The 248144-nt window shown below is 47.5% G+C and overlaps 1 protein-coding gene and 1 long non-coding RNA gene across 4 annotated transcripts; both read left to right on the forward strand.

Annotated features, from left to right (window-relative positions):
• Positions 1–59889: 59889 nt before the first annotated feature.
• Positions 59890–63725, forward strand: LOC140386040 (uncharacterized). Its single transcript, XR_011933553.1, has 2 exons — positions 59890–59972; positions 63522–63725. It is a non-coding gene; the product is annotated as an uncharacterized lncRNA (long non-coding RNA).
• Positions 63726–102655: 38930 nt separating this feature from the next.
• Positions 102656–243453, forward strand: rhpn1 (rhophilin, Rho GTPase binding protein 1). Of its 3 annotated transcripts, XM_072468217.1 has the most exons (17): positions 102656–102868; positions 104862–105172; positions 115806–115921; positions 118858–118986; positions 149003–149047; positions 170431–170506; positions 172702–172779; positions 173792–173916; positions 187665–187831; positions 201691–201878; positions 202846–203002; positions 214267–214386; positions 219171–219365; positions 221253–221329; positions 224069–224215; positions 229057–229212; positions 233785–243453. In XM_072468217.1, exons 2-17 carry the CDS (start codon positions 105116–105118, stop codon positions 233989–233991), a joined length of 2040 nt encoding a protein of 679 aa, XP_072324318.1. In that variant the 5' UTR covers positions 102656–102868; positions 104862–105115; the 3' UTR covers positions 233992–243453. The 3 variants fall into 3 exon arrangements, with proteins under 3 accessions (XP_072324318.1, XP_072324319.1, XP_072324320.1); XM_072468218.1 differs by lacking the exon at positions 104862–105172; XM_072468219.1 differs by lacking the exon at positions 149003–149047 and having other exon boundaries at positions 102657–102868.
• The last annotated feature ends 4691 nt before the right edge of the window (positions 243454–248144 follow it).

Consider the following 248144-nt stretch of genomic DNA (forward strand, 5'->3'; position numbering starts at 1 on the left):
CGCGCTAGACGCTAGAGCTCTTTCTAGCGTGATTGCTCCCCCCATATTACTTCCGTAAGTCAGCTGACTTCAACTGACCCCGGCTACTCCTGCTCACTCCTCGGCCCCCCCCTGTGTGGGGAACTCCCATCCGCCTTGCGCCTGTCTTCCCGCCTTATTCTTTCTGGCGCGGGAACATCCCTTTACCTGACCCGCCTCTTATGGCGCAGCTCCCTTTCCCCTCCCCCTCCCCTTCCCCATTCTCCAACTATGTCCCGTCTTTCCCCCCTCACCGGCGCCCACATTTCCCAATGTCTCCCCCCTTCCCAATTTACTTCTCAATTAACTTCAACCATAACATTAACAATAACATTTCCTGCAGCATCAGTCCCTCAGTTCCGATCCAATTTCTCCTCTTTGATAAAGGTCCATGCTTCCTCCGCCGTCTCGAAATAATGGTGTCTCTCCTGATACGTGACCCATAGTCTTGCCGGCTGCAGCATCCCGAACTTCACCTTCCTTTTATGCAACACCTCTTTGGCTCGGTTAAAGCTCGCCCTCCTTCTCGCCACCTCCGCACTCCAATCCTGGTACACCCGTACCACTGCATTCTCCCATCTGCTACTCCGCACCTTTTTAGCCCATCTCAGGACCTCTTCTCTATCCTTAAGGCGGTGAAATCGCACGATTATCGCCCTGGGTGGTTCTCCCGCTTTTGGTCTTCTCGCCGGTATCCAATGTGCCCACTCCACCTCCAAGGGGCCCGTAGGGGCCTCAGCACCCATCAGTGAGCTCAGCATCGTACTTGCATAAGCTCCACAGTCCACTCCTTCCACACCCTCAGGGAGACCCAGTATCCGAAGGTTCTTCCTTCACGCTCCGTTTCTAGGGCCTCGATCCTGTCAGTACACTTTTTATGAAGTGCCTTGTGCGTCTGTGTCTTAACCGCCAGGCCCAGGATCTCGTCCTCAATATCTGTCACCTTCTGCTCCACCACGCGGAGCTCTGTCTCCTGGGGCTTTAGTGTCTCCTTGAGCCCCTCAATTGCCTGTAGCATCGGGGTCAGCACCTCCCTCTTCAGCAGCTCCACGCACCGTCTCAAAATTTCATCCTGCTCAGGCCCCCATGTCGCCTGCGCTTTCTCCGCCGCCATCTTGTGCTTCTCTCTTTCTGACCCTTTGGTCGACGATTCCTCGCGCTGCAGCCGCCGCCGCCGGTTTTTTCCTCCTTCGTTGGGGGGGGGGACTCCCTTCTCACACACCCCACACCGGGTTGCGTCATCTTAAAAGAGCCCGAAGGTCCGTCGGAGCTGGAGCCGCCGAAACGTGCGGCTAGCAAGGCATCACCGCAACCGGAAGTCATAGAGAGCCTTGTTGAGACCACATCTGGAGCGTTGTGTACTGTTTTGATCCCCTAACTTTATGAAGGATGTGCTTGCCATAGAGGAGTGCAGTGGAGGTTCACCGGACTAATTCCTGGGATGGTTGGGATTGAGCTATGAGAAAAGATTCAGGAGACTGGACCTGTATTCATAAAGTGTAGAAGAATGGGAGGTGATCTCATTAAAACTTACAAAATTATTAAGGGGCTGGACAGAATAGAAGCAGAAATAATGTTTCCCTTGGCTGGGGTGTCTCGAACCAGGAAACACAGTCTCAGAATAAGGGGCAAGCCATTGAGGACTGCCATGAGGAGGAATTACTTTACTCAGAGGGTAGTGAGTCTTTGGAATTCTCTATCACAAAGGGTTGTGGAAGCTCTATCATTCAATCAGCAGGATATCTGAGGGCAGTGTGGGCAGGGTGATTAATGTAAGATTGAGATGGCGGGCTTGTATTACATGGTGTAGCCGTGTCCCAGGTCTGACTATGTGTGGAGTAAGTGGGGGCACTTCAGCAATAGCAATTTCTCACCGGAAATCAAGCTTTGAATGTTACATGCAGGCCCTGCTCGTCATTCGGACCATTGCCCAAATCCAAGCGGTTACTTAATTTCTGCACGGACTGTTTCTCTCTGCCATCTATCCGAGGGAAAAACAATCCAACACTTGCACAATTTCACATTAAACCTCTGAACTCTCAGTTACTTGGAGACTCAAAAATGTGACCTACTTGACATCTAGAAAAAGCAAGTCACTCAGGTACTATTTTAGCCTGTTAATATTGGCTCTCATACAATTTTGAAAAAGATATATGCAGTTAAGATTTATGACCACTTGACCCAGCTTGGAAACTCATTTAAATTGAGCATTTGAAGCAGGTTGTCAAACATACAGCCCGTGGGAGAGAGTCCATGCCCACAAATTAGAAAGAAATTGAAATATGGCCCCTCATACGAAAAGGTTAGACACCCCTTTTGAACACAGTACTCCAGATATATCTTATTATTGCATTGTTTAATTGCAGTAAGACTTCTTTACGCTTACACTGCAATGCCTTTGTACCAAAAGGTAACCCATCATTTGTTTTCCTAACTGCTTATTTTATTTGAAGGTCACTGTCAAATTTGACTCCCTGGTGCCTTTGAATGCAAAGTGGGGGAGATGGTGGAGTACTGGTAATGTCATTGGGCTAGTAATCCAGAAACCAAGGCACACAGGTACAAATGTCACCGCGGCAGCAAGTGGAATTTAAATTCAGTTACTAATAAATCCATCAGCTCATTTAAATGCCCAGATGCCGATTCACCCGGTACCCGGCAGTCAACGACCGTGCCTTTGGAACCTCGCCAGGGTGCCATTTAGTACTGGTCTACACAAGTGTGGACCAGGCTTAATGGTACCTTAGAGGGTCTCGCAGACCAGTAGAGATGCCGGGTGGCTGGGGACAGGGAAGAGTGTCCAGGTGGCACTGCCAGGGTTCCAGGCTGCAAAGGTTGCCAGGTGCCAGGTTGGCACTTCCATGGTTCAGGCCTGGGGGGGGGCGGGGGGGGGGGGGTGCGAATGAGGGTTCTTAGGGGACTTGACAAGTTTGTGGGGGTGAAGGGAGGGGGGGAATCAATAAAATGGAGAGGATTAAAAATGTCGCCCCACTCTGCTCGCCAGCTAGAAATCTCTCTGAGTGTGGCCTCAGTGGGGAGCATCGTTCTCAGGCCAAAACACACTTCTAAGTGCCATTGAAAAGTGGTTTCTTGGTGCTGTAGTTGCCGAGAAACACCCCGCTAGGCGTGAATCCTGCCCAAAGTGTCATTTTAGGTGAGTTTGGCAGGGTATTGCCACTGGCTTTTTGGGTGAGATCCAGACCGGTATTCACCCACACTTAGTCACTTTTGGGGGCCTTGAGGAGTTTCTCCCCAGTCCATCCCACACATAAAAATGTTTTCTGAAATGAGGAGCTGATGGTGAGACCGGCTCCTCAGCGATCAGAGCGCCATTTTGAAAGGGTGCCCCGATGTCTAAGTGAGTGTGAGGGTTCCCCACACCCCCCTGCCCACAGGCAAAGCCACCCCTAGCAGAGAAGAGCATTGCCCCCCCCTCCCTCGCTATGGGGTCACTGAGGGCTCCAATCTTCTCAGGCCACCCCACACCCTCTTTCAGACTCCCCCTTTCAGGACCCACCTCTTCACCACCCCAACCTTTATGAGGCCCTTCATACTTCCCATAACCCCCCACCCTTCAAACCCCACTCATCCCGTATATGGGCATGGCCCCCCTTCAGCCCTGATCCTTGTCAGTGCCAACCTGGCCGCTTGGAAACCTGGCACTGCCAATCTGGCTCCAGTGTTGCACTGGGGGGGAGTGCCCGGGTACTACCCTGCCCTGTCCCCGACCACCCGGGGCTCTAATGGGCTCCGAGACCACTTGCTGGTGCAGCTAGTGACTCCCAGGCACCAGTGAATGCAGTGTCGGGATATTTAAATTAGCCTAATGGCTCTTTTATAGAATCGTTATAGTGCAGAAGGAGGCTGTTTGGCCCATTGCATCTGTACCGACACTCGGAAAGAGCACCCCACCTAGGCCCACTCCCCCACAAACCCGTAATCCATCTAACCTTTGGATAATAAGGAGCAATGTACCATGGCCAATCCACTCAACTTGCACACCTTTGGACTGTGGGAGGAAACCAGAGCACCTGGAGGAAACGCACGCAGACGTCAGGAGAATGTACAAACTCCACACAGACAGTCATCCAAGGTCGGAATCAAGACAGGGCTCCTCACGCTGTGCGCCAGCAGTGCTAACATCTGTGCCACCGTGCTGCCAATTTAAATATCATTATCTGAATCATGTCCAGATCTCGCCGGGTGCAGCCCATTCGCTCAATTCTGCCCTTTGTGTCAGTAATACTGACATTGAAGTCATCGTTAATTGGCATAAATACCCATCCTGCTCACAAATCCACTTTCGGGAAGGACATCTTCTGTCCCCACTTGTGACTCCAGACCCACATTTCATGATATACACTCATGCACATAATGAGATACAGACAGGCAGTGACAGATACACAGTACAGCCAATCAACACACAGGACAGAACAACCAATCACCAGGCAGAACACTAGAAGGTGGGGTATCCCACTATAAAACACACGAGGCATCAACACTCTGCCTCTTTCCACTGCTGACAACTGTCGTGACAGTCAGGGTGTATATATCAGTTAGCACCTTTTACATGTGGCTCAGAGCTAGTCTGGTCTAGTTAGTTAAAGTAAGCACGCTTAGATTAGTAGAGTGTCAAACCCACAGCGAACTGTGTGCACTGCTTAACAAGTTCAATAAAGCGCATTGAACCAACATCACAGTTTGGAGTCTACTTTCAAGTACAACTGCATCCAGTTGCAGTCCGTGTTACCCCAGAGTGAATAACACAACATGGTACCAGTAGTCTACTATCTCTAAGTTTTTTATGAGTGATTCCGTGACGAGCAGCAAGTGCCTTCCAGCGGCATGGAGAAGCCATGGTCCCTCCACAGCTACGGATCTTCGGCAATCTCGGCGCCAACTGGCGGGTCTTCAAGCAAAGGTTCCTTCTCTACATTGAGGCCTCAGACCTTGAGGATGCGTCCGATGCCAGAAAAATCGCGCTGCTCCTAATAACTGCGGGGGACCAAGCCATCCAGATTTTCAACTCGCTTAATTTTACCGACAGCCAGGACAATACCAAATTCAAGACCATTTTGGAGAAGTTCGACAGTCACCGTGAAGTTGAAACAAACGAGACCTTTGAGCGCTATATCTTCCAGCAACGCCTTCAGGGTAAGGATGAACCGTTCCAATCCTTTCTAACTCATCTCCGTATATCAGCACAGTCCTGCAATTATGGTGCAACCGCTGATTCCATGATCAGGGATCAGATCGTGCTTGGGGTGCACTCCGATTCCTTGCGGGAGCAACTCCTCAAAATTAAGCACATGACCCTGCCAGTCACAATCGAGACGTGTATAGTGCATGAGCATGCGAGAAATCGCTACTCCCATTTCAAATCGGCAGAATACGAAAAACTTGCCACCCACGAGGCAGAGAGTGTACAGGCCATCGCCCGGATGCAGCGCCTCAGTATCGATGGAAGCGGCTATTACGCGCGCTTTTCCCGGGGCCCCACGCATGCGCAACACGAACGGGAGAATAAAGCGGCCAAAAACCAAACTGTGCAGGTGCGAACGTCGGCTGGCCGCACTGCGTATGTGCGACGATGCACGGAGCATAACAACGTCAACGTTATGACGAGCCCGAACTGCGGCACCGCCCACTTAAAGCGGCAATGCCCTGCAAAAGGCAGGCGATGTTTCAATTGTGAGAAGCCTGGACATTATGAGGCCTTGTGCAGGTCTGCACCACCAGTCAAGGGCCAGCGATCCCAATTCCAACGCAAGCGCGTGTAGCCATCTGGGATGGCCACTTCCCGATTACAAAATGGACACTTTGCAAAGATTGCAGGGAAAATGGACAATGCTAAGAAAGAAAGCAGGTGCAAGGTTTGTCTGTTGATTGGAGCCATAGCTCCCAGACAAGACTGATACTGCAAACCATTTCCATATTAATAAGCCACCCCGGGAACAAAAAAGGTAACATTTAAGTAAACAATACCAAGACAGACACCCCGGCGCCAGAGGAGACCAGAACAAAGCAGGCCAACGGCCACCTAGGACACGCCCAGCAATCAGGGCACCCACCCCTCTATTGGAGGAAATCGATGAGAACGATTGGGAAACGGCCCAATTAATTGGGCCCAAGTTCAAGGCCCGCTCAAAAGCGCGCGAAGCCCCTTTTGGGAATAAGAAGAATCTCCCAAGAGAGAATCGCTCTCTTTCGGCCCCGGCTCTCACCAAGGAGAGACCTGCCCAACAGCAACATCAGAACAACTAAGTCCAAGGTCAACGCACGCTATGAGACAGATGCTCCTAGCTGTTATTCCATACCAACTCGACCCCTGCAGCCTCAGAACCGAACAACGGTCATTGTTCCTCTGACTGAGTGGGCGCCCGAAGCTAAGTATGGGCTTTAGCAGTAGTGATAGTTTAGTTTGTAGAGTTTTGTGCATGAGTATATTTGACTGTGTGTGTAAATAAATGAGCATTGAGTTTGAACTTACTAACTGGTGTATCGAGTCTTTGATCAGTATTCGGTTTTGAACCTTGTGGCAGTATCGAAAGATACCTGGCGACTCTAGAGAAAACTTAATTATAATTAAGGAAGGCGACCATATTGGCCGCCATCGTCAGAGCCAAATTAAGAGAAACATAATTAGCAACATTTACTGGCGACATCTGACGGGACTCGACTTAGAAGTGGCCTAACCACTCCGCGAGAACCGAAATTTGAATTGAAATCCAATTAGAAACTGAAAAACCACAAGTGTAAGAACAATACTGATCAAACCTCCGAGATTCGGAAGTGTGTTAATGCATGCGTACTAACATGGATATAAGGTAAACCTGATGTGTTGGGTGCTTTGGATCCGTGGAACACATACAAGCTACCAACACTTAAAATAGAACAATACTATTTTGTTAAGCTAGATACTGTTGAACATACTTTCACTGTGGGTTAGCACGATGTTAGATTAAACTAAAGACCTATGCCTATCCTAACCAGTCTATGCACTCAGCACATGGTGAAGATCTGTGCTGTAAGCTGTAAGCTCTGTCCTTCTGAGAGGCTGCATCCCGAATGAGCAGGAAAACTGATGCCCTCTGTCTTTATAGTGAGTGTGCTCTAACTGGTGATTGGCTGCGGTGTTGTATGTGTTGATTGGTCTTGCTGTGTGTCCATCAGTGTGTGTGTCTGCACCATGATATACTGATGTATATTATGACAGCCCCCCTTTTATAAAAAAATGTATGTGTGTGGCAATAAATAATGTGTGGTGATAATGTTCCGAACTACGTGTGGAGTGCGAAGACATATTTACAGGACTATGTACATGAGAACTAAGCTATTAACATGGGAAGATGCCTGGTGCAGAGAAGCAGTATGCAACATGAGTAACGAGATCAACACTATATACAAACCAGGGAAACGATCAAACAAACCAACGAAACAATTCAGAGAGTCCATAAATTCGAAAAGTTCATAAATTTAGTCTCTGAGGTGGGCGACGAATTCTGGTTGACCGCCTCAAGGGTGGGTCGAGAGCCGCCGGTTCAGGAGCGGGCTGGACTGCATCAAAGTCAGGGGGAGGCAGAGTGACAGGGAACTCTGCATAGTCCATAGCAGGGTCAGCAGGAGGGCGAGGCAACGCTGGAAGATCACGTGGCGAGCGTGGAACGAGATGAAGGGCGTGTCGATTGCGGCGCAGAATAGAGCCATCCGGTAGACGAACCAGGAACGAGCGGGGTCCACCTGCCGAAGGACAACAGCGGTTGCAGACCAGCAACCATCCGGAAGATGGACGCGGATGTTGTCATCTGGAGCCAGAGCAGGGAGATCAGCTGCACGGGAGTCATGAGCCGCCTTCTGCTGTGCACGAGACAGCTGCATCCGGCGAAGGACCGGAACGTGGTCGAGGTCTGGGACATGGATGGACGGCACCGTCGTCCTCAGGGTGTGACTCATGAGTAATTGGGCTGGCGACAGGCCAGTGGACAGTGGGGTGGAGCGATAGGCCAGCAAGGTAAGGTAGAAATCAGACCGCGCATCGGCAGCCTTGCATCGGAGCCGTTTGCCAATATGTACTCCCTTCTCTGCTTTGCTACTGGATTGGGGGTACAGGGGACTGGATGTCACATGGGTAAAATTGGACCGCCTGGCAAAGTTGGACCATTCCTGGCTGGCGAAACAGGGGCCATTGTCCGACATAACCGTGAGCGGGATGCCGTGTCGAGCAAAGGTTTCTTTACATGCACAAATGACTGCAGACGAGATGAGGTCGTGCAACCGTATCACCTCCAGGTAATTCAAAAAGTAGTCCACGATCAGGACATAGTCTCTACCCAGCGCGTGGAACAGGTCGATGCCCACCTTGGTCCATGGTGACGTGACCAACTCATGGGGCTGCAGGGTCTCACGTGGTTGGGCCGGCTGGAAGCACTAACAAGTGGGGCAGTTGAGCACTGTGTTGGCTATGTCCTCATTAATGCCGGGCCAGTGCACTGCCTCTCGGGCCCGTCGGCAGCACTTTTCCACGCCAAGGTGGCCCTCGTGTAGTTGTTCCAGGACAAGCTGGTGCATGCTATGTGGGATGACAATGCGGTCCAGTTTTAGAAGAACCCCGTCTACTACCGCCAGATCATCTCTGACATTATAGAACTGAGGGCATTGGCCCTTGAGCCACCCGTCTGTTAGGTGGTGCATGACACGCTGTAGCAAAGGGTCAGCCGCCGTCTCGCGGCGAATTTGGACGAGGCGTTCATCTGAGGCAGGTAGATTGGAGGCCGCGAATGCCACGTGGGCGTCAACCTGGCAGCCGAATCCCGCTGGGTCACATGGAGAGTTGACTGCCCTGGAGAGAGCGTCAGCAATGATGATGTCCTTGCCTGGGGTGTATACCAGCTGGAAGTCGTATCGCCAGAGCTTGAGAAAAATACGCTGGAGGTGAGGCGTCATGTCGTTCAAGTCTTTCTGTATTATATTGACCAGCAGGCGATGGTCGGTCTCGACGGTGAATTGAGGAAGTCCGTAGACATAATCGTGAAATTTAACAACACCGGTCAGAAGGTCCAGGCACTCCTTTTCTGTCTGCACGTAGCGCTGCTCCGTGGGGGTCATTGCACGTGACGCATATGCAACGGGGGCCCATCATGAGGCCTCATCACGTTGAAGGAGCACTGCCCCAATGCCGGATTGACTGGCATCGGTCAAAATTTTGGTCTCCTTTGCTGGATCAAAGAAGGCTAAGATTGGGGCCGTGGTCAGTTTTGCCTTGAGTTCCCTCCATTCGCGCTCGTGGGCAGGGAGCCATTGAAAGTCTGTTGTCTTCCTGACCAGGTTCCTGAGAGCCGTGGTATGAGAGGCGAGGTTAGGGATGAATTTGCCTAAAGAATTGACCATGCCCAGAAGTCGGAGGACTGCCTTCTTGTCCTCTGGTGTTTTCATAGCTGTGATGGCAGCTACCTTGTCCGCATCCGGCTGCACACCCAATTGGGAGATGTGGTCCCCGAGGAACTTATGTTCTGTCTGACCAAAAGAGCGTTTGGCCCTGTTGAGGCGGAGGCCATGCTCATGTATACGTCTGAATACACGCTGGAGGCGACAAACATGCTCCTGCGGGGTGGGGGACCAAATGATTATGTCATCGACATAGACGCGAACGCCTTCAATAACTTCCATCATTTGTTCCATAATCCAATGGAACTCTTCTGATGCAGAGATGATCCCAAACGGCATCCTGTTGTAACAATATCTTCCAAAGGGGGTGTTAAATGTGCAGAGTTTCCTGCTGGATTTATCAAGCTGGATTTGCCAGAATACTTTTGAGGCGTCGAGTTTGGTAAAGAGCTTGGCGCGAGCCATCTCACATGTGAGCTCTTCGTGCTTGGGAATTGGATAATGCTCCCTCATAATATTGCGATTGAGATCCTTGGGATCAATGCATATTCTCGATTCACTGGAAGGCTTTTTTACACATGCCATGGAACTGACCTAGTCGGTCGGTTCCGTGACTTTGGAAATCACTCCTTGGTTCTGGAGTTCCTGCAGCTGCTGCTTGAGGCGGTCCTTAAGGGGTGCTGGGACCCTGCGAGGTGCGTGCACCACAGGCGTGACATTCGGTTTTAATAAAATCTTGTAGGTGTGCGGGAGCGTGCCCATGCCCTCGAAGACGTCGTGGTACTGGTTGATAATGGCATCGAGCTGCGCCCTGAAGTCGGTGTCCTAAAAGGCAGACGCGTCAGCAGGAGAGAGAGAGTGAACTCTCTGAACTAGGTTCAACAGCTTGCATGCCTGCGTGCCAAGCAGGGAGGCTTTCGAGGAGCCCACGATTTCAAAGGGAACGATGGCTTTGCGTGACCTGTGCGTCACTTCAAGTTGGCATGAGCCGCTGGCAGCAATGGCATTGCCATTATAATCTAATAGCTGGCAGGCTGAAGGCAGGATGGCTGGTTTGACCCGAAGGCTTTGGAGGTCAGACCACGCAATGAGATTGGCGGAGGCACCAGTGTCCAGGCGGAATCGTATTTGGGACCGGTTGACCGTAAGGGTGGCACACCACTCATCGTCCGGATCGATGCTGTATACCGATAGAGGCTGGGTTCTTTGCTCCGGGGACACCCTGTTCTTTGTAATGATACCGACTGGAAAAGGGGCCTTCGGGTCCTTGGTGTCAATATCGGGTAGCAGGTCCGAATCGGGCTCGGTGACCGTGGGTTGAATGGCCCGGATATTCCTGTGAGGCTGGCTGGAGCGGCAAAAGTTGGCAGACTGAGCTGATCTGCATAAAGCAGCATAGTGGCCAGGTTTTCCACATCGCAGGCATCGTCGGGATTTGGCAGGACATTGCCGCTTTAAGTGGGCGGAGCCACAGTTGCCGCACATTGTAGCGTCAGTACGTTCGCTGCACCACCGCGCATGCGCGGTGCGGTCGTACGTGGTGCGCGCCTGCGCAGTACGTTCGGCGACATCGCCGTCCCCTCGTTCGGTGCGCACAAGCGTGGGAGTCCGCGAAAAGCGCGCGAAATGGCCGCCCTCATCCAGGCTGAGGCCCTGGAGCTGCTCGATTGCTTGGACCCGTTCTGCCTCGTGGGGACCTTGCCGCGCCGTTTCAGCCGCTTCGATGTGGGAATACCGACTAGTGGCATGTTCAGGTAGCACGCAGGTCTCGATGGCAATCGCTAGGGTGAGCTGCTTTACCTTGAGGAGCTGCTGGTGTAGGGGGTACGACTGAACACCGAAAATGATCCGGTCGCGTATCATGGAGTCGGAGGTGGACCCGTAATTACAGGACTGCGCAAGGATGCGGAGGTGGGTGAGAAAGGACTGGAAAGGTTCATTACCCTGCAAACGCTGTTGGAATACATCGCGCTCAAAACTTTCATTCACCTCGATGTCGCAGTGACTGTCAAACTTGAGGAGGACCGACTTGAATTTTGATTTATCTTCACCATCAGCAAAGGTGAGAGAATTGAAAATGTGGATGGCATGGTCCCCGGCCGTGGATAGGAAGAGAGCGATCTTCCTGGTGTCTGAGGCAGCTTCCCAGTCTGTGGCTTCAAGGTAGAGCTGGAAGCGTTGTTTGAATATCTTCCAGTTGGCCCCTAGGTTGCCGGTGATGCGGAGCGGCGGCAGCGGGCGGACACTGTCCATTTTGCAGAATGGCTGTATGCTGGTGGAAGGCAGATCACTTGCCGGTAGGTCTAAGAAGTTCTAACATCCCTCATCTACTGGTACTGTGTTGGTTGCTTTGGATCCGTGGAACACATACAAGCTACCAACACTTAAAATAGAACAACACTATTTTATTAAGCTAGAAACTGTTGAACATACTTTCACTGTGTGTTAACACGATGTTAGATTAAACGAAAGACCTATGACTATCCTAACCAGTCTATGCACTCAGCACATGGTGAAGATCTGTGCTGTAAGCTATAAGCTCTGTCCTTCTGAGAGGCTGCATCCTGAATGAGCGGGAAAACTGATGCCCTCTGTCTTTATAGTGAGTGTGCGCTAACTGGTGATTGGCTGCGGTGTTGTGTGTGTTGATTGGTCTTGCTGTGTGTCCATCAGTGTGTGTGTCTGCACCATGACATACTGGTGTATATTATGACAAAACCTGAGAGATTTTGTTGCGTAAAACTGTCGGTAGTTTTGTAGACCGGAAATTAGCGTATGCCGTACCCGTGTTTGCATCACCACTTTATCACCCCCTGTTCCAAATTCAGTAGAGAACCCAGATAGAGAAAATGGCAATGAAGGCAATGGAACGCCTTATGAACCCCAGAAATTCGAGGTCGCAGCGACCAGTAGAGTAGGACAGTGTCCCGTATAGGAAGGGGAAATCAGAAAGTACCTCAAAGGGAAAGGATGGCCCCTTTGGCGCAAATTCTGCGCGAATGATGAAACAGGTCCCGGGAGTATAGGACATACCTGGTGGGAGAACCTGTCAGAGATCCACAAGAAGAGCTTGGGGAAAGCTCACAAGCCGATGGCAATCGTGTCCTGCTTGGCACAATTGCGAGGCACAGAGGAGGTCATTAGGACGCTCCGTAGAGAGATAAAGGGGAGAGACAGAAATAATGAGGGAGATGTGAGCGAGTTTGAGAAAGAATAAAGATTTGAGAGAACAGTTAGCAGTGAGGGACAGAGAGGTGGATGATGCCAAGGGGGCACACCAGTCTTGTCTCGCCCATTTGAGTATTTTTCAGACGCAATATGATAAGGCCTACCAGGACATGCAACATGCGGTCTTGGTAAGACAAGAAACCGAGCAACAGGTAGAGAAATTGCAGAAACAGTGCAATGATTTGAAAGCAGCCCTACGAGCGCTCCACACCTCCACGACAGAACAAAGGCAGAGCTCAGTAGATCACACAAAGTGCCGGAAGCAAATTGCAGAATTGCAATCTCTGCTTTCCGTTCAGAATGGATGAAATGGGTCAAAAGTATGGGTCAGAATGGGTCAAAGTATGCTTGGACCCCAATTAGACCAGGAAAACGGCCCCGATTGGCAGGAGTTAAATGAGACTGCCCACAGATACGTACATGGGACATGAATGCAAGAAAAACCCCAAAAGAGAAAAGCACCCCAACCCCCGACTGAACAGGCAGAAGACACCCCCATGAAACCTGTAACCACACACCGCAGGGCTGCAGCAGAAGGAAACGCAGATTTCCTGTATACAACCCTGTTAACCGTGATCCAATTACGGGACGCGTGTGGAAAAATTACACCATTCCTTCCCATATCAAACCCCCACCAGTTTTTCGCTAGAGTTAAACAGCAGGCTACCATGTATGGTCTGGACGAAAAGGAGCAAGTGAAGCTCACAGTTTTAAACCTCGACCCTTCAGTCGTGGCAGCCCTTCCTGACCCACAGAATGTAGGAGGATGCACACTCCAAGAGATGCACACAGTGATTCTAGATGCGATCGGCTATAACAGAGGAGACCCCGTAGAAGGCCTAAACAAGTGTAGGCAAAAGAAGACAGAGCACTCCACAGCGTTTGCTGGACGCTTGTGGATACATTTCACAGCAGTTTTTGGAGAGTTAGCCTGCACCCATTTGTCTGCAGATAACATGGCCAAATGGACTTGAATCCTGGTCTCTCACGCGACAGACGCAGGACAGAGAGCTTGCGCAAATTACGACCCCTCAGACGAGGCCCACAATGAGAAATGGGTTTTGAAAAGATTGTCCCGCACTTGAGAACAATCAGTCCAAAGCAAAACCGCATTTGCAAAACCCGAGGAAGAGCAGGCAGACATGAATCCAGTTAAAGCGCACCAGAACCCCGCATGGGTAAATGAGGGCAAGAACAGCCCACCCCAGCCAAAACCCCAGGAATGTTACAACAGTGGACAAAAGACACTTTGCACGAGAGTGCAACGCGCCCCAAAAGCAGCAGAGAAACCAACAGACAGGCACCCTAAATAAGAATTGGGCAAAGCAAATCCTGGCGTTAGCGTCCGTTCAGAGAACATAGACATAAACGGTACCGACTGACGGTGTTCGGGCTTCCCAACTTGGGTCTGCGACACCCTTTGGGATAAGTCTGGTAGACCGGTCGTAGCAGGCAAAGTTCGGAGACACCGCGTAGAATTTCTTTGGGACACAGGAGGGTCCCGCACCACACTCAATTCCTCCACGATGTTTCAGCAAGACACGTGGCCCACAACAGACACCATCGCACTCAGCGGCTTTACAGGTCATTTACAACAAGGACACATCACAGCCCCTGTAGCGATACAAATAGGTAACATTACAACTAAACACCACGTAGTTTTGGTCGATCTACCCCAGACAGCTGAACATATCCTAGGGATCGATTTTATGAGCTCCCACAACCTTTCTTTTGATCCGGTAAACAAATGTGTTTGGAAAATGGCAAAGGCAGCACGAGCCCCCACCACGCTTCCAGTTGGAGACTATGAAAACAGGATTAGCTCAGTAGGAGACTTCTGGTTCGACCCTCCAGCCATTAGTCAGGACAAACAGGTTAGGGAAGTCCTGCAACAACACAAAGCAGCATTTGCACAGCACAAGCACGACTGTGGCAAAATAGCTGGCTTGGTAAATATTACAGGTCCTGACCCCAGACCCCAAAAGCAGTATGGGGTAACCCAAGAGGCAGAGGGAGAAATTTCTAACGTAATACAGAGTTTGCTGGATCAAGGCGTACTCAGATCAGTAGCCTCCACAAACAATGCACCAATTTGGCCCATCAGGAAATCCGATGGATCATGGAGACTGACCATTGATTACCGGGAACTGATCAAAGTAGCAGCCCCCACCATAGCCACGAGTCCTGAGACCATGCTCAAACATGGACTCCAGTCAAAAACAATTTTGGTTTTGGACATTAGTAATGCCTTTTGATCCATTCCATTGGAAAAAGCGTGCCAGTCCAAATTCGCCTTTACATTCCAGGGACAACAGTATACGTGGACGTGCCTTCCACAAGGCTTCCACAACTCCCTCTCCATTTTCCACCGACAGCTGGCAAGTGGACTAGCAACATTTTCCCGACCTGATTGTCTGGTCCAGTATGTAGATGACTTGCTACTACAGACAGGCACAAAGGGAGAGCACATTTCGCTTCTCGCCAAACTCCTAGGATTCCTAAAAGAAATTGGATGTAAAGTCAACCCCAAGGAGGCCCAGATTTTGCAGGAAAAAGTGATTTACTTGGGTACAGTAATCACTCATGGTAAATGCGAGATCGAGCAAAAGAGAATTGACTCGATCGTCAAATTGCCCCTTCCCCATAATGTCTCAGCCCTCCGGTCATTTTTAGGACTGGTTGGCTATTGCAGAAACCATATCAATGGTTTCGCCACAAAAGCAGAGCCCCTATCTGACCTTCTCAAGAAAAAGGCACCTTGGGAATGGCTTCCACAGCACACGGATGCCATGGATGCTTTAAAAAGAACCCTTAGCACAGCCCCCGCATTACAGGTCTCAGATCCACTTTCCCCATACGCAATTGAAGTTGCAAGCATCGACCGAACACTTTCGGCCGTACTCCTCCAGGAACGCCATGACCAATTACGCCCCATGGCATACGCCTCACAGGTGTTAGATCCTGTCGAGCAAGGATTTTCTGTCTGCGAAAGGCACCTGCTCGAAGTTTTTTGGGCAGTACAGTACTTCGCCTACATTACAGGACTCAACCCCATCACCATTCTCATTGAACACACCCCAACACAGCTATTATTAGACAGTCAACTTAAAGCTGGCACAGTCAGCCAAACCCGCGATTCCCGTTGGGCCATCTTTTACAGGGATGGGACATCACAGTCAAAAGAACCAAGACCCACACCTTCCTAGCTGATAATTTTCAATATGCAGGAACACCTTACGAGTGTGAGATCATCACCACAAAACACAACACAGGCCCATTTATACCTAAGACACCTCCCAGGAAAACAGGTAGTACACCCCAGAGACCCCAGCCCACAGACACGTACGCACCCCTGAAAATTTATGTGGACGGCTCCTCCACAGTTTTGAACGGAAAGAGAATTACCGGTTGCGGCAGTTATGTAGAGGACGCGCAGGGACGCGCCCTAGATGAGATCTCATTAAAGTTGCCAGGACACTTAGGCTCGCAGGCAGAAGAACTGGCAGCTATCGCTTATATTGTAGACCACCCCGACTCGTTCCCGACCCCAGCAGGCATCTATTCGGACAGTTTGTATGTCTGTAATAGTTTGACGGAATTCCTACCCCTGTGGGAAACTAGAGGATTTGTTTCTGCAGGCGAAAAGCCCCTACCCTTAGCCCCATTACCCCGACATATCCTAGAGACAGCCAAAAATAGAAAATATGGCATAATTAGGGTTCCCCCCCGGTAAAGTTAAAGCAGATGCCCTAGCGAAGGCAGGTTCCAGACATGGTTACTTTTGGAACCCCCCCCCCGAGAGCACCCCAGTACACGCGGTTCAGGTCTCACAGACCAACATTGAGGATCTAGCAAAGGCACATAAGGAAGATGAAAAACTCAGGGAAGTTTTTAAAGGAACCTTCCCAGCCCCGTATGACAAGTTTAAAAACGCAATCACCACACACGACGGTGTGATTTTAAAAGAAGGCATTTATGTAGTTCCCAGCCAGGACAGGAACCAGATTATTTGTCAGTTCCACGACAATCATGGACTCCAAGGCATTGAACCCACCCTAGCCCACCTCAGACCGCTCTGCTGGTGGCCTAATTTAAAAGCCCATGTTACTCACTACATTGAAAATTGCTTGATCTGTGCCCAGAACAATCCGGACAGATATGCAAGAAAGGCTCAGCTTAGTCACACCCGCCCCGTTAATGACCCCTGGACGAATTTGCAGATAGACTACATAGGACCCCTACCTCCCTGCAGAAATGATTATAAGTATGTGTTGGTGGTCATCGACACCTTCACAAAATGGGTGGAAGCTTTTCCATCGAGAACGAATACGGCCAAGACAACAGCTAAAATACTAACACAGCACATCTTTACAAGATGGGGCCTCCCACGCAGAATAGAATCCGATCAAGGCTCCCATTTAACAGAATCAGGCAACGTTCCACATAGCCTACCACCCCAGTCAAGCGGCATTGTAGAGAGGTTGAACAGGACTCTAAAAGCCACTCTCAGGAAAATGGTACAACAGAACAACAGCACCTGGGATTCAGTTCTCCAATTTGCTTTAATGTTCCTCAGAAACACGGTATCCACGTCCACAGGATACACACCCCACACCCTCATGACCGGATGCCCCATGAAAGGGACAGAGTATTTATTAGGATTGGATTTGACCAGCCCCGCAGTCACCCCCCTCACGCATGAAAATACAACAGTTAATAGAGAACATAAAGGCAGCCCAACTTGCAGCAGCTGTGAGGCTTGGGACCAGGAGGAATCAGAGCAAGGCTTGTTTCGACAAAACAGTACACGCCACTGAGTTTGCAGTAGGGCAGCAAGTGATGCTTTCCCCATACAACCCCAGTTCATCCCTTTCCCCTAAATTTTCCAGACCGTACTCCATTTCGGACAAAGTCAGCCCCTCCCAATGGCAAGTCTGCGTGGTTCCACATAAACCAGCTTAAGGCTTATGGCTCGCAGAACAACCATTCGCACCACATCTTGCAGCAGATGGGCACGCCCCGCCCACAGATGACATATTCCTACCCTCCCCCAGCCAGTCCAGCCCATCCTCAGACACAACCTCAACTCCACCCCCCGGAGGCACGACTCCGCCTCCCACTTCCTTCAACCAGCAGCGACAGCGACAGTGATAGCGACTGCAATGACGATAGCCACAGCACACCACGTTATGATTATACCCCCACACCAGGCCCCACTCCCAGCGAATCCGAGCATGATTCCAGTGACCCCTTCGAAATCACATACATCAGAGCCCCTGACCCGGACACACCGCCCAACGATTACGGATTACAACCTAACAACTTCAACCTCGACACATGATTCTGGCACCGTGGCAATTCATTCAGGCTCATCTGGAATGATGAGATGGACCCCAATTCACCCCAAGCAGCTTTAGCCAAACTACTCCAGTCAAGAGTATGGCAGCCGGGAGAAGATGATGACATAGAGTCTGACTCCCACCAAACGAATCCCTTTGCGACCCTGTTCGCCACTGATCAATGAGGTGTCCAGATGATGGGGAAAAAAAGGAACCAATGGAGAGATATGGTGTCCTTTCTGATGGAACCTGCACCATGTTTGTTGTATGTTTGTTCGTTTAATGTACATGTTTGTTGTGTGTAAATTTGGAAGTTTTTCATGGCCCCACTCCACCACCCTTTTGACGCTCAATGCCTGTTAATGGAACAAGTTTGTTGACAGACAACCATTCAGAGGAACTAGTTTGTCGACAGAACACCACTCATAGCTACTCTCCTGATTGAATCATGAGAGGCTGCCGGTCGTTCAGGCAGTGGAGAAATGGCACTGGTCCCCGCCCTGCCTGAGGACCCCCCTCTGGTCAGCTACGCTCGGGTAGAGCACATACGGCGCTGATCACCGTCCTACCCGGGATTCCACCCATTTCTTACCCGCCGCGGCCCATACGCACCCCATTTTGGCACTTTCAGTTCAAAATTCTTTTGTTTGGTTTTGGCAGCCCTTAGGTTGCTTCCGTATGCTATTTACATCCTCAAACACTAGGATGGTAGATTGCACAGGTTGCGAGACAGCATGCACTATGTCAGTATTTTTCTCGGATGTCTTGTCCCAAACATTTGGTTTAAAATAAAAAAATGAGGGAGTCACAGATGGTGACCAATCATAATGGGTAATTGGCAACAAAAGACAGACAGACAGACATACGAGATCTTAAGCAAAATAATAACAGATATTATGCTTGTGTCCATAGAAATCCGGAACCTCAGGAACCCCAGAGGAAGACAAAGAAGAAGACAGAAAGACGGAAAGATGAAGACGGCCTCCATCTTTTTCACCTGGATCTTAGCGGGATCCCCTCAGTTGCGTGCAGACACTACCCCCCCTGACCCCTACCACACAGGCCGTGAATGATTCCCACTCCTGCCATACACAGAACCCCGAGATAGTTAGTCCTAAGACAGTTAACGATACCCCGACCTGGTGTGATACGTTTATCACCTGGTATTCACTATCCTACATGGTAGAAGCCCTCTTAGTACTGCCGATACTTTGCAGTGTCGTGCAGACACTTAGAATCAGAAAATGGCGAAGGAGAACCTACCGCTCTGGCACCCCGGTATACACGTTTAGGTCCCCTATTTTCGACCTTCACAAAACTCCCGAACCCCTTGACATGAATTAAAGTGCATCCGCTTCTCTTTATGTGTGTTTTGATCAATAAAGAAATGTAAACCTCTGTGTCTGACTTCTAGGCCAGAGAAACTTGTGTTGTTGCTATTTGTACATTGAAAGTGTTGTAGATTATTTTTGATTGTTTGAGTGAGGGTAGTTTATTGAGGATAGTTAGAGGTTCCAGTTTTTTTATTGCATAATGCATGCCTGAATGCCATAGTGCCCCGTAGAGTTTTATACTAATGTATGTAAGTAAAAGGATTTTAGGTAAAGAATTGCGTTTCATAGGATAAGGCAGTGTAGAGCCTATGAACTGCTTACGGATGTCCCGCTTGGCCAGAGGAAGAAGACGATGCAGTAATGTGATCCTTCATGCTTCGCGTTGAGGATCACAAGGAGGACGTGTAGCCATCTGGGATGGCCACTTCCCGATTACAAAATGGACACTTTGCAAAGATTGCAGGGAAAATAGACAATGCTAAGAAAGTAAGCAAGTGCAAGGTTTGTCTGTTGATTGGAGCCATAGCTCCCAGACAAGACCGATACTGCAAACCATTACCACACTAATGAGCCATCCCCAGGAACAAAAAAGGTAACATTTAAGTAAACAATACCAAGACAGACACCCCGGCGCCAGAGGAGACCAGAACAAAGTAAGCCAACGGCCACCTAAGACAAGCCCAGCAATCAGGGCACCCACCCCTCTGTTGGAGGAAATCGATGAGAACGATTGGGAAACGGCCCAATTAATTGGGGCCAAGTTCAAGGCTCGCCCAAAAGTGCACAAAGCCCCTTTTGGGTATAAGAAGAATCTCCCAAGAGAGATTCGCTCTCTTGCGGCCCCGGCTCTCACCAAGGAGAGACTTGCCCAACAGCAACATCAGAACAAGTAAGTCCAAGGTCAACGCACGCTACGAGACAGATGCTCCTAGCTGTTATTCTGTACCAACTCGACCCCAGCAGCCTCAGAACGAACAACGGCATTGTTCCTCTGACTGAGTGGGCACCCAAAGCTAAGTATAGGTTTTAGCAGTAGTGATAGTTTAGTTTGTAGAGTTTTATGCATGAGTATATTTGACTGTGTGTGTAAATAAATGAGCATTGAGTTTGAACTTACTAACTGGTGTATCGAGTCTTTGATCAGTATTCGGTTTTGAACCTTGTGGCGGTATCGAAAGATACCTGGCGACTCGAGAGCAAACGTAATTATAATTAAGGAAGGCGACCATATTGGCCGCCATCTTCAGAGCCAAATTAAGAGAAACACAATTAGCAACACGCGTTCGATGCGTACAGCAAGGCTTACTGGATTCTGATCCTGGTAGCACTACGGATCCAGAGGACGACTGCCTGGAGTCCCCCTATCATGTGGGCATCATCACTACATGTGAGTATGCCTCCTCAAATTCAGTAAGACGTCTATCTATCCTCAATGTGGATTCTGTGGACGAATGGCGTGCTGTCATACAAGTAAATCAATGCAGCATCCAGTTCAAGCTGGACACTGGTGCTTCTGCCATTCCAATCTCTCAAGCTGATTTTGACCACATTCAAAAGCAACCCAATATTTTTCTGCCAGCCTGCCAGCTCCTCGATTACAATGTCAATGCCATAACTGCATTAGGATCTTGTAATCTATTCAACTCCAACAAGACCATCAATGTCAAACTGCGCTTCAAAATCGTCATGCCTGATAAGGCATCCCTGCTCGGTGCCCATGCATGCCAGCTACTCAACCTCGTACAGCGAGTCCATGCCATGTCTTCTTCCAATGTGGATCTACAGGTTGACATTGATGACATCCTTGCTCAATATCCGGATGTGTTTGATGGAATGGGCACTCTGCCATACTGCTGCAAGATCTTACTCGGGCCTGATGCCATGCCTGTAATCCATACACCACGCCAGGTGCTGGCTCCTCTGAAGGAACGGTTAAAGGCACAGCTACAGGAGCTCCAAGACCAGGGCATCATTTCCAAAGCGACGGAACCGACTGACTGGGTCAGCTCGATGGTCTGTGTGAAGAAACCCTCCGGAGAGCTGCGGATATGCATAGATCCCAAAGATCTTAACCAGAACATAATGCGGGAACACTACCTGATCCCGAAGCGGAGGAACTGACCAGTGAGATGGCACACACCAAATTCTTCACGAAACTAGATGCATCACATGGTTTCTGCCAGATACAACTAGACAAGTCCAGCAGGAAGCTCTGCACGTTCAACACACCATTTGGCAGGTACTGTTATAACCGTATGCCGTTTGGCATTGTCTCAGCCTCTGAAATCTTCCACAGGATCATGGAGCAGATGATGGAGGGCATTGAGGGTGTGCATGGCTACGTAGATGATGTAATCATATGGTCCACGACCTCTGAGGAACACATATCTCGTCTCAAACAAGTCTTTCGACATATCCATGCAAACGGCCTCAAGCTGAACAAGGCCAAGTGCTCCTTTGGCATGTCAACCATCAGGTTCTTGGGTGACCAGATATCCCAGCAGGGTGTGCGACCATATTCGGACAAGGTCAAGGCCATGAAGACACCGGATGACAAGAAGGCGGTACTACGCTTCCTCGGCATGGTGAACGTCTTGGGAAAATTCATTCCCAACTTAGCCTCACACACCACAGCTCTCAGGCATCTGGTGAAGAAGTTCATTGCATTCTAGTGGCTACCCACACATCAAGCAGAGTGGCTCGAGCGCAAAGCAAAGCTCACCACTGCTCCAGTACTAGCGTTTTTTGACCCGGACAGGGAAACAAAAATCTCCACGGACGCAAGCCAGGACGGCATTGGTGCGGTGCTCCTCCAGAGGGATGACTCCTTGTCCTGGGCTCCAGTTGCTTATGCGTCAAGGCCCATGACTCCTACTGAACAGAGGTATGCCCAAATAGACAAAGAGTGCCTGGGCCTCCTAACCGGCATTGTAAAGTTCCATGACTACGTCTACAGTCTACCTATATTCACAGTGGAGACTGGCCTCAGATCCTTGGTCCATATCATTCATAAGGACTTGAATGACATGACGCTCAGGCTTCAGCGCATTCTCCTTCGACTCCGAAGGTATGATTTTGCGTTAGTATACACACCAGGCAAGAAGCTGATAATTGTGGATGCCCTGTCCCTCTCCATCACCTCGCCCTGTGAACAGGTTGACTTCACCTGCCAGATTGAGGCACAGGTGCAACTGTGTGCCAGCAACCTCCCGGCCTCAGATGAAAGAGTGATCAGCATTCGTGAAGAGACTGCCAAAGACCCTCTTCTGCAGCGTGTAATGCACCACCTTGCAAATGGCTGGCAAAAAAGGGCAATGGCCTCAGTTCTTTAATGTGAAGGATGACCTGACAGTCGTCGAGGGGATCCTCCTCAAGCTAGATCATATTGTTATTCCTGACAGTCTGCAGAGCTTAGTGCTCAAACAGATCCACGAGGGACACCTCGGTGTCGAAAAGTGTAGGCTCAGGGCCCGGCAGGCTGTCTATTGGCCTAGAATCAGCCAGGACATATCCAACATGGTTCTCAATTGTGCGACCTGCCAGCGTTTCCAGCCAGCTCAAACAAAAGAAACACTCCAGCAACACGAGATCGTGACCTCTCCGTGGTCCAAGGTGGGAATCGACCTTTTTCACGCCAATGGGCGTGACTATGTTCTCATCATAGATTACTTCTCAAATTACCTGGAAGTTGTGAAGCTGTCAGACCTCACATCAAGGACAGTCATCAAGGCCTGCAAGGAGACATTTGCCAGGCATGGTATTCCACCCACTGTCATGAGTGACAATGGTCCCTGCTTCCACAGCCAACAGTGGTCCAATTTTGCCAAATCGTACCAATTTAACCACATCACCTCAAGCCCACACTACCCACAGTCCAACGGGAAGGTTGAAAAAGGCGTGCATATAGTGAAGCAACTGATCTGCAAGGCTGCGGACTCTGCTTCTGACTTCAACCTTGCGCTGTTGGCGTACAGGGCAACCCATCTGTCCACCGGGATGTCTCCGGCTCAACTCCTCATGAATAGAGACCTGCAGACGACTGTTCCAGCCATACACTTACCAGACCTGGATCACCTCCCAGTGCTGCAAAAGGTGCAGCAACTCAGGAACCGGCAAAAGCTGACGTACGATGCTCATGCTAACGATTTTCCTGTGCTATCTCCGGAAGATGCTGTTCGCATCAAGCTACCTGATGGAGGCTGTTGTTGTTCGACAGGCTGCTCCCAGATCGTTTTTAGTTCATATGGCTGATGGCTCCATTGTCAGGTGCAACAGAAGAGCACTACGCAAACTTGCCTGCCCACCACCGGATCCTACTTTTTCATATGTTGTCGTGCCTCCTCCGGACACCTCGCACCACGAGGCCACCAATCTGGCAGCAATTCCGCCTGGCAAGGTGCCGTCGTCCCTTCCTCCACCTCTCAGGCAGTCGACAAGGATCAGGCGCAAGCCCCAAAGTTTGGACTTATAGACTTTATCTTGTAAATTTTGTTCTGTATCTGCACACTAGACACCTCTTATGTATATATTCATCCACTCGCTGTCATCCTCTCGCCATTTAATGTAGATAGTTCGACATGTAAATACAGTTGCACATGCTCCAAGCAAGAAATATTTTTCTTTAAAAAGGGGAGATGTCATGATATGCACTCATGCACATAATGAGATACAGACAGGCAGTGACAGACACCCAGTACAGCCAATCAACACACAGGACAGAACACAACCAATCACCAGGCAGAACACTAGAAGGTGGTCTCCCACTATAAAACACACGAGGCATCAACACTCTGCCTCTTTCCACTGCTGACAACTGTAGTGACAGTCAGGGTGTATATATCAGTTAGCACCTTCTACACGTGGCTCAGAGCTAGTCTGGTCTAGTTAGTTATAGTAAGCACGCTTAGATTAGTAGAGTGTCAAACCCACAGCGAACTGTGTGCACTGCTTAACAAGGTCAATAAAGCGTATTGAACTAACATCAAAGTTTGGAGTCTACTTTCAAGTACAACTGCATCCAGTTGCAGTCCATGTTAGCCCAGGGTGAATAACACGACACCACAGTAATGTGGTTGACTCTTAAATGCCCCCCAAAGTGGCTTTAGGAGGCCACTCAGTTGCATAAAACTGCTACAAAGTCTGTAAAAGAGAATGAATATGTAACAACCACCCAGCATCCATCTCGTCCAGGCACTGGAAATCATACACCCAGCCTAGTCGACCCTGCAAAGTCCTCCTCCCTAACATCTGGGAGAATGTGCCACAATTGTTAGTACCGTCCACAGACTAGTCAAGCAACAGTCTGATATATTCATACTCACAGAATCCTACCTTCCAGGCAATGTCCGAGACACCACTATCACAATGCCTGGGTATGTCCTGTCCCATCTGAAGGACAGGCTGACCAGATGATGTAGCAACACCGAGGTATAGAGCCGGGAGGGAGTAGCCCTGGAAGTCATCAACATTGACTTCGGATCTTGAAGTGTCATGGCATCAGGTCAAAATAGGCAAGGAAATCTTCAGCTGATTACCACCCCTACCAACCCCTCAGCTAATAGATCAGTACTCCTCCATGTTGAACACCAATTGAAAGAAGCACGTTGGTGGCAAGAGCACAGAATGTACTCTGAGTGGGCACGTCAATGTTCATCACCAAGAGGGCTAAGCAGAGACACTACTAATGGGCTAGTCTGGGTCTGCAGCAGGTGATGAGGAAACTAATACGAGGGAAGAACCTACTTGACTTTATCCTCGCAAATCTACCTGTCACAGATAAGTCTGCCCATGTCAGTATTGATAGGGTTGACCACTGCATATTCCACTGTACTTTGAGGATACCCTCCATTGTATTGTGTGGTATTACTGTCAAGCTAAATGGGATAGATTTCAAATACATCTAGCAACTCAAAACTGGGCATCCATGAGGCACTCTGGGCCTTCAGAAACAGCAGAATTGCTGAACCATAATCTAGAATAAGGTGGGTGAACTTGCGGCATGGGTTGGTACCTGGGACTTCGATGTTGTGGCCATTTCGGAGACATGGATAGAGCAGGGACAGGAATGGTTGTTGCAGGTGCCGGGGTTTAGATATTTCAGTAAGCTCAGGGAAGGTGATAAAAGAGGGGGAGGGATGGCATTGTTAGTCAAGGATATTATTACGGTGGCAGAAAGGACGTTTGATGAGGACTCGTCAATTGAGGTAGTATGGGCTGAGATTAGAAACAGGAAAGGAGAGGTTACCCTGTTCGGGGTTTTCTATAGGCCTCCGAAAAGTTCCAGAGATGTAGAGGAAAGGATTGCAAAGATGATTCTGGATAGGAGCGAAAGCAACAGGGTAGTTGTTATGGGGGACTTTAACTTTCCAAATATTGACTGGAAAGGCTATAGTTCGAGTACTTTAGATGGGTCCATTTTTGTCCAATGTGTGCAGGAGGGTTTCCTGACACAGTATGTAGATAGGCCAACGAGAGGCGAGGCCGTATTGGATTTGGTACTGGGTAATGAACCAGGACAGGGGTTAGATTTGGAGGTAGGTGAGCACTTTGGTGATAGTGACCACAATTCGATTACGTTTACTTTAGTGATGGAAAGGGATAGGTATATACTGCAGGGCAAGAGTTATATCTGGGGGAAAGGCAATTATGATGCGATAAGGCAAGACTTAGGATGCATCGGATGGAGAGGAAAACTGCAGGGGATGGGCACAATGGAATTGTGGAGCTTGTTCAAGGAACAGCTACTGCGTGTCCTTGATAAGTATGTACCTGTCAGGCAGGGAGGAAGTGGTTGAGCAAGGGAACCGTGGTTTACTAAGGCAGTCAAAACACTTGTCAAGAGGAAGAAGGAGGCTTATGTAAAGATGAGTCATGAAAGTTCAGTTAGGGCGCTCGAGAGTTACAAGTTAGCTAGGAAGGACCTAAAGAGAGAGCTAAGAAGAGCCAGGAGGGGACATGAGAAGTCTTTGGCAGGTAGGATCAAGGATAAACCTAAAGCTTTCTATAGATATGTCAGGAATAAAAGAATGACTAGGGTAAGAGTAGGGCCAGTCAAGGACAGTAACGGGAAGTTGTGCGTGGAGTCCGAGGAGATAAGAGAGGTGCTAAATGAATATTTTTCGGCAGTATTCACACAGGAAAAAGATAATGTTGTCGAGGAGAATACTGAGATCCAGGCTACTAGACTAGAAGGGCTTGAGGTTCATAAGGAGTAGGTGTTTGCAATTCTGTAAAGTGTGAAAATAGATAAGTCCCCTGGGCTGGATGGGATTTATCCTAGGATTCTCTGGGAAGCTAGGGAGGAGATTGCTGAGCCTTTGGCTTTGATCTTTAAGTCATCTTTGGCTACAGGAATAGTGCCAGAAGACTGGAGGATAGCAAATGTTGTCCCCTTGTTCAAGAAGGGAAGTAGAGACAACCCCGGTAACTATAGACCAGTGAGCCTTACTTCTGTTGTGGGCAAAATCTTGGAAAGGTTTATAAGAGATAGGATGTATAATCATCTGGAAAGGAATAATTTTATTAGAGATAGTCAACACGGCTTTGTGAAGGGTAGGTCGTGCCTCACCAACCTTATTGAGTTCTTTGATAAGGTGACCAAACAGGTGGATGAGGATAAAGCAGTTGATGTGGTGTATATGGATTTCAGTAAAGCGTTTGATAAGAATCCCCATGGTAGGCTTCTGCAGAAAATACGGAGGCATGGGATTCAGTGTGATTTAGCAGTTTGGATCAGAAATTGTCTAGCTGGAAGAAGACAAAGGGTGGTGGTTGATGGGAAATGTTCAGACTGGAGTCCAGTTACTAGTGGTGTACCACAAGGATCTGTTTTGGGGCCACTGCTGTTTGTCATTTTTATAAATGACCTGGAGGAGGGCGTAGAAGGATGGGTGAGTAAATTTGCAGATGACACTAAAGTCGGTGGAGTTGTGGACAGTGCAGAAGGATGTTACAAGTTACAGAGGGACATGGATAAACTGCAGCGCTGGGCTGAGAGGTGGCAAATGGAGTTTAATGCAGAAAAGTGTGAGGTGATTCATTTTGGAAGGAATAACAGGAAGACAGAGTACTGGGCTAATGGTAAGATTCTTGGCAGTGTGGATGAGCAGAGAGAACTGGGTGTCCATGTACATAGATCCCTGAAAGTTGCCACCCAGGTTGAGAGGGTTGTTAAGAAGGCGTATGGTCTGTTAACTTTTCTTGGCAGAGGGATTGAGTTTCAGAGCCTTGAGGTCATGTTGCAGCTGTACAAAACTCTGGTGCGGCCGCATTTGGAGTATTGCGTGCAATTCTGGTCGCTGCATTATAGGAAGGATGTGGAAGCATTGGAAAGGGTGCAGAGGAGATTTACCAGAATGTTGCCTGGTATGGAGGGAAGATCTTATGAGGAAAGGCTGAGGGACTTGAGGCTGAGAGAAGAAGGTTAAGAGGTGACTTAATTGAGGCATACAAGATGATCAGAGGATTGGATAGGGTGGACAGTGAGAGCCTTTTTCCTCGGATGGTGATGTCTAGCATGAGGGGACATAGCTTTAAATTGAAGGGAGATAGATATAGGACAGATGTCAGAGGTAGGTTCTTTACTCAGAGAGTAGTAAGTGCGTGGAATGCCCTACCTGCAACAGTAGTGGACTCGCCAACACTAAGGGCATTTAAATGGTCATTGGATAGACATATGGATGATAAGGGAATAGTGTAAATGGGCTTTAGAGTGGTTTCACAGGTCGGCGCAACATCGAGGGCCAAAGGGCCTGTACTGCGCTGTAGTGTTCTATGTTCTATGTGCAATTTTGAGCCAATTTCATCAATTCACAAAAGCAAATAAACTGCAATGGACCACATCAGGTTTTATACCTTGTAATCAATGATAGATCATTCAAGTTTTTATGTTGTTGATCGATTGAAACCTCCTGTTCTTTATGCCCCACCTCTTTGAGATATTCATGACATTAACTGCTTCCAGAAAGTTTAACTTCATGTTTTCAATTTTACCTTCAGGTCAACATCTTATTATCCAACCGATAATAAGTATCAGCAATTTTCTTTTAAAACTGCCCCTGTGGGAGGCACGATGGCACAGTGGTTAGCAATGCTGCCTCACAGCAGGGACCCGGGTGTCATGATATTCAAACATACATCATAACACATACATAATGATAGACAGAGCAACGGACCAATTAGCACACAAAGCACGACAGCCAATCACAGACAAGAGCAGACACAGTATAAAACAAGAAACACGACACTTCCTAGGCAGTCCATCTGGAGACGGCACAGGGCCAGGACCTCAAAGCCAGACACTCACACAGTCACAACGTGCTGAGTACCAAGTCTGATGTATAAATAGTTTAATGGAATAAAACTGCGTTGTGCCAATCGCAACTGTGTTGGTTCGTCTGTACCTCAGAGCACCCAACACTTCATGATACCAGGAGTGAATCGATACCTACCGGCAAATCTGCCATCCTAAGCCATGGACACCCTCAACAAACTGCAGCCGTTGCAAGTCGCTGGGAACCTGGGCACAAATTGGATGCTCTTCAAGCAGCGCTTCGAACTCTTCATGCAAGCCAATGAAAAACGGAGCCTCGGACGAAACGAAGATTGCCATGCTCCTCACTACCGCAGGTCAGCACGTCATCCATATATACAACTCCTTGGTGTTCGCGGAAGGCGAGAACAAAGCCAAGTATGACACGGTCCTCCTCAAGCTCGACAAGCACTTCAACGTTGAGGTCAACGATAGCTTTGAGAGGTATGTCTTTCAGCAGCGCCTGCAAGGTAAAGATGAGCTCGTTCAGTCCTTCCTGACGCACCTCCGCATACTCGCGCAGTCCTGCGGTTATGACACCACCTCAGAGTCCATGATCCGGGACCAGATCGTTTTTGGCGTTGCCTCCGGCGGCCTACGCCAGCAGCTTCTAAAAATAAAAGGCCTGACCTTAGCATCTGCAGTTGAAGCCTGTGTCCTGCATGAGAATGCGACTAGCCGCTATGCCCAATTTCAGGCGACCGAATCGGCACGGAGGGGGTCCCACGCGTCCGAATCGGCAAGCGTCCAGGCAATCGGGTTTCTCCCGGCCCGCGGCCCGGACGAGGGCGGCCGTTTCGCGCGCTTTTCAAGGCCTCCCGCGTTTGTGCGCGCCAAAACCGACGGCAACATTGAGGGACGTGCTGCGCAGGCGCGCCCGACGCAAGACCAAACTGCGCATGCGCAGTGGTGTAACGAATGCCATGACGTCACGACGTGCAGCAACTGTGGAGATGCACATTTAAAAGGGCAATGTCCTGCAAAAACCCGGCAATGCCTACGCTGTGGCAAGATGGGCCACTACGCTGCCTACTGTCGAGCGGCTCAACCTGTTGATCTTCCACATCTCCAACAACCTCGCAGGAATGTGCGGACCATTCAGCCTCCACATCACGACATCCAAGCCGATGACACAGAGGACCAAGACGCCTTCCGGGTTGCGGTCATTGATAGGAACCGGGTCAACACCATCAATCCGGGCGATGAATGGAGTGCCACCCTGACGGTCAACTGATCGCCGATCACTTTCCGTCTGGACACTGGCGCCTCCGCCAACCTCATAGCATGGTCAGCCTGCTACGCCATGAAGGTCAGACCACCAATCCAGCCATCCCGGTGCAAGATGGTCGACTACAATGGGAACATTATCCCGGCCATGGGATCCTGCCAGCTCCAGGTGACACACAACACACACACGGCCACACTCTCATTCGAGATAGTCGGCTCATCGAAGGACTCCCTGCTGGGTGCACAGGCATGCAAGGCTCTCCACCTTGTGCAACAAATCCACTCTCTCTCTCCAGACGGCCCGTCTGACTTCCCGGATGCAGAGTTCAACCCACAGCTCCAATCGCTCCTCGCCCACAACCAGGGGGCATTCGAGGGCATGGGAACACTGCCATACACCTACCGAATTCGCCTCAAACCGGATGCCATCCCGGTCGTTCACGCACCTCGCAGGATTCCTGTACCACTTAAAGACTGCCTCAAGCAGCAGCTGCAGGATCTCCAGGACCAAGGGGTCCTGTCCAGGGTCACGGAGCCCACGCCATGGGTCAGCTCCATGGTGTGTGTCAAGAAGCCCTCCAGCGAGCTCCGTATCTGTATTGACCCCAAAGACCTCAATAATAATATTATGAGGGAATATTATCCCATACCCAAACGGGAGGAGATCACCAGTGAAATGGCCCAGGCGAAGATATTCACGAAACTGGATGCTTCTAAGGGGTTTTGGCAGATCCAACTGGACCCGTCCAGCCGAAAGCTATGCACCTTCAACACCCCTTTCGGCAGGTTCTGCTACAACCGGATGCCATTTGGCATCATATCGGCATCCGACGTCTTCCATAGAATCATGGAGCAGATGATGGAAGGCATCGAAGGGGTGCGCGTATATGTGGACGATGTCATCATCTGGTCCACCACACCGCAGGAGCACATATATCGTCTCCAATGCGTTTTTGCCCGCATACGGGAAAATGGCCTGCGCCTCAACCGAGCCAAGTGCTCCTTTGGCCAGACCGAGTTGAAGTTCCTGGGGGACCATATCTCCCGGTCAGGGGTCCGTCCGGATGCAGACAAGGTGAGCGCCATCACAGCCATGCCGCAGCCGGCCGACAAGAAAGCAGTACTACGCTTCCTTGGCATGGTCAACTTCCTGGGGAAGTTCATTCCCAACCTTGCCTCCCACACGACGACTCTGCGCCACCTCGTCAGAAAATCCACAGAGTTCCAGTCGCAACACACACACCAGCTGGAATGGTAGGAGCTCAAACGCAAACTCACCACGGCACCAGTGTTGCCGTTTTTTGACTCGGCACGTGCCACCAAAATCTCAACTGATGCCAGCCAATCCGGCATTGGAGCAGTGCTCCTGCAGCGGGATGACACGGCATCATGGGCCCCAGTTGCCTATGCATCGCAGGCCATGACCCCCACAGAGCAGCGCTACGCGCAGATCGAAAAAGAGTGCCTGGGCTTGCTAACCGGTTTAGACAAGTTCCATGATTACGTATATGGTCTTCCCCGGTTCACTGTCGAAACTGACCACCACCCCCTGGTCAGCATAATAAACAAGGACCTGAACGAGATGACCCCTCGCCTCCAGCGCATCCTACTTAAACTCAGGAGGTACGACTTCCAACTGGTCTACAGTCCAGGGAAGGACCCCATCGTGGCGGATGCCCTATCCAGAGCAGTGAGCACGCCTCTAGATGCGGAGGGGTTCGTATGTCAGGTCGAGGCACCGGTGGCTTTTACAGCGGCAAATCTGCCGGCTGACGACTCCAGTCTGGCCCGTATCCGCCGAGAGACTGCGGCCGACCCCCTTCTGCAGCGAGTGATGCGCCACATGACGGGAGGATGGCTCAAAGGGCAGTGCCCGCAGTTCTACAATGTACGAGACGACCTAGCCATCATTGATGGTGTCCTTCTGAAGCTGGACCGGATTGTGATTCCGCACAGCATGCGCCAGCTGGTTCTCAACCAACTACACGAAGGCCACTTGGGGGTCGAGAAGTGCAGACGGAGGGCCCGAGGGGCGGTATACTGGCCGGGCATCAGTGACGATATTGCCAACATGGTGCTCAACTGTACAACCTGCCAAAGGTTTCAGCCGGTGCAACATCCTGAGACGCTTCTGCCCCATGAGCTGGTGTCGTCCCCCTGGGCGAAGGTGGGTGTCGACCTGTTTCACGCGCTCGGCAGGGACTATGTCATCATAGTTGACTACTTCTCATACTACCCTGAAGTCATACGCCTGCACGATTTGACGTCGTCTGCTGTCATCAGGGCCTGCAAAGACACCTTTGCTCGCCACGGTATTCCGATGACTGTCATGTCGGACAATGGGCCCTGTTTTGCCAGCCAGGAATTGTCGTCCTTTGCTGCTTCGTATGGCTTCACACACGTGACGTCCAGCCCTCTGCATCCCCAGTCCAATGGAAAGGCGGAGAAGGGCGTTCACATTGCCAAGCGGCTCCTCTGCCGGGTCCGGCTTCTGCCTCGCCCTGCTGGCCTATCGCTCGGCCCCACTAGCCACTGGTCTCTCACCAGCACAGCTGCTGATGGGTCACGCCCTCAGAACCACTGTGCCTTCCATCCTGGCATCAACAATAGACCATGCTCCGGTACTGCATAGGATGCAACTGCAGCGCGGTCGCCAGAAGAGATCGTACGACACACGGGCAACTGATCTTCCTTCCCTGGCCCCTGGAGACAACGTCCACATCCACCTACCTGCCGAAGTCCTCTGACGCATAGCTCCCCGCTCGTTCCTGGTACGCATGCCTGATGGATCCGTGCGTAGGCGCAATCGCCGAGCCCTTCGCTTACTTCCACGCTCGCAACGGGACCCTACACAGACGCCATGTCCTCCACTGGTTCCTGATAGTGACTTCGTGGAGCTGCCATATACCATGCCCCTTCTGTCGCCGCCCGTGGCCAGGCTCGCACCTCAGCCGGTGGTTCTCGACCCACCCTTGAGGTGGTCAACCCGAATTCGTCGTCCACCTACTAGACTGGACTTATGAGACTGTTCACACGTTGAACATTTGCAACCACTGTTTTATAACATGTCTCTGTTTTATCATTACAGACTTCGTTTGATCGTTCCAAATTTCCACGTTGTTCTTTTTGTTGTGGTACAACCTCGTTAGCATGCCACACCTGACATCGCCCCTTGTATACAGTTAAGCCCCATATACATGATGTAAATATTACGCACACACACACATTTAGCTGCACTCAGGACACATTTATATTTATAACCACGTAGGCACATAATCTTGTAAAAAAGGGGGATGTCATGATATTCAAACATACATCATAACACATACATAATGATAATGATAGACAGAGCAACGGACCAATTAGCACACATAACACGACAGCCAATCACAGACAAGAGCAGACACAGAATAAAACAAGAAACACGATACTTCCTGGGCAGTCCATCTGGAGACGGCACAGGGCCAGGACCTCAAAGCCAGACACTCACACAGTCACAACGTGCTGAGTACCAAGTCAGATGTATAAATAGTTTACTGGAATAAAACTGCGTTGTACCAATCGCAACCGTGTTGGTTCGTCTGTACCTCAGAGCACCCAACACTTCACCGGGTTCAATTCTGGCCTTGAGTGACGGTCTGTGTGGAGTTTTCACTTTCTCCCCGTGTCTGAGTGGGATTCCTTCGGGTGCTCTGTTTTCCTCCCACAGTCAAAAGAAGTGCAGGTTAGGTGGATTGGCCATACTAAATTGGGTGGGTATGTTAGGTAGGGTTATGGGGATAAGGCAGGGGATTAGGCCTAGGTAGGGTATTGTTTCAGACGGCCAGTGCAGACTCGATGGACTACATGGCCTCCTTCTGCACTGTAGGAATCTATGCTTCCTGAAACTGTCCTTGTGCTTCGTCCCCCGAAATATTTTCTTGGATAATTATTTGTCTTTACAAGGTGGTTGATAATCTGGTGATAATCATACCATTATAGAACACCTTTGATCTTGCTGCTTTTTCCCTCCATCAAGGCCTTTCTTCAGTGTGCAGAATAAAGCTTCACATTTTTGTATGCTACGTATCATTGTGCTTACAAACTGTTTGTGTCAAACTCTACATCTGCACCTGGTAACAAGATTGACATCACATTAGGTCCTGACAATGTACAAGTTCACAGACCTTCACAACTGCAATTCTTGTCAACTACAGTATAGACCTGCAGTTAACGGAAACAATACTTCAGAATCATGGGCGGGATTCTCTGACCCCCCGCCGCCCCGATGCCGGCTGCCGGATTCTCAGGCGCCGGGGTTTTGGCGGGGCGGGAATTGCGCCGTGCCGGTCGGCGGACGCTAGCAGCGGCACCCCGGCAATCCTCCAGCCCGCAATGGGCCGAGCGGCCGCCCATTTTCGGCCGGTCCCGCCGGCGTAAATCAAACCAGGTCCGTACCGGCGGGACCTGGCTCTACGGGCGGCCTGCAGAGTCCTCAGGGGCTGTGGGGGGAACTGGCCCCGGGGGTTGCCCCCACGCGGGCGGGCCTGTGCCGTGGGGGCACTCTTTCCCTCCGCGCCGGCTGCTGTCAACCTCCGCCATGGCCGGCACGGAGACGAACCCCCCTGCACATGCGCTGGGATGACGCCAGCACACGCTGATGCTCCCGCGCATGCACCAACTCGCGCCGGCCGGCGGAGGCCCTTTGGCGCCGGTTGACGCAGCGCCAAGCCCTTCCGCGCCAGCTGGCACGGCGCCAAACCCACTGGCACCGGCCTAGCCCCTGAATGTGCGGAACCGGACGGCCCAACACCAGAGTGGTTCACGCTACTCCTCGGCGCCGGTACGGCCCACCCCACCGGTAAGGGGAGAATCCTGCCCCATGTCTTTGAGAGCTTCAAAAATTTAATTAAAAATGAAATCCTGTCAGAAATCTTGTTCTCTTCATGAGTGAGGAACATTCTTTGTTGTATTTTAATAATGGTGAAGGCTAACTGCAGTGGTTGCTACGGCAACACTTTAAAGTTGATTTTACTGTACCTAAGACCCAGAGATGGAAAAATTGTTGAAAAGCAGAGCTGAATGGTCATGGCTTACGTGGCTGACAATGGCTTGTGATGTCCTTTGTAATGGTAGAACCAAGAGAGTCTTCTTCCTCACAATGTTATCTTTACATTTTACTCCATCTATTCTGCTGCTTTCTCTGCCCCAAGTTTAACCATATCATTGCTTGCCTTTCCACTGCTTCAGTTACCGGGATGTTCTCGACACATCCTCCCTCTATCCCCGCACTGTTCTATCCCTTCCTCCAGTTCCTGTCTTTCTTTGTACCACTTTCCCTCCCCACTATCCCATTCCTCCCAGTCCCTCGGCTGCTTATTTCTCCTTCCCTTGCCACTCGTCCCTGGGCCAGACCACATCATTCTCTGGATGCACTAGTTCTCTTGTCTGTCCCTGGGCTTCTCATTCTACTTCCCACATTTGACTGCTCAACTTCCTCATCCTCCATTGCAGGTCTGCTCTCTTACCCCCTCCTCACTTCTAGAGTCAAATCATTCATATTTCATACTTTAAACAGCAGGCAGGATTTTCCATTCTGGAGTCTAAGTCCAGTGGTGGGCAGGAAAGTTGGTATGATTCCCGTTGGGTGGTGGAGCAGATTTTTCCACACGATTTTTCACTTTTCAGCTTATTAATTAAACATCAACAAGAAGTTAAATGAATCTGGTGGCAGGGTGGACAGTGATTTGTCCACCCTGCTGTTACCTCAGGGAGGTCAACTGTCCTGGCGCCATATTTAAGCTGAACGCACAGCGACATTCACTGCAGGCCAGTTGTGGGTTGAAACAAATCCTCAGTTCCAAGGTTCGGAGAGTCCACTCTAGGAACTCTCCTCCAGGCCCTTCTATCTTCTTTCTGAGGGAAGGGAGCAGGAGGTCCTCTCACCTGACCATGCTGGTCGAAGAGGAGGTCACAAAAGAGGTCAGCGCCCATGCATTCAAAAAGATGTCTGCTAATGAATGATCTGATGTGGTCCGCAAGGGTAAATGAAACTTCGACTCACTCTGAACTTATAATCTCAAACAGGTATCAGGCAGTCTAAGGGTTTGAGTCCATAGGGATGCTACACATTCCCAGCAACTTGAAGATCACCATCTCATGTAAGATCCTGCACAAACAGCATCTTAATGCCTTGTGGAGGGCTCGGCACACACAACAGGCATATATGCTTCTGAAATGCTCTTTCATCCAGAGTGCTCACAGTGAATCCAGCTGGCTTTATGCAGGGCAGGATCACCCACAACTGATAGGAGAGAGCAAAGACTGAAGGGGGACCACAGAACTCAGGATATTTCCCTCCCACAAGAGGCTAGCAGCAGAGCTCACTGGAGATGTTAGGGTTTGTTCCTGCATAGACGGCAAGATCGGCCTCTCCCAACAGGCCAGTGAGGATCCATCCATCAATCACATGTGGACAATGACTGTGAGCAGCCTATACCACAGGGACCTGCCTAGTCAATTGCTAATTATCTCTTCTCTCTATTCCAGCTACCAGCAAGAAAATATGGAGGAAGGCGCAAAGCAAGAACCTCAGTGTCAGTGCCCAGAATACCTTAGATGACAAGGTTCAGGAACCATCTGGGAGAGCAGTCACTGTGCTCACTCGCACTCTCAACCAGCACAGATATTCGCACCTTGGTGGATCTTCGTTCTAGAGTACGCTTGGGGTCACAATCTGCTGATCATCTCACAGACATGAGTCCACAGCAGGCGGAGGCAGAGACGGCTGAGGTCTCTGAAACTCAGACGACTGCTGGAGACCAGGCCTTTGCAAGGTCCAATTTGATAATGAGCCTCAGCAATCAATCCTGAGAGAGGTGGTGGAGTTACAAAGGCAGGCAAAGGCAGGCAGACAGAGGTGGGGCAGGCAATAAACAAAGAAATAACATGCATGTAGAAATGGTACAGCAGTTATCATGGGGGATTTTAATCTACATGTTGATTGGTTTAACCAGGTCGGTCAAGGCAGCCTTGAGGAGGAGTTTATAGAATGTATCTGCGATAGTTTCCTCGAACAGTATGTAATGGAACCTACGAGGGAACAAGCGGTCCTAGATCTGGTCCTGTGTAATGAGACAGGATTGATTCAGGATCTCATAGTTAGAGATCCTCTCGGAAGGAGCGATCACAATATGGTGGAATTTAAAATACAGATGGAGGGTGAGAAGGTAAAATCAAGCACTAGTGTTTTGTGGTTAAACAAAGGAGATTACAATGGGATGAGAGAAGAACTAGCTAAGGTAGACTGGGAGCAAAGACTTTATAGTGAAACAGTTGAGGAACAGTGGAGAACCTTCCAAGTGATTTTTCACAGTGCTCAGCAAAGGTTTATACCAACAAAAAAGAAGGACGGTAAAAAGAGGGAAATTCGACCGTGGATATCTAAGGAAATGAGGGAGAGTATCAAATTGAAGGAAAAAACATACAAAGTAGCAAAGACCAGTGGGAGACTAGAGGACTGGGAAATCTTTAGGGGGCAACAGAACGCTACTAAAAAAGTTATAAAGAAGAGTAAGATAGATTATGAGAGTAAACTTGCTCAGAATATAAAAACAGATAGTAAAAGTTTCTACAAATACATAAAACAAAAAAGAGTGGCTAAGGTAAATATTGGTCCTTTAGAGGATGAGAAGGGAGTTTTAATAATGGGAGATGAGGAAACGGCTGAGGAACTGAACAGGTTTTTTGGGTCGGTCTTCACAGTGGAAGACACAAATAACATGCCAGTGACTGATGGAAACGAGGCTATGACAGGTGAGGACCATGAGAGGATTTTTATCACCAAGGAGGTAGTGATGGGCAAGCTAATGGGGCTAAAGGTAGACATGTCTCCTGGACCTGATGGAATGCATCCCAGAGTGCTAAAAGAGATGACTAGGGAAATTGCAAATGCACTAGTGATAATTTACCAAAATTCACTAGACTCTGGGGTGGTCCCGTCGGATTGGAAATTAGCAAACATGACACCACTGTTTAAAAAACGAGGTAGGTAGAAAGCGGGTAATTATAGCCAAGTGAGCTTAACTTCAGTAGTAGGGAAGATGCTGGAATCTATCATCAAGGAAGAAATAGCGAGGCATCTGGATGGAAATTGTCCCATTGGGCAGACGCAGCATGGGTTCATAAAGGGCAGGCCGTGCCTAACTAATTTAGTGGAATTTTTTGAGGACATTAACAGTGCGGTAGATAACGGGGAGCCAGTGGATGTGGTATATCTGAATTTCCAGAAAGCCTTTGACAAGGTGCCACACAAAAGGTTGTTGCATAAGATAAAGATGCATGGCATTAAGAGGAAAGTAGTAGCATGGATAGAGGATTGGTTAATTAATAGAAAGCAAAGAGTGGGGATTAATGGGTGTTTCTCTGGTTGGCAATCAGTAGCTCGTGGTGTCCCTCAGGGATCAGTGTTGGGCCCACAACTGTTCACAATTTACATCAATGATTTGGAGTTGGGGACCAAGGGCAATGTGTCCAAGTTTGCAGACCACACTAAGACAAGTGGTAAAGCAAAAAGTGCAGAGGATACTGGAAGTCTGCAGAGGGATTTGGATATGCTAAGTGAATGGGCTAGGGTCTGGCAGGTGGAATACAATGTTGACAAATGTGAGGTTATCCATTTTGGTAGGAATAACAGCAAAAGGGATTATTATTTAAATGATAAAATATTAAAACATGCTGCTGTGCTGAGAGACCTGGGTGTGCTAGTGCATGAGTCGCAAAAAGTTGGTTTACAGGTGCAACAGGTGATTAAGAAGGCAAATGGAATGTTGTCCTTCATTGCTAGGGGGATGGAATTTAAGACTAGGGAGGTTCTGCTGCAATTGTATAAGGTGTTAGTGAGGCCACACCTGGAGTATTGTGTTCAGTTTTGGTCTCCTTACTTGAGAAAGGGCGTACTGGCACTGGAGGGTGTGCAGAGGAGATTCACTAGGTTAATCCCAGAGCTGAAGGGGTTGGATTACGAGGAGAGGTTGAGTAGACTGGGACTGTACTCGTTGGAATTTAGATGGATGAGGGGGGATCTTATAGAAACATATAAGATTATGAAGGGAATAGATAGGATAGATGCGGGCAGGTTGTTTCCACTGGCGGGTGAAAGCAGGACTAGGGGGCTTAGCCTCAAAATAAGGGGAAGTAGATTTAGGACTGAGTTTAGGAGGAACTTCTTCACCCAAAGGGTTGTGAATCTATGTAATTCCTTGCCCAGTGAAGCAGTAGAGGCTCCTTCATTAAATGTTTTTAAGATAAAGATAGATAGTTTTTTGAAGAATAAAGGGATTAAGGGTTATGGTGTTCGGGCCGGAAAGTGGAGCTGAGTCCACAAAAGATCAGCCATGATCTCATTGAATGTTCGAGCAGGCTCGAGGGGCCAGATGGCCTACTCCTGCTCCTAGTTCTTATGTTCTTATGTAACATCAAGCAGAGCTGGCAGAGACCATCACCAGACTGGAAAAAAGGATGAGGGAGTCTGTCCACATCCTGTCTGATATGGTGACTCTGGTATGCAAGCACATTGAAGTTCCCATTGTAAGGGTGACAGCTGCCTTGGAGACACAAGTTTCTCGCAGATTTACACTCGAATCTGCACACCATGGTGTAACAATGGGTACGTTCCAGCAGTGGCTCATTGAGAGGGGAATTACATAGAACATAGAACATACAGTGCAGAAGGAGGCCATTCAGCCCATCAAGTCATACCCGACCCACTTAAGCCCTCACTTCCACCCTATCCCTGTAACTCAATAACCCCTCCTAATATTTTTAGTCACTAAGTGCAATTTATCATGGCCAATCCACCTAACCTGCACGTCTTTGGACTGTGGAAGGAAACCGGAGCACCCGGAGGAAACCCACGCAGACACGGGGAGAACGTGCAGATTCCGCACAGACAGTGACCCAGCCGGGAATCGAACCTGGGACCCTGGTGCTGTGAAGCCACGGTGCTATCCACTTGTGCTACCGTGCTGCACCTCAACCTCCCTCCAGGTGTTCTTTCTCCTTAAGGAGTCAGGAATTAGCTCACGGGCACATAGGGCACTACCAGGTTGCCAAAATCCCCTCTGCCCGACTTCCGGTTGTGGCTATGAAGGAATAAGTCGCACATTTGGAGGCTCCCGCTCTGGTGAGACTTTTGGACCTTTTCCCCCAATCTTTTAACGGACTTGAATTGCAGAACGGATGTCAGTGGCAATTCTCTACTGAATTCCCACTTCGGTGCATGGAGAAAAGGATTAGAAGTGTTCGTAAGGGCAGAAATAAGAAGACAGAGAAGACTTGGGCTGTAGTTGCAACAGGGGACAGCATGCGGAGGGGCGGACCTCTGGCTTGTCGACCCAGCAGTCTATGGAGCAGCTGATGCAAGTCAATCAGGAGGGCTTTGCTACGCAGAAACGGGACTGCTTGGACCTGATAAAAGCGTCGATTGAGCGGCTGAAGCTCAGGTTGGACGCCGAGGATCGGGCGATCCAGAAGGTGGAGAAGGTGCTGGCTGAGCAGGAGGAGCATCAGACCGCGGAGGAGCTGCAGGTGGGGATGCTGAGGGACCAGCAAAAGAAGCTTCTGGAGAAGGTGGAGGACCTAGAGACTAGGTCCCGCCGGCAGAACCTAAGAATTGTCGGTCTCCCGGAGGGGTCCGAAGGAACGGACACTGGGGCATACGTCGCAGGCATGTTTGAGAAGCTGCTGGGGGACGGGGCATTCTCCCGGCCCTTGGACGTAGATAGGGCTCACAGAGCACCTGCGAAGAAGCCGCGAATGGGAGATCCCCCGAGGGCTATGGTGGTGAGATTCCACAGATTCTCGGATAAGGAGCGTATTCTGCAGTGGGCCAAGCAGACACGGAGCTGAAAGTGAAATAATAGCATCCTGAGGGTTTACCAAGACCTGAGCGTGGAGGTGGCCAGGATGAGAGCAGGCTTCAATCAGATCAGGGCGATCCTGTTCAAGAAAAAGGTGAAGTTTGGACTGTTATACCCAGCCCTTCTCTGGGTCACGCACGAGGATCAGCACTTTTACTTTGAGCCGCCTGAGGACGCGTTGGACTTTGCAAGAAAGAAAGGGCTGATGAAGGATTGAGAACTTTTGAACTTGGCCGCAACGTTCTATTTTCTGTTTTCTCTGTTTCGTTTCTCTGTTTTTGTAAAAAGCTTCTCGTATTGCTTGGAACCAGCAGTAGAGCTGGGTGAGTTTAGGTTTTCATTTGCACTGTTGGGGGATGGAGGTGTGCTAGTTTTGATCTTGGTGTTTTTTGTGTGGGGATTGTTTGATGTTGGAGTTTGTTTGTCTGAGCGGGGGGAGGGGGGGAGGGAACAATAGGTGGGAGACTATCTGACGCCGGGGATGGGGGCCACCAAGCTAGCTGGGCGAGCTAGCTCTCAGAAGAGCAGTGGGGGATGTGCATATGTTTGGTTTAGGAAAGGGATTGGGTTACAGGGTGTTGCTGCTAGGGGGGGGGGAGGAGGGGGAATGTTCTGCTGGCGAGGGAGGGACTTGGGCTGAGGGACAGAGAGGAGGTCGGGGGCGGGGACTGCCTGGGGATGGACCGGTGGAGGATCAGATCACGGACTGGTGGCGGGCCTAAAAAAGGGGATGACTGATCGACAGAGGGGGAGGGCAATGAGCTCCCCAACTAGGCTGATCACCTGGAATGTTCGAAGGTTAAATGGGCCGGTCAAAAGGGCATGTGTGTTCACGCATCTTAGGGGATTGAAGGCGGACGTGGTGATGTTGCAGGAGACGCACCTTAAGGTAACGGATCAGGTTAGACTGAGGAAAGGCTGGGTCAGCCAGATGTTTCACGCGATCCTGATCAATAAGCGGGTGGTGTTTGAGGCGGGTAGAATAGTCTCGGACATGGGAGGTCGATATATTATGGTCAATGGGAAACTGGAGGGGGTGCAGGTGGTATTAGTGAATGTATATGTGCCAAATTGGGATGATGTGGAGTTTATAAAGAGGATGCTGGGGAAGATACCGGACCTGGACTCGCACAGGTTGGTCATTGGGAGGGGACTTCAACACAGCTATGGACCCGGGCTTAGACCGGTCAAGCTCGAAAACGGGCAGGATGCCAGCAATGGCAAAGGAACTAAGAGGGTTCATGGAGCTGATGGGGGGGTGGATCCATGGAGATTTGGGCAGCCGAGGGCGAAGGGGTTCTCCTTCTACTCACACGTGCATAAAGTGTACTCCCGGATCGATTTCTTTATTTTGAGCAGGGTCTTTCTGGCTGGGGTAGTGGCCACGGGGTATTCGGCGATCACTATCTCAGACCATGCACTGCACTGGGTTGACCTGCAGGTTAGTAAAGAGAGTAATCAGCGCCCGCACTGGAGGTTAGATGTGGGACTTATGGCGGATGAAGTGGTGTGCGAGCGGCTGAGGAAATGCATTCAGAACTACCTGCAGGTCAATGACAAGGGGGAAACTTTGGCAACGGTGGTTTGGGAAGCACTGAAGGCGGTGGTAAGGGGGGAGCTGATCTCAATCCGGGCTCAGAGGGAGAAGGTTGGCAGGGCAGAGACGGACAGACTGGCAAAGGAGATATTACAGATCGATAGGAGGTATGTTGAGACCCCAGAGGCAGGGCTCCTGAGGGAACGGCGGAGGCTGCAGGCAGAGTTTAGCTTGCTGACCACAGGGAGGGCGGTGGAGCTGAGAAAGGCGAGGGGGGCGATTTATGAACATGGGGAGAAGGCCAGCAGAATGCTTGCACAGCAGCCTAGGAAGAGGGAGGCAGCTAGGGAGGTCGGGAAAGTAAAGGACGGTTAGGGGGACCTGGTTGGTGATTCGGTAGGGGTGAATGTGGCGTTTAGAGATTTTTAAAGCAGGCTATACAGGTCGGAACCCCCTGCGGGGCCGTAGGGAATGAGGCACTTCTTGGAGGGGCTGAATTTCCCAACGGTGGACGGAGAGCGGGTAGAAGGGCTGGGGGCCCCAATTGGGCTGGAAGAGGTAGTGGAGGGCTTGAAGGCCATGCAGGCGGGTTAGGCCCTGAGTCCAGATGGGTACCCAGTGGAGCTCTATAAAAAGTTCTCGGGGATACTGGGGCCAGTGTTGTTGAGGATGTTTAATGAGGCAAGGGAAAGAGGGGTGCTGCCCCCGACGATGTCACAGGCAATCATTTCGCTGATTCTTAAGCGGGACAAGAAACCGGAGCTGTGTGGGTCCTACAGGCCGATCTCCCTGCTGAATGTGGGGTAGAATGGGACTATCTGGGGGAGGTACTGGGACGGTTCAGATTTGGGCGGGGCTTTATTGACTGGGTCAGGTTACTGTACCAGGCTCCTGTTGCAAGTGTGCGGATGAACAGGACAACTTTGGACTATTTTAGACTGCACCAGGGGACGAGACAAGGATGCCCCCTCTCCCCATTGTTGTTTGCGCTGGCAATAGGGCTGTCGGCAATCGCTCTGAGAGCTCCAAGGGGCTGGAGGGGACTGGTCCGGGGGGGGGGGGGGGGGGGAGGTGGAGCACAGGGTTTTGCTCTATGTGGATGATCTGCCTCTGTATGTCTCGGACCCAGTAGAGGGGATGGAGGAAATCATGAAGATTTTAGGGGAAGTCGGCCGGTTTTCGGAGTATAAGCTAAACATGGATAAGAGTGAGATTTTTGTGGTTCAGGCGAGGGGACAGGAGAGGTGACTGGAGGGGGACAGGAGAGGCGACTGGAGGACCTGCCGTTTAGGTCAGTAGGGGGTAGTTTTAGGTACTTGGGCATCCAAGTGGCGCGGGAATGGGACTGGCTGCATAAATTGAATCTGGCCCGGCTAGAGGACCAAATGAAGGTCGATTTCCGGAGATGGGACGCGCTCCCATTGCCGCTGGCCAGGAGGGCACAAGCGGTGAAAATGACGGTCCTCCCGAGGTTCCTATTTGTATTTCAATGTCTCCCCATTTTTATTCCTCAATCCTTTTTTAAGCGGGTCAACAGGGTGATCATGGGCTTCGTCTGGGCGGGCAAGACCCCGCAGGTAAGGAAGGCAATGCTCGAGCGGAACCGGGGAGAGTGCGGCTGGCGCTGCCAAATTTTACAATTATTACTGGGCGGCTAACATAGCCATGATCAGGAAGTGGGTGGTGGGGGAGGGGTCGGTGTGGGAGCGTATGGAGGCGGCTTCTTGGAAGCGCACCAGTCTGGGGGCATTGGTAACTGCGCCACTGCCGCTCCCACCGGCGACGTACTCCACCAGCCCCGTGGAAGGCGGCCCTGAGAGTTTGGGGCCAGTGGAGGCGGCATGTGGGAGCAGTGGGAGCATCCGTTTGAGCCCCAATTTGTGATAACCACCAGTTTGCCCCGGCGAGTATGGATGGGGGGTTCCGGGTATGGCGGAGAGCGGGGATTGAGAGGATGGGTGATGTGTTCATCGAGGGGAGCTTTCCAAGAATGAGGGTGCTGGAGGAAAATTTTGGGCTGGCGAGGGGAAACAAATTCAGATTCTTCCAGGTGCGGGACTACCTTCGTAAACAGGTGGCAACCTTCCCGCTCCTACCGCTGAGGGGGATTCAGGACAGGGTAATGTCCAGAGGGTGGGTAGGGGAGGGGAGCGTCGCGGACATCTATAAGGAGCTTATGGGGTCGGAGGAGACGCAGACCGAGGAGCTGAAGCGTAAGTGGGAGGAGGAGCTGGGAGGTGAGATAGAGGATGGTTTATGGGAAGACGCCTTGAGTAGAGTCAACACGTCTGGAACATGTGCCAGGCTCAGCCTGATACAATTTAAGGTTGTGCACCGGGCTCACATGACAGGGGCCCGGATGAGCAGATTCTTTGGGGTGGAGGACAGGTGCACAAAATGCACGGGAGGACCAGCGAACCATGTCCACATGTTTTGGACATGTCCAAAGCTTCGGGGATTTTGGCAGGGTGTAGAAGCCAGCTATTTTCTATAGGTAAAAGATAGCTATTTAGCATTAAGCCCCTAGTCTATTAAATACCATTTTAAAACTCACTCATAACCTCAGGTCATTTTAAAACACACAATTAGCATTTCAAAACATAGCTTCAACAGAACACTGAAACAGATAGATGAAAACAGCATTCTTATTCAGTTAACAAATACATTTGCAAGATAAAGTGACCAAGGACAGGGCAGGCTCCTTGGCAACGGCACAGTAACCTAAAGGCGCTATTGTCCTCAGCAAGAATCCAGTTCAAGCAGCTTGCGAGAAGGAAGCCGAATCACATTTCATAGCTCATACAAGAATACATTTTAGGTTAATGCTGCCTATTAATGAGTGACAACTAAACATCGAATCAAAATTATTTAATTCTAACCCAAACCAATTAGGATTACATCAGGGTGTAGCTAGATGGCTAAAGTCTGATATGATTTGGTATAACCGTGATGGACTTTTGGCCATCTTTCTGATTTTTCTCTCTCTCTCCTTCATGAATCATCTATACTTTGACTTAACTATTCGCTGTCTCTCTGTTTTTCATATTTCACTTTCTGACTTTGACTTTTGATGTTATTGCGAGCTGTTTGCCTAAACAAGAAAATCATTTCTGTGATTGTTTGAAAGTTAAATTGTCTACAGGTTGGCCCTCTGTGAGTCCTATGTTAGCTGGATTTATTAGAGAATAAGACTTGAAATGACTCTCAATTGTAATCAATAGAGACAAATAAAACAGATTCTTATTTGCAGCTGAGAAGTTTTAACTTAAATTTCTACTGAATTTTAGTGATCGCAAAGTGCTGCTAAAACCAAATGGTAGATCCATCACAGGGGTTTGCGGACGTCATGGCCAAGGTTTAAAAAACAAGGGTGGCGCTGGGTCCAGAGGTGGCGATTTCCGGGGTGTCAGAAGATTCGGGAATCCAGGAGGTGAAAGAGGCAGATGTTCTGGCCTTTGCTTCCCTGGTAGCCCGGAGATTGATACTATTGGCATGGAGGGACCCAAAGCCCCCGAAGTCGGACATGGCTAGCTTTCTCTGTATGGAGAAAATTAAGTTCGCCTTGAGAGGTTCACTGTTAGGGTTCACCCGGAGGTGGCAACCGTCCGTCGACTTCCTTGCGGAAAATTAATCGTCAGCAGACGGGTGCGGGGCGGGGGGGGGGGGGGGGGGGGAGGGTGGAGGGAGTAGTTTAGGTTAGAGTAGGGGGTTAATAAGGGTGGGACCTGTACGAAAGGTAAACGGTTTTTGCACTATGTTTATGGTTTCATGTATCTTCTTATTTTGTTGTTGTTTCTATACCAGAAATACCTCAATAAAATGTGTACTTTAAAAAAAAAATCCCCTCTGCCTATGACCCTATCAACTCCAGAAGGTCAGGCCAAGGAAGGTGTACCTGCACCACAGCAAGAGACCCTCAGCTTGCCATGGCCCTACAGATCTTGAGCCGCCAGATAATGTCGACGAAAGTCATCTCGGACAACAAGGCATAGCAGTCAGCAGGCTGACTCCACATCTACTGCGGATATCAGAGCTGCACCTAGACACAGCGGTAGAGTTAGAAAAAGTCAGACGATTTGAATGCACACGGTGGCATGGTGTTTGTTCACTGTACATAATCTGCAATATTGAAAGTTTATTTCACATTTACCCCTTTCCAAGTCTCAGAAATTGAATAGCTAGTCAATGTAATGTGGGTCTCTCGTTCATTCAAGTGTATAAAATGAACCACCCCCCCTCCAATTATATCCCATCTTGTCCCTCTGTTGAATTAAGTCTCACTCAATTTCATCAGAGTGAATCACCTTTAGTTCTACATCAGTGACATGAACAAAGGAACTTCCTATACGAATATGGCTGGACATGACACACATAGCCCTTGCTGCATCTCAGGCAGACATTGTGACCTCATGAGAATTGTTCATCAAGGTTAGTGATTGTGCTGCTGCTGCCGCACTGAAGACTGCAGTATGTAGATGTTGTAAGTATTTGTCATGACAAACATTGGAGTCTTTTCACCCAAATGCACTTTGCAATCGCGTTTATTTTATGACTGTGATGTTTTGTTTAAAGTAGTACTCATTGTCGAGCACCATCGCCTTTCAGCCTCCTGTGAGAACGGATGTAAAATATGTATCTTTTGCGGAATATTGTGTTATCCTGTAAAGAGGTCTCTATGTGTCTGTGTCTATGTGAATAATTTAATTAAGCTGGAGAAAGGTTAATGGAATCAGTTTGTCTGAAGAATTGAGGTGAGAAGGAGCATAGATGCTAAACGCAAGCATTTGTAATGAAGTTACTGTCACAACATCCAGGCTAGTGTGCAGACAATTCCAGCCCGACTTGACCCAGGGTCACAACATAGATGAAATTAGATTTTATTTAAAATACCCAAGGTCCTTGGTGAAGCCCAATGAACTACAGTCACCAGGTTTGTAACTTCAAAACACCAGTAACATTTTATTATGTACAATATTATAATTAAACGGACAGAAGATGTAACTGACTATCTATTACTCCTTTCCCAACCAGCCCCTCCTCTTCCTATTCACCTCACTTTCTACACACATACTCAGGCAAACAACACAGAGGGGAAAGGGTGGTGGAAAGGGAAATAAATATATTAATAAAAATAAAAGGATGAGGATCCTTGATGCACTGGGATAACTTCCAGTCAATGGCTTTCTAAAGTTGAAGCTTTTGTTTTGGGACTTAAATGGTTTTCTCTAACAAGATTATCTACTTTCAAGAGTTGGAAGAGGGTGTGGTGGAGGGCTTCTGGTGTGAGGTACTCTGGAGGGTGAACACCTCCACCTCGTGTGCGAGGTTGGGGCTGATACAGCTGAAGGTGGTGTATAGAGCGCACCTTACAAGGGCGAGGATGAGCTGGCTCTGTGAGGGGGTAGAAGATGTGTGTGAACGTTGCGGGGGGGGGGGGGGGGGGGGGGCAGCTAATCACGTTCATATATTTTGGTCCTGTCCAAAGCTGGAGGATTACTAGAAGGAGGTTTTTAGGTTAATCTCCAAAGTGGTGCACGTGAAACTAGACCCGAGCCCTTGGGAGGCCATATTCGGGGTTTCGGACCAGCTGGGGTTGGAAATGGGTGCGGAGGCAGATGTTGTAGTCTTCACCTCATTGATCGTCCGAAGGCGGATCCTGTTAGGGTGGAGATCAACCTCTCCACCCTGTGACCTGGCGTGGCAGAGGGACCTGCTGGAATTCTTAACTCTTGAGAAGGTCAAATTTGAACTGAGAGGAAGGATGGAGGGGTTCTACCATTCATGGGCATTATTCATTATGCACTTTCGAGAATTTGATTACATCGAACATTGGGGTGGGGTGCTGGGAGGCTTGGGGGGAGGGGGGCGGTGTGTATTAATGGTGACTATGGGTGATTCCTGATTCCTTTTTGTCATTTGTTTATGTTAACATGCGGACTAATGTTTGGAGGTTTGGTTGGAGGATGGGATTGTTGTTATTGACGTGGGGACTGACATTGCATTCGTTATTGATTGTTGTTTATTGTTGGTTGTAAATTTGGGAGAAACTGGGAAAAAGGAGAATAAAAATATATATATTTTTTTTAATTAATGCATCTATGCGTCCAAAAGTATTTCAACCTCTTGAAGAATTTCATGGCCACTGACCTGTTGGCACTATGATTGAAAGAACTCTACGGAGTTGCTTAAGAATGTGCGTTTGTGGAATGCTAAGCACATTCCACAATAGCAATATGGTCCCTAGGCTACTGTATCTTCTAAAGAAGACCACATTATTAGGCTTGAAGGTGACTTATGCTTCCTCATTGATCATTATGAAATTGGTGACCTTTTCTATCATGATGACGATGATAATGAAGGTGTTGTGTCCCATGCATAAAAGCATGAAGAGAACTGTGCTCATATCAAGTTATCTTCAGCTAATTCCTCCTGGAATCCTGTAGCCATGAGGCTGTCATGAGCAGAACTTGCAGAACATGCTTGTGCAATGGCATCCTCATGCGGCTCATCTGAAACCTTGACCTGTTCATGTTCATCCCCTTCAATGGCCTCAGTGTCTAGTTCTTCCATACTTCCTTGTGGCAATACGTCCCCCTCTTCACAGCACTAGGTTGTGCAGTGTGCAGCAAACAATGATAATGAATTGGATTGGATTTGGATTGGATTTGATTTATTGTCACGTGTATCAGGGTAGAGTGAAAAGTATTGTTCTACGTACAGTCCAGACAGATCGTTCAATACATGAAAAAACATAGCACATACAAAAATACACAGTGTAAATATATAAACACCGACATCGGGTGAAGTATATGGAGTGTAGTGCTACTCAGTAGAGAAGATGTGTAAAGAGATCAGTTCAGTCCATAAGATGGTCAATCAGGAGTCTGGTAACAGCAGGGAAATAGCTGTTTTTGAACCTGTTAGTGCATGCTCTCAGACCTTTGTATCTCCTGCCCGATGGAAGAGGTTGGAAGAGAGAATAACCCGGGTGGGAGGGATTTTTGATTATGCTACCAGTTTTACCAAGGCAGCAGGAGGTGTAGACAGAGTCAATGGATGGGAGGTGTAATGGACTGGGCTGTGTTCAGAACTCTCTGTAGTGTCTAACGGTCTTGGGCCGAGCGGTTGCCATACCAGGATGTGATGCAGTCATATAGGCTGCTTTCTATGGTGCATCTGTAAAAATTGGTAAGAGGCAATGTGAACATGCCAAATTTCCTTTGTTTCCTGAGGAAGTAGGCATTCTGCTGTGCTTTCTTGGTTACAGCATTGACGTGGTAAACCAGGACAGATTGTTGGTGATGTGCATACCTAAGAATTTGAAACTGTCAACCATCTCCGCCTCGGCACCATTGATGCAGACATGGTTGTGTAACGATACTTTGCTTCCTGAAGTCAATGACCAGCTCCTTTGTTTTGCTGACGTTGAGGGAGTGATTGTTGTTGTTACACCATGCCACTAGGTTCTCTATCTCATCATTGTTCGAGAGCCGACCCACTACGGTCGTGTCATCAGCAAACATGTAGATGGAGTTGGAGCCAAATTTTGCCACACATTCATGTGTGTATAGGGAGCATAGTGGGGGGCTAAGAACACAGCCTTGCGGGGTGCCGGTATTGAGGATTATCGTGGAAGAGGTGTTGTTGTTTATCCTTACTGATTGTGGTCTATGGGTCAGGAAGTTGAGGATCCAGTTGCAGAGTGAGGAGCCAAGTCCTAGGTTTTGGAGTTTTGATATGAGCTTGGCTGGAATAATGGTGTTGAAGGCAGCGCTGTAGTCAATGGTGTGAGTCTGGTGTGAGAGTCCTTATTGTTGAGATGCTCCAGGGATGAGTATAGGTCCAGGGAGATGGCATCTGCTGTGGACCAGTTGTGGCGGTATGCGAATTGCAGTGGATCAAGGCATTCTGGGAGTATGGAGTTATATGTCTCATGATCAACCTCTCGAAGCACTTCATAATGATAGATGTCAAGGCCACCGGAAGGTCGTCGTTGAGGCAGGTTGCCTGGTTCTTCATTGGATGGTGTATGATGGTGGTCTTCTTGAAGCAGGTGGGAACATCGGAACGGAGTAGGGAGAGGTTAAATATATCCGCGAATACATCCGCTAGTTGATCTGTGCAAGATCTGAGTGCACGACCAGGGACTCCGTCAGGACCCATTGCTTTCCGGGGGTTCACTTTCAAGAAGGCCGATCTGACTTTGGAGGCTGTGATGGTAGGTACGGGTGTGTCCGAGGCTGCTGGGGAAGTTGCCAACGGTTTGGTGGTTTCCTGCACGAAATGAGCAGAGAATGCATTGAGTATATCGAGGGGGGGTGCGCTGGTGCCAGAGATTCTACTCGGTTTTGCTTTGTTGCCCATTATATTGTTTAAACCTTGCCACCACCGACGCGGGTCCATGTCGTTAGTCTGTGACTCTAGCTTAGTCTGGTATTGTCTCTTGGCATCCCTGATGGCTTTGGAGAGATCGTACCTGGATTTCTTGTATAGGCCAGGGCCGCCTGTCCTGAATGCCTCAGACCTGGCCTTCAGCAGGGAATGAATCACCCGATTAAACCATGGTTTCCGGTTGGGAAACGCACGTACCACATTCTTTGACACGCAATCTTCTACACACTTGCTGATGAATTCGGTGGTGGCATACTCGTTTAAGTTGCCAGCTGAGTTCTTGAATATGGACCACTCCACTGACTCCAAGCAGTTGCGTGGAATCTCTTCTGTTGCCTCAGACCAGTACCGCACAACCTTCTAATTCGGATTCTCCCGCTTAAGTTTCTGATTGTATGCCGGGAGAAGAAGCACCATCTTATGGTCCGATTTTCCGGATTGCGGTTGTCGGATGAATCTAGCATGCTCTCAAGGGCATGTGTGTGCAGTCAATGGAAAGCCAGAGATTACAGTGAATTCCATATCTCTGGCAGATTGGCTTGCTTTATCCATGTGAAGCTGCGCATAATGGTGAGCTTTGTTGAAAAGGTCAACTGTCACCTCCCTTATGCATTTGTGAGATTTTGCAAGGTTCCCCAGTGGAATCCTGGAAGGATCTGCAGATCTGCTCTTTCAGAGCAATTGGCATTGGATTCCCTCCAATCTGTCTGGCATTAGTTCCTCAGAGAGCATTTGGCAAATCTGAGCTACCAACTCCCTCGACAAGTGAAGGCATGTGCTGCATTGTCTTTGTCATTCCATATATGAGCTTTGTCTTCTGTAGACATTCGGTTGTGCCAAACATCTTCTTGGATTTGGCCCCTCCTCAACATCATTTGCATCTGCTTGAGGCCCGGCTGGCTTGGTCCTCAGGGCAACAGCCTTCCCTGAGTTTTGCCAATCAGCGACGGACCTGCTCCTCCTCATTCTAATTAAAGCTATCAAGGAAGCAGCAGTGCTTCTTCCTTGTTTCTGTGAATTGATACAATTGAGCAATCAATAGTAGTTCCTGTAGGCTGTTCACTTTCCATATTTTTAAAAAAACTTATTTTTATTCTCCACCTTTTTCACATTTTCTCCCAAATTTACACCCAACAATAAACAATAATCAGTAATGAATGCAATGTCAATCCCCATATCAATAACAACAATCCCATCCTCCCACCAAACCCCCAAACAGCAGCCCGCATGTTAACGTAATCAAATAACAAAAAGGAATCAGGAATCACCCATAGTCACCATTAACACATACACTCCCTCTTCCGCCAACCCTCACAACAACCCCCACCCCCCAGCAATGTTCGATGTAATCAAATTTGACCTTCTCAAAAGTTAAGAATTCTAGCTGGTCCCCCTGCCACGCCAGGGCACAGGGTGGAGAGATCTCCACCCTAACAGGATCCGCCTTCGGGCGATCAACGGAGCGAAGGCTACAACATCTGCCTCCACTCCCGTTTCCAACCCCGGCTGGTCCGACACCCCAAATATGTCCTCCCAAGGGCCCGGGTCCAGTTTCACATGCACTACTTTAGAGATTACCCTAAAAACCTCCTTCCAGTAATCCTCCACCTTTGGACAGGACCAAAACATATGAACGTGGTCTGCTGGGGCCCCCCCCCCAAAACATATGAACGTGGTCTGCTGGGCACCCCCCCCCCCCCCCCCCCGCAACATTCACGCACATCTTTTATCCCCTCAAAAAGCTGGCTCATCCTCGCCCTTGTAAGGTGTGCTCTATATACCATCTTAACTGTATCAGCCCCAACCTCACGCTCGAGGTGGAGTAGTTCACCCTCCGGAGTACCCCACACCAGAACCCCTCCTCCATACCCTCTCCCAACTCTTCCTCCCACTTTGCCATGACCCCTTCCAGCGGTGCCTTCTCCCCTTCCAAAATAGCCCTGCAAACAGCTTAGACTACCCCCTTCTCCAGTCCCCCTGTCATCAGCACCTGCACCAGCATTGTGAAGGCCGGCTCTACCAGGAAGCTCTGAATCTCCTTTCTGGCAAAGTCTCGAACCTGCATGTATCTAAATATCTCCCCCTGCTCCAGCCCATACTTCGCTCACAGCTCACTTTCCATATATAATGCAGGAATGTCTCCAGCCCTTGACGTTCCCTTAGTCTGCACAACGCATACCAAGGCCACTCCTTACAGAATAGCATCCTAGAGAACATAGGAGCTTTCCCTTCAGATGTGACTGCGCATTCACAACGAGGGCCTTAATTTGGATCAAAAGATCCAGGGCCTCGGAGCCACAGCTCAGCCCTGATGGGGGTTTCCCGGCAACATGGGGTAGCTTCAATGGGGAATCCCATTGACAAACGATGGGAGCAGAGAATCCCACCACCAGAAAATGGCGCACCACCGAGAAACACACAGCTCGTGGGCCAGAGAATCCAGCCCAGTCTCTGACTCTTCCTTGGACAGTCTTATAACTCTTGCTCCAGGAGAACCTTACACTACGCCGCTATGTTCCTTGACCACCCCCTAAACCTGCCTCTCTCTTCACCCCCCATTCCATGTTCCACAACCCCACACCCCTGGAGGAGTGGCAAACAGGGAGGATGATGCAAACCACCCAGAAATGGGACATGGACAGACAAGTCAAATGGGCAAATAGAATTTAATACCAAGAGATCTAGGGGTAGATTTTCTGATCCTGTGTGCCGCCCAGAAATTGCCGCAGGCGAGACGGACAATTTGACAGACCATTGACCTGAAGTGGGAATTTCCAGTCCCCGGGGGAGCAGAAAATTCCACTGGGAGACTTGATGGCACAACTCTAAAGAGTGTACAGGAACAGGGGGACCTGAAGCGCATCAATCTTTGAAGGTGACAAGTGTCATTGAGGATTGGTTGGTAAAGAATATGGGATCTTGGACTTCACAAATAGAGGTATTGAGTACAAAAACAGGATAGTTATGCTGAAGCTTTGCAAAGCTCCGGTTCGGCCAACTAGAGTGTTGCATCCGGTTCTGGGGCGAAATTCTCCCAAAACGGCACAATGTCCGCCGACTGGCGCCCAAAACGGTGCCAATCAGACGGGCATCGCGCCGCCCCAAAGGTGCGGAATGCTCCGCATCTTTGGGGGCCGAGCCCCAACATTGAGGGGCTAGGCCGACGCCGGAGGAATTTCCGCCCCGCCAGCTGGCAGAAACGGCCTTTGTTGCCCCGCCAGCTGGCTCGGAAATGACATCTCGGGGCGGCGCATGCGCGGGAGCGCCAGCGGCCGCTGACAGTTTCCCGCGCATGCGCAGTGGAGGGAGTCTCTTCCGCCTCCGCCATGGTGGAGACCGTGGCGGAGGCGGAAGGGAAAGAGTGCCCCCACGGCACAGGCCCGCCCACGGATCGGTGGGGGGGAGAATTCCGCCCGCTATTTCTCGCAAAACAAGATCCTAATAATTAATTAAGTTGTGTTGTTTAAGAGATGAATGCAAGGCAGGAGAACTCCCAACCTTCTACAGGTAGTGACATATGAGCTGTTGCATTTACCGACATTCGCAGCCAATATCCTGGGCAGAATCTGTAGGCAAAGGGGGAATTACCTTTACTTCTCAGAGAACCAGTGCCCTTGTAGATTGTGGGCGGGATTCTCGGAAACATTTCTAGATGTGGTCGCGAGCGGGAACTGCCGCGAGCTTCCCGCCGCTCGGCCCAGCGACGCCAGCAGCGCAATTCAACGTTAATTGGTCCACTTAACAACGCCCCACAGGCTTTTCGCCGCAAATGACCAGCCGAATTGCCGGCACCGCGCTCACCAGCCGTCCGTTAACAAGGTCGAGCAGCACTTAAACAACTCTTGCACAGCCAACCCCAGCCAGCTCACAACAATAGTGCACAGGAGACCAGCCCCAAGATTCGGCGATGCAGATCTGACCAGGCTCCTAGACTCAGTTGAGGCCAGAAGAGATGTCCTATTCCCCAAAGGGTCCCGGAGGGTCAGTGACAGGGCAGCCAGTACTGCCTGGGATGAGGCTGCGGCAGCAGTGAGTGCCCGGTATGTGACCAGGACAACTGGCCTCCAGTGCCGGAATAAGGTCAACAACCTACACCGGACAGCACAAGCGAGTAGTCACCAATGCCCCCCTCCACCCGCCGCCAAGACCTTTCCACCCCCACGCGAGAGTACACTCCCCATCCCGCAATGCGATCTCCAACTCTCTCTCCACCTCCCCTCTCCCTTCAACATGCCCAACCCTTCCTTCAAACCCCCCCTCCCAACACTGTGAATCACGCGTGTGACTAACAATGCCCCCTCAGGAAAAGCTCTCCCACAATCGTCGGGAAAGGGCCCAGACAGGCAGTGGGGTGCTGGACAGAAGAATCCTCACCTCCTTCAAGGAACGGATCCTGGAGGTGACTGGGGTAGCCGAGGACAGAGTGGTCACCACCATGGAGATGGCGGATGCCGCAGAGGTGAGGAACCGCCGGGCTTCACCCGGAGGACCTGTCTAATGTGAGTTGTTATTGCCTTACTGACTGACCCATCCCTTCCACTGACCAGATGTCCCATCTCCTGCAGGTCCTCCAGCTGACAGTGCCTCCCATCCCAGGTGGCAACCTCTCCAGCCTCCCAGGAGAACACCGAGGAGGGGAGACCTAGAGGAAGACATGATCAAGGTATCACAGCCGACATCCCCACTCTCCACCAGTGCTGATACACGCACCTCGGTGGGAAATGTTAGTAGTCAGGCTTCTGGGGCACATTTTGTTGAGCAACACACTGCTGCTGATGCACATCAGATGGAGGCAGGAACCCCCAGGCAAGACAGCAGCCGGAGATCTGCTGGATCCCAGGAACCAGCTGGGTCCCACCCTGATGCTGAGCCTGTGGAAGAGGTTTTCCTGGAGCTGATGGAGATGTTAGGGTGCGGCCTGATGTGTTGGGTACTCTGGATCTGTGGAGACTGCGTTTACCTTAGCAGTAACATAGACAGGCTACCAACACTTGTAATAGTACAACTCTATTCTATTTAACTAAGAGCTGTTAAACATACTTGCACTGTGGGTCGACACTATGTTAGATTGACTGAAGACCTATGCCTAACCTGACCAGCCTATACTGCTAGCACATGGTGGATGTTTGTGCTACTGACTGCGGGCTCTGTCTGTCTCAGTCGATGATAGCAATGCCTCAGAGTCTTGACATAATGTCCGCCTCGCTGGGGGATATCACCCAGTACCAGACTGACCTTGATGAGGTTCTGCGGGACATGTCCCGCTATCTGATGGGAATGGCCGAGGCACTGCAGAGCATGTGCCGCCGACAAATGAGCCGGGGCTCTACACCCCAGAACTCCCTTGGACGCAAGCCAAGGTTATTGAAGGCCACGGGACAAGGTAAGCAGCTGGCTGCCTTCACCGGCCGCTGACAGTTTCCCGCGCATGCGCAGTGGAGGGAGTCTCTTCCGCCTCCGCCATGGTGGAGACCGTGGCGGAGGCGGAAGGGAAAGAGTGCCCCCACGGCACAGGCCCGCCCACGGATCGGTGGGTCCCGATTGCGGGCCAGGCCACCGTGGGGGTACCCCCCGGGGCCAGATCGCCCCGCGCCCCCCCCCCCAGGACTCCGGAGCCCGCCCACGCCGCCTTGTCCCGCCGTTCAAAAGGTGGTTTAATCCACGCCGGCGGGACAGGCAATTTATCGGCGGGACTTCGGCCCATCCGGGCCGGAGAATTCAGCGGGGGGGCCCGCCAACCGGCGCGGCCCAGTTCCCGCCCCTGCCGAATATCCGGTGCCGGAGACTTCGGCAGCCGGCGGGGGCGGGATTCACGGTGGCCAACGGCCATGCTCCGACCCGCTGGGGGGTCGGAGAATGATGCCCCTGGTCATTGGGGGCGCGATTCTCCGATCTGGAGACTAAGTGCCGACGCCGGAGTGAAAACCGGAGTGTTTTACTCCGGCGTCGGAGTCCGTTCCCAGACCCCGATTCACACTCCCCCGGGGGGTAGGTGCGGTGCCGCGTCATTTACGCGTGCCAGGCCTTGGTGCCGCGTAAAAGCGGCGCCACATAAATGACAGGGCCGGCGCCGCGTAAATGGATAACCGGCGCCAACCCGCACATGCGCGGTTGACGTCCTCCCCGCGGCTGCCCCGCAAGATGATGGCGGATCAATCTTGCGGGGCAGCGGAGGAAAGGAGGTCCTCCTTCAGAGAGGCCGGCGCGCCGATCGGTGGGCACCGATCGCAGACCAGACCCCTTTTGTGGACCCCCCAGTGCAGGAACCCCCCTCGCCCCCCCCACAGGCCGCCCCCCCCGGTGTTCACGCCGGCAGCAACCAGGTGTGGATGGCGCCGGCGTGAAGCCGTCGTTTTGGGCAGGTCGCTCGGCCCATCCGGGCCAGAGAACATCGGGAGAGCGGAGAATCGCCATTTTGGGGGCCCCGGGTGATTCACGATAAAACTCCCCAAAAAAACAAGAAAAAGGTCTTCCCATTAGCTGATGGTACAAGGACTTCGAGACCCATATTTAAGTAAGAGAGGCAGGTGAAATGTGAGAAGAAACATTTTTACTCAGCGAGTGGTCATGACCTGGAACTCTGCCAATGAAATGAAATGAAAATGAAATGAAAATCGCTTAGTGTCACAAGTAGGCTTCAAATGAAGTTACTCTGAAAAGCCCCTAGTCGCCACATTCCGGCACCTGTTCGGGGAGACTGGTACGGGAATTGAACCGTGCTGCTGGCCTGCTTTAAAAGCCAGCTATTTAGCCCAGTGTGCTAAACCAGCCCCTATGAGGCTGGTGGAAGTGGAAACAGTCAATGATTTCAAAAGGAAATTGTATGGGGACTTGAAGGAAAGTAACTTGCTAAATAAAAGGTTATGGAGATCGAGCAGGAGGAGTGAGAATGACTGAATTGCTCCATGGGAGCAGGCATGGACTCACAGGGCTGAAAGGCCACTCTCTGTGCTATAAGTGATTGTATGATTTTGGGGATGAGAAAATATCAGCCATGATTGAATGGCGGAGCAGACTCGATGGGCCAAGTGGCCTAATTCTGCTCCTATGTCTTATGGTCTTATGATTCTATAAACTGGAAAACACAACACCACTGGTGATTGAAGTGTGACAAGGTTACAGAGGGCATGGGGTCAGTAGCGCATTTCCACTGTGTGTGTGTGTGTGTGTGTGTGTGTGACTCAAGTGTGTTTGCTTCCTGCACACTAATGGATATTTTGACATTAAATTCTTGTCTCTGCTATTTTGATGCATTCATTTGAAATAGATTAACAATTATGTTAAAATAGCTTAGACAGGAAAGCAAAGACAGAAAATGTATCACCTTTCTTACAATTATGCCCAGCACATTAATAGGGAGAATTGCTTTGAAATGCAGTCAATGGTCACGTGTAGACAAAGTTAGAAGCTGGGCGCAATTCTCCCATCGGGAGACTAAGTCCCGACGCCGGAGTGAAAATCGGAGTGTTTCATTACGGCGTCGGAGGCCGTTCCCAGCCCCCTATTCTCCCGCCCCCGGGGGGCTAGAAGCGGCGGCGTGTCATTTACGCGCGTCGGGCCTTGGCGCCGTGTAAAAGCGGCGCCGCGTAAATGACGCGACCGGCGCCGCGTAAATGACGTCACCCGCGCATGCACGGTTGCCGTCCTCCCCACGGCCGCCCCGCAAGAAGATGTCGGATGGATCTTGCGGGACAACGGAGGAAAGGAGGTCCTCCTTCAGAGAGGCCGGCCCGCTGATCGTGGGCCAGACCCCTTTTGAGGCCCCCCCCCGGTGCAGGAACCCCCCTCCCCCCCCCCCCACAGGCCGCCCCCTATCCCCCCCAGCGTTCCCGCGCTGTTCCCGCCGGCAGAGACCAGGGGCAAGATTCTCCGACCCCCCGCTGGGTCGGTGAATCGCCGGGGGCTGACGTGAATCCCGTCCCCGCCGGTTGCCGAAGTCTCCGGCACCGGATATTCGGCAGGGGCGAGAATCGCGTGTGGGCGTCGGGGCGGTGTGGCGGGACTTGCTCGGCGCCCGGGCGATTCTCCCACCCGGCGTGGGGGGGGAGAATTCCGCCCGCTATTTCTCGCAAAACAAGATCCTAATAATTAATTAAGTTGTGTTGTTTAAGAGATGAATGCAAGGCAGGAGAACTCCCAACCTTCTACAGGTAGTGACATATGAGCTGTTGCATTTACCGACATTCGCAGCCAATATCCTGGGCAGAATCTGTAGGCAAAGGGGGAATTACCTTTACTTCTCAGAGAACCAGTGCCCTTGTAGATTGTGGGCGGGATTCTCGGAAACATTTCTAGATGTGGTCGCGAGCGGGAACTGCCGCGAGCTTCCCGCCGCTCGGCCCAGCGACGCCAGCAGCGCAATTCAACGTTAATTGGTCCACTTAACAACGCCCCACAGGCTTTTCGCCGCAAATGACCAGCCGAATTGCCGGCACCGCGCTCACCAGCCGTCCGTTAACAAGGTCGAGCAGCACTTAAACAACTCTTGCACAGCCAACCCCAGCCAGCTCACAACAATAGTGCACAGGAGACCAGCCCCAAGATTCGGCGATGCAGATCTGACCAGGCTCCTAGACTCAGTTGAGGCCAGAAGAGATGTCCTATTCCCCAAAGGGTCCCGGAGGGTCAGTGACAGGGCAGCCAGTACTGCCTGGGATGAGGCTGCGGCAGCAGTGAGTGCCCGGTATGTGACCAGGACAACTGGCCTCCAGTGCCGGAATAAGGTCAACAACCTACACCGGACAGCACAAGCGAGTAGTCACCAATGCCCCCCTCCACCCGCCGCCAAGACCTTTCCACCCCCACGCGAGAGTACACTCCCCATCCCGCAATGCGATCTCCAACTCTCTCTCCACCTCCACTCTCCCTTCAACATGCCCAACCCTTCCTTCAAACCCCCCCTCCCAACACTGTGAACCACGTGTGTGACTAACAATGCCCCCTCAGGAAAAGCTCTCCCACAATCGTCGGGACAGGGCCCAGACAGGCAGTGGGGTGCTGGACAGAAGAATCCTCACCTCCTTCAAGGAACGGATCCTGGAGGTGACTGGGGTAGCCGAGGACAGAGTGGTCACCACCATGGAGATGGCGGATGCCGCAGAGGTGAGGAACCGCCGGGCTTCACCCGGAGGACCTGTCTAATGTGAGTTGTTATTGCCTTACTGACTGACCCATCCCTTCCACTGACCAGATGTCCATTCTCCTGCAGGTCCTCCAGCTGACAGTGCCTCCCATCCCAGGTGGCAACCTCTCCAGCCTCCCAGGAGAACATCGAGGAGGGGAGACCTAGAGGAAGACATGATCAAGGTATCACAGCCGACATCCCCACTCTCCACCAGTGCTGATACACGCACCTCGGTGGGAAATGTTAGTAGTCAGGCTTCTGGGGCACATTTTGTTGAGCAACACACTGCTGCTGATGCACATCAGATGGAGGCAGGAACCCCCAGGCAAGACAGCAGCCGGAGATCTGCTGGATCCCAGGAACCAGCTGGGTCCCACCCTGATGCTGAGCCTGTGGAAGAGGTTTTCCTGGAGCTGATGGAGATGTTAGGGTGCGGCCTGATGTGTTGGGTACTCTGGATCTGTGGAGACTGCGTTTACCTTAGCAGTAACATAGACAGGCTACCAACACTTGTAATAGTACAACTCTATTCTATTTAACTAAGAGCTGTTAAACATACTTGCACTGTGGGTCGACACTATGTTAGATTGACTGAAGACCTATGCCTAACCTGACCAGCCTATACTGCTAGCACATGGTGGATGTTTGTGCTACTGACTGCGGGCTCTGTCTGTCTCAGAGGCTGCATCCCGAATGAGCGGGACACTTAGTGCCCTCTGTCTTTATCGTGACCGTGCCCTAACTGTTGATTGGCTGCTGTGTCGTGTGTGTTGATTGGTCTTGCAGTGTGTCAGTCAGTGTATGTCGCTGCACCATCATATACTGATGTGTATATTATGACACGGCCAGGATATTCAGAGGGAGATGATAGCGTCACTCCAACATGTCCCAAGGCAATTGGAGGAGTCCCAGAGGCTATGGGCGCAGGAGATGTCTCTGGCAATGTGTGGCACCAAGGTCAACACTGCCAGGATGGCAACCACAGTGCACAACAGGGACACTAGTAGAGGCGTCGCGCAGTCGATGATAGCAATGCCTCAGAGTCTTGGCATAATGTCCGCCTCGCTGGGGGATATCACCCAGTACCAGACTGACCTTGATGAGGTTCTGCGGGACATGTCCCGCTATCTGATGGGAATGGCCGAGGCACTGCAGAGCATGTGCCGCCGACAAATGAGCCGGGGCTCTACACCCCAGAACTCCCTTGGACGCAAGCCAAGGTTATTGAAGGCCACGGGACAAGGTAAGCAGCTGGCTGCCTTCACCTCTGATGTGCATCCTGGGGACACACCTAGATGTCGCGGTAGAGCTAGGAAGGCAAAGCACATCGAGGATCACTGAGGGCACCAGGGGATGAAGGAGTGGTGGGGGGGTAGGTGGGGAGTGAGGGGGGGGGGGGTGGGAAGGAGAGGGTGGCACCATTGGGAGAGTAGAGAATTGTTACACACAATAAATACCCTTGTGCACAAGCAGAATAACGCCTCTGACACTTTCTTACACAATGCGGGCCAACCTCTAAAACCTTGGCCCATCTCTCCAGGCATCCCCCCACCCTCCCCGTGGCACTCACCATGACTATGTCCCCGGAGCTGTGTCCCATCCCTTGGGTGAGAAGTTGGCTGTTTTGTGTGTGGTGTTGCCTTCCGCAGTGTTCAGGCACAGTGTCCATGCATCAAGATGGAATTGGGAGGGCAGACAATGCCTCCCACATGCCACATGGCCCACCTATCCACGGGAATCCACTTGGATTGTGTGAAGTGCTCACTTAACCCCGATTGCCAATTCCCGATTAGCAATTGGTTTCAGCCGTACAACCAGAGGCCTCGGCAGTTGGTGGGGTTATGGATGGTCGGTGGGGCAGAAGGGCAGGGACCAGGGTTGCCCCTGGAATGGGTACACACAATCCAAAGGTTGGCATGGTGGTGCCATGCGTGGTTGTCCCACGGTTCCTCCCCCCTCCCAGCGCCTTCCCCCCCCACCCGCCCATGGTGGCCCACCTCTGCGGAGGGTCCCCCATCCCCAGCCGAATGTCCCCTCACCCCCTGCCAAGCACTGGGGTGGCATGCCCCACGCCGCGGACTCTTTGTCTGTGATCTAAGATGGTTACTCACCTCCTCAGCTCTCCACAGAAGCATTTCCGCCAGGTTGACGTTTTTCAAAAGGAGTGCAAATTGGCACCAGCATGAGCACTTGCTGTGGAGGCCAATGAATCACGGGAGGCCATTGGATATGGGGTGGCTCCCGTTAATTGTATGGAAATACGGCTTAAGTGGTGGTAATGTGTTTCTCGCCACTCTACGGCAAGATCCTGGTTCCACCTACAGAAACGGGCTGGTTGCATCACAAACTGTTTGGTGCCAGACACGGTTCTCACTTTTGGCCCCTCCCACTATTCACTGGCCTCGTTTCGCTCGAGCGAGAGTGCAACGAGGCAGTGAGTCATGCACTGTGTCTCTTCAGGGAGATGGTGACCTCTCTGTGTGAATTGCTGGCTGGGGAGATCAGTCCAGATTGCATTTGTGGCCACCCTATGCCTCCCGCTCTCAAGTTGTCTGGGGTCATTCCAGGCACAAGCTGGAGACTTTTGACCTCCATACCTCAAGCTTCAGCTCATCACAACATCAATGTAGTCACAGATGCAATGTTTAGGGAAGCAAATGATTTCATTTCCTTCACCGCTGAAGGGATTAGTCAAGTCAGATTGGGTCAGGGTGCCAGCGGAACTGCCAGGGTTCAGGCCCAGGGAGGCCTTGCACATGGGAGGGGGTTGAGGGCAGGTTCCCAGGGGCCTTGGAAAAGTTGGGGGGTGAGGGGGGAGCCAGAAAGTGGGGGTGCCTGAAGTGGGGGGAAGTGATCTGATCGGGGCTGTCAGATAAAATGGTGCCCCAATCTGAGAGCAGCCATTTCTGCTGGTGAGGAAATCTCTTTAAGTACGGTCTCGATGGGGAGAAACCGAAAAGCCAAAAAAACTGGCAAAGGCCGTTGAATAGCGGGTGCTCCTCAGCACTGCAGCCACTGAGAATCACCCTGGCAAATGTGCCCAACAGTGGATTTTGTTTTCAGTCCACTGAATTGCGCCCTAGATCCTGTTCAGTGAGAAAGGGCACCGGATTAAAAAGACAGCAGTAAGAAGCAGATTTAAAGTTAGATTGAGAGAAGCCACGGGTCCAAGGTTTCCCAAAGGTTGGTGACACATTAATGCAGCCTTTGAAGCAGTGGTGTTCTGTTGGCACAGCTGGGTACCTGAGAGATTGTGTGGAAGGCGAGGATTGAATGCATGTGGTGATCCAGGGCCGAGGAATACTGGAAGGAGAAGTTGAAACCGTGGAGATAGATACTTGACGAAGCTATCCAAAAGAAAGCATTGTTTGGGAGAAGAAGCTAAAACATGTTATTCGGGAGCTGAGTTTTGAAGCCCTTGTGTGAAAGTGAGAGGTCCAATGAGACCCGTTGGCTCATAGTGTTACAAGCATCTGGGGGGAATTGATTAGAAGTTCATTGAAGTTGTTTTGGGTAGTATTTGCCACTTCGTTTCAGAGTGTGATGTGCCTGACCACAGTTTGCCTATTGGTTTACATGGACACTGTATTTACTGAGAACATTAGAGTATAAGATGGATTTTGCAACTTGTACTATCCTTACAAATCTGCATATATCTATAAAGATATTGTTGGGCTGTATGATAGTTAATCTTTTCACATTTAACACATGTTTTATTCTTTTGTTAAAAGTTTATTGGCAGTCCGGTGACTCTGTCCATCTACATATCTGAGCAAAAATGAAAGTGCGGATCCATCAAGCCAGATTCCATCCTGCGATCTAACTTGCCCTGTAGTAACATCAGCTGGGATCGAAAGAGTACAAGACACCCAGGACGTTCCCCTCAAAAACAACCAATCACCAGTTGGAAATAAATCGCTGTTCCTTCACTGTCACTGGGTCAAGATCATGGAACTCCTTCCCTGCAGGGTCTCAACAGAGTGCATGTGGACAGGGGATTGGATTCTTCATCGGCGGGATCCTCCGTTTTGCCAGAAGTCCGCTCACGCCCGCGGATTTCCTGACTGCTTTGCGGTGCCCGCAATGGGAAACCCCATTGGCTGGCTGCAGGGATGGCGGATCCCGCTGCTGGCGGGGGCGCACCGCATGAGAAAACGGGTTCAGCGGATCAGAGAATCCCGCCCAGGATGTTTCCTTTTGTGTGACAATCTAGAACTAGGGGTCACTATTAAAGATTAGGAGTCGCCCATTTAAGTCAAGAGACGAAGAGGCACTTTTTCTCTCAGAGGGTCATTAGTCTTTGGAATTTTCTTCCTCGAAAGGCGGTGGAAGCAGAGATTTTGAACATTTTTAAGGCAGAGCTAGATAGATTCCTAATAAACAAGGGGGCGAAAGGTTATCAGGGGTATGTCGGAATGTGGTGTTCAGGTTTAAATCAGATCAGCCATGATCTTATTGAATGGTGGAGTCGGTTTGAGGGGCTGAGTGGCCTAGACCTGCAGCAAATTCCTATGTTCTTTTAATTTGATAGTTTTAACAACACCACCAATAACTGATACCTGAGGGAATGAAACTCTGCATTGTCATATAGGTTGATTGGAACTAATTAACATTGATCATAATTTGTTTTTATTCGTTCATGGGGTGTGGGCATCGTTGGCTGGCCAGCAATTGTTACCCATCTCTAATTGTCCTTGAACTGAGTGGCTTGCTAGGCCATTTCAGGGGGCATCTAAGAGTCAACCACATTGCTGTGGTTCTGGAGTCACATGGAGGCCACACCAGGTAAGGACAGCAGATTTCCTTTCCTGAACAACATTGGGGAACCAGATGGGTTTTTACAACAATCGACAATGGTTTTATGGTCACCTTTAATTCCAGATTTGTATTGAATTCAAATTTCAATATCATTAAAAGTGTACATGAAAGGATGAGACTAACCTTCACAGTAAGTTGAGTTTGTATCTACCATACAAATAAACCATTTTCACAGCATTCATTGCATTTCTATGGTGAGGCAAACTACAAGGTCCTTTTATGACTGAACTGATGGCAGAGTGGCGCAGCTCAGACAGCAGCGTTTGGATATTAGCATTTAGCCGTGCAACTGCACACTCATGAAGCTGTTGTACAATTTCTGATAAATCACAGTAAACACCATTGTCCTGTCCATTATTTTCAGAAAGAATCTGGCCAAATATAATATCCTGGATCTCTGCTGCAGGAAATCAGATCTGACAAGTGGCGTGTGCTCCATCCAGTGGACACATTTAGCAACTTCATTAAAACAAACTTTCTAATACTCATCGCAGTCCACATCTGGCCACATCTCCCTCTCCCTCTCTAGATATATATATATAATTATACATCTCCACCGTTTCTCAATGCATCTCATGTAGCTTATCCCACTATTTTCAATTTTCCTAACACTTATTTTCTCAGTCTTAAACTTCTTCACTCTCGCCTCTTCTCTCCACACTTTTTCTCTCACCCGCACGGTGGCACAGTCGTTAGCACTGCTGCCCCACAGCTCCAGGAACCTGGGTTCAATTCCAGCCTCGGATGACTGTCTGTGTGGAGTTTGCACTTTCTCCCCGTGTCCCCATGGGTCTCCTCCGGGTGCTCCGGTTTCCTCCCACAGTCCAAATATGTGCAGGTTAGGTGGATTGGCCATGCTAACTTGCCACTTAGTGTCCACAGATGTGCAGGTTGGTGGGGTTGTGGGATAGGGTAGGGGAGTGGGCCTAGGTAGGGTGCTCTTTCAGATGGTCGGTGCAGACTCGATAGGCCAAACGGCCTCCTTCTGCACTGTAGGAATTCTATGATTCTTGTTCTAGTTCTTCCTCTTCGTCTCACTCACAATTCCTCTATCTCTCATATCTGCCCTTCCTTAGCTCTTCATATCACTACACCTGAACTCTATTCATTGTAATGACTATCTGGCTCACAGTGTCCCTCTTTCTGTTCATGACTAACACATTCTCTAATACACAATCCTACCTCTATATTCCTCCAAATATTTCCCACTTTCATCTACTTTCTCCAAATCATTGAGTTGTCTCACTTGTACTTGCCAATTATCACATCATCTCTATTTTTCACATGCACTCTCACCACTACTGCCTGTCAGTTCATAGAATTTACAGTGCAGAAGGAGGCCATTTGGCCCATCGAGTCTGCACCGGCTCTCGGAAAGAGCACCCTACCCAAGCCCACACTTCCACCCTAACCCCATAACACAGTAACCCCACCCAACACGAAGGGCAATTTAGCATGGCCAGTCCACCTAACCTGTACATCTTTGGACTTGTGGGAGGAAACCGGAGCACCTGGAGGAAACCCACGCAACACGGGGAGAACGTGCAGACTCCGCACAGACAGTGACCCAAGCCGGGAATCGAACCTGGGACCCTGAGCTGTGAAGCAATTGTGCTAACCACTATGCTACCGTGCTGCCAGTGAGTTTCCTCACTGTTTCACCTTTTTATCTCTTCACCTTTCTTTGCCATTTGTCTTTGTGTTCTCTGAACTTATCGCCTCACTTCTCACCAGTCTGTATCTTGCCTTCTCCCTCTGATTCTTTTATCATGCTTTCTCGTTGTCACCAACTTTCTGTTTTTTACTCCCTTGGGAGAAACAAACATTTGAGTATGCTCCATAATTCAATTGGGTTTTGGCTTATTTATACCATTGATCACCTTTTGCTCAATATGCCTTTATCACCTAACCTAACAAGACTCTACTGAGAGAAAGGCAAAATGCTGGAAATACTCAGCAATCTGGCAACATTCAGAGAGAGAGTAACAGAGTACACAGGCAGGACTTTTAACCTCCGATGGGGGAAAGTGCAGAGGCAGGCTGACATACTGCTTTGAGATTGCTGTTCTTGCCATCACTGATTTTGCTTCAGAGGGTGTTAGAAGGGACTCAGGAATCCACCCACCTTAGATAATTGACCAAATGATGTTGTTAATGAACTTGTTGTCTGCCCATCAAGGGCCTTTTTAGTATTTTGGTGGGTTGCCTGATGGATCAGAAACAGTCCTCTGACAACAGAATTGGTTGTCAGTCATGGCTGTGTCAAGAAAAATGGTGGGCCTATAAAAGGAAGCTCAGTTGAAAGGGCCATTCAGCCAATGACACACAGGTGCCATCAGGTGTGCAGAGGTAAGAAAGCGAGTGATTTGGGCATGCTCAGACAGTGGAGGCATTGTGACACTTCAGTGGGGCAATAAAGAGGTGAGGTTGTTTCAGAAAGCATTGGGAGTGAAGCAGGGCACACGAAAGTCAACAGCTGGATATGGGTTTTCAGAGATCCAGTCAAGTACCAAAAAGCATCAACATCCTCAGCAGCAGAAACCTGTGCATGAGGAGGACAAAGGAAAAGAACAAGGGCAGAAGTGAAGGCAGCAGAGACCATGTCCTCAGGACCAAGTATACCACCAAAGAAGAAGCTACTTTTTTTCTTTTTTAAAATAAATTTAGAGTAGCCAATTATTTTTCTTTTTCCAATTAAGGGGCAATTTAGCGTGGCCAATCCACCTAACCAGCATATCTTTGTGTTGTGGGGGTGAAACCCACGCAGACATGGGGAGAATGTGCAAACTCCACACGGACAGTGACCCAGGGCCGGGATTCGATCCTGGGTCCTCAGCCCCAGTGCTGATCACTGTGCCACATGCCGCCCTAAGAAGAAGCTACTTTGACATGTCAGAGAGTCAGAATCACAGGAAACTGCTCTTATCTATTGGTTCTTCTATTTATCCACCTTGATGCATCGCAACAAAGATTTTTAAAATTTATTTTCCCCATAAATACTGTTTCCAATTGAAATATATTTATTTGTTAACAAGGATTCAATCAAACCAGATTTTCTTGAGTCAACAAAAGAGTTTATTAGTTACTAAACCTGAGAAAAAAAATAAAGATGCACACAACACGTACACATAGACACACGCATGTACACATACACATGTCCCCAAATGCACACATATCTACATGCACGTGCATGTACACACACCTACACATGCATATACACATGCACATATACATGCGCTCATAAATATGCATGCATGCACACAAGCACATAGACACATTCACATGCATGCACACATGCATGCACACACATGTGCGTGTGCCCACACAGACATGCACATACACATACACCTACACATGCACATACATGCACACATGCATGCACACACATGGCAAACACATGCACATGTGCCACACACACATGCATGCACATGCACATGCATACATACAAGCACACAGACATACATATGCATGCACACACACACATGGACACATGCACACGCATGTTTATGCATGCATGCAAACACACACATACATCCAGGTCAAGAGATCTTTCCTACTCTTTTCCAGCAGTGTTTTGGATGACTATCATGTTTACTTCTCCTCTTGATTGTTTTTTCTCATTCTGCTTGACAGGTGGATTGGCCATGCTAAATTGCCCTTAGTGTCCAAAAAGGTTAGGTGGGGTTACTGGGTAAAGGGGATAGGTTGGAAGTATGGGCTTAAGTGGGGTGCTCTTTCCAAGGGCCATTGCAGACTCGATGGGCTGAATGGCCTCCTTCTGCACTGTAAATTCTATTCTATGAACTAGTTTTTAAACTCTTGTCTATATCTTCCCAGAAGGAAATGCAATTAGCATGACTTGCATTCATTGTTGTAGACCAAGTAATCCCATATTTTGATCTTTTCATCTCCAAAACATTTGACACATGCAAGATATGAATCAACAGGAGATGTGGGTTATATTGCCCCCCACAGGGGCTTTGAATGTCTGATGAGTATCTGGCTGATTAGGAGCTCCCATTAGATTGACAGAACCATTGTTAATCAAAGTCCAGCACTTGGCAATTTTCAATGCCTGCCTTTCAAGATGGTGGCTGTTTGAAGTGGGCCTTGGCATTCCCAAATGTAAAATTCCATGTTACAGGTCTGCAGTGAAATTCATATAGATTTTCCAGAGAAGTGTTAAACATCTTGTATCGGTTCAGGTGACTCATGGCAGCCATTTTTGATCAGTATCTTTTCTTGTATTTTTTTAAAAAACAAATCTTTTTGAAACAGTTGAGTATGTCTGTGTTAGCTGGTAAAGTTGAAGGTAGCTCTCGCGAAGTGACAGTTTTCTGACATCATGACAATGTTAACTATTTATAAAGGTTACAGAAGACCAAATCATAACTCTATGAGATGCTTCAAATCATGTCCTCTCAGTATGTGACATCACTGTAACATAGATTATTACACACACACTCAGTAGCTATCCTTAGTGTCAACCTTTTATTCCATATCTCTCCTCTAGTCTTTACTCTTCATTCTATTGCACGCACGCATTCTCCTCCACCCTCCCCTCCCCCCACCCCGTAGTCTCTTTTCATAAAGTGAAAGTCTCTGCTGGTTTCACCAGTTTTTCTGACAAGAGTGGAGCTCATTCTGAGGCAGATGGCAATCCCGTTTCTCTGAGGTCAGTTCATGGCGGTTCTCTGGTTTCCATCTTTTGGTGATTCTGTAGGTGTGACATTCTCTTGAGGTTCAGTGTGTTCTGCAACTGCTGTTAACGGTTTGCTGCTACCTGACTGTGCCTTGAGCAAATGCAATCTTGGTTACTGTAGCTTCTCAATTACCATTTCTGCACGGTTCAGGGGCGAAGTTCTCCCCCAACGGCGCGATGTCCGCCGACTGGCGCCAAAGACGGCGCCAATCAGACGGGCATCGTGCCGGCCCAAAGGTGCGGAATGCTCCGCATCTTTGGCGGCCTAGCCCCAACATTGAGGGGCTAGGCCGACGCCGGAGGGATTTCCGCCCCGCCAGCTGGCGGAAATGGCGTTTATTGCCCCGCCAGCTGGCGCGGAAATGCGGCGCATGCGCGGGAGCGTCAGCGGCCGCTGTCAGTTTCCCGGCGCATGCGCGGGAGCGTCAGCGGCCGCTGTCAGTTTCCCGCGCATGCACAGTGGGGAGAGTCTCTTCCGCCTCCGCCATGGTGGAGGCCGTAGCGGAGGCGGAAGGGAAAGAGTGCCCCCACGGCACAGGCCCACCCGCGGATCCGTGGGCCCCGATCGCGGGCCAGGCCACCGTGGGGGCACCCCCCGGGGTCAGATCGCCCCGCGCCCCTCCCCCAGGACCCCGGAGCCCGCCCACGCCGCCTGGTCCCGCCGGTAAATAGCAGGTTTGATTTACGTCGGCGGGACAGGCAATTCCATGGCGGGACTTCGGCCCATCCGGGCCGGAGAATCCAGCGGGGGGGTCCCGCCAACCGGCATGGCTCGATTCCCGCCCCCGCCCAATCTCCGGTACCGGAGACTTTGGCGGGGGCGGGGGCGGGATTCACGGCGGCCAACGGCCATTCTCCGACCCGGCGGGGGGTCGGAGAATGACGCCCCTGGTCTCCGATCCATACCCTCTCCCCTTCCAAGGATCGGGAGCTATTGAGCCCGATATCTCTGGCTGTAAGTGCAAGAATGGACTTAATTTTAAGATTTCGCACCCACAGTTCCAAATTCCTCGACGAGTCGGAAGGGGTTCTCTGTATCTACCCTTTTGAATCCCTTTATTGTTTTTAACACGTCAATTAGATCACTGCCTAAACTCAGCGAATACAGGTCAAGCTGATGCAACCTGTCTTCACAATTTAACTCTTAAAGCACTGGGATCACTCTGGTAAATCTGTGCTGTACCCTCTAAAAGGCCATTATATAGTTCCTGTAGTGAACTGCACAAGATACACCCAATACTTCAGAAGGAGTCCTGTACCAGACTCCCCGAACCGGCGTCGGAATGTGGCGACTAGGGGCTTTTCACAGTAACTTCATTTGAAGCCTACTTGTGACAATAAGCGATTTTCTTTTTTTTTTCATTTCATTTCATTTCAGGAGTCTGATCAAGTCCTTACCGGCTGAGGTTATTCATGAAGGCCCTGACTTCTCAACCTTGCCCCTCTCCTGAGGTGTGGTGATCCTCAGATTAAATCACCACCAGTCAGCTCTCCCTCTCAAAGGGAAAGCAGCTTGTGGTCATCTGGGACTACGGCGACTAAGTTACTTAGATCAAGTGTCTCCAACCAAAAGATCACTTTCTCTTCCTTATGTTACAGCATCCCTTATGAAATGATGAAGCAGTTATTTCCTATAGAACGCACCCAAACTGGACTGTCTGTTAGTATAAAAATAATTGCTGCAGTGTCTATGTTCTGCCAATAGGTGTCATTAACACATAAGTATTCTGTCCTCTTGGCAGTGTTTATGTAACATTAAGGGCAATTAGATACCAGCAGCGCTCAACTCTGAAAGGCATTCCTTGCCAAGTGGGTGGCCTGATTTTAACCACCAGAAGGGCCCGTCTTGTCACCAGGTGATCCTGCAAGACACAAGAAATGATGCATGGTTGGATTGCGGGTTGGGGTGGTGGAGGGGTGGTGTGGGGGGCGTGGGGTGCTGAAGTTGGAGTGGTGTGGCTATGGTGGTGTGGGTGTGTGGGGGGTGCAGTGGTGGGGTGGGGTGGGGATGGTGGGGTGGTGTTGGGATTGGGGGGTGGTGGTGGGGTGGTGTGGGGAGGTGGGTTGGTGGGGTGTTGGGGTAGGGTGGCAGTGGTGGGCTGGTGTGCGGGTGGTTGGGTGGTGTGGGGATGGTGGGGTGGTGTGGGGAGGTGGGTTGGTGGGGTGTTGGGGTAGGGTGGCAGTGGTGGGGTGGTGTGCGGGTGGTGGGGTAGTGTGGGGTTGGTGGGGTGGTGGTGGGGTGGGGTGGGGATGGTGGGGTGGGGATGGTGGGGTGGTGGTGTTGCGATGGTGGGGTGGTGGTGGGGTGGTGTTGGGATGGTGGGGTCGTGTTGGGATGGTGGGGTGGTGGTGGGGTGGGGTGGGGAGATGGGTTGGTGGAGTGTTGGGGTAGGGTGGCAGTGGTGGGGTGGTGTGCAGGTGGTTGGGTGGTGTGGGGATGGTGAGGTGGTGTTGCGATGGTGGGGTGGTGGTGTGGTGGTGGGGTGGTGTGGGGAGGTGGGTTGGTGGGGTGTTGGGGTAGGGTGGCAGTGGTGGGGTGGTGTTCGGGTGGTTGGGTGGTGTGGGGATGGTGGGTGGTGTTGGGATGGTGGGGTGGTGGTGGGGTGGTGTGGGGAGATGGGTTGGCGGGGTGATGTGAGGGTTGTGCCACGCATGCCATAGGGACATCACAACTGAGCAAAGGCTCACTTGGTTCCCCGATGCCAACCTCCGCCTCGGCAGCTGCCCTCTCTGCAGTCCCACCGATCAGGTTCAGTGCCCGCTGCTCCATAACGGTGAGGGGCCGGAGTCTGGGGCCTCCTCCAGAACGGTGAAGGGCCGCAGTCTGGGGCCTCCTCCATAACGGTGTGGGGCCGCAGTCTGGGGCCTCCTCCAGAACGGTGAGGGCCGCAGTCTGGGGCCTCCTCCATAACGGTGAGGGGCCGCAGTCTGGGGCCTCCTCCATAACGGTGAGGGGCCGCAGTCTGGGGCCTCCTCCAGAATGGTGAGGGGCCGCAGTCTGGGGGCCTCCTCCAGTCTGCTCTCTCTCCCTGCGGTTTTGCGCTGCCTTCTCTTGGAGAGCGGTTTAGGGGACCTAAAATGCAGTTCGGCAGTCGTATGCGAGCAACACAGGTTGTGTGCAGCTGGTGGCCTTTGTGACCAGAGCACCCGGCCATGACAGGCTGTATGGGTGCTGGCATGTGTTGCAGGATGGGGTGCAAGCAGACCGCTGGCCTGTGGAGTTCGGTTGCCCTCTGGGTGGGTAGGGTCAGGGGGTTACGGGTGTGTGGGATGAGGTTGATGCCAGGGACATGGTGCTAGTCCATGGCTGGCCTGAGGAGGTCATGTAGTTTTTTCCGACACTGCTGGCTGGTCCTGGCAATGGGTCCCACGGTGCTCATGGCCTCTGCCACCTGCGCCCAGGCCTGGTGTATGACGGCTGGCAGCCTCCTTCTCACCCCAAGGTACAGGGTGCCCCGCTTCTCCTCCACGGCATACAGCAGGGCCTCAAGCACCGCATCTGCAAAACAGAGTGACGGTCTTCAGGATGCCATCCTGATGGCTGGAATGAGTGTGTGTGTGGGGAGTGGAATGCTGATATGCGGCTGCAGCTTGCCAGCCTCTTGAGTGCGAATCCCGACCCCAGCGAATCAGACACCATTTTTCATTGGAATTGCACTCATTTCCCGTGGCACCAGTGCTAGCCCATTAACGGATCTTGAATTGCTCTGGGACCGGCGTTGGTTCCGTGGTCGTAGAACTCACAGATTCAGACCTGAATGGAGAATCCAGTCCCTTAACTGTTTAAAAGCAATTGAACATCCACTTCACTCACAGGGATCTTGTAGTCTCTCTTGAATTTCTATCACTTGCGGAGCAAGTATAAAATATTAAGGGTTTAGGTCATTGACCCGATTTTAAAAACAATGGCACCACTTAATACGAGGGCATGCTTTTGAAAGAATATTTAGGTGAGAAAATGTATCTAATATAAATAATCTTTAATTTAAAAAACGCTAGCAAATTTTGGGCATCAATTCATTCCTCTTCCTTTACCTACAGAACATAACTAGGAGCAGAAAGAGGCCATTCAGCCCCTCTAGCCCGCTCTGCCGTTCAATATAATCATAGCTGATGTCCTCTCGACTTCAACTCCACTTTCCTGCCCGTTCTCCATATCCCGTCAACCCGTTAATAATTAAAAATCCGTCTCTCTCCTCCTTAGATTCACTCAATGTTCTGGCATCCAACACACTCTGAGATAGTGAATTCCACAGATTCATGACCCTTTGAGAAAAGTAATTTCTTCTCATCTCTGTTTTAAATCTGCTGCCCCTTATCCTAAAACTGTGACCTCTCATTCTAGGTTGCCCCACAAGAGGAAGCATCCACTCCACATCTACTTTGTCAATACCTTTTATCATCTTATATACCTCAATTAGATCTCTTTTCATTCTTCTAAACTCGAGAGAATGTAGACCTAAACTGCTCAATTTCTCTTCATAAGACAAACCCCTTGTGGTAGTCACCACTGTTGCATTATATTGTATATATGGGTATTACGGTAATGCCCCTGTACTACAGGTACGGGGGTAGATCTCTGCCTGCTGGCTCCGCCCAGGAGGCGGAGTATAAATGTGTGTGCTCTCCGAACAGCAGCCATTTCGTAAGCTGCTGTAGGAGGCCACACATCTCTGTGTAATAAAGCCTCGATTACATTCTACTCTCATCTCGTCGTAATTGATAGTGCATCAATTTATTACACAGAGATTTTTCAGAGATGGACCTCCGCATTAAACCGGATCGCCTGCAGCTGCATCCTCAAGCAGACAATGCCAAAAAGGACATCCAACATTGGCCAGCTTGCTTTGAAGCATTGGGTCTGCGCCAGACCCAATCTCAGAAGCACAGAAGCTCCAGATTCTGTACAGACGGCTGAGCTCCAACGTTTTTCCCCTCGTCAAGGACACGCCTACCTATGCAGAGGCCATGGCGCTAGGGAAGGAGAATTACGCTCAGCAGACCAACAAGATCTATGCCAGGCACCTCCTATCCACGCGGCACCAACTTCTTGGTGAGTCTGTGGAAGATTTCTGGCGTGCCCTGCTTGCCCTGGTGGGAGACTGTGACTGCCAGGCCGTTTCGGCCACTGAACATTCAAACCTGCTAATGAGAGTCGCGTTCGTTACGGGCATAGGGTCTGACTACATCTGCCAGCGCCTCTTAGAAGGGGCCACACTTGACCTTGCGGCGACCAAGAAACTAACGCTCTCGCCCACGGTCGCCTCGCGCAATGTACCGGCTTATGCATCCGACCGCACGGCCCACACCCCCTGTATATCGTGGACCCCGCCAGCGGCCACCCCATCATGGACCCCATCAGCGATCGCCCTCAGCCAACCCCACGCCTGCGCCGCGCGGCAGCCAACCAACCCCGGGGGACCCAAGTGCTACTTCTGCGGACAGACAAAACACCCCCAGCAGCGCTGCCCGGTGCGGAGAACGTTCTGCAAGGCCTGTGGCAAGAAGGGACATTTCGCTGCAGTGTGCCAGGCCCGCTCAATCGCCGTTGTTGTCCCGGCACCCCCCAGGTGCGGCCAGTGGGCGCCGCCATCTTGCTCCACTCGCAACACGTGCGGCCCGTGGGCACTGTCATCTTGCCTGCCCCAGGACACGTGCGGCCCGTGGGCGCCGCCATCTTACCCGCCTCAGGACCCCTGCCCGTCGGGCACCTCATCAGGCCACTCATCGCCTGCAACCGCCGACGACCAGCCACGTCTCGCCTCGGTCACGATAGACCAGTCTCGACCGCCTCTACAAAGGTGAAGGTCGCGGGCACGAGATATCCTGCCTTCTGGACTCCGGGAGCACTGGGAGCTTTATCCACCCCTATACGGTAAGGCGCTGCTCCCTCGCGGTAAAGCCTGCTAACCAAAGAATCTCCCTGGCCTCCGGATCCCACTCTGTGGCGATCCGGGGGTACTGCATCACCACCCTCACCGTCCAGGGCGTAGAGTTCAGCGGCTTCCGGCTCTACGTCCTCCCCAACCTCTGCGCTGCCTTGCTACTCGGCCTGGACTTCCAGTGCAACCTCCAGAGCCTAACCCTGAAATTTGGCGGGCCCCTACCACCCCTTACTGTTTGCGGCCTTGCGACCTGCCTTCCCTGTTTGCAAACCTCACCCCGGATTCCAAACCCGTCGCCACCAGGAGCAGATGGTACAGTGCCCAGGACAGGACCTTCATCAGGTCTGAGGTCCAGTGGCTGCTGCGGGAAGGTATCATCGAGGCCAGAAACAGCCCCTGGAGAGCCCAAGTGGTAGTGGTGAAAACCGGGGAGAAAAACAGGATGGTTGTTGACTACAGTCAGACCATCAATCGGTACACGCAGCTCGACGCGTACCCCCCCTCACGCATATCTGATATGGTCAATCAGATTGCACAGTACCAGGTACTATCGACAGTGGACCTGAAATCTGCCTACCACCAGCTCCCCATCCGTAAGGCGGACCGCCCATACACTGCGTTTGAAGCAGACGGCCGCCTTTACCATTTCCTTAGGGCGCCCTTTGCCGTCACCAATGGGGTCTCGGTCTTCCAACGGGAGATGGACCGAAGGGTTGACCGGTACGTGCTGCGGGCCACTTTCCCATACCTGGAGAGCGTCACCATCCGCAGCCACAACCAGCAGGACCACGACGCTAACCTTTCCAAATTTCTCCACACCGCCACACTCCTCAACCTAACTTACAACAAGGAGAAGTGTGTGTTCAGCACGAAGCGCTTAGCCATCCTCGGCTATGTGGTGCAGAACGGAGTTCTAGGGCCCGACCCCGATCGCATGTGCCCCCTCATGGAACTCCCCCTCCCCCACTGCCCCAAGGCCCTCAAACGATGCCCGGGGTTCTTTTCGTATTACGCCCAGTGGGTCCCAAACTATGCGGACAAGGCCCGCCCACTCATTCAATCCACCGCTTTCCCACTGACGGCCGAGGCTCACCAGGCCTTCAACCGTATCAAGGCCGACATCGCCAAGGCCGCGATACACGCGGTCGACGAGACGCTCCCCTTCCAAGTCGAGAGCGATGCGTCAGACGTCACTCTGGCCGCCACCCTCAACCAGGCAGGCAGGCCCCTGGCATTCTTATCCTGCACCCTCCATGCCTCCGAAATTCGGCACTCTTCCGTCAAAAAGGAGGCCCAAGCGATCGTTGAAGCTGTGCGATATTGGAGGCATTACCTGGCCGGCAGGAGATTCACTCTCCTCACTCACCAACGGTCGGTTGCCTTCATGTTTAACAACATACAACGGGGTAAGATCAAAAAGGATAAAATCTTGAGGTGGAGGATCGAGCTCTCCACCTACAATTACGAGATTTTGTATTGCCCCGTAAGCTCAACGAGCCCCCCGATGCCCTGTCCCGAGGTACATGTGCCAGTGCACAAGTGGACCGACTCCGAACCCTGCACAATGATCTCTGTCACCCAGGAGTCACCCGCTTTTACCAGTTCATTAAAGCCCGCAATCTGCCCCACTCCATCAAGGAAGTCAGGGCCATCACCAGAGATTGCCAGGTCTGCGCGGAGTGTAAACCACACTTCTACTGGCCAGACCGTGCGCGCCTGTTGAAGGCCTCCCGCCCCTTTGAACGACTCAGCGTGGACTTCAAAGGGCCGCTCCCCTCCACCGACCGCAACACGTACTTTCTTAATGTGGTCGACGAGTATTCCCGATTCCCCTTCGCCATCCCATGCCCCGATATGACGTCTGCCACCGTCATCAAACCCCTCAACACCATCTTCGCTCTGTTCGGTTTCCCCGCCTACGTCCACAGCGACTGGGGATCCTCATTTATGAGCGAGGAGCTGCGCCAGTACCTGCTCAACAGGGGCATTGCCTCGAGCAGGACGACCAGCTACAACCCCAGTGGAAACGGGCAGGTGGAACGGGAGAATGGGACGGTCTGGAGGGCCGTCCAGCTGGCCCTACGGTACAGAAATCTCCTGGCCTCCCGCTGGCAAGAGGTCCTCCCCGACGCACTTCACTCCATTCGGTCGCTCCTGTGCACCGCGACCAATGAAACCCCCTCATGAACGTCTCTTTCCCTTCCCCAGGAAGTCCACCTCCGGGGTTTCACTCCCAACGTGGCTGGCAGTTCCAGGACCCGTTCTCCTCCGCAAGCACGTGCGGCTCCACAAGGCGGACCCGTTGGTTGAGAGAGTACAGCTACTCCATGCGAACCCGCAGTACACCTAGCGTACCCCGACGGCCGCCAAGACACAGTCTCCCTCAGGGATCTGGCACCAGCTGGGTCCCCACGCACCCCCGCCTGCCCCGGCGCCACCATCCCCTCCCCTGGCGCACCCCACCGCAGCCCCCGCTCCAGGACAATCCGTCCTCCCCGCCCCCACCCTGGGATGAAGAGGATTTCAACACACTCCCGGAACCACCGAAGACCAAGCCGACGCCTAAGTCACCACCAGCACTGCGGCGCTCTCAACGACAGATCAAGGCGCCCGATTGTCTAAATTTGTAACCTTCTCTGTAATTTTAAAACCAATCTGTATGTATATAGTCTCCACCACCCCCCCCCCCCTCCGCTGAACTCATTTTTAACAGGGGGCGAATGTTGTAGTCACCATTGTTGTATTATGTTGTATATATGGGTATTACGGTAAGGCCCCTGTACTACAGATACGGGGGTAGATCCCTGCCTGCTGGCTCCGCCCAGGAGGCGGAGTATAAATGTGTGTGCTCTCCGAACAGCAGCCATTTCATAAGCTGCTGTAGGAGGCCACACAGCTCTGTGTAATAAAGCCTCGATTACATTCTACTCTCGTCTCGTCGTAATTGATGGTGCATCACCCCTCATCTCTGGAATCAATCTAGTGAATCTCCACTGAACTGCCTCTAAAGCAGCCACAGCCCTCCTCTAATAAGCGGACCAAAACTGTGCACAGTACATTAGTCTAACCAATGCAGCACATTTCCTTACTTTTATACTCTATTCCTTTAGCTATAAAGGCCAAAATTCCATTTACCTTCCCTATTACCTGCATGGTAGCTTTCTGCGATTCATACACGAGGACACCCAGATTTCTCTGCACCAAAGCATTCTGAGGTTTCTCTCCATTTAGATAATAAGTGGCATTTCCATTTTTCCAACCAAAATGCCTCACATATATCCACGTTAAACTCCATCTGCCAAATTTGGCCCACCCACCTAACCTATCTATATCGTAAATATTGTAAATATCTTATTTCCTCATTGCAACTTACTATCCCACCTATTTTAGTGTCATCTGCAAATTTGGCTATTGTACCTCTATCCGTATAATAGAATCATAGAATTTACAGGGCAGAAGGAGGCCATTCGGCCCATTGAGTCTGCACCGGCCCTACATCCAAGCCATTAATATAGATTGTAAATAGCTGAGGCCCGAGGACCAAACTCCGTGGCACCCCACTAGTTACATCTTGCCATCCAGAAATAGAATTTATCCCGACTCTGCCTTCTGTCGGTTAGCCAGTTTTCTATCCAAACGAATAAATTACGCCTAATCCCCTACGATCTTACCTTGTGTATAACCTTTTGTGCGGCACCTTATCAAATGCCTCCTGGAAGTCCAGATATACAACATCAACAGGATGCCCATTATCCACTTTGTTTGTTATATCTTCGAAGAACTCTAGCAAATTAGTCAAATACGTTTCACCCTTCGTAAACCGATACTGACTCTGATGAACTGTGTTTTGACTTTCTAAATGTCTTGTTACTACTTTCTTAATAATGGATTCCAACAATTTCCCAATGACAGATGTTAATTTTTTTTTAAAATTTATAGTACCCAATTCTTTTTTCCAATTACGAGGCAATTTAGCGTGGCCAATTCATCTACTCTGTACATCTTTTTGGGTTGTGGTGGTGAGACCCACACAGACACAAAGAGAATATGCAAGCTCCACACAGATAGTGACCTGGGACAGGATCAAACCTGGGTCCTCGGCATTGTGAGGCAGCCGTGCTAACCACTGCACCACCGTGTTGACAGATGTTAACCTAACTGGTTTACAGTTTCCTATTTTCTGATTTCCTCCCTTTTTGAATATTTTTGGGTATTATCTCAATTAGATTGCACTGGATATTAGCATTTTTCCAATCTACTGGAACCTTTCCAGATACTGCTGCCACTTCCTTTAAGACACTAGGATGTAGGCCATCAGGCCCTGGAGACTTGTCTGCCTTCAATTCCAGCAGTTAGTATACTATTTTTCTCTATTGATGATGATTGTTCTAGGTTCCTGCCTTCCTATTACCTCTGCATTACCTGTTACTTTTGGGATGGTATTAGTGTCCTCCACCATTAAAACTGAGGCAAAATATTGATTAAGCATCTCTGCCATTTCCGCGTTTCCCACTATTAACTTCCTGGTCTCATCCGCCAAGGGGCCAACATTCACTTTAGCTACTCTCTTCCCTTTTATATACTTATACAAGCTTTTGCTAACCTTTTAAATATTTTGTGCTCGTTTTCTTTCATAATTTACCTTTTCTCTTTCTTTAAAATTTTTTGGAATCCTTTGCTAATCTTTGTAAATTTCCCAATCTTTCAGCCTGCCACTGGCCTTTGCAATATGCTATGCCTTAGTTTTTGTCTTTATTTTATCTTTAACTTAATTGCTGAGCCATGGGTGTTTCTTCCCCCTCTTACGATTTTTCTTCCTCTCTGGAATACATTTCATTGGGATACATTGAATATCTCCTTGAACAACTGCTACTGCTCATCAATTATCCAACCTTTTAGTCTTCCTGCCCAGTCCACTAGGGCCAAATCTGTCCCGATGCTGATGTCATTGTTGTGTTATGTTACCTCGAGTAACATAAGCTGCTACTTGATGTAGGCTCTGCTGAAAGATGCTCCAGACTCGGAGATAAGTTTAACGTATTTACTGAAAGATTAGCAATGTTCTTAAATCAGTTCGACACTCTGCACTGGAGACGCAGCGGGTCCCTATTCTGTCCATCTTCAGCAGGATGCCATTGATCAGCGTTAGGTCGTCCTTGACGTTGTAGAATTGAGGGCATTGCCCTTTTGGCCACCCATTGGTGAGGTTGTGGATGACTCGCTGCAACAGAGGGTCTTTGGCTGTCTCTTCTCTGATGAGAACGAGCTTTTCGTCTGTTGCAGGGAGGTTGCTTGCGCACATTTGTACCTGCGATTCAATGTGCTGGATGATCTCCAGTGTTCACTAGGTGAGGTGACGGAGAGGGACAATGCATCGGCAATGATGAGCTCCTTGCCAGGCGTATTCACCAGATTGAAATCGTACCTCCGGAGTTTGAGCAGAATCCTCTGCAATCGGGGCGTCATGTTGTTCAGGTCCTTCTGGATGATGTGTACCAGAGGTCTGTGATCTGTCTCAACGGTAAATGTCGGCAGGCCATAGACGTGGTCATGGAATTTGAGGATGCCGGTGAGAAGACCTAAACACTCCTTTTCAATCTGTGCGTACCTGGTCTCAGTCAGTGTCATTGCCCGTGATGTGTATGCTACTGGGACCCATGATGATGTGTCCTTTTTTTGTAGCAGTACCGCTCCAATGCCATCGTGGCTCGCATCGATATCTTAGTTTTCTGGTCTGGGTCAAAGAATACAAGGACGGGTGCAGTGGTGAGCTTGACCTTCAGCTCCAACCACTCTGTCTGTTGTTCCGTTTTCCACTCGAAGGCGGTTGATTTCTTGATCAGTTTTCTGAGGGCCACTGTGTGTGTGGCCAAATTCGGGATGAATTTGACGAGGAAGTTTACCACTTCAAGGAAGCGCAGTACTGCTTTCTTGTCCTCGGGGACTTTCATTGCCTCGATGGCTTTTATTTTGTCCGTGTCCGGGCGTACACCGTGTTTCGATATCTGATCACCCAGGAACTTCAGCGTGGCTGTCCCAAAACAGCATTTGGCTTTGTTTAGTTTGAGATCATATTCATGTATGCGTCGGAATACCCTCTTTCGTTGCGACACATGTCCCCCCCGGAGTTGAAGACCAAATTATGACATTGTCAACGTAGACACGAACCCTTTCTATTCCTTCCATCATCTGTTCCATGATGCAATGGAATATCTCTGATGCCGAGATGATGCCAAATGGCATTCGGTTGTAGCAGAATCTGCCAAAATGCGTGTTGAAGGTGCAGAACCTTCTGCTGGATTCAAGTTGAATTTGCCAAAATCCTTGGGATGCGTACAGTTTTGTGAAGAAGCGCGCCTGTGCCATCTCGCTCATGATTTCTTCCCTTTTTGGGATTGTGTAATGTTCCCGCATAATGTTTTTGTTTAGACCCTTGGGGTCGATGCAGATGCGTAGGTCCCCCGAAGGCTTCTTTATGCACACCATCGAGCTGACCCAGTCGGTTGGTTCAGTGACCTTAGAGACGATGTCTTTCTTTTGTAGGCTTGTGAGCTCTGCTTTCAGTCGCTCCCTCAGTGGAGCAGGGACTCTTCGTGGTGCGTGGACCACTGGTTTGGCGTTAGGCCGCAGTAGAATCTTGTACTCGTACAGAAGTATGCCCATCCCGCTGAAGACATCTGGGTACTGGGTCAGGATGTCGTTGATGCCGGCCTGAAGATCCGGATGAGACGGCGTCATGGTGCAGACCCTTCGGATGAGGTTCAGTTGCTTGCAGATGTGCGCACCTAGCAGGGATGCCCTGTCTGGTTGAACCAGCTCGAAGCGTAGGCTTGTCCCTATGTGTCGGTTGGACACTGTCAGATGGCATGACCCCAGTGCCTTAATTGCGTTGCCATTAGTCCTGGAGTGCGCAGGCAGCTGGAAGGATTTTGGGAGCCTTCTTGATTCTCGTGAAGTCCAATTACAAGACCAGGTTGGCGGAGGCACCTGTGTCCAGTTTGAACTGGATGGGGAATTGGTTGACATCCATCACTGCATTCCATTCTTCCTCGCAATCCACGGCAAGGATTGACCAGACATGCGATGTGCCCGGTGTGGCGTATTCACGCTTCATGATGATGCCTACTCGGCATGTGTTATCCAGGTAGTCATCGTCTTGATCTGAAGCACTACCTTGATCAGTCACGCATTCGGTGTTGCACACTTCTGATGCGATCCTGCCTGAATTGTGGTCGCTGAATCCTGACTTGTGGTGCAGATCTGCACAGGGCTGCATAGTGGTTAAGTTTCCCACAGTGTAAACAGCGTTTGCCTCTTGCAGGGCATTTTTTTCTAAAGTGGGCGGTGCCACAGTTTGCACACGTCATGATGTTGGCTTCATGGCGCTCAGTGCGTCGTTGCGCATGCGTGGTGCGGATCTCGGCTGTTTGTACCTGCGCAGTGCGGTTCTCGCCCGCTTCGTATTCCAGGTCGTATTGCGCATGCGCCGGCCCCGGGAGGAGCGCTTGAAATGGCTGCCGTCGGAGATGTGGAGGCGCTGCATCCGGGCGATGGCCTGAACACTCTCCACCTCGTGGGAAGCTTGTTTTTCATTCTCAGCATTTTGTATTGTGAGTGATGATTTTTTGAATGCTCATTCACAGTGCACGCTTCAATAGCGACTTTTAAGGTCATGTCCTTGATTTTCAGCAATTGCTCTCGCAAAGGATCAGAGTGGACTCCCAAAAGATTTGATCTCTGATCATGGATCAGTTATGTCACCGAAGTTGCAGGATTGCGCTAGCAGTCAGTTAGTTAGATAACTATTGAAAGATTCATCTTAACCTTGTATCCTCTGCTTAAAGATGTTGCGCTCAAATATTTTGTTCGTGTCCACCTCACAGTGGCTGTGGAATTTTTTCAGGATGGTTTGGTATTTCGTTTTGTCCTGCCCTTCTGTGTATTGAAACGAGTTGAAGATCTTTGTCGCATGGTCACCCGCAGTGGTCAGTCGAAGAGCTATCTTCCGAGCATCGGTTGCACCATTTAGGTCGGTTGCTTCCACGTATAGTTGGAATTTTTGTTTGAACGAATGCCAGTTAGCACTAAGATTACCGGTGGTCCTGAGTTGATGAGGAGCCTGAATCTTGTCCATCGTGCCTGGATTGTCTCTGACCTTTCTGAGTTGAACTAGGGAGATTGAGCAGTCACTCCTGTACCATGTTGTGTTATGTTACCTCAGCTGCTACTTGATGTAGACTCTGCTGAAAGATGCTCCAGACTCAGAGATAAGTTTAACGTATTTATTGAACGATTAACAATGCTCTTAAATGAGTTCGACACTCTACTAATCTGCCTCTAGTAACTCAGTCTACTCTGCTAACTATACAAGCTTGCCCTCACCCATGGGCTAGGGTGTGATGTTGCTGATAATCAACCCTGTCCTGCTGTCTTGGTTTCTGCCGGTGGAAGAGGCAGAGCCTGTGTGCCTTGCCTTTTTATAGTGGTCGTGTAGTGCCCCCTTGTAGTAATGCCACCTCTGGTGTCCTGATTACCCATTGGTTGTGTCCTGTTCTGATGACCCATTGGTTGCGTGTCTGCATATCATGACAGTAATGACCTTTGTTTAACTCCACAACTGTGGGACTCCAGTTTCTCGCCCGCAAACTGAATTTGAAATTCTATCATGCTATGATCACACTTTCCTAGAGGATCCTATGACGTCATTAATTAATCCCTCCTCATTACACAATACCAAATCCAAAATAGCCTGCTTCCTGGTTGGTTCCACAACATATTGCTCCAAGAAACAATCTCTAAAACATTCAATGATGTCTCCCTCAATGCTACCCTTGCCAATCCGTTTATTCCAGTCGATATGGATATTAAAATGATTATTGTCGTACCGTTCTTACAAGCCTCCAATATTTCCTGGTTTATACTGTGCCCCACTGCGGACTACTGCTTGGGGATCTATAGATTACTCCCAGAAGGGACTTCTTTCCCTTGCTGTTTCTTATTTCTATCCAGACTGATTCCACGTCTTGATCTCCAGTGCCAATTCATTTTTCACTACATCACTGATGCTTTCCTTTTCCAGCAGAGGTATATTACCTCCTCAAGGCTCGGAGGTGTAGTCCCAGCTCCCTTGCTCCTCTATTATCTGATCCATGTGACATTGCAATGGTTCAAGACCTTTGGAGTGACAGTACATTGTTTGACTCTCGCGGGCACCACAGTAAAATCAGGCCTAGCGATATCCTCTTCAGTAGTTGCCAAGTGGACAGCAATCGGAAATGGGAAGCTTGGTTGACTTTTGCATAGAATTACACAGGCTATAAAACACAGAAACAGGCCAATCAGACCAACCGTCCATGCTGACCTTCATGCTCCACTCAAGCCTTCTTCCATCCATCCTTTGCTGAATCTATCAGCACAAACCTCATACCCCCTCTCTATCTAGTTTGCCTCTACCTTAAATGCATCTATAACATTCACCTCAACCAATCCCTGTAGAAATTAGTTCCACTTTCTCATCACTCTCAGGGTAAAGAAGTTGCTTCTGAATTCCTTTTTTGATTTCTTGGTGACTGGGTTATATCGGTGATGTCTTGCGGGAACAGTCCCTGTGTGTCTACCCTATCTAAAACCATTCAGAATGTTAAAGACATTTGTTAGGTTGCCCTCTCAGCTTTCTCTTTAAGACACTGATCCTGCTCATCAATTACACGTAGGTATTAGCCTCAATGTTATGGTCTCATCCTTGTAAATCATTTTTTGCACTTCCTCCAGTAACACTGTATCCTTTTGAAAGAGGTTTAGCATAATTTTCTACTTTAAAATTCAGTTGGTCTACAAATAAACCTGGTGCCTGGTTTGCTTTTTTATGGCCTTATTGATCTGTGATTCAGTTTTTAGTAATTTGTGTATTATCATTACCCTATTTTACTTATTTATTTCGAAGTAATATTTTTCTTACTGAAAAAAATAGGTGGGAAGACAAATAGTGAGGAAGGCACAAAGAGTGAAATTTTCCCAAAATATGACTAAGTGTCATTTCGGGAGTGAAAATTGGTGTGAATCACTTCCACAGTTCCAGCGAATCTGATCGCAACCTTCCAGCACTTAGTCATTTTTTAGAAGGGGGGCGGTTTGCACTGGCTTCGAGAGGGGCAGGGCCTAAACATACCAGCAAGGCCAGCTCCTCAAAGAAGGCGTCAAAATTAAGTTATAGGTTCCATCCCTTTCCCCTCCTCCCCCCATAGACATCACAACTCCCTGCAGACAAGGGGAACACCCTGACCCTTGGCCAAAGAGGGGCTAACTCCATCCCACCAAATGTTTGGTCCACCCTCCCACACCAAGCAGCCATCAGGGACCCCTGCCCCTCCCAAACCCATCCTTGCCAGTATCAGGCCACCACCCCCCCCCTCCCTCATCACTAGCATCAGGCACTCCCCAATCACCAACATCAGACCACCTCCCAATCACCAGCATCAGGCATTATCCTCGCTGGCATCAATCCCCCACCCCCCAACCATCTTTACCGAAATCAGGAATTCTTCCAATCGTTAGCAGTGCCCTCCCCCCACCCCCGCAAGTGAGCAACACACTGCCATGGGGTCGCCAAAGGGTACACCCCTTCAGGCTCTGCGCTGGCAGTTCCCCTGGCACCTGCCCCCCCCCCCCCCCCCTCCGGCGTGTTCATCTAGTCTCCGTTTGTGCTGACCAGTAGTGATTCCCACTGGCACCATGTTTCTCCGGCATGTGGAAACATTACGTGTTTCTGGAAGATTCAGCATCAAGCCGACCGTACTTATTAAAATGCATTTAAATGCATGGTAATTAGGTTCATGCCCAATTACATCTGCTGGGAGGGCCCGGGAACAGAGTGAATTGTTTGACATTCAGGGTTAATCGGCCTCTCCCGATATTTTCCCGAAATCACACCATTTGTGCCGGGCGCAAAGTGACCAGAAAATCACCCCCAAAGAGTGTACAGAGGGATAAGTGTGGGCAAAAACTTGCCAATTGGAATATAATGTAGGAAAATGTGAATTTATGGTAGTAAGAATAAAGGACCTGAATGTTATTTAAATGGATAAAGACTGCATAAAGCTGCAACACAGAGGGATTTGGAGGTCCTCGTACATAAATCACAAAAAACTAGCATGCAAGTTCAGCAGGTAATAGGGAAAGCAAATGGAATGTTGGCCTTGATGTCAAAGGGAATGGAGTATAAAAATAGGGAAGTCCTGCTAAACCTATACAAGGCAGTAGTTAGACCACACCTCAAAATACTGTGAACAGTTTTGGTCCCCTTACCTAAGGAAAGGTAAACCGGCATTGGAGGCAGTGCAGAAAAGATTCACTAAGTTGATCATGAATATGGAGGGATTTCCTTATGAGGATTAGGTTGGGTCTGTACTCATTGGAGTTTAGAAGAATGAGAGGCAACTTTATTGAGACATATGGGATTATTAGGGGGTTTGACATAAGACCATAAGACACAGGAGCAGAATTAGGCCACCCGGCCCATCGAATCTGATCCGCCATTCAATCATGGCTAATATTTTTCTCATCCCCATTCTCCTGCTTTCTCCCCATAACCGCTGATCTCCTTATTAATCAAGAACCTATCTATCTCTGTCTGAAAGGCCAGTACATCCTTTCTTATATCTGGGGCCCCAAACTACTCACAATACTCCAAATGGGGTCTGCCAGAGCCTTATATAGCCTCAGAAGTGCATCTCTGGTCTTGTATTCTAGCCCCCTTGACATGAATGCTAACATCGCATTTGCCTTCCTAACTGCCGACTGAAACTGCACGTTAACCTTAAGAGAATCGTGAACAAGGACTCCCAAGTCCCTTTGTGCTTCTGATTCCTAAACATTTCCCTATTTAGAAAATAGTCTATGCCTCAATTCCTCCTTCCAAAATGCATAACCTCGCACTTTTCCACATTGTATTTCATCTGCCACTTCTTTGCCCACTCTCCTAGCCTGTCCAAATCCTTCTGCAGTCCCCCTGCTTCCTCAATACTACCTGTCCCTGTACAGATCTTTGTATCATCTGCAAACTTAGCAACAGTTCAGTTCCTTCTTCCAGATCATTAATGTATATTGTGAAAAGATGTGGTCCCAGCACCGACCCCTAAGGCACACCACTAGTCACCGGCTGCCATTCTGAAAAAGACTCCTTTATCCCCACTCTCTGCCTTCTTCCAGTCAGCCAATCCTCTATCCATGCCAGGATCTTACCCTTAACACCATAGGCTCTTAACTTATTTAACAGTCTCCTATGTGGCACCTTGTTAAGGCCTCTGGAAATCTAAATAAATCACGTCCACTGATTCTCCTTTGTCTAACTTCTTTGTTCCTTCCTCAAACAACTCTAACAGATTTGTTAGACATGACCTCCCCTTGACGAAGCCATACTGACTCAGTGCTATTTTATCATGCGCTTCCAAGTACTCCGCGATTTCATCTATAATAATGGACTCTAAAATCTTACCAATGACCAAAGTCAGGCTAACCGGCCTATAATTCCCGTCTTCTGCCTCCCTCCCTTCTTAAACAGCGGTGTTACATTAGCCACTTTCCAGACATGGTAGATGCTGAGAGGTTGTTCGTCCTTGTGGGAGAGTCCAGAGGGCATAATCTCAGACAAAGGGGTCACCCATTTAAGACAGAGATGAGGAAGAATTTCTTCTCTCAGAGGGTAGTGAATCTGTGGAATTCTTTACCACAGAGGGCTGTGGAGGGTGAGTCATTAGGCATGTTCAAGGCCAGCAAAGGAATCAAGGGTAATGGGGATAAGGCGGGAAAGTGGAGTTGAGGATTATCTTTTCAGGTCAGTCATGATCTCAGTGAATGGCAGAATAGACTCAATTGGCTGAATGGCCTACTTCTGTTCCTACTTCTTATGATCTTTTGTAATACCTCTTTCCAATTCTATATAATTCTGCAAGTTTATTAATATTTCAAAATTTTCTTTCAATTTGCTGCACTCCTCTTCTCAGTGTTGCCCATCTCTCCTTACATGCCAGACATGTTGTGGCCGACTTTAACATGTAAGATCGGTTAGTGAGATCAGCAAATACATCAGGGAGTTTACAGCAATCCAGGCAATTAACCTATGAGTTTCCAAAACCCTGAGAGTTCACACCTACTGAGATAACACAGGTAGTTACAATGCATCAAGTAGTATTTTTTTCAGAAGTGGTGTAAATTGTTTCATTTCCTAGCATACATGAAAAAGCGAAACATAGAGGGCTGGATTCTCCGTTTCAGCGGCTATGTGCCGGTGCCAGCGGAGCATGTGTGATCTTTTACGACCAAAAAATCAGCGTGAAACCCTTACCGATTCCGCGACCCAGTGAGGGGCTAGCACCAGCGCCGGGTGAAACCCCTGCCTCCCGCACCAAAAACGGCCGGAGAATGGCCGGGTCCCGGTCCGCACATCAGCACGGCTGACAACCTTCAGAGGTCGCGTTGTACAACATGGCGCCAGCCAACCGCGACCCCACTGCCTACCCCCTGCCCATCCCCCACCAGTCCCTCCAGCCCTCGCAGAAGCACCCCCCCGCCGCCCCCCCCCCCCCCGCCCCCCCCCCCCCAGCGACATGGACCCCGGCTGAGAGTGGCGGAACTAGACGCAGTCCGCAGCCACCATGGTGGGTTCCCGCACGGCTGAGACCACACGTGTCCCGCGCCATTGAGATCTCGACCCATCGGGGCAGAACATCGCTGGAGTGCTAGCCAATGACACGCCAGTTTCGGATGGGACGAAGCATTGCTGACCGGCATCAAACTGGCGTAGGCCCCGATGTGGGCGTTGGAGCCCATTCCCCGTCCGATCGCCAAACACGATTTTGGCATCAGGCAACAGAGAATCCCACCCAGCATCTTCTGCATCTCTTAGATGTGACTCGGAGCATTTCACATAGATTGATTCACTTTGAAGTGCCGTTGCTGCAGTGTAACCAAATACATCAGCCCTTCAGGCATAGCAAGATCCCAAAAAGAGCTACATGGTGAACACCAGTTGATCTGTTTTTGGTGGTTTTCTTCCCACCTTTACTTTGAAAGAATGGAAGAAAAAGTAGATTTATATAGCACTTTTCATACCCTCAAAGCTCTTCATGGGCAATTAACTATTTTTGATATGGAGTCATTGTTGTTATTGATGCGCTATCAATTACTACAAAGACAAGAGTAGTGAATGATCGAGGCTTTATTGAGCAAAGGTGTGTGGCCTCCTGTAGCTGCTACCAGAATGGGAGCAGCACCGGCGAGCACACACATTTATACGTTGCCTACTGGGCGGAGCCAGCAGGCAGGGATTTACCCATAGACCTCTAGTATATGAGTCTTACCGTACTACATCTAATACAATTTGTGGTGACTACCACATTCACCCCGTTAAAAAAAGAGTCTGGCGGGGGTGGTGGAAAAATTTTACAAGTTCAGTCTGTCGGGGGCCTTGATCCTCCGCTGTGATCGCCTCAGTCCTGGTGGTGATGCGGGCGCCGACATGGTCACCTGTGACTCCGGGAGCGTGTTATCCTCATCTTCGTAGCCCCTGAGTGGAATCAGTGGGAGGACGGATCCTCCTGGGGCGGGGGCTGCGGTGAGGTGCGCTGGGGGGAGGGTGAGTGGCGCTGGGTTGAACGGGGCAACTGGAGGGGGGGTGTCGGGTGGGGGGAAGTAGGTGGGGATTCAGCGGGTGCCAGGTCCCGGAGGGAGACTAAGTCCTGGCGCCCTTTGGGGTGCGCCACGTAGACATACCGTGGGTTCGCGTGCAGGAAGTGGACTCTTCCTAGTGTTCAATTGTGGCCTCCACACTACCAGAAGGATGTGGAGGCTTTAGAGAAGGTGCAGAAGAGATTCACCAGGATGTTGCCTGGTATGGAGGGCATTAGCTATGAGGAGCGGTTGAATAAACTCGGTTTGTTCTCACTGGAACGACGGAGGTTGAGGGGCAACCTTATAGAGGTCTACAAAATTATGAGGGGCATAGACAGGGTGGATAGTCAGAGACTTTTTCCGAGGGTAGAGGGGTCAATTACTAGGGGGCATAGGTTTAAGGTGCGATGGGCAAGAATTAGAGGAGATGTACGAGGCAAGTTCTTTACACAGAGGGTAGTGGGTGCCTGGAACTCGCTGCCGGAGGAGGTGGTGGAAGCAGGGACGATAGTGACATTTAGGAGGCATCTTGACAAATACATGAATAGGATGGGAATAGAGGGATACGGACCCCGGAATTGTAGAAGATTTTAGTTTAGTCGGCAGCATGGTCGGCGCAGGCTTGGAGGGCTGAATGGCCTGTTCCTGTGCTGTACTTTTCTTTGTTCTTTGTTCTTTGATGCAGACAGGTTGTGTACAACACTTCGCTTCCTGAAGTTGATGACCATCTCCTTAGTTTTGCTGACATTGAGGGAGAGATTGTTGTCATTGCACCATGTCACTAAATTCTCTATCTCCCTCCTGTACTCTGATTCATTGTTGTTTGAGATCCAACCCACTATGGTTGTGTCAGCAGCAAACTTGTAGATGGAGCCATATTTTGCCACACAGTCATGTGTGCATAGGGAGTATAGTTGGGGGCTAGGTACGCAGCCTTGCGGGGCCCCACTACTGAGGACTATCGTGGAGGAGGTGTTGTTGTTTATCCTTACTGATTGTAATCTATGGGTCAAGAAGTCGAGGATCCAGTTGCAGAGGATAGGAGCCAAGTTCTAGGTTTTGGAATTTGGATATGAGCTTGGCTGTGATTATGGTGTTAAAGGTGGAGCTGTAATCAATGAATAGGAGTCTGATGTAGAAGTCCTTGTTGTTGAGATGCGCCATGGATGAGTGTAGGGCCAGGGAGATAGCTGTGGACAGGTTGTGGCAGTATGCGAATTGCAGTGGATCAAGGCATTCAGGAAGTATGGAGTTGATGTGTCTCATGACCAACCTCTTGAAGCACTTTATTTTTTTTAAATAAATATTTTATTGAAAATTTTTGGTCAACCAACACCGTACATTGTGCATCCTTTACACAACATTATAACAACACAGATAACAATGACATATTTTATATAAACAAAAAACAAAAAATAAATAAATATTAAATAACAAAAATGAAAACTAGCCCTAATTGGCAACTGCCTTGTCACAAGCTACACCCCCCCCCCCGCCCATCCCCCCCCCCCCCATTCCTCCCCCCCCCCCCCCCCAAATCCTGGGCTGCTGCTGCTGCCTTCTTTTTCCCCCATCTATCTATCCGCAAGATATTCGACGAACGGTTGCCACCGCCTGGTGAACCCTTGAGCCGACCCCCTTAGGACGAACTTAATCCGCTCTAGCTTTATGAACCCCGCCATGTCATTTATCCAGGTCTCCACCCCCGGGGGCTTGGCTTCTTTCCACATTAACAATATCCTGCGCCGGGCTACTAGGGACGTAAAGGCCAAAACATCGGCCTCTCTCGCCTCCTGCACTCCCGGCTCTTGTGCAACCCCAAATATAGCCAACCCCCAGCTTGGTTCGACCCGGACTCCTACTACTTTTGAAAGCGCCTTTGTCACCCCCATCCAAAACCCCTGTAGTACCGGGCATGACCAAAACATATGGGTATGATTCGCTGGGCTTCTCGAGCACCTCGCACACCTATCCTCCACCCCAAAAAATTTACTGAGCCATGTTCCAGTCATATGTGCCCTGTGTAATACCTTAAACTGAATCAGGCTTAGCCTGGCACACGAGGACGACGAGTTTACCCTGCTTAGGGCATCTGCCCACAGCCCCTCCTCGATCTCCTCCCCTAGCTCTTCTTCCCATTTCCCTTTTAGTTCATCCACCATAGTCTCCCCTTCGTCCCTCATTTCCCTATATATACCTGACACCTTACCATCCCCCACCCATTTCTTTGAGATCACTCTGTCCTGCACCTCTTGTGTCGGGAGCTGCGGAAATTCCCTCACCTGTTGCCTCGCAAAAGCCCTCAATTGCATATACCTGAATGCATTCCCTTGGGGCAACCCATATTTCTCGGTCAGCGCTCCCAGACTTGCGAACTTCCCATCCACAAATAGATCTTTCAGTTGCGTTATTCCTGCTCTATGCCACATTCCATATCCCCCATCCATTCCCCCCGGGGCAAACCTATGGTTGTTTCTTATCGGGGACCCCCCCAATGCTCCAGTCTTTCCCCTATGTCGTCTCCACTGTCCCCAAATCTTCAGTGTAGCTACCACCACCGGGCTTGTGGTGTAGTTCCTCGGTGAGAACGGCAATGGGGCTGTCACCATAGCCTGCAGGCTAGTCCCCCTACAGGACGCCCTCTCTAATCTCTTCCACGCCGCTCCCTCCTCCTCTCCCATCCACTTACTCACCATTGAAATATTAGCGGCCCAATAGTACTCACTTAGGCTCGGTAGTGCCAGCCCCCCCCTATCCCTACTACGCTGTAAAAATCCCTTCCTCACTCTCGGAGTCTTCCCGGCCCAAACAAAACCCATGATGCTCTTTTCTATCCTTTTAAAAAAAGCCTTTGTGACCACCACCGGGAGGCACTGAAACACAAAGAGGAATCTCGGGAGGACCACCATCTTAACCGCCTGCACCCTCCCTGCCATTGACAGGGCTACCATATCCCATCTCTTGAAATCTTCCTCCATCTGTTCCACCAACCGCGTTAAATTTAGCCTGTGCAATGTGCCCCAGTTCTTAGCTATCTGGATCCCCAGGTAACGAAAGTCTCTTGTTACCTTCCTCAACGGTAGGTCCTCTATTTCTCTACTCTGCTCCCCTGGATGCACCACAAACAGCTCACTCTTCCCCATGTTCAATTTATACCCTGAAAAATCCCCAAACTCCCCAAGTATCCGCATTATTTCTGGCATCCCCTCCGCCGGATCCGCCACATATAGTAGCAAATCATCCGCATACAAAGATACCCGGTGTTCTTCTCCTCCCCTAAGTACTCCCCTCCATCTCTTGGAACCCCCTCAGCGCTATCGCCAGTGGCTCAATCGCCAGTGCAAACAGTAATGGGGACAGAGGACATCCCTGCCTTGTCCCTCTATGGAGCCGAAAATATGCTGATCCCCGTCCATTCGTGACCACACTCGCCACTGGGGCCCTATACAATAGCTGCACCCATCTAACATACCCCTCTCCAAAACCAAATCTCCTCAACACCTCCCACAAATAATCCCATTCCACTCTATCAAATGCTTTCTCGGCGTCCATCGCCACTACTATCTCCGTTTCACCCTCTGGTGGGGCCATCATCATTACCCCTAACATCCTCCGTATATTCGTGTTCAGCTGTCTCCCCTTCACAAACCCAGTTTGGTCCTCGTGAACCACCCCCGGGACACATTCCTCTATTCTCATTGCCATTACCTTGGCCAGGACCTTGGCATCCACATTTAGGAGGGAAATTGGTCTGTTGGACCCGCATTGTAGCGGGTCCTTTTCCTTCTTTAAGAGAAGCGATATCGTTGCTTCAGACATAGTCGGGGGCAGTTGTCCCCTTTCCTTTGCCTCGTTAAAGGTCCTCGTCAGTACCGGGGCGAGCAAGTCCAAATATTTTCTGTAGAATTCAACTGGGAATCCGTCCGGTCCCGGGGCCTTTCCCGTCTGCATGTTCCTAATTCCTTTCACCACTTCTTCTACCTCGATCTGTGCTCCCAGTCCCACCCTTTCCTGCTCTTTCACCTTGGGAATTTCCAGCCGATCCAAAAAGTCCATCATTCTCTCCCTCCCATCCGGGGGTTGAGCTTCATATAATTTTTTATAAAATGTCCTGAACACTTCATTCACTCTCTCCGCTCCCCGCTCCATCTCTCCTTCTTCGTCCCTCACTCCCCCTATTTCCCTCGCTGCTCCCCTTTTCCTCAATTGGTGTGCCAGCAATCTGCTCGCCTTCTCCCCATATTCATACTGTACACCCTGCGCCTTCCTCCATTGTGCCTCTGCAGTGCCTGTAGTCAGCAAGTCAAATTCCACATGCAGCCTTTGCCTTTCCCTGTACAATCCCTCCTCCGGTGCTTCCGCATATTGTCTGTCCACCCTCAAAAGTTCTTGCAGCAACCGCTCCCGTTCCTTACTCTCCTGCTTCCCTTTATGTGCCCTTATTGATATCAGCTCCCCCCTAACCACCGCCTTCAACGCCTCCCAGACCACTCCCACCTGGACCTCCCCATTGTCATTGAGTTCCAAGTACTTTTCAATACATCCCCTCACCCTTAGACACACCCCCTCATCCGCCATTAGTCCCATGTCCATTCTCCAGGGTGGGCGCCCTCCTGTTTCCTCCCCTATCTCCAAGTCCACCCAATGTGGGGCATGATCCGAAATGGCTATAGCCGTATATTCCGTTCCCCTCACCTTCGGGATCAATGCCCTACCCAGCACAAAAAAGTCTATGCGCGAATAGACTTTATGGACATAGGAGAAAAACGAGAACTCCTTACTCCTAGGTCTACTGAATCTCCACGGGTCCACACCTCCCATCTGCTCCATAAAATCTTTAAGCACCTTGGCTGCTGCCGGCCTCCTACCAGTCCTGGACTTCGACCTATCCAGCCCTGGTTCCAACACCGTGTTAAAGTCTCCCCCCATTATCAGCTTTCCCGTCTCTAGGTGCGGAATGCGTCCTAGCATTCGCCTCATAAAATTGGCATCATCCCAGTTCGGGGCATACACGTTTACCAAAACCACCATCTCTCCCTGTAGTTTGCCACTCATCATCACGTATCTGCCCCCGTTATCCGCCACTATAGTCTTTGCCTCGAACATTACCCGCTTCCCCACTAATATAGCCACCCCCCTATTTTTCGCATCCAGCCCCGAATGGAACACCTGCCCCACCCATCCTTTGCGCAGCCTAACCTGGTCTATCAGTTTCAGGTGCGTTTCCTGTAACATAACCACATCTGCTTTAAGTTTCTTAAGGTGTGCGAGTACCCGTGCCCTCTTTATCGGCCCGTTGAGCCCTCTCACGTTCCACGTGATCAGCCGAGTTGGGGGGCTTCCCACCCCCCCCCCCCCCCTTGCCGATTAGCCATCATCTTTTTCCAGCTTCTCACCCAGTTCCCACGCAGCTGTATCTCCCCCAGGCGGTGCCCCCCCGCCCATCCTCTCCCGTACCCACTCCCCCCTTTCCCCAGCAACAGCAACCCAGTAATTCCCCCCTCCCACCCCCCCCGCTAGACCCCCCGCTAGCGTAATTACTCCCCCCATGTTGCTCCCAGAAGTCAGCAAACTCTGGCTGACCTCGGCTTCCCCCCGTGACCACGGCTCGCACCGTGCGACGCCCCCTCCTTCCTGCTTCTTCTATTCCCGCCATAATTATCATAGCGCGGGAACCAAGCCCGCGCTTCTCCCTTGGCCCCGCCCCCCATGGCCAACGCCCCATCTCCTCTCCCTCCCCACCTCCCCCCATCACCACCTGTGGGAGAGAGAAAAGTTACCATACCGCAGGATTAGAACATAAAACCCCTCTTCGCCCCCCACATTCGCCCCACCACTTTGTCCAAACGTTCTTTTTAATAGTCCACTCATTCCAGTTTTTCTTCTACAATAAAAGTCCACGCTTCATCCGCCGTCTCAAAGTAGTGGTGCCTCCCTTGATATGTGACCCACAGTCTTGCCGGTTGCAGCATTCCAAATTTTATCTTCCTTTTATGAAGCACCGCCTTGGCCCGATTAAAGCTCGCCCTCCTTCTCGCCACCTCCGCACTCCAGTCTTGATAAACGCGGATCACCGCATTCTCCCATTTACTGCACCGAGTTTTCTTCGCCCATCTAAGGACCATTTCTCTATCCTTAAAACGGAGGAATCTCACCACTATGGCTCTGGGAGTTTCTCCTGCTCTCGATCCTCGCACCATAACTCGGTACGCTCCCTCCACCTCCAACGGACCCGTCGGGGCCTCCGCTCCCATTAACGAGTGCAGCATCGTGCTCACATATGCCCCGACGTCCGCCCCCTCCACACCTTCAGGAAGACCAAGACTCCTCAGGTTGTTCCTCCTTGCGTTGTTTTCCAGTGCCTCCAACCTCTCCACACATCGTTTCTGATGTGCCTCCTGTATCTCCGTCTTCACCACCAGGCCCTGTATATCGTCCTCATTCTCGGCTGCCTTCGCCTTCACGACCCGAAGCTCCTGCTCCTGGGTCTTTTGTTCCTCCTTTAGCCCTTCGATCGCCTGTAGTATCGGGGCCAACAGCTCTTTCTTCATTTCCTTTTTTATCTCCTCCACGCAGCATTTCAAGAACTCTTGTTGTTCAGGGCCCCATATGAAACTGCCACCTTCCGACGCCATCTTGGTTTTTGCTTGCCTTCCTTGCCGCTGTTCCAAAGGATCCGCTGCAATCCGGCCACTTTCCTCTCCTTTTTCCATCCGTGTCCAGGGGGAATTCCCTTCTGGTTTACCGCACGATGTTTTTAGCCGTTAAAATTGCCGTTGGGGCTCCTATCAAGAGCCCAAAAGTCCGTTCCACCGGGAGCTGCCGAAACGTGTGACTTAGCTGGTCATCGCCGCACCCGGAAGTCTCCTTGAAGCACTTTATAATGATAGATGTCAAGGCCACCAGACGGTAGTCATTAAGGCATGTTGCCTGGTTCTTCTTTGGCACCGGTATGATGGTGGTCTTCTTGAAGCAGGTGGGAACTTTGGAACAAAGTAGGGAGAGGTTGAAGATGTCCATGATCACACCCGCCGGTTGGTCCACACAGGATCTGAGTACACAACCAGGGACTCAGTCAAGACCCGTTGCTTTCCGTAGGTTCACTTTCAAGAAGGCCGATCTGACTTCTGAGGCTGTGGCAGTAAGTATGGGTATGTCTGATGCTGTTGGAGCAGTTGACAACTTTCTTTGGCTTACTGCTCGAAATGAGCATAGAATGCATTGAGTTCATCGGTGAGGAGTACACTGTTGCCGAAGATTCTGCTCCGCTTTGCCTTGTATCCTATTATGTCGTTTAAGCTTTGCCACAACCAAAGAGAGTCCGAGTCGTTAGTCTGTGACTCTAGCTTGTCTCTTGGTGTCCCTGATGGCTGTGTGGAAGTCATACCTAGATTTCTTGTATAGATCAGGGTAGCTTGTCTTGAAAGCCTCAGACCTGGAATTCAGTAGGAAGTGGATCTCCTGGTTAAACCATGTTTTTTTGTTCGGGAACACACATACTACCTTCTTTGGCACGCAATCATCGACATACTTAGTGATGACTCCAAGCAATTGTGTAGGAGCTCTTCCGTTGCCTCGGAACAGCATTACAGGACCTTCTTAACCAAATTCTCCTGCTTAAGTTTTGCTTCTCTGCCGGGAGGACGAGCACCATCTTGTGGTCTGATTTTCCCAAGTGGGATGGATCGGTAGGCGCCCTTGATATTTGTGTAACAGTGGTCAAGGATGTTGGTGCCCCTGGTGGGACAGGAGATGTGTTAGTGGAACTTTGGCAGTACACTCTTGAGGTTGGCCTGGTTGAAGTCCTCGGTCACGATGAACAAGGCCTCCGGGTATTCTGTTTCACTGTTATTTATAGCGGTGTACAATTCATCAAGTGCCTTGTTCACTTCCGCCTGGAATGGATTGTAGACCGCTGTGATGATGGCAGAAGTGATCTCCCATGGAAGATAGTATGGGCGACACTTCACAGTCAGGTATTCCAGGTCCAGAGAACAGGGTCGCCACATCTGAGCATTAGGAGGAGTTGCCGATAAGGCAAACCCTCCACCCTTCACCTTGCCCAATGGCACCATGGGGTCCATCTGGTGAACTGAGAAGCCCTCAGGCTGAATGGCACAGTCCAGTGAGGCAGGAGTGAGTCATGTCTCTGTGAAACAGAGCACACAGCAGTCTCTCACTTCCCTCTGAGAGGCAAGTGTAGCGTTAACTCATCCAGTTTGTTTTCGATCGCTTGGAGGTTTGCCAGGAGTATGCTGGGGAGAGGAGACTTGAAACCACGTTGTTTTAGTCTCTTCTGCAGACAACCGCGTTTTCCTCACTTCTTCAGTCGGCGGCTGCTTCTGGATGGTCCCGGGACCTGATGGGATAAATCGGACCTTGTGAAAGGTAAGTGTCTGGCGGGGTCCCAGGCATTGGTTGCAATTCTGGGTCGCTGGTGGGGCATATTCGCGATCCAGCCGGTGCTGCGAGGATGGGTCTGCCTTTCAGCTTGTTCGGGTCCTCGTGTAGGGACTTCACTGTTTTGGGGGTGTTTCGGCCGGGTTTGGTCACAGGCAGGTGTAGCCACGTAAAATGGCTGCGTTCCGCTTAATCTGGCCAAAACCCAGTTTAAAATGGCTAACCCGAAAGACTGCTGGGAAAAGCAGCTAAGAAGACACAAGCAGGCAGCTGCAGACAGTATTGCATATTCGGCTCTGGGGAGTTAGCCCAGATCGATACTCAGGGCTATCAACAGCCCGTCAACCCAGGTATTCGCAGTTGCATTCAGGACTGTTTGCAGCCCATCTATTCAGACATCCACAGTTAAATCGGCTATCCCCGGGAACAATTGCAACATATTAGCAATTGAATACCGGGCCAGACCTGTCGGCGCCTGCAGTGGCCGAAACAAAGACAGGTGAGTGACCACCCCCCTATCGAGGATTCGCCTCACCATTGGACACATCGACACCAGAGATTGGGGACAGATCCAATCACTTGGGACTCAGGGTCAAGGGCCCCCCCGGGAGGCGGGAAGCCCCTGGGCCCTATAAAAGTGGGGGTCCAAGTTCAGATCTCTCTCTCTCTCATCTTCACCTGCTCGAGACCTTCGCAAGACCAGCCACCGGCAACTGTAAGTTTGAATCCAACGATCGCTATCCGGTAGAGACACCTAGCCACCGACCTGTAGCAGCCTTTTGAATCCCGCGGGCCAGATTTGATTGGACAAGCCATTCGTTTCCCTGTCCTGGTGGGCTCTTCCTAAGTTAAGTATTGGCCAGTACTGATTGGTTTATTATATAGAAAGTAGTATTAGGGTATTAATATTGCTTGTTGTATATAATAAATGACCGTTGTTTTAATCCTTACTAAGCGGTTTGCTGTGTTATTAATCATAACCTGAACTTGAACCACGTGGCAGTATCATAAAGATACCTGGCGACTCATGAGCAAAGGCGACGTAAACAGAGCAAATAGACTAAGGTTAAAAAGAGCACACAGGGTCTTCCTGGGTCAGGTTGGGCTGAGTCATGTGGTTGGTTCCAGCATCGGTGGTTGGGTTGGTCGTTCCTGAGGTTAGGCCTCGATGCAGGCCTGGTCGATTCTTCTGCTGCTGAGTCAAAGTGCTGGGCAAGGCTCTGCAGATCAGGTCGGGTCAGGCCGGTTCTCATGGTCGGGGGCCAGGTCGGGCATTCCGGGAGCTGTGCTGGGCAGTTTGGGAGCCGGAGGCGCTTCATAGGTCGGGTCGGGCGCTCCAGGAGCCAGATCCATTCCTACGCGAGATCGGGGTTGGGTCTTTTCCCCTTCCACGTCGACGTCAGGGTCAGGTCGCTGGACAAGTCCTGCTGGGTTGGGTCATGTCGAGTCATATGGGTCGGCCCACAGACATCGTAAGATCTCCAGACCCGTAAGTAAACATAAAAGAGCATGGTTGAAGATAGTATTAGTTTTAGTATTAAGTTTTAAAAGGTTAGTATGGTTAAAAAAGACATGGGAAGATGATCTGTGGAGGGGAGCTCGCAGAGAGTATTTTTTTAAATATAAATTTAGAGTGCCTAATTCTTTTTTTCCAATTAAGGGGCAATTTAGCATGGCCAATCCACCTGCCCTGCCCATCTTTTTGGGTTGTGAGGGTGAGACCCACTCATACACGGGGAAAATGTGCAAACTCCATACCGACAGTGAACCGGGGCCAGGATTGAAACCGGGTCCTCAATGACGTAAGGCTGCAGCGCTAACCACTGTGCCACTGTGCTGCCCTGCTCACACTCTGGCACCATCTTGCATTGGCTTGGAACTAGAACAAACAGACTGAACCTTGGTTTGACATCACCATTAAAAGATAATCCATCTGCATAGTTTTAATATTGCACTAGAGTATTTGAACTCGTGCTAAAGCACTGGGTGGAACTCATAACCTTGCAACCTTGAGGCAAAAGTGCAATTTATTCACAGGAATGAGTAATGCTGATATGACCATTTTTATTTCCCATTCTTAGAAGCAATAAGAAGGTGATAGCTTGCCTTCTTGAACTACAGCAGACAAAGGCAGCATTAGAACCGTACAACCCAGTCAAGGACCCAAGTGGTTTCAATCCCTTTAACTCTGGCATCATTGGTGAATCCAAAGAAGGCTGAACTTTCACTCCAGTCTCCTCTATTGCCACACTGCATGTCTAAATGGAACTTCTTTATCAGCAGGAACATGGGCACCACAGTAGCACAGTGGCTAGCACTGCGGCTTCACAGCACCAGAGTCCCAGGTTCGATTCCCGGCTGGGTCACTGACTGCAGAGTCTGCACGTTCTCCCCATGTCTGGGCTTCCTCTGGGTCCTCCGGTTTCCTCCCACTAGTCAGTCCTGAAAGACATGCTGTTAAGTAATTTGGACATTCTGAATTCTCCCTCTATGTACCTGAACAGGTGCCAGAATGTGGCGACTAGGGGCTTTTCACAGTAACTTCATTGTAATGTTAATGTAAGCCTACTTGTGACAATAAAGATTATTATTATTAAGAGCCATACTGAATGCCTTGCATTTGTCAACCAAAAAACAAATTATCAGATTTATTGAATTCAATTACAGAAACATACTATGGAAATAAAAACAATGTGGTACAAAAAGTACTATCTATTTTGTAGATGATCTGCTGCTTGACAGCATCATAATAGGCTCTGAATATAAAAAATGTAAGAAATAGGAGTAGGAGTCAGTAATTTGGACTCTCTAGCCTACTCTGTCATTCTATAATATCATAGTTGATTTGATGCAGCCGTAAATCTACTTTCCAGCTGCCGTCCACCTTACTCCCATAACCCTAGGTTCCCTTGTAGATCAAATATCTGTCTAACTCTGCCTTGAATTTATTCAATGATTCAGCATCAATTGCTCACTGGGGAAGAGAATTCCAAAGTTTCATGACTTTCTGGGAGAGGAAATTCCTCCTTATCTACACCCCTATTTATGAGAAATCCCTTATTCTAAAATGGTTTCCCTTCCATGATCCATCCATGAGGGGAGACATCCTCTCAGCATCTACCCTGCCAAGTACCCTCACAATCTTAAGTTTCATTCTTCTAAACTCGAATGAGTATCTGCCCAACTTGCTCAACCTTTCCACATAAGATAAACATATTATTCCAGGAATCAACCACTGAACCTTCTCAGAACTGCCTCAAATGCAGAAAAACTGAGTTAATGTTTCAGGTCGATGACCTTTCTGTTCAACCCTGCAGACTAACTCTTCTGTCATTCAATCACTTCTATTGTGCACCTATTTCAAGCCTTCCTCTGTTCTTGCCCCACCCACCCCTTGCTCAAAACCTATTACATCTCAAACTTTTCCCAGTTCTGATTAAAGTTAACCATCCGAACAGTTTGCTGTGTTTCTGTCTCTACAATGCTGCCTGACCTGCTGAGTACTTCCAACATTTTATGTTTTTATTGCATTTGCCTTTTGAATTACTTGTCATAACTGCACGCTAGCTTTTGGAGTTTCATATGCAAGGAGTTTCAGAGTCCTTTGTACCACAGCATTTTGTAGTCTCTCTCTATTTAAATAATATTTTATTTTCTATTCTTCCTGCCAAAATAGACACCTTCACATTTCCCCACACTCAGATCCCGTGAAACTTTTTGCCCACTCATTTAACCAATATATATTTCTTTGGGTGTTTCTCACAACTTGGGGCGGTACCACAGTGCCAGGGACCTGGGTTCAATTCTTGGCTTGGGTCGCAGTGTCTGCAGAGTCTGCACATTCTCCCTGTGTCTGTGTGGTTTCCTCCGGGTACTCTGGTTCCCTCTCACAAGTCCCAAAAGACGTGCTTGTTAGGTAATTTGGACATTTTGAATTCTCCCTCCGAGTACCGAACAGGCGCTGGACTGTGGCGACTAGGGGTTTTCACAGTAATTTCATTGCAGTGTTAATATAATCCTACCTGTGACAATAATGCAGATTATTATTATTCTTTTCATTAAATATATTTACAATGATCAGCTCCAAGAATAAACACCCCATGAACTCTCCGGGCGACAAAACTCCTTTAATTCTCCAACTCAATGATGTCACTCCCTGGCTGAGTGGGCGGTGTTCATTATGAAGCCACGCCTCCTTGCCCGAGCACCGAGTGCACTGCATTCCCGCCACCCTTCCCTCCGATTGGTTGGTAGCTTCCTATTTGTCGCGTTGCCAAGGGCGGCAGAGGATATGATTGGCTTGGGCGGCCGTCTGGCAATCCGCCTTGGCCAAAGGGGAGGGGTTGAGAGACATCCGGGAGATCGGGTGGTGGGAGCCGGGGAGAGAGGCGGTTGCTGGTTGAGGGGTTGAGACGGAATGGGGGTGGGTGAAAGAGAGAGAGAAAAAAAATCACCGGTGGGGTAAGGAAGGAAGGGTGCAGGCTTCACCGGGTTCGGAAATTTAAACTGCCGCCGGAGCGATTTGGGTTTTATTGTCATTTGGTTGCGGGCAGGCTGGAGTGGGATGACGGAGAGCGAGCTGCGAGGGAATGGCAGCGTTCGCAAGGTGAGACTGCGGGCGGCGGGCCGCGTTTCCAGGGAGACGGGCACCTGTCAGCGGGGTGGTGCGTGTGGGCTTTACAGATGGGCAGAGTGCAGGGCACCGAGTCTGTGCCACTTTGATGGAAACTGTTGTCACTAACAATGCCGAGAGAGTGCAGCATAAAAGTGTATATACACAATATATACTCTTACAAAGTACAGCGAGAGTGGAACATATTCTGTTGAAAATTTGCGGAGTGTAATACGCTAATCGTTAATGCAGGGAGAGTGAAAGATTTAGTAGACTGTATTGAAAATGTAGGGAGTGTGGAATATATTCTATTGAAAATGTGCGGAGTGTAATACACTAATCATTAATACAGGATGTGAAGTCTAAGGCAGCGACCGTCCTTCCTAATACAGGGAGAGTGAAAGATTTTGTAGAGTATTGAAAATGTAGGGAGTGTAACGCACAATATACACTCGTTTATGCAGACAACTATCATTGATGTAAAAAACCATTGGGTTCACTAATGTCAATTTCGGGAAGGAAATCTGCCCTTCCCTGCAATGTGGTTGACTCTTAACTGTCCTCTGAACCGTGGTTAGCACTGTTGCTTCACAGCTCCTGGGTCCCAAGTTCGATCCCGGCTTGGGTCACTGTCTTTGCGGTGTCTGCGTGGGTTTCCTCCGGGTGCTCTGGCTCCGGTTTCCTCCCACAAGTCCCGAAAGATGTGCTGTTAGGTCATTTGGACATTCTGAATTCTCCCTGTGTCCCTGAACAGGTGCCGGAGTGTAGTTTTTCAGAATAACTTCATTGCAATGTTAATGTAAGCCTACTTGTGACAATAATAAAGATTATTATTATGAAATGGCCTGGCAAGCCACTCCGTACAAGGGCAATTAAAGATGGGCAACGTGAAATACTTTTTTTTTAAATTAAGGGGTGTTGTAGAAGATTTTTGCTACCATATATAATCTTGTGAATGTTATTCTCATGTAAAAGTGACTTCTGGCCTAAAAACTAAATTTTTCATTTACATTGTAAAAGTCGAACCTAGTTTTTCAGGGATCTTGCCATTTTGTGATAATTATTGGATTAATAACTATGAATCATTAATTTGAAGGCACACATAGGAACATGTAGATTTTCTCTCCATTAATTCTAGCGATAATCTCGATCTCCCAACCAATCGACTAAACACGTGGGGCGGGATTCTCTCAGTCCTGGGCCGGACCGGGCCACGCCGCCCTGACATCGGCACGCGATTCTCCTCGGAGCGGAGAATCGGCGCCGGCCAGGTTGGCGCGGGCTGCTCTACGCGGCCGGCCTGCCGATTCTCGGCCTGGGATGGGCCGAACGGCCGTCGTGGAAACGATGAGTCCTGCCGGTGCCGTTCTAACCTGCTCTCAGCCGGCAGAAACTCAGCATGGAAGGGTCGGGCGGTGGCTTTCTGGGGGGGGGGGGGGGGGGGTGGGTAGGCGGGCTCCGACCCAGGGGGGCCTCTGATGTGGCCTGGCCCGCGATCGGGGCCCACTCTGGCTGGGGGACTCATTTCCTATGAGCCAGCCCCTGTAGCCCTGCGCCATGTTGCATCGGGGCCAGCGCCTTGAAGGAGGCCACTGCGCATGTGTGCGTTGGCGCCGGTGCCACTGCGCATGTGCGGATCCCGCGGTGTCCTGTTCGCGCCGGGATTGGCAGCTGACCGCTCCAGCTCCGTGCTGGCGCCCTGTGGTGGCCAGATTTAGTCCCAGATTCGCGCCGTCGTAAAACGAGAGAATCCCACCCATGATCTATCACAATGCCTTTTAGAAAGTATAGCAAGTATGCAGCTTAATTTAAACTGGAGAAAGAAGACGAATGGATTAGCAAGCATTGGTAAAATGGTCATGTTCTCATCTGTGGGGCCATCTAACCCAATGCCCTCAGAGAAATGTTGAAAGATGATATTCCAGAATTCAAGGCTGGTTGGGGGGATTGTACAAGATTCCTGAAAAGGCTCAATTTCCTCCATCAGGAAATAAATTGCACAGCATCTACACCTTCGCTCGACGGTAAAATCATCAAATTCTGCCATTTTGTCATCTGACCTGAGAAAGCCAACATTGCAAATATACATGGATCATTGATAAATTTTGATGTGCCAACAAACAAGACCGTTACCAGTGTTGTTGAAAAATTTGTCCTTGTAAAGATGACAAGAAGATGTGGTTCACAGCATTTCCATTGTGCACAGCCGATGGCACAAAATTGGTTGGCGAGAAAGACTAGATGATGAAGGTGATTGCAAGAATGGATCAAAGGAGTGTGGAATTTGGGAATGGAGAGGTAAGGAGCGAAAAGATTTGGTCATCTGGGGGATGTTCAAATCCCAGCTTGTTGAAAATATAGTCTATGACATGAGATCAAGCAACACTGATGTGACAAAAGATCGAGTGTTGTTTAGCCTCTGGATGTATTTGTAAGTAAGCATTAAAAGGATGGTATCAGAAAGATGTAGAACATTTGGAAGGTGAAAAAGCATGCACTAAGGGTAGAAATATGCGAGCATCCTCACTCGTAATATTCTGTCGATCAGTGGATGGTAGATGCATGGAATGAACTTGATCCCAATATTACTTGTGGAATGATAAATGCTGAAGTTACTACTGCTGTTAAAATGGAGAAAGCTCTATGCGATGTTTGAATATCAGGGTGATTGGGATAAATTGTTCAGTGATTCAGATGGTGATCAGAGTACTTTCAAAGGATTTTAACGTGAAGTGTTGTAGTGTATTCTATATATTTGCATTGGATGAAATGTATTTTGTTTATAATGTTAGAACATAAATGCTAATAAATATGAATTCTTCCATGTTGGTTTTTACTTTATTCCATTGCACCCGACTTTTTGGATTTCACTTGAGCCCAAATCAGCAGAGACAAGAGCCCCTTGAAAGAGGAGCGGCTTGATGCAAGGTTAGCACTGTTGCCTCATGGCACCAAGGACCCGGGTTTGATCCTGGCCTTGGGTCACTGTCCGTGTAGTGTTTACACATTCTCCCCTTGTCTGCGTGGGTCTCGCCCCCACAAGCCACAGATGTGCAGGGTAGATGAACTGGCCACTCTAAATTGCCCCTTGATTGGAAAAAAGTTTTTTTTTTTTAAAGAAAGGCGAGTGGCTTCTGGCCCCTCCACAAGTGCTGCGATGAATCAGGACCTGGACTGGGTCCTGGCTCATTATCAGGTGAGTCAGTTCTGGTTGTTCTGGTCTTTTCTCTCCTATGGGAGACCTTGGGTCTGAGTACAGCTTAACTTGTTGCTGAACCCCTCGCAAAAAAAATTATTTTTTTAACTGTATAATTGACCCAGGTTCTGTTCCGGACCTGGATAGGGGTTGGATTACGTTTTGGGGTGCGCATATAATTTCCTCTTGGAGCTGGGCTTTTCATGGACTTGTATTTTGGTGGGTATGATGTATCCATTGTTTTCTTTTGCACATGTGCAGTTGATTCTGATATCCAAAAGCTATGGCTGTGGCGCTGCCAGAGCCAATGTATTTGTCTATTAGTGTCCACCTATTGGCCCGCACATCCAAACTGGCTGTGAGCACTGCAGCATGGGAGGGTGTGCACTGTCCTGCGTTTCTGATGTTTTCATTACTTTATCCTGTTCTTCCCATGGTTTCTGGTATTCGGTTTCACCAATGATTGTACCTGGCCAGTTGTGATGTTGTTTTCCTGTTCCATTTTGTGTTAATGTATTGAGCCTTTTGCTCTGCTCTCCTTATGTATGATATTTTGTAACTTTGTTATATTTGTTTCTCATATGTAAAATTCTAATAAAGCTTTTTAGAAAAAGAAACAACCCCTCAAACGTATTACCCTTGTAAAAGTCAAATTTGCCATTTGCCTTAAAAATGGTCTTCCAAGAGTTCGACTTTTACATGAAATGCAAAGATTTATTGCCATACTGAATTTTTTGTCATGCAGTTGTTAAAACGAACAGTATTAAATCTTTTATGCAACAAATGGCTTAGTATTTGAAGCAACAGAAGAGTCATGGTTATGGAGAGTGCAAATGGAGTTGATTGGATTGCTTCAGCAAAATAGGCTGCACAGCCACAATGGGTTCCTTCTATTCTGTAAACCTCTTTTTGTTATTAGATGATTAATATACTGTGCCAAAGTGGATCTAAACTGTTTTAGACATATTACGTTTAGGCTGTTTAAAAGCCGTTCACTTAGCCTCTCAGTACCCTTTTGGTAATACCCAGTTGTATCAGCTGAGCATTAAGTCGTATTAGGTTGGGGGTATTAGTTCAAATAGTAGAACGCTTGCTTAGCATGTGTGAGGTAATGGGATCGATGCCCACATTCTCCACCTTGATTTCAGAACAGCACAGTGGCATAATGGTTAGCACTGCTGCCCCACAGTGCCAGGGACGTGGGTTTAATTACGTCCTTGGGTAACTGTGTGGAGTGTGTACAGTATGCATGAGTTTCCCCCGGGTGCTCTAGTTTCCTCCCACAGTTCAGTGATGTGCAGGTTAAGTGAATTGGCCATACTAAATTGCCCTTCCATGTCCAAAGAGGTGTAGGTCAGGTTACAGGGTTGCAGGAATGGGCCTAGGTAGGGTGCTCTTTCGGAGGTTCAGTGGAGACTCGGCCAAATGGCCTCCTTCTGTACTCCAAGGAGTCTATGATTCTGAGTCTAAAGTGGCAGCTAAAGAAATGAAAAATGAAAAATGAAAATCGCTTATTGTCACAAGTAGTCTTCAAATGAAGTTACTGTGAAAAGCCCCTAGCCTATTCGGGGAGGCTGGGACGGGAATTGAACCGTGCTGCTGGTTTGCTTTCAAAGCCAGCGATTTAGGTTTGTGCTAAACCAGCCCCTGATAAAGTATATTGTAGACAACCAATGTTTGATACACCAAGACCTAACTAAATGTTCTTAAAGAGAATATTGTTGTCTCCATTTAGTTGCAGCCCCTTATCTTTAGCTTTGCTGGATGGTCTAATAAGCATCATGGGAGCACCTTCATTAAATTTATCATGATCTTAATTACAGATGTTGAGGGCTGTTGCACAAACCAACACTTAGAAAGCCAAATGTCACCAACAAGGTTAAAAAATTAAAGAGACCTGAATGAAAGAATAATGAGAGATTTAGTAGAAGTGAATGAGAACCTCTGAGACTCTGCAGCCTTTAGCCAGCCTTGTTATAATGATTGCCTGATCTCACTGGGAGACATCTTTCTTCAACCACCCTCTTTCTCCTCTTTCCCCTGCCCCGCCCAAAAGCTCAGTTGAAGTTAGACAAATGGTGGATTAGGGAATTAAAGACACATTTTGCATATAATGCCTTGCTATCTCCTGCCCAACACCACCTTGAAGAGTTTTATATTGCTTCATTTGTTCATAGGTTCAGAGTTAACAGTTTATCTCTGAGAATGTTACCAGAGTCACCTGCACTGAGAAACTATTCATAGTGTTTTTACTGATTTCTGTTGAATTTCCATTCTCTTAAAAATCTTCCTGTGGATAAAATCTGTACCTGTAGTCCACTTAATCCAGATGTCAATGCTGAAACTGAGCTCCTGTATCCTGTGGGAAATGTCGATTGGCAGGTTCTGTTTTGAACTATAATTAGAATAAGATTGGAATAACAGCTGCTTGCAGGAGAAGCTATTGAGAAATATTTTTTATCTTTACATAACAGTAATAATTTGATGATTTGGAGCTGTTTCTTTAAAATGTAATATTTATTGAATCGATGCCTCTAGCATAAGCCTCTGAATGTGTTGTGACAGAATAACCATTGAGCAGGTGCTAATATCAAGTTCTTGGAGAAGGTGCAGGTTTGATTTTACTGGGGGAAAAAAATCTAGTTATGTTGACATCAGTTATTTTGATAAACTAGAATTTTTCTTAACGTCAAGAAGGATAAAGGGAGATTTATTCTTTATTTCGGGGATCTTGGCGTCACTGGCAAGGCCACTATTTGTTGTCCATCCCCAACTGCCCTTGACACCTTGGTGGTGAGCCACAGTCTTGAACCACTACAGTCCATCTAGTGAAGTACGCCCACAGTGCCGTTAGGGAGTTGGTCAGAGTTTTGCAGCGAGAGTTCCAAGTCAGGATGGTTTGTGGCTTGGAGGGAAATTTGCAGGTGTTTCATGTGTCTGCTGCTCTTTTCCATCTTGGTAATGGAGGTTGCAGGTTTGAAAAGTGCTGTCCATCTTGGTAGTGGAGGTTGCAGGTTTGAAAAGTGCTGTCCAAGAGATATTGATGAATTATTACAGTGAATCTTGTAGATCCAGTAAGAAGTCTTACAACACCAGGTTAAAGTCCAACAGGTTTATTTGGAATCACTAGCTTTCGCAGCACAGCTCCTTCATCAGGTGAGTGAAGATGGTACACCGTGCTACTGCAGGATGTTGGTGGAGGGAGTGAATGTTTAAGGTGGTGAATAGTGATTTAATTCATGCTAATGCCTCAATCTCCTGTGCCCTGAAGGTGAGTACTACAAACTGTGATCTTGTGTGGTTTGAGCTGCAAATCATTCTGGCAAGTGAAGCGTATTTCATCACCTTTCAGATTTGTGCCTTCTAGATGATAGACAGACTTTGGAGAGTAAGGAACCTTGTCTCTCATTGTCTTGTACCCCTTGCCACTGGCTCAAGGCCTTGTGCCGTCAAGTCTGTGTGGTAGCTGGTTTGCAGTGGCCACCCCATGTTAAAACAACTCACATGGGCATCCTCCACCCTGAAGTTCAGGACTTGGAATGTCAGGATTAGATGGGGTGGATGCAAGGAGGATGTTCCCAATGATGGGTGTGTCCAGAACCAGGGGTCACACTCTGAGGATTCAGGGTAGACCATTTGACGAGGAGACATTTCACCCAGAGAGTAGTGAGCCTGTGGATTCATTACCACAGGAAGTAGTTGAGGCTAAGACATTGAATACATTCCAAGAGGTGGCTAGATATGGCAATTGAGGCAAATGGAATCGAGGGTTATGGGGAGAAAGCAAAGTAGGCTATTGAGTTGGATGATCAGCCAAGATCGTGATGAATTGGGGAGATGGCTTGAAGGACCGAAAGGCCTCCTCTTCCTCCTATCTTCCATGTTTCTATGACCCTCATGGACAGCCCCAACAGCAACGACATACTGCTACCATTACCTAGGAGATTGGACATCGGCGTTCTTAGCAAGACCTGGCTGGTCGGGAAAGGCCAGCAACCAGCTGTCAGTTGCACCTTCTTCAGGGAAGGTAGACCGGAAGAAGATCGCAACGTCCACAGGGCCGGTTTCACCATTTAAGAATGAACTAGTTGGCTGTCTCATAGACTCCCCTTGAGATAAACAAATGCCTACAGCTCACCCTAGTCCAGAACCAATGCGCTACAGTCCTCACACAGATGTGCCAACACTAAACCACAATAAGGACTCCAACGTCACACTCCTATTCGTTGACTACAGCTCTGCCTTCAACACCATAATCCCAGCCAAGCTCATATCAAAGCTCCAAAACCTAGGACTTTGTTCCTCCCTCTGCAACTGGATTCTCAACTTCCTGACCCATAGACCACAATCAAGAAGGAGAAACAACAACACCTCCTCCACGATAGTCCTCAATACCGGGGCCCTGCAAGACTACATACTTAACTCTCTACTATACTCCCTATACACGACTGTGTGGCAAAATGTGGCTCCTACTCAATCTACTACAAGTTTGCTGATGACATGACCGTAGTGGTCAGATCTCGAACAACAATGAGTCAGAGTACAGAAGGGAGATAGAGAACCTAGTGGAGTGCTACAGAAGGGAGATCGAGAACGTTGCCGAGCCGTTGGCAATGATCTTTTCGTCCTCCCTGTCAACCGGGGTGGTATCAGGGGATTGGAGAGTGGCGAATGTCGTGCCCCTGTTCAAAAAAGGGACTAGGGATAACCCTGGGAATTACAGGCCAGTTAGTCTTACTTCGGTGGTAGGCAAAGTCATGGAAAGAGTACTGAAGGATAGGATTTCTGAGCATCTGGAAAGACACTGCTTGATTAGGGATAGTCAGCACGGATTTGTGAGGGGTAGGTCTTGCCTTACAAGTCTTATTGAATTCTTTGAGGAAGTGACCAAGCATGTGGATGAAGGTAAAGCAGTGGATGTAGTGTACATGGATTTTAGTAAGGCATTTGATAAGGTTCCCCATGGTAGGCTTCTGCAGAAAGTAAGGAGGCATGGGATAGTGGGAAATTTGGCCAGTTGGATAACGAACTGGCTAACCGATAGAAGTCCGAGAGTGGTGGTGGATGGCAAATATTCAGCCTGGAGCCCAGTTACCAGTGGCGTACCGCAGGGATCAGTTCTTGGTCCTCTGCTGTTTGTGATTTTCATTAATGACTTGGATGAGGGAGTTGAAGGGTGGGTTAGTAAATTTGCAGACAATACGAAGATTGGTGGAGTTGTGGATAGTGAGGAGGGCTGTTTTCGGCTGCAAAGAGACATAGATCGGATGCAGAGCTGGGCTGAGAAGTGGCAGATGGAGTTTAACCTTGAAAAGTGTACGGTTGTCCATTTTGGAAGGACGAATATGAATGCAGAATACAGGGTTAACGGTAGAGTTCTTGGCAATGTGGAGGAGCAGAGAGATCTTGGGGTCTATGTTCATCTTTGAAAGTTGCCACTCAAGTGGATAGAGCTGTGAAGAAGGCCTATGGTGTGCTAGCGTTCATTAACAGAGGGATTGAATTTAAGAGCCGTGAGGTGATGATGCAGCTGTACAAAACTTTGGTAAGGCCACATTTGGAGTACTGTGTACAGTTCTGGTCGCCTCATTTTAGGAAGGATGTGGAAGCTTTGGAAAAGGTGCAAAGGAGATTTGCTAGCATGTTGGCTGGAATGGAGAGTAGGTCTTACGAGGAAAGGTTGAGGGTGCTAGGCCTTTTCTCATTAGAACGGAGAAGGATGAGGGGTGACTTGATAGAGGTTTATAAGATGATCAGGGGAATAGATAGAGTAGACAGTCAGAGACTTTTTCCCCGGGTGGAACAAACCATTACAAGGGGACATAAATTTAAGGTGAATGGTGGAAGATATAGAGGGGATGTCAGAGGTAGGTACTTTACCCAGAGAGTAGTGGGGGCATGGAATGCACTGCCTGTGGAAGTAGTTGAGTCGCAAACATTAGGAACCTTCAAGCAGCTATTGGATAGGTACATGGATTACGGTAAAATGATATAGTGTAGATTTATTTGTTCTTAAGGGCAGCACGGTAGCATTGTGGATAGCACAATTGCTTCACAGCTCCAGGGGCCCAGGATCGATTCCTGGCTTGGGTCACTGTCTGTGCGGAGTCTGCACATCCTCCCCGTGTCTGCGTGGGTTTCCTCTGGGTGCTCCGGTTTCCTCCCACAGTTCAAAGATGTGCATGTTAGGTGGATTGGCCATGATAAATTGCCCTTCGTGTCCAAAATTGCCCTTAGTGTTGGGTGGAGGTGTTGACTTTGGGGAGGGTGCTCTTTCCAAGAACCGGTGCAGACTCAATGGGCCGAATGGCCTCCTTCTGCACTGTAAAGTCAATGATAATCTATGATTAATCGAGGACAAAGGTTCGGCACAACATCGTGGGCCGAAGGGCCTGTTCTGTGCTGTATTTTTCATGTTCTAAGTTCTAACCTAGTGGAGTCGTGTAACAATAACAATCTCTCCCTCAACCATGTCAGCAAAAATAAGGGGCAGGTCATTGACTTCAGGAAGCAACATATATTGTACACACCCCTGTCTGTATCAGTGGTGCCAAGGTGGAGATGGTTGACCGTTTCAAATTCCTAGGTGTGCACATCACCAACAATCTATCCTGGTCCACCCACATCATCGCTACGACCAAGAAAGCACAACAGCACCTATACTTTCTCAGGAAACTAAGGGAATTCGGCATGTCCACATTGACTCTTACCAATTTTTACAGATGCACCATAGAAAGCATCCTATCTGGCTGCATCACAGCCTGGTATGGCAACTGCTCGGCCCAAGACTGTAAGAAACTGCAGAGTCGTGAACACAGCCCAATCCATCACGCGAACCCGCCTCTCACCCATTGAGTGTCAACATCTCCCGCTGCCTTGGGAAAGCGGGCAGCATAATCAAAGACCCTTCTCACCCAGGTTATTCACTCTTCCAACTCTTCCATCTGGCAGGAGATACCGAGAACCCACAGTAACTGGTTCTAAAACAACATTTTCCCTGCTGTTACCTGACTTCTGACTGACTCTCTTAAGGACTGATCTGATCTGATCTCTTCACACCTTTTCTACTGAGTAACACTGCACTCTGTATGCTTCATCTGATGTCTGTGTATTTATGTATGTACTATATGGGTTTTTTCATGTATGGAATGATCTGTCTGGACTGTACGCAGAGCAATACTTTTCACTGTACCGCGATACATTTGACAATAAAGCAAATCCAGACAGACTTGTCCAGAGACTTCCTTTTACTCGAGCCTTGAATAATCCTGGGCCTGAATCCCAATGGCAACCAGTTGATCCTTTTTGATGACTTCAACACCAGAGTTGGAAAGGACACGCCTCTGGGGAAGTTTAATTGATAGAGAGGGAGAATTAGCGGTGGCAACAGAAACAGAACCTCAATTAGCGGTGGCAACAGAAAGAAACAATGTCGTAAAAAAACAAAAGTAAGGCACTTTAAGGCCCTGATCGAACTCCATACAGCCAGCATCTCACTACAAACTTGATGACTTCTGGTGACCCAGAGAGGTAGTTCCCCAGCGCCCGGTCTGCCCCCAATGCCTCCATACTCTGCACCTAGTATGAGTACCCACTAAATCAGGAAACTACAAGACTGTCTCAAAGTAGATGACCAGGAGATCCGGAGCTTAAGAGCCGTAAGCACAAGTCTTTGCTAAACCTGAAGCAGCAAGTCAGCTGAAGGCGGATGTCCAGCAAAAAGAAATCTGTGCCCTAAAGAACAGCTGGTGGGTGGAACAAGCGCAGGAGATACTGCAGTTAGATGACCACCATGACCAGTGAGGTTTCATTAATTCAGTGAAGATCGACTGCAGCCCAAGCACCCAATGCCCCACCCCATTGTTGGCCAAGAACAGAGAGGCAGTCAGCGTCCACTGGAAGGAGCACTTCGAAGACCTCCTTAACATATACTCTGTCCTTGACTCCATACAGCATTCTACCCACCACCTCCTTAGCACAACCTAAACCTGGTACAAGATTTTTTTTAAAAGGCCATCCAACAGCTAAAGAACAGCAAGGCATCAAGAGCTGATGGAATCCCTGATGAAGACTAGCTTTCAGTTCCAGATCTTTTATTAATGAATTGAATTTAAATTCCACCAGCTGCTGTGATGGGATTTGTGCCCATGTCACCTGGGTGTCTGCATTACTGGTGATGCATTCCCAAATAGAGCTGTTGAAAATTATAAAATTTAAGATCATTGGCAAAAGAATTGTGGGGCTTTAAGCAAAGAGTTGGGCTGAAATTTATGTGTCAGCTTTTTGAAGGAGAGAATCTATCTCCACTTGGAGAGGCAAGGTTTGATAAGTGATGGTCAGTGTGGCTTTGTCAGAGGGAGGTCATGTCTAACAAATTTTATTGCATTTTATGAGCATGTAACCAAGTGTATAGATGAGGGTAGTGCAGTTGATGTAGTTTACATGAATTTCAGCAAAGCCTTTGACAAGGTCCCACATGGGAGATTTATTAAGAAAGCAAATGCACATGGATTACAGGGTGATTTGATGAAGTGGATTCATAATTGGCTTAGCGGTAGGAGATGGAGGGTGATGACAGACGGCTGCTTTAGTGTCTGGAAGCCAGTGACTAGTGACATACCACGGGGATCTGTGCTTGGCCCCCTACTGTTTGTCTTTTATATAAATGACTATGTGAGGGGAAGGATAAAAGTTTGCAGATGACACAAAGATTGACCAGGTGGTTAACAGTGAGATTGAGTGTCTTGGGTTACAGGAAGATGTAGATGGGATGACCAAATGGGCAGCCTGAAAAGTGTGAGGTGATACACGTTTTGGAAGGAGTAATTTAGCAAGGAAGTATACCATGAAAGGTCTGACACTGAAAAATTCTGAAGAACCAAGGGACCTAGAAGTGTTTGTCCAGAGATCTCTGAAGGCAGTAGGGCAGGTTAATCGGGTGGTGAAAAAGGCATATGTCAATTGGGGCATAGATTAAAAAAGAAGGGAGGTCATGTTGGAGTTGTATAGAACTTTGGTGAGGCCACAGCTGGAGTACTGTGTGCAATTCTGGTTGCCACATTATCGGAAGTATGCAAATGCTGGGGGGGGGGAGATTCACCGGAATGTTGGCTGGGATGGAACATTTGGAGAAGTTTCATAGGCTTGGGTTGTTTTCTCTAGAGCAGAGAAGACTGACCTGATTGTGGTGTACAAGATTGAGGGAAATGGACAGGGTGGATCGGGAGCAGCTGTTCCCCTTCGTTGAAGGGTCAGTTATGAGGGGACATAAAAGTAAAGGGTGGGAGATTTAGGAGGGGATTTGAGGAGAAATACTTTTACCCAGAGAGTGGTGACGGTCTGGAATGCAATGCCCAGGAGGGTAGTAGAGGCAGGATGCCTCACATCCTTATAAAAAGTACCTGGATGAGTACTTGGCACGCCATAACATTCAAGACTATGGGCCAAGTGTACAGTACTATACAATGTCATTGTTTTATATGCCAAAAATACCTCAAAAAAATTGTTTATTTAAAAAAAAGACTTATGGACCAAGTGGGATTAGGTGGGCAGGTCAGTGCCTTTCTTGCATCTGTGCACACTCGATGGACCGAAAGGCCTCTTCTGCACTGTAGTACTCTGTGATTCTGTAAATGAGCAATGCAAAGGCACATTGGATCAAATTGCCTCCTTTTGTGCTGTATGAATCTATGAATGTTTTTATACCTTATAAACTTTCACTTTATTTGATTTCAGGGCTGTGATCCCTTTGCACAGACTCAGCGGAGCAAGCTGCAGCACCGCCGAGCTCGGATTAACCAGCAGATTAACAAGGAGATGCGAATGCGAGCAGGAGCTGAAAATCTATTGCGGTGAGTATTGTCATTTAGCTAATGACAGATGACAGAACTTGTCCCACAGACTTAATTGTCTGAGTTTAAGTGTTATTTTTTAAACAAAAAGTACTTTTTCTGTATTTAGTAATCTTGATGGCAATGGGCATAAAACGAAGGAGGAAAGATCCATCAAATTGGCTTGTATTTTCACGATGTAATTTGTACACATCATTATCCCCATCTGCCATGCTACTTCCAGTCATGTATTCTCATGGATCAGGTAAATGTTTTGGTCAGTTGAGGAAAACAACTCTGGTATCCACGAACCCCCTGTGTGCTGTTATGCTGGCCATACGCACAAACTCATCCAGCTATCTTGTGATTCCATTCAGTCACTGTACATTTCAGTATCTTATTTCTTGGTTTGCTGATGTGATGGAGGAATTCTCTCAACACCTAACTTGTATCTCCCAACTGAAGTCCGTTGTTTTCCTATAGAATTTTGGAGTTAATTTGGTTCAGGTTTACACTTTGTGGAAGATCTTTTAGCTTCAAAGAGAGTGAGAGATCTTTGCTGTCTTTTTAGATGACTGTGATTGTGATGTTCGGTTCTTAAAACTCCTGTCCATATATTCCCAGAAAGAAATTAAATTAGCATGTCTTGCAGTCATTGTTGCAGACCAAGTAATTTTTGATTTTGTCACCTCTGAAACCTTTGACACATTTCAAGATAGAAGTCAACAGGAGGCAGGGGTAACATCCAGAGGAGGTTTAGAATGTCTGATGAGTATCTGGCTGATTAGCAGTTCCCATTTTCTTGATAGAACCGCAACTGATCTAAGCCCAGCACTTTGCATTTCTAGTGCCTTTCTTTCAAGAAAGTTTGCGTTTGAAATGGACCTTGACAATTCCACCCCCATCCCCCTTCATGTCACCGATCTCCAGTGCAATTCATATAGAAACATTCCAGAGAAGTGGTCAACTTACAATGTCAGACATCTGGTGGCAGCCATTTTTGAAAAAAACGGGACTTTAAACAGTGCTTAGCTATTGGAAATTGTAGATAAAGTCGCAATTTCTTGTCATCGTGACAGTGTTAGGAATGTTGTGACAGTGTTAGGAATGATACTGGCAATAAAGATTGACAAGTCCCCAGGGACTGATTGATTGTTACACCCCAGGTTTTAATAGAAGAATGCAAGAAAGCTGAAAATCCTCATTATTTAAGAAGCGTGTGAGAGAAAATAGGAAACTTGAGACCTGTTAGTACTATGGTGATGAAGTTGTTGGAATCTAGCATTTTGGGATCTCACTGAATGGTTAAACATGCCCAAGGGCCTGAATGACCGACTCCTGTTTTTTTTTTACTGTAACATATTTCTGGATAAATTAGGATAGACACTTTGAGCGTCTATCTTGTAACTGTTATGTGTTTGATTTACTTGTTTTAAATATATTCTGGACAGTTAAGTGGATGAAATACACCACTAGGTGCAATGCTAAGCTATGCAAATTAGGGCTAGTTTAGGTTCAATTCTCGTTCTGTGCTGAATTAGTTTTTAGTCAGCATAGCAATAGGAACAGTTAACTCCTGTTCCCCTTGGCTAAAGAAAGCCAAAAGTTTGAGTCCTGATGCCAATGCTAAATACAAACCAGTGACCCAAACTGCTGCATTTGTATTCTGCGAACTCGGGTGTCACCCAGAATTCTGATAAAAGGTCACCCTGAAAGGTTAACTCCATTTCCCTCTCCACCGATGATGCCAGACCCGAGTGAGTATTTCCAGTGTTATCTGTGTTTATTTCTGATTTCTGACATCTGCAATATTTTGCTTTGGTTTCAACAAATTTGGCTCAGCAGCTCAGCCATGCTGCCTTTCACCCCCAAAATTTTATAGACGGTTGCATTCATTTTTTTGTTTTGCACATGATCAATGACCACTTTATCAAAGGTGCTATATAAATCCAAGCTCCTGCTGTTTATTCCCTTAGAATTTTACCATGAATGCCACATAAATCTATAACTTGATGGTCCAAAAAGAGGGGTAGGCAGCTCCACAAGAGTATCCAGATGTTCCATGTCACTGCTAAAAGCCTGGCTGATCCAAGTGGAAGAGTCTATTTCTGTCTGTTGATGTTTGAAGCATTGTTGTTTTTCAAATTCATCACTTGCTATTGCATATGTTTTTTCTGTAAATATTCCTTCCAGAAATTGATCTGCTTTAGCTGCTCCAATTTTCAATTAAGACTGACTGAAGTTGCCAACTGTGCATAAGCTTCACATGATTAAATCAATTAAGTACATATTTATTTCTCTTCTGTGGTGTAATGCATATGTGCAGAGGGAGTGTGCTTTGCAATTCAAGGCCCAGGAATCAAAAGTACAATTTTTGGGAGGGGTGTGGGGGGGGGAAGCTTAATTCCCCTGCACCACCATCCTGTTTGCTTCTCCCCCCCCCCCCCCAACCCCCCCAGTTTTCTCAGTCTTCCAATACTATAACAACTTATAAAATATCATGACACCATGACAGATGAAGCATGAGTCCTATGAATTTTGTTAATGCTACTCTAACTGATCATTCAAACATACACAAGAACTTTCTGGTACCCCAGGATGAGAATGAGAACAGTGATTTATTTTTGATTCCCTATCACACCGTACGTGAGATATTTTACATTTACCTTAGCTGGGAGACTAGGCCTTGGTTTCACGTATTGCCCAAAAGAGGTCACATCTGGCAACTCCTAACGAGCTAAGTACAACGATAAATTTTTGCCTGGATTATGTCCTTCAGGCTGCAATAACCCACAATCTCTTGGAGGCAAGAGTGTCAACTTCAAGTTGATACATTGAAATTTCAGTTCTCTGTGCTGTCCTAGTTCCCACTGTTGTTTTTCAATTTAGCAATGCGAATAATTCTAAATGATCGGCAAGTAATTTTTGTCCATTTTAAATTTCTGGCGATACTGCAGAGCTACAACTAACAACAAGGTGAAGGAAAATGTGACTCTGGAATTGAGTTTTGTGAACTCGAATTTACAGCTCTTGAAGGAGGAACTAGAGGAACTGAACAGCTCGGTGGAAGTTTATCAGAATGAAAAGTAAGTATTTTTCTATGTTTATGCTTTGTATCATGACTGTATTTCACATTTTAAATTTAATCCGATAGTTGTCCTTGGTCTACCAAACCCAAGTTAAACGAATAAAAACATAATAAGATCATAAGAACAGAATTAGGGCACTCGGCCTATCAAGTCTGCTCTGCCATTCAAACGGGACTGATATTTTTGTCATCCCCATTCTCCTGCCTTCTCCCCATAACCATTTATCCCCTTATTAATCAAGAACCTGTCTATCACTGTCTTAAGGACCCTCAGTGATTGGTCTCCATAGCCTTCTGCAGCAGAGTTCCACAGATTCACCACCTTGTGGCTGAAGAAATTCCTCCTCGTCTCTGTTTTAAAGGATCGTCCCTTTAGTCTGAGGTTGTGCCCTCTGGTTCTAGCTTTTCCCAATAGTGGAAACATCCTATTCAGGCTCTAACCATTCGAGGACCATTCAGCATATCATCTGGCCATACTGCAATATGTTCCATCACTTCAGTTTTTATTTTAGATTATGATTTGCTTTTTAGTATCTACATTTAACTGTGCTGTTAAAACACAGTTTGATTAAAAACATGGCATGCGAAAACAAATGTCATTTTGGGATTGTTTTTCCATTTTATTTTATTATCAGGATAGGACCATGACTAGTGGGCAGTAAAATGATAACTTGTGACAGCTGGAGAAAGAGTTGATGATTCGGACCCTTTCTTGCACCTATTGATATGCTTTTTTCCTTTCCGTTGACAATATTTTTTTTAAATCTGGAGAGTTGAACATTTGCTTTTTGCTACTTAGGTTTCCTATATGTGAATGTCACCTATGACATAAATATGACATCACCTATGACCTATATATAAACGGTTTTATGTATTGCCCTTCTGAACCGTGCTAATCTGGACAATCTGACTCTGGCATTTATAGGAGTCCTTTGGATACTTGTAATAGAGGAATCATTGGAATTGAATGTGAGTTACTTCCTTAAAATGTAATAGTAATGCCATTGGTGTGTGATATTCATCATCATAAATTTGTGGTATGCTCCATTCCAGTTCTTAATCCCAATAAGATTCTATAACAGTAATATCTGCATGAGAGACGAGCATCTGTTTATTTAGCATTTCCTGTATCCTTTATTAACAGAAATTCATTGTATTTTTAAAAAATCTGCAATGGTCTTCTGTGTTAAGTAATGGGTTAAGAGACATTGCAATTAGTTGTCTCATTTATGTTAAGTATCCATTAATTGATACATATGTAAAGGGGCTTCAGGTGGCCTCTGTCAGGGATGTATAGTTAGAGTTTTGTGCAAAGGCTGTTGGAATGAAATAAATGTGTGTTTGTGAAAAAGGAACAGAACTTTAGACTCTTCATATCACAGCAACTAAAATGTCTAACAATTGGTAGCAGAGGATGGTTGCTGTGTAAATGCGAAGGGTTGAAAGATACAACTTTTCCAGATCAAACCAAGGAGTGAGTGAGAAAAAAAAAGGGATATATGGCTGAACCGAGGATAAAGATGGCTGTATATGACTATTGTAGAGGGTGTCATCTCCGCTACTCCACTACTGGGTCGATATCTGGGGTTTGAATATCTGTGTGTGTCTCTCTCCAGCTGGCACTGAAACTTCAGAGGCCAGGGGATGTCGCACTGGGACACTTCCACTGAAGAGAGCACTGATTCAAGCCTGCCGTTTATTCCTAACCGACAGCCTGAGACTTATATCACACAGATCTCCAGACCCCTACCAATACCCAGGTGATTCTCTCTCTTGCCGGTGGTGCAACAGCCACCCGGTTCCTACTCCACTAGAGTAGCTTTCCCAAGAGAGAGAATAGGACACTGCTGTTTATTCCCTAACCAGCAGTCTGTCCTGAGTGAATCGCTCAAGATGACCCTCGATTCCTGAACCCGGAATTAAGGTGAGGAGTATTTTAACAATGACTTGGTCAGAGGTCGCTGGTGAAAGATTTAAGAATTTAAACGACTCCAATTGTCATCAAATCAAGGTTTATTGTAAAACCCAGGTCAAAATCATCAACAGAAGAAACACAATACAATCTTATGCTCTAATATACACTATGTCTATTCAAAAGTAATATAGCGGACACAACGAAAATTCTTATGCTTACACAGCTTTTAGCAATATCACAAGGCACAAAACAAGTTCCCTTCCCCAAAGCCTCAACCACTATTAAAGTCAAGGGAGTTTCGTAAGCTGCTGCGGAGTACTTACGGTCACAGGCTGCAGAGGTCAAGTCAGGGGTGCAGAGGTCGAGCCACGAACGAACAGCCCCCCAATCGAAAACACAGCCCCTTTTATATTGTTTTACCTGGCTTTGTCCTGTGGTCGGCCAGCCCCTTTTGCATTGAAAAAGGTAAGGTTTAAAGTTCCCGCTGGTCCTGCCCCCTTTGAGCCGGTCAGACCTGTCGAGATGGGAGTACCTCCCCTAGGTCCGCCTCCAGTCTGTTTTTTTGAGATAACGAGGTTGAGCTCCCTTGAAGATTTTCAAAGACTTCCATCTGCTCTGGAGATCGCTGCTATGTTGATGGGGTGTTGATTGGATTCTGCTCTGGTGGAGGCCAGGTCATTTACATTTGCATGGGGCTATGACCATCCCATTGTCCTGCTTGCATGCAAGCCTCCTGTGTATTCCCGTGCCCCTTTGTCTGTGTCTTGATGTTATCTTGTTGTCTGGCTCCTTCTTCCTTGTAGCTCCTAGGGGGGGTGTTTGTGAATATTCTCTCTCTATGTCCCTACTCAGCTCAGCGGGCCAAGCCTGCTGGGAAAACTGGTTCTGTTCCCTTGGCTGGAAAGTCAGTTTACAGTCTCTGAGTTTCTCCAAAAGGGCCGAATTGCCCGAAAACCTTACACTATCCTTCCTTATTTTCTGAAAGGGAGTCGTACGACCGATGGAGAAGTGCAGTAGTTATGTGGACTAAGGTAACTGCTTTGGGAAAGAGAAAACAAGGTACGGCATTGGCTCTTTCTCTACCATATGGCAGTAAAATCCGAAACAAAGTGCTTTCTGAGCTGGAATTGGAAGAGTTAGACTCAGAAGAAGGTCTGGAGACTTTATTACATTATATGGATAAGATTTATAAGAAAGATGACTTGTTAAGTGCGTATGAAGCACGGTCGGATTTTGATAAGTTCCGGAAAATGGAGGATATCTCCATGGAAGACTATATAATGGAATTTGGCAGACTATATAAAAGGCTGCAGAAACACAACCTGGAATTTCCACAGTCTGTGTTGGCCTTTAAATTACTTGACTGCGCTAGAGTGAGCAACATGGATAGGCTCCTGGTTTTGACAGGAGTTCAGTTTACTGATGAGGATACCTTATTCGAACCGATGACAAAAGCCTTACAAAAGTTTCTGGGGAAACATTCAATTCCAATGGCTCTGATGACCCAAATAGGTCAACCTGCAAGAAGGCAGAATATGGAAGATACACTATTAACTGGATGGCAAAATCGTATGACTACGAACAGGGCTCAAGACTATAGAAGGAGACCAAGACAAGGAAATTATGAAAACAGAAACCCAGTTAGAACCTACAATAGGAAGATGAATCCCAGAAATGCACGGGACATGATAAATCGATGTTTTCGATGTGACTCTCAATACCATTATGCTTTCAACTGTCCAACTCGTTATGATAGAGTGTTTGAAGCGACACATGATATGGAAGTGTCAGAAGAGGAAAAAGATAGTGACCAGAAAGAAGGCATTGTCCTATTGACAAGCAGTTTTACGCCGGTAATGAGGGTGTTGGTTGCAGAATCCTTCAACTGTGCTGTATTGGACAGTGGCTGCACATCTAGTGTGTGTGGAATTGACTGGTTAAAATGTTACCTGGACTCTTTGAATGCTGAAAATTGTAACAAGGTTAAGGAATTTGAAAGTTCCACATGTCGTCTTTTAAAATCTTTCCTACTTCAAGACTGTGAGAAAAAACAACTTTGCAACTCTGTTTCGAAATAAATAACTTTGTCTTTATTGACCAAAGTCTGCATGCAGATGGCTACAGGTTAGAGAGAGAGAGAGCTGTTAAGGTAAACCTGCTCATTCTTTCTCAAGCTCGCAAAGACATGGAGAAAACGTTCAATATTTATACACAAGCTGTATCATTTTACAAAAACAGACCTTGTTCAAAAATGTCAATACAGTCATAACTTCTGATCAAACATGTTGTCATGGAAAGACCCTGACTCGGCTTATTTGCAGTAGTTTGTCTTTAGAGGAAATAAGACGTGGTCCTATTTTGTTTTTCACCTCTGCCCTCATGATGCCTTGACGCAGATGGACCTAGGTCATGAGGAAATTGTGTTATTAGGACATTCCTAGATCGTGGCTTTGTTATCAGGTTTTAATAAGGTCAGGCACTATCTTCCCTCTTCTGGCCTTGTATGATACAATTATGTGGATTCTTAGCTTTGTCTAGTTTGTCAGGGTCTGATCTTGGCACTAGCTGACACAGCTGTCTTACACTTGGTTACATAAGTTGGCTATTTTTCCCATCATGCTATTGCTGAGTTTGTACACTTTCACACACAAGTTTCAGGTTTGGGGATGATAATACTCTGAAGTCGCTGAAAAGAGTTGTGATCCCTTGCAATATTGCCGGAGTGAATCATTTCATTAGCACGGATGTTGTATCAAGCGAGATACCTTTGCTTCTGAGCAGACCGTCGGTGAAGAAAGTACACATGAAACTGGATATGGAACAGGATAAGGCAACAGTTTTTGGAAAGACGGTGGACTTACAAATTGTATTCCATTACTGACAAATAATTTTTCAAGTAGTGGTTAAGGATGTGTTAATGGCAGTTGACAATGGGACTTTAGCTGATAAAAAGCTTGTGATATTAAAACTGCATCGGCAATTTGCACATCCGTCTCCTCGGAGGCTGAAAAATTTATTGAAGGATGCAGGGGTAAGGGATGATGACTATACTAAACTGATAGAACAGGTTAGTGACTGCTGTGAAGTTTGTAGGAAGTACAGAAGGACACCAGCTCGACCGATAGTAACCTTACCTTTGGCCAGGGATTTTAACCACATTGTGGCCATGGACCTTAAGATCTGGGATAAAGCAAATATTATATTTATTTTGCATTTTGTAGATTTAGCAACCAGATTTAGTCAATCAACGATTGTACGAAGTAAAGAAAAGAGAGTAATTCTGGATCAAATCGTGGAAAAATGGATAGGGACAGGAATGGGTCCACCGGCAAAATTCCTTACGGACAATGGGGGAGAATTTGCTAATGATGAGTTTATAGTGATGCGTCCTATGCAAATTTATGTGATGGTGTTTCAAGCGCAGGAGGTTTTATAATTTTCCTTTTGGGGAACAATGGTAAATGTTGCCCGCTTGTGTGGCAATCAAAGAAAATAAGGAGTGGTAAAAAGCACTTTGGCTGCTGAGACATTAAGCCTTGTAGAGGCAGTGGATATGGCCTTTTATATAAGTATGATATTGACAGAAATTTTGGGATTAGGGGATTAGGGAAAGGGTATTCTGTCGGTTGTGTCCCATGTTTGTCTTCTGAGGAGGTCGGTCCGGTTTTTCGCTGTGGCGCGTTGGAACTGTCGATCGATGAGTCGAGTGCCATATCCCGTTCGTACGAGGGCATCTTTCAACGTCTGTAGATGTCTGTTACGCTCCTCCTCGTCTGAGCAGATCCTGTGTATACGGAGCGCTTGTCCATAGGGGATGGCTTCTTTAATGTGTTTAGGGTGGAAGCTGGAGAAGTGGAGCATCATGAGGTTATCCGTGGGTTTGCGGTAAAGCGATGTGCTGAGGTGACCGTCCTTGATGGAGACGAGTGTGTCCAAGAATGCAACTGATTTTGGAGAGTAGTCCATGGTGAGTCTGATGGTTGGCCACCGCGCCACAGCGAAAAACCGGACCGACCTCCTCAGAAGACAAACATGGGACACAACCGACAGAATACCCTTCGTCGTCCAGTACTTCCCCGGAGCGGAGAAACTACGTCATCTTCTTCACAGCCTTCCACACGTCATTGATGACGATGAACATCTTGCCAAGGTCATCCCCACACCCCCACTACTTGCCTTCAAACAACCGCGCAACCTCAAACGAACCATTGTTTGCAGCAAACTACCCAGTCTTCAGAACAGTGACCACAACACCACACAACCCTGTCATGGCAATCTCTGCAAGACGTGCCAGATCATTGACATGGATACCACTATTACACGTGAGAACACCACCCACCAGGTACGCGGTACATACTCGTGCGACTCGGCCAACGTTGTCTACCTCATACGCTGCAGGAAAGGATGTCCCGAAGCGTGGTACATTGGCGAGACCATGCAGACGCTGCGACAATGAATGAACGAACATCGCGCAACAATCACCAGGCAGGAATGTTCCCTTCCAGTCGGGGAACACTTCAGCAGTCAAGGGCATTCAGCCTCTGATCTCCGGGTAAGCGTTCTCCAAGGCGGCCTTCAGGACCCGCGACAACGCAGAATCGCTGAGCAGAAACTTATAGCCAAGTTCTGCACACATGAGTGCGGCCTCAACCGGGACCTGGGATTCATGTCGCATTACATTCATCCCCCACCATCTGGCCTGCAAAATCCTACCAACTGTCCTGGCTTGATACAATTCACACCTCTTTAACCTGGGGTTACCCCATCTCTGGATCTGTAAAGATTTAATCACCTGCTAATGCTCGCATTCCTAGCATTGTTTGGCATCTTTGAATTTGTCTATATATGTGTTTCTGGAACAGACCTCTGCATTCACCTGAGGAAGGAGCAGCGCTCCGAAAGCTAGTGACATCGAAACAAACCTGTTGGACTTTAACCTGGTGTTGTAAGACTTCGTACTGTGCTCACCCCAGTCCAACGCCGGCATCTCCACATCGTGCATGATAGTGACATGGTTGTCTAATTTTATTTAATAATCCTGATTACTGAAAAGCTTTCCAATTTTCTGTACATTTTTGATGTTAATTGTGTGCTCTTCTGCTCAGTGTAACATGCACAGAAGCACAAAATAGGTGCCCTGATGAATTAATTTTGGCCAATGGGAAAATTACCTGTTGGATAAACATTAAAGAGCAATTTCACCTAACTTTATAATTTGGCATTGTTTAGCTCTTTGATCTATTGCTTCCTTTGTAATTGAGCATTGCTGGTATTGAGTCACTGTTGTGTGAGTCACTGTTGAGGTGTAGACAACAGGGCGTTGTCATGCAATCTTCTTATCAAAGGTGCAGAAACTTGATTTATGGCACATCCGATAATGAGCAAAATGTTGCACTTCTTCTCTATTTAGCTTCTAACGGTGGATTCTATTATCTACTGTGATGATTTGGACTTTCTTTAAGAAGCTCTTGACTTGTTAAGGGCAAGTACCAAACCTGAGCACCTTTTTTGTTTTCTCCTCCTGTTAAAGAAACAACTTGATTTCGGCTCTTTGTGATGACAGGATTCAAATTGGTACCTCGCCACATGGAGGATTGTGGATGCAAACATGTATCTTACCAATTTGTGATGCAACCAGTGATTATACTGGTATGTCTTGTATTGACCTGCATTTTATTCCAAATGCAACATTAAGCTTGTGTTGAAATTGAGAGTCCCAACTCTCCGATTCTTACACTGACTCAAAAGAGGGTGATATTTTATCTATGGTGTGCCATTCCCAATGGCAGAACCAGAAGTGGGTGACATTTCGCGAGCTGGCTCCCATGCGATCCTAATTAAAATATTTCAAATGATGATAGTGGGCACCAAAAACATGTGCGATCATGTGACCAAAGAAACTTTTCAGAGTTGAAATCCACCATTGACTGACAATGCAGCAGATACAGGTGGGCTAGAAAGGAGCTCCCCTGACGAACAGGGAACCTCTATAATACAGCCACCAATTCCCTGCCCAACTCTATTGCCATTTCCAGAAGGCATTTGATAAAGTGCCACATTAAAGGTTATTGCAGAAAATAAGCCATGTTATTTGGGGTAACATATTGGCATGGATAGAAGATTGGCTGGCTAACAGGAAGCAGAGAGTAGCCATAAATGGGTCTTTTTCAGGTCGGCAAAATGTAATTTGTGGTGTGCCACATTTATCAGTGCTGGGTTTTCAACAGTTTACAATTTACATTAATGACTCGGATGAAGGGTTTGAAGGGATGGTTGCCACATTTGCTGTGAAAAAAATGGGTAGGAAGGTAAGTTGTGAAGGGGGGGGGGGTGGCATAAGGAGGCTACAAAAATATACAGATAGGCAAAGATCAGGCAAATGGAATATAATGTAGGAAAATGTAAAATTGTCCATTTTGGCAGGAAGAATAAAATGCACATTATCTAAATGGTGAGAGATTGCAGAGCTGCAAGGTGCAGATCTGGGCCCGAGTGCATGAATCACAAAAGGCAATTAATTAAGAACGCTAATAGAATGTTGTAATATTGCGAGGGGAATTGAACACAAAAGTAGGGAGGTCATGTTTCAGTTGTACAGGGCACCACCAGTGAGACCACATCTGGAGAACTATACATTATTGGTCACCTTATTTAAGGAAACATGTAAATACATTGGAAGCAGTTCGGAGAAGGTTGACCAGACTAATACCTGGAATATGTGGGTTGTTTTATGAGGAACGGTTGGACAGGCTATACTTGTATCCACAGGAGTTCAGAAGAATAAGAGGTAACTTGAGTGGAACGTATCACATTAGAGATCTTGACAGTGGATGTGGAGAGGATGTTTCCTCTTGTGGGAGATTCTGGAACTAGGGATCACCGTTGTAAAAATAAGGAGTCGCCTATTTAAAACGGAGATGAGGTGAAATTATTTCACTAGACGGTCGAGTCTTTGGAATGCTCTCCCTGAAAAGGTGGTGACGGAGTCTTTTAATTTTTAAGGCAGTGGTGGATAGATTCTTGGTAAGCAAGGGGGTGATAAGTTATCAGCGGTAGGCGAGATGCAGATTTGAGGTTACTATTGGATCAACCATTATCTTATTAAATGGTGGGTCAGACTTGAAGGGTGAAGAGCCGACTCCTGCTCGTTTGTAGGTTCAAATTTACATGAGTCTTATTGAGAGCACAAATTTAAATTTCACTTGTAAATATTGCACATCACATTGGTTTCACTTAATTCATGCGTGCATCATTGTTATTTGATGGGCTAAGAATAGCTTAGTGAGAGTGCTAAGTGCACTGGCACTCCTCATGATTGGCACACATTGATAGTCACAGGGGAGTTGGAGGCCATATTTTTTATTGTGGAAGAAACACTGTCATGTTTTTATTTGTTCACTTTTATTGAATGTTAATTTTAGTGTTCAATGTTGCACTTGACGCTCTGTGGGAAATGGCCGACCTTACTGGCTTAGCTGACACTCTATTATACATTATAAAAGGAGATTTCCAAGATCACACTCAGCAGGGATAATTGAAATGTTATAGGTGAAATGAAAGCCCTGCAAAGATGGTTCAGGATCTAATTTCTTGGTCACGGTCAGCTGATTGATGTCCGTCCAAGTTTGACGCAGATGGTGCGAGGACCAGTATTCACTAGTGAATATGAATTACAAAGCTCCACTCCTCTTGCTCTTCTGGGTGGCAGAGAACACATGATCAGCAAGGGCTAGCAAAGAGTGATCTATATTCCAGTAAGACAGTGGGGTTCTGGCGATGGGCCAAGATCATATATAAGGTGCCGCATTTCTTGGGAAAATCTGGTGCACATCAAGTTGTACCTGGTATCCCATGCACTTCTCTCCATGGCCCTGCTATCCAGTAAAAACTTGTGCATATTCATGGACTTCTCCTCTGGCATCAATTCATCCTCCAATCTGTTAGAACAATTCTCGTGTGTTATACTGTCATGCTGCAGAGTGCACAGCAGATCACAGCTATTCGTGATACCCTCTACGGCGTGTACCGCAGAGCCCTTACAGACTGATCAGGGTAGTGGCAGTGTAGTTTTAATCAGTCGATGGTTTGTTGGATGATGGCTCTAGTGGTGGCATGCGCTACATTGTCATACTCTTGTACTGTGCTCTGCGGATGCCTCAATTGTGTCATCAACCAATTTCGAAGGGGATAGCCCTTGTCACCCAGAATCCCATCTGTCAACCTAGCTGCTGCGTCCAACAGCTCTGGAACGTGTGAGTTCAGCAAAATATGAATCATGATAGCTCCCTGGGAAACCAGCACAGACCTGCTTGATTCTTACCTCTGGCCACACACTACTTGCACAAAGTGAAAGCTCTCGTGATTCACACATGCCACTGGCTGGTCCCAGGGAGCTTGAATGGTAACATAAATGCAGTTGATGATTCCATGCACTCTAAGGAAAGGAGAAATGACTGCAAAACCAAATGCCATTGCTGCTTGGCTGTCCCCATCTGTTGAATAATTAATGAATTAATTTGCGTGATGGTGGAGGGTCACCTTGTTTATGCAGCTGTGGGTGGCAGCATATGATAAGCCACATATGTCATCCATGGAGCCCTGGTGATGAAGAAATTAAATGTGAGTCATCTCGAGAGCCCCTGGCATAGGGTTTCCTCCAAATCCATGTGGCTGCAAGTCTTGATGCCCAAACCCACACATCAGTGGCTACTTCCTGGGACAATCTGTCATCTCTGACATTGCCTCTCTAAAATCTACAGGCAGTTAGTTCTTGTCCTGAGGAGGTCTTGATGCACCAGTACCTGTCTTCAATGATGGCTTCCCTGAATGGCTGTATGCTGACCAACCTCTTCCTCTGGTGCTGCTTGCTGCTGGCGATGCAGCCTCTGCTATTGACTGACAAAAGCCCTCCTTTTGAGGTTGCGGGAATGTTGGGTGTGGAAGCCATAGGTGCTCTATCAATTGAACTACGTGGAGAAGGCAGACAATATGAGAAAATGTGCATCCATGGATTTCGCATATGCTTTGAAAACATAGCAAAAATTGTCATTTTAATAGAAGTTGTTAACCACCATTCTCTTTCTGTCACTTTCATCCTTGTCCCCATCACCCTTAATCTTCCCTTAATAACTCTTCAACCACTTTTTCTGCAACCCCCATTACTCTGGACCGCAGCCTCCAACTGCAAATGTCATTTCTGCCACTGAGCCTTCACCTATCCCCATCAACATTTCCTCCTCTGATCCTATACCCTCCGCGCATAATCCTTGAATCTGTTAGATCCTGTTACCTGCACTTCGAGACCATCAATTTGTCGGGCAGTATGGTCGGCACGGGCTTGGAGGGCCGAAGGGCCTGTTCCTGTGCTGTACATTTCTTTGTTCTTTGTTCTTTGTTCTTTGTTCTTTGGATCTGCTCCCTACAGAATCAACCTCTCCTTTTGACTGTCAATGTTCCCTCTGCCAGCCAACACTGAGATGGACCCACATGTGAACTGTACTGACCCTGCCCGTTCACCCCAACACACTCTTGCCGGTCTTGAGCTTCCAAGCAAGTTGACATTCTCCTGCTCCCGTCCCTCATGTCACAAGGTTAAATTTTTAAAATGCTGACCTCCGACACAAGTTTACAAAGCCAATTGTTGCAGGACACCTTTTAATGAATGTGAATTCCTTTGCGGCACTGACTTAGTATGCTGACTTAATATTGAAGCTGGGGTGTAATTGCAAAATGTTTTAATACAAGAAATCATGGCAAGCGTGTATTACAAGTAGGCATCATGGTAGCACAGTGGTTAGCACGGTTGCTTCACAGCACCAGGGACCTGGGTTTGATTCCTGCCTTGGGTCACTGTCTGTGCGGAGTCTGCACGTTCTCCCCGTGTCTGCGTGGGTTTCCCCAGATGCTCTGGTTTCCTCCCACAGTCCAAAGATGTGCAGGTTAGGTGGATTGGCCATGCTAAATTGTCCTTGGTGTCCGAAAATGTTGGGTGGGATTACTGGGTTATGGGGATAGGGTGGAGCTGTGGGCTTAAGTGGGGCGCTCTTTCCAAGGGCCGGTGCAGACTCGATGGGCCGAGTGGCCTCCTTCTGTACTGTAAATCTATGATTTTTATCGGAACCCACCACCGGTCAGTGGGAGGCCAGTCCTGCCACGTCACTGACGTCTCTGCATCTCAAACTGCTATTGGGAAACCAAAATTGTGGCTCCCGTCTAATTAAGTCAGCCTGCGCACCACATTTCCCACTCATAAAGTGCCATAAGATGCCACCAAGTCTGTGATCGTGTGACTCCAGAGAAGGGCAACGCTTGCTAATGGGAAGAAAATAATTGGCTGCACGTCTGCAATTTCCTGAGATGCACTGTCTGTCATTAACCACTCTTCGCTTAGAGTGGAGTCATTGCTTGAAGTGTCTACCTCCATCTGTCTTCCTTTCCTTCAATAATCGTATCCCTTTAAAATGACCCCTGGTCACTACTGTTTAATCTGTAATAAAAAAAAAAAATGCAGGGAAATCTCAGCAGGCCATAGAATCTGTGTTTTAGTTAATATATCAACACTCCTTTGAAACTGAGAAATGCTGGATAAACGTAGGTCTGGAAGCATCTGTGGAGAGAAACAAGTTAATGTTTGGAGTCCAAATGACCCTTCTACAGAACTATTTAATGTCTTCCCTTCTCTCTCATTCTTTTCAACCTTGATGGTGGCCTTCCCTAACTTTCTCTGCATCAATTTAAAAAAAACACAGAAGCCCTGTATTATTGATTGATAAGTGTAAGTTTGGATCTATGATCAACGTAGATGGTGAGACAACATTCTTTTGAAATTGCAAAGGGAGAGAAACCTTTACCCATGGGGACCAATAAAACTCAAGTGAGGCATTTTTCTAAATCATTTGCTTGCATCCGATTGATAACAGCGTAGGATTAAAATGCCTCTCGATACTTTTGGTTGAAGACTGGAAAAATAATTCGGAACAGAATTGAAACGCTTTGTTTCTAGCAGAACTATTGTGTGAGAATGTGTTTAAGTAAATGGTGTGTGTGATGCCACAGCTTTTGATTACTTTATAATTCCCTTCCTGACCTTTTGGTTCTCCAAGATGTAAGGAAGAAAATATTTTATTTTTTTAATTCCCTGATGGCTCAGGAGGATAAATGCAGGGTGTTATGTGACACTGCCAGAGAGATTGAGAAGATCTAGGGATTCTACGGCACAGCACTCGTGCTAGCTGTTCTTTAGGTCAAAATGGTACATTATGGTCAACAAGGAATGACATCACGTTGTCCTGTAACCCCGGGAGCGGCAGGTCGGGAAAGGACTGTTGCTCGTTTTAGCCTTAGTTTAATTGCTCTTGTTCTATCACCTTTGCTCTTGAGTCGCCAGGTATCTTTCTGATACCGCCACGTGGTTCAAGTACAAGTAATGATCAATAATCCAACACACCGCCTAGTGAGAGTTAAATCAACGCACATTTATTATATACAGCAGTCAATACTTATACATTAATTCTACTTCTAAGCTACTTCCTACAACTAACAGGCCAATACTTAACTTTGGAAATGGCCCACCAGGTCAGGGAAACAAATGGCCTTTCGTATGGGTTCTGAGCCTGCAGGATTCAAAGCTGGTACAGGTCGATAGTCAGGAGTGTCTATCTGGTAGCGATCGTTGGAGTAAGACTTGCGTTTCTTTCGGCTGTTGTTGGCGAGAGTGAAGAAGGGTGCAGCCGGGAGGAGAAGGGTGAAGAAGGGTCGATTTGAACTTGGCCCCTATTCTTATAGTCCCCAGGGGCTTCCCGCCTCTCGGAGTGGACCATGTACCTGGTTCCAAGTGATTGGACTTTGTCCCAATCACTTGGTTCGATATTCTCCAATGCTGGAGCGATTCCTTGATCGAAGGGTGGTCGTTTACCTCTCTTTGTGTCAGCTCCTGCTGGCTCCGAAAGGCCTGGGTCGGCTTTGTGTTACTAATTTGTAGCATATTGTTCCTGGGATTGCTACTTTATATGCAGATGGCTGGGGTGTTGTTATGTTGATGGCTGCAGGTATCGATTCGGTCTGGCTTCCCCAGAGGCGAATACACTGTTTTACCTGCAGCTGTCTGTTTGAGTCCTGTTGGCTGATTTTTCCGTTCGCCATTTTAAATCGGGGTTTGGCCATTCTAATCGGGAGTTAGCCATTTTAACCGGCTACAGGTCGGCACCAGTTTCCTCACATAATCTCACACCTGTAAGTACGGGAGCCCATTCCCACTGGGCAGCTCATCCCTCCAAGATCGCCTCTTTGTCACTTTCTAGTTAAATTATCTGCTCGATGATTCCCGTAGCTACACTTGCACACAAAGAATAACATTTAGGGCACATTGTCATTGTGATTGCTGCTGTGCTTACCCATTGAGCTATGGCGTGATAGTACTATCATGTAGTCCTTACAATGATTCAAGACTTGTACCGACAGATGTACTTCAGATTCAGTTAAAAGAAATTAGCATATATCAATCATTTGTTATTTATTTATGTCCAGTCATAACTATTGATTATGTTTGCATCATACATAGTACATGAGAACAATTAACCAATTACAACAAGTGCACGTTTATTTAATGATATCCGATCAGTGCAAAGACATCTACATGCTGCCTCTTTATTTCTCACCGGCTCCCCATTATCAAGAATGCGGGGCGGGATTCTCCGACCCCCCCGCCGGGTCGGAGAATCACCGGGGGCTGGCGTGAATCCCGCCCCCGCCGGTTGCCGAATTCTCCGGCACCGGATATTCGGCGGGGGTGGGAATCGCGCCGGTTGGCGCCCCCCCCCCCCCCGCCGGCGATTCTCCGGCCTGCGATGGGCTCAAGGTGAGGGCTCGGCCCCTCAAGATGTGGCGAATTCCGCACCTTTGGGGCGGCGCGATGCTGGACTGATTTGCGCCGTTTTGGGCGCCGGTCGGCAGACATCGCGCCGATTGCGGAGAATCCCGCCCGTGGTTATCAATCACCTCCCCTTAAGTATAATGGCCTTCTCAAAGTATAAATGCCCGCTGCAATAACAATTCAATTTTTTAAATACATGAGTACCCAATTATTTTTCCCAATTTAGGGGCAATTTAGCGTGGCCAATTCACCTACCCTGCACATCTTTGGGTTGTGGGACTGAAACCCACGCAGACACTGGGAGAATGTGCAAACTCCACAAGGACAGTGGGCCGAGATCGAACCTGGGTCCTCAGCGCTGTATGCAGCAGTGCTATCCACTGTGTCACCCATGCAATGACAATTCTGTATGATTGACTCCCCTCCAGACAACTTGATATCGATACAAAATGGGGAAAAGAACACATTTTGTCCATTGCCACACTGTTGTTTGTCTCTTTATTGGGGGCCCATCACCAGCAGTGTCCTTGGGATATTTTCCAACAGTTAACAACTTCAGCTAAACAGCTTGTGTGTGTAATACAAATTGATACAGAAAAGGTTTAACCGTTCAGTGAGTTTTGAAACTAATTCTGATATGTCTAAAACTATGCCCTTTCAACAATTCTGGTAAGAACAAGTGAATTTTGAAGAATGTCCCTGTAAGACTGTGGATTGCCATTGATTTGAGTATTTGAAGGGTGGCACAGTGGTTAGCGCTGTTGCCTCACAGCATCAGGGACTGGGGTTCAATTCCAACCTTGGGTGACTGTGTGGAGATTGCACGTTCTCCCTGTGTCTGTGTGGGTTTCCTCCAGGTGCTCTGATTTCCTTCCACACTCCAAAGATGTGCAGGTTAAGTGGATTGGCCATGTTAAATTGTCCCTTAGTGTTCAAAGATGTGCAAGTTAGGTGGGGCTACGGCGATAGGGTGGGGGAGTGTGCCTAGGTAGGGTGCTCTTTGAGAGGTTCGGTGCAGACCTGATGGGCCAAATGGCCTCCTGCACTATAGGAATTCTGATCCTATGAAGTCAGTGCATTCTTTGAGACTTATAAAGAATCTATAATGGGGGGGCGGTGCAAGTTATTCAATTGTCAAATTAACATTTGCTTTCAGGCAAAACCGTAATTAAATTGTATTTCTACCAAACTGAAGTTGAAAGGAAAAACTACCAACTTTTTGAATCTGAAATATAAACTGAAACTGTTGGAAATACAGAATGCTAGTCAGTATCCATAAAGATAAAGGACATGTAATATACTTTATGGTGTGTATCTTTCGTAAGAATCCAGTTGGGGTGAATGCACACCCAGAACTTCAATCTATCATTTTTAACAATCTGAATCATTATCAATAAAACTGCCTGCCATTGTGGATGAACTTCGCACTGGACTGCTGCAGTTTGAAAAGAATAGTGCGTAGCATTTTAGCAGAGTTGATTTAAAAAAAAAAAAAAAGATTTATTTCATGGGATGTGGCCTATTTTGACGAGGCCAACACTTTTATTGTTCATCCCTAATTCCCTAGGGGCTGTTTAGCACAGGGCTAAATCGCTGGCTTTGAAAGCAGACCAAGGCAGGCCAGCAGCACTGTTCAATTCCCGTACCAGCCTCCCCGAACAGGCGCCGAACCAGTAACTTCATTTGAAGCCTACTTGTGACAATAAGCAATTTTCATAATTGCACTTGGTGGTGGTGAGCTGCTGCCTTGAACCGTTGAAGTCCTTGTGGTGTACGGTAGTCCACAGTGTTATTCGGGAGGGAGTTTCAGGATTTTGACCCAGTGACAGTGAAGGAACGGTGATATAATTCAGGTCAGGATGGTGTGTGGCTTGAAGGGGTTCTTGCAGGCGGCAGTGTTCCCATATCTGCTGCCCTTGCCCTTCTAGGTGGTCGAGAACAATATTTTGGAAGGTGCTGTTGAAGCGGCCTTGGTGAGCTGCTGCAATGCATCTTGTAGATGGTATAAGCCACCACCATGCACCAGTGTGGACACGAGGGGCTTTTCACAGTAACTTCATTGCAGTGTTAATCTAAGCCTATATGTGACAATAACATTATGAAAAAAATGATTATCATTATGAAGCCTGTGATGGTAGTGGCAGTGTCTAGTAGATGGTAGTGTCTAGGTTGGCCACTTAGTTCTTGAATATGGTCCACTGACTCCCAAGCTGTCGGGTAGGAGCTCTCCCGTTGCCTCAGACCAGCATTGCACAACCTTCTTAACCGGATTCTTCCACTTAAATTTCTGCTTGTATGCCTGAAGAAGGAGCACTGTCTTGTGGTCTGATATTCTGAAATGTGGTTGGAGGATGGAGCGGTAGGTGCTGTTGATGGTTGTGTAGCAGTGGTCAAAGATATGAGGGTCCCTGGTGTAACAGGAGATGGTTGGTGGAATTTTGGCAGAACACTCTTGAGGTTGGCCTTGTTGAAGTCCCCAGCCACGATGAACACGTCCTCCAGTATTCCATTTCCAGATTGTTTATAGCTGTGTACAATTCATCAAGCGCCTTCTTCACTTCTGCCTGGGATAAAATGTAGACCGCTGTGATGATGACAGAAGTGAACCGTAGTGGATGGTAGTATAGGCGGCACTTCACCGTCAGATAACAAAGGGCCTGGGTGTTCTTGTACACTGAAAGCAAGCTTGCAGATACAGCAAACAGTTAAGGCAAGTGGTATGGTGGCCCTCATTGCAAGAGGACTTGAGTACAGGAGCAAGGATGTCTTACTGCAGTTGTACAGGGCCTTAGTGAGACCACATCTGGAGTATTGTGTGTAGTTTTAGTCTCCTTATCCAAGAAAAGATATACTTGCCTGAGAGGAAATACAAGTTTCCTAGGATGGCTGGATTGACGTATGTGAGATTTATTCGTTGACTAAATCTCACATACCGGCATTTATTGCCCATCCCTACTTGTCCTTCAGAAGGTGGTGGTGAGCTACTGCCTTGAACAGCTGCCGTTCCTGAGGTGCAAGTCCACCCCTAGTGCTGTTGGGGAGGAAGTTCCAGAATTTTGACCCAGCAGCAGTGAATGAGCACTTCTGTTCTCTCTCTAAAGACCTGCAAAAGGGGCCTTTCTCTTTACACAGCCAGTTAAACCTGCAGGAAATTCCAGTTCAGCACCAGCTACAGGCAAGAGGGGGTTGTTTGAAAACTTTTAAAAACTCTCCATGTTGAAAATTCTGGTCTTATCTCCGCAAGGCTGATAGTTAACCTACTGGAGGTGGAGGCAAGTCAGAATTTAACAGACCTGAGGTGGATCTTCCGTGTAGACCCAAGTAAATACAAGTTAAAATGACTCCCTAGAGGGGATCCCACAGCCTGAGAGTCCTGCCTGAATATTCCAGCAAGAAGAACCTAGTTAACAATTCATCTGATGGTTTTAGCACTCCGTGTCCTGGGAAGAGAGCCAGCTACAGCGATTTCAATATTAGCACCAAGGACATTTGTCTTTCTTTGTTTCTTCCATTTTAATTCTGATTTTACCCCTTTCCCTCGTGTGTGTGTGTGTGAGTGTGTGCTTGGATAGAAGGTGGAGCATTAAAAAGGGGGAGTAATAGGTTAATTAGCCAATATAATTATTGCATGTATTATCTCTCATTATAAATAAGCAATTTATTTTGTTTCACTTACAAATCTGGTGCCTGTAGATCATTGGATCAGTCAAGAGTTAAAGATCTTGAAATTATTAATTAATTCACTTGTGTTGGGATTCTGGGGTGCCTGTGGGGCTGGAATTGACCGTGCACAAGCCCAGGGTGTCGTAACAATATGGTCATTGTGTCAAAGGCTGAAAACGGGTCAAGAAGAATAAAGACGGAGAGGGGTGAGCGCCTCATAAATTTGTAGTTAAGATCCACTTTGGAAGATGTAGTGGTGTTGGGCTTTTGCTGCTTCTATGGGTATAAAGTTACAATTCTGCAAAACATGTAGAAGTTGGAAAATGTATTATGAATTAGACAACAATGTACTTCAATTTAGGAAGGTAGACCAAACGTATATAAATTTAATTAATCTCTTTAAATTAAAAGCAGAAATGAAGAACTGCTTTTTCAAAGACCTGTGAGTGAAATGATCTTCTGGACAGAATAGCAGTAGGACAAATATTCAGAATGTAGCTGAATATTGTACTGGAAGAATTAGTACAATAGAGGACTGGAGGAACACGCTTCGCTGGGTCGCATGACCTTTCTTGTTCCTGACTTAATGATTTTTACATAATTTATCTCGAGCTATATTCTGTTAGCAGGCAAGCAGATTCCTTTTGTTTTCTTTAACAGAGCATCAGCTGGCTGCTGTTTCCAGTAGCAGCTTATATTCCTGCAATTAAGTTTTTATTTGCTATTGCTGTTCTTCATACCATGTAATCCAGGACAATAGTGTTGTGTTTGTCTATAAAAGAGCTGTATTCACACAGCCAGTTCATTACTTATTTCTGGTTAGATATAAGCTCATTAATGAAGTGAGGACCTCTTTTCCCCTCCAGTAATTAAAGCTCAAAAGGTTCCTTTGTTATTTAATTAAGTACTGACATCACAAAAGAACAGCTGTTGTTTATTTTTACATCAAGAATGTAATATTTCATGTAAAGTTGACAAAATTGAATGTTAATGAAATTAAAGAGAGTCTGTGTTGAAGCTCTCCCCCGTGTGTTATCCTGCACGTTCCTAAGTTCTTCCTAAACTGTTGTATTGCCTTTTCATTATTTGCAACTTCCTTTATCTTGAAATACAGCTTCGAAACTGCCGCACAGATCAGAAAAGTCACTTTAAAGCCCGAGCTAATCTTGCTCAACGTGGCTGTAGGGTGCTGCATATGGCCTCTGAGCCACTTGGCTTAAACTTTCCAGCCAGACTTTCAATTTCTGATTGTTATTCCGTGACCCTTTCGGCAAAGTGCAAATATGTTGCACGCATAGTCATCTAGCCTGCCAACACTCGCTCGGTGTCAAAAATGAAGAATGGCTTATGTTCCAGAAAGCCAAGTGATAAAAGATGGAATTGCAGCCAATATTTATCCACTTTTTTAAGGATTCATTTGCAGAGATACGCATTACAAGCATGAATCTCCGATAACCACATGACTGTCAGATCCTATTTTATTGTGGTTCTAAAATAGGAGCACAAGTGAGTCCACAATTAAAGTCCACCACAATCAACATCCTGGGGGCTACCAGTGACCAGAAACTGAACTGGACCAGCCATTTAATACTAGCCATTTAATACTGTAGCTACCAGGGCAGGTCAACGGCTAGGAATACTACGGCGAGTATCTCACCCCCTGCACCCACCACTAAAGCCTGTCCACCATCTACAAGGCACAAGTCAGGCATATAATGGAATACTCTCCTCTTGTCTGGAGTGCAGCTCCAACAATACTCAAAAAGCTCAACACCATCCAGGACAAAGCAGCCTGCTTGATTGTTACTCCTCCACAAATATTCAAACCCTCCTCCACTGAAGAACAGTGGCAGCGATGTGTACCATCTACAGGATGCACTGCAGCAACTCACCAAGGTCCCTTAGACAGCACTTTCCAAACTCATGACCACGACCATCTAGAAGGACAAGAGCAGCAGATACTTGGGAACCCCACCACCTGGAGGTCCCCCCCCCCTCCCCCACCTGGAGGTGTCCCCCCCCGCCCGCCCCCCCCCCCCCCCAAAGTCACTCATCACCCTGACTTGGAAATAGATCGCTGTTCCTTCACTGTTGCTGGGACAAAATCCTGGAACTCCATCCCTAACAGCACATGGGTGGTACCTACAACTCAAGGACTGTAGTGGTTCAAGAAGGCAACAAATCACCACCTTCTGAAGGGAACTAGGGATGGGTAATAAATGTTGGCTTAATCAGTGATGCCCACATCCAGTAAATGAATTTTAAAAAACAAAAACATGCTTACAATTATCTGATTACCTTTAATTTTTAAAGCAATTTAAAATTAGTGTTTAATTGTCCTTTGCAATTGCAGTTTCTGTAGATATCACAGCATCTCTCTCTGATGCCGTAGTACGATTAAAGGAGATGGGAGATGTCTGAACATAATATTGTTATGCCTGTCTGGGCTAGTGCGCGGTTAATTCCAGCCTCACTTGATCTGAAGTCGCAACACAATTGAAATTAATAAATAATACTTACAAAACACCCCAAAGTCTTTGGCCCTTGTCTCCAAATTAACTGCAATCACCAGGTTTGTAAAATTTAAACACCACTTTATTAGTACAAGATTAAATATGCAGCAGATACATTGGGTTAACTATTATCGAATTCTTAACCCCCCCCCCTCTCGCCTTTAAACTAGCCCCATAGCTAGTTTATGTATGTAGACATCTATATATGTCTACATATAGGGCAGCACGGTAGCATTGTGGATAGCACAATTGCTTCACAGCTCCAGGGTCCCAGGTTCAATTCCGGCTTGGGTCACTATCTGTGTGGAGTCTGCACATCCTCCCCGTGTGTGCGTGGGTTTCCTCCGGGTGCTCCGGTTTCCTCCCACAGTCCAAAGATGTGCAGGTTAGGTGGATTGGCCATGATAAATTGCCCTTAGGGTCCAAAATTGCCCTTAGTGTTGGGTGGGGTTACTGGGTTATGGGGATAGGGTGGAGGTGTTGACCTTGGTTAGGGTGCTCTTTCCAAGAGCTAGTGCAGACTCGATGGGCCGAATGGCCTCCTTCTGCACTGTAAATTCTATGATATATGTAGACAAGACAAGTCAAACACGGGAAAAGAGGGGTGAAAAATAAAATAATAAAAGAAGGGATAATAGCCTTTTGTTATGGGCCAGGATTTAGAGAACCCTAAAGTGTAGCATGGAGTTCACCTGACCCACAACTTTTAATAGATTGTGGTATGGGGAGCACACGGCCCACTCTACAGGTACTACAGCAGGAATGGACAAGTATTTTTTTAAAGCAAAACAATGTTTATTTTATGAACTCCAGTTAACCTTTTTAAAACATACAGTCAGCATCTTAGCAACCATCAACTCAGATACAACCCCAAAGAATACAAACTAAGTAATCGTTAATAACTGCCCAAACAACATCCAGAGGACTTAAAACACCTTTTAGCAGAAGCACATCAGGTTAAAGTCACTACTATTATTAGTTTTAAATCACCAGGATCGATTTAATCTTTAGATTACAGAGAGAGATTCATACACCTTCTGGCTGTGACTGTAGCTATCGCTCTGAAAACGAAACAAAAACACACCCTGGAGCAAACAGCCTAAAACGAAATCCCACCGCTGCCAGAAATGTTTTGGGCAGCACGATAGCATAGTTGTTAGCACAAATGCTTCACAGCTCCAGGGTCCCAGGTTGGGTCACTGTCTGTGCGGAGTCTGCACTTTCTCTCCGTGTGCGCATGGTTTTTCTCTGGGTGCTCCGGTTTCCTCCCACAGTCGAAAGATGTACGGGTTAGGTGGATTGGCCATGCTAAATTGCCCTTGGTGTTCAAAATTGCCCTTAGTGTTGGGTGGGGTAACTTGGTTATGGGGATAGGGTGGAGATGTGGGCCTGGGTAGGGTGCTCTTTCCAAGAGCCTGTGCAGACTCGATGAGCCGAAAGGTCTCCTTCTGTACTGTAAATTCTATATCGAAAGTAAAAACAGACAGCCCAGCTCCACCCACTCTCTGACATCACTGCAGTAATAAACACCCATTTCTTAAAGGTACTCTCACTACAGGGGCGTCATTCTCCGACCCCCCCGCCGGGTCGGAGAATGGCCGTTGGCCGCCGTGAATCCCGCCCCCGCCGAAGTCTCCGAAGGGAGAAAAGTCGGCGGGGCGTTAATGGCGCCGCTGCCGCGGAGAATGTCACGGGTCTGCGCAAGGCAGCCGATTTTCGGCCTGCCGATATTCTCCCTTCCGGATGGGCCGAAGTCCCGTCGACGTGATGACCGTTCACGTCGACGTCAATCAAACCTCCTTTTCATCGGCGTGACCCGGTGCTCCAGGCTCACGCCGACCAGCGAGGAGGTGAGTGACGGCCTGGGGGGTTGGCTCTGGGCAGGAAATGGCAGAGGGGGGGATATGGGGATATGGGGGAGGGGGGATATGGGGGGAATATGGGGGAGGGGGGAATATGGGGGATATGGGGGGAATATGGGGGAGGGGGGGGATATGGGGGGGGGGAATATGGGGGAGGGGGGGGGATATGGGGGAGGGGGATATGGGGGAGGGGGGATATGGGGGAGGGGGGATATGGGGGAGGGAGGGATATGGGGGATATGGGGGAGGGAGGGATATGGGGTAGGGGGGGATATGGGGGAGGGAGGGATATGGGGGAGGGGGGGATATGGGGGATATGGGGGGGATATGGGGGAGGGGGGATATGGGGGAGGGGGGGATATGGGGGAGGGGGGGATATGGGGGAGGGGGGGATATGGGGGAGGGGGGGATATGGGGAGGGGCGGATATGGGGGAGGCTCACCCTGCCTGCTCTGACGAGGTCGTTCACCTTCTTGTGGCACTGGGTGCCTGTCCGTGGTGTTAGGGCCACAGCGGTGACGGCCTCTGCCACCTCCCTCCACAGACGCCGGCTGTGGCGTGGGGCAACTCTGCGGCCGTGCCCGGGATACAGGGCGTCCCTCCTCTGCTCCACCGCGTCCAGGAGCGCCTCCACATCGCGTGACTCGAACCTCGGGGCTGAGCGACGGCCAGCCATCAAGTCGGGTGTTGCGGTCGGTTGTTCCGGTCGGGTGGGGGGGAGCTGCGCGGCCTTATGAGCCGTCACGCCGTGCAGCGCGTATGACGCTGCACGGCGTGAACCACTGCGCAAGCGCGGATCCCGTTACGTCGCTGCTAGCCCATTTTGGGCCGCAGACTATCAGCCCATTTTTATGACGTGACGCAAGTGGGATTTGCGCCGTTTTTTGCGCCGATCGGCGGACTTTCCGCCGATAATGGAGAATTTCGCCCCAGATATTTATATACATACCCATTTATAGACACCCATTTCTTAAAGGTACTCTCTCATGACACCTCCCTCCAAGAAAAAATAAATAAACCATCAACTTCATGATGTTTTAATTTTTCACCTTTTCACTATCCTTTAAGAAATGCACACAGTAAATATACTGTCTCGTTTCAAAAAACAACACACGTAAACCGGTATAATAATATCGTCCATTTTTTTTTTGTTCTTCTTCCGCCGTCTCGATTGACAGTCTCTTTGAACAAGAAGGCCTCTGCACAATCCATCCATTCTTCTACTCCTCGGCATGTCTCTTTAAAGTCAGATACTTTAGTTCAATCTGATCATAGAGTCCCTTGCAATTCTCCAACACACGAGCATTGGTTATCACAGCTTTCAGGCAATCAAATGCCTGTTGAAACTCTGCTGTCCATTGAAATTTTCGACGTTTCTTCAGCAAGTCCATCAGTGGAGCAACCACGCTATAAAACCTTTGCACAAATGTTCAGCCAAATCCACTCATGCCAAGAAATCGCATTATTTCTCATCGTCTTAAGAGTCCTCAATAACTGTTGGTTTCACATCCCGTGTGACCATTCGACCCTGTCCGATTGAATGGCCAAGGAAAGTGACTTGGGCTTTTCCAAATTCACCAAACCTGTCTCCTGAAGTCAATCGGGTAACTCCATCAGATGTTTTACATGTTCTTTCCATGTCTGGCTGAAAATTACCAGATCGTCGATGTATACCACACAATTGGGAAATCCTGCAACGACTTTGATAGTGAATGTGGCTGAGGCGTTTTTCATGCCAAATGGCATAACTTTGAATTGGTACATACCATCTGGAGTCACAAAAACTGAAATCTCCTTCGCACTTTCAGATAAAGGTACCTGCCAGTAACCTTTAAGAAAATCCAGTTTAGAAATAAAAGCTGATTGTCCTACTTCCTCAATGCAATCCTGCAAATGTGGGATAGGATAAGAGTCCGTTCTTGAAACTGCATTAACCTTTCTACAGTCTACACCCAACCGTTGGGTACTGTCTGGTTTTGGTACCATCACTATGGGTGAGCTCCATCTGCTGCAACTCACTTTAATTTTGCCATTTTTAAGCATACTCTCAATCTCTCAACCTGTGCCAATTTTAAAGGGTTAAGTCTGTATGGCTGTTATTTGATTGGAACAGTCTTTCCCACATCTACATCATGTATAGCCATTTTAGTACTTCCCAATTTATCTCCACAAACTTGCCCATGTGATATCAATAACTCTTTCAGGTCAGTCCGTTTTTCCTCTGGAAGGTAACTCAACAATTTATCCCAATTTTTAAGAACTTCCTCGTTTTCCAATTTAATTTGAGGTATGTCAAATTCACAGTCATTTGGATTTGGTTCGTCACTTTGAGTTAGAATCATTAAAACCTCCTCCTTTTTCTCTCCTTCCCTTTCAAAGTACCTTTTAAGCATATTTGCATGACACACTTGTGAGTTTTCCTTCTAACTGGTGCTTTTACCGCATAATTCACCTCACTTAATCGCCTTTTCAATCTGATCAGGTCCACAAAACCTAGCTTTTAAAGGTTCACCTACCACTGGTAACAACACTAAAACCTTATCTCCACTGGCAAAATTACCAACTTTGGCTTTCTTGTCCGCTACCCATTTCATCACATTTTGTGCAACTTTTAAATGTTGTCCAACCACTTCACCTGCTCTATTTAATCATTCCATAAAATGTGACACGTAATCCAATAGTGTAATTTCCGATTTCTCACTCACCAATTTTTCCTTAATCAATTTAAGTGGTCCTCCTACCTCATGACCAAAACTTAGTTCTAATGGACTAAATTTGGTTGACTCATTAGGTGCATCCCTAATTGCAAACAATACAAATGGGATTCCTTTATCCCAATTCTCTGGATAAATGCGATAATAAGCCCTCAACATTGTGTTTAATGTCTGATGCCACCTTTCTAACGCTCCCTGCGATTCTGGATGGTACGCAGTTGATTTAAATTGTTTTATTCCTAAGCTATCCGTAACTTCTATTAATTACCTCGAGGTAAAATTTGATTCTTGATCCGATTGTATTTCTGTGGGTAGTCCTTATCTAGTAAAGAATTTAAGTAACTCCTCCACAATCTTTTTGGCTATAATATCACGTACTGGAATGGCCTCTGGAAACCTAGTAGACACATCCATTATCGTCAAAAGATATTGATTCCCACTTTTTGTTTTAGGAAGCGGTCCTACGCAATCAATTAGGACCCTTGTAAAAGGTTCCTCAAATGCTGGAATGGGTATTAAGGGCGTTGGTTTCCCTATCACTTGACATGTGTGACATGATTGACAAAATTTAACTACATCTTTATGTAGTCCAGGCCAATAAAAATGTTTCTGGATTTTAGCTTGAGTTTTCCTTACTCCCACATGTCCTCCCACTGGTACGTCATGTGCAACTCGCAACACCTCCTTTCTATACCCTACCGGCAATACTGCTTGATGAACTTCTGCCCACTTTTCATCTGCCTGCAAATGTAAAGGTCTCCATTTTCTCATCAAGACAATACTTTTACGGTAATAACACTCTGGTGTACACTCCGATTCCTCTTCTGTGTATGCTTTCTGATATATCCGTTTTATTTCTACATTTTTCTGTTGTAACTCAGCCAATTTTCCTGAACTAAAAATATCCGCCTCATTCTCCACCTGTTCTTTTTCAACCATCTGATCAAAAATCGTTTCGGATAATTGCACTTCAACTTCGTCCTCTTGATTTCTCCTCTTGTCTTAACCTGTGATTTTGCGACCTTGTTACTACACAATCAGGAAAAATCGCAGGATATTCGTCTTTCAACACATCAGTTGTCTGATTTTCCACTGGCTTATTAACCACAGTAGGCACCACTCTCACCTGCAATCCAGCTATGTCATTACCAAGATAAACTGTATTCCTGGACAAGAAAGTTTCTCTATTATTCCTACTACCACTTCACCACTCTTCACTGGACTCTCCAAACTTGCCTTATATATAATGGAACACTACTCCTCTCACCCTGAATTCCACATATTACCACCTTTTCTGGCAACATTCTTCCCAAACTACATAACTCCTCACCTCTTACCATTTAAAAATTGACTCGCTCCCGTATCCCTTAAAATTGTGACTTCTTTACCTGCTCCTCGTGATACACATGAGTAAACTTTTCCGACGCAAGTAAATTATTTAAAGAGATCTGGCACCTTCTTATCAATCACCTCTTGATCAGGCTGTATAATCTTTTGCACCTCCTTCGCTTCACTTGGACTTGCCGTTACCACTTTAACAAACCCCACTGTCTTATCGTGTTTTACCACATCAGCCTTCCCAATGCTTTTCTTCAACCACCAACACTAACTTTACATGACCTAGTTTATTACAGTGAAAACATTTGAAATTCATCATGTCTCTTCCACCCTCCTGGATTTCTTTTTTAACCTGAGGTACACTCTCCTTATTATCTCCCATCAGAACACCTTTACCACTTGAGTATTTCTTATGTCCCCAGTTTCTATTCCTCACAGGCTGAAACTGATGTCGGAAATCAAGCTTTGATTTATGAACTAATTCATAATCATTTGTCATTTCTGCTGCTAACGTCGCAGTTTTAACCAGTTTTAACTGCTCTTCCACATGAGTTCTCACGACATCGGGAATTGAATTTTTAAACTCCTCCAAAAGTATAATTTCCCTGAGAGCTTCATAGTTTGGTTTATTTTCAAAGCCCTTATCCTATTTTCAAAGCCCTTATCCACCTATCAAAATTACTTTGTTTGAGCCTTTCAAACTCCATGTATGTTTGACCAAATTCTTTCCTTAAATTTCTAAACCTTTGTCTAGGCTTCAGGCACTAGTTCATACCTCCTCATACGATCCAGATACCTCCTCCAGTAGTGATGCAAACATTTCACTAGCCCTACCTACCAGCTTTGTTTAATCAGTAATACCTACATGTCCTGTGGCCATTTCACTTGTTTAGCTACCTTCTCAAATGAAATGAAAAAAGCGTCTACCTCCTTCTCATCAAACCTTAGCAATGCTTGGACATATTTAAATAGTGACCGTCTCCCCCCAAAATCTTCAGAGCCTCTGAAAGAGCCATTGTCCACAACACACTCCCCACTTAAACTGGAATACCGCACCTGAAAAGCAACCACAAAATGCTCACCCCTCACTGTCTTTAAGTTCACTAAGCCAATCCAATAGATAGACTTTCATCCCGGAAGAGCCCCCAATTTGTTATGGGCCAGGGTTAGAGAACCCCAAAGTGTAGCCTGGAGTTCACCTGACCCACAACTTTTAATAGATTGTGGTATGGGGAGCACACGGCCCACTCTACAGGTACTACAGCAGACATGAAAAAGTATTTTTTAAAGGGAAACAATGTTTATTCTATGAACTCAAGTTTACCTTTTTAAAACAAACAGTGAACATCTTAGCAACCATGAGTTCAAATACAACCCCCAAAGAATACAACACTAAGTAATCCTTAATAACTTCCCAAGCAACATCCAGAAGACTTAAGGGGTAGCATGGTGGTTAGCACAATTGCTTCACAGCTCCAACGTCCTGGGTTTGATTCCCGCTGGGTCACTGTCTGTGCGGAGTCTGCACATTCTCCCCGTGTGTTCGTGGGTATCCTCCGGGTGCTCCGGTTTCCTCCCACAGTTCAAAGATGTGCAGGTTAGGTGGACTGGCCATGCTAAATTGCCCTTGGTGTTCAAAATTGCCCTTGGTGTTGGGTGGGGTTACTGGTTATGGGGATAGGGTGGAGATGTGGGCTTGGGTAGGGTGCTCTTTCAAAGAGCCGGTGCAGACGCGATGGGCCGAATGCCCTCCTTCTGCATTGTAAATTCTATGATGATTCTTAAAGCACCTTTTACCAGAAGCACATCAGGTTAAAGTCACTACTGTTATTAATTTTAAATCACCAGGATCGATTTACAGTCTTTAGATTACAGAGAGAGATTCATACACCTTCTGGCTGCAGCTATCCAGCTCTGAAAACAAAACTAAATCACACCCTGCAGCAAACAGCCTAAAACAAAAGTAAAATACTGACACAGCCCAGCTCTGACATCACTGCAGTAATAAACACCCATTTCTTAAAGGTACTCTCGCATGACACTTTGTTGCAGATAAATGTCTTCGAGCACATCTTCCTTCAATTTAGGCTTTCAGTTCGAGGTTTATTTGCTTTGTCTAATGGTTTTAACTGTAGATTCATTCAGGTCTCTGTAATTTCAGAAATACAGCTGTTTTGCATATTTTCTGGAAAAACGAGAGAGATAGAGGAAGAGACTCTCACAGCTCCTTTCCTCAGAGTCCAGTGTTCCCGAGCTGTATTTGAAAGTCAATTTTGACCTGATATGGGTGTTGTTAAAGTGGAGATAAGGATAGCTGTTTAGGGTTATTGATAAGCACTGTTTAACTGGTAATTGAAAGCTATTTGTCTTTATGATAAAGTTAGTAATACTGTGTTAATAATAAAGTTTGTTTTAGTATACCATATCCCTACTTGTGCATGAAATCACTCTTGGAGCGAAGTATCCTTTTCTCACAGTCTTACAAATTAAATAAAATATTGGGTTTCTATCCGGTATCCTAGCAACTGTTGGGGTCTTGTCCGGGAACGTAATGCATAGGACAAGTTTTGAAAAGTTCTATTTGAAAAAAGTAGAGGTTGATGATGAAGATCCTATCGGATTTTTTATTTGGTTGTCACATGCCAAGTAGATCTTCTAAATTCAAGTATTGAGATGGCAGTGAAGATGTTTGTATCTCTGCATTGTAACCAGGATTTCAGAGATATATGATGCTGAGCATGTGAGCATTTTGCTTTAATTCTACTTGAACTGTTCGATGGGTGGAAAATAGCAGTAGACGTGCAGATTTTTGTCCTCGTCATGTCTGAAGGATCCAATTTGAGCTCTATTGGTTATAGGTGTGCTGATGGTGGAAATGGCGAGAGCAGTTGAAAGTAATGAATTAATGAACATTTATTGCAAATCGTTTGAGACTTGTGATTTTTCCTGTGAAATGTTAATATATGGAGATACAGGGATACATAGAAGATAGGAGGAGGCCTTTTCAGAGATGAATTTCAGGAATGCTTCACCCCATCTCCCTCAGTACTCTTTAATTTTTATGCTCGCTGTCTTTTTCACTGTCTTTATTTATCATGCTGCATTTTATTGTTCTGAATTAAGTATTTATTTTTGAAGGGGGAGTGCTTCATTGAAACAGATGTCCCTGAATTTTTTAAGCAGGTGGGTGTTACCTGCATGATTTTCTATTTTTGAATTTATAGTCATAAACTTGCAATAAATGGAACTGCAGTGGCCAGAAGGTTTAGAGGAAAGACCTTGGAAATGATACATCTATTTCAATGTCTAGACAATGTGACACAGCAATTTACTGAAGTGAATTGATTATTGCGGAAAAGAGAGATGCTGACCAAGCTTTTCAACTTGCACTCATCAGGACAGATCAGTCATCAGGACAGATCAGTCATTGAACTTTGAACTCAACACTGCAAGTTGCTATTTTGATGATTAGAATATATGTCCAAATACATGGTGTAGCCATGGGATCCACTCTTAAGTCTAAACGTTTTCATGAAAGTGTTTTGATTGAATGAGCCCTAACCTCCTACCCCATGAATCTTTCTGATAAGTAGATGATAGATTTGTGATCTTTGAATCTGCAGCTGCAGGTAAATATTTCCTCCATATACTCCATCCATACATTCACTTCTGTGATGGATGGAACAGTATAACGTACTAGTTGAGAAATCCGCTAGTGGGTCCTTCACTAACTGTCTACCGCAGGCCTACCTTCACTCGTCAATAAACCCGCTGGGATCCATTTAGCTTCATACACTAAGATTGCCCTTATCAGTAACCTTTGAAATAAGTTCCTTGGCCATTTGGATCACCTTGCAAGCCTGACACGGAAATAGAGTGCATCAAGGCTAGACTGCAGAGCAATGCCTTCAGATCATTGTTCACTGTGTATTGCACAAACTTGCAAATGGGCCAAATCTGGCACTTTTGGGTTTGAATAGCGTCTGATCTACCTCAAATTAACCTGGAAAAGCAAAGTATCTCAAAGATTTGAACAATAGTTTAAGTAAACTATTTCACGCTGCTACTATGCGGAGGCTACTCGACTGGTCATTTCCACCAATCGGATGCTGTTGTCAGTCCAAAACGACTGATGCACAATTGAGCATATCATGTATGAATTTCGGCAAGTGTGATGCCAGGTATGTCGGCTGTATTTCCTAGCAATTAGCTGATCAAATCCATATTCCTTCGCTTTTCCGGTTCATAATAGTCTCAACCAGCCCATATTTAAAAAGCATAAAACAAAACTTTGACTATTAGATGTGATTCTGCCATAGGGCAGCACTTGCTGAAAAATTCTGAATGTACTAATAGCTACTCCAACAACCAATTTAAGATGATCAGTTAAAATCACAGTGGCTTATTTATGCTAGCTAGAAGCATTAGGGATCTGTTCTCTGCAAATAAAAGGAATATGTTCAAGCCTTGTACCTTTTTTGCATTACCCGGTTACCTACAGTTTTCGGTTACTTTCTCCATGGCAATTCCTCACCCAATCAGAGTTGACTTGCTACCCAATCATCACCCTTTTCTCTTGTTTATAATAAGAATTTCTATACTTTAAAGTAAAGTGTTAACAAAGTGAGTGTTGTTCCTACCGAAAGTGAACCTGGGAAATTAATATGGAAAATAGGAGAGGGCAGATGAATTGAACTGGTATTTTGCATTATTGTTCACGATAGAGAATACAGGTAACATCCTATGAATAGCTGTGGAATTGGAATGGAGAAGAGAAGTCTGGAAAATTATAATCACCAGGGACGTGGTACTGAGCAAATTGTTGGAACTGTAGGTTAAGTCCCTGGGTCCTGGTGGATTTCATTCTAGGGTCTTAAAAGAAATGACTAGTGAGATAGTTGATGCGTTGATTTTACTTTTCCAAAATGCGCTATATTCGGGGAAGGTTCTATGAGATTGGAAAATAGCTGATGTAAGGTGGGGAGACAAAGCAGAAACTATAGGTCAGTTAGCTTAACTTGTGTCTTAGGAAAAATGTTACAAGCTATTATTAAATGTGTTGAAGGGCACTTGGATAAAATAAAGATAGGCATAGTTATATAATCTTTATTAGTGTCACAAGTAGGCTTGCATTAACACTGCAGTGAAGTTACTATCCCTTAGCCGCCACACTAAGGCACCTTTTCGGAAACATTGAGGGAGAATTCAGAATGTGCAGTTCACTAACAAGCACGTCTTTCGGGACTTGTGGGACAAAACTGGAGCACCCTGAGGTATCCCACGCAGACACGGGGAGAACTTGCAGATTCCTCACAGACTCCTCACCGACAATAACCCAAGCCGGGAATTGAATCTGGAACCCTGGTGCTGTGAAGCAACAGTGCTAACCACTGTGCTACCATGCCACCCATTCTCAACAAAGAACAAAGAAAAGTACAGCACAGGAACAGGCCCTTCGGCTCTCCAAGCCCGTGCCGACCATGCTGCCGGTCTAAACTAAAATCTTCTACACTTCCTGGGTCCGTATCCCTCTAATCCCATCCTATTCATGTATTTGTCAAGATGCCCCTTAAATGTCACTATTGTCCCTGCTTCCACCACCACCTCCGGCAGCAGGTTCCAGGCATCCACTACCCTCTGTTTTAAAAAAAACCTGCCTCGTACATCTCCTCTAAATCTTGCCCCTCGCACCTTAAACCTATGCCCCCTAGTAATTGACCCCTCTTCCCTTCGAAAACGCCTCTGACTATCCACTCTGTCTATGCCCCTCATAATTTTGTAGACCTCTATCAGGTCGCCCCTCAACCTCCTTCGTTCCAGTGAGAACAAACCGAGCTTATTCAACCGCTCCTCATAGCTAATGCCCTCCATACCAGGCAACATCCTGCTAAATCTCTTCTGCACCCTTTCTAAAGCCTCCATCCTTCTGGTAGTGTGGCGACCAGAATTGAACACTATACTCCTAGTGTGGCCTAATTAAGGTTCTATACAGCTGCAACATGACTTGCCAATTCTTATACTCAATGCCCCGGCCAATGAAGGCAAGCATGCCGTATGCCTTCTTGACTACCTTCTCCACCTGTGTTGCCCCTTTCAGTGACCTGTGGACCTGTACACCTAGATCTCTCTGACTTTCAATACTCTTGAGGGTTCTACCATTCACTGTATATTCCCTACCTGCATTTTGTAGACCTCTATCAGGTCGCCCCTCTACCTCCTTCGTTCCAGTGAGAACAAACCGAGTTTATTCAACCGCTCCTCATAGCCAATGCCCTCCATACCAGGCAACATCCTGCTAAATCTCTTCACCCTTTCTAAAGCCTCCATCCTTCTGGTAGTGTGGCGACCAGAATTGTAGGCTTTAGAAAGGGTGCAGAAGAGATTTAGCAGGATGTTGCCTGGTATGGAGGGCATTAGCTATGAGGAGCGGTTGAATAAACTCGGTTTGTTCTCACTGGAACGAAGGAGGTAGAGGGGCGACCTTCGAAAATGCATTACCTCACATTTGTCCGGATTAAACTCCATCTGCCATCTCTCCACCCAAGTCTCCAAACGATCTAAATCCTGCTGTATCCTCTGACAGTCCTCATCGCTATCTGCAATTCCACCAACCTTTGTGTCGTCTGCAAACTTACTAATCAGACCAGTTACATTTTCCTCCAAATCATTTATATATACTACGAACAGCAAAGGTCCCAGTACTGATCCCTGCGGAACATCACGAGTCACAGCGCTCCAATTAGAAAAGCAACCTTCCATTGCTACTCTCCGCCTTCTATGACCTAGCCAGTTCTGTATCCATCTTGCCAGCTCACCCCTGATCCCGTGTGACTTTTGTACCAGTCTACCATGAGAGACCTTGTCAAAGGCCTTACTGATGTCCATATAGACAACTCTCCTCCAACTCTCTCTGTTTTCCTCACTGCTCTACTGCATCTCAGTAGATCTGCAACCAGCAGATTGCCATAGTCATGGAGATGATCTACAGGAAATTGTTCAACCTGCAATCCAAAAACAGAACCACTCCAGACTACATCAGAGTTTCCCCCACACAAATGACAATGTGCACATATTCAGAAACTGGGCTCCAGGTCCATAGAATCCCTATGGTGCAGAACGAGGCCATTTGGCCCATTTGAGTCTGCACCGACCCTCCGAAAGAGCAGTCTGTCTAGAGCCTACTCTCCCGCATGGTTTCTGCAACCCCACACATTGATCATGTCCAATCCACCTAACTCGCACATCTTTGGACTGTGGGAGGAAGCAGAAGCACCTGGAGGAACCCCATCCAGACGCTGTGAGAACGTGAAATCTCCACACAGTCACCCAAGGCCCGAATCGAACTCTTGTCCCTGGCACTGTTGAGGCAGCAGTACTAACCACTGTGCCATCATGCTGCACATTGTTGACTCCTCCTCCTCCAAAATATGTGAGAAAATGGAGCTTTCTCTTACGATCCGAGAAACTAAGATCCTATTTCAACCAGCTAACTCAGGAAAAAACCAACCACATTGATTAAAATTGACGAGATCCTGGAAAATCTGGAGTATTTTCTGTATCTCAAGATCCTCTTCTTGATGATGGCAGGCACAACAATAAAATTTATCATTGCCTTAAACGTGCCAGCTCAACTTTCGGCCGATTGAGGAAATTAATATTTGAGGACCAGGATCTCAGTCCCGAAGCTAAATTCATGGTTTACGGGGCTGTAGTGATCACACACTCCTATATGCTCCGGATGCTTGGATAATCAGCAGCAAGCACCTCCAAAGCCCTGGAGAAGTCCACCAATCGTGTCTTCACAAAATCTCCAAATCTGGTGGCAAGAAAAGTGGTCCAACAGCAGTTTCCTGTCCAAGCCAATCTGCCCAGCATTGAGGTGATAATCATTCAAAATCAGCTCCACTGGGCAGGGCATGTCGTTTGTATGACACCAGATTCCGAAGCAACTGCTTAATTGAGAACCCAGTTGTGACAGAAAACTTGCAGGAGGAAACTTTAAGGGATGTCTCAAAGAACCCCTGAAGAAGTCAAACGTCTCTGATTTGTGACTGGCCAAAATGGAGAAGGCCCATCGGGAAGGCTCGGAACTCTTCAAGAAATTTTGGGTGAAGTTCTGGTGTCGGAGGGAGCATGCAAATTCCAAACTGTCTACCAACTCTTCAAGCACCATCTGTCCCACATACAGTAGAGTCAGCCAAACGCACGTTAGACTTATCAATTATCTCTGAAGCAATTGAACTGTAACAACAAAGAACAACGAAATGTACAGCACAGGAACAGGCCCTTCGGCCCTCCAAGCCCGTGCCGACCATGCTGCCCGACTAAACTACAATCTTCTACACTTCCTGGGTCCGTATCCCTCTATTCCCATCCTTTCATGTATTTGTCAAGATGCCCCTTAAATGTCACTATCGTCCCTGCTTCCACCACCTCCTCCGGTACCGAGTTCCAGGCACCCACTACCCTCTGTGTAAAAAAACTTACCTCGTACATCTACTCTAAACCTTGCCCCTCTCACCTTAAACCTATGCCCCCTAGTAATTGACCCCTCTACCCTGGGGAAAAGCCTCTGACTATCCACTCTGTCTATGCCCCTCAATTTTGTAGACCTCTATCAGGTCTCCCCTCAACCTCCTTCGTTCCAGTGAGAACAAACCGAGTTTATTCAACCACTCCTCATAGCTAATGCCCTCCATACCAGGCAACATTCTGGTAAATCTCGTCTGCACCCTCTCTAAAGCCTCCACATCCTTCTGGTAGTGTGGCGACCAGAATTGAACACTATACTCCAAGTGTGGCCTAACTAAGGTTCTATACAGCTGCAACATGACTTGCCAATTCTTATACTCAATGCCCCGGCCAATGAAGGCAAGCATGCCGTATGCCTTCTTGACTACCTTCTCCACCTGTGTTGCCCCTTTCAGTGACCTGTGGACCTGTACTCCTAGATCTCTTTGACTTTCAATACTCTTGAGGGTTCTACCATTCACTGTATATTTCCTACCTGCATTAGACCTTCATTTATATATACTACGAACAGCAAAGGTCCCAGTACTGATCCCTGCGGAACATCACGAGTCACAGCGCTCCAATTAGAAAAGCAACCTTCCATTGCTACTCTCTGCCTTCTATGACCTAGCCAGTTCTGTATCCATCTTGCCAGCTCACCCCTGATCCCGTATGACTTCACCTTTTGTACAAGTCTACCATGAGGGACCTTGTCAAAGGCCTTACTGAAGTCCATATAGACAATATCCACTGCCCTACCTGCATCAATCATCTTAGTGACCTCCTCGAAAGTTAGTGAGACACGACCTCCCCTTCACAAAACCATGCTGCCTCTCACTAATACATTGCTTCCAAATGGGAGTAGATCCTGTCTCGAAGAATTCTCTCCAGTAATTTCCCTACCACTGAAGTAAGGCTCACCGGCCTGTAGTTCCCTGGATTATCCTTGCTACCCTTCTTAAACAGAGGAACAACATTGGCTATTCTCCAGTCCTCCGGGACATCCCCTGAAGACAGTGAGGATCCAAAGATTTCTGTCAAGGCCTCAGCAATTTCCTCTCCAGCCTCCTTCAGTATTCTGGGGTAGATCCCATCAGGCCCTGGGGACTTGTCTACCTTAATATTTTTTAAGACACCCAACACCTCGTCTTTTTGGATCTCAATGTGACCCAGGCTATCTACACACCCTTCTCCAGACTCAACATCTACCAATTTCTTCTCTTTGGTGAATACTGATGCAAAGTATTCATTTAGTACCTTGCCCATTTCCTCTGGCTCCACACAGATTCCCTTGCCTATCCTTCAGTAGGCCAACCCTTTCCCTGGCTACCCTCTTGCTTTTTATGTACGTGTAAAAAGCCTTGGGATTTTCCTTAACCCTATTTGCCAATGACTTTTCGTGACCCCTTCTAGCCCTCCTGACTCCTTGCTTAAGTTCCTTCCTACTTTCCTTATATTCCATGCAGGCTTCGTCTGTTCCCAGCCTTTTAGCCCTGACAAATGCCTCCTTTTTCTTTTTGACGAGGCCTACAATATCTCGTTATCCAAGGTTCCCGAAAATTGCCGTATTCATCCTTCCTCACAGGAACATGCCGGTCCTGAATTCCTTTCAACCGACACTTGAAAGCCTCCCGCATGTCAGATGTTGATTTGCCCTCAAACATCCGCCCCCAATCTATGTTCTTCAGTTCCCGCTTAATATTGTTATAATTAGCCTTCCCCCAATTTAGCACATTCATCCTAGGACCACTCTTATCCTTGTCCACCAGTACTTTAAAACTTACTGAATTGTGGTCACTGTTACCGAAATGCTCCCCTACTGAAACATCTACCACCTGGCCGGGTTCAGTACCAGGTCCAGTACCGCCCCTTCCCTAGTTGGACTGTCTACATACTGTTTTAAGAAGCCCTCCTGGATGCTCCTTACAAACTCCGCCCCGTCTAAGCCCCTGGCACTAAGTGAGTCCCAGTCAATATTGGGGAAGTTGAAGTCTCCCATCACCACAACCCTGTTGTTTTTACTCTTTTTCCAAAATCTGTCTACCTATCTGCTCCTCTATCTCCCGCTGGCTTTTGGGAGGCCGGTAGTAAACCCCCAACATTGTGACTGCACCCTTCTTATTCCTGATCTCTACCCATATAGCCTCACTGCCCTCTGAGGTGTCCTCCCGCAGTACAGCTGTGATATTCTCCCGAACCAGTAGCGCAACTCCGCCTCCCCTTTTACATCCCCCTCTATCCCGCCTGAAACATCTAAATCCTGGAACGTTTAGCTGCCAATCCTTTCCTTCCCTCAACCAGGTCTCTGTAATGGCAACAACATCATAGTTCCAAGTACTAATCCAAGCTCTTAAGTTCATCTGCCTTACCCGTAATACTTCTTGCATTAAAACATGTGCACTTCAGGCCACCAGACCCGCTGTGTTCAGCAACTTCTCCCTGTCTGCTCTGCCTCAGAGCCCCACTGTCCCTATTCCCTAGTTCTCCCTCAATGCTCTCACCTATAGCTCCCGTGCCCACCCCCCTGCCATACTAGTTTAAACCCTCCCGTGTGACACTAGCAAACCTTGCGGCCAGGATATTTATGCCTCTCCGGTTTAGATGCAACCCGTCCTTCTTATAGGTCACACCTGCCCCGGATGAGCTCCCAGTGGTCCAGATAACGGAAACCCTCCCTCCTACACCTTCTGCTTAGCCACGTGTTTAGCTGCTCTATCTTCCTATTTCTAGCCTCACTGGCACGTGGCACAGGGCGTAATCCCGAGATTACAACCCTAGAGGTCCTGTCTTTTAACTTTCTGCCTAGCTCCCTGAACTCCTGCTGCAGGACCTCATGCCCCTTCCTGCCTATGTCGTTAGTACCAATATGTACAACGACCTCTGCCTGTTTGCCCTCCCCCTTCAGGATGCCCTCTACCCGTTCGGAGACATCCTGGACCCTGGCACCAGGGAGGCAACATACCATCCTGGAGTCTCTTTCACGTCCACAGAAGCGCCTATCTGTGCCCCTGACTATAGAGTCCCCTATTACTCTTGCTCTTCTGCGCTTTGACCCTCCCTTCTGAACATCAGAGCCAGCCGTGGTGCCACTGCTCTGGCTGCTGCTGTTTTCCCCTGAAAGGCTATCCCCCCGACAGTATCCAAAGGGGTATACCTGTTCGAGAGGGGGACAACCACAGGGGATTCCTGCACTGACTGCCTGCCCTTTCTGGTGGTCACCCATTTCTCTGCCTGCACCTTGGGTGTGACCACATTTACATAACTGCGATCTATGACGCTTTCCGCCACCTGCATGCTCCTAAGTGCATCCAATTGCTGCTCCAACCGAACCATGCGGTCTGTGAGGAGCTCCAGTTGGGTGCACTTTCTGCAGATGAAGCCATCCGGGACGCTGGAAGCCTCCCGGACCTGCCACATCTCACAGTCAGAGCACTGCACCCCTCTAACTGACATTGCGTCAATTAATTAAAATTAAAATTTAAAAAAAAAAAAAAAATTCTTTTAAAAATATATATTTTTTTTAATTTCAAAGTTACTGTTAACTATCTGTTTCCTAGCACTAGATTTCTAATAGAAATGCGAAAGCTAAATATAGTACTCTCCGATCTCTGGCTTAGATACCCCTCTAAATTATAATTAAGTAATTATGTTTAATTAGTTACCAATGCTTAATTTTTTTAATTTAGTGTAGATTCCCAACCAGCCACTCAGGCCACAGATTTTCTGCGTTGTCACTTCAGTTTCCCCCCGACACACACAATTTGAAAAAGGTATAAAAGTAAAAATGAGTAAAAATCAGTTACTTCCCTTCTTACCTTCTGAGTGTCTTAGATGTTCTCAGGTTCTCTCCCTGACAGAGACTGCTCCTCCACCTCCGAACCTTGACCTGCACAATGCTCCCAGAAATCACTTGCGCACCGCTCCCGCTGAAATCGGAATCAAGTCATCCTTGATCCCTAGTCATTAGTGTGTCAGACTGAGTGCTAAACTTCTCGATTGGAAAATCAGAATTGGACAAAGTGCCAAAGAGCTCTAGGAACCTGTGAAACCCTGTTTGAGTAATAGCACTATCAGGAGAACTCAAACAAATGTGCTGTTGACTTATTAAAATATTAGATAAATGCCAGTACTTACAATCCAATTTCTTGTGACATTTGTCCGAGATCAAGCATATGGAACACAGTTGTGATGTTGAGTTGTTAACCTGTGCTGTGGTTAAATACTCTGCAAGGGAAACAGTCTAAATACGCATATTTATTAGAGGTGAAATATTGTTGTTGAAAGATTCTGCTGGCTGAGAGCTGCTTGTTTCCATTTCAGGAGAGGCTAGATTGTTCTGAAAGGTCCAAAACAGCAAAACAATTGTACAGTTGTAATTGATCAGTTCCAATCTGTTTTTTTTAAAATACAAAGTGTAATGTCCAAATATCCAATACGTGATTAGCATTCCATATTCTTTATGAAAATTAATTAGCGTAGGAAATGGCAAATTATTTAGCGTAGGAAGTGGCAAATTGTGGTGGAAAACCAATCTCAAATCTGTCAATCTAAATTGCTGAGCAGACTGTTTGCATTTCGTGAGTCTTTGAATCAGAATGCAGAAAGTTTATAATGTTGAATGTGAACTGTTGTTTTGTTGCCAGATTTGTGTTGTTTGCTGACAGTAGGTGAATTACTTGAAGTGATGTCATTTACTGAATGCTGGCCATGCTAATCAATTCAAGGCATGACCCCATCTGGACAAACCGTTCAAATGAGGAGAGGCAAACAGCTTAGGTTTTCAGTGAAGTGTTGTATTGGAGATTTAATGGTGTTAAACACTGCGTTTCAACTTCCGGTGGCGGCTATGGAGGGGTAAGTCGCACATTAGGTGGCTCCTGCTCTGGTCGGACTTTTGGACCGATCCCCCGGACTTTTTTCCGATTTTAAACTGCAACTTCGAAGGCTGAGGCAGTTGGCGCTGTTTCCACACATCGGTGTATGGAGAAAAGGACCAGAAGTGCACGGGCAGAAACAAAAAGTCAGTCACGAGCTGTATTGAAGCTGCAACGGGAGACAGTATGGCCGAGGGCTGGACCCCTGGGGTGGCAGCGTGGCGACCAACGGACCCAGTGATGCAGGCCATTCAGGATGGCTTTGCCAGGTAGAAGCAGGAATGCTTGGACCCGATTAAAGAATCAATTGATCGGCTAGAGAGGAGACTGGACGCCCAGGACCGGGCGATTCAGAAGGTGGAGAAGGCGCTGCTTGAACAAGAGGAGCATCAAACAGCAGTGGAGCTGGTGATGGGGATGCTTCGGGAACAGCAGAAAAGGCTCCTGGAGAAGGTGGAGGACCTTGAGAACCAGTCCCGCCGGCAGAACTTAAGAATTGTCGGGCTCCCGGAAGGGGCTGAGGGTGCAGATGCTGGGGCATACGTGGTGGGTATGTTCGAAAAGCTGCTGGGGGAGGGGACATTCCCCCGATCGTTGGAGGTGGACAGGGCGTACCGGGCGCTTGCTAGGAAGCCTCGAGCAGGGGACCCTCCGAGGGCAATAGTGGTGAGTTTTCACAGGTTCTTGGACAAGGAATGCATTCTTCGGTGGGCCAAGCACACAAGGAGTTGCAAGTGGGATAACAGCATCCTGCGGGTGTACCAGGACCTGAGCGTGGAGGTGGCAAGGAAGAGGGCAGGCTTTAACCAAGTCCAGGCTATTTTCTTTAAGTAGCAGGTGAAGTCCGGTCTGCTGTATCCGGCACGTCTTTGGGTCACGTATGAGGACCAACATCACCATTTTCAGTCGCCCGATGAGGTGCTGGACTTTGCGAAAAGAAAAGGACTGGTGGGAGTCTGAGAACTCTCGGACTTAGAGACAACTTGTTGGCCTACATTGGGCACTCTTTTCTGTTTTTCTGTGTTTTGTTTCTTTTCTTTTCACCCCCTTGGTTTTTGGTGGGTTTTGTTTTCCTGTTTTTAAATTGGTTATGCCTTCTCTTATTGTTTTGTGTCTGTTTTTTGGAGCTCTGTTTAGGGAAAATGGGGGGGAGAAATGTTTTTTGTTTTTTTGGTTATTTTTCTCTGTAGATGTTGGCAATGTCCCTTTTGTGTTTTTTCTTGTGTTTTTTTTTTATGTGCACTTTTGAGTTTCGGTGGGTGGTGCTTTTGTTTTTGTGTTTTCTTGCTGCTGGGTGTTTGCTTGGAGATTGTTAGATGAGGGAATTTTTTGAATGGGCGGGGGGAGGGGAGCGAGGGAACAATAGGTGGGAGACTTCTTAGCGTCGGGGGTGGGGGCCATCAAGCTAGCTGGGTGAGCTAGCTCACGGAAGCACGGTAGCATTGTGGATAGCACAATTGCTTCACAGCTCCAGGGTCCCAGGTTCGATTCTGGCTTGGGTCGCTGTCTGTGCCGAGTCTGTACATCTCCCCCCCCCCCCCCCCCCCCCCCCCCCCCCCCCCCCCCCCCCCCCGGTGTACGCGTGGGTTTCCTCCGGGTGCTCTGGTTTCCTCCCACAGTCCAAAGATGTGCAGGTTAAGTGGATTGGCCATGATAAATTGCCCTTAGTGTCCAAGATTGCCCTTAGTGTTGGGTGGGGTTACTGGGTTATGGGGATGGGGTGGAGGTGTTGACCTTGGGTGGGGTGCTCTTTCCAAGAGCTGGTGCAGACTCGATGGGCCGAATGGCCTCCGTCTGCACTGTAAATTCTATGATAATCTATGGTATGTATATGCTTAGTCCATTAGATGGGTTGGGTTTCAGAGCAGTGTTGCTGGGGGGGGGGATGGGTTCTGCTGACGAGGGAGGGACTTTGATGGAAGGTCACTGAGGGGGTCGGGAGTGGGGGCCGCCTTGGTGCGGGCCGGAGGAGGCGCGGCGCATGGGCTGGAGGTGGGCCCAAGAAAGGGAATGACTGACTGGCGGGGAGGGGGGGGGGCACTTTGCCCCCCAACTAGCCTGGTCACCTGGAATGTTTGGGGGTTAAATGGGCCGGTAAAGAGGGCACATGAGTTTGCGCACCTGAAGGGACTGAAGGCGGACATGGTAAAGCTGCAGGAGACGCACCTTAAAGTAGTGGACCAGGTCAGGTTGAGGAAAGGCTGGATTAGTCAGGTTTTCCACTCTGGGCTGCATACAAAGTCTAAGAGGGGATGCGATTCTGATTAACAAGCGGGGTGGCATTTGAGGTGGGGAGAATAGTCTCGCATGTGGGAAGTCGATATATCATGGTTAGTGGAAAGCTGCAGGGGATGAAGGTAGTGCTGGTCAATGTATATGTGCCAAATTGGGATGATGGGGATTTTATAAAGAGGGTGCTTGGGAAGATTCCAGACCTGGATTAGCACAGGCTGATTATGGGAGGGGATTTTAATACGGTTATTGATCTAGGACTGGACCGGTCATGCTCGAGAATGGGCAAGGTGCCAGCAGTGGCAAAGTAGCTAAAAGGGTTCATGGAGCAGATGCGGGAGGTGGATCCATGGAGATTTAGGCAGCCGAGGGCCAAGGAATTTTATTTTTACTCCAACGTACACAAGGTGTATTACCGGATAGATTTCTTTATCGTAGGTAGGGCCCTATTGGTGGGGGTGGTGGACACTGGGTACTCAGCGATTACGATCTTGGACCATGCTCCGCACTGGGTGGACCTTCAGGTAAGTATGGATAGCAAGCAGCGCCCGCAATGGAGGTTGGATGTAGGGCTATTGGCGGACGAAGCGGTGTGCGAGAGGCTGAGGAAGTGCATGCTGAACTACCTGCAGGTAAACGATATGGGGGAGGTCTCAGCAGCGGTGGTCTGGGAAACGCTGAAGGCAGTGGTGCAAGGAGAGCTGATCTCGAACCGGGCTCACGGGGACAGGACGGATAAAAGAGATTCTACGAGTTGATGGGAGGTATGCGAGGCTCCAGAGGCAGGGCTTTTAAGGGAACGCCAGAGGCTACAGGCCAAATTTGGTTTGTTAACCACTGGGAAGGCAGTGGAACAGCTGAGAAAGGCGAAGGGGGCGATTTACGAGCACTGGGAGAAGGCCAGCAGGATGCTGGCACAGCAGTTCAGAAAGAGGGAGGCAGCTAGAGAAATAGGAAAAGTTATTGACGGGGATGGGAACTTAGTTGGGCACTCGGCGGGGGTGAGCAAGACCTTTTCGGGATTTTTATAGCAGGTTGTGCAGGTTGGAACCCCCTGCGGGGCCAGAGGGGATGAGGCACTTTTTGGACGGGCTGCCTTTCCCGAAGGTGGATGGGGAGCTGGTAGTAGGGCTGTGGGTCCCAATCGGGCTGGAGGTGTTAGTGGAGGGTCTGAAGGCCATGCAGTCGGGTAAGGCCCTGGGAGCGGAGGGGTACCCAGCCAAAGTCTATAAAAGGTTCTCTGGAATATTGGGGCCGGTGCTGATCAAGGGGCGGAATTCACCCCCACCCCCAACGCGCCGGGTGGGAGAATCGCCGGGGCGCCGCGCGTGTACCGCCACGCCGCCCCGACGCTCGCACGCGATTCTGCCCAATACGACGGGTTCCCACCAGCGCTGTCCACACCTGGTCGCTGCCGGTGGGAACAGCGTGGGAACGTTGGGGGTGCGGCCAGGGGGGGGTTCCTGCACCGGGGGGGGGCCCACGATCAGCGGGCCGGCCTCTCTGAAGGAGGACCTCTTTTCCTCCTCCACCCCGCAAGATCCATCCAACATCTTCTTGTGGGGCGGCCTCGGGGAGGACGGCAACCGGGATGCGCGGGTGACGCCAGTTACGTGGTGCCACTTTTACGCGGCGCCAATGCCAGGCGCACATAAATGACGTGGCGCCGCTCCTAGCCCCCCAGGGGCGGGAGAATAGGGACTGGGAGTGGGCTCTGACGCCAGGGTGAAACACTTCGGTTTTCACTCTGGCGTCGGCACTTAGACTCCCGATGGGAGAATTGGGCTCAAGGTCTTTAACGAGGCTAAGGAAAGAGGGACTCTGCCCCAGATGATGTCACAGGCCATGATCTCGCTCATTCTGAAAAGGGACAAGGACCTGGAGCTATGTGGGTCTTACTGGCCGATTTCCTTGCTGAACGTAGATGCCAAACTTCTGGCCAAAATTTTGTCCTCCAGGATTGAGGACTGTGTACCGGACGTTATCGTGGAGGATCAGACTAGGTTCGTTAACGTCAGGCAGCTGGTGGCCAATGTAAGAAGGCTGCTAAACGTGATCATGATGCCCCCGGGAGGTAGGGAAGTTGAGGTAGTGGTCACGATGGACACGGAAAAAGCCTTTGACCGGGTCGAGTGGGATTACTTGTGGGAGGTGCTGGAGCGGTTCGGGTTTGGAATGGGCTTTGTTGACTGGGTTAGGTTGCTGTAGCGGGCTCCGTTTGCAAGTGTACGGACAAACAGGACGACTTCGGAATAATTCGGACTGCACCGGGGGACGAGACAGGGATGCCCCCTCTCCCCACTGCTGGTTGCGCTGGCGATAGAGCCGCTGGCAATTGTTCGGAGGGCCTCAAGGTGTTGGAAGGGGTTTTTCCGGGGGAGGGTGGAGCACAGAGTCGGGCTGTATGCGGATGACCTACTGCTATATGTCTCCGACCCAATGGAGGGGATGGAAGAAATTATGGGAATTTTAGGGGAATTTGACTGGTTTCCGTGGTATAAGCTCAATATGGGGAAGAGCGAGATGTTTGTGGTCCAGGCGAGAGGTCAGGAGAGCCGACTGGGGGAACTGCCGCTCAGAGTGGTAGGGGACAGTTTCAGGTACCTGGGTATCTATGTGGAGAGGGATTGGGACAGGCTACATAAAATTGAACTTGGCCCGCCCGATTGGTAGATCAGATGAAGGAGGATTTCCGGAGATGGGATGCGCTCCCGTTGTCTCTGGCGGGCAGAGTTCAATCGGTAAACATGGCGGTCCTCCCGAAATTCCTATTCGTTTTCCAATGCCTCCCCATCTTCATCCCGCGGTTATTTTTTAAGCGGATCAATAAGATTATTGGGGGCTTTGTATGGGGGGGGGGGGGCAAGTCCCAGTGAGTGAAGAGGGCAATGCTCGAGCGGAGTCGGGGGGGATGGAGGGCTGGCGCTGCCGAATTTCAGCAATTACTACTGGGCGGCTAACATAGCCATGGTGAGGAGGTGGCTGGTGGCGGGTGAGCCGGCGTGGCTGCGCATGGAGGCGGCTTCTTGTAAGGGCGTAGGTCTGGGGACGTTGGTAATGGCGCCTCTGCCTTTCCCCCCCCCGGCACGGTACTCCACCAGCCCAGTGGTGGTGGTGGCCTTGAGGGTCTGGGGGCAGTGGAGGAGACATGTGGGAGCAGTTGGTGGGGGCGTTGGTGTGGTCCCCAATCTGTGATAACTACCGGTTTGCCCCGGGGAGGATGGACAGGGGGTTCCGATTTTGGCGTAGAGCGGGGATTGAGAGATTGGGGGACTTGTTTATAGAAGGAAGTGTCCCGCGTATGAGGGTGCTGGAGGAGACGTTTGCATTGGCGGGGAGAAATTAATTCTGATATTTACAGGTACGGGACTTTTTGCAGAAGCAGGTGCCAACCTTCCCACTCCTGCTGCTAAGGGGGATTCGGGATAGAGGATGGATAGGAGAGGGGAGCGTCAAGGACATATATAAAGAGCTTATGCGTTCGGAGGAGTCGCAGACCGAGGAGCTGAAGCAAAAGTGGGAGGAGGAGCTGGGGGAAGAGATAGAGGAGGGCCTCTGGGATGACTCACTGGGTAGGGTCAATGAGACCGCAACATATGCCAGGCTCAGCCTGATCCAATTTAAGGTCGTTCACCGGGTTCACATGTAAGTGGCCCGGATGAGCAGATTCTTTGGGGTGGAGGACATTACAGCGCAGTACAGGCCCTTCGGCCCTCGATGTTGTGCCGACCTGTGAAAACACTCTATAAAGCCCATCTACACTATTCCCTTATCGTCCATATGTTTATCCAATGACCATTTAAATGCCCCTAATGTTGGCGAGTCCACTACTGTTGCAGGCAGGGCATTCCACGCCCTTACTACTCTCTGAGTAAAGAACCTACCTCTGACATCTGTCTTATATCTATCTCCCCTCAATTTAAAGCTATGTCCCCTCGTGCTAGACCTCACCATCCGAGGAAAAAGGCTCTCACTGTCCACCCTATCCAATCCTCTGATCATCTTGTATGCCTCAATTAAGTCACCTCTTAACCTTCTTCTCTCTAATGAAAACAGCCTCAAGTCCTTCAGCCTTCCCTCATAAGATCTTCCCTTCATACCAGGCAACATTCTGGCAAATCTCCTCTGCACCCTTTCCAGTGCTTCCACGTCCTTCCTATAATGCGGCGACCAGAATTGCACGCAATACGCCAAATGCGGCCGCACCAGAGTTTTGTACAGCTGCAACATGACCTCATGGCTCTGAAACTCAATCCCTCTACCAATAATAACTAACACACCGTACGCCTTCTTAACAACCCTCGCAACCTGGGTGGCAACTTTCAGGGATCTATGGGCGAAGTGCGTGGGGGGGGGCAGCGAATCATGTCCATATGTTCTCTGCATGTCCAAAACTGAGGGTTTTTTGGCAGGGGTTTGCCGACGCCATGTCCACGGTATTAAATACGAGGGTGGCAATGAGTCCAGAGGTGGTGATTTTTGGGGTGCCGCAGGATCCAGGAGGAGAAAGAGGCGGACGTTCTGGCCTTTGCTTCCCTGATAGCCCGGAGGCGCATATTACTAGCATGGAGGGACTCAAAGCCCCCGAGGTCGGAGACCTGGCTTTCGGACATGGCAGGCTTCCTCTGCCTGGAGAAAATTAAGTTTGCCACGAGAGTGTCTCTGATAGGGTTCGCCCAGAGGTGGCCCCACTTAAGGGCCTTATACCAGTAACTGTGGCAGGCAGGAGGGCTTTCCATGCAGGGGAACATGGCAGTCAGATCCTGGGGTGTTTGCTTGCAGGCTCAGGGGAAAGAAAGCCGTCCCTAGCCTTTTCAGTGCCTGAATGGCACAGGTCGGTGGGCCTTGACAGAGTTGACCTAAAGGTCTTTCTGCCGCTCCAGCCAGCGGCCAAGACCTATCACCACCTCCTCAAGATGCTCACTCAAGTGTGCTCTAATCAAGATTTCCCTGCCTACAAATTTTGTTCCATGGGACAAAGTAGATAGGGAGAAACTAACCCCATCGGCAGAAGGGTCAAGAACCGGAGTGTGCCAGTTTTTAGTGTGTATGGAAAAACAAACCAAGGCAACATGAGGAAAATCTTTTCTAAGCAGGTTGTGGTTTGTTTCTGTCGGCACTGCCAGAGAGTGTAGTGGAGGCTCGTTTAATTGTGGCTTTCAAGAAGAGTTGCTAAATTACCTAAAGAGGAGAAAAATTGCAGAGATGCAGGGAATGAAAAGTTGTCGTCTTCTTGCAGTGAGCTGGCATAGAAAGGATAGGTGAAATGGCCTCCATCTGTGCTGTAGCCTTTCTATGGTTCTATTTGTCCAAATCACCCAGATGGTCATTCTTGAGTAAGTCCAAACTGTGAGAGCTGACAAACTAAACCCTGCAATGAATATCAAAACTAACTTTGATCCAGTGATTGCTGCACGCACATTCTTTTCAGCAGGTATCAGTGGATAGCACTCAGCAGTGAGAATCTGGGTTCATTTTCTCCTTTTCCTATCCCTTGGACACTGGGCTCAATATTTGTCCAAAGTGCCATTCTAATTGAAATCAGTGAACTCTGCATACCTTAAGTACAGGTTCAAAGATTTTATGGTTTGTATAGTTATGCCATCACAAAGCTGCTACAAGTTTGCTTTTGGCAGCTAAAATGTCTGATTTGGGCGCTATTTCCATGTCGAAGTTGGACCAGGCCACGTCTGCACTGCAACTATGACAATTGTCACAATCTGGCATGAAGATCCTTTAAAATGAATTATTTGGCAGAAAGTTGCTTCTGCATCCAAAATGGATTGTGGGCAAGAAGGCAGAAAGTAAAATTGAACAATAAAAGTGAAAATTGGAATGAGATAACGTGTTGACAGTGAGGTTAAAATAAGAAAGGTTCAGTTGAACACAGACCATCTGCAAGATACACTGCAGAAACCCGACAAGGTTCCAAAGGCAGCACATTCAAACCCACAACTGCTACCATCTAGCAGGACAAGAGCAGCAGATACCTGGTTCTCCATTTCTTGGAGGTTCCCTCCATGTCGCTCACCACCCTGACTTGGAAATATATCACCTTTACATCACTGTTGCTGGGTCAAAATCCTGGAACTCCCTCCCAAACAGCACTGTGGGTGTACCTACACACCAGGGACTTTAACTGTTCAAGAAGGCAACTCACCACCTCCTTCTGAAAGGCAATTGGGGATGGCAATAAATGCTGGACTAACCAGCGACACCCACATCCTGTAAATTATTATTTTTTAATTATTGTATTGGTTCTGTAATGAATTTGGTGATGTTGTAAATTTAGTTTTTTTTCAATGTTAATTTTAAATATCTGAGAAACAAAATACATTAAAGCATAAATATTGAGCAAAAAATAGATCTAGCCATATTCTGAACTCGTTGTAATTCATAGAATCACTTTTTTTCCCAAAGGCCCTTCTGTAGTGTAGCCACCTGGGTTGGCCACTTCCCGACTTTAAAATGGTGACCTGCAAAGACTACAGGGAAATTCAGTCAATACAGGCAAAACAAGCAGGTGTAAAGTTTCCTGTGTATCAGTACTTACAGAAACCCAGACAGCACTGAAACTAACAGCCATCTGCATATTAATGAGCGATCCCCGGGAACAATTGGAAACAGTTAAGGTAAACAAGGCCAAGCCAGACTCCTCGGCGACAGCAGGAGACAAGACAAAGGAAGGCCAACGGACACTTAGGGACCGCCCAGCGATCAGGGAACAGCTCCAGTATTGGAGGAATCGATCCAAGTGATCGGAACGTAGTCCAATCACTTGGAACCAGGTACGGGGTCCACCCAAAAAGGCGTGAAGCCCCTGGGGACTATCAAATAGAGTCCCCAAGTTCAATTCGTCCTTCTTGGCAGGCTTTCTCAGCAGCTCGAAACAACCCTTGAACTTGACCTGCCTAAGTTGCTGCATCAGCCAAGTAAGTCTCCAGTCAACACATGCTATGAGATGGGCGCTCCTAGCTACTAGTCCATACCAGCTTTGAAGCCTGCAGACTCAGAACCCGAATGAAAGGCCATTTGTTCCCCTGACCTGGTGGGCCAGTTCCAAAGCTACTTATAGGCCTATAATGTTAGAGATAGTCTAGTAAGTAGAGTTTTATGCATGAGTAGTGATTGACTGTGTATAATAAATGTGTTTTGATTTGAAACTTACTAACTGGTGTATTGAGTTATTGATCAGTACTTGAACTTGAACCTCGTGGCGGTATCATAAAGATACCTGGCGACTCTAAAGCAAAGGTTATAGAAACAGCAAATTAAGTAAAGATACAACGGGCAACATTTAAGAGCCAACCAAAAGTTAGCGACAAGATAACAAGGCAGCCTTTTCTTTGTAATCCTCCAGATGTTCCAACTTGCAGACTGAAAGAGAAATACATTTGTACAATTTGGGCTGCATTTGATCCTGGGCTGTATTTGATTCTGGAGCTGAAAGAACAGTGACTAATCGTAGGACCACAGTAGGGGCAGGACAAATACTGTATCTTATTCCCAGGCAGGCAAACAATGACTGTTGTACCTGCATCCCTGTGGTGTTATTCAGCAGAAGACAGAATTGGCACCAAATCGGTAACTGTAACCTGCACTCATTTGTGTATGGCCTCTGAAAGCCTGTGATAGCAGTTTACTTGGGGGAAAATAAACTCTAATTTTCCTTTCTTTTGCCCCTTGAAATCATAGAATTTTGCAGGGCAAATTGGAGACCCTTTGGCCCATTTTGATGTTTCCAGCTCTGTGAAGAATTATCGGTGTTCAGAAAATCTCCCCTTTTGATATTTTCTTCATGATCTTAAAATTATTGACTGAAAAGTGAAGTAGTTTATCCCAAATTACTTTATCAAGCCCTTGCAGAATTGTGAACAGTTCTAATAGATTTCCCCTGAAACTCAATCATTCTATTTAAAAGTTCACCAGCTTCTCCTGCTGGCGCCGAAAGGCAATTTGTATATGATGTAACTGGGCACTGGTGGTGAGGGTATTGCGATTGATAGGGTTGAACATATCAAATTCTAGGAAGCAATAAAGGAGGGATAATAAGGAGGGCAATAATCACAGTCACTTGAGGATGTTATTTGTGACTTGGCCAGGGGGGTAATGCAGGGAAATTGCATAGCAAGGGATAGGAAAGTTTAAAGTAATGCAATCTGGTATTGCTGAAACCTCAGAGCCCCCTTCAGTCCTAAAACAGCTTGATAACTTTTGCATTAATGTCGTACAGGGATATGAACCCTATTATGGCTGAGATCCTGAAGTTCCCTTCATAGTTATCATTCAATCGTTCCCAGAATGTCAAAGTTAAAATTTGTTGCCTTTTTTGAGTGATCTAAATCTATGTCTAATACTAATTGTGGGTTGTCGAATGGTCTGATAGTGCTGAGCTGGAAAGATTGCTGAGTTGGAAAGAGTATGAAAAGTTTCTATTTCACCCTCCACCTGCTGCTGCCCCTTTACTCATTAAATAGTGATTTTCATGACATTCATTCTTCTGAAGTTGTGTGAACAGGAAATAATCGGTGATGATGTGTGATAAGGTTTTGATATTGTGCTTTTTGCCTTCACTGCTTGAGCATACAATCTAGTCTAGTCCATTGAAGTTATTCATTTTTGGCTGCTTGTAATTGATTACTGCTGCTGATTATTAAAATAAACCCCCCCAAATAGAGTTAAAGTAATGATCTTGACTTTTTGTGGCATGAGTATGTATTTCGGCATTACCAAGGATCTCACAGCTTTTCTCATTTACCAAACATATGGTAAACAACCAATCAAACATGTAATTATACAATATCATTTTGACTTGTCATTATTAGAGATCACCCTCTAAGTTAATGTAGTCTTAATCTGCCATATGCGTTTAAAGGATCAATAGTTAGAGTTACTGTAGTTGAAAATAGAGATTAATTATACATTTGAGAACTTCTGTTTGTGTTGCAGTGAGTCTATTAATGTTCCCATGATTCCTCTGGGCCTGAAGGAGACAAAAGAAGTGGAATTAACAATACCTCTGAAGGTTAGTGATTCTGTTGTTACGACTAAGTTGGGAGGGGTGAGTTGACTCCTCTTTGTCCCACTGTTGATTTGATTATAACTTTGAAATGTAAAAAAATGTGACATTGCCAATTCCCTTTCTACTTAACAGCATATAGCATTAAGCCAGCCAGATTCCTTGAGTTAACAAGTAAGAAGTTTGTTCTATTACTGAAACTCACTCAGGTAAAGATACAGAAATTCTTAACAAAAGGTTTAAAATGTCCAACTTCCCACTAATGCAAAAAAAGCACAAAACTTCCCACAAAAGGAACTAAAACTTTACAGTGTACCAGATATTAAAACATGGACAATTAATAAAGGTAAGAAAAGGTTATTCCCGGATTGTCTGAATGCGTGTTTGCGACTAAAGGCTCATTTTTCAGTGTGTCACTAAAACAGTCACTCTGCAATCATGGCTGGTTGATTCTCTTTTCTCTTGAAACACTGGTGTTGAGTTGGGATCCTCCTTTAAAATCTCTTGGTTTGCAGCAATGCGGTCTTCTGGAAGGTTTTCAGAACCATAAGGCACAGCTTGTTGAGGGAGGTTCCAGAGAGAGTTGGGGGGAGGGTGTGTGTGTGGCTGCAGTGGCAGTCTCTATCTGTTTGTTCAAATCCAGTATATTTTACGCTTATAACCATTGTATCTGTTGACTGTGTCTCTGTAAATTGACTTGTGGCTTTCACAAATGTAACTTAGTAGCGGTTGTAACCTAATGTCCTTCGTTTAGCACAAAATTTTATTTTCAGAAAGTTCAATATATATATATCCAGCAGATGTCATTATAAATGAATATTTTACATGGCACATCTTCGTAACAGTATAATGAAGTGACAGAGTCTTCAAAAGAGACATATCTGTACAAATATTTATCTTGCTATCCCTTTTTAGAACTTGCTTCAGCGGGTCATGAATTTCCTTCTGCTCATTTTCACCAGTCCTGTTGTGCTTAGTCAGCAGGAAGTTCCTGACTTGATTTAAACTCCCAACTGAATATTCAGTGATATTTTTCATCTATATTGCAGATACAATTTGGGTATCAGTTTTGGGGAATGGAACAACCAAGATGTTCCTTTTGACTGTAAAGGGCAGATCCTTGAGTATGAATACATATAGCTTCTAGCAAGCATATATGAATCACATTGTGAGCCTGATTGATCATCTTAAATTGGTTATTTTTGTAATTCTTAGCACACTTGGAATTGTTCAGCAAATTCTGTCCAATTGCAGAATTATCTAATGTTAGACATGTTCTGAGTTTCGCAAGCATGAGTTGGTTGAGTACGTTCAGTATAGCCAAAGAACACCCTGTTTGATACAATTCACCAATCATTGGGATGTACCAGGCATTGCACTGGAGATGTAAAGTAAGCACCGTAACCACTGCGTTACTGCATAATGCAATTCTCAATAACTCAATTTTTCACTGGTTGGAAAAATCCAACATGGGCATTTAAAACAATAAAAACTAAAAAATGGGTATAAATTTGAGTATACTCTTACAATTATTTGCTTGCATCCATATTGATCCAGTATAAATTGATTTCAAAGTAAATTTTTATCTATACTCGTCACTCTTCCATATGGAAGAGCAAAGATCTAAATTCAAACACTGGGCCCATAGGGGAAAAAATGAAGGGTCTCAAGTGAAATTGGTTTGGTGCAGTGCCACTCAATCCCTTGCATACATGAGACCACAGCACTCTACTAATTGGCACCAAACTGATAATATGTCTTTGCCACACTTCTACGACTCTGTATAAGAGGTGTAAAAGAAAATGTGGATTTCACCTAGGTTGGGTGCAGTGGAGATTTGAAGCACCTTGCTAGTCTGGAAGAACTTTTTCATGTGACCCAACATTGTGCATAAAGATATTTGATTTGCCACAGCTGACCTTTCTCAGTTTAGTGACTGCAATACATCCACAAAGAATTTAGAAAATCTGATTTTGTTTTGGCCTTGCCAGATTAAATCTGTAGAAAAGTTAATTGTGATAGATAACAGATTAAAAAGGTAGTTAAAAATTGCACTGTCCTCCACTGAGATCAACAAACTCAGTAATTCATTTTTTGAGAAATCTGATGCTGCCTGACATTTAAAACAGATATGCAAGGAAATGTTTTTGAAATAAATTTCAAATAATTCTTCATGTCGTCCTACTTCCTTTTTTTGATAGGATGTTATTGAAGAACACTACAATGAAGCAGCCTGCAAGTACGAGAAGGAACTGAAGGAACTTATGGATCTCAGACAGGTTACTATGCTTCCTTTTGGGGCATAGTAAGATATATGTTCCGGCATCAATAAAAACACTCAACTGTTACAGTGTAATGTGGGTTAATAGCCAAAGAAAAAGGACAGCATTTAATGAAAGGCACTTGAGTTGAATGGGAGGCAGGGTGGGTGTGGGAGGGTGGTGGAACCAGTAGAAACATGTGCGAATGTGCTGGATGGAAGTCCAGACAGCTGGAGGCCATGGTTCCAAGCTGGTATGTTCAGCAGCTATTGGCAAATTGAGGCCCTTAAGAGCCTCATCCCGCCAAGAGGTTTTCCTGCGTGGATTAGCGACAGGTAGTCATAAGTCCTTAACAGAACCTGGTTCATTGGACCCCCCCCCCTCCAAGGTGTTAACTCCGGCCCTAGGTTCCCATCTTTCCCGCCACTCTTTTTCCCTCTCACCACTCCTTTTCCCTCTCACCAGGGCCTGCCAGCCTGATGCATGGAGACTCCTGACTAACCTGGGCCAGATCCAGCCTCTTCTCAGCTTGCAGTACTGGCTGCAGCTCCAAATGGTGCTGCCGATATTGGATAATAATCTTTATTGTCACAAGTAGGAGTGCATTAACACTGCAATGAAGTTACTGTGAAAATCCCCTTGTGGCCACATTCCGGCGCCTGATTGGGTACACAGAGGGAGAATTCAGAATGTCCAAACTATCGAACAGCACGTCTTTCGGGACTTGTGGGAGGAAACCGGAGCACCCGGAGGAAGCCCACGCAGATACAGGGAGAACGTGCAAACTCTACACCGACAGTGACCCAAGCCGGGAATCGAAGCTGGAGCTGTGAAGCAACAGTGTTAACCACCATGCTACTGTGCTTCCCATAGCTGCTAGCCTCTGGCCACCTGTTGCTGAGCGGTGGAAGACCCGCCTCACTCAGCCAAGTTCCACACCCAATGCTACATTATGCTATAACACAGTTGCTTGTTAAACCTGAGAAATTACCAGACTTAAAACTTAGTGGTACCATTTTCTTTGTTTCAGGCAATGCGCACTCCAACCAGGAATGAAGCTGGGATTGAGCTCCTCATGGAATACTACAACCAGCTTTACTTCATTGATAACCGTTTCTTCCCACCCACTAAAAACATGGGTATCTTTTTCCATTGGTAAATATCCTATTCAATGTTTATTGTTTGTCGTAGTTACTTGAACTGTTGCTGAAACACGGAATATTTTAGCACAATCTTGGGTAGTCATGTTTTTGAAATAACATTTTAAGTGAGCCTTGACATGTCTGGAAAAACGAGACATGGTATAGCTTTATTGAGTAGTAGGATTCAACAGCAAAATAAACAATATGGGAACCTGCCTTTGCTTTGAATAGAACACTCAACATAATATAATGTCTGCGCGGTTGTTTTTAGTTTCCTGCTGTGCACTGCTTATATCACATCAGACAGCTGAGTGAGACTTTGAGAGCCATGCCACACATTATTACATTTATCAGAGACTGCCAGATGATAATGAAAGAGTAGAAACATTTCAGTCTTTTTTGTTTTGGGACAGTTCACATTGTAAGAGTCCTTTTTGTTCCTATTTTCTTTTTATTTTATTAATTTTGGTCCATTGACCCAGCAGAGGATTCTAGCTCAAGCAGCCTGCTTGTCAGGATATTGTGTTCCTAGGTTTTGTATTTTGGAGAAACTGACTCGTTGGTGCAGAGTGAACCAGCTTTGGATGGTTGGTTGGTTGGCAACCTGTGGGTTGGCCAAGAAAAGTGTTCTACTTTGGGCAGCATGGTAACATAATGGTTAGCACTGTGGCTTCACAGCGCCAGGGTCCCAGGTTCGATTCCCGGCTTGGGTCACTGTCTGTCCGGAGTCTGCACGTTCTCCTCGTGTCTGCGTGGGTTTCCTCTGTGCTCCTGTTTCCTCCCGAAAGACATTCTATTAGGTAATTTGGACATTCTGAATTCTCCCTCTGTACCCGAACAGGCGCCGGAATGTGGCAACTAGGGGCTTTTCACAGTAACATCATTGCAGTGTTAATGTAAGCCTACTTGTAACAATAAAGATTATTATTATTACCTGACAACAATCAGTGATTTGTTCCTGCATGATGCTTTCTGAGAAAACTTGGCAGAAGTGTTTAGACCTTGGAAATGAAAGCGACAGTCTCTCTCTCTCGCTGCTGAGGTAAAGAACTGGTTTTATTTGTTCTAAACCAGGGAATGCCTGGCACATCTTTGCTGCAAACTTGAAATATCCTAAGTCTGCAGAGAAACTGGACACCTTGCCAGAGAAAAACTATCTCAAGCCTAGAAGGAAGAATACTGAAACAAAAGCTTGAATTCTAGAACGATATTAGCTGGAAGCCATATTAGTGCAGCAAAGAGTGCGTGTGTGTAAAACTTACTTGTGTTAGTTACAAACCTGGTGACTGCACCTTATTAGGTTCAGGCAAGGATCTCCAGTATTTTAAAATAACATCTATTTCACTTGTATTGTGACTCCGGTTCAAGTGGGGCTGGAATTGACTGTACGCTGCCCAGGATTTTGTGATAACATGTTGTACAAGTCCAGTATTTTACTAGTTGCTTACTGCACCTTTCTGTTCCTGTGTTATTATCTCAAATTGTAAATAAGTGACTGCTGGGTTTACTTGGAAAATAAGAATCGAACATTGCATTTTTTTCAGAGTAGATAGCAGAATATAGTGGATATCCTATAGAAACATTGGTAAAATATACCTCCGTTGAAGGCTCATTATTTGCTATACAACGCACGGCCACTTTCGTGTCATATATTAAAGGTGACGATTTTGTTCCAAAACAAACTTGATCTGATTTTGAAAATTGTCTTTTTTTTTGTGAAAGCCCAAGGTGTAACTTACCTGATAGTGACATGAGATTATTTCAGTCTATGAATCAATAAATACTTCAAGTTGAGGATTCTTGCGTGAAGGAGATGAATTGTGGAGATCAATCTGAAAAAGATATTCCATTTATATATATTTTTTAACTGGTTGTATTACACTTGGTTGATTTTATGCTTTTTTTCTGGACTGTCATGCAGATAATACAAAAGTAAAATAAGAGCAAAGTATTTTAAAATATTTATGGGATCTTTGCATTGCTGGCAAGGTCAGTATTTATTGCCCAGGTCAAAGTGCACTTGAGTAGGTAGTGTGCGCTGCTATCTTGAATTGTTGCAGACATGTGGGGCTGGATTCTCCGTTTCTAAGACTGTGTTGATGCCAACGGAGAATCCATGGACTTTTATGACAGAAACCTGGACTGCTTCTGCTACCATTGAGGTGCTAGCACCGGTACCGTGTGGAACACACGAGATTCCACTGAAAAATGGTGTGGAATACGCCAGGTCTGTGATCGACATTCGGGAGGCTGACAAGCTGCAGCAGCACATGCACATTACACTCCCTACACACTTTATCCCAGCCAAAAAGATAGCACTAGTTGTGTTGCAGTGCACCCATACAGCTGATGGGTCGGCTGGGGCCAGAGCACACCCAGGGGAGTGTCCTGGGGGGGGACCTATATGGCCCGTGGCACTAAGTTCACAGTTGGCTCAGCTGCATGACTACCTTTCTGACTGCGGCAATGGTGCTCCATGCCCGTCCACCCTCCACTACTTCCCCAGCCCTGGCAGAAGCCCCCCAGCCAGCGGCACAACTGTCAGCAAACTATGGCTATGTTGGACACTTTCCGTACCTCCCCCTCTCTCCCTCAGCAGCCACCACACCTGTTTCATGAGTTTTAAAAGCAGAAGTGAACCATGCCGTCAGGAACTCAACCCATCGGAGGCAGAGAATCGCCGAGGCCCTGAAGAGTACAGGGTCGGGCCTGCTAATATGCAAACGGTGCCTACTGTACGTGCGGAGTGAAAACTTCATTTTCAAAGTAACGGAGAATCGTGATTTGGCGTCAAATTGGCACCTCCTGCGATTTTGATGTCGGAAACTATTCTCTGCCAAATCGCATTTCCCGATTTTGCCGTCATCGAGCAGAGAATCCCGCCCGTGATGTAAGTTGGGGAAAGAGCTCCACGATTTTGATCCAGCGACAGTGGAGGAAGGAGAATATATTTTCAAGTCAAGAGAGGATCTTGAAGGCGTGGTTGTTCCCATGTGCTTGCTGCCCTTATTCTTCGAGGTGATGAGAGGTTACAGGTTTGGAAGGACACCTGTCGAATGAGTTTTGATGAATTGCTACAGTGCTTCTTATAGGTGGTACGTGCTGCTGCTACAATGATGGTGGAGAGAATTGAATGTTTAATGTGGTGGATGGGATGCCAATCAAGCAGTCTGCTTTGTCTTGGATGGTATCAAACTGTGTGTTGCTATTTATATCTGAAATCCCCAGCAAAGGACTACTACTAAAAGAGTGGCAAATTGTAGTTTACTAGTTTCGCAGAGCCACTGTGTCTCCTCTTGTTTGCATTTTTTTTCTTGAGCTAATCCTTTACTTTTTTGTGTTGGCTTCTCTGTCATTTACTTTGGCCCTTCAAACTCCTGCCACTACCTCCCTACCTACCTTCATTTCCAGTTTTTTTTTTTTTTTTTAGCATATCTTACCTTTTCCCATTGGAGAATATTGGGGAGGTGCTGAAAGGATTCTCTGGCTGCAGTGAACCACATGAAGAACATTCCTTCCGTGGCCAACAAGTCCTGGCATGAGATTTGAACCTGGCCCAGAGGTACAGACTACCATAGACCATAAGATGTAGATACTCCTATCTGGCTGCATCACAGGCTGGTATAGCAACTGCTCGGCCCAAGACCGTAAGAAACTAAAGAGAGTCGTGAACACAGCCTAGTCCAACACACAAAACCGCCTCCCATCCATTGACTGTATCTAAATCTCCTGCTGTCTTGGGAAAGCTGCAGCATAATCAATGACTCCTCCCACCCAAGTTATTCTCTCTTCCAACCTCTTCCATTGAGCAGGAGATACAAAAGAGAACATGCACTAACAGGTTCAAAAACAGCTTCCCTGCCGTTACCAGACTCCTGAATGATCCTCTTATGGACTGATCTCACCACACACTTCTACTGAGTAGTACTACACTCTGTATACTTCGCCCAATCCCTGTGTCTATATATTTACATTGTGTATTTAACTTTGTTGTGTATGTCCTTTTTCATGTATGTTTTTTTCATGTCTGGAACAATCTGTCTAGACTGTAAGCAGAACAATATTTTTCACTGTACCTCTGTACTCATGACAGAATTAGCCAACCCTCTGCCCATGCCAATATGCTACCCCCAACACCATGGGCTCGTCTTATTGAGTAGTTTTTTGTGCAGTACTAGGGTCCTGAATCTTAACAAAGGAAACTACGATGATATGAGGTGGAGTTGGCTTTGATCGATTGGGGAATGTTACTTAAAGAGACGACAGTGGATCGACAATGGGAAACATTCAAGAAGCGCATGGGGGAACTGCAACAATTGTTCCTGACTGGCACAAAAGTGCAACAAGACCAGGGTATCATCGTACACCAGTCACTGAACATAACCATGCAGGTGCAGCAGGCGGTAACAATGGCAAATGGTATGCTGGTCTTCATTGCGAGAGGATTCGAGTACAGGAGCAAGATTGTCTTGCTGCAATTATATAGGGCCTTTGTGAGGTCACACCTGGAATATTGTGTGCAGTTTTGGTCTCTTTATCTAAGGAAGGATGTTCTCGCTCTAGAGGAAGTGCGGTGAAGGTTTACCAGACTGATTCCTGGGATGGCGTGACTGATGAATGAGGAGAGATTAAATCGGTTCTGATTTTATTCACTGGAGTTCAGTAGAATGAGGGGGATCTCATAGAAACCTATATAATTCTAATAGGACGAGATGGGAAAAATTCAGGAACGGGGTCACAGTCTGAGGATACAGGTTAAACCATTTAGGACAGGGATGAGGAGAAATTCCTTCCCCAGAGAGTGGTGAGCCTGTGGAATTAGTTACCACAAGAAGTAGTTGAGCTGTTTTCAAGAAGCAGTTAGACATAGCACTTGGTGCGAAGGGGATCAAACCATATTGGAGGGTAGCGAATGTAAACCCCGCTATTCAAAAAGGGAGGTAGAGAGAAAACAAGCAACAATAAACTAGTGAGTCTAATGTCGGTAGTAGGCAAGTTGCTGGAGTCCATTATCAAGGATTTCGTAACACAGCATTTGTAAAGTAATGGTGTAATCCGACAAAGTCAGCAAGAATTTACGAAAGGAAAATTATGCTTGACAAATCTACAGGAACTCTTTGACGATGTAACTAATAGAGTTGATCAGGGAGAACGGGTGGATCTGGTTTATTTAGACTTTCAGAAGGATTTCGACAAGGTCCCACATAGCAGATTTTAAATGTAAGGTTAAAGTGCATGGGAATCCGGGTGGTGTCTTGAGATGGATAAAAAGCTGGTTAGCAGACAGGAAGCAAAACGTTAGAATAAATGGATCTTTTTCTGATTGGCAGGCAGTGACTACTGGGGTACCGCAAGGATCTGTGCTCGGACCCCGACGGTTCATATTATACATTAATGATTTGGACGAGAGAACTAAATGCATTATCTCCAAATTTGCAGGTGATACTAAGTTGGGTGGGAGGGTGAGCTGTGAGGAGGATGCAAAGATGCTTCAGCGGGATATGGACTGGCTGAGTGAGTAGGCACATGCATGGCAGATGCAGCATAATGTGGATAAATGTGAGGTTATCCACTTCGGTAGCAAAAATAGGAAGACAGATTATTATTTTAATGGGTGTAAATTGAAAGAGGTGGATACTCTGCGAGACCTCAGTGTCCATGTGCCTCAGTACAGGTACAGCAGGCCGTAAAGAAGGCAATTGGTATGTTAGCCTTCATGTTAGCATTCGGTAATTTGGACATTCTAAATTCTCCCTCTTGTGTACCCGAACAGGCACCGGAATGTGGCGACTAGGGGCTTTTCACAGTAACTTCATTGCAGTGTTAATGTAAGCCTACTTGTGGCAATAAAGATTATTATTATTACGGTGAGAGGATGTGAGAATAGGAATAGCGATATTTTACTGCAATTGTAGAGGGCATTGGTGAGGCCACACCTGGAGGATTGGCTGCAGTTTAAGTGTCCTTATCTGAGGACGGATGTTCTTGTTATGGAAGGAGTGCGATAAAGGCTGACCAGGCTGATTCCTGGGATGGCGGGACTGTCATATGGACTTAAGTCGGTTAAGATTATATTCATTGGAGTTTGGAAAAGTGAGGGGAGCTCACAGAACAAAATTCTTACAGGATTAGATAGGGTAGATTCAGAAAGAATGTTCCCGATGGTAGGGAACAAAGGGTCATAGTTTGAGGATAAGGCGTAAACCTTTTAGGACTGAGGTGATGAAAAGTGTGAATCTGTGGAATTCGCTACCACAAAGTAGTTGAGGCCAAAAACGTTCCATAATTTCAAGAAGGAATTAGATACAGCTCTTGGGGCTAAAGGGATCTGGGGGTGGGGGAAGGCGAGATTAGGGTATTGAATTTGATGATCGCCATGATCATAATGAATGGCAGAGCAGGCTCAAAGAGCCGAATGACCTTCTCCTGCTCCTATTTTCTATGTTTATATCTAATCCTTTTTGGAAATCCAATTATTTGCATCTACGCGTTCCCCTTTATCCTGCTTGTTACCATCTCAAAGACTTCTAATAAATTTGTTAGGCATGGATTTCTCCTTCATGAGGCCATGCTGACTCTGCTTGATTATATTATATGTTTCTAAATGCTCTGCGTACATCCTTTATAATAGACTCTAACATTTTCCCAATGACGGATGTTAAGCTAACTGGCCTATGGTTACCTGTTTTATGTCTCCCTCCATTCTTGAATAAGGGTATTACATTGGCAGTTTTCCAATCCTCTGGAACTTATTCCACATTTAAGGATTCTTGGATGATTACCAGTGCATTCACTATCTCTATAACTACTTCTTTAACTACCCTGAGATGCAATACATCAGGTCCAGAGGACCTATCAGCCTTTAACCCCTTTAGTTTCCTTAGTACTTTTTCTCTAGTGAAAGTTATTGTATTTCTTCACCCCCTGCTTTCTGCCCTTTGATTATTTGGTATTTTTGGAATGTTGTCTTCCACTGTGAAGACTGACGCAAAGTATTTGTTTAACTCCTGTGCCATTTCCTGCTTCCCCATTATTATTTGCACTGTCTCATTGTCTAAGGAGCCTATGTTCACTTTGGCCTCTCTCTTCCTTTTTATGAGCAAGATCTGCTGGCGCTGGCAGGATCTTCTGCTCCGTCTGATGGTGCACCCTTGCAATGGTTTTCATTTTTATATTACTTGCTAGTTAAGGGGGGGGCTCCAATGCGCACAGGAGGGTTGCAAAGAAGGTCCTTGCCCAACCCCAAAGGTGGGCACCAGTCGATGCGTCTACCACTCCTTGTACAATTTGAGGCCTATTGGGGCCAGCAGGAAGCCCCCACCTAAACCCGCCATTGTGAGTGTAAAATCCAGCCCTGTGAGGGAGAGACTTTGGCCTCCGATTGGGAGTTATAATGCAGACCGCTGGGTTATGTAGTCAAAACCTGTCCAGAAAGAAAAGTAGTTCTGAAACTAGTAACTGATTTCACACCTTGGTACAAGTCCATCGCTTATTTTACTAATCTTAAAAGTTTATTTTAAATAAGTGAAGTGTTTTCACATCTGTTATTCTGTTTGTTCACTTGTGTGGTTTGCAATGTGAGATTACTCCACGTCCACTCAATGAATGCAGAAATCTTCTTGCTACTGCCCATTATCACAATTTCTGTTTACAGCCAGCACAGCAGTTTACACTTGTTGATTGGCTGCGTACATCATAAGGAGCCCAGCATCGTTGTTACGACCCTCTGGGCTAGTACGTGGTCAATTTCAACCCCACTTGACCCAGAGTTGCAACACAATTGAAACTAATAAATAAATTCTTCGAAAACACCCAAAGTCTTTGACCTGTCCATAGCTGCCCAAAACCTACAGTCACTAGGTTTGTAAATTTAAACAAAGCTTATTAATAATTGAATATGCAACAAATACAACTGGTTAACTATTCTCTAATTCAATATGAGCGAGACACTCGGCAGACCAGCAGAGAGCAGAAGAGCGGGGTAAAATAATAAACAAAAGTAAAATATAAGAATCTTTGCTTCAGATGGTTGTTTCTAGCACACCTTCCTTTACTTTAGGCGTTCAGTGCAAGATTTCTGCTTTCCAGATATTGAATAAACTAATGGGAGTAAAGGCAGGTAAGTCTCCAGGACCTGATGTCCTGCACCCTAGGGTATTAAAGGAGGTGGCAGCAGAGGTGGTGAATGCATTGGTTGTGATATTTCAAAATCCCCTGTATTCTGGAAAGGTCCTGGTGGATTTGAAACACGCTAATGTAACTTCCCTATTCAAAAAGGGCGAGAGGCAAAAAGTAGGAAACTATAGACCGGTTAGCTTGACCTCTGTGGTGGGGAAGTTGCTGGAATCAATCATTAAGGAGGAGATGACTGAACATTTGGAATGACAAAGCTCAATCCACCATTGTCAGCATGATTTTATGAAGGGCAAGATATGATTGGCAACTGTTTGCAATCTGTATAAATGATCTGCAAGCAGGGACAGAGTGTAACATAGCAAAATTTACGGATTATACTAAAATAGATGGGAAAGCAGTCAGTGAAGAGAAGATAAAGATTTTGCAGACTGATATAGATAGGCTAGGAGAATGGGCCAAAATTGGTCAGATGGAGTTTAATGTGGATAAATGTGAGGTCATCCATTTTGGCTGAAAAAATAGAAAGGCAAATTATCTCAATGGAAAGCAAGATGCGTCTGGGCAGAGGGATCTGGGTTGCTTTGTTCATGAATCGCCGAAGGTACAGCATGCAATAAAAAAGGCAAATGGAATTTTAGCATTTATTGCAAAAGCACTGGATTGTAAAAGTAGAGAAGCATTGTTGCATTTATTGAGGGTGTTGGTGAGACCACATTTGGAGTATTGGATCCAGTTTTGATCTCCTTATTTGAGGAAGGGTGAGGTAGCATTGGAGGCAGTTCAGAGGAGGTTCACAGATTGATTCCAGGGATGAAAGGGTTGACACGTGAAAGATTGAACAGTTTGGGCTCACACTCTCTGGAGTTTAGAAGAGTGGGAGGGGATCTGATTGAGGTATATAAAACATAAAGAGGAATTGGTAAAGTAAACGTAGACCGAATGTTCCCCCTTATGGGGCATTCTAGAATGAGAGGTCACATAGCTTGAGAGGCAGTAGGTTTAAAACTTAGATGAGGAGGAACTACTTCTCGCAGAGCTTGGTGAGTCTGAATCATTAAATGGTTTCAAGAAGGAGATAGATATGTTTCTGATTTTTTTTTTTTTTAAACTGGTTAAAGGGATATGGGAAACTGACGTGGTGGATCAGAGACCAGGAAGAGATCAGCCATGATCTGATTGAATGGCGGAGCAGGCTCGAAGAGCTGTATGCCTACTTCTTCTCCTAATTCCTATGTTCCAGTCTGTAATGGTTTTCACTGTAGATTCATTCATGTCTCTGCAGTTTCAGAAACACAGCAACTATCCAGCTTTTCTGGAGAAAACGCGCGAGAGAGAGCAGGTCCTTGTCTCTCAGCATCCAGGTCTCCAACCTAGTCCCTAGCTCTCTGAAAATCTTCCCACTCAGGCAGGACCCAACCACCGCCTGTTACCTGGCAGAATGCAATGTTTTGGCCAATTCATCAGTGATCAGTGTCCCACCATTCTCTTGGGTGCTGAAAGTCTGAGTTCTGCTGTCTGAAAGCCAGCGTGTTTACCCTGCTTGACTTAAAGATATATGTTCATTAAGCATCTTTGGATCAAAATGATAATAGCATTATTATAGAACGGGAAAGTAAGAGAATCAGCAGGAAGGGCCCTTGCATCGTAACTTCCTACAGCTTATAGCATATTTTAAAGGGGGAGGTACATTGTAGCTAGAGCAGTTGCTGAGAATCCTTTGTGACCTGAACTTAGCCTGGCAAGGAGAGAAGAATTGCTGAACATATCAATATGGGAAGAGAGTGGGAACAAGGTTTTCCAATGTTGCGCTGAAGGCCATGGTGGAGAGCATGTTAAAGGGAAAGAGTATTTTGGATGCTAATGAAGCTGACATAATAACACAATGCAACAAATAACTAACCACTGTAGACAGCACACCAAGGTTTTCTAATGTTGGTGGAAAGGAGGAGAGATGTCCTTTTTCCACAGACCTTCCAGACACCATGAAGAGGCAGTGGGAACAGTTAACCAAGAAAGTAAATGGCAAACATTTAGCCCTAAGGATATGAATGTAGGACTGTAAGAAGTGTAATGACCTCACTGTCGGTGGGATATGGCATCGTCAAAAGCCATATCTCACAAACTGCATCTGTTTGCTTCAGCCACTGCTCATTCACCAACAATTTACCAATCTAGATCCGTGCCTAATATTCCACACATATCTCACCCTAAGCATTTTTTCACGCCTCACATCTCACAGCTTGCACACACTTCCAGCCGTTCAACCATGGCTGCTGCATCACCTAAATGGTTTACACACTCACTGGCACTCTTCCACCTCTTGCATGAGAAGGTGGTACACCATTGGAGTCAGCAGGAGCTATCTGGTAGAGAACAGGCGTATCTGCATATTTGAACTCTCATGGAGAACTTGGTGTTAGCCATTATCAAAATAGTTATGGATAATGCTGTGGTCAGCAGCAGGGTTTAATCCTATAAAAGGTGGCAGTTTCCTTGTACGTGAGCTCTTTCACATCCCGCTTCCTCCTCATCCTATTCTGACCTGTAAACGTACACTTCTTTTGTTTCTCCCACTGCACCCCAATCGTATTTTTTTGCAGCTACCCCAGAACTGCAACTAGGCAGGTAGTGGAGAAGGAACCGAGGAGAAAGCGATGATGAAGAAAGACTTGATATCACACTTGCCACCTACTCTGATACTGACACTATTCTCAATGGCATAGAGGAAGGATCTGTATGTGGTTTAAAATAAAACTAGTACAAGTGAGCTGCAACCAGGGCAGAGAAGAATGATAGCACAGGCACAACTCACTGGAGGTGGAGATTGCACATGAAGGTTCTGCCACAGAAATCTGCGTACACTAGGCAAGATTTAGATTTGGATTTATTGTCACGTGTACTGAGGTACGGTGAAAAGTATGGTTCTGCATACAGTCCAGGCAAATCGGTATAGACATGGGTGAAGCATACAGAATATAGTTCTACCACAGTAAAGAAGATGAGTAGTGAGATCGATTCAGTCCTTTGGGGGATCATTCAGGAGTCTGGTAACAGCAGGAAAGAAGCTGTTGTTGAATCTGTTTGTGTGTGTTCTCAGACTTTTGTATCGATGGCAGACAGAATAACCCGGGAGGGAGGGGTCTTTGATTATGCTGCCCACTTTCCCAAGGCAGCGGGAGGTGTAGACCAGAGTTAATGCCGGTTTCACGTGATGGACTGGGCTGTGTTCACAACTCCGTAGTTTCTTACGCCCTTGTGCCGCGTAGTTGCCATACAAAGCTGTGATGGAGCCAGATAGGATGCTTTCGCTGCTTCTGTCTACAGAAGTAGGCTGAGGAGTCTATCCCAAAAAGCTTGATGCTTACGGAATGCTGCCAGAAAGCGGTGTTCAATGCCATGGAGGTGTCTGGCATCAACTTAAGCACAGAGCTTGAAGCCCATTCTTTCCCACATGGGGTTGGTGGCTACCTCCACCAGCACACTTGGGGACCCAATCATGATGCAGGATCTAATCAATGCCTCCAGTTTCATTGAAGCACCGTACCTTTCATTGCATAATAATAATAATATTTATTATTGTCAGAAGTAGGCCTACATTAACACTGTAATGAAGTTACTGTAAAAATTCCCTAGTCGCCACACTCCCGATACACTGAGGGAGAATTCAGAATGTCCAATTCACCTAACAGAACGTCTTTAGGGTCTTGTGGGAGGAAACCGAAGCACCCGAAGGAAACACACGCAGACACTGGGAGAACATACAGATTCCGCACAGACAGTGACCCAAGTCGGGAATCAAAACTGGGAGCCTGGCGCAGTGAAGCAACGCTGCTTTGACAAAGGGTCATTTGAAACGTTGGCTCTTTTCTCTCCCTACAGATGCTGCCAGACCTGCTGAGATTTTCCAGCATTTTCTCTTTGGTTTCAGATTCCAGCATCTGCAGTAATTTGCTTTTACCCAATGCGAACCACTGTGCTACCATACTGTGCATTGAAAGCTCACATTGCTGCTATTATGTCTCTGGGCACCAGTGTTGAAAGGGGCTTATAGGTTTCCATAGCTATCCAACAATCTGTCCTCTAACAGATTATTAGAATTGCTGAGTAGTAGCGGCTACAGTCACATAAACCTGCCATTTTCTCTCTGGGTGGCAGCATTTATGATCACACTCCTTTTACTCTGCCCATGATCATGCTGTTGCCTGCCAGCCACCCAGCCCAAGCTGCTGCTGTCCTTGCCAATATGGTGCAGATTGAAATTTGTTCACCCATGTCCAGTGCTGCTTGAGGGCATTTCTATACTCATTCATCAATCTTTGACCAGCAATATTTCAACCATTGGGGTAGCACTGTATAATAGAACTTGGACAGGCAAAGGCACATGAAAGGCAGGAACAAAGAAATGCACAAGGAGAATTCTGTGCAAGTTAGCTTGGTTTAATTTTTTAAAATTGGTTTGGTATGTATCTTGTTTGGATTTTATTTTCACATTGTGGCTAAGTGATGGTCATTGACCGAGGAAAGGTATGCATGGTGGGATTGTTGGTGAATTGAGTGTCGCTAGCTAGGCTAGCATTTATTGCCCATCTCTAGTTGCCCTTGAGAAGGTGGTGGCCTTCTTGCACTGCTGCAATCCCTGAAGTGTAGGTACACCCACTGTGCTGTTAGGGAGGGAATTCCAGGATTTTAAGCAAGAGACAGTGAAGGAAATGCAATATATTTCCAAGTCAGAGCGGTGAGCGGCTTGGAGGTGGACTCAGGATAGATGGTAGTGGTCGTGGATTTGGGAGGTGCCACCGAAGGATCTTTGGTGAGTTCCAGGAGTACATCATAGAAAGTACAATCTGTTCATCAATGGGATCGAGTGTTAAAGCAAGCTGCTTTGTCTTGAATGGTGTCGAGCGTTGAGTGTTGCTGGAGCTGCACTGGGTGAATGGGTAATTGGGGTTGAGGGTATTGATATCGCATTCAAATTATTTCTTCCATGTAGTGCCAGGGCAGATAGAGCCATCTTAAGTTGCAGCCTCCTTCCTCTTCCTCTGCTTTGGTCACTATTTAATACATGTTCGGCTGTTCAAATTTGGGGAATTTGTTGGAGCATAGAGCTCAAATAGCACAACTGACATCAAATCAACGTTGCAAACGGATTGATGTCATAATCCACTGCTCTACATATTTTTGGTGGATGTTAACTGCACACGCGCTAATACCTTTCACAAGGTATCCAAGATGGTATCCAAGATCATTTTGGGTCCCAACAGCACACATCGTTACCCAGTCCAATTTGTAGTCTCTTATCTCTAAAGGAAACAGAATGTTCCTCTGTCTGCTTACTGAGAGGTTAATGAAATGCTTATGAGAGATTGTACGAAAGACAATATTGAGCTCAGATCCCTGGGTTATGTAATCATACAATTGGATATTGGGCAGTACAGGCACATTCCTAAATGTAAGATGCTTATGGCTGTGATCAACACCACCCTACCTAAGAAAATAATTAAGTCAGATCCAAACAGAAGCACTGCTAATTTTAGCCTTGCTGCATGAGAGAAACTTTCTGTTCAAAGTTTCAAAATGATATATTAACCCATTTTTTTCCCTTTCTCCTCCCCAATGAATTGACAGGTATGACTCTTTGACTGGTATTCCTTCCTACCAGCGGGCTCTGGCTTTTGAAAAGGGAAGTGTACTCTTCAATATCGGTGCACTATATACACAGATTGGTGCACGGCAGGACCGGACCACCAAGGAGGGCATCGATCATGCTATTGATGCCTTTCAAAAGGCGGCAGGTAGGTTTGCATTGGATGGGTGGAATGCGTGTTTAATCAACAGAACAAGCAGAAGAAAGTAAAACATTTAGCCTAGCTATGTACAACAATGGGTGGGATTTACCAACCACCCCGCCGCATGTTTTCCAGCTGTGGCCCGCCAGCGGGATCAGCAGGCGGCACGGTAGCACAGTGGTTAGCAGTGTTGCTTCACAGCGCCAGGGACCGGGGTTCGATTCCTAGCTTGGGTCACTGTCTGTGCAGAGTCTGCACTTCCTCCTAGTGTCTGCATGGGTTTCCTCCGGGTGCTCCAGTTTCCTCCCACAAGTCCTGAAAGTCGTGCTTGTTAGGTGAATTGAACATTCTGAATTCTGCCCCAGTGTACCCGACAAGCGCCGTAGTGTAGCGACTAGGGGATTTTCACAGTGGCGTCTGTGCAGTGTTAATGTAACCCTACTTGTGACGCTAATAATTATATTATAGATTATTATCTGCCGACCCTGCCATTGTCAATGGGATTGCCCATCGTCAGCACCCCTCATTGCTGGGAAACCCGTGTGCCAGTGTGGGACCGGAATTTCCCGGCAACGTGAGCAGCTGGTAAATCCCGCCCAATGTTTTATGCTGAATGCCAATAAATGAACTACGAATTCCACTAAGATAATGTACATTGCCACAAAAGAGTGATACTTGCCTTCCTTGTTTTGATTTTAAAATCACTCTTGTTTTCAACTTCCTTTTCCCTACTCCTAAACGTTATTGACACCTGATAGCTTTAAAAAAAGACTTATTTGGCCCCTGAAATTTGTAAGATCCATGGGTGAGATTCTCTGTCAGACGATGCCGCAATCGGGAAACACGATTGGATGGAGTATCGGTTCCGACACCAAAATCATGACGGCCGCTGATTTCATGACAAATCGCAATTCCCCGTTGCCTCGACAGAGGCGTCATGCGTTCCAGAATGCATGTACAGTAAATACTTTTGGCATATCATTAGCGGTCCCGCCCCGATATTCTCCGGGACCTCCGCGATTCTCCGCCCCTATTGGGACAATTTTCCGACGGTGAGGTTCACTTGTGCTTTTAAAAATCGTGAAAGCGGCACCATGACTGATGAGGGAGAGAGAGAGGAGGTAGGACACTGGGAGACGCGACTGTGGACTGTTGCTCTTATTAGCCTTAGTTTTATTAGCTCTAATTCTGTCACCTTTGCTCACGAGTCACCAGGTATCTTTCTGATACCGCCGCGTGGTTCAAGCTCTAGTTATGATTAATAAGACAGCACACCGCTTAGTAAATGTTAAATCAACGATCATTTATTATATACAGCAATAAATACTTATACAATAATCCTACTTTCTAGACTACTACCTACCACTACAGGTCAATACTTAACTTTGGGAATGGCCCACCAGGTCAGGGAAACGAATGGCTTATCGAATTGGGTCTGGCCTGCGGGATTCAAAGGCTGATACAGGTCGATGGCTAGGAGTCTCTATCGGGTAGCGATCGCTGGAGTCAAACTTACGGTTTCTTGTCGATGGTTCTTGCGAAGGTTGCGAGCAGGAGAGAAGGGTCGATCTGAACTTGGCCCCTATCTTTATAGTCCCCAGGGGCTCTCGGGGCGGACCTTTACCCTGGTCCCAAGTGATTGGACTTGGTCCCAATCACTGGGTTCGATATGCTCCAATAATGGGGCGGTTCCTTGATCGGGGGTGGCCGTTCACCTTTCTTTGTCTCGGCCACTGCTGGCGCCGAGACGTCTGGATCAGCTTTCAATTGCTAATTTGTTGCAATTGTTCCCAGGGATCGCCGATTAAACTGCAGCTGGGTTGATGTGCTGCTAATGGTTGCAAGTATCGATCTGGGCCGACTTCCCCAGAGCCGAATACACTGTTCTGTCTGCAGCTGTCCGTTTGTGCCCTGTTGGCTGATTTTCCCATCAGCCTTTTCAGTTAGCCATTTTACATCGGGTTTTGGCCAAATTAATCAGGAATCAGCCATTTTAGGTGGCTACAGGACAGCCCGGCCGGACACTGGCTAGGGCTAAGGGAGGCCCTGCTCCAGGGTCCCAGGTTCGATTCCCGGCTTGAGTCACTGTCTGTGCGGAGTCTGCACGTTCTCTCCGTGCCTGCGTGTGTTTCCTCTGTGTGCTCCAGTTTCCTACCACTCGTCCCGAAAGATATGCTGTTAGGTAATTTGGACGTTCTGAATTCTCCCTCTGTGTACCCGAACAAGCGCCGGAATGTGGCAACTAGGGACTTTACACAGTAACTTCATTGCAGTGTTAATGTAAGCCTACTTGTGACAAAGATTTTTTTTTTTTTAAATGGTGGCCTTCCTGCTAGTCGCCGCAGCCCTTGGGGGTGCACTGCAGCTGCAGGAGCTGGAGCTGCTCGAGGTGGAGGAAGCTGCAGCAGCAGAGCACGCCCTATAGGAACAGGAAGCAGCCACTGAGGATGGAGAGCGGGCTGCCCAACAAGCCGAGGAGGAAGAAGCGCAAAGGAGGGACCGCTTGAGGCCTCACGTGGACTTGCCGCTCCTGTCATTCGAGGACCTGCCAGACTGAGCATGGCGTTGAAGACTCCGGCTGAGCAACGGGACAGTATGACATATCTGCCAGATCGTGGGGCACCTGGCACCATGGGGGAGGACACCCGCTACCAGTGGCCGTCAAGGTGACAGTCACACAATGTTTTACGCCACGTGGTCCTTCCAGGCACCGAGTAGAGACCTGTCTGGAATCTTGCATAACTCGGTGCACAGGTGCATCATGCCCTCACAGAGGCCCTATATGCCCAGTCGGCTCAATACATCCATTTTCAATGTGGACCGAGCACACTAGGATGCCCGGGCAGTGAGGTTTGCAGCCATCACCACCATCACAGGGAGTGATTGACAGGATGTATGTCGCTCTACGAGCATCTGCAGAGGACAGACCGCTCTACACAAACCAAAAGGGGCTCCACTCGATGAACGTGCAGCTGATATTTGACGGTCAGCTGCGCATCATGCACGTCTGCGCCCAATACCCGGGCAGTGTGCAGTTGCCTTCATCCTGGCACACCCGACCACTCCCGGCCTCTTCGAGACTGCCTCTTTCTCTTCTCTCCCCCCCCCCCCCCCCCCCCGGTTGGCTCTTGGCGACAGGGGTCATCCGCTGCGAACATGGCTGATGGCGCATATCTGAAGGCCACAGACCAACGCGGAGACCCATTACAGCGACGCTCATGCCACTATCAGCACCTTCCTCAGCCCTTTAGACTGCCACGAACAATTTCTCTGTAATGTGCCTTGCACATCTTTGTTGAAATCTCTCCTAGCTCCCACCTATCACTGATCTACTCTGCTCCAACTGTTCCACTCCCTTTTATAAAGTGTATGTAATCTATTATGGTTCTTCCCCCACTTAACTCTGCAGAAGAGTCATACAGACTCGAAACATTAACTCTGTTTCTCTCTCACGGAGAGAATTTCTGATTTCCCAGAGTTGTTCGTTTCACTTGCTGTTCTGTGGCTGATGAAGCCTTGGCTTCCAGCTTGAGATCCAGATGGACGAAAATGTGATCCTATATTGCAGCACGGTAGCACAGTGGGTAGCATTGTTGCTTCACAGCTCCAGGGTCCCAGGTTCGATTCCCAGCTTGGGTCACTGTCTGTGCGGAGTCTGCACGTTCTCCCCGTGCCTGCGTGGGTTTCCTCCGGGTGCTCTGGTTTCCTCCCACATGTCCCGAAAGATATGCTGTTAGGTCATTTGAACTTTCTGAATTCTCCCTCCGTGTACCTGAACCAGCGCCTGGGCCCCTGGCACTGTAAAGCCACAGTACTAACCATTGTGCTACCACGTTGCCGTCGGTCAACATCACCAAAATAGATTATCTGATTATCCTTGATGCCTGTGGGAGCTGGTCGCGTAAATTGTTTGCTGTTTTTCCTACATTGCCACAGCACCAACACTTTTAAAAAGCATTCTTATTTTCCACAAGGTGCTTATGAGATGTACGGTGGTTGTAAATGTGCTCTATAAATTGAAGTGTTTTTGAGAATTAGCTATTCTCAGCCAGAATAGCAGTTTCCACAATCGCACCTAAGGTAGAAAGGGAGGAAATCAGACAGGCTTCTTTCTTTTAATAGTTGAGCAATAACATGCTGAAGACTGTTGTTGTTTACCAGTCAGCTAAGAATGGAACTTATTATGGCTTTACCCTCCAAAATACCTCTTTTTGAATTGGCCTTTTTTTATTCTTTTCATGCAGTTTGATGGTTTCCAAGATTCATTGGGCCTGCTGATGGTTAATTTCCACGTTAAGTTATGGGGTCTGAAGGTGCCCATGGAATCATACCAAAGCAAAATTTGGAGCCATCAGAAACTGACAACAAATTTCGAAGATCATTTAGTTTGATTCAGTTGAATCTAAATCAAAAAGGTTGTGGATTCAGGACATAATGAGCACATAATCCATGCTGACACTTCCGTACAGTATTGAAGCATCATTGAATTGTCCCAAGATGCTTCTTTTGGGTTCGTAGTTAAACTATAGCAAAATCAGTATTTTTAGTGACTGTTAAGATCTCTTGACATGATTTGAAGAGAAGCCATTTTCAATCATTCTTGGTCTTGGAAAATCTGCTTGGTTACCTTTAAAGATCCAAAACATAATTTCCAGTTGCTTAACCTCTTGGCTTCTTTACTCAAAAGTAGTTTTTCAACATGAGATGCTTTGCAGAGATCATTGTGTCTTTCAAGGCAAAAGTATAATAACACTCTAAGGAAGACATGAGAGCTAGCAAAGAGGTGCCGTTTGCCTGATGGACCACCTGTGTTAAGAACTTGTATAGTTCTAAGAGGGATGTGTTACCTTTTTTACCTACTGTAAATATGGCAATCAATGAGGTTGCCCTTCTTTCTTTTGATATCGATATTATATTGCTCAGAGTTGCTGGGTATCAAATGATACCACCACAAGGTTCAACCGGTTATCGATCAAAGAGCCAAACACCAGTTAGTTAGTTCAAGATCAAGGGTACTTTATTTACACACACAATTAATCATGCAACATAAACACTACTAGTTAAACTACACCTATCAACTATGACAACCTGTACTTAACTTCAGGCACCCGGCTTAGGTCAGAGGAACAGTGGCCGTTGTTCGATTCTGGGTCTATTGGGCCTGTAGAGGTAACTGCTGCTCAGCTGGGCTCATCCGTCTGGTAGTGGGCGTTGAACTTGAACTTGCTTCTGGTGGTGCTGCACTTGGAAGTAGACGTTGCCAGAGCGCCAGGTCCAAGAGAGGCCGAACACATGGTGGTCTCTCTTTTTATCCTTGGGGGTTTTCGCGCTCTTTGGCCGATCCTTCAGTTTGGACCCCACTAATTGGGTAATTCTTGATCACTGTGTTCGATTCGAACCAATAAAGGGGCGGGTGCCTTGATGGCTGGGCGTGTCCTAAGTCGTCATTGACCCTGTTGTTTACACTTCCCGAGTACAGGGAGTGGCGCCGAAATGTCTGGGATTATCATAGAATTTACAGTGCAGAAGGAGGCCATTCGGCCCATCGAGTGTGCACCGACTCTTGGAAAGAGCAACCTACCCAAGGTCAACACCTCCACCCTATCCCCATAACCCAGTAACCCCACCCAACACTAAGGGCAATTTTGGACACTAAGGGCAATTTATCATGGCCAATCCACCTGACCTGCACATCTTTGGACTGTGGGAGGAAGCCGGAGCACCCGGAGGAAACCCACGCACGCACGGGGAGGACGTGCAGACTCTGCACAGACAGTGACCCAAGCCGGAATGGAACCTGGGACCCTGGAGCTGTGAAGCAATTGTGCTATCCACAATGCTGCCGTGCGGGATTGTATCGGTCGCTCAAGTATCAGTCCTTTGTCTGGCGGAGGTTGGCCATCAAAATGCTAATCGGTTGGGGGTTTCGATACCGTCTGGATTCCTCGCTCACAAATAAACATTCCGGCTCTGAGCCTGCCTGAATCTCGCATTGTCTATTTTTCCCATTATGCTTTGCGACCTTCCCTGTTCCTTATTGTAAGTGGCCATCCAGATGGCTACAGTCCGTCCTCTTGATCCTCAACGCAAAGCGTGAAGGATCACTATACTGGATCTTCTCCTGTTCTCTGACATGCCGGGTACCCTCAATCAAGGACAGGTTCTATCCTACTCTGTCCCATGGGGTGAAATATTTACCTACGTTTTCCCCAATACAACACATAGCTCTAAAAACTCTCAGGGGGCACTACAACATTCAAACATACATTTCAGTCTCTTTACACAAAAAGGGGAACCTCTAACTGTCATTAACTAGACTACAGTCATGCTGCTATCTAATAACCAAATAACTTTTATTACAATACAAAATACACCATTGCATCACATTCCTACTTATCAGTAATGCCCATATACAAAGAAAGTAACTTTATTAAAAAACAAGTGCGGAATTTATTAGGGAGGAAGAGTTCAGAAAGAGTGTGGGATTTGCTGGAGTCCAAGGAAAGGGGCTCTGAGTGTGTATACTGGGGGGCGGGGGGATCTCCTTCACCATTTCCGAGGTCTGATCATCTGGATGACACTGCAAAGTATAGCTATAGCCAGTAGGGCCTCTACTATGTACGAAAGGGAGTACCATTTTATGATATCGCACCATGTGGAGGTATCAGTGGCTGTGTCTATGTGTGGTGTAGTGTCCGGACTAGGGATGTTGTGTTGGGTGGTCGTGTTTAGGGCCTGTGTGGTGAGGGGTGTAGGGTCCGCTAACGCGCGCAACTGTATTGATCCAACGATGATCATGATGCAGATCATCAGGTTCACCTTCATCTCGTCTGTATCTTTCTCTGTCTTCGAGTATATCCATATCTTCCTGGGGGTACAATAATAAAATATGTTATTATCTGGTTGCTTAATATCTCATTTGTCTGTCTGTTTCTCCTTAACGTCAATTTCCCATTTAGAATCGTCACCATGTGTGACTCCCTCATTTTTTTTTTTTTACCAACCATTTGGGAGACCAGACATCCGAGAAAAAAAAATTCTGTCACAGTGCGAGCACTCTCGCAGCCTGTGTTTGATGGGCTGAGTGGGCGGACAATTTCTCCGTCCAGTGCAAAGTCGTTTCAACCAAGTGTTTTTAACATGTAAATAGCAGGCGGGGAGGTAGCAGCCGAAGGGTCTCCGGAAAGGGAACAAAGGTTGTGGCGAAGTGCATTCTTTAAACCACAGTTGTAAAAAAAAAAACAGCAAAAGAGTTTCGAAAATAATTCTCCGAATGGGGTGCATATGAGCTGCGGCAGGGCAAGAATGGGTGGAATCCCTGGGTAGGGCGGTGATCAGTGCCGTTGCTCCACTACCCGAGCTTGGCTGACCAAATACTTAGGGGGTCCTCAGGCAGGGTGGGGATCAGTGCCGTTACTCCACTGCCTGAGTGACCTTCCAAGAGCGGTAAGAATTTGAGGACATATGGGCTTCAGAAAACTTGTGCCTTTAACTGCCATGTGGCGTCAGAGAAGTAGTCACAACTGTATCAAGAAACGTGCCTGGGGTCGACACACAAAGTCGTACAAGAGAGAGAACAGTCAACATTAGAAAACAATTTAAAAAAGAAAGCGGGCAGGTTCCATCAGGGAATAGGACACCGTAAATCTCAATCGGTTCCTTTCTCTCATCATCTGGACACCAAGTTTCCATTCCAATAAGTGTCTCAAAGGGGTTAGCATGGTGGGAGTCAGACTCTGAGTCATCACCATCTCCCGGGTGCCAAACTCGTGCCTGGAGTTTGAGTGCCAATGTGGGGTCCATCTCGTCATTCCGTGTCAGGCGACAGGAATTGTCGCGGTGCCAATGTTTCGCATTCTGTAGGGCGGTAGGTTCTGGTAACTGCAAATAAATTGTTTCTGAGGGGCCGAACATATAGTGGTCGGTGTCTCTGGGGCTGGGGCCTGGTTTGTGTTTCCATTGTTCAGGTCTATCAAGGGCGTCTGTTGTGCTGTTGCTGTCGCTATTGCTAGCGGCCGAATCAAGTGTTAGGGTGAAATTGGACTCTGGGGGCGGAGTCAAGGCCGTGTCTGTGGACGTGCTGTCCTGGCTGGGGGAGGGCTGGATTGGGTTGTCAGTGGGCGGATCTCCTCTGCCTGCCATTGCCAATGAGAGGTGGTGTGAGTGGCTGCACTGTGTTCCATAAACCTTAAGCTGGTTTATATGGAACCATCCTGATTTTCCATTTGGATATGTGATCTTATAGACTGAGGGGCTTACTTTATCGGAAATTGAGTAGGATTCTACAAATTTAGGGGAGAGGAATGAACTAGGGATTGCCAAAAGTGGCCATGTCACGAGCCTGCTTTCACTAGGGTGTCTGCTTTCACATTACCGTGTGGGGAGGAATGATGGTGATTTCTAACTTTAATGATTCTGCATTTGCTCCCTTTCGCTGTCTGGAGGATGTGTTTTAGTAATGGCGCAGGAATTCTGTCAGGCTGTCGCAGAAGTACAAACTGTCTGAATATATGTCTGCTGGGGTCGGGAACGAATCTGGGTGCTGGACAATGTAAGCAATGGCTGCTAACTCGGCTGCCTGCGAACTTAAATGTCCAGGCAACTTTAATGAGATTTCCTCTAAAGCGCGTCCCTGCACATCCTCTAGATAAAGTCCACATCCTGTGATTCTTTTTCCATCAAGAACTGTGGAGGAGCCATCTACATAAATTTTTAGAGGTTTGTCTGTGGGCTGGGTCGTCTGTGGTCGGATGCCTGTCTTTTTCGGTGCCGATTTGGGAACAAAGGGGCCTGTGCTGTGCTTGGGTGCAATGATCTCACATTCATGTGGGGCTCCTGCATAGTGTAAATTGTCGGCCAGAAACGCGTGCGTCTTTGTCCGTTTTACCGTAATGTCACGTCCTTATAGGACTAGGGTCCAGCGCGCTGCTCGAATTTGGCTTACTGTGCCGTCCTTTAGCCTACCGTCTAATAGTAGCTGTGTCGGGGTGTGCTCGGTCAAAATGGTTACGGGGTTGAGTCCTGTTATGTACGAGAAGTACTGTACCGCCCAGAAAACTGCGAGCAGGTGCCTTTCGCAGGCTGAAAATCCCTGCTCTACTGGATCTAAAACTCGCGAGGCATAGGCTGCGGGTCCTAAACGATTGTGCCTTTCCTGTCGGTGTACGGCCGAAAGGGTTCGGTCGGTGGTCGCTACCTCTATCACGTATGGGGAGTGTGGATCTGGGGCCTGCAAAGCGGGAGCTGTGCTTAGGGCATGTTTCAATGTATCTATGGCATCCGTGTGCTGTGGAAGCTATTTCCATGGGGCCTGTTTCTTAAGGAGCTCGGAAAGCGGGGCTGCTTTTGTGGCGAAACCGTCTATGTGGTTCCTGCAGTAACTGACCAGTTCTAAAAATGACCGGAGTGCTGTAACATTTTGGGGGAAGGGCAATTTTACAATCGACTCTATCCATTTCTGTTCTATTTCACACTTACCATGCGTGATGACCGTACCTAAATAAGTGACTTTTTCCTGGAGAATTTGGGATTTTGTGGGATTCATTTTGCATCCAATTTCTTTGAGGAGTCCTAATAGTTCCGAAAGAAGCGAAATGTGCTCTTCCTTGGTGTCAGTCTGTAGGAGCAAGTCGTCCACATACTGAACGAGGCATTCAGGTCGGGAAAATTTCGATAATCCGTGCGCCAATTGTCTGTGAAAAATGGAGGGGGAGTTGTGGAAGCCTTGTGGAAGGCACGTCCATGTGTACTGCTGTCCCTGGAAAGTGAACACAAATTTGTACTGGCACTCTTTGTCCAATGGAATGGACCAAAAGCCAATACCGTGAAAAATAAATTTTGACTGGAGTCCCTGTTTTAACATGGTACTCGTGGCAACGGTGGGGGCTGCTAATGGAGTCACTTTGTTTAATTCCCTATAATCTATGGTCAGTCGCCATAAACCAAATCGTACAGGCCAAATCGGGGCATTGTTCGTTGATGCTACGGGCTGAATTACTCCTTGGTTCAATAAACTCTGGATTACTTTGGCTATCTCTCCCTTGGCTTGCTGTGGAAATCCATATTGTTTCTGGGGCTTAGGATCGGGACCTGTAATGTTAACCACTCCTGGGATTTTACCGCAATCATGCTTGTGCTGGGCAAATAATGCTTTGTCTTTTCAAGACTTCTCTAACCGTTTTGTCTGTGGTAATGGTTTGTGGATCAAACCAGTACTCTCCCACTGAGCTAATCCTGTGTGCGTAGTCACCTACTGTTAGCGTGGCGGGGCTCGTGCTGCTCTGGCCATTTTCCCCACACATTTATTTACAGGGTCGAAAGAAAGGTTGTGTGAACTCATAAAATCTATTCCCAAGATGTGTTCTGCTGTCTGGGGTAAATCTACCAAAATGACAGTGTTTTGTTTTAATGTTGCCGATCTGGATATCCACAGGGGCTGTAATGTGTCCCTGCTGGAGGTGGCCTGTAAAGCCACTCAGGGTAATGGTGTCTGTAGTGGGCCATATATCTCGCTGGTACATCGTGGAGGAGTTCAACGTGGTTCGGGACCCTCCTGTGTCCCAAAGGAACTCTACTGGGTGTCCCCGGACTGTGCCTGCAACTACCGGTCTTCCGGACTTATCCCAAAGGGTATCGCAGATCCAAATTGGGGAGTCCGAACACCGTCAATCGGTGCTGTTTCTGGCCAAATTATCTGCTAGGGCGCTAACGCTGTGGATGGGTCTGACATTGTTCCTAGGGGGGCATTTGTGTGCTGATTCCGTTGCTGTTTCGGGGGGCATTGCATTCTCGGGCATAATGTCCCTCATGTCTGCAATTGTAGCATTCCTACGCTTTAGGGTGCTGTGTGTTACTTCTGCCTTCATTTACCCATGCGGGATCTTGGTGTGCCCGTACTGGATTCATGGTGACGTCTACACTTTCTTGGTCTGTCTTTTTCTGTAGGGACTGTTTCCAAGCTCTAGATAATCGTTTCAGTACCCACACTTCATTGTGTGTCGGGTCTCAGGGGTCGTAATTTTTGTCCTGCCTCCGTGGCATGGGAGACTAGAATACAGGTCCATTTGGCCATATTGTCTACCGATAAATGGGCGCGGGCTAAATCACCGAATACTGCGGTAAAGTGGATCCAGAGGCGTCCAGCAAATGCTGTTGGATGCTCTCCCTTTTTCTGTCTGCACCGGTTGAGACCTTCTACCGGATCTCTTTTATTGTAGCCAATGGCGTCTAAAATGGCTGTTTCAATGTCTTGGAGGCTACCTCCTACATTTTGTGGGTCGGGAAGGGCTGAACTAACCGACGGGTCAAGGTTCATCACTGTGAGCTTTACTTCCTGCTCATCCAAACCGTACATGACGGTCTGCTGCCTAACTCGTTTGAAAAAGTGGTGTGGGTCTGATGTGGGGTGAAAAGTCTCAATTTTATCGCGGGCATCTCTTAACTGGGTGATGGTTAGTGGGAGGTGTACACAAAATGGGGTTGGTCCTCTGTTGTTACTCTACGCTGCGCGGTGATGGGATTCATTGGTTTGGGTGCTGCATGTGCAGTCGGTGGTGCAGGTGCTTTCCTTTTTGGTGCCTGGGGGGCTCTGTTCTGATTTTCTGTCTCATTCACGTATCGTTGGGCCGTTTCACTAAGTTCCTGCCAATCGGAGCCATCTTCCTGATCTAACTGTGGGCGAAAGGTATCTCTGAACCCGTTCGGAATGGATAGCAGTGATTGCAATCTTGCAATTTGCTGCCTGCACTTGGCATGATCCACCGAACTCTGCCTATGTTCCGTGGTGGAACTGTGGAGTGCTCGTAGGGCTGCCTTTAAATCCTCACATTTTCTCAACTGTTCTGTTTGGGTCTCTGTTTCCTCTCTTACCAAAACCGCATGTTGCGTGTCCTGGTAGGCCTTATCATATTGAATCTGAAAGATGCAGAGGTGGGCGAGACAAGATTGGTGTGCCCTCTTGACATCAGCCATCTCCTTGTCCTTCGCCGCTAGCTGCTCTTGGAGTTGCTCGTTTAATCTCTCACACTCGCTAACATTTCCCTCTCTACTCCTCAAGCTGTCTACGGAGCGTCCTCACGACCTCCTCTGTGCCTCGCAATTGTGCCAAGCAGGACACGATTGCCATCGGTTTACGAACTCTGCTCAAATTCTTCTTGTGGATCTCGGTCGGGCTGTCCCACCAAGTTTGTCCCAAGCTGCCAGGACCCGTTTCCTCATTTGCACAACATTCCGACCATAGGGGCCATCCTTTCCCCTTTAGGTATTTCCTAATCTCTTCTTCCCATATGGGACACTGTTCTGCTCTGTTGGTCTCTGCGACCTCGGGCTTTTGTGGATGCATAAGGCGTTGCATTGCCTTCATTGCCATCCCTACGATTATCTCTGTTTCTACCAGGAATTTGGGAGAAGGGGGACTAAAGCGGTGGTGCAAACACGGGTATGGCTCAAGCTATTTTCCGGTTAACTCAACTCCCAGATGTTTCACGCAACAAAATCTATTGAGGTTACCTTGTATCCCTTTGTTAGTACGCATGCAAATTACACACTTCTGAATTTTGGAAGTTTGATCGATACTGGTTTCGCTTGTGGGTTCAATTACTTGCCAATTTGGGATTTCTAATTCAATCGTTTTGTGGGTTCTCTCGGAGTGACACAGTCACTTCTGGGTCGAGTCCCCCCAGAGTCACCAATAACTTGCCTTTTTTACCGACTGTAAATATGGCAATCAATGAGGTTGCCCTTCTTTCTTTTGATATCGATATTATATTGTTCAGAGTCGTCAGGTATCAAATGATACCACCACAAGGTTCAACCGGTTATCGATCAAAGAGCCAAACACCAGTTAGTTAGTCCAAGATGGAGGGTACTTTATTTACACACACAATTAATCATGCAACATAAACACTACTAGTTAAACTACACCTATCAACTATGACAACCTGTACTTAACTTCAGGCACCCGGCTTAGGTCAGAGGAACAGTGGCCGTTGTTTGATTCTGGGTCTATTGGGCCTGTAGAGGTAACTGCTGCTCAGCTGGGCTCATCCGTCTGGTAGTGGGCGTTGAATTTGAACTTGCTTCTGGTGGTGCTGCACTTGAAAGTAGACGTTGCCGGAGCACTGGGTCCAAGAGAGGCCGAACACATGGTGGTCTCTCTTTTTATCCTTGGGGGTTTTTGCGCTCTTTTGGGAGGTCCTTCAGTTTGGACCCCACTAATTGGGTAATTCTTGATCACCGTATTCGATTCGAACCAATAAAGGGGCGGGTGCCTTGATGGCTCTGCGTGTCCTAAGCCGTCATTGACCCTGTTGTTTACACTTCCCGAGTACAGGGAGTGGTGCTGAAATGTCTGGGATTGTATCAGTCGCTCAGGTATCAGTCCTTTGTCTGGCAGAGATGGCCATCAAAATGCGAATCGGTTGGGGGTTTCGATACCGTCTGAATTCGTCGCTCACAAATATACATTCCGGCTCTGAGCCTGGCTGAATCTCGCATTGTCCATTTTTCCTGTTATGCTTTGCGACCTTCCCTGTTCCTTATTGTAAGTGGCCTTCCCAGATGGCTACAGATGCTCTCCTGTGGATCTGGATGCCATCACCAAAATAGATGTTGTTCAACTGGACATTCATTTCTTTTACTATTTGTATATCTTGTGAGAATATCAGCTACCTCACTTACCTACATAAAAGTGACTGCACTTGCAAAGTAATGAACTGGATGTGAAGCATTTTAGGGCACGCTGAAGACCTGAATGTGATTCCGGTTGATGCCATCTTTTTCTCCAAGTATTCTAAGCATTGCTTATATCACACAGGATTTCTGTGTTCTGTAATTATAGTACAAATATGTCATGTCCTATTCACCAGGTGCATTGAACTACTTGAAAGAAAATTTCTCCAATGCACCAAGCCTTGACATGAGCACACCATCCCTCAACATGCTGGTACGTCTGATGATTGCACAAGTACAGGAGTGCGTCTTTGAAAAAGTGATGGTGGCGGGAGTTAAGGATGAGTTCTTGATGCAACTACAGAGTGCACAGGAAGCTGCAAGGGTAAGATGTTCCTCCCACTTGTGCAATCTTTGTTTATTGAGAAATTAGTGCAAGCCATTTTCCATTATCACTAGACAGACACCAATAATAACTTAAGTTATTGACTTTTTAAAAAGTTCAATAAGTAATTGCCTGAATTTTTTCAAGGGCCTCAATTGATTTCGATCTTTGCCTTTATAAATGAGATTCTCCTTGCAACTAATAATTAATGGAGATGGTTGCCAGGTGGAGACAAAATATTATTTAAAATATGTTCATTTGTTTTTTGATTTTACTCTGTTTTCTGGACAAATTGTTATAACACAAATTCACCCACTATAAACAGTGGACACTATATACCTGATCCAAGGATGAGTTTCCAAAGGTATCTTCTTTCAGATTGTGTCAGTGAGATTGGGTTCACGTTTTAAAAATGTATTTAATGTATTATCTATCTAGTGTGTACATGAAATCATTAACTTTTTAGATTTTGTTTTTGCTACGCTGATATTCCTAGCTCCCAATATGCAGGTCTCACATAATTAGCAGCAGCCAACCCCAAAGTAAAAGGCCTGAGAGTTTGAAATGATGACTTAAAAGCAGAGGATATTACCATCCGATCTGAGCTTGGTCTTTACACTCGCGTGTGATTTTCTGTAGCATGACAACTTTTTAAAAATGCTGTTCTCCTTAGCGCAAGGTTACTGTAGTGCCTTGACTGAGTTAAGTGAATGTGGTTATTGTTTCTTTGTGACATGTTACCAAAAGAGATTTGAGGACATTTGAGAGCAAATTGGGAAGATTTATCTATTCTTAATCTTTGCCTGACTGACATTACAATTCCTCACAGGATACCCATTTTAGGGCAATCTGCAGGCAGGGACCACTTTATCTCTATATGAAGGCAGCATGATTGGTACAATCACTGCAAATATAGTAGCATAGTCTTAATTTTGCTGTCATGAATCATTATTTTATTGCTTTGTAGGTGGCTGATGTGTACTCCTTGGTCTATCAGACAATGACGCAACCCCCAGTGAAAAACTACGTCCCGTTCTCTTGGACGACCATGGTTCAGGTCAAATCCGAGTATTTCAAGGCAGTTTCTCACTATTTTGCAGCAGTTGCACTGTGTGACCATACAAGTAAGTATTGTGAAAAAATCTGATGGTTGTAATGAGATTAAAGGGAAATATTTTAATACTAATCAATCTCCATTGGCATTGAACACGGGACACAATTGAATAGCGTTATCGGATGAAATTGGATTAAGGTGCATGATGATAATTGCAATTTTAAGTCCTTTCTTCACATTTTTATTTTTAAAAAGGTCTGTATGGCACCTGTACTTTGGTGTTTACAAAGGTAGGTTCCATCATAAAGGTTGGCAGGAATATAAATGAAAAGTTCCTAATATATAGTATTTATCCATATGGCATATCTACTTGTTACAGATACAGCAGCATTGGAATAGGGTAAGATCGCAGAGGACATCTGCAACTTATTAAAAGTTAGGAGGTTTCTGAAACATGACCAAAAAGGTGCACGTTATCTACTCATTATTAAAAAACTTAAACCTTTCTACCTTGACGGGTTACTATACTGCTCAAGTATAAGACAGCATTGAAAACTTTAACACTAATCTCTTTACTAGATTTAAACTACGCCCATTAACAAATCAAATACATTACAAAACATACATGTTACAAGACATCATAAAGGTTATCCATATTGGTTGGAGAAAGAAAAAGGCAACTTATTGTCTCAATGGGGAGAAACTTCAAACTTTTTCGGTGCAGAAGGATCTGGGTGTCCGCGTGAACGAATCTCAGAAAGTTAGTATGCAGATGAAGCGGAAGGCAAATGGAATTTTGGCGTTCATTGCTAATGGAATAGAGTATAAAAGTAGAGAGGTGCTATTGCAACTGTATAGGGCATTGGTGAGACCACATCTGGAGTACTGTGTAGAGTTTTGGTCCCTTACTGAGGAAATATGTAGTTGCATTAGAGGCGGATCAGAGAAGGTCAACTAGATTGATTCCAGGGATGAAGGACTTGTCTTATGAAGAGAGACTGAATAGTTTAGGCCTATACTTGCTGGAGTTTAGAAGAATGAGAGGAGATCTGATTGAGGTATACAAGATGCTTAAGGGGATTGGCAGGCTAGAGGTGGAACAGATGTTTCCCCTTGTTGGACATTCTCGAACAAGAGGCCATAGTTTTAGGCTAAGGGATGGCAGATTTGAAATAGAAATGAGAATGAATTAATTCACTCGGAGTCGTAAATCTGTGGAATTTTCTACCCGGAGTGCAGTGGACGTTGGAACACTGCACAAATTTAAGGCAAAGATATATAGCTTTTTAATTAATAGAGGGATGAAGGGTTAAGGGGAGTAGCCAGGAATGTGGAGATGAGAGCAAGATGAGATCAGCCATGATCGTATTGATTGGCGGAACAAGCTCAAAGGGGCTGAATTGCCTACTCCTGCTCCTCGTTCTTATATTCTATTTGTGTTTTTTTTTTAAATCACCCAGCAAGCAGCTAACCTCCTGCTAATTGTACTTCCAGCAACTGAGCAAACTGCCGTGACATAAACATCATGGGTGGGATTCTCCATTGCCCGACGCCAAAATCGTAATTGTTGATCGGGCGGAGAATTGATTCCGGCGTCTGAATCGGGGGCCGGCGCAGGTTTGACGGCTGTTTCCGATTCTCTACCCCGTCCAAACTGCCGTCATCATGACATGCACTGCGTGCAGTCGCAAAGCCGTTGGCAAAACATCGGCCAGCCCATTCGTGATGCTCCGCCCTCGATACGCTGAGTTCCCGACGCAATGGGACACATATGGTCTGAGCCGGTGTGCCGGCTGCGAACTGTTTTCAGTGCCGCCACACTCAACTGTGATCCATGCCGCTGGCCGAGGGAGTGGCTGTCAGGGCTGTGGGGATCGGTGGGGGGTGGCCAGGAGGTGGGCTGTGGGATTGCGGTCGGCGGATTAGGTTTAGCGCACGGCCAGTGCCGTGTTGCATGCCACGACCGGTGCAGGTTGGCAGCCGTGCTCATGCGCGGCCCGGGACCCGGCCATTCTACGGCCTTTTACGGCACGGGCGGGAGGTGTTTCAGTTGGCGCCGCTGCTAGCTCCTCACCGGTACCGCAATCGGTGAGGGGTCGGCGTTGAATTTCCCGTTGTGAAAGTCGACACATTCTACGCTGGTGACAGCACTTAATTTCCAGAATGGAGAATCCAGCCCTACATCTTTTGCAATGACCTTCATCCTAAAGTGAGCAAAATGTTCCCGTACCAGCCTCCCCAAACAGGCGCCGGAATGTGGCGAGTAGGGGCTTTTCACAGTAACTTCATTTAAAGCCTACTTGTGACAATAAGCGATTTTCATTTCATTTCATTTTTCATTTTCATGTTTAACTGACAAGATCATACTATCCTCTCATAATTCACCTTAAGCTACAATTGTCCAATGAAGTATCTAACTCTTTATTCAAACACCAATATTGACAATTAGCATATGTTCAAACTTTTTTAGTAATTTGCATTCACCTAAATGTTACATTTGTTTTGGAGATCCTTATCGGCAACTTTGTTAGCTGGTCTCTCGAGAGCGCACTTTCTGACCATAGCACAATTAAACAATCCAAACCTTTTAAAGCTTCTTACAAACCGTTTCTTGCAGAATTAGGCAGTTAATTTGACAAAAATATGTTAACTAAACGTGTCTCCAGATTTCCCTGCAGTACAAAAGGAGGTATCATCAAGTACTGTCTGTTTGTGTGTGTCTCTCTCTGTCTGTGTCTCGCTCTCTCTGGCTGTGTGTGTCCCTCTCTCTGCCTGTGTGTGTGTCCCTCTCTCTGCCTGTGTGTGTCCCTCTCTCTGCCTGTGCGTGTCCCTCTCTCTGCCTGTGTGTGTCCCTCTCTCTGCCTGTGTGTGTCCCTCTCTCTGCCTGTGTGTGTCCCTCTCTCTGCCTGTGTGTGTCCCTCTCTCTGCCTGTGTGTGTCCCTCTCTCTGCCTGTGTGTGTCCCTCTCTCTGCCTGTGTGTGTCCCTCTCTCTGCCTGTATGTGTCCCTCTCTCTGCCTGTGTGTGTCCCTCTCTCTGCCTGTGTGTGTCCCTCTCTCTGCCTGTATGTGTCCCTCTCTCTGCCTGTGTGTGTCCCTCTCTCTGCCTGTGTGTGTCCCTCTCTCTGCCTGTGTGTGTCCCTCTCTCTGCCTGTGTGTGTCCCTCTCTCTGCCTGTGTGTGTCCCTCTCTCTGCCTGTGTGTGTCCCTCTCTCTGCCTGTGTGTGTCCCTCTCTCTGCCTGTGTGTGTCCCTCTCTCTGCCTGTGTGTGTCCCTCTCTCTGCCTGTGTGTGTCCCTCTCTCTGCCTGTGTGTGTCCCTCTCTGCCTGTGTGTCCCCCTCTCTGCCTGTGTGTCCCCCTCTCTGCCTGTGTGTCCCCCTCTCTGCCTGTGTGTCCCCCTCTCTGCCTGTGTGTCCCCCTCTCTGCCTGTGTGTCCCCCTCTCTGCCTGTGTGTCCCCCTCTCTGCCTGTGTGTCCCCCTCTCTGCCTGTGTGTCCCCCTCTCTGCCTGTGTGTCCCCCTCTCTGCCTGTGTGGCCCCCTCTCTGCCTGTGTGTCCCCCTCTCTGCCTGTGTGTCCCCCTCTCTGCCTGTGTGTCCCCCTCTCTGCCTGTGTGTCCCCCTCTCTGCCTGTGTGTCCCCCTCTCTGCCTGTGTGTCCCCCTCTCTGCCTGTGTGTCCCCCTCTCTGCCTGTGTGTCCCCCTCTCTGCCTGTGTGTCCCCCTCTCTGCCTGTGTGTCCCCCTCTCTGCCTGTGTGTCCCCCTCTCTGCCTGTGTGTCCCCCTCTCTGCCTGTGTGTCCCCCTCTCTGCCTGTGTGTCCCCCTCTCTGCCTGTGTGTCCCCCTCTCTGCCTGTGTGTCCCCCTCTCTGCCTGTGTGTCCCCCTCTCTGCCTGTGTGTCCCCCTCTCTGCCTGTGTGTCCCCCTCTCTGCCTGTGTGTCCCCCTCTCTGCCTGTGTGTCCCCCTCTCTGCCTGTGTGTCCCCCTCTCTGCCTGTGTGTCCCCCTCTCTGCCTGTGTGTCCCCCTCTCTGCCTGTGTGTCCCCCTCTCTGCCTGTGTGTCCCCCTCTCTGCCTGTGTGTCCCCCTCTCTGCCTGTGTGTCCCCCTCTCTGCCTGTGTGTCCCCCTCTCTGCCTGTGTGTCCCCCTCTCTGCCTGTGTGTCCCCCTCTCTGCCTGTGTGTCCCCCTCTCTGCCTGTGTGTCCCCCTCTCTGCCTGTGTGTCCCCCTCTCTGCCTGTGTGTCCCCCTCTCTGCCTGTGTGTCCCCCTCTCTGCCTGTGTGTCCCCCTCTCTGCCTGTGTGTCCCCCTCTCTGCCTGTGTGTCCCCCTCTCTGCCTGTGTGTCCCCCTCTCTGCCTGTGTGTCCCCCTCTCTGCCTGTGTGTCCCCCTCTCTGCCTGTGTGTCCCCCTCTCTGCCTGTGTGTCCCCCTCTCTGCCTGTGTGTCCCCCTCTCTGCCTGTGTGTCCCCCTCTCTGCCTGTGTGTCCCCCTCTCTGCCTGTGTGTCCCCCTCTCTGCCTGTGTGTCCCCCTCTCTGCCTGTGTGTCCCCCTCTCTGCCTGTGTGTCCCCCTCTCTGCCTGTGTGTCCCCCTCTCTGCCTGTGTGTCCCCCTCTCTGCCTGTGTGTCCCCCTCTCTGCCTGTGTGTCCCCCTCTCTGCCTGTGTGTCCCCCTCTCTGCCTGTGTGTCCCCCTCTCTGCCTGTGTGTCCCCCTCTCTGCCTGTGTGTCCCCCTCTCTGCCTGTGTGTCCCCCTCTCTGCCTGTGTGTCCCCCTCTCTGCCTGTGTGTCCCCCTCTCTGCCTGTGTGACCCCCTCTCTGCCTGTGTGCCCCCCTCTCTGCCTGTGTGCCCCCCTCTCTGCCTGTGTGCCCCCCTCTCTGCCTGTGTGCCCCCCTCTCTGCCTGTGTGCCCCCCTCTCTGCCTGTGTGCCCCCCTCTCTGCCTGTGTGCCCCCCTCTCTGCCTGTGTGCCCCCCTCTCTGCCTGTGTGCCCCCCTCTCTGCCTGTGTGCCCCCCTCTCTGCCTGTGTGCCCCCCTCTCTGCCTGTGTGTCCCCCTCTCTGCCTGTGTGTCCCCCTCTCTGCCTGTGTGTCCCCCTCTCTGCCTGTGTGTCCCCCTCTCTGCCTGTGTGCCCCCCTCTCTGCCTGTGTGCCCCCCTCTCTGCCTGTGTGCCCCCCTCTCTGCCTGTGTGCCCCCCTCTCTGCCTGTGTGCCCCCCTCTCTGCCTGTGTGCCCCCCTCTCTGCCTGTGTGCCCCCCTCTCTGCCTGTGTGTCCCCCTCTCTGCCTGTGTGTCCCCCTCTCTGCCTGTGTGTCCCCCTCTCTGCCTGTGTGTCCCCCTCTCTGCCTGTGTGTCCCCCTCTCTGCCTGTGTGTCCCCCTCTCTGCCTGTGTGCCCCCCTCTCTGCCTGTGTGCCCCCCTCTCTGCCTGTGTGCCCCCCTCTCTGCCTGTGTGCCCCCCTCTCTGCCTGTGTGCCCCCCTCTCTGCCTGTGTGTCCCCCTCTCTGCCTGTGTGTCCCCCTCTCTGCCTGTGTGTCCCCCTCTCTGCCTGTGTGTCCCCCTCTCTGCCTGTGTGCCCCCCTCTCTGCCTGTGTGCCCCCCTCTCTGCCTGTGTGTCCCCCTCTCTGCCTGTGTGCCCCCCTCTCTGCCTGTGTGCCCCCTCTCTGCCTGTGTGCCCCCCTCTCTGCCTGTGTGCCCCCCTCTCTGCCTGTGTGCCCCCCTCTCTGCCTGTGTGTCCCCCTCTCTGCCTGTGTGTCCCCCTCTCTGCCTGTGTGTCCCCCTCTCTGCCTGTGTGTCCCCCTCTCTGCCTGTGTGTCCCCCTCTCTGCCTGTGTGTCCCCCTCTCTGCCTGTGTGTCCCCCTCTCTGCCTGTGTGTCCCCCTCTCTGCCTGTGTGTCCCCCTCTCTGCCTGTGTGTCCCCCTCTCTGCCTGTGTGTCCCCCTCTCTGCCTGTGTGTCCCCCTCTCTGCCTGTGTGTCGCTCTCTGCCTGTGTGTCGCTCTCTGCCTGTGTGTGTCGCTCTCTGCCTGTGTGTGTCGCTCTCTGCCTGTGTGTGTCGCTCTCTGCCTGTGTGTGTCGCTCTCTGCCTGTGTGTGTCGCTCTCTGCCTGTGTGTGTCGCTCTCTGCCTGTGTGTGTCGCTCTCTGCCTGTGTGTGTCGCTCTCTGCCTGTGTGTGTCGCTCTCTGCCTGTGTGTGTCGCTCTCTGCCTGTGTGTGTCGCTCTCTGCCTGTGTGTGTCGCTCTCTGCCTGTGTGTGTCGCTCTCTGCCTGTGTGTGTCGCTCTCTGCCTGTGTGTGTCGCTCTCTGCCTGTGTGTGTCGCTCTCTGCCTGTGTGTGTCGCTCTCTCTGCCTGTGTGTGTCGCTCGCTCTGCCTGTGTGTGTCGCTCTCTCTGCCTGTCTGTGTCTCGCGCGCTCTGTCTGTGTCTCGCGCGCTCTGTCTGTCTGTGTCTCGCGCGCTCTGTCTGTCTGTGTCTCGCGCTCTCTGTCTGTCTGTGTCTCGCGCTCTCTGTCTGTGTGTCTCGCGCTCTCTGTCTGTGTGTCCCGCGCTCTCTGTCTGTGTGTCCCGCGCTCTCTCTGTCTGTGTCTCGCGCTCTCTCTCTGTCTTGTGTCTCGCGCGCTCTCTCTGTCTTGTGTCTCGCGCGCTCTCTCTGTCTTGTGTCTCGCGCGCTCTCTCGCCCCGTCTGTCTGTGTGTGTGTGTCTCTCTCTCTCGCCCCGTCTGTGTGTGTGTGTGTGTGTGTGTCTCTCTCTCTCTCGCCCCGTCTGTGTGTGTGTGTGTGTGTGTGTGTGTGTGTGTGTGTCTCTCTCTCTCGCCCCGTCTGTGTGTGTGTGTGTGTCTCTCTCTCTCTCGCCCCGACTGTGTGTGTGTGTGTGTGTGTGTCTCTCTCTCGCCCCGTCTGTGTGTGTGTGTGTCTCTCTCTCTCTTGCCCCGACTGTGTGTGTGTGTGTCTCTCTCTCTCGCCCCGACTGTGTGTGTGTGTGTGTGTCTCTCTCTCTCTCGCCCCGTCTGTGTGTGTGTGTGTCTCTCTCTCTCGCCCCGTCTGTGTGTGTGTGTGTGTCTCTCTCGCCCCGTCTGTGTGTGTGTGTGTGTGTGTCTCTCTCTCTCGCGCCGTCTGTGTGTGTGTGTGTGTGTCTCTCTCTCTCGCCCCGTCTGTGTGTGTGTGTCTCTCTCTCTCTCGCCCCGACTGTGTGTGTGTGTGTGTGTGTGTGTGTGTGTGTGTGTCTCTCTCTCTCGCCCCGTCTGTGTGTGTGTGTGTCTCTCTCTCTCGCCCCGTCTGTGTGTGTGTGTGTGTGTGTGTGTGTGTCTCTCTCTCTCGCCCCGTCTGTGTGTGTGTGTGTGTCTCTCTCGCCCCGTCTGTGTGTGTGTGTGTGTGTGTGTGTCTCTCTCTCTCTTTCCCCCCCCCCCTCCCAGGCTGTTTGCTGGTCACCACGCATTGCCAGGGGGGAGGGAGGAGAGCTAGACTGAGGCTGACTGGTGTCCATGTGGACGCACGATGCTAACAGTGGTGGCCCCAGCATGGAGCTCCGCTCTGGTGCCCGTCCTCTGCACACTGCTCGGCTTGTCCCCCACCACTGGCAGTGTGCGACCTGCGGCTCCGTGTGGCCGGCACAACGTCCGCTTGCACTCTCCCATGATGTGAAGTACTGGTTGGGAAGTGGTCAGCAGTCTGTGACTGGGGTGGATGCATCTGATGACAGGTGCAGCTACTGGACAGTGAGAGGTTTGACGGCGAGGAATACCGATCAAGCGAGGCCCGTCAATATAGTTGACACATGTCAACACTGGAAGAAACCTACACAGTCATCACTTTGTGTTACCACTCTCTGGAAACCAGGAAGTAAGTGATTTTGGTCAAAATGGAGAAGGCGATTACTTGGATGTTTGGATAGTGCAATGCAGTGGAACCAGTAAGAAATATTCAACGTTGTATGTGTTTGACAAGTTACTTCATTTTGTCTGAAGTCATTGTTTGTAAAGTTTAAAAACAAGATTTTCTATACTTTTTAAAATTTTTAAAGAAATGGAGATATATTTAAAACAAAGTTTGCGTGTAAATATAAGGATGTGCATGTTCAGTGGAAATATTTAATTAGTAAAGGTGATAAACTTGGAAAAATCAGGTATTGGAAATAAAGTTGCAAAGTAAACAAGAATGACAACTGCAACTGGCCTTAAATTCTGCCAGAGGCAGTGGCAGAGAGAAGATCCCGCGCCCAGCACCTATACTGTACACGCCCTGGACATCCGTGCTTTGGGCGTGAAATCATGGAGGAAAGATTCCTCCATTTTGTAGCTGCCAGCAAACAAGCAACAGGACAATGTGAAGAACTGAAAATGGATTATTTTTTAATAAGAGAGGGCCAGAGACACACACAGGCCAGGCTCTTACAATTTATTCTGCTGGAGAGAGTTTCACAGGAGAGTCCACGACAGGACAAAGCAGTGCTGGTGTGAGCTGTATCCAGAGCGCCGGGGCCTCTGGTGAACAAACAATTAAGAAGAAGCTGAAATCGGGAACAAACCAGTATAAAGATGATTTCTTGAGGTATGGCTTTAATTGTGCCAATGCAAATCAGGACGCAAAGCCCATGTGTGTGTTTTATGCAAGGAAGTATCGGCAAATAAGTTTAAAACCCTCAAATCTTCAAAGGCATTTTCAAAGGCGAGTTCGAGGAAAAACTTCTTGATTTTTTTCAAAGGATGCCACAAGAATTTAAATCATCAGCTGAAATCTTAAGCAGAAATGTAACATTGAAATACAAAGCAAGTGAGACCGCAAGGACCAAGCAGGCTCACCTACCACGTTAAAGGTAATCAATAATGGTGTGTTGCGAAGGTCGGCTGGCGTGGGTCGCTAAGGTCAGCTGGCATGGGTCACGAACGCTGGTCGGCGTGGGCCCCGAAGGTCCGCCGGCTGGTATAAGTGGGTCCCGGGAAAAAAAGTTTGAAAAACCTGACCACCTGGTTCAACTGAATTAGCATTTTAAAAAACATATAAGTTTGTTATCTTTGTGTTCCAAGACATGATATCGTGATATCACTATATTTTAGTGTATGTAAAAATTCTTCAAAATTCTAACTTAATATCCAAGCAAGGCAGAACTTTTAAACATTTCTGTTTATTGCTTTGAATTCACTTTATAACTTGGGCTTCTTGCTAAGCATTTCATAGTTTTAACTATTACAGACCAAAACCTCTGTAATTATAGAATCTCTACAATGCAAAAGGAGGCCATTTGGCCCATTGAGTCTGCACAGCCCTTTGAAAGAATTCTTCAACCAAATTCACTTCCCCACCCTGTCATCTTTACCCAGTCTGACCTGCATCCAGAGCCAAAGTAATGTGATTGACTCTACTGCCCTCTGCTATGACCTAGCGAGCTACTCAGTTCAAGGGCAATTAGGGATGGGCAACAAATGCTGGTCTTGCCATTGGTGTCCATAGTCCATGAAATTATTTTAAAAAACAAATGGATGGAGAGAAAAATGTAGCTCTCTCAAAAACTTCTCCAAGCTGCTGATTTAAACAAAACATAACAATTGCATTTTTGCTGAGTTATGTGTGTAGCCTTCACCCAAAAGAATTACAGTGGGAATACTGCTCTCACAAGTCCCTATTGAACTCCACCAGGCAGCTAATTTTAAACTGATGTTGCAGGGATCTGGGATTAGGGGAGTATTCCAAAGATGAGCATCTTCCCTCTCGAAGTTCCCTGGTAAGAGTTTACGCAGGATTTGTCCAGAAATGCTAAGTTCCCTTGGAAAATTGCGCTGCACTGGGATCCATCCAACATAGCGATTTAAATCATAAGTTTGGATGGTTCTGCCAGTGTAACGCTAATAATTACTCAGAGAGTTAGAAGAAATAAAACCACTTCTAAGTATTTTGAACACTCAGTTGGAGCCCCACAGGGCACAGGTTCTCTTCCCCCCCCCCCCCCCCCCCCCGACCTGTACACATCACCTCACCGACTTGGCCTGTACCCCCCCCCCCCCCCCCCCCCCATCCTGATTCGCCCAACCTGACCTGACACTCCCCCACCCCCCCACTGACCCAATCTACCCCGTCACTGCTTCGCCCCCCCCCAACCTGACTCCTCCCTACCCTTCCAACCATATGTCTCCCCGACCACTTAGCTGGGACTTATCTTCTCCCTGACTTCAATTTCACTGTCCCTTTAAACTACCTACTTTGTGGCAGCTAATGCATTGCAAAAAGGGGTGTAGTTTCTGAGTCCACTGATGCTAGACTGCACTGGGGCCTAGGCGGACTGCAGGTCCCAAGCACCCCGGCCGTAGGAAGTTGAAACAAAGTTTTCCAGAGCAGGTAAGTGTGATTTAAACCCTTGTAATTCCAGTGGACCATCGCTTTACGCCGCTGGATGGAAGTTATGGCCTAATATCCCTGGAGAATTTACAAACTGAAAAGGTAGGAAGTGTAGGCACATAATGGGAGACATTGAAGGCATGTTAAATGAGAAGTTTTGAAAGAGTCCTTTTTAAAGCAAGAGAGAGCATGATGGCAGGGGAATTTCAGAAACACAGATATAATGATTGAAAATTGATCAGCCATTTAGCACAGCGATAAGAAATTCCTTCCCTCAAGTGGTTGAGGATCTTTGGAATGTTCTATCCAGAGGGCAGTGGATGTTCAGTTATTGAGTCTATTCAAGACAGACTGATAGATTTTTGAATACTAAGGGAGTGGGGTAGTCAGGCAAGGTGGAATTGAGGTGGAAGTCCAGCCATTGCACTAATGGTGGAACAGGGCTGAAGTGCGACTACTATTTGTTATGCTCTTCTGGAAGGTTGTCCTCTGGTGTATGTAAAAAACCTTAATTCAGAATCCTTGGAATAGCAGATGTGCTCTGTGTTGTAAGGACTGGAGAAAATCCAAAATATGTTAGCTGAGGCCTTGTAGGGCATTGACAAGTACAAGGTCTTGAAATTGATGACAGTGGAGCTTGGGGAAGAAGGCTACAATGAAAGTGTGCTGCTTTGTGCAGGCGAGGACTCTGGCGGAGAGCATCTGGATTAGCTGGTATCGATGTGCAAACAGGATGAAAGACTGGCAAGAAGTGCATTGGAGTCATGAAGAGATTATAATTATTTGAGTAATGGTCAGGTAGGTAGCAGGTAATGTTCCAAAGGTGAAAAGGTAGTCTTGGTGATGGACTGGATATGGGCTGAAGCTTGGCTAAATCTCAAATAAAATGCTGAGATTGAATGCCACTTAGTTTCAGCCTAAGTGGACAGTGAATAAATAGACATGTAAGTGCTGAATAACTGGGGAGAAATCTCTGCTTCAGGGAGAATTGGAAAGATAAAACAGATTAAACTGGATTGTTTTGCATATTTTTTTCAGTGGGTCCTGACGATGAAGAAAGTGAACAAGTGAAGGCCCTTCAGCAATTACATGTGACAATGCCGGAGGGTCCCTCGTTAATCACAGTACTGAAAGATAAAGAAGAGCGACGTAAACTAGGTATGCAATGATTTTGCAAGACAAATATTTCCATATATTGTTGTAATATGTTAATCTACACCTGTATCTCTAAATGTTATCTTTATTCTAAGTTAATTTAATAAATCTATTAACTTCGGAAAGCTGACAAATGGAAGGGAACTTTAAAAGGTGGGACATGCTCCCGCTGTCACTGGCAGGGAGGGTGCAGACCGTGAAAATGACTGTCCACCCCAGATTTTTGTTTGCCTTTCAGTGCCTCCCTATCTTCATCCCTAAGGCCTTTTTTAAGCGGGTGAGTAGGATCATTGTGGGCTTTATGTGGGCGAATAAGACCCCACGAGTAAGGAGATCGCTGTTGGAGCGCAGTCGGGGGGGGGGGGGGGGGGGGGCGTTGGAGTTGGCGCTGCCGAACCTTCGCAACTACTACTGGGCAGCCCATCTAGCTATGATTAGGAAATGGGCAACTTGGGGGGGGGGGGGGGGGGGGGGGGGGGGGGGGGGGGGGGGCACGTGGGGAGCAGCTGGAGGCAGCGTCATGTAAAGGTACTAGTCTGGGAGCTTTGATAACGGCTCCTTTGCCGTTCCCGCCGACCCGTTACTCCACAAGTCCGGTGATGGTGGCGACGCTGCGGATCTGGGGACAGTGGAGGAGGTACAAGAAGGTGGAGGGAGCGTCAGTCTGGACCCCGATATGTAACAACCACAGGTTTGTCCTGGGTAGGATGGATGGTGGGTTCCAGAACTGGCAGAGTGCAGGCATCAGAAGGATGGGAGATCTGTTCATCGACGGAAACTTTCCCAGTTTGAAGGCGCCAGAGGAGAAATTTAATCTGCCGCCAGGAAACGCCTTTAAATATCTGCAAGTACGAGCCTTCCTGAAAAAACAGGTAGTGGCCTTTCCAGACGCTGCCGCCACTGAGGATACAGGACAGGGTGTCTCCGGCACCTGGGTGGGGGAGGGGAAGGTGTCAGATATCTACCAGGAACTACAGGAGGCGGAGGAAACCCCGGTGGAGGAGCTCAAGGGCAAGTGGGAGGAGGAGCTAGGTGAGGAGTTGGAAGCGGGTCTGGGCAGAGGTCCCGGGCAAGGTTAATTGCTCCTCATCATGTGCCAGGCTCAGTCTAATTCAATTTAAAGTGGTCCACCAGGCACACATGACGGCAGCGAGAATGTGCAAGTTTTTTAGGGTAGAAGACAGTTGTATGAGATGCAAGAGCAGCCCCGCAAGCCAGGTCCACCAGAGAGTTCTGGCAAGGGTTCGCGAGGGCAATGTCCAAGGTGCTTAACACACGGGTGTTGCCGAGTCCAGAGATAGTGATCTTTGGAGTGTCAGAAGACCCGGGGGTTCAGGGGGTGAAAGAGGCCGACGTCTTGGCCTTTGCCTCCCTAGTAGCCGGAGACGGATTTTATTAATGTGGAGGGACTCGAAGCCCCTGAGTGTAGAGACTTACTTGGGTTAACGACATGGCTGGGTTTCTCAGCCTCGAGAAAATAAAGTTTGCCTTAAGAGGGTCTACGCGAGGGTTCTCTCGGAGGTGGCAGCTGTTCGTCGACTTTCTCGGGGAAAAGTAACATGTCAGCAGCAGCAGCAATCCGTAGGGGGGGGGGGGTGAGTGCTTCATTGGGATGGTGTGGGAAGACTGAGTCGCGTGGGGAAATGTCTATTTAATTGTTATTGTATATTCTCTTTTTGCACGATGTTAATGTTCACTCGTAGTTTGTTTTGTTATTATTGTTACTACTGTTTTATTATGAAAAATTCTGCAAAACCTTAATAAAAATACTTGTTAAAAAAAAAAACTTTGGAAAGCTGAGTCTATTGAACATGAGGCATAATTGCCCAGCTCTCTGCTGAAGTCATAAGTAGCAGTAATTCCATGAGCGGGATTCTCCGGACCGCGACACGCCCCTGCCGGCAGCGGGATTCTCCATCCCGCAAGCCAGCCAATGGGGTTTCCCTTTGTGGGCAGCTCCACGCCATTGGGAAATCCCTGGACATGGGTGCGCTGCTGCCGCAACGGAGAATCCAGCCCCGTATGTTTGCAATTTATCATGTAAAAACAACTCATAAGTTTGCACAGAATGAATTAATTTTTGATGTGCAATGACTGTTTTGTATGTAAACGTGATTTGACATTTTGTCCTAGCAGCATCCCACAAACAGCAGTGCAATGAATGCCCTATTTTTGGTATGGCTAGGACAATAGGACAGGTTTTCAGATATTGCCATGGGGTCTTTGGAATTTTCAAATCACTGCAACTGAGAAATGGAATTTCAGTTTAATATCTCATCTGCCTAAGTATTTCTTTCGTTGTACTGTGGAATACACCTTCTCAGATTACAACTTCTACACCACATTAATGTAGAAAGTATCACCTGGTACTGAAGTCTTAGAAATAAATGGGCATTGAACAATAAGAAATACATATTAGAAGGAATGACCAAAAACCTGGTCAAAAGTAGGAGATGGAGAGAGAGAGAGAATTGGGGAGGGAATCCCAGAAACTGAACAAAAGTGGGGTTATGAAGACTAGAGTTGGAAGAAGTTTATTGAATGGGGGCGGGGGGGCAGGAAAGGAGAGGGTGTTCATAAAGATGAACAAAATCAGATTGGAGGGGTAGAGATGAAGAGATTTCATCACAAAGATGCAAATATTAAATTAGAAGTATTGGGAAGTTAATGTAGGTCATTGATAATGGTATGTGGATGGCAGTGTTTCAGATAAGCTGAAGTTTAGAGGATAAATAGCGTGCCCTTTACATATATGTATATATGAGAATGTTCAAGTCTGGATGTGACTAAACTATAGATGAGAGTTTCAGGAGCAGTGGACTGATTTTGGGGTCCTGCCGTATCCCTTTGTACCCATCTTATCCATGTATTTGTCGAGATGCCTTTTGAACGCCGTTAATGTATCTGCTTCCACAACCTCTCCTGGCAGCGTGTTCCAGGTACTCGCCACCCTCTGTGTAAAAATTTTAAAAACAACCTGCCTCGCACACCTCCACTAAACGTTGCCCTGTAACCTATGCTTCCCTCCATGTTAGACCTACCAAAATGCATTACCTCATATTTGTCCGGATTAAACTCCATTTGCCATTTCTCTGCCCAAGTCTCCAACCTATCTATGCCCTTCTGTATCCTCTGACAATCCTCAACACTATCTGCCAGTCCATTCGGGAACTTACTAATCAGACCAGCTACATTTTCCTCCAAATTGTTTATGTAAACTACAAACAACAGAGGCCCCAGCACCGATCCCTGTGGGGCACCACCAGTCACAACCTTCCATTCAGGAAAAACACCCCTTCTACTGCTACCCTTATCCTTCTGTGACCGAGCCAGTTCTGTATATATCTTGCCACCTCACCTCTGATTGCGTGTGACTTCACCTTTTGGGCGGGATTCTCTCAGCCCGGGGCTGGGCCGGAAAATCCTCACGACCGGCAAGCCGCCCCTACGCTGGGACGCGATTCTCCACAGAGCACAGAATCAGCGTGGTCGGCGCGGCGCCGGTCGGGGGGCGCTCTACGCAGCCCCCCACCGATTCTCGGTCCGGGATGGGCCGAGAGGCTGTCACAAAAAACCCGAGTCCCACCGGCGCCGATCGAACCTGCTCTCAGCCGGCGGGACCTGGGCGTGGAAGGGTCCAGGGGGCGACCTGTGGTTGGGGGGGGGGGATCGGCCCTGGGGGGGGCCTCCGTTGTGGCCTGCCCCGCGATCGGGATCCACCGATCAGCGGGCCGGTGTCTCGGGCTGGGGGCCTTCTTGCTGGTGCAAAGAAGGGAGCCACTGCGCATGCGCGCTTTGCCGCCGGTGCCATTGTGCATGTACGGACCCCACAGCGCCCAGTTGACGCCAGGATCAGCAGCTGGAGCGGCGTGGGCCTCACCAGTGCCATGCTGGCCCACTGTAGGGGCCAGAATTGCTGATCCTGAGGCCATGTTGACGCCATTGAGAAACGTGACGGCATTTCCAACGGCGTCAACACTTAGCCTCAGGATCCGAGAATCCCGCCCCATGTACCTGTCTGCCATGAGGCACCTTGTCAAAGACTTTACTGAAGTCCATGTAAACAACATCCACCACCCTCCCCTCATCAATTATCTTTGTCACCTCCTCAAAAAACTCGGATCAAGTTAGTGAGGCATGACCTCCCCTTCACAATACCATGCTGTCTTATCGCTGATGTGTCCATTTGTTTCCAAATGGGTATAAATGGGTTTTGCTTGGCCTGGTGGCATTTGAAAACTGATTAAATATATAATTCATTAACAGCATGTTATCTTCCATTCTCTTGCAATGCAACACTCATTTGGAGCCAATTAGCAGAAAGAACTTAATTAAGACTTGGGGTTAATTGTGTCCCTGATTGCAATCTCACCCTTCTGTTCCCAATATTCTATGGTGGCAATTGGGGGCTCAGCATGATTAGGACTGTGGCATGAACCTATGTCCTGAATCATATTGTAATTTTTTATTTTCACACAGTCCTATTTCTAGCCTCACTGAATCCATTTGCAAAATTTACACCAGACTATTGATACTTTGTGACTTTCAGAAACCAGGTCAAGTCTTCCAAAAGCTAATTTCAGCATTCCTAAGCCCTAAGTTTTAAACGGAATGAAAGTCTGTTATATCAGTCAAAATTGGGTTCAAACTTGAATCCATTAAGGTGAAAGGACCATTATGAACCTAATATATCACTAATAGAATTATTGTTTGATTTAAGTAATCACAGCAATAAATATTCTTCTGACTATCTCTTTAATCCTTACCCCCCACTTTAATTTTCATAGGGAAGGCACATTTGAAGAAAGCAATAATTAAGCATGAGGAAGCAATGAGGATTCACGGTCTTTGTCGGATTCTGAGGAAGATGGATATCCTGCAGGAGGTGCTAGCTCTTGTCCACAAACGATCACTGAAGAAGTACTCTGAAATCGATCATGAGGATGACTTTTTTGATACTGTTGAAGCTCCAGAAATTCATCGTAAGTTAATATTTTTATATTGATGATGTGCTGCAATATTAAGACAGTTCAGCCCAGCAAATAATGAAAAATGAAATGAAATGAAAATCGCTTCAAATGAAGTTACTGTGACAAGCCCCTAGTCGCCACATTCCGGCACCTGTCCGGGAATTGAACCCGCGCTGCTGACCTGCCTTGGTCTGCTTTAAAAGCCAGCTATTTAGCCGTGTGCTAAACCAGCCCCTTTTTTAAGAGAACGATATCTGAATTCAACAGCTCTAGAGCCTAACTCCATAGGTTCCTGGAGAGGTTGTGTGTTCCATTGTGTTTGTTATGATACAAATCAGAATTCACATTTTACTATGGTGAGCTGAAATGGAATTCTGCAGGTTCATAACAGAAAAATGATCATGTAAGCAGACAGATTCATAAAATCTCACCTGCTTATTGCCCTCTGGGGAAGGGAAACTGCCATACCAGTCTGAGCATCGCATGACTTCAGTTACACATAACATGGTTGACTGTTAATACTCTGTGACATAGCAAGCCCCTTACTGCAACTGAGGAACATTGAATGTGACTGTGCCAGTATCAACCCACACCCTGAGAATAAATAAAACAAAGAAACCAAAATAATAGTGTTGCTTTCAGTGCTTTACCACTCTGCCAGCGACACATAATATCAAATAATGGTTCTTCTGATGTAAAAGACACTTTTAATGCATCAGTGTGCTTTTTAACTCATTAGGGCAAGTATCAAATACTGCATAAAGCTACTCTAGTGCAAGTATGTATTTCACTTCGAGAGAAACACCACTTACTGCGTCAATGTGATTTCCACCCGACTGAAGAAGCTCAACACCATCCAAAACAAAGCAGCCAGCTTGATTGCTACTCTTCCACAAACATTCAATCCCTCCACCAGCAATGAACAGTGGCAGCCGTGTGTACCATCTACAAGATGCACTGCAGGAACTCAACAAAGCTTCGACAGCACCTTCCAAACCCATGACCACTACTATCTACAACGTCAAGGACAGCAGACACCATAAGACCATGACATAGGAGCAGAATTTGACTACTCGGCCCATCGAGTCTCTTCTGCCATTCAATGACAGCTGATATTTTTCTCATCCCCATTCACCTGCGAACACCGCCTGGATGTTTCCTCCAAGTCACTCACCATCCTGTCTTAGAAATGTATCGCTGTTCCTTCACCATTGCTGGGTCAAAATCCTGGAATTCCTCCCACAGCACTGTGCCTACACCTCTGGGACTTCAATGATTCAAGAAGGCAGCTCGCCACCATCATATCATGGGCAATAAATGGCCTAGCCAGCAATGCCCCATCCTATAAATGAACTTTTTTAAAAATTCCCACACTTCTGCTCTAATAGTTAATTTAGGACTAAATTAATGGCTTCCAATGGGCACCCAATTGGTAACCGGTCCATGGTACTGCATAAGGATAGGAGAAGGCCATTCTGCCCCTTGAGATGGTTTCACTATTCAATTAGTTCATGTCTGATTGCACCCAACTCAAGTTTTCTGCTTTTAATCTATATCCCTTGATATCCTTGACTAATAAAAATCTGCCAATCTCAATGCTGAAAATTTCAGTTCATCCAACATTCTCAGCCTTTTGTGGGTAGAATTCTAGATTGAACCTGATCAAGCTGATATTGTGTGGATTGAGTTCAACCAATCAGCAGAGTAGGTTTCCCATAATTTTCCAAAATTGAAACTGGTTCTCAGAAGCAGAAGGACAGCACCATGGAGTCCCCTGACGATCACCCACTGAGTCATTTTCTTGAAGGCTGGGGAGTGAAGAAGCAATTTCGGTCTACTGCACATTCTATTAGCAAAGCAAATTAAATTCACCAGTTAAACATTCATTTTCCTTTGCAGCAAAAACACAACAGAAACCAGATATTAAAACTCCAAACTTCTCCAAGGTGAAAGTCACAGATATTTTTCACAGACTGGTAAGTAGAATGTTCATCTTTCACTAACAAATTAATGCTTTTATTTTTGATGTCTCGTTTCCCACTTAATGTGGTCAGTAAAAACCTGCATTGCAGTAGGTTTGTTCTCAACTCATCACGCTGTGATCCCACCATTTGCCGTTGGCTGCAACCAGAGGCAGGGATAAAGGGAGAGAGGTGAAGAGCTCCTCCCTGAGTCCAATGCAACTTCAGCTTACCAAGAGGCTCAACGGGCATAATCTTCAACGGGTGACAAATCCAGGAAAAGCAGCATCAACCTTTGTACGTGGCCTTCTTTGATCTCGCAAAGGCCTTCGACTCTGTCAACTGTGAGGGATTGTGGAACATCCTCTTTGTCACCATTCTCCACCTGCTCCATGATGACATGCAAGCTGAGATCCTCACCAACGCAACCACCACAGACCCAAAATGTGTGCAAGCTGGGGTCAAACAGGGCTGCTTCATCGCACCAAGGCTCTTCTCCATCTTCCTTGCAGCAACACGCCACCCCGTCACCCTGAAGTTCCCTGCTGTAGTGGAGTTAACCTACCAGACAAGTGAGAAACTGTTCAACCTCCGCCTCTAGGCCAGAAGCAAGACCATCCCAAACTCTGTCCAAGCTGCATTATGCAGACGACGCCTGTGGGTGTGCACAGAGGCATCAACGCATTTACCAAAGCATATGAGAGAATGGGCCTCAGACTAAATATCCGGAAAACAAAGGTCATCTACCAGCCCGCTCCTGTCGCACAGAACTGCCTCCCAATCATCAAGATCCACAATGTGCCCCTGAGCAATGTGGATCATTTCCCATGCCTTGGGAGCCTTCTCTCGGCACAAACAGACGTTGGCGATGAAATCCAGCATTGAGTCCAATGTACCCGTCAATGCACTCTTCAGATGCCTGGTGAACAGAATGTTTGAAGACCGAGAACTCAAATCCAGCACCAGGCTCATCGTCTACAGAGCAATCGTGGTCCCCACCCCCCTGCATTCATCAGAAACATGGACAATGTACAGCAGACACCGCAAATCCCTGGAGAGATATCACCAACGTTGCCTCCGCAAAATCCTGCAGATCCACTGACAGGATAGGCGTACCAGCGTGGCTAATATCTCTGTTATCGAGGCACTGTTCACGCTCGGCCAGCTATGATGGGCCGGCCACATTGCCCCCATGCCTGACACAACACTCCCAAATCAAGTGCTGTACTCCGAGCTCTGCATTGGCAAGCAATCACTAGGAGAACAGAGGAAACACTGCAAGAGCATTCTGAAAGTATCCCTAAATAAATGCATCTGCGAAGGTACCCATCATCTCCAGCGTCTGTGGATCCACGATTGGACTGTTCAGCTACCGCAGAACTACCTCCCGGGGTGGAGGAGGTCATCCTCGACCCTGAAGAACTGCCCAAGAAGAAGGTAGTGGAGTAACTTGGAAAGGTGACATGCACCATTTTTCCAAAACTGTCTTTGTCCACACAAGTTAGTCAATGAGATTAGGGAGGGTATTTTCAGTTGGGTGAATTTCAAGGTCAGCACAAGTGACAGACTAAAGGAACACCCTAATAATTGAAGCAACTGGATGTCAACCTGTGACGACCTCTCTGTGGTGAACCTGCATTGCGGTAGGTTTGTTTCCAACTCATAACATTGAGATCCCACCATTTGCTGTTGGCTGCAGCCAGAGGCAGGGGTGAAGGGAGGGAGATAGAATGCTTCCAAGGGGCACCCAATTGGCTGGACCCGAAACCTCCATCCTCCCGGATGAATGTTCATGGCTGACCAGGGATCATTCAGTTATCGTTTCCATGCTGCCAAGGCAATGGTCTCTCTATAGAGTCTTGTAGGTAGTGGAGACATATGGAAAAAGTGTCCAGGTAAGGCTTCTTGCACATGGCTTTCATCACCCTGGTTGAAGAGCAATGTTTCTATTTGCGATCATTTCTGAACAGGAGGATCACCCACCTCTGGTCCTCTAGGGTGTTCTTTACCTGGTGGGGTGGGGATGTCATGTCTAAACCGAGGCCAGGTGAAAAACCTAGCACTTGCCTGCTGGCTTTGGAAGTAAAATCTGTAGAGGAAATTCTCAGTAAATGTGTCACTCCAATTCGTTCACACATTCATTGAGGCACCAGTGACTCTATGGGAAGAGCAGGGCCCCTCGTTCAATAGCCTGATTGAGACATTGGGTAAGGTGGCTTTCCTCAACGGAAGGGAAGTGATATGGCAAGCCTTCCTCAACGGTTCCTGCCGGTTCTCATGTCAACGGGTGAGCTCCAGTGGCAAAGATTCAATTCTACCCTATGGTTCCAAATTTTGGCACAGCAAATGGTTCTAAATTTTGGCACAGAAAACTCTAATGTGAGATATTGTCCCATTATACTGCTTTTGTGGATAGCTTTTTATTTCTTTTTATATTGGAAAAATTACTTTTTTATTTTCATTCAGTTGTCTCCTATAAGATGTAGCTGGGATTCTAGATTATCTGCCCATCCCTGCTATGGAGCAGTAAATCGTATCCATTGAAGTGAATAAAGAACTTTGTTAGTGGTATCATTAGTTGCACAGGTCATTGTAACATTTGTCATGCATTGAACAGACAGAAGGAAGATGGATGTGAGCAACTTCATCTCATGGCATTATGTACCTAAACAGTGATCAGAGATCACTCTAAAGTGCATTTATAAATAATATATCTTTCCTTTTTTCTTCTTTTTGCCTTCTTTCCTTTTAAAGGGGCCTTTGTCAGTTTTCTCTGCCAAGAACCGATGGACCCCAGCTACAGAAGTTCACCTAAAGAAAAGTGAAAAAGGATTTGGATTTACTCTACGTGGAGATTCACCTGTCCTTATCGCAGGAGTTGTCCCTGATGGCTCTGCAGATGTAGGCATACATTGCTGTATTTTACATGTGATACGATCATTTTTGTATCTCCATATTTATACAATCTTTAAAAAGAGAATGACTTCAAAAAATGAACCAAGCTGGTAAAAATGCACAGCGGATACAACACCAGAGGCTAGCCATTCATCTCAACTAACTTGTATCGCTGGTTATCTTTCATGTGAGCAAACCGTCATATTTACCCTCCCAATTCCAATATCCCTTGTTCTTATCCCTTCATCCACACATCTAGGGCGCGATTCTCCCAGCCCCGCGCCGGGCCGGAGAATCGCCGCAACCGAGCCCCGACGCCGGCACGTGATTCTCCGAGGTGCGGAGAATTGCCGCCATTTGCGGCGGCGTGTTCGGCGCTGCGCCGATCGCGGGCCGATGTACGAGGCCAGGCCGTCGATTCTCTGGCCCAGATGGGCCGAGCAGCCGCGCGGAAAAAGCAGAGTCCCGCCGGCGGCGTCCACACCTGGTCGCTGTCGGCGGGAACTCTGCGCAAAGGGTCGGGGGCGCCCTGTAAGGGGGGGGGGGGCTCCGTCCCGGGGGGGGGGGGGGCCTTCGATGGGGTCTGGCCCGTGATGGGGGCCCACCGATCAGCGGGCAGGCCTCTTCTGACCCCCCCCAGCCCACAGGCCTACTTTGTTGCGCGTCCAGCCCCGGAACCCCCGCTCCATGTTGCGTCTGGGCCGCTGCATTCCGTAAAGCCACCGCGCATGCGCGAGTTTGCACGTCGCCACTGTGCATGCACGGGTTGGCGCCGCCCCCAGTGCGTAGCAGAAAGTGAGGCTGGAGCGGCATGAACCGCTCCAGCGCCGTGCTGGCCCTCTATGGGGCCAGAATCGCTAGTGCCCGCACCTGTTTCGCGCCGTCGTGAAACGCGACGGCATTCACGACGGCGCAGACACTGTCCCGCGATCGGAGAGTTGTGCCCCTAATCTGTGGAATGGCTGCAGCACAGAATGTTGGCCTGTCGTCTAGATGCTGGCCCTCTGAAGGAGCAACTCACCTCATGCCACTCCCCTGTCTTTATAGCTTGCAAATTTTTCCTTTTCAGATAATGATCCAGTTCTGTTTTGAAAGCCTCAATTGACCCTGCTCCCACCACACTCTCAGCAAGTGCATTCCAGATCCTAACAAGCTGCGTGAAAAATATTTTCCTCATGTCACAGTTGTTTCTTTTGCCAATTACCTTAAATCTGTGCCCTCTGGTTCTCGACCCTTCCACCAATACCTTCAATGATTTATACACATATGCAAACTCTGCTCCTGCACCCTCTTTAGAATTGCTCCTGTTTTATTTTATCTCTCTGCACACTTCTCACCAAAATGAATTACTTCACACTTTTGTGCATTAAGTTTCGACTTCCACTCGTCCACTACCATTGGTCATCCCTCTCTGCATGCTCTTAAGCTGCAGGATAACCACATCTATATATGTACTATCCACAAAACTGTTCAAGTCGCAGATGTGCTGCAGTGATACCAGCTGTTGCTCAAGCTCCGCAATTCGGAATTAGAGCTGCTTTTTAGAAGGGAATCGGTTGAGAGCAGGAACACGGAGTCATTGTTTTCTCCTCTTTTGTCAAGTGACACGACGGACAATTGTAACACTCACTTGGCCAACTCAACATAGCCAGTGGACTGGTCATTCTGGTCTTCTTTTTAATTCATTCATGGGCTGTGGGCATTGCTGGCAAGGCCAGCACTTGTTTCCAATCCCTAATTGAACTGAGTGGCTGGCTTGGCCATTTCAGAGGGCAGCTGAGAATCAATCACATTGCTGTGGTTTGGAGTCACATAAAGCTCAGACCAGGTAAGGAGGGCAGATTTCCTTCCCTAAAGGACAGGTGTTTTTGTACGACAATTGACAATAGTTTAATCGAACCCAAATCCCAGAGCATTCAATAAGATCATGGCTGACCTGATTGTGGCATCTACTGCACTTTTCGTCCAACCAATATACCCTTTGACTCTCAACCTTAAAAGTATTCAATGACCCCCTGCGACCACCACTTTCTGGGAAAGAGTTCCACAGACTCATGGAGCGTCATTCTCCGACCCCCCGCCGGGTCGGAGAATGGCCGTTGGCCGCAGTGAATCCCGCCCCCGCCCCCGCCGAAGTCTCCGGTACCGGAGATTGGGCGGGGGCGGGAATCGGGCCACGCCGGTTGGGCCGAAGTCCCGCCCAGGAATTGCCTGTCCCGCCGGCGTAAATCAAACCTGGTATTTACCGGCGGGACCAGGCGGCGTGGGCGGGCTCCGGGGTGCTGGGGGGGGGCGCGGGGCGATCTGACCCCGGGGGGTGCCCCCACGGTGGCCTGGCCCGCGATCGGGGCCCACCGATCCGCGGGCGGGCCTGTGCCATGGGGGCACTCTTTCCCTTCCGCCTCCGCCACGGCCTCCACCATGGCGGAGGCGGAAGAGACTCTCCCCACTGCGCATGCGCGGGAAACTGACAGCGGCCGCTGACGCTCCCGCGCATGCGCCGCATTTCCGCGCCAGCTGGCGGGGCAACAAACGCCATTTCCGCCATTTCCGGGGGGGCGGAAATCCCTCCGGCGTCGGCCTAGCCCCTCAATGTTGGGGCTAGGCCGCCAAAGATGCGGAGCATTCCGCACCTTTGGGCCGGCGCGATGCCCGTCTGATTGGCGCCGTCTTTATATTAAACATGTCCCCTAGTTCTAGTCCCATGCTGAAATATCCTTTCATCATCCACCCTATCAACTCCCCTCAGGATCTTGTATGTTTAAATAAGATCATTTATCAGCAGTTAGCACTGCTGCCTCACGCGCCAGGGACCTGGGTTCGATTACAACCTTGGGTGACTGTTTGTATGGAGTTTACATGTTCTCCCCGTATCTATGTGGGTTTCCTTCCCTATAGATTGACTCTCTCTATAATTCCCGCTGCCTCGGAAAGGCAGCCAGCATAATTAAGGACCCCACGCACCCCGGACATACTCTCTTCCACCTTCTTCTGTCAAGAAATACATACCAAAGTTTGAGGTCACGTACCAACCGACTCAAGAACCGCTTCTTCCCTATTACCATCAGACTTTTGAGTGGACCTACCTCGTATTAAGTTGATCTTTTCTCTACACCTTGCTATAACTAACATTATATTCTGCAGTCTCTCCTTCCTTCCCTATATATGGTATGCATTGTTTGTACAGCATGCAAGAAACAATACTTTTCACTGTATACTAATAATACATGTGACAATAATAAATCAAATCAAATCAGCGTGCTCCGGTTTCCTCCCACAGTCCAAAGATGCGCAGGTTAGGTGGATTGGCCATTCTAAATTATTTTCCCTTAGTATCCAAAGGTTAGGTGGGGGTACAGGGATGGGGCAGGGAAGTGGAGCGAGGTAGGGTGCTCTTTTAGAGGGTCAGTGCAGGCTTGATGAGCTGAATGTCCTCCTGCACTGTGGGTCTTCTGTGATGCTTCTAAACTGTAATGGATACAGTTCGGGTATCTGTTGAGTGAACCTTCTCTGTACTGCTTCTTGTGCATTTAAATGCTTTCTTAAATAAGGAGACCAAAACTGTGCTCTTAACAACAGTAGCAAACCATCATGCTTACATATTCTATCCACCTTGCAATAAGTCACAACATTCTATTTATTTCCTTAATCACTTGCTGTACCTGCATACTAACTTTTGTGATTCATGTATCAGGAAACTGAGATTTCTCTGTAATACAGGCTCCTGGTGTCTCTCACCATTTAAACAATTTGCTGCTTTTCTATTCATCCTGCCAAAGTGAACAAGTTCATATTTTCCAACATTATACTCCACCTGCCAAATTTTTGCCAACTCACTTAATGAATTGATATTCCTTTGCAGGCCCGCTTCAAGACTTACTTTCCTACCTAGATTTGCGTCATCAGCAAATTTAGCAACCATACATTTGGTCCTTTCATCCAAGTCATTGAAATAAATTGTAAATAGTTGAGGCTCCAGCATTTATCCCTGTGGCTGCCATCACATCTTGCCAGCCTGAAAATGACCCATTTTTGCCTACACTCTCTTTCCTGTTAAGTAACCAATCCTCTATCCATGCTAGCATATTGCCCCCTACACCATGAACTCTTATTTTGCATAGCCACCTTTAATTTGGCACTTTCTCAAATGCTTTCTGGAAATCTAATACAGTACATCCACAGGCCTCCTCTATCCGCTTTGCTTATTGCTTGTTCAAAGATCACCAATAAATTAGTCAAACATGATTTCCCTTCCACAAAATCAAATTCTTCTCCTAATTTTACTGAGTCATTCTCTGTTAAGATGTGAGAAATTGGATTGTAATCTGTTCCCAGATTGCTGCCATTTCAATTCAGTGGAATGAGAAAAAAAAACTGCTTCCCTCTCTGTTTTCCTGTTTTCCCACCATAAAGGTGAAAACCCTTCTGGGGCGTCTTGGGTGTTTCTTTTTATTCTTTCATGGGATGTGGGTGTTGCTGGCAAGGCCGACATTTGTTGCCTATCCCTAATTGCCCTTGAGCTGAGTGCCTTGCTAGGCCATTTCAGAGGGCATTTAAGATTCAACCACATTGCTGTGGATCTGCCATATAGGTCAGACCAGATAAGGGTGGCAGATTTTCTTTCCTAAAGGACAGAATGAACCAGATGGGTGTTGACAACAATCGACAATAGTTTTATGGTCATCATTAGATTTTTAATAAGAGTGTGAACTCTTGAATTGGCACTTCTGATGTGACATATTTCTTATTGGAGCAATACTGCATAAGTTCCTATCTGTAATTCTTGTGCTCTTCTGTAATAATGAGAGATGAATTGGAACTGACACATGTTTTATTAACTTTCCTAGGAAGCTGGTCTCCGAGAAGGAGACTACCTTGTGTCAGTGAACCAACAAGATTGCAAATGGTCCAAGCACACTGATGTAGTTCAGTTATTGAAAAATATCAGCACAGAAGGTGTGAGTATTGGGGTGATAACCCTAATCACCTCTGAGCAACACAATGTAAGTATTTACCATTCAGATATCATTGTTGAATTTTACATGTGCTGGTTGTTGTGGGAGTCAATATTGTACTTAGCATGTCACCGTGCATAAAAAATAGCATAGTGGATAAGTGATTTATCGTTACTTTTTTGGAAATCTGCAGAAAGACTGCAATCTAAACATTGGGAGCTGAAGCCTTAAAGAGCTGAAGCCTTCAAGCAAGTGGCAATGGCAGCTGGAAAGCCTGGGACAATCCTGCCTTGGCTGTTTCCTGGAGTCTCGAGCCAATAACCAATTAACTGCCTGGCATCAGGGCTCCTGCCTCTTTAAGCTCAACGATCCCACCTCGAGTTATTGGCCTGTCAGACGGTCTGTCTCTTATCACAAAGTGGTAGGATGCAGGTTTGTCCCCATGATCTGTAAGACAATGTGCTACCAATTTTAACCATGCCAATGTGGAGAGGGTCCAAGAGGATGTCAGTTAAGACTTCCCTGAATGAGAATTGAAAATTAAGATAGAGTTGTCATAGTGGAGGGGAATGGGGAGGATACTTCCAAGACCAGTAACTTTCAGAGCAAGATGGAGGTTTGAGCAGATTGCCCATCTGTTCCCTCTCCTTGCTTTACCGAACTGGCCATTCTTCATGCAGCACTACTGGGAGCAGTGGCTAGTGCCATACTGCATCAAGGTCTAGCAACAGCATTGGAAGCCACCATGATGAGTAGGGTCAGGTAGATGGATCTGGTCAGTCAGTGGTGGAGGTTGTTGATGAGGGTAGGGGATGGGTTTCCACAAGATGGCCTTGGCCACGAGGAAGTCTTTCAATGAGAGACATGGTGCCTAATCAGGAGAGCAACCCCATGCCTCTTCAGTTTTCACTGCTGCAGGCATGCTTGCATGGAATCAGGTAGGCAATAGGCACTCCCTCCAGATTCAAAGAAGCCCCCCCTGCCTCTGTGGGCCACAATAAATCTGCTGCCAGTATGTACTGGTTAAAATTGAATATAATCTCTGCTTTAAAATGAAACAAAAATTATAAAGCACTCTTGATAGATTTGTTGTATTTGTACCATTTGCTGTAATACTGACCACTGGAAACTAGACAAAGAACCAGGTCCCTTACTTTTGTTTTATTATTCCATGGGACATGGTCATTGCTGGCTCGGCCAGTATTTATATAACCCGTCTTCCATTGCACTTAAGGTGGTGGTGAGCTACCTTCTTGACCCGCTGCAGTCCATGTGATAACTTTTACTGTTGCTCACCTCAAATGAGGTAGTGATAAAGGCAATGACAATGCAATATGGACCGAAGCTCTAGGTTGGATATGTGAAAAATCAGTCCCTGTCACTACAATTCACTGGCTTGGTGTTGGATGACAATTTGATTCTGAGCTCTTCCAGAAGGTGAATAAATATCCAACATTTTGTGCCTGGGTACTACTGCATGAAGAATGGCCAGTTGGGCAAAGCATGTAGAGAGAACAGATGGGCAATTTGCTCAACCCCCCATCTTGCTCTGAATGTTATTGGGTTTTGGGAACATTCCTCCACTATAACGACTCTCACTATAATGACTCTATCTTATTTTCCAATTCTCATTCAGGGAAGTCTTAACTGACTCCTCTTGGCCCCTCTCCACATTGGCATGGCTGAAATTGGTAGCACACTGTCTTGTAGATCACGCGGACAAACTTGCATCCTACCACTTTGCGATAGAGTGTCACAGGACCTCTGATAGACCAATATAAGCCAATAACTCTTCAAGGTGAGATCATTGATGTATTGTTTTTTTCCTGAAAAATATTCCACTCTTGTTAGCTTGTGTGTTACCCTTGTGTTAGTTGACATGTATTGAGTCCCGGTTGAACATTGGCTCAATTTTAAAATTCTCATCCTTGTTTTCAAATCCATTGTGATCTCTGTAATTTCCTCCAGCTTACAGTGCTCTAAATTATCTGCGTTGTTCCAATTATGGCCCCTTAAAAATGCCCTATTTTAATAATTGATGGCTGTGACTTCAACTAGCCCTAGTGCTGGAATTCCCTTCCAAAAACTCGCTCTTGCTCTCTCTCCCTCCTCTTTTTTTAAAAACATTTTTAAAAGGTATTTTTGGTATAGTGACAACAACAAAAGAAACAATAGTGCAAAAACCATTTACCTCTTGTACTGGTCCCACCCTTATTGACCCCCTACTCTAATCTAAACGACCCCCCCCCCCCCCTCTGTCTGCTGACGATTAATTTCCCGCAAAGAAGTCGACGAACGGTTGCCACCTCCGGGTGAATCCTAATAGTGACCCTCTCAAGGCGAACTTGATTTTCTCCATACAGAGAAAGCTCGCCATGTCCGATAGCCAGGTATCCGACTTCGGGGGCCTTGAGTCCCTCCATGCTAATAGTATCTGTCTCCGGGCTACCAGGGAAACAAAGGCCAGAACATCTGCCTCTTTCTCTTCCTGGATCCCCGGGTCTTCTGACACCCCGAAAATTGCCACCTCTGGGCTCAGCGCCACCCTTGTTTTTAACACCGTGGACATGACGTCCGCAAACCCCTGCCAAAATCCCCTAAGCTTTGGACATGTCCAAAACATGTGGACATGGTTCGCCGGTCCTCCCACACATTTTGCGCACTTGTCCTCCACCCCAAAGAATCTGCTCATCCGGGCCACTCTCATGTGAGCCCAGTGCACAACCTTAAATTGTATCAGGCTGAGTCTGGCACATGTTGCAGACGTGTTGACTCTACTCAACGTGTCTGCCCATAGACCATCCTTTATCTCACCTCCCAGCTCCTCCTCCCACTTGCGCTTCAGCTCCTCGGTCTGCGTCTCCTCCGACTCCATAAGCTCCTTATAAATGTCCGAGATGCTCCTTTCTCCTACCCACCTTCTGGAAATTATCCTGTCCTGAATCCCCCTTAGTGGTAGGAGTGGGAAGGTTGCCACCTGTTTACGAAGGTTGTCCCACACCTGCAGATACCTGAATTTGTTTCCCTTCGCCAACCCAAACTTTTCCTTCAACGCCCTCATACTCGGAAAGCTCCCCTCTATGAACATATCCCCCATTCTCTCAATCCCCACTCCGCCATAACCAGAACCCCCCCGTCCATACTTCCCAGGGCAAACCGGTGATTATCACAGATTGGGGCTCAAACCAATGCTCCCACATGCCACCTCCACTGGTCCCAAACTCTCAGGGCCGCCACCACCACTGGAGTGGTGGAGTACCGTGCCGGCAGGAACGGCAGAGGCGCAGTTACCAACGCCCCCAAACCGGTGCCCTTACATGAAACCGCCTCCATACGCACCCATGCCGACACCTCCCCCACCACCCGCTTCCTGATCATGGCTAGATTCGCCGCCCAGTAATAGTTCCTAAAATTTGGCAGCGCCAGCCCGCCCTCTCCCCGACTCCGCTCTAGCATTACCTTCCTTACTCACGGGGTCTTGCCCGCCCAAACGAAGCCCGTGATCACTCTGTTGACCCGCTTAAAAAAGGACCGTGGAATAAAGAAGGGAAGACACTGAAATACAACTAGGAATCTCGGGAGGACCATCATCTTCACAGTTTGCACCCTCCCAGCCAGAGACAACGGAAGCGCTTCCCATCTCCGAAAATCGTCCTTCGTTTGGTCCACCAACCGGGCCAGATTCAATTTATGCAGCCGGTCCCGTTCCCGTGCCACTTAGATGCCTAGGCACCTAAAGCTTCCCTTTACTAACCTAAACGGCAGCTCTCCCAGTCGCCTCTCCTGTCCCCTTGCCTGGACCACAAACATCTATCTCACTCTTTCCCATATTAAGCTCAAACCCCGAAAACCGGCCAAATTTTCCTCGAGTCCTCATGATTTCTTCAATCCCCTCTATTGAGTCCGAAACGTACAGAAGCAGGTCATCCGCATAGAGCGAAACCCTGTGCTCCGGCCCCCCGGACCAGTCCTCTCCAGCCCCTCGAGGCTCTCCGAGCAATTGCCAACGGCTCTATAGCCAGCGCAAACAACAGTGGGGAGAGAGGGCATCTCTGTCTCGTCCCCCGATGCAGTCTAAAATAGTCCGATGTTGTCCTATTCGTCCATATAGTTGCCACAGGAGCCTGATACAGTAACCTGATCCAGTCAATACAGCCCCGCCCAAATCCGAACCATCCCAGTATTCCCTCTCCTCTTCTAAGGTCTCCATTCACCTGAGGAAGGAGCAGTACTCTGAAAGCTACTGATTTGAATCAAACCTGTTGGACTTTAACCTGGTGTTGTAAGACTTCTTACTGTGCTCACCCCAGTCCAACGCCGGCATCTCCACATCATCTCTTCTAAGATGTTCTTCACAACCTACCTTTTTGACCAAGCTTTTGGTTATCTGCCCTAAGGTCTCTTTATGTGACTCGGCGTCCATTGTTTGTTTTATAATGCTCCATGAAGCACCTTTGGATTTTAGTTGCTACATTAAAAGGCACTTTTGAAGTTCTATTAGATTGTCAATCTGCAAATTAAAATTCATTAAACAAGCTAATTAAGGACATTTTTTTCTGACAGTATTTTCACTGAACAATTTTCCAGAGGTGGTTATCATCATTCTGCTCTTCTTTCCAGCAAACCGACAGAAAATCACTTCTAGGTACAATGACCTCGGCAAGCATCTTCTCTGGGAATGATAAAGAGAACAGCAGGAAAATTGCTGATTCTAGCAAGAGTCCAGGCTTGCTGCTCACCTGGAACAAGAAGAAGAATTCTGGCAAGGATGGCAGCACTTTCAGCTTACCCTTCATTGCTGTAGCAGATGATGGATCATTCTACTGAAGAGTTTTATCACTCCTAACTTATGAGAATTATTATCCAGCTCCACAAAAATACCCACCTCAACTGAGGATGCAGAATGGTTCTTTAGAAATTCATCTCACCTTGAAGCCCTATTAATCATGCACTACAAGATGTATTATCACTCAAATCCTTTCATTGGGGAGGCAGTGACACGTGGTAATGTCATTGGACTAGCAATCCAGAGGTCAAGATTAATCCTCTGGGGACATGGGTTCAAATCCCATTATGGCAGCTGGTGGTATTTAAGTTCAATTAATTAATAAATCTGGAATCTGTAATGATAATCATTAATGTAAAAACTCCTCTGGTTCACTAATGCCATCCTTACCTGGTCTGTCTTAGGAGTGACTCCAGAAACACAGCATTGTGGTGACTCTGAAATGGCCTATGAAGCCACTCCAATATGGCAAACTGCTACAAAGTCTTGTTGCATATGTATTAAACATAAACTATTGCTGTACTGGAAAACTTGGAAGACAATGGTATAGGGGCATGAATGGTGAGGTTAGAGGAAGTCAGACACAACTAACGAGGCTTCAATATTTTGTAATAGATTAGGCAAAGTGGAAGAACTTTCAATGTCAGGCTTGATGAAAGGTTGACCCAAAACATTTGTCTTTCTCTTTAAGATCTGAGCATGTCTCGCATTTTATATATCTACCATACATACTTGTGTAAAGTAGAGATTTTTAGATTAATTTTGTAGGCAAAAAGTAGGTTGATTTACAAATATTCTTGTGGGGTTTAAACTGTTGCGTTGAAACATGAAAAATCTTTTTCAGTTACCTGTAAGCTATGCCATGCTTTTAGTAGGCTAATTACTGGTTGCCATAACCTCGATTTTTCTTGAATACGAGGGCAAAACCACACACCGTCGCCATGTTTCACTCTTAGTCTACAATGAAATATTATCTCTCACTTCAATTGATGTTAATTGTAGAACCATCCTTGCCCATCGTCCCTTGGAGCACAGGGAAATGTAACTAGTTATTTATCATGAATACTTTGACATCAGCTTTGACAAAGGGTAATCTGGACTTGAAACATTAGCGCTTTTCTCTCCCTACAGATGCTGCCAGACCTGCTGAGATTTTCCAGCATTTTCTCTTTGATTATTTATCATGACATTGGCTGGTTTATAGGGCAGAATTGGCAGAAATATAGCTTCTGACTTGACAACAGATAGTCGCGTTGTTTTTTTTTTTTTGCTGGCATCCTTCCAAGGAATGGATTTTTCATCTCATTTGGCGTTATAAGATGCAATATGGGGCATGATTTTGCGGCCACGTTGCGTTCAAGGGAAAGCTGAACGCTGCCGGATTATCCCGGGACAGGCCTGCACGAGCCTCCCAGCAGCCTCTGCGCCTTGCGAATTTCACCGGAATACTATGAACTGTGGTGAGAACTCCGCCCCAAATGGGCAGGACTGAATGACCCTCACGGAAGTAGGTTGTAAACCTACTAACATCCTACTCACCAGCGATCCACTGGCTTCCATCAATTCACAGGCCTCCCCAGGGAGGCTGCAGCCAGGCGCCGATCAGTTCTGGTCCACATAAACTTGGACCAGACGGAACGACACGTAGGGGTCTCCCAGGCCATTGGAGATTCATGGGTGGTCAGGGTAAGTGCAGGCTGTCACCCTGGCCCTCCCCTTGGAACATGGGCACCTTGGCACTGCTACTCTGACACTGCCGATGTGCCTGGATGGCATGGCCAAGCCAGCAAGAGCACTGCCTGGGTTCCAGGGTGGCAGTGTAAGGGTGTCTGAGTGCCAGGGTGGCACTGCCAAGAGTCAGGGCGAGGTAAAACCTTTATCAGATCTCTCGTCATGACAAGCCTCATCTAAATTTGAGCTTGTGCTTTTCTTCTTCAGTCAAAGTTTTATTTTTGTCTTGTGATACTCCCTGTTCACAGCTTGTTGTGATCTGTCTTCACTAAAAACAGTGATGATCTAGAAAGAAGCACCCATACCAGCAGATTATCAGAAGGTAATATTTTATTAAAAATAGTATTAACCTATCTAAGTGTTCACTTATTCTAGCTTTTCTCTTAGTTTGCTTCTCCATAAAATCTGCACATTGGAACCCACCTAAAATGTTATTTGCTTCCCAACCCTTTCTCACTAAAACAAAGCAAGTTACATTGCATATATTAGGAAGTCATGCTAGATTTAGCTTGGTGGAATTAATTTGGTTTATTCCTTGCTGCTGTCATACAGAGATTATCTCAACGACAAAAACTTAGAAAAGATCTAAAATGTGCTTTTAGATTTTAATCTCTTTATTGTTTTTCTTTAATGTTCAGTTTATGCCTAAAAGAGAGATAGTTGAACTCCGACCTGGAATAAGACAGAAGGATCTTCATCTTCAGTCTACCATTGTTTCAGAGACTTGAATCATTGGTGTGAAATTCTATCTAAACGTATATTTTTCAAAAAATATACTAGATTAAATTTGACTCTGCAAATGTTTTGGATGGAAGAAACTACATACTATAAATGCTAACAGCTGTTGAGCCTCACAATACTATAACTTCATGGTTTGTGACTAATAGCAGAGCCTAAAGCAGTAAACCTGTGGAATTGGATTTGGACAAGGTTAGGACTACATTCTAAATGGAGTAGTCTTTAACTGCCTACTCTATCTGATATATTTAACTTTGAAACCGGCAGAAATTGAAAGTCTGACATTCAGGACAAAGATTCACTGAAATGTGCTGCATTGTTGTTTTCAATGTGAGAATATGTAGCACTTATTTGTATCATCTTTTAGTAGGTGTTAGTCCTTTACCGATGGCTGAAGCTAACTACAGTTGACAATGTGGAAAAAGTTAATTTATGGGTGACTGACTTGCTTTGGAGAAGCATGTGAAGAATTTACTTGTGTCATGTCCATTCTCTATTCAGGCACACTTATTTGTTTTTATTTTTGTAAGACAACTTTTCAAAGTCTTTCTTGAGTGCATTGCGTATATCAGATTTTTCGTGCTGCTATACTGCAACATAAAACTCATTCAACTGAATACTTGGTTTAGTTCCTTAAGAACAGTTTGATCAGTTCAGTTTGCTGGAGGAACAAGAAGGTGGGGGAGACGGGCAGTTTCTCATGCACACATGATTGAGTTGATCAAATCAGTAAATAAGCAGAACTGTGAAAAATAAAAAAATCACTTGTATTGTATATTTCATAACTGCAGGGCATCGTAAAATGCTTTACCACCAATGAAACACTTTGGAAGTATAGTCACTGTTGTAGTGCAAGCAACCTGGGAGAGTACTACTATTTCTGAATGGATTAAAAATTAAACATGTTTTTCATATAGAAATATGAGATATGGTTTATATGGCTCACCACAATGTAGTTAGCTGACAAACAATTATTATTTTGGGAGCAGAGCTGGCAATCTGTATGAACAACCCGTCAACTTATCAAGGTTATTTAAACAGTACCTTCTTTCCCTGAAACTTTACTGAAATGTCTTGGGAACATCATCATCTTTTGTTCTGCATTATTCTGACAGGGGATTTATCATTTCTCTTTCATTGTTCCTGCATCAACATCCTGGAAATCCCTACCTAATGCTACAATGTAGCACCATCACCACAAGAATTGACGCAGTTAAAGAAGGTGGCCTATCGTCATCTTCCCAGGGTAACTAGTGACGGGCAATAATGCGGTCTTGCCAGTGCCAGGCATGGGCTGAGAATAAATCAAATATTTCCAAAAACAATTGCTGAAAGAGTAGAAAAATGTAGCAAAAGGGATAAACTATTGTAAAATCTGAATTGTGCTGTTCTAATAATGCATTGTTCATTAATTTCTAAGATTCTATTTTACACTTCCATCCATTCTTGCCTGGTTTGCCTTTGAACATGGGCAGCATTTTCTACAATTTTCCGTGTTGTCTTGGGCAGGACAGGCGGAGGGCAGCCTGCCGGCTGCCTTGCTGGCTTTTCCCACCATACTTCTGAACTCTTTGAAAATAAACTGGGAGGAGCAGGTCCCACGTTGTAAGCCTGCCCTGCCAGCAACTTTGGTTTCTGCAAAGGGCACCCCGATATAAAAATGGAATAAAACACAAATGCCCATGGGACACTTCCCCCCCCCCCCCCCCCCCCCCCATGGACATGCCCCTCAGCACTGCCAGGGTACTGCCTCTTTCCCCCTTTCTCGTAGTGCAAACAACCTGGCCGTATCTCCCAGGTTGCTTGCACTACAACAGTGGCTATACCTCCAAAGTGTTTCATTGGTGGTAAAGCATTTTACGATGCCCTGCAGTTGTGAAATACACATTACAAGTGATTTTTTCTTTTTACCAGTGTGCCCCCGTCAGGTTCTGTTTGCTAGTTCCCTGTTTTACAAAACCTGTTGTAAACAGCACTGGCATGTCGGGAATACCCCTCGTGGGGGGTGAGTACAGCAGGGGGGCCCATTAAGTATATGAAAATATATTTAATAGGGTTCCTGTCATTGCATGGCAGGAGCTCTGTTACGTCACGGAGGAAGAGGGGAAATCCCGCCAGTATGGATGCCATTTTGGGACTCCCCCCTCGATTCTCCGGCCCAGCTGCCTTTTCCATCCACCAAAAAAGGAAGCGAAAAATCCCTCCCACCCCCCCCATGACATTGATGAGAAAATTGGTTAAATGTACTGCCTGATCTCTAGAGTAATTTGAAGTTGTTTGAGTAACTTGTAATGACCAGCTTATTAGCAGTTTATTGAAAGAAGTCTTTGCCACCCCAGTGCATGTTTGCAATCCCTTGTCTTTGCTGCCCACCTTTCTGTGGAAGGTACAGCTCCGATCTGGACCTAGAGTCTCTCCAGTCTCTGCCCCAGTGGGTTAAATAAAGCAATTGTATCAACTGCACACTCTTAAACAAGTGAATCCCTGCTTGATATGAATGATAGCCAACTATGCTTTGGATGCTGTTAACAGTTACTTAAGAAATTTGGTGCCAGGCTTGATGCTAATCTGAAAGTTTCAGGAAAATTGGGCTGAATTCTCCATACCCCAACGCCAAAATAGTGTTCGGCGAGGGGGCGGAGAATCCAGTTTCCCACACAAAATCAGGACCGGCACCAGTTCCGCGATTCTCCGCCCCCCAAAAAGCGGCGTACTCTGGGAGTACGCCGCACCAATTATCCACCACCTCAGGCCATCGCCTAAGGCCCGCCCCGCTATTCTCCCTCCATCCCTGACCGGCCGAATTCCCGACGGCGTGGACCATTCATGGTTCCTCTGTTCGTGATTCCTGCATGGCAGCTGCGGACTCAGTCCGGGACGCCATGGTCGGGGAAGGGATGATCGGAGGGTAGGGGGGCCTCATTCGGGACTGGGGCTATGTGTGCGGGTGGTCCGGGTCGGGCGAGCGGTCAATCGGAGGCACTATTTTGGGGGTCTACGTCCACGGGCTGAGTGCGCCATGGAGCACGGTGCGGTGACTGGAGGTCGCCGCCATGCGCATGCACGGCCTCTGACCCGGAAGTGCAAGGGAGCCGTATCGGCAGCTGGAGCTGTGAGCTCCACAACAGCTGCCTGCTAGCCCCCTGCAAGGCTGTGAATCTGCACTATTCGCGACGGCGTGGAGACATAGTCCCAAATACGGGTCCCAAATACGGAGAATCCAGCCTATTTTTTGGGGGGGGATACTGGACCTGAGCACTCAAATACATTTATTTGTGTAAATATTTTCCAACAACATTCCCTTGGTGTATGAGAGGTTTATTCATCTCCTGTCTTGGATTCAGGACCAGTGATTGGCTGCCATTTTCATTAACAGCTGATATTCTGGCAAGCCTCAGTTGCCACCAACTTTCAAAATTCTGCCCTACAATGCAAACTGAATGAATTCAGAGCAACAGAATTTGAAATGTAGAAGCGGGATATCAAAGTTTTTCAGTTCTGAGTCCATATTCAGTTATCTCAGAACATTGTTTTTTTCTTGTCCAAACTGTTTTCTGTTTTTAAATGATTTTGATTACAATAAAATTCAGCAATTTTGTAAAATTATTTTAAAATAAAGCCTATGTTAGCAGAACTAAAAAGTTGTAGGTTAATAGTCTTTTTTGGAGGATTGGTACATCTGTACATTCAGCTTCATGAAATAAGAGGTTTTTGGATGTTGAAAGTCTACTCTTAATTCTATCATTTGGATTTTTAACATTAAGTTGCCACCTAATTAAATTTAAAGAATAATCATAATCGCATGATAAACTTGCCAAAATACCTTTGATTAGAGCAGTCTGTATTTGCTATTAAGATTGTACTTCTAATACTTCAATTGGGACAAGTAGAGTTTCTTAATATCTTTGTTCCCAAATCTAGCTATTTACAGTGGGTTGGTCACTTGCAAACATATAGCTTGTTGACACAAGTGAAACACCTGAGGGGTTTAGATGATGATCCTAAACCAAGAAAACAAAGTTTAGTACTTTAGAAACAACATCTGAATGCCAATCATACTTTGCTGTTTTGAATAGATTGAGAAATACATTTTAATCTATTTCAATGGTTATTGCTAATCCATTTCCTATTATTCTTAGTTTTCTAATATTTTCTATTACTAGCACCATAATAGCTGTCAATTTATTGCATGATGGGAAGAGTGGATGCTTGTTACTTTGATACCAGGATTGTAATGGGGTCGAACTTTATTTTTCTGAAAGAAAATGCATTACTTTACCAGAAAATTATGCTTATTCGTGCATGCACATTCCCATTTTGGATAGAATGGCCTAAGCACAAATTAAAATTAAATATAGGTTTCTACTAATGCAAGGGTTAAGTTGTCTGTTCCTTAGAGCAGATGGGAAAGTATCCTGCACTAAAACACCATGAGCACAGGTTAACCTTTGCTTTTTATGCAAATAGCTTTGCTGTGTTTCATCAGCATTCATAATTTTTTTCCCATCTTAAACACAATTACTTTTACGTTGTGTGTAACATTGGGTATATTGCACATGTTCTAAATGTGGAACATGGGCTGAGTTTTGTTGGGACATCCAAGGTGTCACCCACCGATCGGAGAACTGGCAAGGAGCCCCCATCAGTTCTATGGGGGAGGCCTGATGGAAAAGTGCCCTTCAGGCACACTCATTTAATTGGCCATGGTTGGACTTTTCCTGTGATTGAAGTCCCTGGTAGCGGAAATCCTGCCTATGAGACGTGCTAGCCAATCAGAGGCCAGCAACTCCTCATGGTGCCAGCGTCTGCTGGTAGCACTGCTTCCGCCTGAGGCCGAGGGTCACAGAACAAACCAAGGACATAGGTGAATGATGGTGGGATATGGGTCACAAGGAAGAAGTCAGGCAAAAACAGGGAGATGGCTTTCATCAGCCTGCACCCCAGCCTGATGCTAGGTCCCTCAATTGGGCACACATTGCCTGATAGCGCGACAGTCTACTGAAAGGCAGCTGGCAAACTGAACATGTTTGCTGGATGGCCTTCCAAGGACATGAGAGACCCATGCCACCTCCATTTAATACCCAACTATAGTCTGGTGTGCTCGGGGATAATGGCTGCCAATTAATTGTGTCCAGCTGCCATAGTTTCCACTATGCTGGGCTGCATAAAATCCAGCCCACGGTGTTTTTATTACAACAGGTTTGTAAAAACTGCCAGCTGATTATGCATGCAGCATTTCTTGTCCCATTGTAATTAGCTCCACCATAAAAGCAATTGGGCAACTATCTCAATCACTTGATTGTGTTACCAAAATAGTTAACAATGTAGAAAAGTAGAAGTTACCTTTATATGCATGTGTGTATTCAGAAATGAACAATGTGCAAGTACAGCTGTCAGGATCCTTGAATGGCGACTGTAAATTGTGATTAAGTTTGTACAAGCATACAATTTTACAACTGATTTTATGGAGATATGTATGCATTTTGTAGAGCACTGATTAAATCCAAGTTGTCTAAGGCCTTTCAAAATTTACACTCCAACCTAAACCTGTGAGATGTGCATTTCAGCCTAACCAACAACTTATCTCCTGTCCATCCTAAGTTTGTGTAAGGTGCAAGAGCAATAATTGTCAAAACTTGACATGTTGATTTTTTTTTTCCCCCACCTGGCGCTTGTACCTTGAGGTTATTCTGCATTCATAACCATGACTTGTCCTTTTTTGTAGTGCAAGGAAAACAAATATTTTATTTTATTCAAGGTCCCAAGGTGTACATGGACTAGAAGTTGATGAGGGTGTTGCCTGCAGCATTGAAAAACTAGATGAGATGAAGTTGATGAACTGAATTTGTATCACGCGTAATGGTAAATTCTGAGGCATTATTCACATTTAGGTTGCAATTTTGGAAATATTTCAAGCACATGCATGGCTTAGCTGTATTAAATCATTGTTTTGTCCTTTGAAGTCACACTACATGAATATCTCTGCTCTAATAAAAGTATAATTTTTACTTTTAATGTGCATCTACTTGTGATCAGAGTTGAATGCTAACCCTTGCATTTTGATCTGGAGTTTTTGGATATTTGTTCACAGACTTGGAAGTATTGCAAATTAAACAAATCGGGTCACATTCTTTTTTCCTGCTTTCACTTTCTTCTAACCTTCAATTTCTTGTTGTAAAGATTATTTATTTATGAAAAGGTCAGCAATAATGACCTCAGCCCTTGTATTACTCATTGAATTTCAAGATATCTGCATCACTACTTGCCCTTGAGATAGTGGTGGTGGCCTTTATTGAACTATTGTAGTTCTTGCACTAAGGTACTCTCTCAATGTTGTTCCAGGATTTATAGGATGGTAAATTCATGTTGGACCCAACAAGTATCCACTGAATCAACCTTAACCATACCTACAGCATTTCCATTAGATCTGTATTGTCTTTTCTTTACAGAATTACATTCATTGTAACTTGATCCTATTTATAAAACTTTGTGCTTTGATGGGAGCTGTAAATTATAATCTACTCAAACCATTATTAAAAGAGTTACTTTTTACTTTTCCAACGGTCGGTATCTGAACGGCACACTCAATAGAACTTTTTCACACTAATCATTCCCAGTGTATCGGATAATTTTGTGCAAAATGGACATCTTCTAATAGATATGATGCACTTGTCTTGATGTTTTAAACTATAAGCACATTTATTTAATAAGATACATGAGAATCCACCAATCATAACCAAACTAAATTTCATAAATTTTTGTATGTGAGTGCAGGTAAGACCAAAAGCAAATCTATTTTTAAAAACTGCCAAGTGTCTGATTCATGTTGAGTAATTGTACATCCATTTCTGAATGTCTGAAATACTGTTTACTTGTGTCTAAGAAATTTTGTCCGAAGTGTATCTGTAGTCATTTTAATGGTACAATATGTATTTTTTAGGTTTCTCAGATGATGACACTACTTGTGATCCAAGGTGATCGATTTCTATTTCTGTATCATGACTGTACAATGAATAAACTGAGACATGTTAATACTTGTTTGCCTGTTTCGCACATTTTGGCTACACCAGATTTGGGCCTAATGAGTATGAAACTGAATGTAATTTAGCCAGGAAGTGAATTAACAACTTTCTCTCCTGAAAATGGTGGGTCTTGTTAGAATTCAGTTCCTCTGAAACAGATAGCTGGTTCAGTACCTTATGAAGTGTGAGCTTAGGGCCATACTAGTCTGAAAAAGCCTGATCTTTCTAAGAAGACTTGGTCGGGCCTGGCTAATACTTGGATGGGAGACTGCCAGAGAATACCAGGTGCAAAAAGTCAACATAGTTGGAAACATTGACAAAGAACATGAAAATACAAGAAATAAGAGTAGGAGTCTGGCCTGCTCTGATTTCATAAAATCATAGCTAATATAGAACCACAGCTCCACTTTTCTGCTTGACCCTTCGAATCCCTGGAATCCCATAATATTAATCAGGGCCCTGAATATATTCAATGACTGAATATCCACACCTCTCTGGGATAGAGAATTTCATGGAAGCAACCATCCTGAGTGAAGAAATGTCACCTAATTCGAGGGCTGTTTGACTGTGATAGGGAAAGTATTTGCACTACTGACTTCCAGAAGAGTACCTCTGGAAGTTATAATGAAATCATAAATCAGGTTCAAAAACAGAAAATACTGCACAATCTCAGCTGGTCTGACCGCATGTGTGGAGAGAGAAGGGAGCTAACGTTTTGAGTCTGGATGACTCTTTGTCAAAGCTGAAGAGAACTGGAAATAGGGTTGGTGGGGGGGCGCGTGAAGCAGTCAGCGATAGGTGGAGATTGTGTACAGAAAGACAAAGGGAATGTAAATGGAAGTGATTAAGACTTAAGAAGGGTGCCGATGAAAATAAATTGCTAGAAATAAAAATAGAATCTTCTGATTAGACAGACACGTTACAGCCTTCTGGACTTAATATTTAGTTCAACAACTTCAGACTGAACTCTCCACCTTCACCCCATTTTTATTTATCAGTTTCTTTTCACAGATGCTGTCAGACCTCCTGAGATTGTCCAGTGTTTTATGTTTTTGTTTCGGATTCCAGCATCCGCAATAATTTGCTTTTATTATCATAAATTGTTTTATAATTTTATTGCACATTATTTGTTGCAAACAGAAAGAACATGTCCAACCTTTTCAACTTCTTCTGTACCTTTTTCAACTCCACAAAAGCTGGAGAGATGGCCATTCTCTGGTTCATTCGCCAGGACAATGCCTTGACCAATTAAGAGTTGACTTGCCTGTTTTGAATTTAAATAAAAGCTTGGCATTCAGCTGTGATGCGACCATCAATTCACTGGAAGACACGTGGAGAAGTAAACCGTGGTTTTAATCAGCTTAGAACTGAGCCTGCCTGTGATCGGTACAACACTGAAGGCGGCCCTGCAGGCCAGCAGCTCTTATACTTCCTGTAAAGGGGTGGAGCCATGGGCGGAACCCATACATGTCCCAACATATCCCCTGTGGGTGAAGCCACACAATGGCCCATAGGTAGAGCCCACAGGGTTAATAACGTAAAACAGTGCATTTGGTGAATTATCAGTAATTATACATTCACCCCCTGTTTAAAAATGAAGTCCGGTGGGGGTGACGGGCTCATAGATTCAGTCGGTCCGTTGCCCGGATCGTACGTTACAACCGCTGAAGCACTGGTGTTGCAGCTGCTTCGGGTGGCTGTGGAAGTGGGTCCGGAGCAGGCACAGGCGTGGACTCCGGGAGCGGCTCTTCCGGAGCTTCATTCCTGTGGACCGGTGCGGCGGGTGGGAGGGAGCGCGGGAACCATATAGGGGTGGGGGCGCTGAACATGGGAGGGTGGACGGGACATAGTGTGGGGGATCCTGCGGGCGCCAGGTCCTGGAGGGAGACGGTATCTTGCCGGCCATCGGGGTGTTCGACATACGCATAGTGTGGGTTGGAGTGCAGGAGTTGGACCCTCTCTACCAGGGGGTCGGCCTTATGGCTCCAAACATGTTTTCGGAAGAGGACTGGACCCGGTGTCATCAGCCAGGGCGGAAGCGAGGCCCCTGAGGTAGCTCCCCTAGGGAAAACAAACAAACGGTCATGAGGAGTCTGGTTTGTGGCCATACAAAGGAGGGACCTAATAGAGTGGAACGCATCAGGGAGGACCTCCTGCCAGTGAGAAACTGGGAGATTCCTGGACCGCAGGTCAGTAGGACGGTCTTCCAGACCGTCACGTTCTCCCTCTCCACCTGCCCGTTACCCCTGGGGTTGTAACTGGTAGTCCTGCTCGAGGCGATGCCCTTACTGAGCAGGTACTGACGCAGTTCGGCGCTCATGAACAATGAGCCACTGTCGCTGTGGACATAACTGGGGAAACCAAACAGGGTGAAGACACTATGCAGGGCTTTAATGACAGTGGGGGTGGTCATATCAGGGCAGGGGATGGCAAACGGGAACCAGGAGAACTCATCTATGATGTTAAGGAAGTACGTGTTGCGGTTATTGGAGGGGAGGGGCCCTTTGAAATTGATACTGAGGCGTTCAGAGGGCCGGGATGCCTTTACCAGGTGGGCCTTATCCGGTCGATAGAAGTGCGGTTTACACTCCGCACAGATTTGGCAGTCTCTGGTTATAGCTATGACCTCCTTGGTGGATTAGGGCAGATTGTGGGCCTTGATGTAATGGGCGAGCCGGGTGGCCCACCATGGATAGCCCATAGTCAGTCATCTTGCACGCTGGCTCGTGCCGCGGGACAGGGCATCTGGGGGCTCGTTGAGCTTCCCAGGACGATATACTATATTGTAGTTATAGGTGGAGAGTTCAATTCTCCACCTCAAGATTTTATCATTCATGATCTTGCCCCGTTGCATATTGTCAAACATGAAGGCAACCGATCGTTGGTCGGTGACGAGGGTAAATCTCCTACCAGCGAGGTAGTGCCTCCAGTGCCGCACGGCTTCCACGATGGCTTGAGCTTTTTCGACCGAGGTGTGTCGAATTTCGGAGGTGGTGAGGGTGCGTGAAAAAAACGCTACCGGTCTGCCTGCTTGGTTGAGGGTGGCAGCGAGAGCGACCTCTGAGGCGTCGCTCTCCACCTGGAAGGGGACGGACTCATCCACCCCGCGCATCGCAGCTTTGGCGATGTCCGCCTTGATGCAGTTGAAGGCCTGGCGGGCCTCGGCTGCCAGTGGAAAGAGGGTGGCCTTAAATAGCGGGCGGTCTTTGTCTGCATACTGGGGGACCCACTGGTGTAATAGGAGAAAAATCCAAGGCACCTCTTCAGGGCCTTGGGACAATAAGGGAGAGGGAGTTGGTGGTGTCATGATATTCAGGTAAACATCATAGCACAAACATACATACATACTGATGGACAGATCAACGGACCAATCAACACACACAACACCACAGCCAATCACAGGCAAGAAGATACAAAGTACAAAACAGGCAACACGACACTTCCTGAGCATTCCAGCAGGAGACAGCTCAGGGCACAGAGCTCATAGCAAGCCACTCAGACATCCACCATGTGCTGAGTGCCACAACAAGATAGTATTAGGAATAGGTCCACAGATTCTAGGGTTATGATCGAACCTCAGTAACCAGTTTACCAGTGTGAATAAATGTTAGTAATAAAACTGAGTTGTACCATTCGCAACCGTGTTGGTTCATCTGTGTAGCAGAGTACCCAACACATCAGTAGGAGGGGGCGCACACAGTCAGGGTCGGGCCCTAGGACCACGTTTTCCACGACGTAGCCGAGGATGGCTAGCCTGGTTATGCGGAAAACGCATTTCTCCTTGTTGTAGGTGAGGTTGAGTTTTTGGGCGGTTTGGAGAAATCGGTGGAGGTTGGCGTCGTGGTCCTGCTGATCATGGCCGCAGATGGTGACATTGTCCAAGTACGGAAACGTGGCCCGCAGCCCGTACTGGTCCACCATTCAGTCCATTGCTCGTTGGAACACCAAAACCACGTTCGTGACGCCAAAGGGGACCCGGAGGAAATGGAAAAGGCGGCCATCTGCCTCAAACGCCGTGTAGTGCCAGTCCTCCGGGCGGATTGGGAGCTGGTAGTATGCAGACTTCAGATCCACCGTGGAGAACACGCGGTAGTGCGCAATCTGATTTACCACGTCTGCAATCCGGGGAAGAGGGTACGCATCGAGTTGCGTAAACCGGTTAATGGTCTGGCTGTAATCAACCACCATCCGGAACTTTTCCCCGGTCTTGACGACCACCACCTGAGCTCTCCAGGGGCTATTGCTGGCCTCTGTGACCCCCTCCCGCAAGAGACGCTGGACCTCGGACCTAATGAACGTCCTGTCCTGCATGCTATACCGCCTGCTTCTGGTGGCTACTGGCTTGCAATCGCCGGTGAGGTTTGCGAAGTGAGGGGGGGGTCAATTTTTAGGGTCGCGAAGCTGCATATGGTGAGCGGGGGAGAGTTAGGCTCCTGAGGTTGCACTGGAAGTCGAGTCCCAAAAGGAGAGGAGCGCAGAGGTCTAGGAGCACATATAGTTGAAAATTAGCGTACTCAGCGCCCTGTATCGCTCGGGTTGCAGTCGTGCACCCTTGGATTTGCATCGAGTGCGACCCAGAGGCGAGGGATATGGTTTGTTGCGTCGGGAATATTGGGAGCGAGCAGAATCTTACCATGTCCGGGTGAATGAAGCTCTCTGTGCTCCCGGAGTCGAAAAGGCAAGGTGTCTCGTACCCCTTAACC

The sequence above is a fragment of the Scyliorhinus torazame genome, chromosome 11, assembly GCF_047496885.1.
Source record: "Scyliorhinus torazame isolate Kashiwa2021f chromosome 11, sScyTor2.1, whole genome shotgun sequence".
NCBI classification, from domain to species: Eukaryota; Metazoa; Chordata; class Chondrichthyes; order Carcharhiniformes; family Scyliorhinidae; genus Scyliorhinus; species Scyliorhinus torazame.

Coding starts and splice junctions, on each gene's coding strand:
- rhpn1 (XM_072468217.1), top strand. CDS start 105,116: ATGATGAAGGTGATTGCAAGAATGGATCAAAGGAGTGTGGAATTTGGG. Junction 170,507..172,701: donor AATTAACAATACCTCTGAAG/GTTAGTGATTCT, acceptor TTTTTTTGATAG/GATGTTATTGAAGAACACTA. Junction 214,387..219,170: donor AGAAGAGCGACGTAAACTAG/GTATGCAATGAT, acceptor TAATTTTCATAG/GGAAGGCACATTTGAAGAAA.